This window comes from Diabrotica virgifera, chromosome 3, assembly GCF_917563875.1.
Source record: "Diabrotica virgifera virgifera chromosome 3, PGI_DIABVI_V3a".
NCBI lineage: Eukaryota > Metazoa > Arthropoda > Insecta > Coleoptera > Chrysomelidae > Diabrotica > Diabrotica virgifera.
The window spans coordinates 143,084,459-143,372,816 of NC_065445.1; the positions used below are offsets into that span (position 1 = coordinate 143,084,459).

At 33.5% G+C, this 288,358-nt stretch overlaps 1 protein-coding gene across 5 annotated transcripts; it reads right to left on the reverse strand.

Annotated features, from left to right (window-relative positions):
• Positions 1-24,255: 24,255 nt before the first annotated feature.
• LOC114333433 (band 4.1-like protein 5) lies at positions 24,256-198,395 on the reverse strand. Of its 5 annotated transcripts, none has more exons than XM_050645567.1 (13): positions 198,056-198,395; positions 114,086-114,233; positions 110,182-110,358; positions 101,378-101,586; positions 94,757-94,950; positions 90,800-91,015; positions 89,848-90,005; positions 85,383-85,509; positions 85,122-85,300; positions 77,287-77,403; positions 56,085-56,188; positions 41,925-42,305; positions 24,256-34,384 (listed from the first exon to the last, which is right to left on the reverse strand). In XM_050645567.1, the coding sequence occupies exons 1-13, from the start codon at positions 198,197-198,199 to the stop codon at positions 34,208-34,210; spliced, it is 2,331 nt and encodes a 776-aa protein (XP_050501524.1). In that variant the 5' UTR covers positions 198,200-198,395; the 3' UTR covers positions 24,256-34,207. The 5 variants fall into 5 exon arrangements, with proteins under 5 accessions (XP_050501524.1, XP_050501523.1, XP_050501522.1 ...); XM_050645566.1 differs by having other exon boundaries at positions 77,287-77,400; positions 85,122-85,321; positions 198,056-198,394; XM_050645565.1 differs by having other exon boundaries at positions 85,122-85,321; positions 198,056-198,394.
• Positions 198,396-288,358: the final 89,963 nt, after the last annotated feature.

Here is a 288,358-nt window from a genome sequence, read left to right on the forward strand (position 1 = left end):
CCTACGGCAAAGAAATAACAAACGAAGAAGTAACTATGGCCATTAAGCGGATTAAAGATGGGAAATCACTAGGACCTGATGAGGTGCATGGTGAAATTTTAAAGCTATTAGAGGCACACCAAATTACAGCTCTTACGAAGTTATTCAACAACATATACGAGACTGGTTACTTACCAAAAGACTGGTTACTATCAATATTCATTCCACTTCCCAAAAAAGCCAACGCTAGAAAATGTGAAGAACATAGATTAATTAGTTTGATGAGCCATGTACTTAAAGTACTCCTTACTATCATTCACTCGCGCATATACACCAAATTAGAAGAACAGCTATCATCATGGGCGCGATTTCAACGCCAAAATAGGACAAGGTACAGTCGAGAATGTTGTTGGGTCATATGGTCTTGGCACAAGAAACGAAAGAGGAGAAAGGCTGATACAATTCTGAAGTTCAATTTGGATTCAGAGCAGGACTCGGAACGAGGAAAGCACTTTTCAGCTTGCAAGTTCTAATACAGAGAGCCAGGGATGTCAACTGCGATGTGTATGCATGTTTCATAGATTTCGAGAAGGCATTTGATAAAGTCCCACATGGAAAACTAATCGATATCCTAAAAACATCAGGACTCGATGGTAAGGATATAAGACTCGTTTCAAACTTATATCTCCAACAAAAAGCAACAGTTCGATTCGAAAATGAACTGTCCGAAATCTTCACAGTCGAAAAAGGAGTGAGACAGGGTTGCATACTGTCACCAGCATTATTTAACATATACTCTGAAAACATCTTTAGAGAGGCCTTGGACGAATCAGAAGATAGTATTGCAGTAAATGGACAACTTATAAATAATATTAGATATGCAGATGATACAGTATTGCTGACAGATAGTGCGCAGGGGCTCCAAAGGATCATGGATAATGTTGTAGACGCATGTAACACATACGGCCTAAAACTAAACTGTAAGAAGACAAAAATAATGATCATTAGTAAAAACACCAACATAAACGCCCAAATTACAGTAAACAATACACCCCTAGAGAGAGTACAGAAAATATGCTATCTGGGCTGCAACATTAAGGATACTTGTGATCATAGCTACGAAATAAAAACTAGTATTGAAAAAGCCAGAAGTTCTTTTAACAGTCTTAGGAAAATTCTGTGCAACTTGTCTTTAAGTAATATCCACGAGGAAAATAAACTTCCTGTAGCTGGCTGTATACCATAAATCACAAAAATAGCAGGTTTTTTGTAAACGGTATATTTTAAAATACCCTAAATAAGGGTCACAATACAAAACGTTTTCGGATTAAGAAATCCATCATCAGTGTTTAAAAGCCCTAAAATGACGTATAACCTAATTAATTGAGATAAAAGTTAAAAAACTGACAGGTTTTAAAAAAAACAAGAGGCCATACTTACAAAAATTGCATGCCTGAGCCACCGAAATGTATTGGGTAAAAACCCTTTAAATGTAAACGATTTAGTTGTTTTACATATTTATATAAAATTCATGTGATGTCAAAGATATGCCTGGATGTTACCCAGGGCAACATAGGACTCTTCCCACGTGGTTGGAATTTTTTTGGAGAAAACCTCACATATAGGATTTCAATGGCCAACTGACAACTGAATTCAAGAGCAACCCAAAATGACATTAAGAACTGTCAATGTAACCTAGTTATATCATTACTTCAGCCACAACGTTTAAAGATTATTTTAATATTTAAGATAAAAAACAGTGTCAAATTTATATAATATGTTGGAGTTAAAGTTGTTCGAAAAACGATGAAAAAATTTTTTCCTTGAAATAATCCATTAATTAAGTATTCAAATAGAAAAATAAAAAGTTTACGTTGCCAGAAGTTATGCAGTCAGCAATACCAATAGATGTTGTATTAGTGGTATGAAATTAATACAATTAGACAAATAATGGGAAAGGCCTTATACGTATAGACGTCTGGGAACACAAAATTGTATGTAATGTGTATGGGTCATTCCATTTCAAATCCCTCAATTTTGGAGCAAAACAAATTTTGGACCTCCGATTTGTCTGAAAATTGGTATATAGCTTCTGCGGGAAGTAAAAATAAGATATTTAAGGTCAAAAAATCTTCTTCTTTTTTCTCAAAATGTTATGCGATTTTACAGTGATTTGGTGTTTATTTATACAAATTTGCATGTTCTATCGTAAAGTATCAATAGAAAATATAATATTTTAATAGAAGGGACTCAAAAATGTCATTATATGGCATTATAACAAGTTACTTTGATTCAAAACAAGCTTTGGTTCAAATTTTATAGTGTAGAAAACGTTAAAATACCTTTTTTTACATTTTTTTCCATTCCCAAAATACATCATAATCGATTTGGCTGAAAATTTGCCCACAGATAGACAAAACATAGGACTTTAAGTGGTGAGAAGGATTTGAATTATATTACAATCAAAAAAGTTACATGCAATATTATAGCCAAAAATATAGGCGTCTACTGTAAGTACAATTAGTAAGTAACTCGAAAATATCGACCTCACGACAAAAATTGTTAAAAAGAAATTGTAATAATTGTAAATACGATTTATTTGGAACAATTTCAGTTGCTACCATTTTTGTCGAAAAGTTAAAAATGGCGGAGATATTGAGCAAAACAGGTTCTCCTTTAGAATCAAGATGGCTAATCAAGATACTATTGACTCCCCTAAAGATCAGAAAAATAAAATTTTGGGCAGCTCGGCATTCAAGGTCAAATGCTATCCCGACTGGACTAATATATACTTTTGAGTCTGATATTACTGCATGTAACTTTTTTGGTATTGTAATATAATTCAAATCCTTCTAACCACTTAAAGTCCTATCTTTTGGCTATCTGTGGGCAAATTTTCAGCCAAATCGATAATGATCTATTTTGGGAATGGAGGAAAATGGAAAAAACGGTATTTTAACGTTTTTTACACTATAAAATTTGATCAAAAACTTATTTTGATTCAAAATAACTTGTTATAATGCCATATAATGACATTTTTGAGTCCTTTCTATTAAAATATTATGTTTTTCATTGATACTTTACGACAGAAAATGCAAATTTGTTTAAATAAACACCAAATCACTGTAAAATCGCATAAAATAACATTTTGAGAAAAAAAGAAAAATATTTTTTGACCTTAAATATCTTATTTTTACGTCCCGCAGAAGCTATATACCAATTTTCAGACAAATTGGAGATCCAAAATTTTTTGTCTGAGTGATTTGACATGGAATGTACCGTACATATGTGTACAATTCTAAGAGTATTAATTGAACGATAATTGTTTGATGACTTATAACTTGTTTATAAGTCGACCCAACATAAATTGGATAAAGATGGAAAAAGTAATATGATAATTATAGAAATACTGTTTTTTGTATCTGACTGAAAATAACACTAGAGTACCTTGATGAAACTAAGTCCTCCAGAGACCTGACATAAAATTGGTTGTAAGTGAAGTGATCATAAAATATGAGGGAGTTGAAGGGTATGAAAAGTCTGACAGAGTATATTGTGATATTGGACCATGAAAGATGTGTAGTGTGTTGTTATGATAGGATATGATTAGATAACTCTCCTATCATAACAACACACTACGCATCTTTTATGGTCCAATATCACAACATACTCTGTCAGACTTTTCATACCCTTCAACTCCCCCATATTTTATGATCACTTCATTTACAACCAATTTGATGTCAGGTCTCTGGAGGACTTAGTTTCATCAAGCTACTCTAGTGTCATTTTCAGTCAGATACAAAAAACAGTATTTCTATAATAATTATCATATTACTTTTTCCATCTTTATCCAATTTATGTTGGGTCGACTCATCAACAAGTTATCAGTCATCAAACAATTATCCTTTAATTAATACTCTTAGAATTGTACACATGACATACAATTTTGTGTTCCCAGACGTCTATACGTATAAGGTCTTTCCCATTATTTGTCTAATTGTATTAATTTCATACCATTAATACAACATCTATAGGTATTGTTGACTGCATAACTTCTGGCAACGTAAACTTTTTATTTTCCTATTTGAATACTTAATTAATGGTTTATTTCAAGGAAAAAATTTTTTCATCTTTTTTCGAACAACTTTAACTCCAACATATTATGTAAATTTGATACTGATTTTTATCTTAAATATTAAAATAATCTTTAAACGTTGTGGCTGAAGTAATGATATAACTAGGTTACATTGACAGTTCTTAATGTCATTTTGGGTTGCTCTTGAATTCAGTTGTCAGTTGGCCTGTACTCAATCGGCTATAGTATTCTAATGTCCTACTAAGAAAATAAGGAAAAAGTCATTACCTTATGGCTACGGCTTCCGAAGTCTCAGTAAGTACACGCATCGATTGAAGTCCCCTGCGATGAGGCACCACCTCTAGCATCCGTCACTTATTATTCCAATTCTACACTCTAGATTAGACTATTGGTTTTAAAGTTTTACGCACTACCGACAACTTCGGAAATTGTTAGTTAGTACGGTACTGCGCGACCCCGTATTTTTCTCCCTTTTTCACTATTGAAAAATTTCGCACTTTTCCGCAAAGAATTAACCGGTTTACCCATAACTTAAAAATTGCACCTCGTTCGCTCGTCGATCACACTATCACGCACACGCCAAGAAAAAATTTCAAATCGTCATTCCTCGACGGTAGTACAGCACAGACTCCCCGAAAACCAAAAAACCTTGAAATAAAATCCTCGAATCTGTTTCTATCGTCTATTAAAAGTTTCAACACCCAATAAAAAAGAAGTCATTAATCTTTTTCACTATCCTCCAAAATGTACCGAAGTGGTCCGCCCTTATCGCGCCTCCTAAAAATTTTATTACCAGCCCCAGACGAAAACATATCGGATTACGCGTAAAGAATTTGGGACTCTGACGAATAACATAGTAACTTCGTTGACGGCCATAAAACCATAGACGTTACATCATAAAAAGACACACACATAAAAAGATTGCCCGAGGGTAATCCTTTTCGATCCTCTATACGATATCTAAGGGGTTTTCGCCTCTCTCGCTGAGGCCGGCCCCCTCTTGATAACCCAGGTTCCTCCACCGTTGCCCCGTTAATTATGTCTAGGATTTCCTCGTCACCCGAACTTTCTCCTACTTCTGCCGCTACCATCTGCTCTTCTTCACTGTTGGTGTCCGTCAGCTGCTGTAAGTCCTGCAGTTCTTCACTGAGACCGGAGTCATCTGTCCAGAACTCACTTTCGTTAATTCCATCGAAGGTTGGAGTGTATCGCAGTGGAGGCCTTCTCATCTTCGCGTAAAGTGGTCTACGTACGTCAAGAGATATTTATTACCTCTCCGCGTTTGTGGCAAAGGACCCACTATATCCATTCCTACCATTTTGAGAGGTCTAGACGTATGGTATGGTTCACAAATGGGCACCCTATTTACACTTTTCGTCCGTCCAGTCTCTATAGTCCTCAACATGCTTTCTTACGTCCTTTTGCATGGTTTTCCAATAAAACTGCGACTCCGCCCGCTGAAGTGACCGCTGTACCCCACAATGTTCTGCACTTGGTTCATCATGTGTCCGAATCAACACCCGATTTCTCATTTCCACGGGTACTACGACTCGCCACCTACCGTCCGTCACTTTGTATAGTACGCCGTCCAAATCCTTTCGATATTCCTCGCTCCCACTGTTGACATATCGCTGGCACTCGTTATCAGATTCTTGAGTTCTTTTGATCCACTCGCGATCTATTGAGTAATTCATCGAGCCTAACATTTGCTACGGCTCTACTTAAAGCGTTCGCGTTTACGTGTCTCTTTCCCGGCTTATACACTACCTCATACTCGTACTCGGCCAGTTTCATTTGCCATCTCGCTAGTCTAGACGACGGATCTTTCACCTGCAACGTCCAACGCAACAGCGCATGATCGGTGATTACGCTAAACCTCCGCCCGTATAAGTAGCAACTAAACTGACCGATTCCCCAAACCATCGCTAAAAGTTCCTTCTCCGTTGCCGAGTAGTTTCTTTCCGCCGTGTTGAGTTGCCTTGAAGCGTAGGCTATCGGATGCTCTTCCCCTCCAAGTCGCTGTGACAAAACCGCACCCAAAGCTAGTCCCGACGCATCAGTCGCTAGGATGAATGGCAGTTCAAAATCCGGATAGCGCAATACGGGGTGTTTCGACAAACTCTCTCTTAGTCGGTCGAACGCTTCCACTCTAGTTGGGGTCCACTCAAACGTAGTTTCCACTCTTATTAGTTCCGTTAGCGGCTTAGCTATCTCCGCATACCCTTTTATGAACCGCCGATAATATCCCGTCAACCCCAGAAAGGCGCGTACTTCCCGCACAGTCTTCGGCCGCGGATATGTGCGTATTGCTACAACCTTCTGTGGGTCAGGTTTTACACCTTCGCTGGTGACTAGATGACCCAAATATATTAGTTCATTCCTCATGAACTGACATTTATTAAGGTTTGCTTTAACACCGGCTTCACGTAGTCACTGTAAAACATTACGCAACCGCCTATTGTGTTCCGTCTCATCCGCTGAAAAGATCACTACGTCGTCCAAGTAAACATAGCACTCCGTGCCCTTTATTCCCATTAGTACCGCGTCAATGAATCTCTGGAACGTCGCTGGGGCCCCTTACAATCCAAACGCCATCCGGTTATATTCATAGTGTCCATCAATCGTATTGAATTCAGTCGTCTCTCGGTCTTCTGGTCTGATCTCAATCTGATGGTACCCGCTGGCTAAGTCAATGGTCGTATACCACTTATATTTTCCCAACCGATCCAATGTTTCATTTATGTTGGGAAGGGGATAGGTGTCCGCCCTTGTCACCGCGTTCAATCCACTAAAATCAGTACAAAACCTGTACTTTGCCTCCTCCCCCTCCAGAACCTTTTTCTTTACTAATACCACTGGCGCTGCCCATGGTGAAGTCGAAGGTGTAATTATACCCTTGTTCAGAAGATCCTGTATTTGATTTGCCGTCTCATCTCGTCCTGCAAGCGGAAAGGCACTCTATAAGCCGATTTAGCTATCGGGGCAGCATCCCCGTGATGGTCTTATGTTGCACCTGATTAGTACAGGAGAATTCCCCCTCCGTTTTTGCATCCATCACATCGCGGTATTCAAGCAATATCTACCCTATATTTTTTTCCTGTCCAACTGGCAAATGAGCCAACTTCTCGTGAATTTTCTCTATGAAGTCGGACCCTTGAGATTCAGCTCTCACCTGTCTCACCATCCTGGTATTATCTCGAGCGATTATTGCCGTCTTTTCTACGACTCTTCCCGAACTTAGCTCCACGGGTTCCTGGTTACAATTTATGAACTTCACCCGTACATTATCTCCCATTCGCGTTGCCATCACTCGATTCACTAACACCTGGTGGTAGGTGTCCAAACTGCTCGACAATTATTTCCTCTGGTTGGTTCGATCCTTTAATTTTGGCTTTTAGTATAGTTTCCTTCCAGGCTGGCAGGTGGGCCTACTTTTTAGTATCACTTCAGCTGGCTCCCAATTTTTCTGACAAACTCCGCCTCAAATTGCTCTTATCCGTCGATTCTTTGGTGCCCGCTGAATCTCGCCATCTATTACTTTAAAATACTTTCCATCATCCATATGATCTCCATGAATTTGAGTCCTCTGCAAGCACACAAATTCGTCCCCCTTGTCCCTTTCATTTTCTCTTGTTCCTTTGAAATATTCACGTACAAACGCGACATGTTCCTTTTGGTTCTTTCTATGCTCGTGGTTTTGGTGAAAACTTGTTTTTTGAAATAATCCCGTACAAACTCAACATGTTTCTTTTGGCTCTCTCTATGTTCTTTGCTTTGGTGCGAAATAATGGGGACATTTTCAACCTCTGCCTCCAATAACTTAAAGTGATTCTTCAATTCTATTCCACCACGTATCCCACTTTCATCAGCTGTACGCTTTATCGTCTTCTTTCGTTCCCTATTCGTCTTGCGTTTGCTCGCTTTACGCTGCTGTTCATTTCCTTCCATCACTCCTTTGATTACTTCCCAATATTTATCCCGCATTACATATTCTGTCAACGCTTGCGTCTCACAGCATCTCTTGTCGGGTTGCAAGACCTCTCGAATCCTCTCTGCTAACTTAACATTCCCCTTCAGGTTAAAATGGAATCCCTGTTTGGTATAATCGCTTCTCCTTGTGCCGCTGTATATATCGACCAGATCTACATTCATATGTATCTGCATCACCATTAACAAGTCCAAATTATGTTGACGGATGTCTTCTACAACAGTAGAGCCTGATGCTACGTCGAATCGTTTTGGTAGATTACAGAGAATAATCTTAGGTTTTTCTGTCTTCACAAATAACCTAGCTGGTTATTTGATATTCCGCCGCAACGATATTCCGTCGAATATCGTTGGTGCCCGTTAGCAAAACAAGACAATCATTAGTTCCATGTGTACTCGTCCGTTGCTGTATCCCATTAATAATGTCTACGGTACCATGACCTGGCCACACCATTTCCTCGATTTCCCATTCATCTCCAATCCATCGCTGAAGAAGTGGTTTCAGGAAGCGTCCATGACTATCCGCTGCGATCACTAATGTTCGTCGAGCAGAACCCAGGCAACCAAGTGACGTCATATAACGTTGAGGAAACGTCAGTTTTTGGTTGAATATAATACGTGTTTGAACATTACGTCATATAGACGTCTTTTGTAGGTGATTTTAAATACGTTAGATTAATGACGTTAAAATTACGTTTAAAAAACGTTTTAATTTCAGACAGCCTAAGTCTGACGTCACAAAATTGGGAGGAGCTTGCTTGTTTGTATTGACTCCAAACAATTTTGTTTAGGTATAGATAACGCTAAATGTTCATAAGAAATTTCTCATTTATTGTTTACGTGGTTTGTGCCTTGTGTGATAAAATAAGACTTTTCATTTAGATATTTAGTCGAAGAAACGTGTAAATTAAGCGATTTTTGTGTGTTTTTGCTCAGTGAGTTAGTTTAATGCAGTAATTCTTCTTGACAACTATTTGAGGTTATGTTTATTTGTTTTTAATTAAGCGTTAAATGAAGATATTAAGACAGCGTTAAATTAAGATATTGGTATGCTGGATAACTTGTTAATAAATTATTTATTAGTTTCATATATATGTTGTTTCAGTTTTGACACAGTAAGTAGGTATATATAACTAGTAAAAATTCTAAAATGTGAGGGCTGGTACAATCATGCAGAATCAATGATGCTTCTAGCCTAGCGCACAAGCGATCTTAAACAAGTGATAGTACTTATATCTTCGACACATGGGACGTAGGCCTATAGGTTTCATGTTATGTACCTATTTTTTATACTATTTTGAAACATCTGAAAGAGGTCTCTTTTTGAAAGTATTAAAGACGTGATTGTACCGACGTGAAAAAAACGTAGATACGATTACGTTTTAAAATCGTCAAAATTATGACGTCAAATCGATGAGACAAATACACGTGATTTTCAACGTCAGTACTACGTCATAGAAACACGTCAATTGGTCAGTTTTATGACGTGTTATCTACGTTATAAAAACGTCGTTTGGTTGCCTGGGAAGTTTCCTTACGGTTAACCCCCCTACCGTCATTTCCTAGCTTTTTCATTGTTGTCTCCACATGATACTCCTTGATTTCGTTTCGCTGTAAATCAAATGTTACTTTTCTCCTCTTACCTCCCAGTATCTCGTGAGTGACTTTCCGTATAACAGGAATCATGGCCTCCTTCGTCCGCAATTCATTTCTATTAACGTCGATTACCAGTACAAGTCGTTTCATCAAATCGAGTCCCAATATACCTTCAGCTCCACAGTCCACATCGACTATCCATACCTCATGTATGGCTGCGGTATCACCGATGGTTACGTTTAGCTTCTGCTTACCCTGGATGCGCTGACATACCCCCGTCACCCCCGTAATGGTCTCTCTTCGGCCGGTGATAACTGGTACACCCTCCACAGCTTCTCGTAGTAAGGTTACATAGGCTCCCGTATCCACTAAAACTTTTCTATTAACCCCTTGAAAATCGGCGGTAATTATCAAAGATGTTACCCCCCCCTGCGGTTACGGTCGCTTTCCCAATATATCCCCCTCCAGTTTTCTGGGCCATCTCCAAGCTAGGGGAACCTGGAGGGCCATCTAGTTTGGGGAAACGCTAGGACTTTCTGCCCGTCTTCCGGCTACGCTTGCATATTTCTCTACCTCCCTGTCTGACTTTTCTGATTCCCACCGCCACTGTAGCCGCGAAATTGTACCCCTCCTCGCGGATGTTCCAATATTTTGGCACTGTCTCCAGACGTGACCGCCATATCCACAATTATCGCATATGGTCTGTGGGCATGTGTTTATAAAGTGCCCCCGTCGCCCACATTGAAAACATTCTTCGTTGCTCGGATGTATCGTACACTCACGTGTCCAGTGACCAACCTGTCCACACCTCCTACATGGGGTGTACGGTACCCTGCGCAGTGACCTCTGCCGCTCTCCTATCACTTCTCCAGCCGGACTCACCCTATCATGCCATTTACTCCCGGCCGCTACTATAACCTCTGCACGATCCATCTTTACAAGTCCTTCCTTCTTGTCACCTTCGATCCGCCGAAGTCCTCTTCGCTCGCTACTATTGCTTACTACCGTCGCATAGCTCTTCTCAGAACCGCTGCTGTTTGCTTCTTCCTCTAGTTCCTTCCTAACCTTCCTTACTCTTTTCCGGTCACCTTCCTCCCCTATGTCCTTCAACATATCCAATACCGCCGTCAGGGTATTTACTCCCTTCCTAGCCTTCACTACACGTAGTACCTCGCTAGTTAAACCCTCCATGAATACTCCCAAGATCATCTCCTCTCGAATCTCATTCGCTACTCGCTTTTCCTCTTCTTTCTCATATTCTCATATCAGCGAATCTCCGATAATGTTCCCCCTCCTTCATGTTCCCCCTCGGATGTTCATTAGTTTCGCCATTTCGTCCACTCTGTCTTTCTTCACCCCAAACCGCTGCAATAGCAGCCCTTTTATTTCCTTCCATGTCCATCCCTCTTGCTTCTGACTCGTCTCATTTCGCAAAAATTTTGCTGCCTCGCCAATCATCCTTCGTCTCACCAAATCAGCTGTGTTCTGCTCAGTCCACCCATTAATTTGCCGCAACATCTCTACTCTCTCAACAAACTCCTCTACACTCATCTCTCCTTCGCTACCACACCATTCTTTCACCTCTCTGGCACCTATCATTTCCACCCTCCTACTTCCGGCCATTCTCAGTTCTTCCATCTCCTTCCTCAAATAGTTCAGTTCGTTTTGTGCGACCCTCCCTCTCATCTTGCAACTTGCATACTTCCTCTCTCGCCTTTTCTAACTCTTGTTTCAATCTATCTACCTCGTCACCAACTTCCGCCATGGTTTATTAAGAGGCAAAACAACACCACAATCTTACACTCGTCACACTTATACCCCGAGTAGACAGCCCAATGTCCACGACAACTAATCTATCCCACCGCTGCCACCATTGTACTCAATCGGCTGTAGTGTTCTAATGTCCTACTAAGAAAATAAGAAAAAATTCATTACCTTATGGCTACGGCTTCCGAAGTCTCAGTAAGTACACGCATCGATTGAAGTCCCCTGCGATGAGGCACCACCTCTAGCATCCGTCACTTATTGTTCCAATTCTACACTCTAGATTAGACTATTGGTTTTAAAGTTTTACGCACTACCGACAACTTCGGAAATTGTTAGTTAGTACGGTACTGCGCGACCCCGTATTTTTCTCTCTTTTTCACTTTGAAAAGATTGAAAAATTCGCACTTTTCCGCAAAGAATTAATCAGTTTACCCGTAACTTAAAAATTGCAGCTCGTTCGCTCATCTATCACGCACACGCCAAGAAAAAATTTCAAATCGTCATTCCTCGACGGTAGTACAGCACAGACTCCCCGAAAACCAAAAAACGTTGAAATAAAATCCTCGAATCTGTTTCTATCGTCTATTAAAAGTTTCAACACCCAACAAAAAAGAAGTCATTAATCTTTTTCACTATCCTCCAAAATGTACCGAAGTGGTCCGCCCTTATCGCGCCTCATAAAAATTTTATTACCAGCCCCAGACGAAAACATATCGGATTACGCGTAAAGAATTTGGGTCTCCGACGAATAACATAGTAACTTCGTTGACGGCCATAAAACCATAGACGTTACATGGCCATTGAAATCCAATAGTGAGGTTTTCTCCAAAAAAAATTCCAACCACGTGGGAAGAGTCCTGTGTTGCCCTGGGTAACATCCAGGCATATCTTTGACATCACATGAATTTTATATAAATATGTAAAACAACTAAATCGTTTACATTTAAAGGGTTTTTACCCAATACATTTTGGTGGTTCAGGCATGCAATTTTTGTAAGTATGGCCTCTTGTTTTTTTAAAACCTCTGTCAATTTTTTAACTTTCATCTCAATTAATTAGGTTATACTTCATTTTAGGGTTTTTAAACACTGATGATGGATTTCTTAATCCGAAAACGTTTTGTATTGTGACCCTTATTTAGGGTATTTTAAAATATACCTTTTACAAAAAACCTGGTATTTTTGTCTTTAAGTATCAATATACGCATAAGAATTCTTAGATGTTACGTCTTTAGTGTCCTCCTATACGGAGTTGAAAGCTGGAGAAACGGTTAGAGGCGTTTCAAATGTGGTGCTACCGACATATATGTTGAGGGTCTCATATATACACCACACAACTAATATAACTATTCTCCAGAGGCTAAGAAAAGACGAAGAAATAATTAATAACACCGTAAAGAACAGAAAATTGGCTTACTATTAGGAGAGTTATCTAATCATATCCTATCATAACAACACACTACACATCTTTCATGGTCCAACATCACAACATACTCTGTCAGACTTTTCATACCCTTCAACTCCCCCATATTTTATGATCACTTCACTTACAACCAATTTGATGTCAGGTCTCTGGAGGACTTAGTTTCATCAAGCTACTCTAGTGTTATTTTCAGTCAGATACAAAACACAGTATTGCTATAATTATCATATTACTTTTTCCATCTTTATCCAATTTATGTTGGGTCGACTTATAAACAAGTTATCAGTCACCAAACAATTATCCTTCAATTAATACTCTTAGAATTGTACACATATGTACACATTACATACAATTTTGTGTTCCCAGACGTCTATACGTCAGGGTTGGCATAGAATTTCCCCATCTTATAAAACCCAGTGGGTTTTTTCAATTGATAAAATACCATGAAGTAAGTAGTAGGTGAATACAAAACGAGAGAAACTGAAACTAAACTAATAAAACATTTATTTTAAACATGGTATATAGACAAATAAAAAAATAAACAAGTTTCTTGTTAAACAAAGCATCAGCAAAGCATATTAGTTATCAGGAAAATCAGAATCTGTATTTTTGTCACATTCCCAATTCCCATTCGTTATTCGTTAGACTCGGTCGAGGACGAGGACTCGGTTCTTAAATGATTATATATTTTTACCAAGTTTGCGAAGCTTAGACTATATTAATCCATATGAAGAAAAAATCCGCTCAATAGATGCAGATGAAGCTGGACATGAGAACAAAGATAACATATAAATACAAAATTCATCTGGTATTTTATTTGTTTTTTTATTTTTTATTGATATCAGCTTCCACCATTTCTTTGTTAAGAATTTTTTGACAAGTTCTTCTTTGAAAAGTGTTGCGGGGAACATATCTGTATCCTTAATCTTGAATGATAACATCACTGCCAAAAACTCATCAGAAAGATTCGATGCAACCCATTGTTCGACTGTTTCCTCTTCTTCCCCTGTAAGTCGTCTTCCCATGTATTTGGGATCCATAGTATTTGCAAAAAGGTGAAATGGTTGAATGGCAAAGTCATATCTCTTTTTTATTTCTTGTCTGTATGACTGTAACAAATCATGGTCGAGGGCATCTTTCCATATTTCTACTGCATCAGAAATGTTTACAGAATCGCTTTGGAATCTGTCTAGGGCTGTCACAATAACGGCAAGTTGTTTTTGCAAATACAGAGCCTCTCTATATATGGCGACATTATCTAATATTTTGGAGATATTTTTATCAAATTCTTGCTCCTTCTCTGTCCTAATTTCAACATATATGTGATAGTTGCTTATAAATGTTGCAAGACAGGCTTCATGTGATTTCCAACGGGTTTCATTGGGTAGCTAAGGCATTAGGCCCTTTTTTTCTTTAAGCCACCCATGTGGTAAATGTTTATTTCTAAAATATTTATGGACCTCAATTATGTGCTTGGTAGCTGTTTTGGGTGTAACATATGTTTCTAATAAATTCATTAAATGAGAGGAATGAGAGGAATATGTTAGTAAATTTGGATAAGTTTCCTTCAAAATGTCTTTCATATTGACCATTTTTGCCTCATTATCGGTACATATAGCAAAAACATCTTTATTATAAGTTTCTTTAATATATTCAATATATTTTTTAGCCATTTCAGAACAATATAAAGCAGTTTTTTTTCATCAGAAGGCTCCACTATCCCAAATCAATATACTATGTTCGCCAGTATGAATACTCGTAGCAATTATAGTATACTCTTAATACTGGACCATCCATCCTGCATCATTGTGAAGCTAACGTCTTCAGCACTGAGTTCACTTTTCAGGGTTTCTTCTATTTGCTTATAAACTGTATCTAACAGTTCTCCTGATACTTTCTTGCGGCTAGGTGGATCATATCCAGGTCTCAATGCGCAGATCATGTCTTTGAATAATTTGTTATCAGCAATATTGAATGCTATGTTACAGCCATAAAAAAATTTGGCTATTTTAATATCCAATTTCTGCTTTTCACTTGCGGAAGTCTGCACAACAAAGCTTTCAATACCTAAAACAATTTACATAAAATTAATTGTTTGTTACTTTTCTTGAAAGGGCCTAGCCGGGTAAGATGATGAAAAGTGCCCCCAACTCGATTCGAATTCCATATAGGTTGCCGTTTAGCATATACAGTGAAACTCACTTTCTGAAATTTTTAGCCCCCTAAGTGGTCATGTGACCCACCTAGAGCCTAATTAGGGTTTTTATGTTTTTATTTTTTATCTCAGCCGCATCGAGAACTAGCGAAAAACTTTAAATAAAAAAGTTGTAAGCTTTAAAAAGTTCTGTCCAAAATTTTTTTTTTTTAATTTTTGGCGGGAAATTTAAATTTTAGAACGATTTTAAAATTTTGAATGAGTATAACAAAATAACTAAGACATTCGTTTTCACGAAAAAAATATATAACGTGTATTTTTGCATAATGTTTCACCCTGAATTTTTAAAATTTTTAAAATTGGTGAAACGCACCTTTAAAAATAAAAAACAGCATTTTTTCGGTTTTTTTTTTTTTCGTTTTTTGATAAAATTTTATACATATTTTTCAAAACTTGTAACACCGTCACTAGAATAGGTAAAAAACTGAAAAATAATTGGGGTTTGCTTAATAAAAATTTTTTGTAGTGCAGGGCACAGATACAAGAGCACAAGATACAGGGCGTTGAAGAAAACAAAATTTTACACATTTTTTACGATTTTTCCGAAACTACTGGCAACTTTGTAATAAAATTTGGCGAGTTTTAAGAGATAGTTGTTGTGCATTTTTTGACATACAACTAAGAATTTTATATTTATCATTGGGGCGCATAGGGGTAATAGTCTGAACTTTTTAAAGAAAAAAGATAGTACGCCACTGACATATTTCAAATTAACACTCGTTTTTGAATTTCTCGTTCAATTTGTGACAAAAAATCTATCTTCCTATTTTTTCATACGACGAGCCATTTTTATTCAAAAAATAAAACATCTTACCCTTACAAAGTATTCGAACTTCTAGTAGTTTCTACATCTACATAAACTCGTCGTATTTACATCCATTATAAAAATTAATTCTAATACTTTGGAAGCGTTAAGATATTTTATTTTTTGCAGCAAAACCGCGCGTCGTATGAAAAAATTAGAAAATAGTTTTTTTTATCGCAAATTGAACGGGGAATCCAAAAATGATTGTTAATTTGAAATATGTCAGTGGCGTACTATCTTTTTTTCTTTGAAAAGTTCAGACCATTACCCCTATGCGCGCCAATGATGAATATCAAATCCTTAATTGTATGCCAAAACATGCACAATAACTACCTCTTAAAACCCGCCAAGTTTTATTACAATGTTGCCAGTACTTTCGGCAAAATCGTAAAAAATGTGTAATTTTTTTTTCTTCAACGCCCTGTATCTTGAAAATGGATGGCGTTACAAAAAATTTTTATTAAGCAAACCCCAATTATTTTTCAGTGTTTTACCTATTCTAGTGACGGTGTTACCTTTTTTGAAAAACATGTATAAAATTGTATCAAAAAACGAAAAAAAAACCCCGAAAAAATGCGGTTTTTTATTTTTAAAGGTACGTTTCACCAATTTTAAAAATTTAACTTTATTTTAATATTTATGTTTAATACCTTATGTTTAACACCTTAACTGCCGCATGGATGGACTGTGGATCACCCACGGATAAAGACCACAACACGGTACTTGCACGATTTTTAATTGTTGAACTCTTACGTTTTCTCGCCAGTTAGTAAAATGATTAAAGACTTTTTCCACCTACCTCTACCGAAAGTATACTTTTCCGGACCTGATTGTAGGGAGCAAAGTTGTACTTTTCCTCCCTAGGGAGGAAAAGTAAAAGTGACGTCATGGTTTTTCATTCACGAAATATAACTTATTTTCGCCCTGTACAATATCTATTTTCTATTAGGTAAGTATCTATACATTTTAACGTTTATTTATAAAACACCCTGTATTTTGCAAAATGGTAAAAAACAGTAAATTGTTATTTTTATTTAACAATGTTTACATTAATAATTTGACTTATATTTGACAGTTGACAGTTATATTGTACCTACTTGTTAGTTTTAGTTTTAATAAATTTTGTTGGTTAGTTACATAAATAAATTAAGTAAAAATGAAAAAATGACTTATTATTTGAGGAAGGTGGAAAAACCATATGTATAACATGGGAGTAAAGTGTCTTTTCCTCCCTTGTTATACAAATAGCTATTTTTTAACAACTTTGCTAAATTTTTATTTGTTTCAATAAAGTAAGAATTATGTTTAATTATTAGATTTTCGTTACCAATCTCTATCCTTCTTATAAAGTAATCACGCATGAAATTAGCCTACGGTAAGTACAGATATTTCAAGTAACAGTCAGAACAGGCAGTCTTAACTTGCAGTAAACCGGCAGTTTTATATTTTTTTTATAAGTAAGCATATATTATATTTTCTTTTTTTGGCGCCCCCGAGCATTTGAGTTTCAATTTTATATAACATTTATTAAGAATCCACACCCCTAGGTCTCTGAAGACTTAGAGCTACCGAGGTACATCAAAAAGTTAAGTAGCACCAAGTATATTTTTATATTTTGTTTAATTTGGCATTTAATGGCTTCCCATTGTGGCTTCCATTTATGAGACTGTTATACAAATGGCGCCCATTTGCTAGTGCTACAAAAATAGCGCCTATTCGTGGGACTGCTACAACACTGCTGCTTACCTATAGCGCTTTTCATTCACATGGACGCGTAATTTGTTTGATCACCTGGTAGTTAGAAAATTTCACCAAAAAATCCTGTCTTTTTTAGAATATTTATTTTTAATATTAAAAAATACCCTGTCAAAATAACAATTGCACCCCCCTGTCCGGAAAGAAAGTACATAGCTATGCATGTAGTTGTATATTTTATACTGGTTAATAGACCGGGCAGTATCGTCGCCCCCGCTAGCGAAATTATTCCGATTCGATTTTTTTGCACAAACTTACTCAGAAAGAGGTCCTTATAACATATCCACAGGGTGCCGGCCGGTGCCGTGGTCGAAAAATTGTTTAAACAATTTTTTTTAAACAAATTCACAAAAATAATTTTTTCATTTCGAACAATTTTTTTTTAAATAAATTGGCTTATTCTGAGCAAAAAAGGTCTCTTGTCATTTTTTTCTAAAATTAATTGTTGTCGAGTTATATGCGATTAAAAATTTGAAAAATGCGAAAATGTCCATTTTCAAGGCTTAATAACTCGAGTAAACATTATTATTATGAAATTCAAAAAGTGACCAAATCAAGTTTCAAACTCCTTCTTCAAGGTCCTGAAGAGATCTTTGTGATTATTTTATTACAAAGCTGTTATTTTTAATTATTAACAATTAGCGCTATAGTCCAGGATGTATCCGTCGCCCCCGTTAGTGAAATTATTCCGATTCCATTTTTTTGCAGAAACTTACTCAAAACGAGGTCCTTATAACATATCCACAGGGTGCCGGGCGGTGCCGTGGTCGAAAAATTGTTTAAACAATTTTTTTTTAAACAAATTCACAAAAATATTTTTTTTATTGCAAACGATATTTTTTAGATAATTTGGGTTGTTCTGAGCAAAAAAGGTCTCTTGTGATTTTTCTCTAAAATTGATTGTTGTCGAGTTATATGGCCATTTTCGCATTTTTAAAATTATAAATCGCGTATAATTCGACAACAATCAATTTTAGAAAAAAATCACAAGAGACATTTTTTGCTCAGAATATCCCAAATTATCTAAAAAAAATTTGTTTGAAGTGAAAAAATTATTTTTGTGAATTTGTTTAAAAAAATTGTTTAAACAATTTCTCGACGACGTCACCGCCCGGCACCCTGTGGATATGTTATAAGGACCTCGTTTTGAGTAAGTTTCTGCAAAAATATGGAATCGGAATAATTTCACTAACGGAGGGGGACGATACATCCTGGACTATATATAGCGCTAATTGTTAATAATTAAAAATAACAGCTTTCTAATAAAATAATGACAAAAATCTCTTCAGGAACTTAAAGAAGGGATTTTAACCTTGATTTGGTGACTTTTTGAATTTCATAATAATACTGTTTAATCGAGTTATTAAGCCTTGAAAATGGCCATTTTCGCATTTTTCAAATTTTTAATCGCATATAACTAGACACCAATCAATTTTAGAAAAAAATGACAAGAGACATTTTTTGCTCAGAATAAGCCAATTTATCTAAAAAATTTTTGTTCGAAATGAAAAAATTATTTTTGTGAATTTGTTTAAAAAAAAAATTGTTTAAACAACTTTTCGACCACGGCACCGCCCGGCACCCTGTGGATATGATATAAGGACCTCTTTTTGAGTAGGTTTGTGCAAAAAAATCGAATCGGAATAATTTCGCTAGCGGGGGCGACGATACTGCCCGGTCTATAAAGGTATGTACAGATTCAGATGCATACCCTGAAAATAAACCTGGCGCGCCCATGCAAGCTTGCAGAGTTAAAATCTCTCGCAAATCGCCTGGCCTGTTTATTTCCTTTATATAGGGTGTCCCAAAAGTAGCGGAACGGTCGAATATTTCTCGAAATAAACATGGTATCGAAAAACTGAAAAATACGTGTTCAATAATTTTCGAAAATCTATCGAGTGACAAAAAACACGACCCCCATTCCACCCCCTAGAGGTGGGGCGGGGGGTAACTTTGAAATCTTAAATGGAGACCCCAAGTTTTTATTTCAGATTTTGATTCCTTACGTAAAAGTAAATACCTTTTATTCGAGACATTTTTTTGAACTATGGATAGATGGCGCTACAATCGAAAAAAATCATTTACCCTGATGTCATAGGTAAATAATAGAAACGGTCTATAATCTCGAGAAATACATTTCCAAAGGAAAAACAAAAAAATACGTATTTAATATTTTTCAAAAACCTATCGAATGGCACCAAACACGGCCCCCACTCCTCAACCTGGAGGTGGGGTGGGGGATAACTCTAAAATCTTAAATAGCAATCCCATTTTTTGTTGCAGATTTGGATTCGTCATGAAAAATTAAGCAACATTTGTTCGAAACAATTTTTAGAATTATTAATAGATGGCGCTAATAAATAGTCATTTTCCAATTATAGCGCCATGTATCAACAATTCTAAACAATGTTGCTCAATTTTTCATGATTAATCCAAATCTGCAATAAAAAATATAGGTTGCCATTTAACATTTTAATGTTAACCCCCACCCCACTTATAGGGGGTGGGGTAGAGGCTCATTTTTGGTGTTATTCCATAGGTTTTTGAAAAATATTAAAAACATGTTTTTTGGTTTGTTTATTTGAAAGTGTATTTCTCGAGATATTAGAGCGTTTTATAATTTACCCATGGTATTACAATAAATTGTTTTTTCCTATTACAGCGCCATCTATCCACAATTCTAAAAATGTCTCAAATAAAAGTTGCTTACTTTTACATAAGGAATCAAAATCTGCAATAAAAACTGGCGGTTTCTATTTAACATTTTGAAGTTACCCCCCACTCCACCTCCAGGGGGTGGAGTTGGGGGATTGCGTTGGTGTCATTGGATAGATTTTTAAAATTTATTGAAAACGTGTTTTTCAGTTTTTCGCTCCGATGTTTAGTTCGCGAAATATTCGACCGTTCCGCTACTTTTGGGACCCGCTGTATATGAATATTTAAATTTACTATAAAGTCACATCAATGATATTTTTTGTAATAACAATTTTTACCCTTTTTTAACTTTGGGGGGTATTTTTGGCGAACATTACCGCTACCCTCCAGCCAAACCGGCATTTTTGTATTAGGCTATCATGGAAGAGTCGTCACCTGAAAAATTTTCAGATTGCCTAAAATACCTACTCAAAAATGTCTAACACCTCTCGGACCAATATGTCAGGAAGCGCTCCTAGAGCAAAACATTGGTATGAACATTAACGGAGAGTTAATTACCAATATACGATACGCTGATGACACGCTAATAGTAACAGATATCCTAGAAAATTTACAGTATTTGCTGGAAAACATAAACACTCATACCAACAAGTATGGTCTAAAACTGAACATCAAAAAGACTAAATCTATGATTGTAACAAAGAAGCTATAAACTAATGTGAATTTAACCATAAATAATAAGCAAGTTGAAAGAGTTACGTCCTATAAATATTTAAGGGTTTGGTTCACTAATACTGATGACCAGACAAGAGAAATTAAGAGGCGAATAAAAATAGCGAGACAATAATGTATCAAAATGAAAAAGTTCCTATGCAGCCAGAACATAAATCTAAACTTAAGAACGAGAATGTTAAGATGCTATGTTTTCTCCGTTCTGCTGTACGGCATGGAAGCTTGGACACTGAAAAAGATGAACATCAAAAACATTGAGGCATTCGAGATGTGGTGTTACAGGAGAATGTGGAAAATACCATGGCCAGAGAGAGTAACAAATCAAGATGTTTTGCTGAAGATGGGGAAGGTATGCGAAGTCATAAAAACCATACAAATGAGAAAACTGGAATATCTAGGCCACATAATGAGAGGGGAAAAGTACTTACTGCTAAGACTCATAATCCAAGGAAAAATCTCGGGAAAGAGAAATGTCGGACGTAGGAGGATTTCATGGTGGCGAAATTGAAGGGAGTGGTACGGGTGCAGTTCAATACAATTGTTCAGAGCTGCAGCCAACAAAGTTACAATTGCTGGAATGGTAGCCAACCTCCGATAGGAGACGGTACTGCAAGAAGAAGAACTTACCAGGGAAGGCGAAACAAATATATTTATATAAAATAGCCAAACAGAGAGCAAAGAAAGCAAAAGATTTTTAATCAAATTAGATGTATCCGAAATGAAAATAATAAAATACTAATTCACGAAAGGGATGTCAAAAAGAGATGGAGAAAGTACTTAGAAGTGTTTTAAATGAAGAATTTGACAGAAAACCAGTTGAGTTAACGGAGACAGTAGCTGCAATGGTCACCAAAATGACAAATGAGGAAGTGGTTCAAGTACTTACAAAGAAGGTGATATTCCTGGGGAAGTGTGGAGAGCATTAGGAGACACGGGAGCAAGTTGGCTAACAGGTTTATTCAATAGAATTATAGAAGTTGGACAAATGTCAGACGAGTGGAGAAGCAGTATATTAGTACTTGCTTAGAAATACAAGGGAGACATTACAACAATGCACAAACTACAGGGCCATAAAACTACTTATAGTAGGGGAGCCAAAGCGGGGATTTTTGTAGTTACTCGAGCGCGTCAGAAAATCACATGTAGAGAAACCTTATACACAACAAGGTAAGTTAAGTACATGAAAAACAGTGTATATTTAAAAAATCTGACGATTTGAGCAGAGCGCAAGGAAAGCTTTCACAAAAAAACGAATATTTCGAGAAATGAACATCAGATTGAAAAACTGAAAAATACGTGTTCAACATTTTTCAAACATCTGTCGAATGATACCAAACACGACCCCCCATTATTTCTTCTTCTTTTGGTGCCTATTCGTTTTGAATATTGGCGATCACTCTGGCTATAGTTATTTTATTAACTGATGATTTAAATAGATTTTGTTGTTGTGGGAAACCATTTCAGCAGGTTCTTTAAACATGATATTCTTCTTCTCCCAATTCCTCGCTTTCCGAATACTTTGCATTGAAGGATTATTTTCAATAATCTGTATTTAGTGCCATTTCTTATTATGTGTCCGAGATATTCTAACTTTCTCCTTTTAATCGTATACACCACTTCCCTTTCCTTCCCCATTCTTCGTAGTACAGTCTCGTTGGTTATCTCGTCCGTCCATGATATCCTTAGGATTCGCCTGTATACCACATCTCCCCATTACTATAAAATCTTAAATAAGAGCCCCCATTTTTTATTGCGGATTTGGATTAGGCAAAAATAAGTAACTTTTATTCGAGACATTTTTTCGAATTATGGATAGATGGCGCTATAATTGGAAAAAACGATTTTTGGAAATGGAAAATCCCCACTAAAATGAAAAACTTAACTTTTTTGGTTTTAGGACCTAATCTTCACAACCCAACAGATCGCCATGATACTTGAGTAACTGAAAATTTAGCATCCTTGCCTGCCCTACTATTAGTCACACCATAAAAATATGGGAAAGTGAATTGATAGACGGATATGTGAATAAACCGAAATATCCGATAATCAATTTCGCTTTATGTATGACAGATCAACCACATATGGAATCTTCATTATAAGGCAGTTAACGGAAAATACAGGAATAAAAAAACAAACGCTCATATGATTGATCATATTCATTGATCTTGAGAAAGCATATGATAAGAGTTCCTCGAGAGATTCTGTGGAGGACACTAAGTAAGAAAAGAGTCCCTGGTGAATATATAAAGATTGTGAGAGATATGTATGAGGGAGTAACACTAGTGTTAGGACAGGTGTGGGAGAGATTGATAAATTTCATGTGAAAGTAGGATTGCACCAAGACTTGATGCTTAGTCCTTATTTACTCTCATTATTTTAAATCAGATAACAGCGAAACTACAGGGTAGTATTCCATGGTGCCTAATGTATGCTGATCATGTGTGGGCGGAAAATAAAGAAGGCGACTTAAAACAAAAACTGGAACAGTGGAGAGAAGTTCTTGAGGAAAAAGGTTTAAACTTAGTAGGACAGAGACAGAGTATTTGGAATGTTCGGTATTAGGAATGTGTAAAGATGGTGTTATACAAATAAAATGATATCTGTGGATGGTGAAATGACTGTGATTGTGAAAAGTGAGAGTTTTAAATACCTATTAATTATCGGCATTACAGAGTAATGGGACATATATTGAGATGCTTGCAATAGAATTAGGGTTTAATGGATGAAATGGAAGGAAGCGAGTGGTGTGTTTTGTGAAAGAAAAATTCCAACGAAGCTGAAGGAAAAATTCTATAAAAGAGCCATAAGACCGGCTATGATGTACGAAACTGAACGTTGGACAGTTGAACAGAAAGAAGAACAAAAACTTAGATGGATGAGTGGAGTAACAAAAAAGGATAAATTTAGGAATTAGTATATTAGGGGAAGTCTGAAGGTGGCACCAATTTATGCCAAAATGAGGGAACATAGGTTAAGATGGTTTGGTTAAGATGTTGGTCATGCACAGGTCAAAAAAAGACCTGTAGGGGAACGCTTAGACAGGATATATCGGTAAATGTTGATATGACCTAAGATAGAAACTTATGAAGAAATGCAATTAAGCAGGCCGACCCCGCATAGGGATAATGGGAAAGAGAATGAATTAAAACTTAAAACTATTTTCACGTAAGTGTACCCTATTGTCTCTTTTAAAACATGGATTGGAACCGAATTAAATTATAATTGTTTCATTTAAATAAAAAACAATTTAAAAACATACATAAATACTTTATTAAGAGTATATAAAGGACGGATACAAATAGAATAGAATGTTTCAAAGTCTTATTATTTTGACATGGAAGCATAAATATTAATACATTTTTATGGCTAAAACCTAAAACTACATAACTGCCATATGAACGAGTTAGATAATTCTATAATTTTGCCATACATTGACTTTGTTAATGGAATGGCACTTGTATGCAGATTACCTATAATCAGATCTACAAAATTGTCGTATTTTATACTGTATAACAGATCTAAAACAAATGAGAACGTTTAAACAAAACTCTTAAAACTATACTGAAAGGTAATACATTTTAAAAAATGTCATTGGGAAGATTACAGTAATGTTATAATACTTATTTTGTCAACTTTGTTGTCCTATTTCGAATTGACTAAGAACAGGGAACAGAGAGACAGCTAGCTTAAAAAATCGACAACAGCCATCTAACATTTTTTATTTTTCAATTAAATTCAGCTATTTTTTTTATTCAGTAAAGTCAATAGAAATTAAGGTAATTTGACAAGTATTGATATATACCGAGCGGCCGGACGAAAACGAAATAGAGGCATTAGCAGGAACTGCGACATTAAAAAAAACAGTGGCACATCGATGTTTGATTAAATGGGGACACGTTCCCGCATTTTAGATTATTTTACTTTTGTTTTTTTGTCACACTAAGTAAATGATATATGATAGGATTATATATACATAACGTGAAATTAAATAAAATTAAATAAACGTGAATATCAGTTGTAAGCATTAATTTGTAATCTGAAAATTTAATATACTGAATTCGCACTACCGAGATTCACTTTCGGAATAGGAAACATACAACACAAAAATTCCTACCTCACACTATTAACTAAAATCAACTTAATCTTTCATTAAAAAAAGAAGAATTATTGGAAATAGTGGGAGTGTCTACCAATCTCATAAAATGTTGTGAAGTTTATCTCTACAAAATATTTTTATTTTGTCCAATAAATAATTTTCTCATTTGTTATCAATACATTATAATGGTGTAAATAAATAAATAATTATTGATTGGCGTAAGGTCTATGTTATTTTTATGTCTGTTTACTATTAATAATAATGGCAGGTACGTTGGTTGTGTAGTAATTTCCAGTCACTTCTGACAACTGAACTTCGCAAAAAAGAAATTACTTTGTTAGCAGAAAGTGGAGAAATTTCATTAGATGCAAGAAGAAAAATACTTTGCGCTAACTTCTATCTGAAAATCCTAGCTGATCTGAAAAATCCACTGAACGACATCCTGTCAGAGTTGGGAACCAAATTAAATTATAAAATAGGATTTTGGAAATCACAAGAGCCACCATATGTAATTGAAATCAAAAATAATTTTGACAAATATCTCATTATACATGGGTATTTACAGATGGTTCTTTAGATCCCGGGTCGAGGACAGTAGGTTTTGGGGTACACATACCTTCAATAAATTATAACTATGCATCCAGATTACATGAGCACACTCAAATATGCACTGCAGAAATTATTGCAATTAATAAGGCAGTATATGTTTGTATTGAAAAAAATATTAAAGAAGCAATAATTTTTTCGGATGCTAAAAGTGCTATCCAAAAATTACATAACACCACCTGGGGGACAAACAACCATATTGTAAACCTAACTAAAAGACTCATTATCGAGTAAACGTAAGCAGGAATTAATATAATAGCTTGGATCCCAGGCCATACTGGAGTAAAGGGGAATACAGAGGCTGATAAATTGGCAAATATAGGCAAGACTTTAAATGTTCCTGCAGACATTAAAATAGGTAAATTTGACTTTTGGCCTTTTATTAAACAAAAAATTGTAAATGAGTTTAAAGTTGAATGGACAAAACAGTTTAAAACTAAAGGGAAATGGTATCAACCATGCCAAAGTGATTTTTCTATAAACCCTTGGTTCCACAAATTCACATTTGTGGATCGAAGGCACTTGACATCAATTATTAGAATGCGAACGGGCCATTGTCATACACCAGACCATTTGTTTAAAATCAATTGTAGTGATACTCCTTTTTGTGAATGTGGACAAATTGGAAGTATAACTCATATGTTAATTGAATGCCCAATTAACAAAACAAATCAATTTGACCTGTATCAGGAACTTGTTAATATAGGAAGTCCTACCCCCATTGCAATACAAAATCTCCTACATAATATTAATGACCAAACCTTAAGAAAGATCAATCAATTTTTAACAATATTTCAAATTAAAATATAAAATAGTTTTTTGAAAAGTATATCACAATGAATTTAACGAGGGGAATATGGAAAAATCCAGACCCTTTGAAAAGAGGATTCCCTTCCAATTAAAGTCAAATACGAGGGCTGGTCAAGTACCTAAGAGGTGGAGGCCATGAAACTAAAATAAGAAGAAGAAATTACTAACGTCAGTGTCAAAGTGAATCTCGATAGGGCGAATTCAGTATACCATGAAAATGGTAGATATAATTTCTTTGTATCTTATGAACACTAAGGCCGGGTACTTTATGTCTCCGTTAACAGCCGGTTAGTTAACCGGGGTTTAATCGGGACAGAAATATATGTATAACATAGACATAAACGCAATTATACTTATTATTATATTCATAAATAATTATAATAATAATTATAATTGCTTTTATTACAACGCAAGAGGCCCTATGAGGTACTTTTCTGTCCCGATTAAACCCCGGTTAGCTAACCGAGGTTTAACCGGGACATAAAGTACCGGCCCTAAATGTGACAATATGACAGCTCGGCAATTTAATGAGTGACTTTAAAATAAACATGTCAGTAGGCAGTATGTTCTGGAGCCAGCAAAAAAAAATAGGAAACTGGGAATGTAGGTAACAAAAAATGAGAAACTGAAGAGCTTATAGTTAATCAAGCAGTTAAAGTGTTAGGACATAGGACGAGGCAACTATATAGCAGCTGTATCTGGAATCAACCGAACTAGCGTTTACACCATTTTTAACAACAAATTCCATCCCTATAAAATATACTTAAAGTAGGAAGTGTGAGAATAACAAAATGAAGAAAGGATAGAACATATAATAAATAATCGGAAATGGAATTGGATAGGACACACCTTACGAAAACCAGCAACAAATATTGCTAGACAAGCTCTACATTACAATGCTCAAGGCAAAAGAAGAAAGGGTAGACCATATTATACGTGGAAAAGAACAATAGAGAAAGAACTCAAAAGAAAATAATTTAACATGAAACGATGCAAAAAAGCAAAAAACAGAAGAGAATGGAGAAAACCTCACCATCATACCTCATGCCAGGGCCGGCGATAATGGGCCTGTAAGGGATGCACTGCAGGCGGGCGCCAAAATGAGCTTTGTTTCTGCTGGTGTTATACAAAATACTAAATTAAAAAAACCTAAGGGCGCCTAAACTAGTTTTGCAGGCGGGCGTCTCATACCCTAGCGCCGGGACTGTCTCATGCTACTTGAAACACCGCAAGGTGCTCTTTGCTCCACTTGGATATGTATGATTATGATGAATGTAGGAAGTGTAGTGAAAGAATCTAATGAGGATGATTATGACTGCCGTTTACAGTTTTGGGAAATATTGAGTAAGCAAGCCGATCTACCGTTTCTCTTTAATATCTGTTTCTAAGATGAATGCATTTTTTTCATAAACGGAACTGTAAATCGTCACAATCGTCTTTATTGGTCTAATTCAAATCCCACGATTTTCCAGAGGTGCATAGATAACAATCGCAAAAATAAAATGTATGGGCTATTATTTTCGGTGATCGACTGGTGGGACCATCTTTTTACCTCACAATTTGACTGACAAAATGTATATACAATTACTGAAAGACGTGATAAATGCTGCGTTTACTGAAATTATTGAAAATAATGAAGAATATGATGAAGATAATTTGAAATTTCAACAGGAACGTGCTCTTCCGCATTTTGTTTTACTTGTTCGTCATTATTTAGACCAAAATTTTCCACGTCATTGGATTGGCCTTCTTGTTCACCAGATTTGTCTCCTCTGGATTTCTTTTTGTGGGGACATCTAAAAAGTGAAATCTATAGATCATTCGCATCTTTATAAGATTTACGTCAACGAATGCCGAAGAATCACTCTGCAAATGCTTCGGAATCTGAGAACGTTTTGAACACCGGAGGTCATCAGTTAACAGGTAAAAATGTTAATTTTAAAGTTTATTTTTTTTTAATAAATCAAATAAAGTATTGGACAGAATTTAAAAACTAATGTAATAAGAATTGCAAGAGCGATTTGAAACCCAAGGATGAAAGAGTTTGACCCTGGATTAGGGGTAAAAGTAAAATAATAGAAAATACTGCAAAAATGTGTCCCTCTTTCGTCTCGCTAGGTTTTTCAAACATATTTTCTCAGTTTCTGATAATGCTTCTGTTTCGTTATATCCGGCCACCCTGTATATGGGTTTATTCAAGTTGTATATCTGTCCAATTATGAAAAATATTTTAACAATTTTAGGAAATAGGGAACTTAAATGGATAAATTATTTGAATATTTTATTTCGAGCCGGTTTCAAAAATTAATAAAAGGATAAGCAAACTCTGTTCGCTCAACTCATGACACATTTTGACAGATTCAAAGTAGGAAACATACAACGCAAAAATTCCTACTTCACGCTATTAACAGCTCAAATAAACTTGCCATTGCATAAATTTTTATTGAAAAAAGAAGAATTATTAGAAATAGTGGGAGTGTATACTAAACTCATACAATTTTAGAATAACTGGAAAAATTTTAAAATCGGATTTATTGCAAAACTATAAACTGCTATCTCACAAAGTGTCACGTCTATGGGTCAAGTATTTATCGTTCGTTAGATGACATTAGTGTCATTATACGATTATCCAAAATCAACGACGCATCGAACACAAACAGTGTCACATATCGACTTGTGCAAAGCATTTGTCCATCTAAGATGTGTATAAAGCGTCGTTTGTCGAGTTAAGACAGTATATGTGATATGCATTTTAGAATTAATTCCAAACTTAACATTTGTTAAATTAATTTTATCTTCTCTGCGACAAGCGATTATCCATTGATTCGACAAATTATCTGTCTTTGGAAAGCTGAAGTATTTTATTTTCGTACCTTTTGTACTTTGATTACAGTTTTTGCAATTATATACGGCACAATTCGGCATTGTAAATTTATGCTAGACCCACACGATACCAAAAACAATACAAATAATAAATTAAATATTAATACGTTCAATAATGTCTAATAATTAGAAGTAACAAAATATATCCTCCGCTCCGTAAAACTATCAGGTGTAAAGGATTTCACAAATGCATGTAAAAATGTATCTGCAAGTCAAGTGGCAAGTGTGTGGGTTCCTCGAAGCTGACGTCGTGCGCGAAACGGACAGAATTAGGCGCCAAAATCGGCATACCGTCTGTACGTGTACCGTACTGGAACGTAGCTCCTGAAAATGATATGCATTTACAAATCATGCTCCTCGCGCTTGACGTCACAACAGCGAGAGAGATGCGCCTCTGCATACCGTCTGTACGTGTACCGTGGGACAAACTTTAAACGTCGTTTTCTCGAAACTTTGCCTTTTTGACTTATGCCACTCTTTGAGCGGAGGTGTGATATTATAATAAATAATTGTATTATTCGTGCTGTTTATATAGTAATTTCCAGCTACTTTTAGTCTGTCAAAATGTAACTAATTTCGCAAAAAATAATTGCTAAAATTAATAGAAAGTTGTTTCTCGAGATTAGCGAACCAACTATACAATTTCACGCATAAAAAGTTTGATCAAAAGGTAATGTAGTGCACAAATACTGTATAATGTAATTCTTGTTTTAACTTATTACTACTTATTAAACAAAACTTTTCAATTATTAGGTTGTTCATAACTAGCTGTTAAGCTATTTTATTACATATTAAAAAATATTCACACTACTGTAATCTTTTTTATATTTTGTCAACATTATATTTATTATTTTGCTACATACTGGTTAACAACAAAAATGAATTAGCTTTATTCAGGCCGGTTGAGTGCTGTGTTAACCTATTTAATTTTCAGTCACCGAAATATTTATGTGAAATCAGTTTTTTAGTACAGTAAACTCTCTCTATAACGAACACGGGTATTACGAGGTTTCGCTTATAGCGAGGTACACTAGATGTCCCATGAAATTCCTATTGAACTATAACACCTCTATAACGAGGTATATTTGGTTTTAACGAGGAAAAATGAAAAAATATGTTTCTTTACCTGTTTTTGGTGTGGAGATGGTCATAAATAAATACCATAACTGCCTGTATACAAGAATACCCAACATCTGTGTGCTTATTGAGACCAGTGCTGTAATAAATTCCACCGCCGGTAATAAACTTCATCCTTCTTATTTATCTATCAACCGATATTGAATATTGTTGGAAATTTACAATTTAAGACGGGCAAATTTCATTGTTGAGGTCGACCACCGACACCTAATAAACTACGTAAGATGCATCAAAACATTTTAGTGGTGGTGGTATGCACAATATTATTGTTGTCTGATATAACGAGATCCACTTATAACGAGGGAATTAGTCCGCCATTTCAGTTCTCGTTATAAAGGGAGTCTACTGTACTAGGTTAGTGCTTGACAAAAATTACCGCTTACTTTGGTGATGTCGTGCGTGCTATGTAGAGATGGTCTTAAGTTAACAAAAATGCGACTAAATGACTTAAATGACTATTTATTGAATCTAACGAAAGTATGACACAGATATGCTCTTAAAAATTTTAAGTTATATGCACAATAACTATTGACTAAACTAAATTCGCTTAGCCGAGATTCATTTTGACACATTCAGAGTAGGAAACATACAACACAAAAATTCCTACCTCACACTATTAACTGCTAAAATAAACTTACTCTTTCATTAAAAAAAGAAGAATTATTGGAAATAGTGGGAGTGTACACTAAACTCATACAGTTCTGCGGAATTTATTTCCTTAAAATATTTTTATTTTGTACAATAAATAATTTTCTCATTTATTATAAATACAGTATAAGTATTATGGTGTAAATAAATAATTATTGATTGGCGTAAGATTTATGTCTGTTTACTATTAATAATATTGGCTATGAGCACGTATGTTTGATTATGTAGTAATTTCCAGTCACGTCTAGCAAACTAACTTCCCAAAAAAATTACTAAAATCACTAGACAGTTGTGTCTCAGATTAGCGAATTTAGTATACCAGTTTTTATACCTAAAAAACTGCTTATTTTATTCACTTTCGAGTTCCAGTATGACGTAGCTACATAAAGTAAATATATGTATTATTACGTATATTTCTTTGTATCCGACAATAAAGGTAATAAAATACTTCGCGATATAGATTTAATGGCGGATTTACTAATACTATTGTCGTATAAAGGCACTAATACGAATTAAAAGAAATGAAATGAAAATAGAGTAATTCTCAATAAATAAAAAGGATTTAAAGAATAATAAAATATAAATTTTAATCAAATGACAAAGCGAAACTACAAAACCTAACATATCTCACTGCAATTATCATATTACGTTCCAAGTTATGGCTAGTAATAGACATTTTAAACATAATGATAATAACCTTCAAAAAGCTGGTGAAAATAACATCGAAAGGGAAAATATAGCAATCAGCCGGGGCCTGTTCTAAGGAGATTCGTTGAGTCCACTGTGTTTCTGTCTAGCTATGAACCCACTATCTCAGATATTTAATTAACTCCACTGACTCAGGTTTTAGCATCAAAAATACCACCAATGTGGTGGCGAAGCTTAATCATCTGTTGATGATTGAAATTAATGTTGATGACTTAAAATTAATGGCTTCCACTCGAAACCAACTAGATCGGAGCTAAAAACTGTAGAATGCTGCGTCGCTCACACCTTAACAGTAGAAATTTCTTAAAGGCAATAAACAATTTGGTAATATTAAGTGAACAAAAACGGGTATAGAAAATCTTCAGCGAAAAATAAGAACACATCTCACAAAGGCACAAAAACACCATCCTCGAAGTGCAGTAGAAAGAACGACATTACCGCGAAATTTAGGAGGAAGAGGACTTATGGATATAGGTGAGCAAGTAGATTAATAGATTGCTTATCTAAGAAATTATTTTCAGATTCAAGCTGATACATCTACTCTACATAGCGCTATTTGCGCAGTATATGACACAACGCTGATCAAACTCAGGGAACCAGAAATGCGCAAAAACCAGCTTACAAAGGACGAAAAAAATGCGCACATGGACGGGTTAACATCTGCACGGGCGACATCCCAATGAGGTCAGTCAAGACTATAACGACAATACAGCGTCGAACTATTGGTTAATATCAGGAAAGATGTTCCCCGAAACGGAAGGTTAATTACTCACCATTCAGGATCAGGTTATACCAACCAAAAATTACCTGAAATATATAGTCAAAGTCTCTCATGTCCAAAACGATAAATGCTGATATGGATATGAAGCCCAAGAAACCATTTAACATCTTAATGGGGGCTGCCCAGTCATTTTCTGTTTCTTGAGTAAGGAACGGCATTACTTAGTAGAAAAGATCATTCATCCTGATGTACACAAATGAGGCCTGGTCACTTGAAGTGGGCCTCTGAATCGTGTGAAATCTCTCGAAATATAAAGGCTGTTCAGAATTTCATGGATGCACCATATAACATAAGTGATGGATATTAAAAGGTTTAAAATCTCTGCAGCCAGAACATGAAACATTTTTCAGTTGTGTGTAGTTACTAATATTATAGGAAACAATCTTAAAACCATAAGTACATGGCCGTCTTAAGCAACTTAAGTACTTAATTAGGTAAAACTCATGAACTAAGCATCATAAACTAAATTAGGAGCTACCAATACCAATTGCAATACTTATATGATAGCGTAGTTCAAGAGTTTTAGTTTGAATTGAACTCTAAAGAACCTTGAATGTTTTTCCAACTTTTGTACATCAAAAATATTTAAAAAAGAAGTAAATTCCTTTGTAAAAGGTATATTTCGTAAATCCCTAAAAGGAGTTACATCACACAACAAAACGTTTTCGAAATACTAATTCCATCATCGGTGTTAATTCCAGTAATGTACATGTCTGAGCCGCCAAAATGTTTGGGTAAAAACCCTTTAAATATTGTAAATATTTGATTGAGGTTCTGACCTCTGGATATTGCAACCCATGTGGGAAGAGTCCTGTGTTAAATCCAGGAATATTTTATACATCACATCTTTTAAATAATAATATGCAAATTTTTTTAAATCTTTACATTTGAAGATTTTTTACCCAAACATTTTGGTGTCTCAGATATGTACATTACTGGAATTAACACTGATGATGGAATTAGTAATCCGAAAACGTTCTGTTCCGCGATGCAACCCCTTTTAGGGATTTTTAAATATACCTTTTACAAAGAAATTTATTATTTTTTGTGATTTATGGTATACAACCAGCTGCAGGAATTTATTTTCCTCGTGGATTTAAAAAAAATATTTTTCTTATCAAGAGTGTTTTAATTTATTGTCGCATATCACATAGTGATATACCAAAACTATAGTCTAGCCGCTAAAAAGATGGACTGATCACGTGAACGGCACGCCCTCTTAAACGTTACTCTCCCGATGTCACCACTTTTCCCACATTTACACCGCTCCAGAAAACCAAATTTTAAGCACTGCCTAACGAAATTCACTAGCGGAACATAAATAATGACCGTGTAAATAGTTCTTAGAAGGCCTGGCTTCGAACGACCGGTCGATGCATGCATTAAGTGATCACGCGACCTTGGATTCCATCTTTTAAGCGGCTCAAGTGTATAAATAACTATTTGCTTTAAGAAAATAACTTTAAAAATAGACAAACGCACAAGGCTCTTCTCATTAAAAAAACAACAAAGATAGTGTACTCGTCTTCTCATAGCTGCGTTGTAATCACAGATTTTCGTATTATTGTCGTTTCGGTGGTATCGACTTTCGAGACTGGGGCTGACACCACATCTGATGAGACAAGCCAGGGAGATACCTTGCTCAGTGTGGGGCTTAAAGGGGTGGTGGGCTTCGAATCGGACCCGTCCTCTAGGCTAGTTTTGTTCTGAAACATACATAAATATTAATACATGTATTTGAAAAAATTCAGTAATGGTAGTACATCAATTAAAGCTACTTATAGACAGAATTAGAAGGAAGAGGAGTTACCATTAATCTACTATATATGTATACTAAAAAGTCTATATCGGAATACAAGGAATATGATAAGAACACATAACAACCTATATGGACAGTTCATATCAAAAATGGAGTAGACGGTGACTAATGATGTCTCTTATGTTTCAGCAAACGCTTTCAGCGGATGGGTAGGAATTGTAAATCTGAATGATATATATATTTCGAAATTAACATAAGACGATGATCTAGTACCCTCCAAGAAAACAGAAAAATAAATTTAAACAAAATTCTGCGCCATGCTGCTCTGTTTCTTGTTTGAATTTCCAGTTGGCACATCAATCTTCTGAGCACCCTGCATTACCCAGATCTATCGACCTCCACTTTGGCCTACCTTGTCTTCTCATTCCCACCGGTTGCGCTTTAGCAAACAGGTGGTCTATCAAAGTACTTAGCTAAGCGAGCGGCAGCAACCCCTAAAACGACGTTATACCGACCACGAAAATCAACTTTAACGTGAATGACCAATTTTGGCCATTCTTTATATATTCGAGGTCGATGATTCCAAATATAAAGTTATTTTTATCTAGACTTGGTGGAACATGTTCAAAAATTAAATTCTATGCAAAAATGCGAAAAATTAATTTAGATGATTTTTCAACTATAACTCGCTGTATCTTTGGTCGCTGTAAGTATTTCTTTTTGAAAATTTTGCTGTACCATCTTTGAAGAATTTAGATAATAATGAGATTTGTCCGAGATATTTATACAAATTAAAAGCAGGGTTGTCAATTTTTAAACATTTAGTCGTCAGATTTCGTTAGTCTCGTGTTTACTTAAAAAAGTTGACTGACAAACTTTTTAGTTTATAATTTTAACTAACACATCATTAAAAAATAGGGTCATGAAGAAGTTTTCTAGAAAATTTTAAGTCAATATATACAGCAGGAAAAAAGTTATGCGACTTTATAGACGAGTGGCACTCCAAAAAAAAACGCTTATTTATTTCTTGAGATACTGACCACGCTGTGGTGAATGGCTAATTTTGGTCATACTTTATGTTTTAGATGGTGCTGAAAATGAAAATGAGGTCTATTTTGAATTTTAAGTGGGGACATACTGTCAAAATCGCAATTTTACCCTAAAAATAAAAATAAAATCACGTTTTTCTTAAAATTAAAAGTTGCACCATTTTTTTTCTATAAAACATTTTGTTTTTTGTACCTACTCTATATTTTAACATAAACTGATTAAAAAGCGAAATTTCAAATTTTGTCACTCAACTTTTGCGATTAAATTTTGCAATTCAGGAATATGCACCTTTTCCTTTAAAAAATTCATAACTTTTATTATAATTAGACTGAAAGATTAAAACAGGTTCCATTGTCTTCAGCAATGTGAGAAATATATACTATAAAAATTTCAGAAAAAAATATTAAAATGAAACAGAGTTGTAGCGAGTTAAACGCAAAAAACGTAATTTCATTTTTTTATTTTTAAAGTTAAATTGCGAGCTTGACAATATTCCTCCACATAAAATTCAAAATAAACCTCACTTTCGTTTTCAACACCATCAAAAATTAATTATGACGAAAATTAACCATTCACCACATCGTGGTCAGTATCTCGAGAAATAAGCGTTTTTTGGGGTGTGCCCATCGTCTATAGAGTCTCATAACTTTTTTCCTACTGCTTATTTTGACTTGAAATTTTCCAGAAAACTTCTTCGTGACTTATGTTTTAACGCTGTGTTGGCTAAAATTATAAACTAAAAAGTTTATCACTCAACTTTTTTAAGTAAACTTGAAACTAACGAAATCTGACGACAAAATTTTTATAAGTAACAACTCTTTTAATTTTAATTTTTTTATACATTTCAGACAAATCTCATTGATATCTAAATACTTCAAAGATAATAGAAAAAAGGAAATATTTACAGCGACGCAATAATATCATCAAAATTGATTTTTTGCATTTTTTGCTTAAAATTTGATTTTTGAACATGTTCCACCAATTCCAGATAAAAATAAAATTTTATATTCGGATTCAGCGACCTCTAAAACATAAAGAATGGTCAAAATTTGCCATATCACCTATCAAGGTAGCTTTTTCGATTTCTAAGCCTCAAATTAGGGATGTGACGCTCGTCTTCAAACGTTTGACTCAAAAGCGCAACCGGTGGGAATGAGAATAAGTCTAATTATATCATGCTAACTATTCCGTAGCCAAAAGCCAAAAGAAAAAAGCATGAGAAAGCAGAAATACCATGTTTTCAAAGTGTAAGTACATTACTAATAGAAAAATCACTATTAAGACAGTACTATTAGAAAGGAAATTATCTATTTCTTAAATCATTACTTTTTAAATGTATGAGGTTTGTTTTTGTTATAATTTAAAATATAGTAGGGCAGCCTGGGATGCTAAAGTATAGTTACTAAAATGTCGTGGAGACCTTATTGGGTTGTAAAGATTAGGTCCTAAAATAAAAAAAGTTAAGTTTTCCTTAAAATTGTTTTTTACGATTATAACGTCATCTATCCATAATCCGAAAAAATGTCTCGAAAAGTAGTTACTTATTTTTACGTACGAATCCAAATCGGCAATGAAAAATGGGGGTTCATATTTAAGATTTTAAACTTAACTAGTTTTTATTGGCGTTAAATTTTGACTACCGATTTCAAGGCTTACAATATTACATATGCCCCATTATCAGGGGCCTGATTCTAATTCATTTCGACAGTCGCAAATTCGACACCGCCATGACAGCCGCAGAGTATAGCGATTCTTATTCATTTCGATATTAGTTACAACTGGGGATATTAACCTTATCAAGTTGACACTGCTCAGAATTTGGGTTGGCGCTCCGGTTTATTGGAATTTGTTGATAGTCTGGGAAAATTATCGAAAAAATGCCAATTTTGGGAAAAATTATTTGCCAGCTATTTTATTGCTAAAATCGAATCTTAAGATTGCATATATTAGTAATATGGGGTATGACAAGTCCGCAGAAAGTGTGTTATTTTATTTATAAACAAATTAGCACTCCTAAATCTTCTTTTTTTTTTCAATTAGTGCATGCTCTGTAACTCCTAAGATTTTTCCTTTGAGCCAAAAACACTCATATAAAAATTCACCGTAATTTAGTTCTGCACAAAGTTATTTTTTTTCCGATTTCCTTCAACAAAAATTTTACTCAGAAAATCCGAGGTTTCCCAAAAAATCTGCAATTTTTAATTAAAATTTTAGGGAAGTACCTAATTATTTATCAATAATTAAATAAGTGATGACATGGAAGATTTATTATAGTAGATTATACAGAGGGGCTAAATTATGGAATAGATTCATTTCTTTAAAACGGACGATTTTGGAGCAAAATCCCGATAGAGGTCGATTTTTATTTTTAAATTACAATTTTTTGGCACATACTTCATACTAGTGACGTCATCCATCTGAGCGTGATGACGTAATCGATCATTTTGTTAATGGGAATAGGGGTCGTGAGGTAGGTCATTTGAAAGGGCGTTCAATTCTCTATTCAGTAATATAAACATTAATATCATTAGGTATTTATACAGGGTTGCCAAAAAATAATTTTTAAATTAAATTAATTGGCGCAAAAAGAAGAATGTATGTAATTTATTTAACTCAAAATACATTGTACTACTGTCAGAAAATAGAAAAAAGGGTTTATTTCACAAATAAACATTTTTTTCGCTTAAATTAAATCACAAACAGCCTCCCTCCTACCTATTGGCAGTTTGAACATTTAATTTAAGCTAAAAGCAATGTTTATTTGCAAAATAAAATTTTTTTTCTATTTTCTGACAGCAATAGAATGTATTTTGAGTTAAATAAATTACATGCATTGTTCTTCTTGCGTCAATTAATTTAATTCAAAAATTTTTTTGGCCTCCCTGTATAAATAATGATATTAATGTTTATAATAGGGCTTTTCATCGATTGTCATTTGTTTCGAGCTCCTGTCATATGTTGAATAATCTGTGTATAATATTAATATTTACGGATTATACGAAATATGACAGAAGCTCGAAATAAATGACTGCGAATGAAAAGCCCTATACTGAATAGAGAATTGAACGCCTTTGTAAATGAGCTACAACACGAACCCCTATTCCTATTTAAAAAATAATCGATTACGTCATCACGCTCGGATGGATGACGTCACTAGTTTGAAATATATGCCAAAAAATTTTAATTTAAAAATAAAAATCGACCTGTTTCGGGATTTTTCTCTAAAATCGTCCATTTGAGAGAAAATGAATTTATTCCATAATTTAGCCCTTCTCTGTATATCAGGAGACCGGCGACAATCTAACCAATAGTTTAGCAATAATTAAAATGTTAATTAAAAAATTTCGGTCGAAATAATAACCAGAAAGATTATGATACATCAGAATAACTATTGATTTTCGTATAAAAAAGCACTATACCTATTCAACGTACCTTACAGGATTGAAATTGGACCATTTGAGCGGTCTCAGGAATGTTATAAAGAAACATTTTTTTGGCTTATAAACAAATAGAACCCCTCAGAAAATATTAGATTAAATTAAATAAGTTAACGCTGTTGAAAAGGGCACGGCTTCTGTGCCCTTTTCGAAGAAAAAAAAATTGAATTGCGAGGAGTGATTCCAGGTATAGCCGGTCAAATTTGACCGGCATTTGCGACAGAGTTATAAACAACAGGATTTTAATCTTTGAACCATTAGATATCTTTTAATTCCGGTAATCTTTGTACATACAAATTTTCATACAGTACGTAAATCGTTCTGCTGGACATAGGGAATACACATTGAGATCATTGTGGCAACTCCGCTAACCTGTGTTAGTTGAAACTTCTGTTCGAGTACGAGTTTGTGGTGCAATAGAGCTGTTAGAACGACTAAAATGAGTGATTTTGAATGCAAGGCTGTCCATAAATAAATCAAAAAGAAAGATTATGACTGATGAGTTATTAAAATTTTTAAAATATCTTCTATTTAAAAATTAATTTCCAAATTAAACAGACACAGTTTTCCAATTAGGTCAAAAATAGTTCTACTACAATGTCATGTTTTGACGTTTATTTGTGTCACCCGAAATTAATTGTCTATTTTAAGATTAATGCCCCTTAATGCTAACAACTATATTGTGATTAAGAGAGCGAAGTTGCCACAATTATCTTAATATAATACAATGTATGTATTTATGTATCTAAATATATACAATGTATGTTCCCTATGTCCAGCTGAACGATTTACGCACTGTATCTTCAAGACACTCATAACAAAAAAGATTTATGTCACTGTCACCAAATTATTTAATTATTGATAAATAATTACTTCTCTCAAATTTTAGTTGAAAATTAAAGATTTTGTTTGGAAAACCCGAATTTTCCGAGAAAAATTTCCGTCGAAGGAAATTGGAATAAATTATCAATGTGCAGAATTAAATTAATGTCAATTTTTATGCGAGTGTTTTGGTTTAAAGTTAAAATTTTCGGAGTTACAGAGCAATAATTAAAAAAAAGATTTCGGAGCGCTAATTTGTTTATAAACAAAATAGCACACTTTCTGTGGACTTTGCACAGCTATATTACTAATATAGGAAATCCTAAGATTTGATTTCAGCATGTCCAGCAATAAAATAGCTGGTAATTAATTTTCCTTGTTTTTTACTAATTTTCCCAGATTATTACCTTACATCTTTCATTGAGTTGATGATTCATGTTGTGGACATTCTCAATTATTATATTTCTAATTTAATACTATTCTATCCAATTCCTCAAAACAAGCAAATTTCAATTAAACCCAGCCATATTAATACCTTTTGCTTTAGTTTTCCTTGCAAGAAATAAACAAAACACATCTAAACTAAACCTAACCTCGTTTTTGGCCATTCATTCATCTCCGTGTCAAATAATTTCGACATCGAAATTATAATATCAACCACTTTTTTGGAGTCGCTATTAATTTCGATAGTCGCTATTTCGTGACGTCATTTCGTTAGTTCAACTAAAATCCACAAGGCTCGCACAGTCGCATTTCGACGTCGCCATATTGAAAGTGACTTGTTTAGTGTCGAAATTTGATTTAGAATCAGGGCCCAGGTCCCAGTACACAAGTCTTTGTTTAACAAAACACTTTGTTTTGTTTAGCCATACCATTTTGAGCGTCATACAATTAATTCTCATGCTGACATGTTTTATACAAATTTTAATGGGGATATAATTTTCAGTTATAAGAGTTTTTGATTGTTTTAAAAAATATTTTTTTTGGAGTACATGATAGTTTAAAATAGTATATTGTACAAGTGAGAAAAACGACCTATTTCTCACGAGCGCAGAAGTTTGTTGGCACGAGCCGAGGCACGAGGTGAGGGCCGCAAATCAAGCGAGGGAGAACTATGTCATTTTCTCATGTGTTGTACACTGTACTTTTTCTATGGATGCGGTTTTGTCAAGAGTTCAAACTTCAAAATTAAATAATTTAGGGGCTTTTACGTATATTATATACATACATTGAAATAAAATACATATACATGTAGGTATTTAATATTCTTAAAATTTATATACTTACGTTTATTTAAAATTCTAATTATTCTTTTTCTCATGATCATCTTTCAGTGCGTCACAGTTTTTCGATTTCTCTCTAACGCATTAAATTGTATGTGACAGAAAAAAAGGCACGTCTGGGAATACTTCGGTAATTATTCTAGTTCGGTGATTATTCTAGTTGTCGATAGATGGCGCCATAATCAAAAAAGAATTATTTATTAAATAAAATAATAATATTATCAATATAATCTGTACAATTTATAAGACTATACAAATGAAAGAAAATACCATTTTATAAATGCAATAGACACAATTGATTTGGTTTTATTCCAAATTGAAAATAAAATTTGACAACTGTCAGATTTAACTAAAATGTCACGTTAGAATAAATGTCATAAATGTGTATTATCACGGACTTACCTTTTTTTCTATAATTTGTGACGCACTGAAAAATGTTCATGAAAAGGAGAATAACAGTTATTTTCGAACAGTTTTGAAATATAATTCCTGGTAAGTTTTGCTCCAACAATTGACAACATTAATTGTGTTTGTATTGTGCATGTTACCATAGAAACGGCGATCATATATGGAAAACCGTACGAAAACCCGTGAGAAAAATATTTCCACTACAATGGCCGACTTTTCTCACTGAATGAGAAATTGTTCGTTTTGAATGTATGTAAGTAGTGAGAGAAGTTGTACATTGTATAGCATCCATAGAAAAAAATATTAATTAATATTATATGTATAAAGAAACACACAAAGAAAAATGATTTCCATTGTTGCTTAATCATAAATTACATCATGAATTAGTACCAACAGACTACATTTTAAGTTAGGTTTTAAGACATTGCAGACACCAAATATCGAAAAAAAAAACAGATAGGTAACATAAAAAGCGTGCATGACTTACCTCTTCATCCGAGTCTTTAGAATCACTTTCCGTAATTTCCTCTTTATGATCCATTTCAGAATTGCAAAATGGATTATTAGGGTGGAAAACGCTGATAGAGCTGAAGGGGTTAGCATTATTGTCGTTCAAGTAATCAGCAAACGGATTAAGATTTATTTTTTCGTCCTCGACTTTGCAAATCTCCAACTTTCCGTCGTTCTGCCCGAAGAAAGTTACTGTCACCGGTGTCGGACATCGTTTATGATCTTTATCTTCGTTTTTATTTCTGTTTTCGTCGACTGATTCTTTTTCCAGGATCTTTGTAGGTTTGAGGATCGAATTAGTTATTATTGGTGGTAAGCTCGGTGGACCACTGACGGATAAAGTTAATTTATCTCCGCCCTAGATGTGATGATAGGTGTTAATGAAAAGCAAACACACACAGGGTAACATGTATCAAACAAAAAGCAAAAACAGTAAAATTATTACAAAATATACAGTAAATAAATTAAGTTCGTACAAAATACACAAAAACATTGATTATAAATTATACAAATTACACAAGTTTTTACTCTTTGTAAGTTTTTTTAAACTACAGTGTACAGCCAACCACTGGGAACTTTCCCTGTATAAGTTATTTTCAAATCTAAACTTCTACAAGAACTAATGAATTAGAGGATAAGTCTAGCCAATGAACAACAGGGTTTTCGTACTGGAAAATCGTGAACAGATGCAATATTCGTCATTAAGCAAATTACTGAGAAATCACTAGAATATAATAGACCAGCATGTCCGATTGACTTGAACAAATCATTAGAGTAAGACTCAAAGATGTAATCCATCTTCTGTATAATAAAAGCCCACCTAGATAGCATAAAACTTACTGAAAACATAACTACTAACATTACTACCAAAATAACAACATCGAAAGCAGGATAGACGGACAACTTACAGAACCTATTATAGACATAGTAGTCGGAGAGATAGAAGCAGATTTTGTGCGTGATAAGTAATAAACTATACGGTGATATATTGAATTAATTGTGTACATGACTTTCCTCAACGAGCGGAAACCAGAGTGGGGGACGAGGGTAGTTATAAGGGGTCAACGTCGCGGTTTTTATTATTTTTTTGTGACGCTCATGATCGAGATAGTGCACCAAAATTTAGGATTAAGTAGGTCATGACATAACTAAATAACATCTCCAGGAACAGAACGCAGCGTGACCGACAAAGGGGTGGTGACAGGGTTGAATATAAAAAGTATAAGGGGTTTTTTGTGACGTTCGTGATTGAGAAACTGCACCAAAATTTGAGAATAAGTAGACGATGACATAACTAAGTAAAATCCCCAGAGGCGGAAACCAGAGTGGGGGACCAGGGTAGTTATAAGGAATCAAAGTTGCGGTTTTTATTATTTTTTTGTGACGCTCATGATCGAGATAGTGCACCAAAATTTGGGAATACGTAGGTCATGACGTAACTAAGTAAAATCTCCAGGGGCGGACACTGCGTGGCCGACAAAGGGGTGGACCAGGGGTGAATATAAGGGTTTTTTTTGTGAAGTTCGTGATTGAGATAGTGCACCAAAATTTGGGAATAAGTAGACCATGACATAATTAAGTAAAATCCCCAGAGGCGGAAACGAGAGTGGGTGACGAGGGTATTTATAAAGGGTCAAAGTCGCGGTTTTTATTATTTTTTTGTGACGCTCATGATCGAGATAGTGCACCAAAATTTAGTAATCAGTAGGTCATGACGTACCTAGTCATGACGTACCTAACTAAGTAAAATCTTTAGGGGCGGAACGCAGCGTGACCGACAAAGGGGTGAGAGCAGAGGTGAATATAAAAATTATAAGGGATTTTTTGTAACGTTCGTGATCGAGATAATGAACCAAAATTTGGGAGTAAGTAGATCATCACGTAACTAAGCAAAATCTCCAGAGGCGGAAACCTCATCCCCCCAGAGTTGGGGATGAGTGTAGTTTTAAGGGGTCAAAGTCGCAGTTTGTATTATTTTTTTTGTGGCGCAGCACATTTGTCCCCCACGCAGCGTTCCGCCCAAGGAAATTTTACTTAGTTATGTCATGATCTACTTATTCCCAAATTTTGGTGCACTATCTCGATCACGAACGGGAAAAAAACTCCTTATATTTTTATACTCAAACCTGACTACCACCACTTTGTACCCCAAGCAGCGTTCCTCCCGTGGAGATTTTACTTAGTTACGTCATGACCTACTTATTTCCAAATTTTGGTGCACTATCTCCATCATGAGCGTCACAAAAAAATAATAAAAACCGCGACTTTTACCCCTTATAGCTACCCTCGTCCCCCACTCTGGTTTCCGCCTCTGGGGATTTTACTTAGTTATGTCATGGTCTACTTATTCCCAAATTTTGTTGCACTATCTCTATCAGGAATGGCACCAAAAAATCCTTTTAATTTTTATATTCACCCCTGTCCCCACTCTTTTGGGGCTACTTACATGTCCTACGTTGGAGACTCCATCCTATCCACAAAAGCAATTTTCAACAAGGTGGAAGGAGCAACAAGCGAAGTAGGGCTGAGGATTAATGAAGGGAAGACGAAATATATGTGTATAAATAGAACGACACGAAGAGACAGGATAGGACAAAATGTGACGGTCAACACCTTCAATTTCGAAAGAGTACAACGCTTTAAGTATCTGGGGGCCGTAATCACAGGTGACAACGATGTTACTGAAGAAATAAAAGACAGAATCCAATCAGCAAATCGCTGTCTATTCGCACTGGATAAGCTTATAAAATCAAAAAATCTTACAAGAAGTTCCAAGATCAAAATTTATAAATCCATCGTCAGACCAGTACTAACATATGGATGCGAAACGTGGACCCTGACCAAATCAAACGAAGAAAAGCTAAGACGTTTTGAACGAAAAATACTTAAAAAAATTTTCGGACCTCACCACCACATTAACACAAACCAGTATAGGATCAGAACCAACATCGAATTAAAAGCACTTTACAATGACACCGATATTGTCCAAGAAATTAAATCACAGCGACTAAGATGGGCAGGCCACGAGCACAGACTTCATAATGAAAGACTTGTAAAACTGGTATGGGAGGAGATTCCTACAGGCAAAAGACCACTTGGACGTCCCAGAATGCGATGGAGAGAACATCCAAGCAGATCTCCGGAAAATGAACATTCCATTTGACCCTAGGTTGATGGAAGACCGAAGAAATTGGAAGAAAGTTGTACAGTCGGCCAGGACCCACCCAGGGTTGTAGTGCTATGTGATGATGATGACCTACTTATTCCCAAACTTTGGTGCACTATCTCGATCATGAGCGTCACAAAAAAAAATAATAAAAACCGCGACTTTGCCCTTTATAACTACCCTCGTCCCCCACTCTGGTTTCTGCAGCGGAAATAGGCAGCGGAATAAGACAGGGAGCCTCATTCGTCTTAGGCTCTTTAATTTAATCATGGATGAAAGCATCAAAAGCGTTAACAATAGTCGGAGAGATAGAAGCGGATTTTGTGCGTGATAAGTAATTTGAAGAAACTATACGGGGATATGTTGAATTAGTTGTGTACATGACCTTCCCCAACGGCCGGAAACCAGAGTGGGGGACGATGGTAGTTATAAGGGGTCAAAGTCGCGGTTTTTATTATTTTTTTTGTGACGCTCATGATCGAAATAGTGCACCAAAATTTGGAAATAAGTAGGTCATAACGTAACTAAGTAAAATCTCTAGAGGCAGAACGCTGCGTTGCCGACAAAGGGGTGGGGGCAGGGGTGAATATAAAAATTATAAGGGGTTCTTTGTGACGTTCTTGATAGAGATATTGCACCAAAATTTGGGAATAAGTAGACCATGACATAACTAAGTAAAATCCCCAGAGGCGGAAACCAGAGTGGGGGACGAGGGTAGTTGTAAGGGGTAAAAGTCGTGGTTTTTATTATTTTTTTGTGACGTTCATAATCGAGCAATAAAATTTGGAAATAAATAAGTCATGACGGAACTAAGTAAAATCTCCAGGGGCGGAACGCTGCGTGGCCGACAAAGGGTGGGAGCAGGGGGTGAATATAAAAATTATTAGAGCTTTTTGTGACATTCGCGATCGCGATAGTGAACCAAAATTTTGGAGTAAGCAGATCATGACGTAACCAAGCAAAATCTCCAGGGGCGTAAACCAGAGTGGGGATGATGGTAGTTTTAAGGGGTCAAAGTCGCAGTTTGTATTATTTTTTTTGTGACGCAGCACATCATTTGTCCCTCACGCAGCTTTCCGCCCTTGGAGATTTTACTTAATAATGTCATGATCTACTTATTTCCAAATTTTGGTGCACTACCGCGACCACAAACGGCAAAAAAAACCCTTATATTTTTATACTCACCCCTGCCTACCACCCCTTTGTACCCCAAGCAGCATTCGACCTCTGGAGATTTTACCTACGTTACGTCATGACCTACTTACTACAAAATTTTGGTGCACTATCTCCATCATGAGCGCCACAAAAAAAAATAAAAACCGCGACTTTTACCCCTTATAACTACCCTCGCACCTTACTCTGGTTTCCGCCTCTGGAGGTTTTACTTATTTATGTCCATGGTCTACTTATTCCCAAATTTTTGTGCACTATCTCAATCACCAACGTCGCAAAAAACCCATTTTTTTATATTCACCCCTGTCCCAGCCCTCTGTCGGCCACGCAGCGTTCCACCCCTGGAGATTTTACTTAGTTACGTCATGACTCATGATCTATTATTGCCTAATTTTGGTGCACTATCTCGATCATGAGCATCACAAAAAAAATAATAAAAACCGCGACTTTGACCCCTTATAACTACCCTGGTTTCCCATGTCGCCCACTCTGGTTTCCGCCCGTTGGGGAAAGTCATGTACACAACTAATTCAACATTTCCCCGTATAGTTTTTCCATATTACTTATCACGCACAAAATCCGCTCCCAACTCTTAGACTACAAAGGACGAAGATACAGAATGGGAAACAAAGAAGTAAAAATACTCTGTTACGCAGACGACGCAATATTGATAGCCCAAGATGATGAGAGTCTGCAAAGATTAGTCCACAAATTTAACACAAGAACAAAAGAATTCAGTATCATAATTTCATCTCAGAAAACTAAAACAATAGTAATCAGTAAAGAACCAATCAAAAATGTAAAATAGAAATTGATGGTATCAGTATGAAACAAGTAATGGAAATAAAATACCTTGGAGTTCCATTGTCAAACTACAGAGACCTGGACAAAGAAATGAGTAATCAAGTACAAAAAGCAAATAAACTGGCAGGATGCCTTAATAACACTATATGGCGAAACCGACATATTAACACTGAGATGTAGTCAAGAATTTATAGAGCCAGTGTAAGACCAATAATGACATATGCATAAGAAACATGACCTGATACAGCCATAACACAAAGACTACTGGAAACGGCAGAGATGAGAGTACCGAGAAGAATTACAGGAAATACGTTGAGAGATCGAAAGAGGAGGGAAGACAGAAGACAATGTAACGTACAAAGTATAAACGAATGGACACTAAATAGAAAAAAATAATGAAATAACCACATAAGCAGAATAGGAAAGACACGCGTGATCAAAATAGCAAGAGATAAATCACCAATCGGTAAAAGAAATATTGGCCGACCGCGCAAAAGATGGAGTGACAACCTTCCATAGAGGTGTCAATCCGCCAATTAACAAGCCGAATTGCTTTAATAGTAATTTTGAATTATGAAAAAAAATATAGGGTATTCCATTAAAAAAAAAATAGGAGTGAGTTTGATGCAACCCAGTGTACAAAGTAAAAATAATCAACAACTGAGTCATAAGTCATTAAACTATAATTACGCAAGGTTTTGAATTGACTTCGAAGTTGAAGTAAAAGTATTAGATCAGTCTATCTGTGAAAAACTCATCGATTTAACGTAAAAATCATATAAACCAGGGCATTTAGCACTAGAAACACCGGAATAAAACGATTTTTAAATACAGCATCTAGAGACTTACAAATTTTTGCATTGTGTTCAGGATGATGTCAGGAAAAGGTCTAATGTAGAAAAATGAGTGGAAATGCATGGTTTCATTTTAAAGTGCATAAAATGCAGCCGAAAGTACATAATAAACATGTCAAAATAAGTGCATTAAAGGCCAGATTTTGTTACTCGGGGTTTCTGAGGTCGCTGAACACCACTACGCTATCAGAACCGACCTCTGGAGCACCTGGTGCCCAGGGTCACTGCTAAGGCACATCATCTGGAGGTTCGTGGGTTATCGGCACGAAATTGATACAAATAGATTATTTGGGAAGTTTTTGTAGTCGCTGAACACGAATACGCTATCAAAACCGATCCCAGGAGCATCTGGTGCCCAAAATTATAAGGGGTTTTTTGTGACGTTCGTGATTGAGATACTGCACCAAAATTTGGGAATAAGTAAACCATGACATAATTAAGTAAAATCCCCAGAGGCGGGAACCAGAGTGGGTGACGAGGGTAGTTATAAAGGGTGAAAGTCGCGGTTTCTATTATTTTTTTTGTGGCGCTCTTGATCGAGATAGTGAACCAAAATTTGGGAGTAAGTAGATCATCACGTAACTAAGCAAAATCTCCAGGGGCAGAAACCAGAGTTGGGGATGAGGGTAGTTTTAAGGGGTCAAAGTCGCAGTTTGTATTATTTTTTTGTGGCGCAGCACAACATTTGTCCCACGCGCAGCGTTCCGCCCATGGACATTTTACTTAGTTATGTCATGATCTACATATTCCCAAATTCTGGTGCACTATCTCGATCACGAACGGGAAAAAAACCCCTTATATTTTTATACTCAAACCTGACTACCACCACTTTGTACCCCAAGCAGCGTTCCGCCCTTGGAGATTTTACTTAGTTACGTCATGACCTACTTATTTCCAAATTTTGGTGCACTATCTCCATCATGAGCGTCATAAAAAAATAATAAAAACCGCGACTTTTACCCCTTGTAAGTACCCTCGTCCCCCACTCTCGTTCCCGCCTCTGGGGATTTTACTTAGTTATGTCATGGTCTACTTATTCCCAAATTTTGGTGCACTATCTCTATCAGGAACGTCACAAAAAACCCGTTATAATTTTTATAATAAAAAGGAAAGAGTTCCTCTCATTGGCTGTATACCATAATCAAAAATTGCTAAGGAAGTAAAAATCTTCTCTTGTAGGTAGATAGTTTATTAAAATTTTTCTAAAAAAATTCCAAGTTGGACTTAAAGTGGGTACATCACTAGTACAAAACAGACATTTTCGGACTAATCAGTCCATCATCAGGGTAAAAACCTAAAATAAGTAAACCACTATATAAAAAGGCAAAGTTAAAATTTTGACTGTTAAAAAGTTAGGAAAAATTCAAACATGTGGTTACTTACTTCAGATCCAAATTAGTTGGAACTAGCTACATAGGTAGGTAGAATGACCTTACCAGTATAAAAATTAAGCCATTTGGGCAACATCGATAGCGACAATAAGTCGATGTTATAAGAATACAATGTAATTAGACTATAATGGAGTCTTCATCTTGGCTTCAAACTGACAGACTGAAATTTGACATTGAAAGAATATTGACAAGACCTTCTAGATAGGGAATTTTATGTGTATACAGTTATTTTGTATTGTAAAAGTGCAAAAAATTCTAAATGATTGAATTTAATTGACTATTAAATAAATGAATGAGAATGTAACAGTTTAAATTAATAATAACATATAATTATTTATGATAATTCTATGACTATTAGAAGCGAAAATTTTGCCAACAAGGTGATGACGTCACTTGTTCGAAAAGAAGAAAAGAATAAAGAAGAACTGAATAAAATTAAAAGAAAATTTATTAAATGATGAACATAAGGTAAAAGTATTAATGCTTAAATATGAAGTTTGACTGTTATGATATGCAATTTCAGTTAATTTAAAAAACAGATATAGTAGAATTAAGAGTATAACTGGTTGCCTGAATTTATGTAAATTAAAAGAGAAATGAAAACAAAATTAAGAGTAAGTTAATATGGATGAAGTAAATGAGATTAAAGTAGAAAATGGTTGTATAATTTATATGAAAATAAAATTAAAAAATTAAAGTTAGTTTAAAAATTACAGAAATGAGTATAATAATGATGTATAACTGGTTGACTGAATTTATGTAAATTGAAAGGGAAATAAAAACAACAATAAGAGTAAGTTGATATGGTCTGAAGTAAATAAGAATAAGGTACCAAATGATTGTATGATTTATGATTTTATATAAAAAAAAATTTAAAAAGAGAAGAAATAGAATAAGGTTGAAAAGAAAGGTAGAAATGTTTCATTATAAAATAAAACAAAACATGTCAACCTTGAATTACTGGTTGTCTAAATTGAAGAGAACTTAAAAATAATAAGTAAGAAAAGAAAATAAAGTAAAGTTATAAAAAATAATGAGTACATTATGTGGTCAATAGACCAACCGAGACATATGTACTTAAACTTACCTCCACAAAGGATAGGAGGCACGCAAAAGCACACACATATCCGCCAGCCCAATGATTACAAATAATAATCATGACAAATTGGCATTTTAACGATGGCATTAGCATAAAACGATTTTTAAATACAGCATCTAGAGACTTGCAACTTTTTGTATTGTGTTCAGGATGATGTCAGGAAAAGGTCTAATATACAAAAATGGGTGGAAATGCATGGTTGCATTTTAAAGTGCATAAAATGCATCCGAAAGTACATAATAAACATGTCAAAATAAGTGTATTAAAGGCCAGATTTTGTTACTCCGGGTTTTTGGGGTCGCTGAACACCACTACGCTATCAGAACCGACCTCTGGAGCACCTAGTGCCCAGGGTCACTGCTAAGGCACGTCATCTGGAGGTTCGTGGGTTATCGGCACGAAATTGATACAAATACATTATTTGGGAAGTTTTTGGAGTCGCTGAACACGAATACGCTATCAAAACCGATCCCAGGAGCATCTGGTGCACAGTGTCACTGCGAAGGCTCGACATCTTCTGGAGTTTCAAGTGTTTTCGGCATTAAATTGGTGCAAATAGATTATTCGGGCCGTTTTTGGAGTTGTCGAAAACGAATACGCCATCCGAACCGACACCCGGAACATCTGGTGTCTAGGGTCACGTCATCTTCTGAGTTTCAAGCGATTTCGGCACTAAATTGATGCGAACAGATTACACGGTGGTGTTGTAACGGTCACGTTACGAAATTAGCTCTTTAATTATTATTATAATTATTTTCCCTCGGTCTCCATTTAAATTCTCTAATTTCTCGTATAGGACTACTGGGGTGACGTCATACCTCGGTGATGGAACGTACTCCACCTATCGAGAATGATTTCGTTTTCTGAGAGAATTTGACGTTCACCTTGGCGGAGAAACGTCTCTCGTTCGTCACTTGGTTTGTGGCTGCTAATTAAGTGGGTTGGTTTGGTACTTGGTACTGGTACCATGAAATGGCGAATGAGTTCCATACACCTTATTTTATAACATCAATCCAGTTTTTTTAAGTAAAAAGTTACCAGCAAGGGTTGTCTGGAGTTAGGGAGACATGTGTGTGACAACTCCTGTTGGAGCCTAATAGGAATCATTCGGTGATATTTATTTTTTTTGTAATAATTTTTTAATTAGCCATTGTCATGTGTTTTTTGTTGTGGAATATTTAAAATATTAGTCCCATTGTTAAACTTTCTTAGTCAATCTATTAAGGGAAGGGTGTAGATGATTTCGATCTTTATATTATCTTTATATCGATCTTTATATTAATGGGGTTTTTGGTTTTACATAACCAAACATTTTTGAAGTCCTCAAATTAATATTGGAAATAATTACCATTTCTCTGTAGGTTTTAAATTTATTGAACATCCAATATTTTATAAATTCAATATATTTTTACAGATATTTCCTCAAATAAATCATTTCAGTGTCATTTATTCATGTCTTCACACTTAAAATAGTTCAAGGTTACCTGAGATTGGTTTTTTGTTCCATTTTTAATGGCCGGTTTTTCTATACTATTGCTTCTAAAAAGTATTTCTTCTTCCCTTTACTTTTTGCTCATGTTTAAAATGGGAAATAAAACTGGGAATGTTTTTAGCCATTTGGAAGAAACCCTAACATGAAACCGTAGCCCTTTGACCACCTAGGGAAACCACTGCAGCCACGGCTAAGTCACCATTGGGAGTATGTCTATTTGGGAGCAAGCTATGGGAGCGTTCCAGCTCAATTTTCGTCTTGGCACCTGGGCCTACAGGAGTCATGGGGTCACACCATCCTGGTGCATCATTTTCTAGGATGCAACCGCAACCTCGTTTGGGAACATTTAGTGAGGTGTTTTAGTAACTATTGGTTTTTTTATATTTCAGACTATCTGTTAAATACACTATGTTTTTTTCCAGATTTAGGTTACCTCTGGTTTTTTTTTGACATATTTGTATATCAGATTATTTGGTTCCCAAACTTTGTATCTACGGTAACTTCTTGTGCACAGGAATAAGCCTAGAGAAAATTAGGTTTTTAATACTTTATTATTGCTTTGATATTGGTTTATGTAATTCGGGTAAATTTATTTTTTAATATTACTTCCGAGATTTCGATAACTGTAAAGTATCATAGGACCATATCTCATAGGTCTCAATTATTTTATAACCCTTTGATAAAGCTTTCACTACCTCCTCAATCACCCAAGTACCTGTTAGAGCCCGTTCATCATTCGAATGCTCACACTCTTCTTCCTCAAAGTCCTCTCCACACTTTCGGCATAAAACGAACATACATTTACTGTTCATCTTGGTAGGAAGAACAGGATGATAGAGGTTTGTAGGAGGAAGCACTTTAGCTTGTTTCCCAAATATTTTACTGTTATTCGCTTTATTCCATTTGTTCGGTTAATTTAGGTCATCGTCGGTATTTATCTCAACTTCATTTCTACTTTAGTCAATTGTATATTTAACTTTATTTATTCATTATTGTATTTTCCCTTAGTGAGGCTTGGGCCTATTTATTTGTAGTATTTTCATCTTTGTCAGTTTCCTTTAGTTGTACGTAGCAGGCGTACTATAACCATTTGGTAGAAGACTTATGTAATTTTGTACCCTATATGTTAGTGAGAGGTACTTATACCTGTAATTTTGTAACAGATAACATTATTGTTGTTATCTTAGAGATAACTTTTTGTATAACTTATGTCATTTTAGAGTCACATGATATACGCTTGTCTAACTCAGAGATTGTCCAAGATCTAGTAGTTATTTTTAATAAATATTTACTTATTTTGTATATCAATTATTTTACTACTCCTTTATGTTCATTATTACAGGTTTGATATATTTAATATTTGACAGCAGTATAAGATACCTGGGAGAATGATCGAAGATCATTTTCATGGCGCCCATGATTTGTTAGTTTTATTTATTTTGTTCGTCTTTAGCAATTATCCATCTTCATTCAGTTTCAGTACATTATTCTTATTTTATTATTTCACCTTTTAGTCATCATTACTATCTACATAGAGCTACTGTTCTTCGACAGGCATGCAAACGAGCCGTATCCATCCTTGAGTGTCAAGTGGTTTTCTTGCATCTCTTGCTAGCCAACTCTATTCAGTTTGCCTCTGTCTCTTCCCACTTCTACTTCTATCCCTTCTAATCCCCCTTTCTTCAGTACTACTGCACTAAAGTAGTATTTTTTATTTTTTCCGACTTCGGCTTCACTGCTGAAGCCCCTTCATTTTTATTTTCAATATAGACACAACTATTGAGTGATAGGTAATCATCATTTTTTCATTACTTCTGTTGGAGTATATCACTCCAACAGAAGTTCATTTTTGTTACAGTGTTAGGGGTTACTGAACACGAATACGCCATCAGAACTGGCCCCCGGAGCACCTGGTGACCACGGTCACTGTTAAGGCAGGTTATCTTCAGGAGTTTCGAAGGTTTTCGGCCTTGAATGCACGCAAATAGGTTAATAAGCGGTTTTTGTGGTCGCTGAATACGAATACGCCATCAGAAACGACCCCCGGACCACCTGGTGCTCAAGATCTCTGCTAAGGCATGTTATGGAGTGTGGAGGGTTTTTGGGCACCAGGTGCGAGGTTGGTTCTGATGACGTATTCTTGTTAAGCGATCCCAAAAACCCCCAAGTATGTTTCCCGAAAACACTCAAAACTTCTGATGACATGCCTTAGCAGTGGACCTGGGCACAAGGTGCTCCGGTGGTCAGTTCTGATGGCGTATTCGTCTTCAACGACCCCAAAAACCCCCGAGTAACAAAATCTGGCCGTTAATACACTTATTTTGACATGTTTATTATGTACTTTTGGATGCATTTTATGCCCTTTAAAATGCACCTATGCGTTTCCACCCATTTTTCTATATTGGACTTTTTCCTGACATCATCCTGAACACAATGCAAAAAATTGTAAGTCTCTAGGTGCTCTATTTAAAAATCGATTTTTTTTGTGCTAAATGCCCTGGTCTATTATACAGACATTTGAAGGTTCTAAAAGGTATATGAGGGTAGCTGATGAAAAACCCGTCAATACGTACATTTGATTTTGCTTTGATTTTTTAAACAACCTTAAAAAGTGAAGAAAAAAAATGTTTGGCCTATAAAACGTTTATTATACATTTTAGAGAAAAATAGTTCAAATAAATGTTGTAGATCATAAAAAGTTCTTAAATTTTGAGAATTTCGAAATTACAATACATAAACAATTAACGGAGATAATTGCAAAAAACTATTATTTTTGCAGTAACTTATAAGCGTTCATAGCTTTGTTTTTTGCATAATGACATAACTACCCAAAAACTGTATTTTGTAAATCGCAATCGATTCTTTGGAGCTTCCTTTTTAAGGTGTATAAAAAGAAACTTATTTTATTAAACTTGTTATTAAAAAACAGTTTAAACCGGGCTGATTTTTTAGCTTATAAGCACTTACTATAAGTTTGATATTTTTTATGTCACATGCTTGTAAATAGCTTAATGAAAAGCTGTTCAAAAACACACTTTCCAGAACCAAACAGAATCTTATATGAATAGGAAACAAGATAGAATTTTTTCTTAAAATCATATTTCTATTGTTTATTGCCAGTGATAGCTGAAATGGAACGGATTTTAAAGGAAGATCTAAATTTTATGATAAAACTTATAGACAGAATATACAGTGAAGGAGTATAAAGTTTTAACCCGTTAAAGTGACGGTACTCGTAAAAAACTGCACAGGAAAAGAGGACGGGAGAACTGTCTGCTTCAATATCTTAGCTTGTTTCTTGTTATTGGTCATAGAAGGTTCTTTCATTGATCCTACTTACAAGCGTGTGACATAAAAGATATCGAAGTTATTACAAATGTTTATAAGCTAAAAAGTCAGTCTTTTTTCAAACTGTTTTTTAATAAAATGTTTAAAAACCTCAAAAAATCGATTTCGATTTACATTAAATTTGCTCTACATTGAACAAGTGCAGTTGTATAAACCATCGCTCTCTGGGATAAACAAAACGAATCACTTATAAACTATTTGGTCGATCTGTTAGAAATTTAGCACCCTTTATTTAATACCTGATTAATTGCTACAATTTTGGGTAGTTATGTTACATGTGATTATGCAAAAAAAAAGTTATTAACATTGATAAATTACTGCAAAAATAATCGTTTTCTTCAATTATCTTGGCCAATTCTCCTTTTTATGATCTACAACAACTGTTATTTGAACCATTTTCTATAAAATGTGTAAGAGACCTTTTATATGCAAAAAATATTCAAATTCAAAATAATAAGTTTTAATTAGTTAGCTCTATTGGACACTCTATTTTGAAATAGTTTTAAAATGTGAAAGTATAGCATACTGTATTAATGATTCTTGTTTATCTCTTTTTTTCTCTATTTCTCCTAATAACAGAGATATCGAACGTCGCAGTGTAAATGGATCACACTGTATTTATATTATATACATATTACAACAAAACAAAAAAAACATTCATATTAGCCCACCTGACATTAGTAAAATTAGTTAACAATTGAAATATGACAATTGACAATGTAACAACGTATAACAATTTTACTGTTTTGTGAAGCATTATCACTTATCAAATTATAGCCCACATATTATCATTTTTTTAAACACACTTACCACCGAGATAAATGTTGCAGCGTTTAAAGAAGTTTCTTCTTCTTTTGCTTGAACGAACATCTGATTCGTCAGTTTTTGATGTTGAAGCTCCTCTTCGACTTTAGCTAAAATTTAAAAATGCCAAATATCAAATTTACATTCTACAAGGAAAATATAGTTTAAATAATATTACGTAGTAAAATGTCTACGACATCTGTAAAGTGAGACCTGATAATTTAATCAACAAATAATGTATATCTATCAAACAATCGTTTTGAACTTTACTGTCTTCTCTCTTTCTTTATCCGCGTCATTTGGTGTTAAAATGAAGCCAACACTGACGCCTTGCATGGATATAGTTTAGACTGTGAAACTGCATTTAACACCAAATGACGTGGATATAGAAAGAGAGAAGGGTTTTTTACTAGAACTCAAAAAGGAGAAAATGGCACTTACTCCTTTCAACAATAAACGATTCAAATATTTATTTGCGTGCGCGCTGTTTTAAAATGACATCATAGTCAAAAATATCTCTCCGTCTCTAGTAACCACGATAACCCCTGGTAGGCCAGAAAATGAAGCATTTTGGTTAGTAATCTTTTCGTCCAGCATAGATTTACTTGAAATTTTCACATAAGGTAGGAAATAGCCCAAGGATAATTTTCTGTATCATGCCGCTGTACGCTAAAACCATGAGGGTGGTTGCCACCCCATCTCGGGGTTGGGAATTTTTCGATACATTTTAACCATGGAAATGGATGTAAAAAGTAATTCTAAGAAAAAAATGTTCACGTTTTCTTCTTTTCTTCGTAAAACTAATATTTTTCGAGTTATTCGCGGTTAAAAGTAAAGTTTTTCGACAAAAAATCGACTTTTTTTAGAGGGATTTTTAAGAATAACTCGAAAAATATGCATTTAATAATAAAAAAGTGTAGATATCAGAATTGTACCTTTTAAAAACACAAACAAAATAATTTTTCGTAATTTTTCTACGACCAATATAAACCGAGATACATTATGTTAAAGGGGAGCTTTTTTCGTCAAATGCATAATTTGAAATATTTAAAACCAGATAACGAGAAAACTTTGTATTTTTCGAGAAAACCTACATAGTCTTTTTTCAAGTATAAAATTTAAAAAAAAGGAATAAAAATGGAGCAATTTATGATCAAAATAAGGTTGGTACCTACCTACTTTTTTCTACGAAAAAATGCAGTGAAAAGAACCCCCTAACTAACCTCCTAATTAAAATTGATCTTCACCCTTCTGTAATTCTTTTTATCTATGTATTATCAATATACTCAAGAAATTTGACCTATTCAAAAGGCCTAATTTTAGAAAAATTGGAGTTTAAAGATAAATTGCTTTTTTGCAATTTCGTATTTTTCATTTTCACCCTTTTCTCAAAATATCTCCGAAAATACTGGAGATACAAAAAAAGACCATACTAAATTGTAGCTTTTTTTTAATGCCAAAAATTTACTTATGCATAGATTTTCTTTACATTGAACATTTAGCGAGGTATAGCTGTTTAAAACCTTTACTTACGAGCAAAGACCCCCTTATTCGAGTTCTTTAAACTCACCCCACTTAAAAACTAAGGGATCTTACGTAATTTAATTTACATAGTCTTATAGCTCTTCAAAAAACCCTATAAAATCATTTGTAAAAACACTGTTTATCACCAAAAATGAAGCAGCTAGGTATGTTTAAAAAACGATTTTTTTTTTCGAAAAATTCGAACAGCCCCCTTGGGAGTGTAATAGAGCATTTTCAATGTATATAATATCACAGAACCTGACATCGATCTCGATGAAGATGACTAAAAACTATTTGTATTTGTAAATTAGTATTTTTGTGTAAATAAATGTTTTTGTACGTAATTCTACTTTTTTTTGTATAGATCTATTAAATTACTTATAAAAATTGCAATGCTATTAAGGGTAGTTTTTAAGGTTTTAATATTATGATATTATATCCTAAAGCATAAAAAAATCATTATTTAACCATTAATATATATTAGGAATATATATTAATATATATTATATAGGAAAGTGTTAAAGTGTTTGATTTTTCGCCAACGATAAACCCGAAAATTTCGAGAATTGTTGCGAAAATTAAATGTTAACTGACAGTACCAGGTGATTATAAAGTGAAGAACAATAAAATAAGTGTAAATCCACTGCGAAAAAGTGATATTCGGCGTTAAAAACAATACTGACAATAAAAAAAAAACAAGTAAGGTTATATTGATAAGATAAATAAAACAGCTAGTTCTACAGCTGAAATCCGGTTCGAATATAAAGCGGTGTTGCCAAAGCTCAATTAAAGCGAATAATTATTGGAAAGCTTAACTTAATAAAGTTTAGAGAGAAGCTGATTGCACTGAGAGGGGTGGATATTTTTGAAGGGTTGAACTGGATATCATCCCCTATCGCGGTGCAAAGAATATTCTCGCGAAACTAGGGCAACATCAAGAAAAGTGAAATCTTATAAATATGACAGACTCAGATGATACGTATTCAGAGGGAGGAAAAAGAAAAGCAGGAACTTGGGATGATGTATTCAAAAATTCTAAAAAACCTATAGATCACCAAAAAAACGGGATGATTCAAACACAGAAATGCTAGCCCAAATGATGGATTTGCTAAAAGGACTAGCTGAGGATACAAAGGAAATAAAAAATCAACAGAAAAAGCAGGCGGAAACCATGAATATGCTAACTGAAGAACTAAAAGAGCTCAAAGAAGAACAAAAGGAGTATAGAAGAGAAATAGGAGAACTAAAACTAGCTAATGAAAAAGCGATTAAAGAGATAAATCAGCTGCAAAACCAATTAAGTAATACGAATATAAGATTACAAAAATTAGAAGGAGAAAAACGAAAAAGAAACATTGTGATTCAAGGACTTCCAATTGACACGGACAATCCCAATATTCTAAAGAATAAAGTAGAAAGTTTCATAGACAAAGAAATGGGAGTTAAAGTAAGGGTAAACGATGCAAGAAAGCTGGGAGACACAACGTCTAGTAGAGTTGGATAATAAATACGAAAAGTCAAAAGTAATGCAAAATAAAATGAAGCTTAACCAGGTAAGGGACAAAATATATGTAAATGATGATCTAACAAAAGACGAAAGGGAAATACAAGCCAAAATTAGAATAATGGCTAGAGAGCAGCGAAACAAAGGAAAAATCACAAAAATAGGGTACCAGAGATTAATAGTAAACAATGAACTATGGAAATGGAACAACGAAAGCGGGCAATTGGAAAAAATAAAAGAAGACATCTCAAAAAACTAGAATCAGATGCAGACGAAGATGAATCAACAAAGACGACACCGCAGGGAATACGGACACAAAAAAAGGAAATCAAAAAACAAATTAATAAAATAACAGAAGAAATGGTAAAAGCAGTAACTTGGAATATAAGAGGATCCTATCAGGAAGGAAAGCTGAAGCATTTAATAAACGAAGTTAAGAAATGTAAGTTTGATCTAGTAGCTCTACAAGAGACAAAACAATTGGGGCAGGGTAGCCAGGAAATAGACGACTATATATTTTTCAATAGCGGAGGCACTAACAGACTGCTGGGTACAGGTTTTATAATAAGTAAAAAATTGAAAGAATTTGTTTCAGACTTTAAAGCAATTTCGGACAGGATGTGCACTCTCAGATTAAAAGATAAATACCAAAAAATAACATTTGTTAATATACATGCACCCTCGGAGGAAAAAGGAATGGATCTGAAAGAGCAAATTTATAGCAAATTAGATGAAGTATATGAGGCTATACCCAGGTATGATATGAAGATCATTCTAGAAGACGCTAATGCCAAAATAGGCAGAGAAGAAATATTAATGCCCACTATAGGCAAGCACAGTTTACATCCAGAGACTAACGAAAATGGATATTTCCTGGTAGATTTTGCCAAAGAAAAGGGACATAATAAAAAGTACGTACCACCAACGAAAGGACATTTATAAGGGAACATGGAAATCTCCAGACGGCCGTACAGTCAACCAGATCGACCATGCTTTAATTGAGAAAAACGAAGAACACTGCATAACAAAGGTGAGAACATATAGAGGACCTGATATGGACTCAGACCACTATTTGGTCGGAATATGGATGAAACAATTAGTACTAACTCTTCGAAACAAAAAGAGATTAAAATACGAAAGAAACAAACCAATCAGATTACAGACAGAATGTGAGCAAACGTTGTATGGACAAATTATTAACAACAAATTAGAGAGCATATTGGATGAAAGGAATGTAGAATGCATGTGAGGAACATTAAAAGATGTAATTAAAGAAGCAGCAAATATTTCCAGCACCAATGACAACACAAAGAAAAAACAAAAAGAATGGTTTGATGAAAAATGTGAACAATCATTGGAAGAACGGGCCAAGCTACGATTAAAAATGATAACTCAAGGAACAAGAGAAGCGCAGGAAAATTACACTAAACAAAGAAATAGAACCAAAAAAATACTACGAGAAAAAAAAGGAAACATTATGAAGCTAAACTGAAAAATATAGAGGAAAGCTACAAAAATAATCAATTTAGGAACCTGTACCAAGGGATAAAAAATGAGAAACGAGGGCACCAACCGAAAACTGTACATTATAAAGACAAAAATTGAGAAATGATTATGGGTGAACCAGAGATATTAGAACGCTGGAAGCAGTACTTTGATGAGCTTCTAAATGGACCTGAAAAGACAGACGATAATACGTAAAAACAAAAAGAATGGTTTGATGAAGAATGTGAACAATCAGTGGAAGAACGGGCCAAGCTACGATTAAAAATGATAACTCAAGGAACAAGAGAAGCGCAGGAAAATTACACTAAACAAAGAAATAGAACCAAAAAATACTATGAGAAAAAAAAAAGGAAACATTATGAAGCTAAACTGAAAAATATAGAGGAAAGCTACAAAAATAATCAAATTAGGAACCTGTACCAAGGGATAAAAAATGTGAAACGAGGGCACCAACCGAAAACTGTACATTATAAAGACAAAAATGGAGAAATGATTATGGGTGAATCAGAGATATTAGAACGCTGGAAGCAGTACTTTGATGAGCTTCTAAATGGACCTGAGGAGACAGACGATAATAACGAGGAAACAGAGGATCTAGTAAATGAAATACAAAATCAACAGGGTGAAGAGCAGGCTCCGACTATAAGCGAAATTCAGAATATCATCGATAAATTAAAAATGAACAAAAGCCCAGGAAGCGACGGCATAACGGCTGAAATGATTAAATTTGGAGGAAATCAGTTAGCAGAGAAAATCCATAAACTAATTAATAATATATGGGAACAAGAAATACTACCTGAGGAATGGACAGAAGCAATACTGTGTCCTATTCACAAAAAAGGAAATATGGCTGATTGTCAGAATTATCGAGGCATAGCGCTGCTAAACATAACGTATAAAATATTGGCTATGCATATTAAAAACAGATTAACAACGAAGGTTGATAAAAGCATAGGAGAATATCAAAGTGGGTTCAGAAAAGGCAGAAGTACTGTGGATCAGGTCTTCACACTACGAGAAATACAGGCTGAAAGTTACGAATATAATAAAGACACCATGGTTCTTTTCATTGACTTTAAACAGGCTTTCGATCTAGTGAAAAGAAGCGAGTTATTCACAGCATTGCAAGACATGGACGTTTCTCCAAAGCTTATTTTCTCCAAATCTTGGCTAGGAGCAAAATAGAACTTATAGAAACAGTCATGAAACTCGAGGAGAGGGCAGCAACCAAAGGATTGTATATAAATGAAGCAAAAACAAAGTATATGGAATGGACAAATAAGCAATTCGTTCGGGGGCAATACATAACAATGACAACAGCGAAGGGAACACAGTATAAATTCGAAGAAGTTGAGACATTTGAGTATTTAGGAACTGTCTTCGCAAGAGATCCTAACTGTGAAGAAGAAATACAAAAGAGAATTATGTCGGGCAACCGCGCTATATTTGCTCTTAATGGGTTGTTAAGAAGTAAAAATATATCACGAAGAGCAAAACTAAGAACTTACAAGACCGTAATGAGGCCGATAGTAACGTATGCTTCTGAAACATGGGTCACAACAAAAAAACATCAAGAGTTGTTATTAGTTTGGGAGAGGAAAATACTGCGCAAAATCTTCGGTGGGAAAAACTTAAATGGACAATGGGTAAGAAGAACAAATAAGGAACTAACTGAGCTCTATCAAGATCCTAACATACTAGCAGTAATTAAGGCGCAAAGACTTAGATGGTTGAGCCATGTGTAGAGGATGATTCCATCTAGAATTCCCAGAATGGTACTAGTGCATTGGTATCTAGTGCATTGGCAGGGAAAAGACGAAGAGGAAGACCGAGGTCACGATGGAGTAGTGGAGTTAGAGAAGATATGAGAAGAATTAACGTAAGGAACTGGGAAAGAAAAGCGACTGACAAAAGGGAGTGGAAAAGAATAGTACATCAAGCCATGGGCCTACTAGGGTCGTAGTGCTTACATATTATTATTAATATATATTAATTATATATAATATATATTAATATATTAATTTTATATAATTTCTGACAATGAAGTTAGTTTATACCCCAGAAATAATCAACGCACTTAAGCATGATATAGAATATGAAGTACAGGGTGAGATGATCCTAATCCCAAATTTTTATGCAAATCAATGCAAGCCGACATCATTCTTTTAGGATAAATAAATTTTTTATATATGGCTCCAGCTCCAACATGGATGGTTTTAAGGGTTGAAATATTATATCCTAAAGCATAAAACAATCATTAAAAACCAAATGTTGACCATATTAAAGTTTAAAATATTATTTTATAATTTTTTAAAATTAGGGGTAGTTTTCACCCTTAAAAAACCAAAAGCGTACAACAGCACAATAGAGGGTGAAATAAGCCTAATTCCAAATTTTTGTACAAATCGATACTGGACGAAAAAACTGCGAGGTTTTGCCATTTTCCCGCTTCATTTCCTGACCTATGGGTAGTATTATAGGAGGATCCAAATATATTAATCATCCCAAAAAGCCCAGGATCACTCTTTGGATTCCGGTGACGACTTGAAGTGAATCAAAGACTGTTTGAATTAATATTATAAGTTTACTATATCTTTTAAAACTGTAAATAATAATTTGACAGAAAATTCGTTAATAATACAATATTATTCCTTAATGCAACATATTTTCAATCAGTTGGTTAGTAAGTAGTTAGTTAAGTATATTGAAAAGGTGTGATATCTTATACAGATACAATGTCTGCAAACAATAAGGTCATTTTCTTTACAAACCTGATATACACATAAAAAGTAATATTGGTGCGATAAGTTATTGTGCATGTGATATGGTTAAGGGCATAAAATTTATTATATTATCGATTACTATTTTTAATTGCATGAGCCCATTTACAATGGTTTAAAATTTGAAAATGTGTGTATGATAATGTAATTATTATAAAGTTCACCGGCTGAATCTTTGCAGATGTATGACATTCGCGAATTATATTTTTATATTGTGTATAGAATGAAAACCTGGTAAATCCATTTTTTAAATTTTTCAGGAGACTTAAAAACATTAATCATGTGAATTTCCCAAAAACAGGCATCAATAAATGTCATAAAATGGCACATTAATTTGGTATAGTTATTTTTCTGCATCCCCCTTACATCTTCAGAAATGTGTACTTTTAGTTTGGATTTAGCAGATTTTGATTCTAAGCCCACTTAATATTGCTCATTTCAACTGGTTTTAGGCGCAACCCAAGTAGCACAATAAAAACATTTTAGTTTTATTTAAGGTTTATAAAGGTTTTATTATGGTAAATAAGAAGATAATGGTTTTAAAGTTACCTTGTAGATATACTGCCAGAACTTTAAAACTCTTAAGCATTTGTCACTAGTTTTAAAGTATCTAATAAGAGTATCAAATAAGACTAATTAATCTTAATAGATAATTTGTCTTATTGTAGTTTTAAAATGGTTTATTCTCAGTTCACTTTAAAACTAATCAGTTTTATGAAGGACTTCCGGACTCTTTGGTTTTATTAGATTCTTGTTCGTTACCTTTTAGTTTTATTGCAGTTTTAAAGACTCTCCTAATATGACTAATAAAACCTTGATAAAACTACTTGATCTCAAGACTATTATGTCAGTAAAACATATGCCTTAAAACTAATTTTTTAGTTTTCTTTAAAGTTGCTTTCTTAAAAGCAATTAGTAGGCTATATTAAAACCAAACACTCTTAACTGAATCAATTTGGTTATCGTAAAGACTAAACAATGCTTCTTGTTAGAAACAATAAAACTAAACTCATCCCCTCTTCTTTCATGTCCAAAATCGTCGGCCATTTGTTATAGAGCAAAACAGTGTGTTGTAAAAAGTGGAAGTACAGTTAGTATGGAAGAAATAAGTCGCAAGTACTTAAAATATAAACGAACTGGTCATTTTAAAATAAAAATACAACACACACAGCACTACGACGCCTCGATTTTAGGTTAGATTCACATTAAAACCGAGTGGCATTATTGACAGCAGCATTAAAACTAAACGGTTTTAATTCCAAGGCGACCTTGCTTTTATGTAGGATATATGCTCTTGGAAAGGTATAAAATAAAACCATTTGATCTTAACAATTCTCTGTCGATAGACCAAATAGTTTTATTTGAATTTCGGCCATATTGCTTTCTAGAGATGCTGAAAGCCATGATAGATTACAATATAAGGCTTACATAAAAATTATAAATAAGCGACTTAAATGACATAAATTCGATTTATTTTAACATTAAAACATTAAAATTTTAGATAAAATTATTTTTTTTTCAAATTAATATTTTTCGGATTTAAATTGTTTTATTATTTTAATTTTTTAATTGCCAAAAGTCAGAAATTTTAGGGCGCGTGAGTTATTTAGACCTATTTTTGTTAACATTATCAATAAAGTTGGGTGCGCAAGTGTTTTTCTACCTTGACAGTCCGAAATAACCAAGTAATTTTTATTATTTTATGGTTACAAATATGTATCTACCTATCATAGCACATGTAAAAATTTGTTGGCCTATATGGAGTATATGGGTTTAAAGAATCATTTAATATGGTAAATTGTCTTTAAAAGTCTCCATTTAAGAAACCTTTTTAAGTTTGCTATAGAAGTGTCTGCACTTAAAGTGTCTTTTAACATGGTTTTAAAAGCACCTTCACAGCAGCTTTAAAACCAGTTGCTTAAGAAAACAAAGTTTTAAGGTTTTTATTTTTGGTTTTATTGACCTCTTTCAGAGTGGGCCCTTTTATGCTGAAAGCGGTTTTATTGCAACCTTAAGGTTTACTTAAAAACCAAATGGTTTTAATTTTAGTTTTATTCTACAGTTTTAAAGCATCCTTCAAAGACTTAATAAACCCGTTCGGTGCTACTTGGGAATTAATGCACTGAAACTAGGTATTGGACCATTTTGATAGGAAAACATACAAGAAAAAGAAGTATTTTATTGTTAATAAAACTATGGACATAGCAGGGTTTGATTCTATGTTAACATTTCAGTGGTATTTTGAAGAGGATTTAGAAGGTTTTGAGCCGAAACTTTATGCCTGTAGATTAATAGATACTTGAATTTTGAAACTGCAAAAAAGGAAAAACGAAAAATTTAGGATTTAGCAGATTTTGATTCTGGTGGGCTCATGTGATTTTTAATAATTTTGAAGTGATGTTTTATATACTGGGCTGGGATAAAGTATGGAACCAAGCAAATATATTTGAAACGAAAACAACAATATTTATGAAACTTTGCATGCAAGTACAGTGATATAAAAGGCACCTGATTCCATATTTTTTGTTATTACTCCACTTCCGGTTTCACCGGAAATACCCATAACTTATTTAATTTAAATGGGCACCCTGTATATTTTTGCAGATTTTAAAAGAACTTGTTATTTTTAATTCATACATACCAAATTTGGAAGATAAAATTTGTTAAAAAGTGTCTGTAGATAATTTTTTGTATTAATACAACATAGTAGGAAATAAACGAGTATCATCTATACTGTAGACTAAAATTGTTGTTTACATGCACTGCATAACTTATTTGAATTTAGTATAGTAGGTAAAACCGTTACTCAACTAATTGACAGAAATAAGTTGTATTAAAAATGGTTCATTTAAGTGAAAAAGATCGTATGGAAATATCAATGATAAATCGGTTATGGTGAACTTTCAATTTTTAGAGGTAAATTTTCCAAATTGATCGATTGGACGTAGAGGATTCATAGATTCATAGCTCGTTCACGTAGAGATTCATAGCTCGTTCTCCGGACCTCAATCCGTTAGATTTTTTCTTTGGGGTTATCTAAAATCACGAGTTTACGTTAGGCGACCAACATGCGCGCAGGATTTGAGACAAAGAATAATAATTGATGAATGTGAACTAATACGTGGAGAAATCTTGCAAAGTGTGACTCACGAATTTATTTATAGGCTTGCATGTTTTCATGAGGTGAATGGCAAGCATTTTCAACATTTGAAGTTATTTTTTTTATTTTTAATATCATTGGTCTAACGTAAATAAATTAACCTATTTTTTAACTGTAAAGAGATTTACTTTCTTGTTTTAATAGTCTTTTGTTCCAAACTTGGTATGCATGAATTAAAAATAACAAGGTCTTTTAAAATCTGCAAAAATATACAGGGTGTCCCATTTAAAGTAAATAAGTTGAGGGCATTTCCGGTGAAACCGGAAGTGAAGTAGTAACAAAAAATATGGCATCATATGCCTTTTGCGTCACTGTACTTGCACGCAAAATTTCATAAGTATTGTTCTTTTCGTTTCAAAGATATTTGCTTGGTTCCATACTTTATCCCAACTCTGTACATATATCGATGGCTTAGTGTGAAAACCTCATATCTCATTAAATTACAATTTTACAGGAGAGGCAAAAAACTGATTTTCTGCATAATATAACCTAAAAACAAAAATTACCGTTACATATTTTTAATTCGAGCACATTGAGACAAATATCTGATATTGGCCTAGAGCTAAAAGTGTTAAATGTTGGTATTAAATTGGAAATACAAATATTAACTATGAAAAACACGTAAATATCCTTGCAGTATATAGAACCTTTGCCCAAGTAACTATGATAACCTCGTATATCTTGATATACGTGTTTTTCATCTTAAATGAGGTTGTGTTTATTATTATTTACGAGGTTTTCATTTTTCATAGCTTATTGCACACCTCCAAATACTAGGTTGATACAGTACAAATCTTTTGATTTAAGGTTCATAAAATGTTTCTGTATGCAGGACTACCTTTTACTGTTCACAAAAAACATTTCTCCAAGCCGAATCTCCCAAACAAATACTCCAAATTAAGTACCAAAGTCTTGGTTATAAATATACGTGGTAGTCACACTAAATCAAGAGAGCAATTGATATACGTGGTTTCTTTTTTCGGCTATAGAAAATAGTCTAGTGTATTTGGATTTTTTTCTAACAGTTGTAAATCGTGAGATACAAGGTTTTCAAACTAAAACCACCAAAATGTCATTTTCGAAAAAAAATGAGATACTAGGTTTTCACACTAAGCCATCGATATGTATTTTAAATTGACTTGTCCTATATCATGTAAATGATCTTTCAGGATGAATAAACTACATATCCAGATTTAGCCATACGGCTCACACTCCCTCTAAGGGGAAAATTGACTCATCCCAGATACCTACGGTATCAACAGAATTGAGCTCTGGTGGGACTCTTTCCGTGTTATCGAGCCCTAGGTGACTTGGTATGCAGGTGTATCTCCCAAAAATTTTCGTACGCATCTGGCCGTTGCGAGTAGTACAGCTTTCTACATGGTCTTGTAAAGGTGCTCATTTAGACTCGGCCTTTTTATGCTTTCGAGGAGGTTCCTCGGAATGACTCCAGTAGTAGACATAATAATAGGTATCGTCTGGGTACTTTGCATTCTCCATTGTCTCCGTATTTGAATTTCCAGATCTCTGTACTTGGCGATCTTTTCAGTAAATTTACTACATAGATTATTGTTCTTAGGTATCGCCACATAAATTAGTGTTGTTTGTCTTGTTAATTTATTAACTAGTACGAGATCTGCTCTATTATGTGCCACTGTATGGTCTGTGAGCACAGTGCGGTCCCTGTATAGCTTGCAGTTGTCATCCTCAAGCATACTCTCAAGGACTTATTGATAATATGGGAGATAGTCCGTTTGGAGAAGTCCCAGCTTGATAGCTATATCTTGATGAAGGATTTTTCAGACTGCGTGATGCCGTTCCTTGTATTCAGTTGCAGGAAATGCCTGACAGCCCCCTGTAAGATGTTGGATAGTTTCTTGGGCTTGACATCCATATCGGCATCTGTCGTTTTGAACCTGAGGCTCTTTGACGATATATTTCAGGTAATTTCTGGTTGGATTAACCTTATCCTGAATGGCCAGTAATGAACCCTCCGTTTCATGGAACATCTTTCCTGATGTCAACCAATAGTTCGACGCTGTATTGGCGACATAGTCTTGGCTGACCTAATTGGGATGTCGCCCGTGCAGAGGTTTACCCATCTAGGTGAGTATTTTTTTTTGGTGAGTTTTTGTTCCACGGCAAGTATCCCTGCTACTCTCAGGGAATTGGCGCTACGAATACACAGAAAGCATCCCCCATTCGCAGGGGGCCGTGGCTGATCATCATCATCAACCCGTACGCGTCCACTGCTGGACATAGGTCTCCCTCAGCTCTTTCCATCTTTCTCTGTTTTGTGCGGCTTGCATCCAGTTGCCGACAATACACTTCAGATCGTCAGCCCATCTGGTTGGTGGTCGTCCTCTGCTCCGTAGTGCTTCTTCTCGTGGCCTCCACTCGACAATACGTTTTGTCCATCGGTTGTCTGACAATCTGGCGACGTGTCCTGCCCAATTCCACTTGAGCGACGCGATTCTTTCGACGGCGTCCGCTGTTTTTATTCTACGACGTATTTCTTCGTTTGGGATTCGGTCCCTCAGGGAGACACCCAACATCTGGCGCTCCATAGCCCTCTGAGTTATGCGAATCTTGTTCACTACCTTTTTTGTGAGTGTTAATGTTTGCGCTCCATAAGTGAGTAAAGGCAATACCCACTGGTCAAAGATTTTCCTTTTCAGGCATATGGGTAAGTCCGATTTAAATACATAGCTCACTTTACCAAACGCTGCCCAGGCTAATCCTATGCGACGTGGGAGCTCGCAAGTCTGGTTATCTCTTCCCAACCGAATTTCATGTCCCAAGTACTTATAAGATACAGTCTGCTCAATATCCATTCCATCAACAACAATATTACGATTTAGCACCAGATTAGTCATTATTTGCGTCTTGTTGATGTTAATATTTAGTCCGACCTCTAAGGAAGCGTGATATAACTTGTTCAACATTATTATTGCATCATCCATACGATCAGCTATAAGGACGATGTCATCTGCGAATCTCAAATGACTGAGCTTCTCTCCATTTATGTTGATACCATATTCGTTCAGATCTGCCGTCTTAAAACTGTGTTCTAACAGGGTTGTGAACAGCTTTGGTGAGATGGTGTCTCCTTGCCGTACTCCTCGCTGTATACAGAATTTATTTGTTTGTTGATCAGATAGTCTTACGCTAGCCGTTGCGTTGTGGTAGATATATTTTATCATGTTAGTGTAGCGATGGTCTATTCGGCATTCTGTCAATGCTTTTAACATTTTCTGCTGGTTTATGGTATCGAACGCTTTCTCGTAGTCCACGAATATCAGTGCCAATGGTTTGTTGTATTCCGCAGACTTCTAGATCAAGTTTTTTATTACCAGTAAGTGGTCGTTAGTGCTATATCCGGATCTGAAGCCAGCTTGTTCTCTAGGCTGATAGAAGTCTAACTTAGCCTCCAGTCTTTTTTTGATAATTTTTGTGAAAAGTATATATATGTGTGATAGCAGATTGATAGGACTGTAGTTTTTTAGATCTGTTATGTCACCTTTCTTGTGCAATAAAACAATGACTGCATCGTTCCATTGAGAAGGCGTTTTTCCTTGGTAAATGCATTCGGTGAAAAGTTTGGCCAAAACCTGGATAATTTTATTTCCACCTTGTTTGATTGCCTCAATCACTACTCCGTCATCGCCAGGGGATTTATTATTTTTCATTTCTGAAAGTGTCTTTTTAACTTCGTATGGTGTTACTTCTGGCATTAATTCTGATCCCTGGTTTGTGATTTTGGACAAGAGCTGATCTTGCCTTGCGTTGGTGCTCTCATACATTTCGCGATAAAACGATTCGACAACCTTAAGGATTTCGGTTCTATCCGTAGGAATGCTGTTGTCTTTGTTTCTTATTCTGTACATATTTTTGTTGCCAATGTTATTCGTATTTCGCCGCAAAACTTTTAAACTTTTGTTTTCTAGAGTTATTTCTCTTGTATTGTTTTCTCTTATGTCTTTTCGGATTGACCGGTGAATATCTTTATTTAATTTCTTCAGTGTTGTGTAGTTGGAGTCGTATTTTTCCGTCAGTTGTCTTCTTTAACTTATTAACTCTTTGGTATTTTGGCTTAATTTTTCTTTGTGGGTCACGACCGTCGGGCAGCACTCCCTTTCGGTTTCTTTTAGTGCCTTCGTTATGAGATTATTTGCTAGTTCGATGTCTTCTATTTCGTTTTCTAAGTCTTGTATACGTCTGGTTAGTATATCTTCATAGAGGTCGTTGTTTTCTGGGGGAATCCATTTCTTCTTTCGTGTTTTGAAGATCATCTTTGTTCTTTCCAAGTTAACATTTAATTGTATCCTTGCTTGGATTAATCTGTGGTCGCTTCCTATCGAAAATTTGTTAAGTACTTCAATATCTTTAATTATTTCTTTTCTGTTCGTTATGATAAAATCTATCTCATTTTTGACACTACCATCTGGGCTTATCCATGTCCATTTACGTTGAGGCTTTTTATCGAAAAAAGAGTTCATCACGGATAAATTTTCCTGGTGTAAGAAGTTAAGCAGTCTTTGCCCTCGTTCATTTCTTTCGCCGTACCCATACTTGCCCATTGCTACTTCTGCATCATCTTGTTGAAAGCCCATTTTCGCATTAAAGTCGCCCATAACTATTGTGTAGTATGCTGGTGTAGTATGTAATGCTGTTTGTAGGTCGTCATAAAAATTTTCAGTTTCTTCATCCGAGTGGCTAGTCGTTGGAGCATATGCTCCGTGGCTGATAGAAGAAGAATAAACTAGAATAAACTTCTTCTTCTTCAGGTGCCATCTCCGCTACGGAGGTTGGCAATCATCATAGCTATTTTAATTTTTGAGGCAGTAGCTCTAAATAGTTGTTTTGAGCTGCATCCAAACCACTCTCTCAGGTTCCTCAACTCAACCATGAAATTCGTCTTCTTCCGATGCTTCTTCTGCCATCTATATTTCCCTGCATTATGAGTCGTAGGATGCCATACTTCTCGCCCCGCATCACATGTCCGAGATACTGTCGCTTCTTTTCTTTAACTGTAAGTTCAACTTCTTTTTCTTTACCTATTCTTCTCAGTACTTCATTGTTTGTAACTCTATCTACCCAGGAAACCCTCATAATTTTTCTATAGGTCCACATTTCAAAGGCGTTAAGTCGTCTCATTGTCTCTACATTTAACGTCCATGATTCCACTCCATAGTATAGAACACTGTAGACGTAACATTTTGTTAGGCGTACTTTAAGAGCTAATGTTAAATCTTTGCTACATAGGACCTTTTTCATTTTTATAAAATTGGAATGTGCTTTTTTAGAATAAACTACTATTATATTATTATTATATGTATGACATTCGCGAATTATATTTTTATATTGTGTTCCTTTTTACCTACAAAACTTAAAACCATGAAATTGTGAGCTTGTTCATCAAAATATACATCAAATAAAAAGGGCAATATGAAGAAAGATTGTGACTGATACTGGAAATTTCCAGTTCTAAAGTTAGTGTGACTGTGTTTAGATAACTAATTATGTTAATTATCACTAATTATTATTTAATTTATTTAATAATAATTAGATAAAGATTTATAGTAAGGCCTAGAAAAAGGTAGAAAGAGGACAGACATAGAGGACCTGGACAAAATATAAGAGACACAATGGGAACTAGTGACACTAGTGACAGAACCGACAAGAAGGGAAGGCAATAGTAAACGCAGCAAAGACTTACGAAGGGTTATAATAACGAGGATTAATATTCTAGCCTATAATTTGGCATTACCTAATTATTCGACGACCTACATTTGATTTAAAAATATTTTTATTTAATTTGTGTAAATTGAATAATGATACATGTGCAAAGACTAAATGGACCGACAATCCACAATTTGATGCCCTTATTATAATGTGAAGAAGAACCCCCAGGAAATATTTTTTTACAAAACATCTTGTTTGTTTTATATTAAAATTCAAGTTTGAACTTAAATATTAGACATTTTTCATTTTAATCTTCCCAAAAAAGTATTTATTTTTGACACTGTTATTAATCATGTCTAAACGAAGAAGCTTCTTAACCATCGAGACCTAAATGATAGTAACGAGAAACAGGACAGGAAGTTTGTTACGGAAATTGTCCTTCATTGGCTAGCCAGTGTGTGGTCATAGATGGCAAAATAAAGACAATTTGTAGCTAGAAAAGCAAGTCCTATCTTTGGTATTAAAGGCTGAGTCGCAACATATGTGGCCTCGTTTGAAAGGCTTCAATGTAGGGATTTTCCAACAATGTCTTCATTTGGTCTGGCCATCGTGCGTAATATAGCGGTATCGAAAAAGAAAAGTTAATATCATGCCAAAAAGACATTCGGGAAACCTTCGGTAATACTGATGTTATGTAGGATGGAGCTTTATAAGATAAAGCTCGGAAAGATCCAGAAACGACAAAGAGTTATCGCCCTATATCGCTTCTTGCCATCTACATAAACGGTATGAAGACTTATCCTGCACCACATAGAGAAAACTGTTGATTCAAAAAATCATACCACAGCAAGCTGGTTTCAGACCTAGTTACCACCAATGTTCTAGCTCTAACGGAATATATCGAGAACTATTTGAAGAAAAAAAAAAAAGATAACAGGCCTAGCTCTCGTCGACCTAAGCGCCGTGTACGACACCGTCAACCACAGAAACCTGCTACAGAAAGTCTACGCCATTCTTAAGGACTATCAGCTCGTCAAAAGTAGTGGAATCACTACTGCAAAACAGACGACTCTACGTGAGTCTTTAGGGGAAAAAGTCGCTGGCCAACCCAAACAAATGGCTTAGCTCAGGGTAGCGTACTAGCAGCTATACTTTTAAACCTATACTCCAATGATCAACCAACGCCAACTTTTACTAGAAACTTCTTATACGCAGACTACTTAAGCGTCACAGCCCAAGGATCAAGTTTTGGAGAGGTTGACCAAAAATTGGACGCTGCCCTGAATTGGACGTCTAATTATTATAAACACAACTCGCTGCTCAGACCACATCCAACCAAAACTCAAGTTTGCGCTTTGCACCTTCAGTCCCGATTGGCCAAAAGGAAACTCAACATCACATGGAATAACACCTTGCTAGAGCACACCGAAAAATCAATATACCTCTGAGTCAGACTAAACCGCTCATTAACATCATCATCATCAACAACTATTCCATCCATCGTCAAATCTAAGCTTACTGAGGTGTGTCCATTCATTTCTGTTTGCTGTTTTTTTGCATCTATTCGTTGCCAGCCAATCGCTTGATGTCATCAGTCCATCTTGTTTGAGATCTGTCTCTACTTCTTTTGCTTGCCCTTGGTCGCCATGCCCAGTTCATTAACATACAGGTTAATTAACATATTATTGTCCTTTTCATGATCATTTTTCAGTGCGTAACAAATGATAGGAAAAAGGGTAAGTCCGTGATAATACACATTTATGACATTTATTCTAACATGACATTTTAGTTAAATCTGACAGTTGTCACATTTTATTTTCAATTTGGAATAAAAACAAGTCAAATGTGTTTCTTGCATTTATAAAATGGTATTTTCTTTGATTTGTATAGTCTTATAAATTATACAGATTATGAAAAAAGACTAAGTTTTCACTCTAATGGCATATAAAACAACACAATGCTATTCCACACCCCAACAGAATAAAAACAATGGGAACCTTCTCTGGTTACACCTCCGAGGCTTCTACAATTTGCAAGCCATAAGGATGCTGAGACTAAGGAAGATGAGGGAATTCTACAATTTACATTTCACGTCCCATCTGCTCAGCGCGGTAAAGTTCCAACGAGAATGGTTCCCTTTATACTCCACACAGAGTAAATGTAAATCAAATCTGGTGGGGTGTAGAATAGCAGTGTGTTGTTTTATATGCCATTAGAGTGAAAACTTAGTCTTTTTGCTAGCAGTTGCCGCTAGGGCATCTATGCCATTTCGTTCGCTGCAATCCGGGACTGCACGCTGGGATTTGTTTTGGATGGATCGGGGAGAGCAGCATATGTGCCTCCTGATGAGAGACTAATAAGTTTCGAAACCGGTAGGGGTGCTTGCAGCACTCTCTGATTGGACTAGAATATGGTTCGGCTGTGTTTTCGTTTTGCAACGAAATTGAAAATGGTTATTCATTTTTGATTTACATTTACTCTGTGTGGAGTATGAAGGGAACCATTCTCGTTGGAACTTTACCGCGCTGAGCAGATGGGACGTGAATTGTAAATTGTAGAATTCCCTCATCTTCCTTAGTCTCAGCATCCGTATGGCTTGCAAATTGTAGAAGCCTCGGAGGTGTAACCAGAGAAGGTTCCCATTGTTTTTATTCTGTTGGGGTGTGGAATAGCATTGTGTTGTTTTATATGCTATTAGAGTGAAAACTTAGTCTTTTTGCTAGCAGTTGCCGCTAGGGCATCTATGCCATTTCGTTCGTTGCAATCAGGGACTGCACGCTGGGGTTTGTTTTGGATGGATCGGGGAGAGCAGCATATGTGCCTCCTGATGAGAGACTAATAAGTTTCGAAACCGGTAGGGGTGCTTGCAGCACTCTCTGATTGGACTAGAATATGGTTCGGCTGTGTTTTCGTTTTGCAACGAAATTGAAAATGGTTATTCATTTTTGATATACAGATTATATTTGTAATATTATTATCTAATTAAAAAAAAATATTTTTTTATTATGGCGCCATCTATCGACAACTAGAATAAATGTTATAAAAATGTCCTTTTTTTCTGTCACATACAATTTACGAGATCTGCGCACGATGAGAAAGTAAATGTCAGTCTGAACGAAACTTGTATCAAGCTTCAGGCCTCTCGGATCCTGACTCCCGTAGAACGGTCCACGATTTCACCGAAAGCCTTAAACAAACCTTTTAACCGTCACACCCCCTTTTTAGCCACGAACCGTATCCTGATTGACTGAGATCAAGAAAGCGTTTCCTTAGCGCTCTGCTAGGCAAACCACAATCCTGTTATCCACTAACAGAAACTCCATAAAGCAGGATTTCAAGCGACTGGTCGACATGGCGCGTACTGAACCGTTTAAGAACCGGCGTAGCACCGACCAAGTCGAACCTTATTAAAATGGGGTGGTTGAAAAAGGACGTATAAAATAGCCTAAAGGACCACCAGCCATGGGTTAGAATGAAAAACGGTTTAAACGCAACAAATTTTATTCTAGGACAAATAGTGAATAGGAAAAGGTCGTAATGTCCGGAAGCACTGCTTTTGAAATGTCACTGTACTTCACTGTTATAACTACAGTGGAACTTGGTTATAACGTCATTGAAGGGTCCAGTAAAAAAATGACGCTATATCAGAGTGACGTTATAAAAGAGGTAGAAATAAATGAAATTTTAACCAGGCAAAATTTTATTACAGCATTATTCGCACTATTTTATTACAGCAGAAAATTTGACTCTTTATGATGGCACTGACAAATAATAAGAAATCATAAACTGCCAGGGTCACATAACTGTACACAAAAGGATAATGGGCCTTTTTCTCATTCTTGGAAGGAGCAATGTCGCAAAGCTGGAAACGCATTGCACTTTATTCTTCACAAAATGAAAAAACAACAACCTACTGTAAAATTTCATGACGCTATAGACGAGGGTTACTTTATTTTTACCGCTAAAACCGAGTTTTTAATAATGTTATCGAATACTTTTTGGCCGGACCTATTAAAAATTGACGTTACAACCGAGGTGACGTAACTACCGAGGCCGTAATATCCAAGTTCCACTGTATATAGCTAATTACAACAATAGTAGTTGCTGCTTAGAGGAATGTTTTCTATGTTATGACGAACACAGGCAACGTTGCTTCTGCGGAGTAAAAGGCGCGAACTCAACTGAAGTTATTACACACTAATTACTATTAATTACTGTATTAGATCGATTGATACAATAGTATTCTTCCCAAAATAATACAATGTGAACACCTAAATAGGTATAACACCTTGAACTGATTGTTGAAACTGGAAAACGGGCGGCAAATATCCAATTTTAGCGGCTTCTAGACGGCGGTTAGATCACTTCTAGGATCTAGTATCAGTTTGTTTGTTTAACGAATACTATTTTATACAGGGTGAAACTTAATTTCACCATGGGGTCTGTTGAACGGGAATGGTGATAAGTGTGACTGCGGATATACAACATGGAACATCTACTATCCTGCGTCAACTGCCTGCATAGATACACTCTCGATGACTTATGGACAGGCTCCCAACTTGCATTATACACAGCTCATTACTGGGCTGAGAAACTATAGTTTTCCGGACGCGATAAAGTAAAGTAAATTACGTATAAGATAAATAAGTGTGGAGTGAATAGGTAAAATTAACTCAGTATCTGATTTTCTTAAAATTTAAACCCCGCGCTTTCTGCCATTACTATTTAAAAATTCCTTAAATATGGTTAGTCTAATTCTGTATCTAAGCTTTTTGCGGCCAAACAAGACATGACACCTGAAGTACCTTAAACATCCATTCGGGACTATATCTTCAGACGTTTTTGAGAATGATTGGATGAAAAATGTAAAATCGAACAAATTGTATTATTGTTTTTATATATTACAGAAAAATGTTTAATATCTAATTTATTCAAACTTAGCTGTTATGTTCTGAATTAAAGATTAGAAAAGGAAAAAAAAAAGAAAACAGAAAATTCTCGCCAAACCACCGAAATAGTATTTTAGAATTGAAAATTTGATTTACTAACCCTTCAAGATGTTGCATTTGATTTGTCCTGGAGGTAGAGGTTTTGCGATACCAACAATTTTAGTAATATTGTTGGGAATCTCATTCGGAAGTGATTTTGAAGCACCATCATTTTCTGCTGTAATATAATTATAAATAAAATATGTAATCGATAAAAGTTAATATACGGGGCGACCAACTTTTGTGATCAAGTCGGTTATATCTGATACAAGAGATATCAAAAAAGTTATTTAAAAAATAGGAGGTAGCTGTAAACTTCACATTTTAAAATTAGTTATAAATATACAGGGTCTTTAATAACACTCTATCGTATCAAAAATATTTTGTTAAATTACTCACTCTGTATTTTATTTCAAATTTAAAATATGCGCCACTTCCTCGTTACAAGAATGTAAAGATGTCTTGTACTATTTAACATTAAAATTGAAATTTTCATTGTAATTTCGTTATAATACCAATTTGGTGTCGTTATACAGGGCGTCCCGAAAAGATTGGTCATAAATTATACCACAGATTCTGGGGTCAAAACTAGGTTGATTTAGACTAACTTAACTTATGTAGTACAAATGTGCACATAAAAAAAGTTACAGCCCTTTGAAGTTACAAAATGAAAATCAATTTTTTCCAATATATCGAAAACTATTAGAGCTTTTTTTATTAAAAATGGACATGAGGCATTCTTATGGCAGCAACATCTTAAAAAAATTATAGTGAAATTTGTGTACCCCTTGTTTTGTTCCCTTAACACCCCACCCCCCCCCCCAAACTTTTGTTACGTTAAAATTACTTTATTATTGTGCTACCATTAGTTAGACACAGTGTTTTTAAAACTTTTTTGCTTCTTAGTACTTTCTCGAAAAGCCAGTTTTTATCAAGATATTTTGAATATTTGACAAATCCACCACATATTTGTATATGGTTAAGTACGATTATAGAGACCTGGTAATAATATGAAAATCTATATATATATATATATATATATATATATATATATATATATATATATATATATATATAAAAGAAAGTCGTGGTTATGTTAGTTACACCATTTATAACTCGAGAACGACTGAACAGATTTTTATGAAATTTTACACGTATATTTGAGCGGACTGGGAATAGGATAATATGGAGTTTCATACGCGTACGTCATAAGGGGGGTTACCCCCCCCCCCCTGATATATTTTTTAAATTTTTGGAAAAACCGTTTTTTACTATTTTTATGAGATGTAGAAGCAAAAGATACATATAATCCTAAATTTTCAATTTTCTATCTCGGACCGTTATTTTTTAATAGCCATTTAAATATTTTACATCTGTATATATAAAAGAAAGTCGAGGTTATGTTAGTTACACCATTTATAACTCGAGAACGACTGAACAGATTTTTATGAAATTTTACACGTATATTCGAGCGGACTGGGAATAGGATAATATGGAGTTTCATACGCGTACGTCATAAGGGGGTTGCCCCTGATATATTTTTTTAATTTTTGGAAAAACCGTTTGTTAATATTTTTATAAGATGTAGAAGCAAAAGATACATACAATCCTAAATTTTCAATTTTCTATCTCAGACCGTTATTTTTTAATAGCCATTTAAATATTTTACATCTATATATATATATATATATATATATATATATATATATATATATATATATATATATATATATATATATATATATATATATATATAAAGAAAGTCGTGGTTGTTAGTTACACCATTTATAACTCGAGAACGACTGAACAGATTTTTATGAAATTTTACACGTATATTTGAGCGGACTGGGAATAGGATAATATGGAGTTTCATACGCGTACGTCATAAGGGGGGTTACCCCTGATATATTTTTTTAATTTTTGGAAAAACCGTTTTTTACTATTTTTATGAGATGTAAAAGCAAAAGATACATATAATCCTAAAGTTTCAATTTTCTATCTCGGACCGTTATTTTTTAATAGCCATTTAAATATTTTACATCTACATATATATATAAAAGAAAGTCGAGGTTATGTTAGTTACACCATTTATAACTCGAGAACGACTGAACAGATTTTTATGAAATTTTACATGTATATTCGAGCGGACTGGGAATAGGATAATATGGAGTTTCATACGCGTACGTCATAAGGGGGGTTGCCCCCCTGATATATTTTTTTAATTTTTGGAAAAACCGTTTGTTAATATTTTTATGAGATGTAGAAGCAAAAGATACATACAATCCTAAATTTTCAATTTTCTATCTCAGACCGTTATTTTTTAATAGCCATTTAAATATTTTACATCTATATAAAAGAAAGTCGTGGTTATGTTAGTTACACCATTTATAACTCGAGAACGACTGAACAGATTTTTATGAAATTTTACACGTATATTTGAGCGGACTGGGAATAGGATAATATGGAGTTTCATACGCGTACTAAGGGGGGTTACCCCCTGATATATTTTTTTAATTTTTGGAAAAACCGTTTTTTACTATTTTTATGAGATGTAGAAGCAAAAGATACATATAATCCTAAATTTTCAATTTTCTATCTCGGCCCGTTATTTTTTAATAGCCATTTAAATATTTTACATCTATATACAGGGTGTCCAGAAACTCTACCGACAAACGAAGACAGGAGATTCTTCAGATAATTTTAAGACAATTTAGCTCAATTCGTCTAGTCCGAAAATGCTTCCTAAAGGAGCTAGAGCTCTTTGAAGATGGCTTCTTGTAATTAGTTTTTCTTAAATACCTCCAGAACGCTTCAATTTAGAAAAACGAAAATCGGTACGTATATTTATCTTTCAGAGATAAATTGATTCCATCCATTGCCAATTTCTAGTACCGATCATAGGCGTCCGTTTTGGGTAGGGCAACGGTTATTTTATTACATAACTTTTTTGTCTTTAACTTTTAAGCATTTTTGACACTGGATTATTAAATTGTGAGGTATTCTAGTACTAAAAGGTACTCTTGGTTTAAGTCCGTAGGACACACGGTTTTCTAGAAAAATTGAATTGAAAATTTGAAAATTTTTCGTTTTTTAAATTTAAATAAAAATTTTAAAAAAAATTCAAAAAAACGGTGTATTTTATCAACTTAAAGCAAGAGTAACTTTTAGTATTAGAATACCTCATATCTTAATAATCTAGAGTCAAAAATGCTTAAAAATTAAGGACAAAAATATTATGCGATAAAATAACCGTTGACCTACCCAAAACGGACGCATATGACCCGTACTAGAAATTCGCAGTTAATGAAATCGATTCATCTCTGAAATATAAATAAACGTACCAGTTTTCAGATTTCTAAATAGTTTTTTTTTGAATTTTTTTTTTGGAAATTCAAAAGAAAAATTTTTCAAATCGATTTTTCTAGAAAACGGTGTATCCTATCGACCTAAAACAAGAGCACCTTTTAGTTGTAGAATATCTCACAATTTAATAATCCAGAGTCAAAAATGCTCAAAAGTTAAAGATAAAAAAGTTATGCGATAAAATAATTGTTGCCCTACCCAAAACGGACGCCTATGATCGGTAATAGAAATTCGCAATGCATGGAGTCGATTTATCTCTGGAAGATAAATATGTGTACCAATTTTCGTTTTTCTCAATATAAGCGTTCTGGAGTTATTTAAGAAAAACTACTTACACGACGCCATCTTCAAAGAGCTCTAGCTCCTTTAGGAAGCATTTTCGGACTAGGTGAATTAGGTTAAAATATCTTAAAATTATCTGAATAATCTCCTGTCTTCGTTTGTCGGTAGAGTTTCTGGACACCCTGTATATAAAAGAAAGTCGAGGTTATGTTAGTTACACCATTTATAAATCGAGAACGACTGAACAGATTTTTACGAAATTTTACACGTATATTCGAGCGGACTGGGAATAGGATAATATGGAGTTTCATACGCGTACGTCATAAGGGGGGTTGCCCCTGATATATTTTTTTAATTTTTGGAAAAACCGTTTGTTAATATTTTTATGAGATGTAGAAGCAAAAGATACATACAATCCTAAATTTTCAATTTTCTATCTCAGACCGTTATTTTTTAATAGCCATTTAAATATTTTACATCTATATATATAAAAGAAAGTCGTGGTTATGTTAGTTACACCATTTATAACTCGAGAACGACTAAACAGATTTTTATGAAATTTTACACGTATATTTGAGCGGACTGGGAATAGGAGAATATGGAGTTTCATACGCGTACGTCATAAGGGGGGTTACCCCCCTGATATATTTTTTTAATTTTTGGAAAAACCGTTTTTTACTATTTTTATGAGATGTAGAAGCAAAAGATACATATAATCCTAAATTTTCAATTTTCTATCTCGGACCGTTATTTTTTAATAGCCATTTAAATATTTTACATCTATATAAAAATTCTCCGGTCGCAGTGTTTGTTACCATACTCCTCCGAAACGAAGTTACCGATTTTTATGAAATTTTGCAGGTATATTGGACTGGACTGGGAGTAGGTTGCTGTCTATATTTCATACCCGTACGTCATTAGGGGGTTGCCCATGACGCCGTAACTCTCACAATAATGACGTGAAAAATATGAAATTAAGTAGGTAGACTCCTTGCGGAATTCGGAGCAAAACGGTACTAAAATTGTTTCTCTAGCGCAATCGGTGTCCAAAATACAATATCTCAAGCCGTATCAATATTCTGAGGACAGAAGAAGAACGAGCGACAAATTTCATAGAAGAGAAGTGGAAGAGTTTAACTTTGGGACTCAAATTGGCAAAATATGAATTTTTTAATCTCGCGAAATTTTCAAAAAATATCTTTAAACGGAACCGTAAGCAGGAGAAAAATTCTGAGCACACGAAAAGAACAAGCAGCAAATTATAAAATTTTATTAAATTTTAATTCATTTTGTTTAATTTTATTTAATTTAAGAATTTTATTTATTTTCGTTTATTTTATTTTATTTCATTTTATTAAATTTTATTTATTTTTATTAGACTATATTTTCTTTTATTTAATTTTATTATTATTTTTTAATTTATTTATTATTTTTATTTAATTTTTTTAGCTTTATTTAATTGTATTTAAGTTAATATGATTTTATTTATTTGTATTTAATTTTATTCACTTTTAGTTATTTTTATTTACGTTTATTCAATTTCATTTAATTTTAATTTACTTCATTTACTTTTTTATTTAATTTTAATTGAATTTAATTTTATTTAATCAACACCTATAGACTTGGAATCTCCCCGAACCCAATCATAAATAGAGGGTTGTTTTGAATGTAGATATAATAAAGCTGTTATATTCATTATAAGATAAACAAATTTAAGATTGTAACTGTTGCACTACAAACTTTATTTTGTTACTTCTAACTAAACTTTATTAGTTCATACATCATGTGTAATTAATTAAAAATAATAATAAAACCTCATTCACATCGAGCATTTTTTGTTTATTAATTACGAATTCCTTTTGTTTATTTTAAGTTTATTGTATACAAAAGTTTGTTTTTATCTATTGAGGCAGTACGAAGTCTGCCGGGTCAGCTAGTTTATTTATAATTTACATTGTTAGGTATATTTTGAACCAAATTAAATAAGCAGCCACATCTCGATAAAAGATGCTTTATCGAAAAAATACTAAGAGGCAAGAAAGTTTTAAAAATGCTGTGGTTAACTAATGGTACCGCAATAATAGTGTAATTGGAACGTACACAAGCATTTGGGGGATTTAAAGGAACCAAACCCCCGTAAAATTTGTATGTAAACATATTAAAAAAGAAGCCACATCTCGATAAAAACTGGCTTATCGAAAAAATACTGAGAGGCAAAAAGTTTTAAAAATATTGTGTTTAACTAATGGTAAAACAACAATAATTTAATTGGAACGTACACAAAAGTTTGGGGGGGGGGACCCCATAAAAATTTTATGGGGTGTACAAATTTCACTGTTGTTTTTTTAAGATGTTCCTGCCATAAGAATGCCACATGTCCATTTTCAATAAAAAATCTACGAGTTTTCGATATACGAAAAAAAAAATCGATTTTCATTTTGTAACTTCAAAGTAACTTTTAACTTTTTTTTGTGCACTATTAATTGTATATAGGTAAGTGAGGTTCAATCAACCTATTTTTGACCCCAGAATCTGTGGTATAATTTATGACCAATCTTTTCGGGACACAATGTATAATATGGTTTAATTTTTTAAATCCTATATGACACAAAACAACTTTGTATTGTAAAAAATCAGTGAAACGGATTTTAAATTTAAACTAAAATACAGGACGTTTCATAAAAAAATATATCTTTGATTCGGTATAGTGTTATGAAAGGTGCTGTATATTTGTTAACTAATTTTAAAATGTGAAGCTTACAGCTACCTCCTATTTTTCTAAATATTTTTTTGGCATCTCCTACCTTCTTCTTGTGATGCTATCTCTTTTACTGGAGGTTAGCGACTATATCGGCAAAGCTGTCTCTGTCCAATGTGGCTCTAAACAAGGATGTTAATGAAGGCCCGGTCCAGTCTCTGCTATTTTTAAGCCACGAAATCTGGCGCCTACCGGGACCCCGTTTTCCTTCAATCTTGCCCTGGATGATCAGTTGCGCGAGGCGGTACTTTTTGTTTCTCATTATGTGTTCCAGGTAGCTAACTTTTCTAACTTTGATTATCTTTAGAAGCTCCCTATCTATACCTATTATCCTAAGGACATTTTCGTTGGTGGTGTGGGTTGTGTAAGGTATTTTCAAGATCGTTACATAAAGGCAAAGTTCAAAGGCTTCTAACTTGTTTATCAGCGTTATGTTGAGTGTCCAGGTCTCCGTTCCTTACAATAGTATTGACCATACATAACAATGCAGAAAACGACACCTAAGACTGATATTAATACTACTGTTACAAAATAAGATTTTCATTTTGATGAAGGTTTGTCGAGCTATCTCTATCTCGCTCTTACTTCTTGTTTATAATCAAGTTGATTGTTGAACCAGCAGCCAACATATTTGAATTGGTCTACGTATACAAGGGATACATTTTTGTTCTTTGATGTTTTCATAAAACCTTAAAAGTTGATGGTATAGAGCTAGAAGTGCAGATATACGACGAAGATGCAAGGTGGACAACATTAATAACTGGGTAAAAAACAGAAGAGGAGAATAGAACGACCACATAAGCCGAATGTCGACAAATAGGGTAATAAGGCCGGCGACAGACGGTTCCCCAATAGGAAGACGATTAGTGGGCAGACCACGAAGACGATAGAATTACAACTTACCAGAGGCACATTGAAAAACAGTCATGTCTACACAAAAAGAAGCAGATATTTGCATAACTTTGGTTTTCGTAGTATTGATCTTCATTCCCATTTTTTTACTCTCAATGACCCTATTTAACAGTATGTGGAGACTATAGTCCGAATCAGTTGTTAAGCAGTACCATCTACACTACACAGAGGATGTTATTTACTCTTTGTCCGTTTATCCTGATACCTTGTGAAGAATGCGATAAAGCGTTGGAAACGCGTTTTCAAAATCTATAAAACAGACAAAAACATCGGCTTGTTGAGCTTTGCACCTTTGTGCCAGAGTTTGAAGACAGAATATTGCTTCTCGTGTCTCCATGCCTTTCCTGAAGCCAAATTATTCTTGACCAGTTCACTACTATTCTTCAATATAATATTCTGTTCTGTATGGTATGATCCGCAAGAAAAGCTTCAGATTGGTATTTAGTAGACTTATAACAGATATAACAGACTTTGTCACAAAAGTTGATCGAATGATACATATGAACTATTATTATTAGTATTATTACTAAAGATAAAAAGGAATATTATATTAACAGTAAGTTAAAAGAAAATATCCTCACTTTCAGATTCTGTGTTCTCATTCCTCTTGTCATCTCTGGCGATTCCCGAAAGAGATTCCTTTGCTAAGCTCTTGAATAAGAAATCCAGTTGACTGTCTGTATTAGACGGAGTAGGGCTAATTGGCGGCAGAGGACTTGTTGGAGTAGTAGGTTTATTTCTTGGAAGGGTACCAGTTTTGCTGCTTACGGACAAAACGGGGCTAAATGCAAATGTTTAAATAATGAAATATGTTACAAATAATACATAATGATGTTACATACCTATTTGATGAACCACCTCCAATGGAAGTTTTTCCTACAGAACTTACAGATGCTTTACCGAAACTGTTCTGTCCAGCCGAGGTTCGGCCAAAGCTGCTTTGACTTATGAGACCTATTGAATCGGGCCCTAAAATAGCATAAAATCAATTATAATTCATAATAGAACATTATAATAAACTTTAACAAAATGAAAGCATAATTACAATTACATAATCACATTCTTTAAAAACATTTTAAGATAATGGCAGCTTTTAATTTTCTGTCTTAAAGAAGTGACATTTTAACATGTGCTGTTTTATGAAAAAATATCAAAAGGTAATTAGATGCTAAGAATAAATAACTAAAAATTTTTGATTTCTACACTTAACACACAATAGTTATTTTTTTTGAAAAGTCGAAATAGAATTTAATATCATTAGGTTTTGACTGGCAGAATATTAAAAAAAAATTACTATACTGGGAAAATTCCGAAAAATAGCTAATGGCCAAGTACGTAGATACAATTACTAGGGATGTAAGCTAAATGAATAATGGGACCGCAGCCTTGAAATACTCGTAAAATAAAGGATTGAGATGGACAGGACCCCTTTCAATACAATGAAAGCAGTATTATGTAATGAAAAATTGGAAATAGAAATTAGTACTAGAATATTGAGATGATGCGTATTCTCCGTTCTTTCATATGGAGTTGAAGCCTGCCCAATTACTGACGCAATTGAAAAAAGATTTTCCACCTACCTCTACCGAAAGTATACTTTTCCGGACCTGATTGTAGGGAGCAAAGCTGTACTTTTCCTCCCTAGGGAGGAAAATATTTTTCCTCCCTAGGGAGGAAAAGTAAAACTGACGTCATGGTATTTCATTCATGAAATATAACTTATTGACGCCCTGTACAATATCTATTTTCTATTACGTAAGCATCTATACATTTTAACGTTTATTTATAATACGTATTTCGCAGAATGGTAAAAAACAGAAAATTGTTATTTTGATTTAACAATGTTTACATTAATAATTTGACTTATATTTGACAGTTGACAGTTATATTGTACCTACTTGTTGTTAGTTTTAGTTCTAATAAATTTTGTTGGTTATTTACATAAATAAATTAAGTAAAAATGACAAAATTACTTGTTATTTGAGGAAGGTGGAAAAACCATATGTATAACATGGGAGTAAAGTGCCTTTTCCTCCCTTGAATGATTACTGCCCTCCGCTACGCGTCGGGCAGTAAACTTCATTCTCGGGAGGAAAAGTAGCACTTTCCTCCCTTGTTATACAAATAGTTATTACCAGTCAAACATTAACAAAGACGCAAAAGGAAAATACATACCTAACACTATGAAAGAAAGAAAAATGGGCTACTTTGGTCACATATTCAAAAGATGAAACATATGAGCCGATGTGAATTGGTTATACAAGAGAAAGTGGAAGAAAAAAAGAGGACTGGGGAATCCACGTTCGTCCTGGTTGAAAAGATTAAACCAGTGGAGAGGAAAAACAACAATAGAACTCATCAGAACCGCTGCAGACAGGGTAAAATGCAAGATTCGTGCAAATATGATAAGAATTGTGCATTTAATGATAGAAGCATATAATTTGGATCACGTATACTACACATAAAAAGGTTGAAAATTGGATACGAGGCCATCTCAGATTTTACCTTTTACAAAAATGGCGGGCATTCAAAATGGCGACGATACATATGTGACTAATAGCACGATAACTTTTAAACGAAAAGTCCGACTTCAACCAAATTTGGTATATAGATTCTTTTTTTGATGTATAAGATCGAGCTCCTGAACCGGAAGAATCGGTTTACCAGAAGTTGTGTCTTTCCTGATTTTTTATGTAAAAATATGTTGTTTTTTTCAATTCTTTCACCCTGTATATATTAATTTTTCAAAAAGGTAATATCGACATTGAAAAGAGCGTAAAAATATTTTTTAGGAAATATTTTGAACTTTTTAGATATGTTAATTACCGTGTAATAAATGCATAACTTATCTTCACATGTACCTATGTGCGGCAGATTCTTGCAAATATTATAAGAATTATTGTACATTTAATGGTAGAATCATATAATTTGGACCACATATACTACACATACAGTGGTTCAAATTTAGATATGAGGCCATCTCAGATTTTGCCTTTTACAAAACAGGCGGGCATTCAAAATGGCGACTACACATATGTGACTAACAGCACGATAACTTTTGAACGAAAAGTCCGATTTCAACAAAATTTGGTATATAGGTTCTTTTTTGATGTATAAGATCGAACTCTTGAACCGGAAGAATCGGTTTACCAGAAGTTGTGGTTTTCCTGATTTTTTTTGTAAAAATATGTTGTTTATTTTTTCAATGCTTTCACCTTGTATATATTAATTTTTCAAAAAGGTAATACCAGTGTTGAAAAGAGCGTAAAAATATTTTTTAGAAAATATTTTAAACTTTTTAGTTATATTGATTACCATTTAATAAATGCATAACGTATCTTCACATGTAGGTACCTAAGTGCGGTAGATTCGTGCAAATAATAATATAAGAATTATTGTGCATTTAATGGTAGAAGCATAGAATTTGGACCATACATACTACACATACAAAGATTCAAATTTAGATATGAGGCCATCTCAGATTTTGTCTTTTACAAAAATGGCGGGTATTCAAAATGAATCTGCCGCCCATAGGTACATGTGAACGTACGTTATGCATTTATTAAATGGTAATTAACAGAACTAAAAAGTTCAAAATATCTTCTAAAAAATGTTTTTACTCTGTGTTCGATGGCGGTATTACCTTTTTGAAAAATTTATATATACAGGGTGAAAGAATTGAAAAAGAAACAACATATTTTTACATCAAAAAACAGTAAAAACACAACTTCTGGTACACCGATTCTTCCGGTTCAAGAACTCATCAAAAAAAAAAACCTATGTACCGAATTTGGTTGAAATCTGACGTCTCGTTCAAAAGTTATCGTGCTATTAGTCACATATGTATAGTCGCCATTTTGAACGCCATTTTTTTTGTAAAAGGAACAAAAACTGAGATGGCCTCATATCTAAATTTGAACCTTTATATGTGTAGTATATGTGGTCCAAATTATATGCTTCTACCGTTAATTGCACAATAATTCTTATAAATAATATTTGCACGAATCTGCCGCACATAGGTCCATGTGAAGATACGTTATGCATTTTTAAACTGGTAATTAAGGTAACTAAAACGTTCAAAATTTTTCCTAAAACATATTTTTACGCTCTTTTCAATGACGGTATTAACTTCTTGAAAATACAATACATACACGGTGAAAAAATTGAAAAAACAACATATTTTTACATAAAAACAAGGAAAAATACAACTTCTGGTTAACCGATTCTTCCGGTTCAAGACCTCGATCTTATACATCCAAAATATAACCTATATACCAAATTTGGTTGAAATCTGACTTTTCGTTCAAAAGTTATCGTGCTGTTAGTCACATATGTATAGTCGCCATTTTTAATGTCCGCCATTTTTGTAAAAGCCAAAATCTGAGATGGCCTCATACATATCTAAATTTGAACCTTTATATACCTATGTAGTATACTTGTATCAAATTGTACCAAATTATATACTTGTATCATTAAATGCACAATTGTTTCACATATCGGCTGCACTATAAGGATAGAAGAGAGGTTTGTGAGTTGCAACATAATACAATAATTTATTTGGTGGCCGCTCTGTAATATCTCAAGGGTGAAAATTTTATCTATCGCATAATACAGAAGTAAAAACTTCGTTTGTACAATGGTATAAAAAAAGTTTATTAAAAACCATTAAAAGTCATCCAAAACGATTCGCAAAACATTTTCGATCTAGATCAGATCATCTAGTGCGTTCCGCTTAGTACATGAAACTAGCAACCTTATGAAATTGGTAACATCGAGAAATATGGTTTACATGATAACTATATAATATTTATAGCGACTCCAAGTCGATGTTAAAAGATTAAATGTGTTAGGAGTGCTCAGTGTTAGGATTAAAAACTAGAAGTTTTTTATCGAGCAGGGAACCATGTTGCCCTTTGAGCACTCCTAACAAATTTAATCTTTTAACATCGACTTGGAGTCGCTATAAATATTATATAGTTATCATGTAAACCATATTTCTCGATGTTACCAATTTCATAAGGTTGCTAGTTTCATGTACTAAGCAGAACGCACTGAAGATGATCTGATCTAGATCGAAAACGTTTTGCTAATCCTTTTGGATGACTTTTAATGGTTTTTAATAAACAATTTTTTTATACCATTGTACAAACGAAGTTTTTACTTCTGTATGATTTTTTAATTATGGTATACAGCCAGCTATTTTTTATCTATCGCCTTAATTTGATTACTTTATTACTATATCAAAATACGCAAGTCTTTTTATAGTCAAATATTGGACATAATTTCCCTAATACAGCTAAGGTTTACCTGTTGGAGTTGATGGAGTAGGGGTGAGACTCTTGGTTATATCATCCTTAACAGTACAATAAATAGGCTCGCATGCAGATTTCTCGCTACTATTGGAAGATATGTGTTCCCTTTCCCTCTCCCTTTCTCTTAACACATGACTCTGTCTTCTTCCATACCTAAAAGATATAAATATGTAGTGTAAAAATATATATTTTCCGCAAATCGCCAGGAAATTTTGACATTCCTGTCAAAATTTCTTGAAGAAAAAGTCAGGACTTCCTTACTGTAAGGAAATGTCATTTCCTTACTGTAAGGAAATGATATTTCCGTATAGTTGTTAGTGTTAAATTTATAAGCGTCAAGTTTGACAATTCAACCTCAATACGTTTCCATAGTAACCCAAGTAATTTTATTAGGAATTTCAAAGCACCATTTATTTGGGAATAAAATTATCGCGTTTTTTTTAAATCAATCAATATCTGTCGAATTTTAAACGATTTGCGGAAAAATAGTATGTTTACCTCGTAGGAAAAGCCACTGTGTTCCTGGACTCTGTGTTGCTAAGTCTCGGCTTGCGCCTCGACTTAGCAATCTTCACAGTCGTCCAGGAATGTTAAGCTTTTCCTACCCGGTAAACAATGTACTATTTTTGTCATCTTTTAAGTCTGATAATATGAAGGCTATTTGTCTTGACAACGTCAATAGATGCTCTAGAATATAACTCGATTTAAGAACAATATCGGAATGATTATATTGATCGGATCGATTATATTGATCTTGAGAAAGCATATGACTGAGTGCGCCGAAAGTGTGTATGAAATAATGAAGGTGTTCCCGGTAAGTACGTGAAGATGTGAGAAACATGTATAAGAGAGTAACAACTAATCTTAGGACTGGAGTGGAAGAAACTGATAAATTTCATGTGAAAGTAGGATTTCGTATAAATCGAAAGGAATTTAAAACATCTTACCTCTGGCTAGGCTTTCTTTCTAGTTGAACAGTTCGTCTAGCTTTATTTTGGAAAGTACTTTGATATTCCGTTCGACCCGAGTAGCGGAATCTGGAGCCCATCCTGAAAAAATTCTGTCTTGCAGAAGGTCCTTTTACGGGTGCTCGTAAACGGAAGAAACCGTGATGTTCTACGGCGCATTTCCACAAGTGTTTACAAGCTTTTTCGTTATGTAACCTGAAAGTTAAAAAAAAAATTAAATAGGTTTCAACATATAATATACACAGTAGCAAAAAAGTATGGCAACATAGTAATTTCTCGAAATCCGCTAGAACGATTTTGGTGGGTAAGGGTCTTCGAATGCGGCAGACATTATAGTGGTAATTACATTGTTGTCAGATCTTCTGTTTTTCTGGAAATCTAATGAACTTTCTTATTTTAAATGGAACATCCTGTATATTTTTTGCGTTTTGAAGTCCTTAAGAAATACCATTTTTAAAACGTTTTTATATACTTGGCTTAACCAGTGCCAATAAAACATAAACACACACATATACTTGGCTTGGTCTGTGTCACGGTCTCCGCAAATTTTGTAATCCATTTTAAAAATAGTTCTAGACTACTTAGGTACCTGAAATTTTCAGAATAGCTTAGAACTAGCTAACAATGCAATATTTAACTGCTATTATACAGTGTGGTTGATTAGTGGGGTAAAACTCCGTAGATCCGTTATAGTAATACATAGCGATAAAACTTATAACAAAAATTGTAGCCAACTTTGAACTTCACATTACAAAATTAGTTAGATTGTTCGATAACATAATGGCAGATCAAAGTTATGTTTTTTTAAATGGAACACCCTGTATTTTATTTTATATTCGAAATCTTCTTAACTTCTTCATTACAAAAATATAAAGGTTTGGTATGTTATGCAGGGTATTTACAAAGTTATAACTAATTTTATATGAAAATCGTAAAAAGTTTAACTCTCTGTATAAATAAAAATAAGCACAATTGCAATGGTTTATTCATGCCTAATTTTTTTATTTATTGTCAAAATTTTTATAAATGATCGATATTGCTAATTTTCTTTATATTGAATACAGGGTGAGTCAAAACGCAAGTACATTATTTTCTCAGTAATTTTAAATGAAACACCCTGTATTTTATATCACTATCGAAAAGTACCATTACCGTACTTTAATTTTTATATAACATTCCCTATGTCTAAATTAATTAGTTTTCGAGATATTTTCATTTTTCAGAGCAAATTATTAATTATGGGTTTAAATCTTTCCAAATTTTAGGTAAGCCATGACTGAATTGTCTAAAACTGATAATTTATGATTACTGATTATCAATCTGTAATCAAAGTTGGCTACAATTTTTGTTATTAACTTTTATTGCTATCTATTTTTATAACTGATCTACGGAGCTTCAACCCACTAATCAATCACCCTGTATGAATAAATCGATTTTTTTTATTTCAAACTATTTTAAAAATGATCTACAAATCTACAAATTGATGGTGGGTCAGTGACATTAGACCGCAGATCGAGAGTTCCCTAGTTCGAACGCGGCTGATGCGTATCTTTTTTTAATTTTTTTTAATAAATAATTAAAAGTTGATATATTTAAAATCCATATTTTATAAGTTAATTATTATATGTATATAAATATTATATATACCATTTTAAACAACCGTGGTATTATAAAAAGTACTTTTTTATACTAGTGTAATTTTTGGAATTATAATTTTAACAGTTAATACACCTACTAAAAATTCATATTTTATTCTTTCGAAACATGTTGTGACCTGTATACATAACAAAACCGTGTTATGCCTTAATTTCGGAGTTATTGCTACATTTATTAAAAAAAAATTAAACAAATTATAAAAATTCATTTATTCTGCCCGGGTAGGCACTATTTTAGGTTCTTTAAATCATTGGGAACAAAAAAGGTATTTTGTCATTTTCCTCTAAAGTCAATCGTTTCCGAAAAATGACGATTTTTAAGGTTCAAAAACACAAGCCAAAAAATAATTTTTAAAATTACGAAGTACTTTAATTTAAGATCAAAGCTTCTTCGACCAGTTCCCTATAGGAATTTTTGGCACGTTTTATTCTAAAACATTGTTTTTAATTGTTAATGAACCGCATATGAGAGGACGGGCGATCGGGCTGCATTAACAACCAAAAAACAATGTTTTAAAATGAAATAAGATCAAATCACTTATCGGTAGCTGATACAATGAGGTTTGAACTTGAATTTAGGCACGTCGTAGTTTCAAAAATAATATTTTTTACTTATGTTTTTGAACCTAGAAAATCGTCATTTTTGATTTTTGTCAGTTTTAAACTATTTATAACTTGGAAACGATTAACTTTAGAGGAAAATGACAAAAGACTTTTTTGTTCCCAATGATCCAAATATGCTAAAATAATGTCTACCCGGGCCAAAAAACTGATTTTTATAATTTGTGTAAAATTTGTTTTTAGTAAATTTAGCAATCACTCCGAAATTATGACATTTAGGTATAGGGAATATAACATGAAAAATAATCAGTTTTTCTTAGGGATTTCAAAACGCAAAAAATATACAGTATTCCATTTGAAATAAGAAAGTTAATTAGTTTTCCAGAAAAACGGAAGAGCTGACAACAATGTAAATACACTATAATATCGGCCGCATTAAAAGACCCTTACCCACCAAAATGTATAAAAATCGTTTTAGCGGTTTCCGAGAAATTACCGTGTTGCCAGACTTTTGCGCAACCCTGTATATAGATTCTAAGTATTCATTGTCTAAAACAGTCCCGGCGCTAGAGTATAAGGTGTCCTCCTGCAAAACTAGCATAGGCGTCTTTGGTTTTTTTTATAAAATTAGTATTTTGTATAACACCCGCAGAAAAAAGCTGATTTTGGCGCCCCCAAACACAGGCGCCCGCTTGCAATGTATCCCTCGCAGGCCCCTCTTCGCCGGCCCTGTCTAAAACTATATTAATTATTCGTTCTTGTATTTCCGCAACCTTCGTCAGTAAGAAAACTCCGCCCGTTTCTGCAACGCTTTGATAATGCCTGACATTCGCTCGAAACACACACTAAGAATTTTGAACGTACGATGGTTGAAATCTACATAGTGGCTCGAGCAATTATATGGAATATTTCTCCCTTCGCTGAACGTTTTAAGCGGTGAAGGGAGAAAGATTTCATATGATTGCTCGAGCCACTATGTAGATTTCAACAATTCGCACTGTCAAAATTCTTAGTGTGTGAAACAAGCGATAGCCGCAGGTGAAATATTTGAAAACGTTTCTGAACATAAAGTTACCATACTTAAAGTCGCGGCAGATTATCATGCACGAATAGCTCCCATAAGAACCTCAAAACCTGATACAACACAACATATGTGCAGCTTTTCTGCGCTGCTGCAGATAAGGTAAAGATTGCCATGATGATCGCTAACATTCGTCACGAATAAACACATCAAGAAGAAGTAGTAAATTTAAGACACCATAGTTTTCGCAGAAAAATGGAAGATTGTAGATACAAATTGAATCGTGCATCTACGAATTATTGAGGAATCACTAACTGAATTTCGAAAACTAGAAGGAAACACCGATGATATTGCTGAGAATACAATTCAAAAGGAATCCTACTTCTATAGGGAAAAAAATGAAAACGGCAACATACAGTATCCTAGTGGAATAAAAAAATGTTACGAATCAGTGAAACAAGGCAAACATAATGTAGTGAAAAGATCACATACACCCGACAATTTATTAAGTAAAAAAAAATGTAATAAAATCCTCAGGGTCAAAGATATTCCATATACACTACCTAACCACATAACATCTCGTTAACATAAATGGAAATTTGATTATAGATTAGATACATCGATCATATCTTCAGATCGACTCAGAGAAAAACTCTGGGTTTTTGTATGAATTAAAGATTATATGTATACCTATCTTACCTGAATACAAACGTGTGTTCTTGTTCTCTGCCTTGATCATCGTCTTCCACTACCACCAATGTTAACTTTTTCTTCTTAAAATTTAGTTTTCCAATTTTAGGCCAGAAGAATAGACCTATCTTTTGATTTGGCTCTTCAAATACAAGTATTCCCGTTGGTGTCAATCCTAACCTGTATTCCATACTGTCCTTACCCTAAGAACAAAATCACTATAGGTACATTTCTATACTATTTCGGATTGGTACGATAGCTTTAGACTAGAAACCTCAGAGATATAAAAAACACATTCACCAAATACAATATTTCTTTAAATATAAATTGTGGATTATATTCATGAAACAAATACATACTACATACATGAGAATTTATAACGATAATAGTAAGGAGGGTAAGGTGTAATAGTACCTAATAAAACTTAAATTTGTTTAAACAGAAGCTTCATAAAGTGTTATTGAATTGGGAACGTGCCTTTGACAGCTTACCTCATGATACTATATGGAAAATTTTAGAGCCAAGAAACATCTCGCATAAAATAATTTCCATTATAAACTGAGGCGAAATGCAGCGTGACACAAAATGGGATCAACAGTGACGACTTTGACGAACTTACTGGAGTCAGACAGGGATACGTACTTTTTCCGTTTCTTTTTACCATAGCTATATGTTCTCTTCAAACTAGATGCCGCCACAGGAGGGATACTAGGCGATCTAGAATACGCCGACATTATCTCCGCATTAGGTTTTTTTACAGGGTTGGGTAGTTAACCTTTTGTTATGAGAGCTACAAAGAAAGAAACCGGATGGTTTCTTCTAATCTAGGATGAACTCGCAAACGAAATAAGGATAATGATTTAAAAATTTGCACGTGGAACGTAAGAAGCCTTTATCAGCCTGGAGTCACGGCTCTGCTCATACAAGAAATGAATAAAGCAAAAGCAGATATCATTGCTTTACAGAAAATGAGGTGGACTAGCTCAGGCATCATGGAAAACAATAACTGCAATATTTACTACCGTGGACATCCTACCCGACACGAATTTGGTACCGGATTTATTGTAATGTACAGTAAGGGAAAAAACCCTTATAATATAATATGTATCCAAAAAATGTATATAACTTAGGCATAATTAGGTCGTTACAGAAGGTGTTGTTTTTATAATCACAAACAAAGCGAAGGTTGATTGATAGAGTTTGTTTGGGTAACCTCGCAAGTAAGTAACGATACTTACCTACCGTTTACTTTTAAAGTCCAAAATAAAGAAAGATATAAAAAGCCCGAAGAGGGGGTAAAATAGATTATTAAGATTACTATTATAGTAGCAGTCGTGCGAGATGGGTGTCTGAACGACTACCCCGCGAAACATCTTCTTAACCTTACGTTTATGGATGTTGTAAACTTCAAATTAGAAAACTGAAAGATCCCAATGTTCAACTGAAGGTGAGTGAAAACCTCAATACAAAGATGCTAAAATGCAGAAATGCAGGAACTATAGATGAAAGTCTAACCATCATACAAGAAACAGTGAGAGAAATAAAAGAACAACACCTGAAGAAAGATACAGAGAAACGGAAATTATGGATGACCGATGAAATACTCGAGCTTATGGATCAGAGAAAAAAAGAACAAAGAAAATCTCAAAGAATATAAAAGAATACGTCAGAAGAAAGATAAGAGAAGCAAAAGAGAAACAAAAAACAGAACAATGTCAAGAAATAGAGGAGTATCAGAGTCGATATGACAATTTCAATGTCCATCGAAAGGTGAAGGAAATAGCTGGAAAGTTCCGAAAACACAGCAGCGGAAAAATAACAGATGATGAAGGCAATCTTGCCATAACCAAAGAAGATAAAAAAAAGAAAGTATGGGAAGAATACTTGGGGAAACTTTTCCACGACCTTAGAACAGGAAAAGAACCCACCACTGAAGATAATTCAGGTCCCGAAATCCTACCAGAAGAAGTAACCACAGCCATCAGACAAATGAAGGATGGAAAGGCACCGGGACTTGATGAAATACCTGCAGAACTGCTAAAGCTATTAGATGGAGCACAAATAAAAATAATAGCTGAAATATTTAATAAAATCCAAACAGATATGAATCCGAAAAAGTCCCCAGGGTTCGACTTAATCACTGCAAGAATTTTAAAAGAACTTCCCAAGAAAGGCGTGCAATATTTGACACAGATTTTTAACGCAATCTTAAGAACTGGTTACTATCCCCTTTTGTGGAAAGTGGCACAAATCATCTTAATACCCAAACCAGGCAAGCCTGTAGAAGAAGTTAAGTCCTATAGACCTATCAGTCTACTTTCAGTGATGTCAAAGGTTTTTGAAAAACTCTTACTAGACAGATTACAGCCAATCCTCGTGGAAAAGCAGCTAATACCCAACCACCAGTTTGGATTTAGACAACAACATGCTACCACCGAGCAAATTCATCGAGTCTGCAATTCCATAAACAAAGCCTTAGAAGAGAAGCAATACTGCTCTGCAGCCTTTTTGGATGTCTCGCAGGCTTTTGATAAAGTCTGGCACACTGGCTTGCTATACAAAATAAGAAAAGTCCTTCCTCTCAACTACTTTCTAATCCTCAAGTCCTATCTCTCCGACCGCCATTTCCTTGTAAAAGTTAAAGATCAGTGCACTAACTTATATCCAATCAACGCTGGAGTACCTCAGGGTAGTGTCCTTGGACCAGTTCTCTACCTACTCTACACAGCAGATCTTCCTACAAGCCAAAACATCATCACAGCCACATATGCAGATGACACAGCAATCATTGCAGCTCACTCAAACCCGTACATCGCCTCGCAACTGCTCCAGACAAATCTCGACAGTATAAATATCTGGTTACAAACATGGCGAATTAAAGTAAACGAAAGCAAGTCAGTACATATAACGTTCACTAATCGAAAAGATACGTGCCCAACCGTCTCAATAAATAATCAAGTACTACAACAAAAGGATGACGTAAAATACCTAGGTATGCACTTGGACCGCAGATTAACGTGGAAGAAACACATATTCACGAAAAGAAAACAGTTGGGTCTGAAACTCAATAAAATGTACTGGCTGATAGGAAAAAGGTCACAACTGAGTTTGTACAATAAAATTTTAGTATACAAGGCAGTGATTAAGCCAATATGGAGCTATGGTATCCAACTGTGGGGATCTGCGTCGAGATCCAATATCGACATCCTGGAGAGATTCCAATCGAAAACCTTGCGCATTATCACAAATGCACCGTGGTACATGCCCAATGAACACATCAATCGTGATCTCCAAATGAAGACTGTCAAAGAAGAAATTGCCAGTTACGCCCAAAAATACGACATCCGACTACAAAACCACCCCAACAGGCTAGCGAAGAACCTAATGAGACCCCAGGCAAACAGAAGGCTAAAGCGCCACACTCCAAGCGATCTACGAACAAGATTTTAAATTTTAAATTTTCAAAAATATTTTATTTATTATAGAGTTTTATTTATAGGGTTTTATTTATTAGTCACAAATAATTTTGTTAAGTACTAAAATTATGATTTTATAGGATATTGTCACTGGACAGTCTCCTGCAAGTCTCTTTTAATTGTTAAACAATTTACTTATTGTAATCATTATTACAGATTGTAAATAAATGGGATGTTAAAAAAAAAAAAAAAAAAAAATATTTAATGACATATACAAGGCAGGAAAAATACCAACAGAGTGGCTCAAATCTGAGTTTACACCGTTGCTCAAAAAACCAGGAGCAAAAGTTTGTGAAGACTATAGGACCATAAGCCTAATGAGTAATCTTCTCAAGCTGTTTTTAAAAGTCATCCATAATAGAATTTACCGAACACGCGAAGAACAAATTGCGCCCAATCAGTTTGGATTTGTGAACGCCGTTGGTACGAGGGAGGCTTTATTTAGCGTGCAGGTGTTGTTTCAGAAATGTAGAGATGTCAGCTGTGATGTTTTTGCATGCCTGATTGACTACAAAAAGGCTTTCGATAGAGTCCGACATGAACAAATGATGGAAGTGCTGAAGAGGACAGGGATTGATGGAAGAGACCTGAAAATAATAGCTAACCTGTATTGGAATCAATCAGCAGTGCTCCGAATAGATGGAGAATATACAGATCAGGTCAAAATCTTAAGGGGAGTGAGACAGGGATGCATAATTTCAGCGCTGATATTCAATCTGTACTCAGAGCACATTTTTGAAGAAGCTCTAAAAGATATTGATGAAGGCATCTCAATAAATGGAGTCAAGCTAAGTAACCTGTGGTATGTAGATGATACAATAGTGTTTTTCAATACCATAGAAGGGCTGCAAAACTTAATGAATAAAATAATTGAAACCGGTAGAACATATGGACTAGAGATAAACATCAGCAACACCAAGCTAATGATCATCAGCAAGCAAAACATAACTGGAGTAAATCTGTATGTGAACCAAATGAGAATTGAACGTGTCTCACAATACAACTATTTGGGCACTATAATCAATGAGTCGTGGGACAATACTCAAGAGATTAAATGTCGCATCGGGAAGGCAAAGAGTGCATTCTTGACTATAAGCTCTGTGTTCAAGAGCCATGACATCACTCTAAAAACAAAAATAAGGCTCCTTAAATGTTACGTGTACTCAGTGCTTCTATACGGAGTAGAAACGTGGACCTTGAAAGCGGAAACTCTATCGAAACTTCAAGCTTTTGAGCTATGGTTGTACAGAAGGATCCTGAAGATATCATGGACAGACAAAGTCACCAATGAAGGAGTACTACGGAGGATGAACACAACCGCAGATTTAGTCAACATCGCGAAGGGCCGTAAGCTGCAGTACTTAGGGCATATAATGAGAAATCAAGGCAGATACGAGCTACTCCAGTGCATTTTACAAGGTAAAATTGAAGGAAAAAGGGCCCCAGGACGAAGAAGAATATCCTGGCTTGCTAACCTGAGAGCATGCTATAGAAAGACCTCAACACAACTATTCCGTATAGCAACTAACAAAGTCATCATAGCCAGAATGATCGCCAACGTTCGGAACGGACAATCACCCTAAGAAGAAGAAACTTTAAATAAAAGTATAGTTTAGAGTCAGTGTTTTCCTAAGTTCCGATAGTTGGCTCCCTTCCCGTCCCTTAAGGACCCAACACGACAGTATGCGGCAAGGTCAAACATAGTGTAATTGATTTCAAAGTTATTGATCAGAGAATATGTCGAATATGACTTAAAGGGAAGTTCGCTAATGTTAGGATAATTAGGATCCATGCTCCAACGGAAGAAAAAGAAGATGATGAAAAAGACATGTTCTATGAGGCACTAGACCGGGAGTACGATGAATGCCCAAAAAATGACATCAAAATAATAGTAGGAGACTTTAATGCCAAAGTCGGAAGAGAGAATATATTTTCTCCCACCATCGGAAAAGAGAGCCTACACGTAGACTCTAATGATAATGGTCCCAGAATCATAAATTTTGAGATGTCTAAGAATATGGTAATAGCCGGGACACGATTTCCCCATAAATATATACATAAGAGAACTTGGAAATCTCTTGATAATGAAAAGATTAACCAAATAGATCATATTATAATCATTGATGCAAGACACTGCTTTAACTTATTAGATGTTAGGTCTTTTAGGAGAGCAAACATAGATAGTGATCACTATTTGGTTAAAGCACGATTTAAAGAGAGAATGTCCAATTAAAAAAATCGACATTAATAAACTAAAAGATCCCGACATAGCAAACGTATACAGATAGAAAATGGAAGATGAAGTAAGGACAGAAAACTTAGAAGAAGAAGAAGAAGAAGACATTAACCAACTGTGGACAAATATACGAGTTATTATAAATCGGTTGAAACATTGGGCAACACCAGGCCAGACAAACGAAATTATTGGTTTGATCATGAGTGCGAAATGGCCACCAATAGAAAGAACGCAGCATTTCAAAAAACCATCGACGCAGGTTGTACACGGAGAAAAAAAGAAGAATATAGACATCTTAGAAGAGAGGAAAAACGTATCCATCGACGTAAGAAGAGGGAATACAAAGTTTATTTGATGAAAATGAAACGATAAAATACTACAAATCCTTAAATAATAGCCGTCGAGAATTTAAACAACGATTAAAAATTCGTAGAGACACTAACGGTGAAATTCTACATGACAAAAACTCAGTTCTTCACAGATGGGCACAACATTTCAGCGAACATCTAAATATAAACGATATTGAAGAAGGTTACAACTTAGAAAATCAACAAAATCTGCATCATCAACTACACAGCGAAGACCCAACAAGAGAAGAAGTGTCAAATGCCATCCTAAAACTCAAAGACAATAAAGCCCCAGGAATCGATGAAATCTGTTCGGAAATGTATAAAAAAGGTGGTGGTCAACTATTTGCGGCAATCCATAAATTACTAGTACTTTTATGGCAGAATGAACTGATACCAGAAGATTGGCTAAAGGGAATAATAATATGTCCGTTGCATAAAAACGGTAATCAACTGGATTGTAAGAACTATAGAGGCATTACTTTGCTAGCATCTGGGTATAAAATCTTCGTTAATTTATTGTTTGAAAGACTGAAACTTTTCACAAAATTCAAGCACATTGTTAACTTACCAAAACTGTATGCATATCTACACCATACATTTCTAACCATTTTACTTCGTTTAAATAGCTTTGCTCGGCATTAGCGGGTGTCAGGCCCTTACACTTTTTAAATTCTTCCAGAATTTCTATTTCCATCTCTTCCGTTTGGTTCGGAACAAACCTGAACTCCGAAACAGTTGCAGGTGTATGTTGTGTTTCATCATAATCACCAAGTTCAGCTAAAAATTCAAAATATACAGTTTGCTAAATTCTTGTTTAAACCTGAATCATTATAAAATCACATATTTTTAACGTAGAAGACACAATAAAAATTAATCTTCTTTCAAATTATTTATATGTGTACATTGTTTTTCGTTGCCCACCTTTTATGTATTTAATGTCTTGACGAAAATAATACCTACACAATTTCAATACTTTTTTAAGAAGAGGTTGTTAGGTAGCTTATGAAAACGAAAATATACAGGTATTCTATTAAAAATAAATATTATGGACTTTGCTAGGCTTCCGTGGATCACTCTGTAAATTTAAAATTATGGATAAAAAAGCGTAAATAAAAATCGACGGGTCTCAACATTTTTTATAATTTTTTAAAACGAGGACTTTTTTTTATAAATTTTTAAAATAATTTTATTCCACAAGTGAGTTCTATCCTATAAAATAATATTGAACATGGAATATTTTTGAGTATACAGGGTGTTAGTAAATAAGTATGAAAAATTTTAAGGGCTAATTCTACATGAAAAATTAATGCCGGTTTGCTCTATAAACATATGTCCGCAAATGCTTCGTTTCCGAGATACGGGGTGTTGAAATTTTTATTTCAAACTGAAAATTTATTTATTGCTCTAAGACCAGTTGAGCTATAAAAATGAAATTTGGTGAGTTTTAGAAGGTAGTTATTTCGCATTTTTTGACATACAACTAAGCATTTTGTATTTATCATTGGCGCGCCTACGGGTAACGGTCTGAATTTTTTTAAAGAAAAAAATAGTACGCCACTGAGATATTTCGAACTAAAAATTATTTTTAAATTCCACGTCTAATTTGTGATAAAAAACCTCTCTTGCCTTTTTTTCATTTGGTGCACCGTTTTTATGCAGAAAAATAAAACATCTTGACGCGTATTTTTCATTTTTTAATACATTATCAAGCAATATCCAATATAATAATACTAAACTGGAACAATAACAGAAAATATTACTAATGAGATTTTAACTATGTGCAGAGCTACAACAAATGTTAAAAATGACCTTCTTTAGGGGTTACAAAAGAATTTTATATTTATCATTGGCGTGCGTACGGGTAATGGTCTAAATTTTTTTAAGAAAAAAATAGTACGCCACTGAGATATGTCAAACTAAAACTTATTTTTGAATTCCTCGTTCAATTTACGACCAAAAATCTTTCTTGCCTTTTTTTTCATACAAGGCGCCGTTTTTATACAAAAAAATAAAACATCTTAACGCTTACGAAGTATTTGAGGTAGTTTCCATATGCATAGAAACTTAGTTCAAATACTTTGTAAACGTTAAGATGTTTTATTTTTTTGCAAAAAAACGGCGCTGCATATGAAAAAAAGGCTAGAAAGATTTTTTGTCTTAAATTAAACCAGCAATTCAAAAATGATTTTTAATTTGACATATCTCAGTGGCGTACTATTTTTCTCTTAAAAAAATTCAGACCATTACCCGTACGCGCGCCAATGATGAATATAAAATTCTTCTGTAACCTCTAAAGGAAGTCATTTTTAACAATTGTTGTAGCTCTGCACCTAGTTAAAATCTTATTAGTAATATTTTCTGTTATTATTCCAGTTTAGTATTATTATATTGGATATTTCTTGATAATGTATTAAAAAAATGAAAAATACGCGTCAAGATGTTTTATTTTTCTGCATAAAAATGGTGCACCATATGAAAAAAGGCAAGAAAGGTTTTTTATCACAAATTAGACGTGGAATTCAAAAATAATTTTTAATTCGAAATATCGCAGTGGCGTACGTTATCTCCAGTAGTTTTTCTTTAAAAAAATTCAGACCATTACCCGTAGGCGCGCCAATGATAAATACAAAATGATTAACTGTATGTCAAAAAATGCGAAATAACTACCTTCTGTGACGCTATTTATAACAGTCTGCTCACAGATTGGCCTATCCTGACTGAACAATCTAGTCGTTACTGAAGAACGCGCGAAACAGCTATTCCTTTTCCACGGCGTTCGGGGCGAACGCTGCCGAAGTAAATTAGGAAATAAATAGGACTGAAATTCAAGCACAGGCCAGTCAGTCAACGAACGAGTCGCGACGCGTAATATAATTGTACTCGATTCGGATTTAATGAAATGTATATATTAGTTATCGTTATGTTTAGTTAATTAAATCATAAATTTGAGTTGTAAATAAATTAGATGTGTTAGTTGGTGTTATTTGTAATCATTAAAAATAAATAAGTGATGTAAATAAAATAATATAAGTAAGTCTTCCTTTATTTAAATTAAACTTAGTGACTAAAGATATAAATAAATAAAATAGTAGAGTCAATCGCGTAACAAAATGGTGTCAGAAGTGAGGATACTTGAAATAAATATCAACGTAAATTTTCGGTTTAAATAGAGTGTGGAACCTTTAAAAATAAATAAAATATAAATCGTAATAAATAAAGTGTGTGATCATGTCTACCTTGTGTAAGCTAAAAATTGCAGACCTGAGACTTGAATTGGAAGAAAGGGATCTGAGTGCTACTGGGAAGAAGGCTGATCTGGTCGAACGTCTAAAGAACGCTCTTCAGGAAGAGGGTAAAGATCCAGAAACCTATTTGTTTGAAGACAAGCATGCTGCTGTGATCTCGTCGATTTCGAAGGTTTCGACAGACATTACATTGTTAGAGAACAAAGTTTCTAGTGAAATCTCCCAAGTTTCGACAGACATTACATCGTTAGAGAACAAAGTTTCTAGTGAAATCTCCCAAGTTTCGACAGACATTATATCGTTAGAGAACAAAGTTTCTAGTGAAATTTCGAAAGTTTCGGGTGATATTTCATCCCTTGACAGCAAAATGACTAACGAGATCTCTAAAGTCACTTCGGATTTTGACGACAAGATATCGTCCATAAAATCTACTTTTGAAGAAAAGATCAAGGAATTAGAAAAGAAAATGGAGGAAACGGAAAAAGCAGACAAAGGGATGGAACCCATCTTAACAGACATTAAAGATGATGAAACCAAATACAAATTGGAGCCACGGTCGATAGTTGAAGGGAGTGTAGGTCTTGCTCGTGTTAAGGTGCCAAATTTCGACGGAAAGTCTTCCTGGAACAGTTATGTGAAACAGTTCGAAGCAGGTGCAAGAGCGAACGGATGGTCTGAAAAAGACAAAGCTGTAAACCTGGTTATTGCTCTTCGAGGAGAGGCTTTAGATGTACTTGAGACCATAGCAGTAGAGGAAACTAATGATTATGAACAACTTATGAAGAGACTAAACATGCGCTATGGGCAGGAACATTTGGAGTATGTCCATCAGGCGCGGCTTAAAAATCGACGACAAAAGAAAGATGAAGCTCTTCAAGAATACGAGGTCGATATTGCCAGGTTAGTACGGTATGCATATCCAACAGCTCCCGAAGACATGATGGAAAAGTTGGCTGTTCAAACATTCATTGATGGCCTCCGTGATCATGAAATGCAAAGAACACTGCGGTTAGCTCGTCACAAGACGCTGGTCGATGTCTTGTCTGCCGCCCTCGAATACGAATCAGCTACCCAGGCCTCTGGCGGGTACAGTAAAGTTAGGGCCGTGAAAGAGGAAGAGGATGAAGACAAACTTGACCAGCTGGTAAATATGGTGAAAGGCTTTACATCGAAGAAAACGAAGACCATGAATTGCTGCAATTGTGGTGAAAAGGGGTACGCACGGAGTTTAAGGAAGAACGCAAATCAAGAAACTCACCAGCAGGAAGTAAGAGAACGCACAGACCCTAGGGGGGCAGCCTCGACTCAGAACTCCTCTAAAGACCATCTAATACTAATAGCTTCTTTGAAATGTCGTGAAGATAATGTATATGTAGATGGAGAAATAAATGGTAAAAATTATACATTGTTGGTGGATACCGGAGCGACCAGGACCATTATACGACCGTCAGTTATAAACAGTCGTAAGAAACTCTTACCAACGAGGTTGCGACTGCGGACTGCCACAGGTGAAAATGCCAACATCCACGGAGAAATCCAGATACAATTGGGGATTGGAGCAGAAAAGTTCGTCCATACTGTCATAGTTGCAGACCTGAATGAATTTGCGTGGATTTCAATTGGATTTTAAGAACAGGGTAATCAAAGTTGGCAACGAGGAGGTATTTCTTCATCCACATGATGACAGCACTATGCTAGCAGCTATTAGAGAAGATACAGTTGTGCCTGCGAGGAGTGAAACGATCATCGTAGCGTGGCTACAGGGAATTGTGGAAGAAGGAACACCTGTTATGATGGAGCCATGGAACCACGACGAGGAGGTTGGCCGAGGAATCATAATTGGAAAGGAATTGGTTACTTCTGATAAAGAAATTCCCGTGAGATTGATTAATGTCAATGACTACCCGGTGACCATCAAGAAGGAGACAAAAGTAGGAACTTGTGTACCCGTGACGTCCATAATCCGTCAGACGACAACATCAGATAATTCCAACGACAAGTTCGACCAAATAGTTGCAGTTGAAGGCCAGTCTCTAAACCAAGTAGAAAAAAGGAAATTAAGGGAATTTCTTCGGCAATATCGTGGCATATTCGTACCGAAAGGAGGAAAGACAGGAAGAACGACAGTTGTCAAACATAAAATTGACACTGGTACCGCTAGGCCAATTCGTCAAACAGCTCGACGATTACCACAGGCGAAGAGAGAGGAAGCTGAAAGGATTGTTCAAGAAATGAGGAAAGACGGGGTGATAGAACCTTCTACGAGCCCATGGGTCTCTCCAGTGGTCCTGGTCAAGAAGAAAGATGGAACCACGAGGTTCTGTGTGGACTACCGTTTGTTGAATAATGTTACCAAGAAAGATAGTTATCCTCTGCCTCGGATCGACGACACGTTGGACACATTGGCTGGAAGTAAATTGTTTTCTACGTTGGACTTGAAGTCTGGATATTGGCAGGTAGAAATGGATCCAGTGGACAAGGAGAAGACGGCCTTCACGACAGGATCTGGATTATGGGAATTCAACGTTATGCCGTTTGGACTCTGTAATGCTCCTGCGACATTTGAAAGGCTTATGGAAAATGTGTTGAGAGGGTTATCTTGGAAGACGTGCCTGGTGTATTTAGACGACATAATCGTTTTGGGGGAGACGTTTGAAGACCACCTGAAGAATTTAGAAGACGTTTTTAATCGACTTAAAGCTGCCCAGTTAATGTTAAACCCCAAGAAATGCCAGCTATTTCAAAGTAAAGTCAATTATCTAGGCCATATAGTCAGCAAAGAAGGAGTGGCCGTGGACAAAGGAAAAATCGATTCCATTAAGGAATGGCCGGAACCAACTGATAAACATCAAGTGAGAAGTTTTCTGGGACTATGTACTTACTACCGGAGATTCATTAAGAAGTTTGCAGATATCGCTAAGCCATTAACGCGACTTACAGAGGAAGCAAGGGATTATTGCTGGGATAGAGACTGCCAAACAGCCTTTGAAACTTTGAAGAGGCATTTAATTACAGCGCCAATATTAGGGTATCCACTGCCAGAAGGAGAGTTCATCCTAGATACGAATGCAAGCAATGTGGGAATTGGAGGAGTGCTGTCGCAGATCCAAGGAGGACAGGAACGAGTCCTTGGATATTTTAGTAAAGTGCTTTCAAAACCTGAACGAAATTATTGCGTCACGAGAAGAGAACTTCTAGCAGTAGTGAAATCAGTAGAACACTTCTATGGAAGGAAGTTTCTAATCCGAACCGACCATGCCGCCCTTAAATGGTTAATGCAGTTTAAGAATCCAGAGGGTCAGATAGCCAGATGGATTGAACGACTTCAGGAATACGATTTCAAGATCGAGCATCGGGCCGGAGTTAGCCACAGGAACGCTGATTCTCTATCTAGAAGACCGTGTCCAGCAGAATGTTCCCATTGCAACAAAACAGAGTCAAAGGAAGCAGCAGTACTAAGAACAACAGTGGTCAACGACGAGTGGACGCCTACCAAGATCAAGGAAGAACAAGAAAAAGATCCAGTTTTACAGAAGATTCGAAAGTGGAAAGAAGAAAATCGTCGACCATCTTGGCAAGAAATATCAAGCCTAGGCTCAGTAGTTAAGACGTATTGGGCCCAGTGGGACTCATTTATCTTGGAAGACAGCCTGCTTAAACGAGTAATAGAAAATGATGATGGTTCAGTGAGGAGAACACAGTTGGTGATTCCAAAGAGCAGAGTAGCCGAAGTACTTCGTCAGTTACACGACAGTCCATCAGGAGGGCTTCAGAGAATTCGGGAACGATTTTATTGGATGAATAGCTCCGACGATGTGAAGGACTGGTGTAAGAAATGTACTACCTGTGCTACAAGTAACGGACCCTACCGGAAAAGAAAGGCTCCTATGAGACAGTACAATGTTGGAAGTCCGTTTGAAAGAATAGCTTTGGATATTGCCGGGCCATTTCCAGAAAGTGACAATGGATGCAAATACATGTTGGTGGTAATGGATTACTTCACGAAGTGGGTGGAGATCTACGCAATTCCAGACCAGAAGGCCGCCACTATTGCAGATGTTTTAATCTCAGACTGCATCAGCCGATTTGGAGTACCTCTGGAGATCCATAGTGACCAAGGAAGGAACTTTGAGAGCGATCTATTTCAAGGAATCTGTGATAAACTAGGCATGAAGAAGACAAGAACCACGGCCTATCACCCGCAATCGGATGGAATGGTGGAGCGTATGAATAGGACAGTCGGCAAGTATTTGACAAAGATGGTGTCCAATCATCAACGAGACTGGGACCAGTACCTTCCGTTCTTCGCAATGGCCTATAGATCTGCTGTTAATGAATCAACTGGCCAAACACCAGCAAAAGTCCTATTTGGACGTGAGATGCGTCTACCCTGTGATCTAGAGTTTGGATGTCGACCTGGAGAAGATGTTGCTGGTGAGGATTACGTGAATGAATTACGAAGAAGAATGGACGATATACATGAGTTGGTCCGTTCTAATCTTCAGATCGCTAGCGACCGAATGAAGAAACGATACGATACCCAAGCTGAGAAGGGATGTTTCAAGGAGAACGACAAAGTCTGGCTTTATAATCCAAAGAAGCGAACAGGTTGTTCTCCCAAGTTGCAGCAGTTCTGGGAAGGTCCGTACCTCATTGTCAAGAAAATCAATGACGTTATCTACCGAATAAGCAAGATTCCTAGGGGAAAGCCGATGATAGTCCACCATAACCGGTTGGCGCCGTACGAGGGAGACCACGACGTAGATGAAGAAGTGGAAGTCAACCAAGTTCGAGAAATACCTGACCTTACCTTTGAAGAGTTCATGGGTGCCTACGGAGGTACCGGTAAAGCAAGACATGGTGTTACCACTGAAGAAAAGCGAGATCTTCTCGCACTTCCCGATGACTATTCGCTGGCCCATACTATCCCGGCCAGTATCAAAGACGCACGAGGGTTGGCATCCGCCTTCCGAAGGAAGTTTGGTCGAGTTGCAGAACTTCAATGCCAACTGCCAGCTCCTGGCAAAGCATTGAAACTCCAAGATGCATCACGTTACCTATTCTATCTAGTAACAAAAGACACTGTCCATGACCAACCTACCTACCAAGATGTATGGGATGCATTAATTCAATTGAGAGAGCACGTGTTGGAGTCCGACGTGCAAAAGTTAGCCATGCCAAAGTTAGAATGCTGCCAATTAGACTGGAGAGTTATCCGAAATATGGTAGAAGAAATTTTCCAAGACACCGAGGTCCAGGTGTTAGTCTGTTGCAATCCGCATAGTTACTGGTGCGGAGAGAAGACCGTCCCCTGTCACTTTTATACAACTGGGAGTTGTAAAAGAGGGTCCAGTTGCAGATACCAGCATCCAGTTCCAGTCCCGACAAGGATCCAGGAGGAACCATCTTTTAAGGAGGGGGCAATGTGACGCTATTTATAACAGTCTGCTCACAGATTGGCCTATCCTGACTGAACAATCTAGTCGTTACTGGAGAACGCGCGAAACAGCTATTCCTTTTCCACGGCGTTCGGGGCGAACGCTGCCGAAGTATATATAGGACTGAAATTCAAGCACAGGCCAGTCAGTCAACGAACGAGTCGCGACGCGTAATATAATTGTACTCGATTCGGATTTAATGAAATGTATATATTAGTTATCGTTATGTTTAGTTAATTAAATCATAAATTTGAGTTGTAAATAAATTAGATGTGTTAGTTGGTGTTATTTGTAATCATTAAAAATAAATAAGTGATGTAAATAAAATAATATAAGTAAGTCTTCCTTTATTTAAATTAAACTTAGTGACTAAAGATATAAATAAATAAAATAGTAGAGTCAATCGCGTAACACTTCTAAAACTCACCAAATTTCATTTTCATAGCTCAACTGGTCTTAGAGCAATAAATAAATTGGCAGTTTGAAATAAAAATTTCAACACCCCGTATCTCGGGAACGAAGCATTTGCACACATATGTTTATAGAGCAAACCGGCATTATTTTTTCATGTAGAGTTAGCCCTTAAAATGTTTCATACTTATTTACTAACACCCTGTATAGTGTTATAACCAGAAAATATTCCGGAACCAAAACAACTGACGCTCTTTAAACTTACAAAGAATACTTACACTGTAAAGATAGAGCAGCTAATTTAACAGCAGTCTTATCGGGACATTCCAATTTTCCTTCTAAAAGATCTTGCTTCAGTTGCAGGAAAAACTGGTATCTTGTCAATTCCTCACGGAGATTGTTAGGTTCGGATGAGTAAAATTTAACTTTGAGTCTTAAAGTATATGGGGGACCAACTAAAAATAAGATATGTTTTAGATTATATTTTCAGAATGAAATGAAAAATGAAATCCCAGAAAGAGAAAAGTCCCAGATACAAAATTCACCATTAAAATAGTAAATAATTATTTCAATCTGAAACTTTTCTTATTAGAACTCCTTTCTGGTAACATCCTTAATATCTGACTTACAATTTATAAGACAAGAGACGACGAATAAAGAAAGCGAAAAGACTACAATATGCAGTCACATTCCGCTTTCATTCGTCTAGGAAAAGGTCCGAAAGAAAGTTCCTACTACTCAAAATCTGAGTAAAGATAAAAGTGAAAAGACAGTTTATGTTTCCTTTCGATTCAGAGGCGATACACAATCTCCAGACAGCTGTTTCTGCCTTACGGCGTCCTCAGTAGAGCTGCGTGCACATCTCTGAATCAAAACGAAACCAAACTGTCTATTTAAGTGAAAAAAAATAGTTTAAAATTCACTATTAGGACGCTACAGCGACATCTCTTAAAGAAAACAGAAAAGTCCCAGATACAAAATTCATCATTAAAATAGTAAATAATTATTTAAATCTGAAACTTTTCTTATTGGAACTCCTTTCTGGTAACATCGTTAATCTCTGACTTTTACAATTTATAAGACAAGAGACGACGAATAATATAAAATAATAAATAAAAATTAAACAATTCACCAAAAAGTAAGTACAAAAAGTTAAAATTTAGGCAAATCTTATCTACGTCCAATGCTTGAAGAGTCCCAGTCCTCCAATCGTTTGTGTCATCATCCTGTTATGTTTTGCTACGGGAGATGTTTTCTACATCATCTAGCCATTTCGTTCTTTCTAACATTTTTTTATACAGAGAGAGTCTGTAATTTGGAATAAATTCAATATCTCAAATACTAATCGATTTTTTGAAAAGTGCTCAGACCCGTCGATTAGTATTTCAAATTGTCCTTTTTGACATACAATAATAATGTATACAGGGTGTTCCAATTTAGAGATATGACGTCATCGTTGATTTTCTTAAATGGCAACACTGTCATTTTGATAGCTATTTTGATAGGGTGTGTAAAGTTATACACAACTGCAAAATTTCAAATTTTTATTCCCCACCATTTACAAGATAATAAAAAATAACAAAGTTATGGAAAACAAGTAATCAAATAATAATTGAATTTAGTTATTTCCATTAAGCAAATACTCATAATGTTGCCCTCAATTATTGTCAAATTGTCAATGGGCAACGTTATGAGCATTTGCTTATTTGAAATAATTAAATTCAATTATTATTTGATTACTTGTTTTTCATAACTTTGTTATTTTTTATTATCTTGTAAATGGTAGGGAATAAAAATTTGAAATTTTGCAGTTGTGTATAACTTTACATACCCATCATTTTGTAAATGGTAGAGAATAAAAATTTGATATTTTGTAGTTGTGTATAACTTTACACACCCTATCAAAATAGCTATCAAAATGACAGTGTTGCCATTTAAGATAATCAACGAAGACGTCATATCTCTAAATTGGGACACCGTGTATACATTGTTATTGTATGTCAAAAAGGACAATTTGAAATACTAATCGACGGGTCTGATCATTTTTCAAAAAAACAATTAGTATTTTAAATATTGAATTTATTCCACATTACAGACTCTCTCTGTATACTGTATATATGTACACATCTGTCTACCAGCATGCACTCCGAATGTCCTAGCCAACTCATTCTAGTTCTTTTACCTCTGTCACAAGGCGTCGATTTCTACAGAGATGGAAAACTTCGTCTTTGCTAGTTACCCTCTTCCACCAATTTAGTGATACTTATTTCATTTAGTAAGGATCTATGTTTCACTAGCTTACATAGAAGATCACTGACTATGTTTTATTTTCCAGCCAAGTAAGTTTGAGGTGATCAAATATTAAACGGTATAATACGCTCTGTTACTGGTTTTGATGCTTTCCATTGTCATAAATTGATTGGAATTTAAATCGGTTATTCTTGACCTCAAATATTTAAAATCAACCAACCTTGTTTCAGTTTGCCTAGATTATTTTGCAAATTAGGATCAAATTATCATTTTGATGCTGTTCTCCCTTATTGGGACCGTGCAAGTTCGGAAGAGCGACACCTAGTCGTCATAGCATCAGCAACATTTTTAGTACTTTTAATTATATTGGTCCTGGTTACTGGATGATTGTCAAGGCCATAGCCAAAAAAAAAAAGAATCGGAAGAAAAAGTAAGATTGGGTTATGCTATTAAAAGGTAAAAATTGTTATGTAGTAAATAAAATTAATTATTAAAATGCAGTACTACAAGCAAAATACAATTAATTAAATTCACTTTAATAAGTGCATATCTTATCAATATTGTAAAGCAACATATAACTTTTACAATTTATAATACAGCATTTGCGAAATCCCATGTTCTTCAATGACAGTAGGTATGAAATATACGTCAATTTGACAATTTCAATGCGAAATACCATGTTCTTCAATGACAGTAGGTATGAAATATACGTCAATTTGACAATTTCAATTGACAATATGAATTATTTCAGAAATATGTTAAGAAAGTTGCAAGATTTCTCCGCTACTTGCGCACGATCGTTTCTCGTATCCCCTCCAAGTATTTGCACACAGAACTTTGAAATATAATAAGTATTTGAAATTTTCAACCTTGATTCAGTTTGCTTAGATTCTTTGACCAAATCATGGTCAAATTATAATTCAGATCCTGTTCTCTCCTATTGTCTCTCCTGTTCTATTTCAAATATTAAATATAATTCAGAATAGGGATCTCTTTGCCTGGGACCTCATCTGATTTTAAACTGAAACTGCGTTGGGACAGAAGCAGAAGAGATCCGCGACTTCCTCTCTGATCGTTACCTGTAGTCTGGTTTAGTTGTCTAGAGTCTATTCAAGAGTCACTTATTTCTGAGTTCTCCCTGGGGTATCGCTTAGGCAACATTTGTGGGCAGTATGGTCTCTTAATGGAGTCTATTAAGGACTCCCTTAAGGAGCGTAGTAGACGCAAAACAAATCTTAGTTTGTTCTACGATAACGCTTTCTAAGGTTTTCTCATTAATCCTATGCAAGATTAGTCTCCACAGTAGCTTTTATGTCGCTCTCAAAAGTGTTATGGAGAGGGAACTGGGAATTTGACTCAGGTTTACTAGTTATTAGGACTGTAATTTTTGGTGTAGTTATCAAAACTAAAAAAAGCGCCTGTAATTGCGCCCATTAGGGGGGATTATTCTGGGTCAAGGTCTGCTGCAAAGTCCTCCCAGTTGATTTTGTGGAAATTCCACCTTGGTATTGATAATGATTTTACTAATAAGGGGACCTCAATTCTCATATTGAGAAGGACTGGTCGGTGTTGGCTGTTTGGGAAATCCTCCAGAATGTGTCTTTTGATAGGTCTACGTTAAATTGTGTCATTTGTCCAAACAAAGGTAAAGTCTGGGTTGTATTCCCTGTTCCATATAAGAGTACTAAGTAGCTGTGATACTATTCTTACCCTTATTTTTACATACCAAAGTATTTATCTCTAGAAGTGCTATCTGGAAGATTAAAAAAAGAAAGTAATCTCTTTATGTCATTTCTACAACCTGGAAAAGAATCAAGATTTTTGAATGAGCCATAATTAGGTGTTTGTAGATACAGAAGGGGTTCTCAAGGGCAATATTTTATGGTTCAAATTGACAAGAAAAAGGAAACAGAACGAAACCTAAAAGCTTACTTTTAATTTGTTTTTTAATACTTTTCGTTGGATCCAGCCAATGTTTAACGTGGTTAGCATCCGTAAATTGTAGCCCAAAGTAGTCTTTTTCTATCAGATCCAAGGAATAGAAAACTTGTTCATACAGATCTCTGGCCTTTGCTTTTTTCTGAAAAAGAAAAATCGAATTAGAAAAACAAAATTATACTTGACTGTATTTTTTTCGTTGAAATAATCAGCCCTGTGATGGATGACCGAAGATATCGTAAACGTTTGAGTTAAAGTTAAAATAACTCTCAGGGATAACGATGCCATAACTATTTAAGTAAAATTCGGTGTGATGTATCCTTCACCGTTATGAGATAGTTATTTCTTCAACGTTATATTAGAAATAACATTTGAGGAACAAAGTTTGATTATGTAGAAATAGTACAAGTTGAAGTGAGTGCGAGAGATTGTTCGGAACATGCTACAGGGTGGGTAGATGACCGTAAAAGTAAATATCCGTCGTCGGCCACCGCCGATGACCGAACAGAAAAGAGCTGTTCGGGTTTGGTGGTGTTTCAAACGGTAGATAGAAACAGGGTTGCCATATTGGTGTATTTTCCCACAATTTTGGGGTAATTTGAAAGCGTCTAGGGACATTTTTCTAAGCAGAAATTGTAGTGGGATTTTTTGGGGGCGGAAAATTATGGGGTTTATGGATTTTAAGGGGTTATGATAAATTAAATTTGCGAATGTACATAGAACTGTATATTACACTCCCATATATTCGAAGACGATAGGAGCTATGAATTATTTCTAGAGCCCTCGTTGATAAGTAGTATAATTTTGGTTTACTGTTCTCTTCATTTGACTACTAATTTATTAAAATGCGCCAAAAATTTAAATTCGGGGTATTTGAGCTTCAATTTGAGGGAATTTCAGTTTCTAAGTGGGGGATTTATAAAATATCATCTGGCAACTCTGGATAGAAAGCTCAGTAGGTACTTAAAATAAAATTTCAACTTATATCTCTCGATTTGATTTTTGTATAATTTTTAAAATTGGAGGTATTACCCTTCTATTCTTAATTATTAAATTATTAGCTTATAAATTCACTTGATTTCTGTCTAAAAACAAGTCAAAAGATGAACCTAACTTTACATAACTACAGAGTTATCCCATAACTTAAGGTTTAACGTCGCGTTATAAAGTGACAGTTGATATAGCAGATAACTCAAGAACTGTCAAGAAATAACGTAAGTATTGGATTGCTTATTGTGCTTTTATGGATGGAAGCATATAATTTGGACCACATACTAGACATACAAAGGTTCAAATTTAGATATGAGGCGGGCATTAAAAATGGCGACTATACACATGTGACTAATAGCACGATAACTTTTGAAAGAAAAGTCCGATTTTGAACGAAAAAATGATGGTCGTAGCCCCAGTGCTCCCGTCACCAGTGGATTGGGGCTGGAAGAAAAAGGTTGAAGGTTGATGGGAAACATGTTGGACGACATTACCAGAGGCTTTCCAAGTATGCGGAGAACTGATTTGGTGTGGCTGCAAGAAAGGCTGCACACGACAGTGTAGTTTTAATTTTATCTTTATACATTGTATCTCTCAGTCCACTTTGTTATAATTAAAGAATAATAAATATATGTATGATTAAATTACTTCTTTTCATAACCCTGTCGCAAAAAATGCGCCTTGAAACTCGACACTAAGATATACAACTCCTACTTTGAACATTTAACGTCTGGGTAAGTTGCCCCACCGATCCCTCTCCTAGTAATTATTATGGGCCCTCCCACTGACTCATAATAAATAATAATGTCCAATGCACATTTACCCAACTTAGACTTACTTTAAAATGTGTAAATTTACAGAAAAATATGCTCATAAAAATATATGTAAAGATACGTTATGCATAAACTGATTCTTCCAGTTCACGAAAAAAAAACGACCTATATACCAAATTTGGTTGAAATCTGACGTTTCGTTCAACAGTTATCGTGCTATTAGTCACATATGTATAGTCGCCATTTTGAATGCCCATCTAAAAGGCAAAATCTGAGATGGCCTCATATCTAAATTTGCACCTTTGGGTGTGTAGTATATGTGGTCCAAATTATATGCTTTTACCTTTAAATGCACAATAATTCATATTAGCCCAGTAAATGAACGGGAAATTCGGCGATACCGTGTAATTTTCAGGGGCAACTCCGAATTGCATGAAAATTTGGATTTAGGTTCTACTTACCCTCCACTTCAAAGTTGAAATTGTGCCGTTGGTTGCTTTTACTTGGGGGGTGACAGTCACCCCTTCTCGTGGGTGAAAAAACATACGTTCAAGATAAGACCAGAAATGGATAAATTGACTGATTCTAAGCAACTTTTGTTCTATAGAGTTTTTTAGGTAAGTCAATATTTTTCGAGTTATTTGCGATTGAAAATGTTGATTTTTCGACAAAAAAACTACGTTTTCAGACAGTTTTTCGCAAATAACTCAAAAAGTAAATATTTTATCGAAAAAAATATCCCTAGCAAAAGCGTAGCTTATAAAAAACCCAAAAAAATGGTGTATCAGTAAAGTCTACGAATCAAATAAAAACAAAGTTGTAGTTCATGAAAAATACGTTCTTATTCGTCTAATTCCAAATCGAATATTTTAAGGTGAAATCACCGAAAAATTAAGCACTTTTCGGGAAAAACCCCTTTAAACTTTTTTAAAGTGTTTATAAGAAGCTTTGTTTTAATTGTTAACAAAAGTTTTAGCATTAAAAATAAGCGAGTTACGCTCAAAATAAAGTTGGCCCTCTTTTTTTTTGTAAAAAATCATGAAAATCTCGCCGTGTTTAGCTCCCCAAATGAAATTAATCGCTACCGCTTTACAAACAATTTACTTACCTATCTATTTTTTATATGATCTGTCAGTCTCACCGGTTTAAAGTGTCTATTTTTGAAAGAGTTATAATTGAGAAAGCTTGAATGGGTCACTAATCACGAGGTATGCAAATTTTGAACAGCAATATCTTAACCAATTTTTGTCTTACGGTGAAACAAAATGAAACTAGCTTATTTAAAATAGCAAAACCAACATTTTTTTACTCTTTAAGATTTTTCTGGTCACTAATACTTTTTAAGTTATTTAAAAAAAAATTCAAAAATTTTTAGAATTTTTTTTTTTTTTTAGTATAAAACCAAATGTTTTCAAAAATAAGCACTTCAAACCAATGAAACTTACAGATCATATAAACAATACACATACAGTTAAAATAGATGGTAAAGCCAAACGATTAATTTCATTTAGGGTGCTAAACGGAGGGAGGTTTTCACGGTTTATTTTTACCAAAAAAAGGGGGCAACTTTTTTTTAAGTGTAACTCGTTTAGTTTTGATGCTGTAAGCTTTTGTAAAAAACAAATAATAAGCTTTTTCTTGATACTTTAAAAATGTTAATAAGGTTTTCCCGAAAAACGCTTCTTTCTTCAGTGATTTCGCGTTGAATTATTCGATTTGGAATTAGACGAATAAGAACGTATTTTTCATGAGCTACAACTTTGCTTCTGCTCAATTTGTAGACTTTACTGGTACACCATTTTTTCGTTTTTTTATAGGCTACACTTTTGCCAAAAATATTTTTTTCGATAAAATATTTACTTTTTGAGTTATTTGAGAAAAACGGTCTGAAAACGTAGTTTTTTTGTCGAAAAATCAACATTTTATATCGCGAATAACTCGAAAAGTATTGACTTGCGTAAAAAACTTTATAGAACAAAAGGTGCTTAAAATAAGTCAATTTATCCATTTCCGGCCTTATTTTAAACACGCGTTTTTCACCCCCCTAGAAGGGGTAAATGTCACCCCCCAAGTAAACCAACGGCACAAATTTAACTTTGAAGTGGAGGGTAAGTAGAACCTAAATCCAAATTTTCATGCAATTCGGAGTTGCCGCTGGAAATTACACTCCAAAACGGTCATTTATTGGGCTATATAATATTTGCACGAATCTGTCGCACATAGGTACATGTGAAGATAATATGTTACATGGTAATTAACATAACTAAAAAGTTCAAAATATTTCCTAAAAAATATTTTTACGCTCCATTCAATGCAGGTATTACGTTTTAGAAAAATTAATATATACAGGGTGAAAGAATTAAAAAAAGAACAACATATTTTTACGTAAAAAATCAGGAAAAACACAACTTCTGGTAAACCGATTCTTCCTGTTCAAGAGCTCGATCTTACACATCAGAAAAAGAACCTATATACCAAATTTGGTTGAAATCGGACTTTTCGTTCAAAAGTTATCGTGCTATTAGTCACATATGTATAGTCGCCATTTTGAATGCCCGCCATTTTTGTAAAAGGCAAAATTTGAGATGGCCTCATATCTAAATTTGAACCTTTATATGTGTAGTATATGTGATCCAAATTTTATAATTCTATCATTAAATGCACAATTCTTATAATATTTGCACAAATCTGCCCCACTATGTCGGGATATTTTTACACTCCAAAATCACTATTATTTCCCTCATTCAATTTTGGAAATTTCGCAAAAATGACACGATTATCCTCGTTCCGGGTGGCAGCACTATCTTTTCCTTCAGATTTAAACGGGTGATTCCATTTCAAATCACTCAATTTTGGAGCAAAAAAAATTTTGGATTTCCGATTTGTCTGAAAATTGGTATATAGCTTCTGCGATATGTAAAAATAAGATATTTATGGTCAAGAAATCTTCTTCTTCTTTTTTTCTCAAAATGTTATTTTAGGCGATTTTACAGTGATTTGGTGTTTATTTCAACAAATTTGCATTTTCTATCGTAAAGTATCAACGGAAAACATAATATTTTAATAGAAGGGTCTTAAAAATGTCATTCTATGGCATTATAACAAGTTACTTTGATTCAAAACAAGTTTTTCATCAAATTTTATAGTGTAGAAAACGTTAAAATACCGTTTTTTTTTACATTTTTATCTATTCCCAAAATACATCATAAGCGATTTGGCTGAAACGTTGCCCACAGATAGCCAAAACATAGGACTTTAAGTGTTGAGAAGGATTTGAATTATATTACAATACTAAAAAAGTTACATGCAATATCATCGTCAAGAATATTGGTGTCTACTGTAAGTACAATTAACTCGAAAATATTAACCTCACGACTCACGACAAAAATTGTTAAAAAGAAATTGTAATAACTGCAAATACAATTTATTTGGAACAATTTCAGTTGCTACCATTTTTGTCGAAAAGTTAAAAATGGCGGAGATATTGAGCAAAACAGGTTCTCCTTTAAAATCAAGATGGCGGCTAACGTAACGGAGGAATTCATTCGTGATTTTAAATTTAGGCTACTATTGACTCCCGTAAAGATTATAAAAATAAAATTTTGGGCAGCTCGGCATGCAAGGTCAAATGCTATCCCGACTGGACTAATATACCTACTTTTGAGTCTTATATTACTGCATGTAACTTTTTTGGTATAAAATTTGATCAAAAACTTGTTTTGAATCAAAATAACTTTTTATAATGCCATGTAATGACATTTTTGAGTCCCTTCTATTAAAATATTATGTTTTTCATTGATACTTTACGATAGAAAATGCAAATTTGTTTAAATAAACACCAAATCACTGTAAAATCGCATAAAATAACATTTTGAGAAAAAAAGAAGATTTTTGACCTTAAATATCTTATTTTCACGTCTCGCAGAAGCTATATACCAATTTTCAGACAAATCGGAGATCCAAAATTTTTTCCCTGAGTGATTTGACATGGAATGTGCCAAACACTAAGAACAAAAAAAAATGGCCTAAAGAGTGTGCCATCAAATTAAAACATTTACGTTTTTAGCATAAAAAAGTTGATAATATTTTCTGTGGAATTCGACATACAGAGAGAGTCTGTAAAGTGGAATAAATTCAATATCTCAAATACTAATTGTTTTTTTGGAAAATGCTCAGACTCGTCGATTAGTATTTCAAATTGTCCTTTTTGACATTCAATAAAAATGTATACAGGGTGTCCCAATTTAGAGATATGACGTTATCGTCGATTTTCTTAAATGGCAACACTGTCATTTTGATAGCTAATTTGATAGGGTTTGTAAAGTTATACATAACTGCAAAATATCAAATTTTTATTCTCTACCATTTACAAGATAATAGAAAATAACAAAGTTATATCTGTAATTTGGAATATATTCAATAATTAAAATACTAACTGTTTTTTTGAAAAATGCTCAGACCCGTCGATTAGTATATCAAATTTTCATTTTTGACATATAATAATAATGTATACAGGTTGTCCCAATTTAGAGATATGACGTCATCGTTGATTTTCTTAAATGGCAACACTATCATTTTGATAGCTATTTTGATAGCGTGTGTAAAGTTATACACATCTGAAAAATTTCAAAATTTTATTCCCTACCATTTACAAGATAATAAAAAATAACAAAGTTATGAAGAACAAGAAGTAATTAAATAATAATTGAATTTATTTATTTCAATTAAGCAAATGCTCATAACGTTGCCCATGGACAATTTGACAATAATTGAGGGCAACATTATGAGTTTTTGCTTAATTTAATGAAATAATTAAATTCAATTATTAGTTGATTACTTCTTTTTCATAACTTTGTTATTTTTTATTATCATATAAATGGGAGAGAATACAAATTTGAAATTTTGCAGTTGTGTATAACTTTACACACCCTATCAAAATAGCTATCAAAATGACAGAGTTGCCATTTAAGAAAATCAACGATGACGTCATATCTCTAAATTTGCACACCCTGTATACATTATTATTATATGTCAAAAAGGACAATTTGATATACTAATCGACGGGTCTGAGCATTTTTCAAAAAAACAGTTAGTATTTTAATTATTGAATATATTCCAAATTACAGATATAACTTTGTTATTTTCTATTATCTTGTAAATGGTAGAGAATAAAAATTTGATATTTTGCAGTTATGTATAACTTTACAAACCCTATCAAATTAGCTATCAAAATGACAGTGTTGCCATTTAAGAAAATCGACGATGACGTCATATCTCTAAATTGGGACACCCTGTATACATTATTGTTGAATGTCAAAAAGGACAATTTGAAATACTAATCGACGGGTCTGAGCATTTTCCAAAAAAACAATTAGTATTTGAGATATTGAATTTATTCCACTTTACAGACTCTCTCTGTATACATATGTATATGACTGTTTTACCTGTTTATTTTAAATCTGCCGTATTATAAAACTGGAACCATTCTTGAGAATAATTCTTCCCTTTATAATATTAATATTATTCGTATTACTAATTTGAGTGTTTTTAAAACATCAATTGTAATACGTCTTATTCGAACATCATTAAAATCAAAGCAACGTAATGAGAAACTATGAAGTAATTAAAAGTTAAGTAAGATTTCAGATTCTCCCACACAAACTAGGCAATGTGCTATTTAGTGTGAAAAAGAATGTGGGAACTAGGATACATTCCTATTCAGTTCAGAATATGAAAGCTTAAGATGCCTTCTAAAAATAGTGAGAAATACAGAAATAGTCATAAATTTCTTTTATTACAATCTTCGCTCTGCCAAATTACACGCTTTATTAAATAACTGTTATTATTCTGTAGTTTAAGAGATTGACACAGTTCGTGAACGTTATGGTTTGATGGAGAGCCTGTAATTTTAAAGTAGAAATGCAAAAATTTTGTTCAAATATTTGGTAACCCAGTTTTTATGAATCATCATTGTTTTCAGGTTCAAATAATTACCTACATTTTATTTCTAATTGAACCAGGAAAGTTAGTGTGTTTCTTGTACATTCAGTGGTGGTACTAATAAACAGTAGAACTATACATAAGTAGTTGTTAGTAGATGAATCAGTTTCTTTTGATACCAATGTAATAAAAATTTACTACTTGACTTTGCAGTATAGGGATAGGGAACAGAGGCAAATTATGAGAGTTTTTAGCGCGGTGATGGCGATTTTATCAAAAAGAATTTGTAATCGAACATTAGAGAGGTTAAATTAAAACTGTTTTAGAAAGGCAATCTACAATTTTAGGATTCATATGCGTAATTACTATACGCTATGAGCTCGTAGGTAGAGGGGATAATTAAAAATTCGCGAGCGCCAGTAGTGACAAGTCTGTAAGCTTTTACTGGAAATTTGACATAAATGTCAAAGTAATTAATTTAAAACATTGAAATTAAAACATTAATAGGAAATAATATTAGTTGGTCAAAGCTGTGGTGTATATTTTTACCTTAAATATACTTACGTTTTAAATACTGAATTTAAGTTTTTTTAATATTTCGTAATATATAATTATAAATTAATCTAAGCGCCATCTAAACGATAATTGTGAAAGTATCCGAAGTAAGAAATTAATATTTCATTAATGTAATGTTAAAATGATTAGCAAAATCTTTAAAAATCGATTACAATTTAATTACTATTTTGCGTTGTAAATATTAAGCGATAGCAATTAAATAATAAATTTAAAAATTACCGGTGAAAGTTGCATTAGTAATCCGATAGGAGCGACACCAGCGAAGCTCAGAGCGTATAGTACTATATCAAATAAACTTATTACGCATACGAATCCAAAAATTGTAGTCCAGAGAAATAAGGATTTTCTCAGGACACTCAAAGATCCAGGTAGCTGACTACTTTTTTAGTTATTGTAGACATATAGGAAGAAAACCTACATGTTTCCTGCCTAGAGCTCGCGTCCGTTTTTTAATAATTAACAATTTAGTGAAAAAATCGCGATTTTTTCGATTTTTTGCACCCCATTCAAAAGCTACAGTTGACATAAAACTACAAAATTTAATTTTTTAAAACATTGAAAAACCTTCAAAAGGCCGATTTTTGAAAGTTAAAAGTTAATTTGTTGCTTCGCAAATTGCAAAATAAATGAAAATCGATATTTGTTAATAACTTTTAATAATTTAACTTCAATTATAACTATAACTAATCGAATTTTAGGGTTTCACCCAAAGTTGGGTATTTTGGTACTTAACAAACCCTTAAAATTTGAGACCGATCCATTAATTAGTTTACAAGTTATTCTATTTGTTTATTCCAGAGACCTTTATTTTGCAATAACATAAGACAGAAAATAATGAACATTGAGCAAGTCTGAGTATGTCAAATCAAAGTAGAAGACTGATAGTATCAAAATGTATTAAAAAAAGATAAAAAAATTAATTATTATAATCAAAAATCCTAATGCCAAATTTTTAAAATTTTTTTGTTTATAAACATTTAGAATAACTTTAAAAATATTGTCCGTAGGAACAATCTTTTTATATATTCGAAAAGCTAGTATTTTAACACGAATTTTCAAATAAAAAAATTTAGCCTGGGTTCATTTGGGACAAAAGTTAGCCATGTGTTTTTTTTTAATTCACAGCTAATTTGTTTATAATAATTGGACGGCGTTATGCTCGACCAATTTAACTCGACCAAGCGCCAAAACATAGTTTTGAGATAAATGGCTTCAAAGTTTTTCGTTCCTTAAAAATGCATTTATTAACATATTTGCACAAAATTTTAACAGAAGAATGATCACTGAGAACACTTTTTGGTTGCAAAGTTTCAATATGATCGCACCTACAATATTCTAGAAAAAAAAATAAAATGTCGCTTGGTCTACTTATGCTTTAAATATATTTTAAGAAGTTTAGCGATTATACATTACTAGACCAACTACCATTCTTATGTCATTTGGTCTATAAATGCAAAACAAAATATTGCGATATGCCTCTTGCAATCACTAAATAAATAAACTAGTATTTTTTAAATGTATATATTAAACGTGTATTGCTACAACATAATCAATTCAATTATCATTAAATATATTTTTTGCATTTTATTGATCTAAATTTATTTTACCATTCAATAGCGTTAATTCCAATGCAGTTAAAATGATATCAATAAAAAATTGGAGTATACAGAGTTTTTAAACAGGGGAAAATTAAAAAAAAAACAAGAAGTTGCTATTTGTATAAAAGCGTATAAATATCTAAATACATAGCGGTAGAATTTATTCTACATTTTTTCTTCTTCTAATTTTACATCTATACCTTTTTTTATTGCCAAGACTGTGTTGTAGTTGTAAAATTATATTTATTTATCTATTAACTTGCAGTAGGGACCATTGACAATTCATAAATTGAATTTTGTTGAATTGTTAAAAACTGTTTTTATTCGAAGCGTTAGTGTACTAAATAGCGGTACATATAGATACCTTTTTTTATGGCTCGGCCAATGTTAAGACATTGTAAAATGAGATTTATTTTTTAATAACTTGCAGTCCCAACCATTGACAATCGATATGAATTGAATTTTGTAGAATTTTCAGTATTTTGTTTTTATACAAAGCGTTAGGGTATTTGAAGCAGTCTGAAGTGAATCGTGTTTTTTTTATTCTTAAAACTATTTTATGCCTTAAATATAGAGATTTTATATAGATTATTTGTATTTTTCCATTTAATTATACATAAGCACAACATTTTCACTTTAAAAAAATTCGATCATTTTTTGACCGAAACTTCAAAATTAATGTGTACATTAAGGGGTACAAAAATGTTATTCTGGTCAAACGCTTAGTTTAGCATAACCAGACCAAAGACGCTTAGTCTACTATTGCGAAACTAAGAATGGCCGATATAGTCTTGTTATGCAAAACTAAAAACCCTTAATAGACAGAATGTCGCTTGGTTTAATTTTGTTTTTCTTAGTAACCATTAATGCGACAATAACAGGGATTTTTTCCAAGATAGTTTTAGTTATGTGTCACCAGAATCCGCTGTTATCTCGATTTTAAAGAAATGGCGCTTGGTCGAGTTATGCATAACGCCGTCCAATTAAGGTATTTCATTGATGCCATTTTAAAGACTGAGATTTGTATTTTTTGTTAAAAAATTTACACAAGCATTGTATCTTGATAAAACCCTCTACGATTTTTCAAAAATGTAGTTCAAACGGTTACTAGGGGGAATCTACGAATCCACTGAGTTAAAATACCGAAAAAGCAATTTCAAACTAATACAATTTTTACAATGGATTTTGATCTTTCTTTTTTTATTTGTATGTAATTTCTACGTACATTACAAATATGCAATTTATTTATAAATTTATTAATTAATAATCAGTCTAATTTGTATAAACAATTCTTGAAAAAATATTTTTTTACAAAAATCTATTATTTTAATCATAGTACCATTAATGATAATAGAAAAAGTTAAAGTACACTTTAATAAATAAATTATTTTTATTAGATAATTATTTATTGAAGATAATTTATTTATTAAAGTATACCTTAACTTTTTCTATGATTACAAATAATAGTATGATTAAAAACATGGATTTATGGGAAAAATTATTTAAACAAATTAGACTGTATATTAATTAATAAATGTCAAATTGCAAATAGACAAATTGCATATTTGTAATGTACAGAAAAATTACATAAAAATAAAAAAAAGATCAAAATATATACAGTAGATCCCGAGATATAGAAAATGATAGTATTTTTAAGTTGCCTTTTTTAGTTTTTGAACTCGTGCATTTGTCGGCTCCCAGCTTCCCCTTCACTTACCACGACTAGTCACCAATTGAACTACATTTTTAAAGTGTAAAATACCAGCATTTTGAATATGTAAAATGATATTTTCTACGGACAATATTTTTAAAGTTATTCCAAATGTTTATAAACTACAAAATTTCAAAAATTTGGCATTAGGATTTTTGACTATATTAGAAATTTTTTTTATATCACATCTGTTACTTTTTAGGCTATTGATTATGTACTATAGAAAGGAACTACAACGTTAACGGGGTTTTATTATTTCATATGGTCAATGAATCTCTATATATGAAAAAACCGCGGAGTGCTACCATTTAAAGGGGTGCGTTTTTGAGAAATGGGTGAATTAGTCCCTGGGCACAGGTTACATTAGGGTGTGTTCTATGCACTTTTGGTACAAACACGTCTACATAAAAATTATTCCTGGTTAAATTTCCTATCTAAATATAACTTTTTAAAGTCAAAGATACTTTTTATAAACAAAAATATATTAAAAAGAAAAAGCACAAAGAAACCCAAAAGAAAGAAATTTTGTTTTTTGTCCCATAACTTTTGTCCACGGGGACATAGGTATAGACATTGCTTCACAGAAAAAAAACTAACATATTTTCTCTTTAAAATAATGTTTGGTAGAAGTCATTACGATTTACAGTTTTCGAAATATCATTTTTAAAAGTTTGCCACTCACAGCAATTTTGGGCAATTTTGCCTGTTATTTCGCAAATATTGTTCTGTAACTTTTTTCTACGCAACTTTAGGCATATGCAATGGTACATGTAAGAGGAATAGAAATCAATTACCTTTAAAATGTTCTACTGTATAATGTTGTACGACTTCTTTTAAAGTTGTTATCTTTTTCAAGGTTTTATACTTTTAACGAGTTTTTATATTTTTTACGATTATTTTTTAAATTTCCCATTATAACTTTTTTTTCTACATTTAGGTATACATATATTATATAATAAAAATGAAAGCTTATTCTGTTTACTTTAAAATGGTGTATTATAAAAAATTCTAGGAATATTTTTGAATAAGATTTTTAATGCTTTTTCAAAATGTAACCTTGCAACGATTTTGATTTTAGGATTATTTTTTAAATTTGACATTATAATTTTTTTATGTGATTGTGTGTTATGATTGAATCTTATTTTTTATAGGTAATAGTTTGGATCCACTTGACTCGGCCGGGCAAACTTCAAAATATGGATTAATTCCAATATTTACTGTCAAAGCTCCTGCACCACAAGATTTGCTTGAAAAAATAGCATGTAAATGTACCAAAGGATGTACAAAAAACTGCGGTTGTAGGAAGATAGGAATTAGCTGTTCAATATTCTGCAAAGGATGCATGTTCATGGGTACTAATTGTGGGAACTCTAAGATAACTGAGGTGTCAGAGGAAGATAGTGAAGCTAATGCTAACGAAGAGATGGACTTTGATTTTGAAAATTTTTTAAATGTCAACGTTTAAATAGTTTTATCTAAAGTGATGTTTTCTAAGACTAATGTTTATGTAATTTTTGTAAAAGAAATAATTTTAAATAATACAGGTATGGGCCATTCCACGAACATACGCCTGTTTTGGATTACTTTGACAAGGAATATTTTACTGTGCAACATAAAAAGTACGAAAGTAAATGGCGCTAATAATTATTCTAATAAACAACAATGTAATTTGCAATTTACTTTCGTTCTTCTTATTTTGCACAGTAAAATATTCGTTGTCGAAGTAATCCAAAACAGGCGTATGTTCGTGGAATAAGGTATAAAAAAATATCTAAGAATCACTCGGTTTCCATTATTTAAATACAGATGATACCTACACCATTTTAAAGAACAGAAAGTAAGCCTTCTTTATTGAGCAATATATAGTATATTCATGTACAAGAAAAAAAAGTTATAATGAGGAATTTAAAAAGTAATCCTAAAATCAAAAATCGTTGCAAGTACTTATAGTCTAAGAGCTGGGAGCGGATTTTGTGCGTGATAAGTAATATGGAAAAACTATATGGGGATATGTTGAACTAGTTGTGTACATTACTCTCCCCAACGGCCGGAAACCAGAGTTGGGGCCGAGGGTAGATATAAGGGGTCAAAGTCCCGGTTTTTATTATTTTTTTTGTGACGCTTTTGATAGAGATAGTGCACCAAAATTTGGGAATTAGTAGGTCATGACGTAACTAATTTAAATCTCCAGGGGCGGAACGCTGCGTGGCCGACAAAGGGGTGGGGGAAGGGTTGAATATTAAAATTATAATTGGGTTTTTGTGACGTTCCTGATCGAAATAGTGCACCAAAATTTGGAATTAAGTAGACCATGACATAACTAAGTAAAATCCCCAGAGCCGGAAAACAGATTGGGGGACGAGGGTAGTTATAGGAGGTTAAAGTCGCGGTTTTTATTATTTTTTTTGTTACGCTTATGATCGAGATAGTGCACCAAAATTTGGGAATTAGTAGGTCATGACGTAACTAATTTAAATCTCCAGGGGCGGAACGCTGCGTGGCCGACAATGGGGTGGGGGAGGGGTGAATATAAAAATTATAATTGAGTTTTTTGTGACGTTCCTGATCGAGATAGTGCACCAAAATTTGGGAATAAGTAGACCATGACATAACTAAGTTAAATCCTTAGAGCCGGAAACCAGAGTGGGGGACGAGGGTAGTTATAAGGGGTCAAAGTCGCGGTTTTTTCTATTTTTTTTTTCTGACGCTAATGATCGAGATAGTGCACCAAAATTTGGGGATAACTAGTTCATGACGTAACTAAGTAAAATCTCTATGGGCGAACGCTGCGTGTCCGACAAAGGGGTGGGGCTGCAGGGGTGAATATATAAATTATAAGTGGTTTTTTGTGACATTTGTGATCGAGTTGGTGCCCCAAAATTTGGGAATAATTAGATTATGGCATAACTAACTAAAATCTCCAGGGGCGGAACGCTGCTTGGGTATAAAGGGGTGGTGGGTACGGTTGAATATACAAATATAGGGGTTTTTGTGACCTTCGTTAACGAGATAGTGTACCAAAATTTGGGAATAAGTAGATCATGAAAAAACTAAATAAAATCTCCAGGGGGCGGACAAGGGTGAATACGCAAAATTTTTGGGTGATGCTCGTCAACGAGAATATGTCCGTAACTTGCACAATTCATTTATTGTAGAATCAAAATCCAAAAGAGCGGACAGCTAGGTGGGGTCAGCTAGTTTTGTTAAAAACGGTGTCACAATATTTTCATAAATAAGGTAGAGAAAAACTAAATTTTTTTATATTTTTCAAAATAACATTATAACATTGATTTATGCAAATAATTATAATTATTGTTCTCGAAAATTTATTATTAATTGATAAAAACAATGATGAAATTAGAAAAAATTCATGGTTTTTCATTGGAAAATGTAATTTTATTTACATCTACAAGTACTAAGAGGCTACATCAGTGTGTAATTAATATTAATTCGAGCGAAAGTTTTGCCGCACTGTTTTTCGAAAGTTTTGCGAACCTTTGGCAACAGTGCCTCGGAAGTAGGTGACACTATCAAAGACGAAAGTACAATATTGTAATTAGTCATTGTGATAACGGTGACTATTTCTCTATGTTGCTAAATGTTGTCAGTTAAGTTCAATTTCTTGTTATAGATAAACGATTTTAGTATGTAGTTCCAATGTGACACAAAATCTAGGCATGGAATAAAAAGTTTATTCGAAGATAGTGTAATTTTTTGTTTTTCTTTTATTTAATTATACTTAGAGTAATTTCCACATACTAACATATTTTTCAAATTGTTCTGTGTACCGCTATTCTTTAATATAGTACGTATATGTGTGTCAAATAACCCGACAAAATATTCAAAACAAAAGCTGCAATCTTGGAAGGCGTTTTTCGTCTTGATGACGCGCTGATGTAGCCTTTTAACATATATAAAAATTTACTTAAAGATATACTTTATACAATACATATAAATTACATTAGTCATCATCACCGCTAATATTATTATCATCAGACTCGTTATTATCATCATTTTCATCACTTTCACACTCAAAATCATCCATCTCATTTTCAGACTCATCATCCCCTATAACAATATCTCGAATAGATTCTGGCAACTGTGGGCCTTTAAACCAATTAAATTTATAGGAATTATCATCAGCCAGTTTCCATCCATAATCAGTAGGAATGAGTACTGTTGGAACTGATTTATGAGCATTTAGCCACATATTTGTTATATATTGTGCTCTTAAAAAGTGCTCATATAATTCAACTTTACAAGGTGGGAAACTTGAGGCATCAAAGTTTTTTAGTTTTTTCTTACAAAATGGTTCATCGACATCATTCATCTTATATTGACGGTTAAATAATTTATATCGCATAGAATTCACATCCCGATCAACAATCTTTTTTGTGGGAGCTAAACCATATAGTTGACAAATAAAAGTTTCTATAACTCTAAAAACCTCATCTGGATCTTGATCAATATTTCCAAGGGAATAAAATGCTTTTTGGTATCTTTCTGACTTAACTAATACATTGAATGGCCTTTTTTTCCCTTTTCTATATAAACTAGGGTTATAATCGCAACCTGTTAGGGCGTGAAAACCTGCTAAAGCTTTGCATAATATTTCGCCATACTGTTTATAAATTTGACAAACATCAATGAACTTTTTTTTTCCTGCTACTCCACTTTCAATCCAAATTTTTGAGTTACTTTTTAAATTATGCATATTGCTTAATAAAATTATGAGTATATCAGTATCTGAGCATTTTACTGTAATATTGGAATCTTTTTGAATTTGACAAATGTGAAAAACAATTTTGGTGTCAGCCTCTTCGTGGGCAGGACAGCTGAAATGAGGTACCACAACTTTTTCAACATTCCCAACAGCATTAACTAAAAATGTATGGCATTCGTAGAAATTAACGACAAGTTTTTTTTGTCCAATAAAGGGTGCTACCTCATTTTTTCCCCAAAATGTTAAGAAAAAGTTCACCAATGCTTCTTTGAATTTATTATTACGCAATTCTTTCAAGAAATCTACAGGACGTTTTTGATTTGGACCTGTAATATTGAAACTGCGCTCAGCTTCATTGTTACCCCTTAAATTTCTTTCATAATTTTTGATTGAAGGCTTAAAGTATTGATCAAAGATTAAATGAATTTCTAAAGCAGTAGTATTGGTTATTTTTTTTTTAAATTTTTTGGCTATGTTACCAAATGTTTGGGGTATGTCGACAAGGCAATGAAGAATATAAAAACCGTCGATTACGTCAATCTCAGAACAGGAAGGTATTGTACCATTTGAGATATGTAGACACTCAACTAACAAAGATTTTTTGGTCTTGCAAATTGTTCCATCCATTTGGCACATAGACATTGGAACCGGTGTTATTGGATAGGTCAGAGCTTTTTCTACATCTGTATTATTAGTTAACGATATGCAAAGTAACCGACCAAACAAGTCTCTTTGAAGTCTAACTTCATGCACCTTGTTGTTTACAATAATTTTCTTTTTTTACATGAGCTGATGCAAAATTCAGAATCTTATTTTTTGCAATAGGTTGTTCAAATCGGCTTTCAGATGTTGCACACTCCTTAATAAAAGTTTCTCTCAAATTTTTACCATTTAGTTCGATATTTAAAAGAAAATCTCTTACGTCACATGTTGTTGCTTTTCCGGTTGCTATATTGAATAAACTTTATGGTCTATTTCAGTGTGTTTGAAGGGATTCATGTTTTCGTTAATAGTTCTTATACAAGCTTTAACTTGCTTGTTTGATATAATTATTTTACTTTTTTCCAAATCAGAAGTTACATCTTGACATTTTTTTAAACCTGTAAAATCTAACACGTGAGAAACGATTGTTGTACGAATGCAACTACTTTTAGCCCAACGCTGTCTAGCTGATATAGAATTAGTAAAATGTGTTACTCCAGTTAAACGACGTGCAGCATCAGCATTTACTGTCTGTTCTAACGTTAAGTCAACGGGTATTCTCGAAAAAATATTTTTTGTTCTTTTAATGCCAAACATTCCCTTGTCGAATTCTACAGCAAGTTTTGGATGGGTTTTATCTAAATTTAATAAGTTATCATGATATTTACAAAGCCAGCGGGAATAATTTTGATGATTGAACAGAAAAAAGATGTCATTTAATTTTGGAATTATATATTTATATGTATCAAAATCTCCGGTACGAATACTGCGCGAAAAAATTAAATAATTTTGTATTAAGTTCATTAAAATTATATAAAATTGAGCGGTATAGCCATGGTCACCAGCCACAGTTTTCTCCTTGTACGCTATGTATTTTTTAATAAGTTTGGATAAATCTTCATTCTCAAAAGGAAGGGGAGATACCTTTTCAATAAAAATTGTATCAAGCAACTCACGAATGGAATCATCAATTGTTATTTCATTATCTGTCAGAAACTGATCAAAATGCAACATATGGAACGTAAGATATAGTATAGGGTATAAACGCTTACATCTATTAAAATGTTTTCCAGAGATAAAGCCGTTCACTGAGCCACTAGCTAAAAGTTCTGCTTCAACCATCAAAGTAGTAAGCCCACATTCGTCTATAAATTTTCCTATAGCGTGAAAATATGCCATTATAATGTGAAAATCGCCCAAGCGAATGAAAACGTTGTCAAATAAAGGTTTTTCAATATTTTGTATTTGCAAAGCCATTTTAGCAATAGCTAAATCATAGGAGACTTGCATGTAATTTTGCTTGCACTCTGAAGCTATTTGTTGAGCTTGTCTTAATGTTAAGTATACGACAGATTGATTTGTTGGAGAAAGATTTATGGGTGTTAAATAACTTACTCTTTGCTGGGTACTATCATCACTAATAATTTTGCTATTAAAACCAACCCATAAAGGTGTATTTGGTATTTCAAGAAAATGAGATAATAACCATAAAAAGTCAATTTTTTTCATGTAGTTGGCATTACTAGAAGTAATATTCCGTAATGGACTTTCTAGTGGTAACAAGGTATCTTTGAAAATCAGAGCTTTGTTATAATTTTGAATTTCAGGAGCAATTGCATCAAAAGTTCTTCGCCTCTTACACAAAGGAGATAAATTTCCTTTATTTGCCGCAGAATTCATCTCATGGCCTTCCTCGATATTTTGGTACAAAATTCCAACAGTATCGTGCAATGTATCTTTCCCATTAAGAGTTTCTACATACCTATCATAATTATCAAACGCTATACCCGTGCAATAGTCTGGTAATAAAACTGTATTTAAAGGACATATCACTGACTTATCATTTGCATAAAAAGTAGCTTCCGTTTCTAGTTCTTCAATAGTGTGATAACTACAACAATGACCATATCTATTACATATGTCAACTACTTTACGACTACTAGTTATGCTTTTTAAAGTCATACCTAATGTTATATGTTTAGAAGTTTTAATTTTACCGTCAGAAGCAGCATAGATTATATCGCAGGCTATAGAATAAATTTTTCTCATACAATTTTCGCTTTTAAGCCTTCTTGAATCATTATTAGTTATTATACATCGCAAAAGACTAATCAAATTCTCGGGAATGTCATCTATATCGCACTCACCGGCAATCAGGTGACTTGTCTCTAATTTTCTAGGCAGACGTTTTTTGTTAATAGATAAAATAGATTTTCTAACCCTAGTGCCGACGCGAGTTTGTTCTTCCAAATCGGTAATTTCGCCAAAAGTGCTCTCATTTATGTTACAACTCATTCGAGAAGCTATAAGTTTTTTCTTGAAAATTGTTATAATTTGTATCTTATTACCAAACCGGTTAATAAATTTATCTAACAAATGATGTTGAAAAAAATTACTGTCAAAGTCAACTTGATTTTCTTTTGCAAGATTACTTAATATTGTTAAATACTTATCCGTCAACACTTTCAAAGAATAAGAATTTTTGTTTTCAATTACATTAATTTCAACGTAATCACATATTTTTTCAAATGCTTTTTTGTGCAGATCTCTCACGTCATGCCATACTGTTCGCTCATTAGTAGGTCCATTAAATTGATAAACATACACTTGCTTACATTGAAAATGATAATAATAATACGAGCCTATAGAACTAATTTTGTTAAGCATTAGAGTATCATTTAATCCTTTCGCAACATTAGTAATAGTATTAAGAAGTGACTGGTCTGATGACTTATGTAATGGTACACGATGACATTTTTTACTCCTCTTTCTTCTTTTATCGCAAAACAATCATCCCTCGTCTTCTTCGATATGACTTTCCGTTGCATGTTCGGTTGTTGTAAAGTCGATTGATGAATCTATTAATGAATAAAAAAAAAATAAGTAATAATTGTTACAAATTTACTCAATTTGCACGGAAAAAATGATATACTATACCTACTATGAAACATCCGCCAGGTCAATAGATTTCAAAATAATTGTTTTAAACGAATACTTAAAAAAATTAAATGGTTTGGAATTTTGTTCAAACAATTATTCCGTATGTCTAACAGAAATTATATTTTTTCTAAAAATTATAAATTTATGTACCTACAGCTTCGGTCACTGTTTTATTTACACCTTCATTTTTACATGTATTTTAAATAATTTTTCGAGTTATTTATTTACCTTTTATTAATTTTAATCAACCTATTCTGGGTTTGCTACTGGTACCTAATTAATGTCACTTTGACGTAAAAATCTCGTGTAAACGAGACAAAAATTCAAAAAACCAGCTATTAATCTTATGAAAAAGTGTAAACTCTGCAATGGCAGCAGTTATACAATTCTCAAGACAAGCCTTATTTTTTTAATTAATTTGGATCTCAAATAATCAATCAACTATATTGAAAGTATAATTGATTTCGATACTGTGTATATAGTCCTGTCGCCAGGGGAGGTACAACGGCCTCGTTAATTCAGATGGACTTACTCAAGTTTTTTTTATGTATTTTGACCCGTAGAACACGAATTTTTTGGGTAACAGTTGATCCGGATGTCGATAAGATTGTTATAGACCAAGAACTTGAGGAATCAAATAACAGCGATTTTTGGCAAAACAAAACACTATTTTGTATTTTTTGGGCCATTTTAAGTAAAAAATATTTCTACAAGTTTTTTCGTAGGATGCACAGTTTTCGAGATAAATGCGGTTGAACTTTAAAAAAATCGAAAAATTGCAATTTTTGAACCCGAATAACTTTTGATTAAAAAATAAAATAGCAAGTCTGCTTACCGCATTTAAAAGTTTAAGTCAAATTATATCGGTTTTGATTATTTCCATTGGTAAAAATTTATTTTTTTATTGTTTAACAAAGCTATAAACACGTAGGGTTTCCCGTGCTTTTACATGTGTTTTAACGCATGTAACGTAGAAATAGTCTTGATTGCACTAGTACCTATTCTACCTACTCGTTCGATTTTAAATGAGAAATCATAGAAACATCACTCACGCACTAGTTGTTTGTAGCTTTGTTTAACAATAACACAATAAATTTTTAGCAATGCAAATAATCAAAACCGACATAATTTGACTTGAACTTTCAAAGGCGCTAAGCAGAATTGCTATTTTATTTTTTAATCAAAAGTTATTCGGGTTTAAAAATTGCAGTTTTTCGATTTTTTGAAAGTTCAACCGCGTTTATCTCGAAAACTGTGCATCCTACTAAAAAACTTGTAGAAATATTTTTTGCTTAAAATGACCCAAAAAATACAAAATATTGTTTTGTTTTGCCAAAAATCGCTGTTATTTGATTCCTCAAGTTCTTGGTCTATAACAATCTTATCGACATCCGGATCAACTGTTACCCAAAAAATTCGTGTTCTACGGGTCAAAATACATAAAAAAAACTTGGTTAAGTCCATCTGAATTAACGAGGCCGTTGTACCCCCCCTGGCGACAGGACTAATATTGCAGTAGGTACATATTGCATAAATATTATCCAATAATTACTTACCGGTATTTAAATTTTCCTCTGAAGATCCAGTTTTATTGTTGTAAGCTTCTACAATGGCCTTGTCAATCGATGTAAAAAACTTTTTACAATTACCATGATGACCACTTACATTATTCACCGAATCCGGCAAAATAATTTCTTGATATTTGAGTTTACACGCTTTTCTAATATCCAATATATCTCTGCAATATTTTAAAGAATCTTCATTGAACAAAATAATTCTATCATTTTCGTTACAAGCAATTTTTAGAACACACGAAGCAATAACGTTTTCATCCATTTTTGAATACAACAATACAACCGTTCACTCAAAAATCACAGGCGTTACATAGGCGTTACATGCAAGGATATCAAATATCGTTATTTGGATATCAAATTCAACGCTCCAAGAGATTCGTGTCGGAACTAACCCAAGCGGATGATGACGCAGGAAATTCAAAATTTAATTTCGGTAGGAAATTTTAAATATAGCTTTAACTATTTAAATATAATGTTGTCCAGTTGGAATTTTTTTTAAATTGGTAAATTTTTAGGAAAAATAACCCCCACCTAGCTCTGTGCCCTTCTGGATTTTGATCATAGACATTTAAATTAATCAATTGTGCAAATTGCAGACATATTCTCGAGGACGATCATCACTCAAAAGTTTTGCATATTGACCCCTTTGGTCCCCCATGCAGCATTACGTCTCTAGAGATTTTGCTAAGTTACGTCATGATTTACTTATTCCCAAATTTTGGTGCACTATCCCGATCACGAACGCCACAAAAACCTCTTATAAATTTAATACACACTCCTGCCCTTACCCCTTTGTTCCCCACACAGCGTTCCGCCCGTATATATTTTGTTTAGCTACGTCATGACCTATTTATTCCCAAATGTTGGTGCACTATTTCTATCAAGAACGTCACAAAAAACTCCTTATAATTTATATATTCACCCCTGCCCCTGCCCCTACCCCATTGTCCACAAAAGCAGCATTCTGCACCTGGGTATTTTACTTAGTTACGTCATGAACTAGTTATTCCAAAATTTTGGTACATTATCTCGATTATAAGCGTCAGAAAAAAATAGTAAAAGCCGCGAATTTGATCCTTTATAACTACCCTCGTCCCCCCTCTAGTTTCCGGCTCTGGGGATTTTACTTAGTAATGTGATGGTCTACTTATTCCCAAATTTTAGTGCACTATCTCGATCAGGAACGTCACAAAAAACCCCTTATAATTTTTATATTCACCCCTGTCTCCACCCCTTTGTCGGCCCCGCAGCGTTCCGCCCCTGGAGATTTTAATTAGTTACGTCATGACCTACTTATTCCCTAATTATGGTGCACTACCTCGATCATGAGCGTCACAAAAAACCCCTTATAATTTTTATATTCACCCCTGTCTTCACCCCTTTGTCGGCCACGCCGCGTTCCGCCCCTGGAGATTTTAATTGGTTAGGTCATGACCTACTTATTCCCAAATTTTGGTGCACTATCTCGATCATGAGCGTCAGAAAAAAAATAATAAAAACCGCGACTTTGACCCCTTATAACTACCCTCGTTCCCCACTCTGGTTTTCGGCTTTGGGGATTTTACTTAGTTAGGTCATGGTCTATTTATTCCCAAATTTTGGTGCACTATTTTGATCAGGAACGTCACAAAAAACCCCTTTTAATTTTTATATTCACCCCTGTCCTCACCCCTTTGTCGGCCACGCAGCGTTCCGCCCCTGGAGATTTTCATTCTTTACACCATGGTCTACTTATTCCCAAATTTTGGTGCACTATCTCGATCATGAACGTCACAAAAAAAAATAATAAAAACCGCGACTTTGACCCCTTATAACTACCCTCGTCCCCCACTCTGGTTTCCGGCTCTAAGGATTTAACTTAGTTATGTCATGGTCTACTTATTCCCAAATTTTGGTGCACTATCTCGATCAGGAACGTCACAAAAAACTCAATTATAATTTTTATATTCACCCCTCCCCCACCCCATTGTCGGCCACGCAGCGTTCCGCCCCTGGAGATTTAAATTAGTTACGTCATGACCTACTAATTCCCAAATTTTGGTGCACTATCTCGATCATAAGCGTAACAAAAAAAATAATAAAAACCGCGACTTTAACCTCCTATAACTACCCTCGTCCCCCAATCTGTTTTCCGGCTCTGGGGATTTTACTTAGTTATGTCATGGTCTACTTAATCCCAAATTTTGGTGCACTATTTCGATCAGGAACGTCACAAAAACCCAATTATAATTTTTATATTCAACCCTTCCCCCACCCCTTTGTCGGCCACGCAGCGTTCCGCCCCTGGAGATTTTAATTAGTTACGTCATGACCTACTTATTCCCAAATTTTGGTGCACTATCTCTATCAAGAGCGTCACAAAAAAAATAATAAAAACCGGGACTTTGACCCCTTATATCTACCCTCGGCCCCAACTCTGGTTTCCGGCCGTTGGGGAAAGTAATGTACACAACTAGTTTAACATATCCCCATATAGTTTTTCCATATTACTTATCACGCACAAAATCCGCTTCTATCTCTCCGACTATTATTACATTTTGAAAAATAATATCTTATAATTTGTCAAAATTAATGGTTTACTAAAATTTTATACACCCTATATAATCTCCGTAAAATATTCAAAAATAATCCTAGAATTTTTTGTAATACACTATTTTAAAGTAAACAAAATAAGCTTTTTTTATTATGTAATATAATATATAACTAAATGTAGAAGAAAAAAAGTTATAATAAGAAATTTCAAAAATATTCGTAAAAAATGTAAAAAATAATTTTTTTATATTATATAATATATAATATAATATATTATTATTATTTTATTTTTATATTATATTATAAAAAATCGTTAAAAGTATAAAACCTTGAAAAACCATAATCTCTTTAAAAAAAGTCGCACAACGTTATACAGTAGACCATTTTAAATGTAATTGATTTCTATTTCTATTACCTGTACCATTGCATATACCTAAAGTTACGTAGAAAAAAGTTACAGAACAATATTTGTGAAATAACAAGGAAAATTACCCAAAAATTGCTGTGAGTGGCGAACTTTGAAAAATCATATTTCGTAAATCCTAATTACCTCTACTAAACATTTTAAAGAAGAAATATGTAGGTTTTTTTTTCTGTAAAGCAATGTCTATACTTATATCCTCGTGGACAAAAGTTATGGGACAAAGAACAAAATTTCTTTCTTTTGGGTTTCTTTGTGCTTTTTCTTTTGAATATATTTTTGTAAAAAAAGTACCATTGACTTTAAAAAGTGATATTTAGATAGGAAATTTAACCAGGAACAATTTTTATGTATGTATGTTTGTACCAAAAGTGCATATAACTCACCCTAATGTAACCTGTGCCCAGGGACCAATTCACCCATTTCTCAAAAAGCACCCCTTTAAATGGTAGCACTCCGCGGTTTTTTCATATATAGATGTCCATTGACCATATGAAATAATAAAACCCCGTTAACGTTGTAGTTCCTTTTAGCTATCTTATTTTGAATATAATCAACAGCCTATTTGATCGTCTTCTTATCTCTTCATTGGACTTGCGATCACTGAGCTTAATGTTACTCTCTCTCTTAACAGCTCTCTTGAAGACTCCCGACTCCCTAGAGTCACTTGAAGTTTGTGAACTACACGTTGTTTAAAGCCCAAGTTTCAGTTCCGTATGTCAGGACTGGCAACACGTGTAACGTTACAAACGTCACATCTTTGATATTTTATTTTTAAATAATTATTTTGCTTTATTTTCGTTAATATTTAATTAGTAATTATTTTCTTCTATTCGTTTTAACTTGCTTTTTCGTTAAAAACTTGTTTGGCGCCCTCTTTTATTATCCTCTATTTCCTATCTCTACTTTCATCTAACATCTAAATGATCAACTGAACATACTGAACTTACCCTGTATATCCTTACGCTCTAGATATGTCTTTAAATACGGAACATGCCTGCTACTGCCTACGTCGCACTGTCATGAAAGTGACACTTCATCCCTACCCGCTGACACAAAATGAAAATGGAAGGGAAAAATGAGGAGAAAAGGAGATGAGCCCATAAGGCCCCATCTATTTCGAGACTTAATATTCTCTTGGGGTAAGAATACATACAGTGGAACCCCGATAAGTCGGCCCCCGATAACCCGGAAGTCAGGCTAACCCGGACCGATTTTCATCAGACAAACATTTTAACAAATAAACAATTTAACAATTTTATCAAATAAAAATGTATGTAGGCAAAATAATAGTTGAGAGATAATGTGTATTTGTGTAATTTGAACTATACGATAGTAAAAATGATTCATGACACACGGCGGCAGAGCGACCGTCTCGGCTTATCGGAAAGAACAGGCACCTGTCTGTATTCCTTTTCCTTTATTTTTGTCAAACTGTCTTAGCATTGTTTAAAATAGATTAAAAGACTATTTAAAAAAATCTTTTTTAAAACAATGGTCTTAGTCTGTTCTTAAATAACAACATTGTTCCTTGTGACCATATTGTGTGTAGTATAGTCGTATTGTTCACTTCCGTTCTGTAATCGTGCTTCAGATTGTGTTTGCGTGTTTTTTGTCTACGTAATGGCAACAAAACGTAAAAATGTTGTAGTGACAATAGAAAAGAAACTAGAAGCATTAGGTAGAATTGATAAAGACGAATCTTTAAAATCAATTTACTGCAGCATCATATGGTGTCGGTACATCTACAGTATGACTGAGTTTTTTACCAAGAAATGAACAATACTCCTCTACACTCTATACAACTATACGTAATTTAGATGTGTACTGTGCATAATATGTGTTTCATGTTTTTGTAATTATAATGGAGGTTATCTGTAAGTATACTGTATTTTATTAATTTTTACCATATTCTCCGGCTAACCCGGATTTTCCATAACCCGGATCGGCCGCGGTCCCGATTAATCCGAGTTATCGAGGTTCCACTGTATTATCATATTTTAATTACATTTCTACATCTAGCAGTTTTTCTAATATTTTTTATTTCTAACCTAACCTCCCATCTAATGTTTCTGATATTTTAGTTTTAAATACAGGGTGTTTCATTAATAATTGTCCATATAGTAACTGGAGAAGCCTTAGCACAAAATACGAAGATTTAACCTAAAACACTCAAATAAAATGTGGTTCCTTACTGAGTTACAGGGTGTTTTATCTAAAAATTTAAAAACTATTTTTGCTGAGCATTTTAATACTATTCGACGTATCCTTTTCATACTTGGCAGAAAGTATAGGTACTGTACGAACTACTAAATTATGTTAAACAGACGTTTATGGCTATTACCAGAGGCGTACGACGGGGGAAAGTGAAAGGTTGACCCTTTCCAAATTTTACGCCACTGGCGAAATTGCTATTTTAGTTCAATTTTTGGATTCTCCAATACTTTCTATGAAAATAATATACTCTTCATTCGTAACGATAAAGTCATTAGTTTTCGAGATATTTGAAGTTAAAAATGAAACGACACGGTTATTTTGATCAGTGTATTGTGTCGCTTCATTTTTAATTTCAAATATCTCGAAAACTAATCATTTTATCGTTACCAATGAAGAGTATATAATTTACATGAAAAGTATTACAAAATCAAAAAATTACACTAAAATAGCAATTTTGTCAGTGGCGTAGAATTTGGGAAGGGTCAACCAGCCACTATCCCCTGTCGTACGCCTCTGGTAGTGGCTAGAAATGATTATTTATCTTAATTTAGTAGGGTGTTCAGTACCTCCACTTTATGTTAAGTATGATAAGGATACGCCAAATAGTTTTAAAGTACTGGGTACAAATAATTTTTAAATTTTAATCATATGAATCATAGCATAAATTAATCAAAATAACTGTGCCGTTTCATATGTAACTTCAAATATCTCGAAAACTAATGACTTTATGGTTACCAATGAAGAGTATATTATTTATGTAGAAAGTATTCTAGAATCTAAAATTGGCACTAAAATAGTAATTCCTCCAGTGGCGTAGAATTTGAGAAGGGTCAGCCATTCACCATCCCCTATCGTACGCCTCTGGTAGTAGCTAGAAACGTTTGTTTATCATAATTTAGTAGGGTGTCTAGTAATCGCACTTTCTACCAAGTACGAAAAGGATACGTCGAATAGTTTTAAAATGCCGAGCAAAAATAATTTTTAAATATTTAGATAAAACACCCTGTAACTCAGTAAGGAACCACATTTTATTTAAGTGTTTTAGGTTATCTTCGTATTTTGTGCTAAGGTTTCTCCAGTTACTATATGGACAATTATTAATGAAACACCCTGTATATCTTTTTAATTTACATATACACGTTTAGTAATCAAATTTTAACTAGTAATATTCAATCTTAATTCCATTTAATTTATCCTTTGCCAATTACTACTTTTTACGATTATTTGACAAAGGCTCGTTTTTGGTTTTTCTTCTTGATGATTGATATATGTGTCTTTATCTTATAGTTTTTGGGAATAAAAATCAACTGTCTCCCTTCGGGAGCCACCAGCTTCCATCACCGGTGTGGTGATGCAACTTTAAGGCGAAGAATGAGACCATGACATCCAGACTACAGCACCCAACATATTCAGCTGCAGGGGCCTAGGGCCGAATATCTGCCCAGGTCTACAAGAAGTCTACAGCAGTACCATTCGACATCAAGAAGTTAACATCGAACCAACACCAAAAGCCATAAGTATAATCCAGAAATTGTTAGTTTTTGGCAAGAATTTGAATATATTTGTTAATGCAATCAATAAGTCACATTTTTATTATCTTTTTTGAACAATAAACATGATTGGTTAAAAATACTGTTTTGATTGCTTCCATTCCGAATTTTCATAGTTCATTTCTAAGATTAGGAAAAGACGAACACACACCTTGAGAGACTGAGCTAAGCTAAGGGTGAACGATTGCTATCTTAGTTGATTGGAGTAATATTTTCGAATATTATTTCAATTAGTTGGGGTAGTCCATCGCCTTTTTTTCGTTTCACACGTACTGATCGAACGTTTTTGCCTTTAAAGTGTTTGGCAAGTTTGATTTAAAAGTTGTTGTATTAACAAGCATTACGCTGCGGTAAATTTGAATAATTACTCCTCCTAGTTTTAAATCGGGATAGTCTTTCATACACTTGAGAGCAAAAAAATCGACTCACTCGATGAATTGTAGTATATGCTTAGTAATTTCTTGTTGTGGTCTTTGAATTAAAAGAACTAATGCAAAAAATACTGTCTATTATAGAGCTTTCAAAAATAATTGTTATAGGTATGCAAATTGGCAACGTGTTGTTAAATTTTTCTTCTTCTGTATGGCATAGGAAATGCAGCAAACATTGTAACGGGCACGTTCTACGCAATTCAGACCACTATGAATTTGCTAGTGGTCATCTCAGTTGCTTTTCAAACGTTCACCTGTGTGTTCCTTTCCCTCCAACTTTCTCTTCACATATATCTGACCTGCTCTACAGCTATCTTACAAATTAAGAAGCCCTTCCACCAGTTCCATTACTAACTGCACCCTACTTTTCGATTGCTATCCATCTATAGCATACCAACAGTGTGTGAGATAGTGTCCGATATCCCACAGTACAAGCATGTCTGGTGAGCATCTGCATCAGGAAGTGTAACAAATACCGATACCCGCAGTCTAAAGTTCTCTTGCTATGTCTCCATTTCTTCTTTTGCACACTCTTCCCATTTCCTTTACTAGCACGTGAATCAGAATACACCCGGTAATAACTCCCGGTAGACAACTGTTCTGTGTGCACATGATACCCTCAACAGACTCTTCCTATCGGCTCGGGTGAGCTGCCTTCTGTACGCCTTTGTTAAAACTGTCGTATCCAGATAGGCGCCTCGTAGAGGACGATCGACTGCACAGCAGAATGAAGGCCCCTCCGCTCAGCTTTGGACCCACCGGTGTTGGGCATGAACCCCCAGCGCGGCTGATCAAACTGCAAGTCTTTGAGTCATCGCCTTTACGTGCTTCCCCACCTTTCGTTTTGACTCAGAGTTACACCTAAATATATTACGCATTTCTTTGGAACCACTCTCTCCTGCACATTCGACTGTTATCCCGTTAATTTTCCTTGGTCCCTTGAGAACCATCGCCTGGTCAATTATAAGGCAATTACGTTGTCATATTATTTCCTCCTTATCTGATAAAATAAAATTCCCATATACGATAAAATAAGATCATGTTTTTAATGATTCAAGACACAGTTTAGGAAATGATTTCGCCTATTAGTCCAGAGAAATAAGGTTTTTGTCGGGACCCTTGAGCAGCCAGGTTGCAAATGGGTTTTTGGGTACTATTATACCTAATACATTATAAATACCAAAATGCCTGTCACAGTTTGGACGAGAATTTTAGTTATTAACTTACTTAACTTTTTAGTTAAATCGCTACAGGTAAAAATAGGGTAACTAAATAACTTATTTATAATATTCTTCTTTTAGTAGATGAGCCTAGGTTTAAAATGGCACTTTTTGAATTTTTGTCCGATCATTTGTTGCTTCGGAAATTGCAAAATAAAACTAAAATTTCGAAAATAAAAAATTTACTATAACTTTTGGGAAAATGACCTTAATGCACAAAAAATTTTAAGACGATTTGTCAATTAGTTTAAATGTTATTCAATTTGGTTATCCCAAAGAGCTTTTTTTCGCAATATTATTGTTCAGAAATTAATAATGATATACGCTCTGAGCTTCGCTGGTGTCGCTCCTAGCGGTTACTAATTCAACTTTTACCGGTAATTTTTAAATTTATTATTTAATTGTTATCGCTTAATATTTACAACGCAAAAAAGTAATTAAATTGTAATCGATTTTTTTAAGATTTTTCTAATCATTTTGACGTTCTATTGATAAAATATCAATTTCTTACTTCGGATACTTTGGCAATAATCGTGTAGATGGCGCTAAGATTATAATAGATTATTTATAATTAGATATTACGGAACATTAAAAAAACTTAAATTCAGTATTTAAAACGTAAGTATATTTAAGTTAAAAATATATACCACAGCTTTGACCAACTAATATTGTTTATAATTAATGTTTTTAATTTTAATTTTAAATTAATCACTTTGACATTTATGTCAAATTTCCAGTAAACGTTTACAAACTTGTCACTACTGGCGTTCGCGAATTTGTAAATATCCCCTCTACGTACGAGCTCACAGCGTATACAGTCGGAAAAATGAAAGAATACCCATGAACAATCACATCAATCACTTATTTTGTATTTGCTGTCTTTTCTATAAATAACAAACGTTTGTTATAGAAAAAGGTAGCAAATACAAAATATCTGATTGATGTGATCGTTCATGGGTATACGCTATGAGCTCGTAGGTAGAGGGGATAATTAAAAATTCGCGAGCGCCAGTAGTGACAAGTCTGTAAGGTTTTACTGGAAATTTGACATAAATGTCAAAGTAATTAATTTAAAACATTGAAATTAAAAACATTAATAGGAAATAATATTAGTTGGTCAAAGCTGTGGTGTATATTTTTACCTTAAATATACTTACTTACGTTTTAACGACGTTCTACACCTTCGGCAAAGAATTAAGGATTTGCATGAAATTTTAGTATGTTATAGTTTACTTCAAAAAACTAAGACTTGATTTTTAAAAAATTGTTTTACCGTGCCGTTTAATTACTTAAGGGTCAAAGTTAAGTTTTAACATGGGCTCTTATGGGAATTCTTAAAAAGTTTTTAACTTGTGACCCAAATTTACGATTTTTAATTATTTGTGCTTAAATTAAAGGTTTTATTGTAAGGAATAACATATTAAAAAATCAGGATTGTTTACCGTACCATTTATTTTTAATTTATTTATTATAATTAATTCCTTAATTTATTCCGTAATTTCCGTAGTTTATTATAATTAATTTTTATAAAGTATTCAATATTGAAACATATGATTTGAGTATTCTGCTATAAATTCATTGTTACCAACTTTCGCTTGCATATAAGTTTCCCCCCTTTTCCTCTGAGAGGCATACCCCGCAACGAAGGTGTGGAACGTCGTTAAATACTGAATTTAAGTTTTTTAATATTTCGTAATAGGTAATTATAAATTAATCTAAGCGCCATCTACACGATAATTGTGAAAGTATCCGAAGTAAGAAATTAATACTTCATTAATAGAACGTTAAAATGATTGGCAAAATCTTTAAAAAATCGATTACAATTTAATTACTTTTTTGCGTTGTAAATATTTAGCGATAACAATTAAATATGTAATAAATTTAAAAATTACCGGTGAAAGTTGCATTAGTAATCCGCCAGGAGCGACACCAGCTAAGCTCAGAGCGTATAGGGCTTTTCATCGATTGTCATTTGTTTCGAGCTTCTGTCATATTTTGTATAATCTGTGTATTATTGTGTATTAATATACACGGATTATACGACACATGACAGAAGCTCGAAACAAATGCCTGTGAATGAAAAGCCCTATTCTTTCATTTTCCGACTGTGCAATCTGCAAAAATTCTGAAATTCTAGCAATTCTGTGGAAACCACACGAAAGAAAAATAGTTATATTTTCAAAATATTAAAAAAAAATCATTAAAAAGTCATTTTTAATACTCCGAAACCATTTTACTAAAGTAGAGTCATATTTGGCTCATACACAATTTGAATAGCTTTGTTAATATTGACCGTAGATTAAATCTACTTTGGGATTTCAAAAGCTGGTATTTTTACACGAATTTTCAAAAAAACTTTTCGCCTAGATTAATTGCGGTCAAAGTTAGCCACTATTATTATTTAATTCACAGCTACTTTTATAAACAAAATTCTCCTGTAACAGTGTTAGTTACCATACTACTCTGAAACGGCTTGGCCGATTTTTATGAAATTTTACAAGTATATCCTACAGGACTGAGAATAGGTTTTAATGTATTTTTAATATCCATAAATTATAAGCGGGTTGCCCCCCTGACATTTTTTTTATTTTTTTTTGCACAAAATTGTCTGCCTTAATTTTATATGATGTAGAATTAAAAAATACATACAACCCTTAATTTTCACTCTTCTATCAGCAACCCCTATTTGTTAATGGCAATCAATATATTTACATCTATAAAATTCTCCTGTCAATGTGTTAGTTGCGATACTCCTCTGAGACCGCTTGACAGATTTTTATGAAATTATATATGTATAAAATAAAAACTACTATCGTGGCGCTAGCCACCTACTATCATCACTTCAGTTGCAATGGGTGGGAAAACCTCTCGATACGAATCAGTTAAAATATGGGGAACAGTACCTACGTTCCTTCCGATGAAGGCTCCAATAAGAGCCGAAAATCGGGATTCAAGGGACTGGACTGCACTCCGTATTCTAATTGAAAAGTAAGATTGTTTTGCCTTCGCATTGCAACTGAATAAAAATGGTATACATTTTTATTTTATAGTCGTATTACTCCGTAGAGTAACTAGGTGCATTTTCCGTTGGAACTTTACCAGCTGCAGACGGGGGATGTGAATTGCATAGTGTAGAATTCCTTCCCTCTCGTCTTCACTGCAGCATCCATTTGACTTGCAAATTGTAGAAGTCTTGGAGGTGTCACCAGGAAAGTGTACCAATAAGTTTTCAATTTAAAAATCTTTTAGTAATATTTTTAATATTTTCAATATTAATAATTTACTATTAGGATTGAAAACTACTTCGTCTTTCAATGCCAGATGGCGCTAGCCACCTACTATCATCACTTCAGTTGCAATGGGTGGGAAAACCTCTCGATACGAATCAGTTTAAATATGGAGAACAGTGCCTACGTTCCTTCCGATGAAGGCTCCAATAAGAGCCGAAAATCGCGATTCAAGGCACTGGACTGCACTCCGTATTCTAATTGAAAAGTAAGATTGTTTTGCCTTCGCACTGCAACTGAATAAAAATGGTATACATTTTTATTTTATAGTCGTATTACTCCGTAGAGTAACTAGGTGCATTTTCCGTTGGAACTTTACCAGCTGCAGAGGGGGGATGTGAATTGCATAGTGTAGAATTCCTTCCCTCTCGTCTTCACTGCAGCATCCTTCTTGCAAATTGTAGAAGTCTTGGAGGTGTCACCAGGAAAGTGTACCAATAAGTTTTCAATTTAAAAATCTTTTAGTAATATTTTTAATATTTTCAATATTAATAATTTACTATTAGGATTGAAAACTACTTCGTCTTATATATGTATATTCGGTAGGTCTTAGAATCGGTCGCAATCTATTTTTCATATCCCTGAGTGATAAGGGGGGTTCCCCCTAACAGTTTGTAATGTTAGGTGGGGATGTGTGTACATAACGTACTCTATAACATGTTACGGGTTAAAAGTCGCTAAGCAACTAGAAACTATTTTTATAAATCAGATTGTCATAATTTTTGCTCTTTGTCACAAGTACTGGCCTAAATAATTATAAAAATCAAGCTTCTATATTGTCTTGAATATTAGCTGCTATCAAGCCATTTTTAAGTCCGAAATCATATAGAAAAATCAGGCATGAAGTAGGCTTTAGGTATAAAATTGCTACCTGTCTAGATCTCTTTGTCTTTACCTGTCTAGTTTCATATTTTGTTCACTTTTGATTTACACTTCATGAGGACAAGTGTTGTCCTATGAAACTCCTGGAGGTTGTTTAATCAGAAGTCATCCAGATAACTAATTAAGAAATATTCAATTTTATGAAGTTGAAGATTGTTTTGCTCAGCAAGGAATTAAAATATCTGGATATTTAGGTCCTCCAGACCTTTCTTTTTGGCCACACGCTATCTTTAAGGTAAGCTTTGTTTTTTGTTAACACCTGATTCGTGGTCTAAAGGGAAACCTTTAGTAATTTTAATTTATACCTTCTGCTCTTCTTGCATGCTGATGTATCTATTCATTTCAGGCCAACAATTTTTCTTTCTCTCCAATTCATTTTGATGTGAGTTTTTTTGAAACACCCTTGTCCAGGGTCGATATATACATATATAACCTGTATAACTGTGAAGTATCCGAGTATATAAATGCCGTACGACATCGTCCACGTGTATAACATAAAAAAAAAGACATAAGGTAGGATCAAACCAATTATGTATTTTCTTAAAAGAACGTTGTTTTTGCCTGTCTAAGCCACCACACCATACAGCAGTCTGACAAATATCTTGGTTTTGTTTTTTTTTCTTGTAAATAGTACCTAAATATAATATTACAGAGTTTTAAGAATTTTAATATGGATGTACGCTGAAAAGAATATTATTAGAGGCAAACATAAACTTTATTTAAGCTTTTTACTTCTTTCTTTTGGGTTTTTTTTTATATTTTCAATTGAGATTAATATGAATTTTATAGTTTTGGTTAATAAAAATAAATAGTTTGTGATTCTCCGATTTTTTTGATTTATTATTATTTTTTTCCTTTGTTTGTTAGAAAATAAAAGTAGTTATTTACCTTCGCATACCTTCAATAAAAACTGGTAACATCGGCGAAGAGTAACATTTGGCGCCCAACGTGGTTCCCGAACCTACGGCCCTGAGATTAGACTGCCCCACGTTGGGCCCATCCGAAAAAAAAATGTTACTCTTCGCCGATGTGACCAGTTTTTATTGAAGGTATGCGAAGGTAAATAACTACTTTTATTTTCTAACAAAGGAAAAAATAATAATAAGAAATCAAAAAAATCGGAGAATCACAAACTATTTATTTTTATTAACCAAAACTATAAAATTCATATTAATCTCAATTGAAAATATAAAAAAAACCCAAAAGAAAGAAGTAAAAAGCTTAAATAAAGTTTATGTTTGCCTCTAAGAATATTCTATTCAGCATACTTCTGTAATATTATACTTAGGTACTATTTACAAGAAAAAAAAAAACAAAACCAAGATATTTGTCAGACTGCTGTATGGTGTGATGGCTTAGACAGGCAAAAACAACGTTCTTTTAAGAAAATACATAATTGGTTTGATCCTACCATATGTCTTTTTTTGATGTTATACACGTGGACGATGTCGTACGGCATTTACATACTCGGATACTTCACAGTTATGCAGGTTATATATATGTATATATCGACCCTGGACAAGGGTGTTTCAAAAAAACTCACATCAAAATGAATTGGAGAGAAAGAAAAATTGTTGGCCTGAAATGAATAGATACATCAGCATGCAAGAAGAGCAGAAGGTATAAATTAAAATTACTAAAGGTTTGCCTTTAGACCACGAATCAGGTGTTAAAAAAAAACAAAGCTTACCTTAAAGATAGCGTGTGGCCAAAAAGAAAGGTCTTGAGGACCTAAATATCCAGATATTTTAATTCCTTGCTGAGCAAGACAATATTCAACTTCATAAAATTGAATATTTCTTAATTAGTTATCTGGATGACTTCTGATTAAACATCCTCCAGGAGTTTCATAGGACAACACTTGTCCTCATGAAGTGTAAATCAAAAGTGAACAAAAAATGACACTAGACAGGTAAAGACAAAGAGATGATACTTACTAGACAGGTAGCAATTTTATACCTAAAGCCTACTTCATGCCTGATTTTTCTATATGATTTCGGACTTAAAAATGGCTTGATAGCAGCTAATATTCAAGACAATATAGAAGCTTGATTTTTATAATTATTTAGGCCAGTACTTGTGACAAAGAGCAAAAATTATGACAATCTGATTTATAAAAATAGTTTCTAGTTGCTTAGCGACTTTTAACCCGTAATATGTTATAGAGTACGTTTATGTACACATATCCCCACCTAACATTACAAACTGTTAGGGGGAACCCCCCTTATCACTCAGGGATATGAAAAATAGATTGCGACCGATTCTAAGACCTACCGAATATACATATATAAGACGAAGTAGTTTTCAATCCTAATAGTAAATTATTAATATTGAAAATATTAAAAATATTACTAAAAGATTTTTAAATTGAAAACTTATTGGTACACTTTCCTGGTGACACCTCCAAGACTTCTACAATTTGCAAGTCAAATGGATGCTGCAGTGAAGACGAGAGGGAAGGAATTCTACACTATGCAAAATGCACCTAGTTACTCTACGGAGTAATACGACTATAAAATAAAAATGTATACCATTTTTATTCAGTTGCAATGCGAAGGCAAAACAATCTTACTTTTCAATTAGAATACGGAGTGCAGTCCAGTCCCTTGAATCGCGATTTTCGGCTCTTATTGGAGCCTTCATCGGAAGGAACGTAGGCACTGTTCTCCATATTTTAACTGATTCGTATCGAGAGGTTTTCCCACCCATTGCAACTGAAGTGATGATAGTAGGTGGCTAGCGCCATCTGGCATTGAAAGACGAAGTAGTTTTCAATCCTAATAGTAAATTATTAATATTGAAAATATTAAAAATATTACTAAAAGATTTTTAAATTGAAAACTTATTGGTACACTTTCCTGGTGACACCTCCAAGACTTCTACAATTTGCAAGTCAAATGGATGCTGCAGTGAAGACGAGAGGGAAGGAATTCTACACTATGCAATTCACATTCGGACTTAAAAATGGCTTGATAGCAGCTAATATTCAAGACAATATAGAAGCTTGATTTTTATAATTATTTAGGCCAGTACTTGTGACAAAGAGCAAAAATTATGACAATCAGATTTATAAAAATAGTTTCTAGTTGCTTAGCGACTTTTAACCCGTAACAAACACTACGAGTATATACAAATTAAAAAAAAATAATATGATCAAAATCCATCAACATGCTCCGGAGATATTAATCGCAGCATATGTTTGAAGAATCAGTTTCACTTTTCGAGTGCACGGATTTTAATATTTCCCCTCCACCGACCACGAATCGATTTCGTCATTTTTAAAGCTTTATTAACCACTCTGTTGATGTTCCAAGTTTACTTAAACTGTTACACATAAACTATATACCTTTAACTTCAAAATGGCGCTAGTTAGGTTGTTTAATTGTTATAAACAAAGTAGCCGCCAAGTAAATAAAAAAAGTGGCTAACTTTGACCGTAATTAACATAGGCGAAAAGTTTTTTTTGAAAATTCGTGTAAAAATATCAGCTTTTCAAATACCATTGTAGTTTTAGCCTACAGTCAATACTAACAAAGTTATTCAAATTGTTTATAAGCCAAAAATGACTATACTTTAGTAAAATGTTTTCGGAGTGATAAAAATTACTTTAATGATTTTTTAACATACATACTTTGAAAATATGATCATTCTTCTTTTATGTGGTTTCCACAGAATTGCTATATCATTATTATTTTCTGAACAATAACATTGCGAAAAAAAGGTCTTCGGGATAAACAAATTGAATAAAATTTAAACTAATTAACGAATCGTCTTAAAAATTTTTGTGCAATATACGAACTATTTGACTTACCTTTTCGTGCAATATGAAAGTCTTCAGGTCATTTTCGCAAAAGTTATCGTAAATATTTTATTTTCGAAATTTTGGTCTTATTTTGCAATTTATAAAGCAACAAATGATGGGACCAAAATTCAAAAACTGCCATTTTAATCCTTGGCTCATCTACTAAAAGAAGAATACTATAAATAAGATATTGAATTACCCTATTTTTACCTGTAGCGATTTAAACGAAAAAACTGCTATTTTTGACCCTTATTTGTTAATAACTAAAATTCTCGTCCGAACTGTGACGGGCATTTTTGTATTTATAATGTACTAGGTATACAGTGATGTGCGCGCTAATAACAGGCAAAATAGCGCAAACGATGGAAAACATAATACATCGCGAAACAAAAAGAGACGAAACTAGTGGAGTTGGAAATTATCGTTATAAACGTATACATTAACATTACATAGTTTCCCACCTTTAGACGTCTGTGATAGAAGTATTTTATAACATTCTACTGTCACAGTGACAGTTGTCATCAGAGCCTATTTTACTTCAAATTAGGCCCGAGGCACTACATAATTTTCGGGCCCCTAAATATAATTTAATAATAATATTAATTAAGTTAATTAGTTAATATTGATATCAAATTTTTTAATTGTTCTAAGACCTCCTTCTTCTTCTTAACGTGCCCTATCAAGTCCTCTTGACGTTGGCGATTAACATGGCGAAACTGTCTCTGTCTCGAGCTATTCTAAATAGTTGTTCTGCTTTCTTTATTCCTGTCCACTCCCGGATATTCTTCAACCAAGAGGCCTGCTTTCTACCAATTCCTCTGCGTCCTTCGATATTACCCATCATAATAAGTTGAAGAATATTATACTGGTCTCCCCTTACTACGTGTCCAAAATAGGCCATCTTTATATATTTGATGTTATCAAGCAGCTCGCGGGCAGCATTTGCTCTCTTAAGGACTGCCACACTTGTCAGAGTAGCCGTCCATGGTATTTTCAGTGTACGTCTGTGCAGCCACATTTCAAAGGCCTCCAAAACGATTAATCGTCGATATTTTTAATGTCCATGCTTCGACACCATACAAGAGGACTGATTAAATGTAAGATTTAATCATGCGTTTCGAAGTTTAAGTTGCAAGTTATCATTACAGAAGAATGACCCCTTTTTTTAAAATGTCTTGCGGGCTATCTCGATTCTACATTTTATATCTTTATCTGGACCTAGTTGTTCAGTAATACGGCAACCAAGATATTTAAAACTAGGCACTCTTTGAATTATATGACCATCAACATATAACTGTGAATCTTGATGGGCCAAACGGCTAAATACCATGTATTTTGTTTTTGTACAGTTTATGTTTAGGCCAAACTCTCTTCCCACTGTGTCAATGGCATTTAAAAGGTGTTGTAATCTATTCATATCATCACTTAAAATAACTGTATCATCTGCATATCTGATTGTATTTATCAGAATTTCATTAACTTTCACACCCCATTCCAAAATATGGAGTGCTTCCTTAAATATTCTATTTGAATATAAATTGAATAACAGTGGGGACAGTATACAAACCTGTCTGACACCTCTTTGTATTTTGCATATTTCTGTTGATTTTCTTTTTATGCAAGCTGTCGCTGATTGACGTCAGTATAATTTTATAAAGTTATAATTGTTTTATTGCTATGAAAATGTTTTGATGATCTTTCCGGGCCCCGTTAAAATGCGGGCCCGAGGCAGGTGCCGCACTGGCCTAGTGGTAAAATGGGCCCTGGTTGTCATACTCCCCTGATACGTCTAAAGGTGAGAAACTATGTAATGTAATGTTAATTTATACGTTTATAACGATAATTTCCATCTCCACTAGTTTCATCTCTTTTTGTTTCGCAATGTATTATATTTTCCATCTTTTGCGCTATTTTGCCGGTTATTACGCGCTCATCACTGTATAGTACCCAAAAAATCCATTTTCAACCTGGCTGCTCAAGTGTCCCGAACATGGTATACTTTTGCCTTATTTTCCTGGCGTATATTTTAAGGTATGGTCTAACTACTGCGGATTCCGCAAGCGGAGTACGCGTTGCATCGGGTTTCTACATACGCCTGCAGACTCCGCATATTGTGATAGTACGTGTGTGTTATGGCGAAGGAGAAATATTGTCATGTTTGCTGCAAGAAGAAGAGCGACAATATGATGATTTTGTACTGCTATCAACATTAGATGAGAGAGGTGATGCCAGTAGTCTATTTAAAATGAGAAGAACTCAAGGAACCTTTAAGAAACATTTTCAAAGTTTTAATTGAAAACCATTTAAAGATCCATTTAAATACACAGAAGATTTTAAATTTGTACTTCTAAGTTATTAGGAGTTTTTGAAGCGTGAAATTTTGAAAATCTCATTTTTAAATAAAACTGAACAATATTATGTAATAAAAAAATGTGCAAATTCCCTATTGCGGACACCGCATTGCGTACTCCGCAGTAGATAAACCATACCTTTACAGTTCTGCGGAGGATATACTTTGGGTTTCATCTACCTTAATAGGATTTCGTCCACACTGATTTGGAGGTTTTTAACATTTTGTCCATTTTATTTTATTTAAAATATTATTAAATAACTAATTTGACTCAATAAGTCCTAAGTTTTCACCCAATGTCATCGGACATATAACCGGATGACGATTGTGTCGATTGATATACGATTTCACTAATTTTGAGTCATTTTTGTCATAACGGAGGAGTTGTGTTCACAGGACAAACAGAGGGACGAACAGAAAGCCATGAAACCTGAATCCACCAGGGAAATAAGGCAAAAATATACCATGTTCGGGACACTTGAGCAGCCAGGTTGCAAATGTTTTTTTTTGCGTACTATATACCTAATACATTTTAACACAAAAATGCCCGTTACAGTTCGGACGGGAATTTTAGTTACTAACACAGAAGTGTCAAAAATGGCAGTTTTTTCGTTTAAATTGCCACAGTTAAAAATAGGGTGATATATCTTATTTATAGTATCCTTCTTTTAGTAGATGAGCAAACGTTTAAAATGGCAGTTTTTGAATTTTGGTCCGATCATTTTTTGCTTCGGAAAATTCAAAATAAAACTAAAATTTCGAAAATAAAAAAATTGCTTTAACTTTTGCGAATGTGACATAGACTTTCATATTGCATGAAACGTTGAGTAAAACAGTCCATATAATGCCCAAAAATTTTTAAGGCTATGGGTACATAATTCGTAAATATTTTACGGCTATCCCTACTGTTTCTATCTTTACACGGCAAATTACGTGTATAGTATTTTTACTACAAAAACGTTATTACGTAGGTCAAAATTTTTGACGTAAGAGAACTGTCAAAACATTAGAATGTGACTTTTCATTATTGCCATGTTTATTATAAATAAAATTATTTATTTTATAAATAAAAACAAACAACATTCAGATAGAAATAGGAATACCAGTAAAATACAGTCAAACAATTAATTATAATAGTAATTGAAATTAAGATGACGGACAGCGGCAGCGACACTTATTTATCAGAGGATGGTAAAAGGAAAGGAAATGAATTTGACGGAATCTTTAGTAAGAGCAGAAAAGTATATCGATCTCCCGATACAAAGAATGCTGGAGGTAGAGAGAATGAAATTACGGAACTGATGAAAACGTTAATAACTGATAATAAAAAGAAAGATAAGGAACTAGAGGATATAAAAAACATGGTAGGTGAGTTGGTAGGAGAAATGAAAGAACTCAGAAAAGAGAATAGCGAGTACAAAGAAAAGATTAAACAAATAATTCAAGAAAATGAAATTTTAAAAAAGGAAATGATGAGCATGAAACAAAAAATGGATAAATTAGAGCTAACTTTAGAAATCTGCCAAAAAGAAAGAAAGAAAAATAATTTAATAATGAAGGGTTTGCCAATAAGTACGTCTGATATGGAACAGCTTACGAATGAAATAGGAAATTTTTTAAATAAAGAGCTACGAATAATGGCAGAGTTAAATAAGGTACAAAAGATCAACGACAATATGTGCATTATTGAGTTTAGTAAGTTTGAAGAGAAACTAAGAGTACTAAAAGCAAAAAGTAATCTTAGAAGTTATAGACAACACCGCGTATACATTGAATGCGATTTAACACTTAAAGAGATTGATATGCAGAAAAATCTTAGACATATAGCAGCAAAAGAAAAGGCAAATGGCAAAAGAATAAAAATGGGTTATGGTTTTATCGTTATTGAAGACACCAAATGGAGATGGAACCATAGTACGAATAATATAGAAATAGTCAGAGATAATGTAGCAGCAACTGGTTTAAAAAACTACTAGTTAATGCAAATTCGAGGATGGATGTGGATACGAACATGGCACAGATTATGGACATGAGAGAATATAACAAAATCGATGCGAGTCTTGACAAAAATATGCAAAAACTAAACCGTAAAAATACAGACAATGAAAGAACTATGAATGCAAAAAATGAAAAACAAAATAAGTATTGGAAAATTGGGTTGTGGAATATACAAAGTCTAAATGGTAAAGAACAGGAACTTATTGATGAGTTTGAAAACACAAAAATGGATTTTTTAGCATTAACTGAAACAAAGAGAAAAGGTAGTGGATGTATTAAAATGAGAAATGAGCACTACATGATTTTTGGAGGTGTTAATGAGTCAGAACGTGCGAGGGCAGGAGTTGCCCTAATGGTTCACAGAAATGAGCATAAAAATATCACTAGATGGAAAAATATTTCGGAAAGACTCCTTAGAATAGATATGAGTAAAAACGAGAAGACAACAATTATTGTTGGGTATGGACCATCGGAAAATGAAGCCAAGGAACTCAAAGATAGCTTCTGGGAACAATTGCAGGACGAAATGGACCAAATAAATCATAAGGTCATAATAGTAGGCGATTTTAATGGGCGAGTGGGGTCAAGCAATGAATATGACTACCCTATAGGACCATATGGAGAAATGGTCAGGAATAATAATGGACAAAGAGTCATCGAGTTTTGCATCATGAATGATATGCAAGTTAGTAACACATTTTTTCAACACAAGGAGATTCATAAATACACACGAGTGATGGATTCGCGGAACGAAAAATCCGTTATTGACCTAGTATTAGTACAGAACAGATACAAAAATGAAATAGCGGACGTGCGTGTTAAAAGAGGCTATGAGATCAGCTCGGATCATTTTCTCGTTGAAACTAAAGTAAAGACAAGGAGAGAACAGGCATTTAATATTAAAAATGAAGAAAATCGCTACGAACAACCAAGTATTAAAGTATACAAACTTCAGTCTGAAAATATTAGGAAAGAATACTGTCGTAAATTAAATGAAGAAATACGAAAAACAAATTGGAAAAATGAGGATATAGAAATATTATGGAACATTTTTAAGGAGCTGGTGTACGCAACTGGGAGTAAAGTATGTGGGGTAACGAAAGGAAGATATCTGAAAGGTACAGCTTGGTGGAATAATGACATAAAATTGGAAGTTTCGAAGAAGAAAAAATTGTGGAAAAAGTATATAAGCAATAAAAGTGAAAGTAATTATCAAGAATATAAGGAACAGAGAATACTGGTTAAAAATAAAATTAAAGAAGCTAAGAATCGACAATGGAAAGAATTTGGAAATAAAATGGAAAGTGATAGTAAGGGGAATGCGAAGTTGCTTTATAGGACTTTAAAAAATCTAAGACAAAAGAAATCAAACGGATTAACAGGTTTAGAGGACAAAGATGGTAACATATTATTAAAAAATGAAGAGATTACCGAAAGATGGCGAGAACATTTTATGGAGTTATTAATGGGAGACAACAACGAAATAGAGAATGACAGGGAGGAGTACAATTTAAATGAACAACAAGATGATGATGACATAACATACGAAGAATACAGGGAAGCAATTTTAAAATTAAAAAATGGCAAGGCTGCAGGACACGATAATATTAAGGCTGAGCTAATTAAATATATGGAAGGAGAAGGATTACAATTACTATGGAAGATCATAAGGAGCTGTTGGCGTACCGGATGCATACCTAGAGATTGGACGCTTGCAACTATTCTACCATTACACAAAAAAGGCGATAAACATAAGTGTTCTAACTATAGAGGAATATCATTGTTGGTAGTTGCTAGTAAAATCTACGAAATAATACTAGAGAAAAAGCTGCGAGAAAAGATCGAGGCCACACTGGATGACAGCCAATGCGGCTTTAGGCCAGGGCGAGGTACAACCGATCTCATATTCACGGTGAGACAGTTATCAGAAAAAGCCCTAGAGCATAACAGTAAGTTGTATCTCTGTTTTGTGGACTTGGAAAAAGCATTTGATCGGGCGCCACGTAACAAGATCTGGGAAATATTAAACCGTAGAAATGTGAAACCGAAGTTAATCCAAGCAATAAAGAGTATATATAAATGTACACGTAATAATGTAAGAACGAACAATTGCTCATCTCTTGAATTCTACACAAGGACAGGTGTAAGACAAGGTGGTGTTCTGAGTCCTTTGTTATTTATCACTCTAATGGACGAAATTGCAAAAGAATGCAGGGGTAAGGTAAAAAGAACTAGGGTTGGGGTGTATAAACTTCAACAAGTTTGCGTGTCAGAGTTGATATATGCCGATGACCTGGTTATTGTGGCAAAATCAGAAAAAGACTTGCAAGTAAATGTGAATGTTTGGAATGAAGCCTTTAAGAAATTTGGGATGAGAATAAATATTGAAAAAACAGAAGCTTTAGTAATATCGAAAACACAAGAAAATATAAATGTTAAGTTGAATAATGAGACCATTACACAAGTTGAGGACTTCAAGTATCTAGGATCAACAATGAATGGGCAAGGAAATATAGAACCAGAAATAAACAGCAGGGTAATGAGTGCAACAAAATTATACTATGCACTAAATAAAAGTTTTATTAGGAAGAAAGAAGTAAGCCTTAAAACAAAAATGAAAGTATTTCAAACCGTATACGAGCCGGTGCTACTCTACGGTAGTGAAACGTGGACAGTGAACGACAACATCCGTAGTAAAATCCAAGCATGCGAAATGCGATATTTACGTGCGGTATCCGGGGTGACCAGACGTGATCGTATAAGAAATGAAGACATACGTGAAAGGTGCGGTGTTGGAAGGACCTTAGACAGACTTGAAACGAAACAGTTATCGTGGTTCGGACATATGGCGAGAATGAGTGAAGGTAGAACTGTAAAGAGGGTATGGAAAGCGGCATCTGACAACAAACGAAGAAGAGGCAGGCCAGCAAGAACGTGGAATGCAAATATTGGAAAGGCTTGCGGAAAAAGAAATATTGGGTGGAGAGAAGCAGAAAGACTAGCTACCGACCGAAAGGCATGGAGACGTCTCATTTCTCCACTTACCTCGACACCGTAAGGTACAAGAGGACGGCTTAAGTAAGTAAATATGATCAAAATCCATCAACATGCTCCGGAGATATTAATCGCAGCATATGTTTGAAGAATCAGTTTCACTTTTTGATTGCACGGATTTTAATATTTCCCCTCCACCGACCACGAATCGATTTCGTCATTTTTAAAGCTTTATTAACCACTCTGTTGAAGTTCCACGTTTACTTAAACTGTTACACATAAACTATATACCTTTAACTTCAAAATGGCGCTAGTTAGGTTGTTTAATTGTTATAAACAAAGTAGCCGCCAAGTAAATAAAAAAAGTGGCTAACTTTGACCGTAATTAACATAGGCGAAAAGTTTTTTTTTGAAAATTCGTGTAAAAATATCAGCTTTTCAAATACCATTGTAGTTTTAGCCTAGAGTCAATACTAACAAAGTTATTCAAATTGTTTATAAGCCAAAAATGACTATACTTTAGTAAAATGTTTTCGGAGTGATAAAAATTACTTTAATGATTTTTTAACATACATACTTTGAAAATATGATCATTCTTCTTTTATGTGGTTTCCACAGAATTGCTATATCATTATTATTTTCTGAACAATAACATTGCGAAAAAAAGGTCTTCGGGATAAACAAATTGAATAAAATTTAAACTAATTAACGAATCGTCTTAAAAATTTTTGTGCAATATACGAACTATTTGACTTAACTTTTCGTGCAATATGAAAGTCTTCAGGTCATTTTCGCAAAAGTTATCGTAAATATTTTATTTTCGAAATTTTGGTCTTATTTTGCAATTTATAAAGCAACAAATGATGGGACCAAAATTCAAAAACTGCCATTTTAATCCTTGGCTCATCTACTAAAAGAAGAATACTATAAATAAGATATTGAATTACCCTATTTTTACCTGTAGCGATTTAAACGAAAAAACTGCTATTTTTGACCCTTATTTGTTAATAACTAAAATTCTCGTCCGAACTGTGACGGGCATTTTTGTATTTATAATGTACTAGGTATACAGTGATGTGCGCGCTAATAACAGGCAAAATAGCGCAAACGATGGAAAACATAATACATCGCGAAACAAAAAAAGACGAAACTAGTGGAGTTGGAAATTATCGTTATAAACGTATACATTACCATTACATAGTTTCCCACCTTTAGACGTCTGTGATAGAAGTATTTTATAACATTCTACTGTCACAGTGACAGTTGTCATACTCCCCTGATACGTCTAAAGGTGAGAAACTATGTAATGTAATGTTAATTTATACGTTTATAACGATAATTTCCATCTCCACTAGTTTCATCTCTTTTTGTTTCGCAATGTATTATATTTTCCATCTTTTGCGCTATTTTGCCGGTTATTAGCGCGCTCATCACTGTATAGTACCCAAAAAATCCATTTTCAACCTGGCTGCTCAAGTGTCCCGAACATGGTATACTTTTGCCTTATTTTCCTGGCGTATATTTTAAGGTATGGTCTAACTACTGCGGATTCCGCAAGCGGAGTACGCGTTGCATCGGGTTTCTACATACGCCTGCAGACTCCGCATATTGTGATAGTACGTGTGTGTTATGGCGAAGGAGAAATATTGTCATGTTTGCTGCAAGAAGAAGAGCGACAATATGATGATTTTGTACTGCTATCACCATTAGATGAGAGAGGTGATGCCAGTAGTCTATTTAAAATGAGAAGAACTCAAGGAACCTTTAAGAAACATTTTCAAAGTTTTAATTGAAAACCATTTAAAGATCCATTTAAATACACAGAAGATTTTAAATTTGTACTTCTAAGTTATTAGGAGTTTTTGAAGCGTGAAATTTTGAAAATCTCATTTTTAAATAAAACTGAACAATATTATGTAATAAAAAAATGTGCAAATTCCCTATTGCGGACACCGCATTGCGTACTCCGCAGTAGATAAACCATACCTTTACAGTTCTGCGGAGGATATACTTTGGGTTTCATCTACCTTAATAGGATTTCGTCCACACTGATTTGGAGGTTTTTAACATTTTGTCCATTTTATTTTATTTAAAATATTATTAAATAACTAATTTGACTCAATAAGTCCTAAGTTTTCACCCAATGTCATCGGACATATAACCGGATGACGATTGTGTCGATTGATATACGATTTCACTAATTTTAAGTCATTTTTGTCATAACGGAGGAGTTGTGTTCACAGGACAAACAGAGGGACGAACAGAAAGCCATGAAACCTGAATCCACCAGGGAAATAAGGCAAAAATATACCATGTTCGGGACACTTGAGCAGCCAGGTTGCAAATGTTTTTTTTGCGTACTATATACCTAATACATTATAAATAAACACAAAAATGCCCGTTACAGTTCGGACGGGAATTTTAGTTACTAACAAAGAAGTGTCAAAAATGGCAGTTTTTTCGTTTTATTATAAACATGTCAATAATGAAAACTCACATTCTAATGTTTTGACAGTTCTCTTACGTCAAAAATTTTGACCTACGTAATAACGTTTTTATAACGTTTATTGTAAACATGTCAATAATGAAAACTCACATTCTAATGTTTTGACTGTTCTCTTACGTCAAAAATTTTGACCTACGTAATAACGTTTTTGTAGTAAAAATACTATAGTATAATTCTCACTGGTATGGAAACTGTAGACATAGAAAAAAGTGTTGTGTGATTGGGTAGAATGCGATCTTACCCTTCAAAAAATATGTCACGTATTTCAGCACCTGGTTAATAGGGCTTTTCATCGATTGTCATTTGTTTCGAGCTTCTGTCAAGTGCCACATAATATTAATATATCTACGTCATACGTCTTTGGTTTGTATCATTGGTATATACCAATAACGTATGACGTAGATATAATAATATTATGTGACACGTGACAGAAGCTCGAAACAAATGACTGTGAATGAAAAGCCCTATTAGGGATTCCAATGAACTGTCAGTGGTGGTCGGTGGATGGCTAAACTGACATGCCCATAGACATAGTTAAGGGGGGTGGTCATGACGTATCTAATGTTTACATTGAATATTGACAAATTTGTAAAAAATATCCTGTTTGGTTTTGTTTTTTTGTTAATTGTGTAGCGAAATTGGTGAAATTGTGATAGCAAATTAAATATGAAGTAGTTTAAACATTGGTTACGCCTATGGATGACAGTTTCGCCATCCAGCAGCCATATTATATCACGGGATTTGGAATGCCTAATTGGAAGGATACTACAAATCTGGCCTCCACATAAGTGGTCTGTAGCTTCGACATGATAGGTGTGAAATTTTAAACGTTCTTGTTGTTGATTGGATAGGAAGGGTGCCATAATCTAGCCTCCATGCTAGGTACATAGCCTCCATACGGTACTTCCAATATTAAATATTTTATTCAAGTGGACAATAAAGGTAAAACACAAACAACTTTTGTTTCTTCATTATTTATTTATACAATAATGTGACATTTTACATAGAAATATGAGTATTTAATTTGGATTAAATAAATGTTTACTTGTTGAATTTTTCCACCGTCTGCACACAACAGCTGAACGGAGCCATTAGACCTAACAAAAAAACGCGAAATAAAGTGTGTATTTTAAAACTGTTGGATAAACAGTACCTACAATCAGAAAATCTCTACCTTACAATCAGAAAAACTTACCTTTAAAAAGGTACTCGATTTCAAAATAACAAAAATATCAAAAAACACGACTGAATATCAGCTTTTTATGGTGACACAAACACATCACATAACCGACCATAAAAAATAACTGAACGACAACGAACGACCGAACACGAACACTGAACCACCGACTGAACACAGATTCACAGATAGCGCAGGATTTGTCAAAAGTCATGTTCCACCCATGATACAAAGACGCCAGGTACGATATTGCGCATGCGACTGTCAGCTGATCGCGTTCTGTCGACGTCACAATGAGAGTAGCCGCTGTTGGAATACATACGTTTATATGGGAGTTTTATCGATTTTTTAGCTTTTGGGGAGATTTTTGTAAGATTTAAGTTGATTAGTAGGCTTGTTAGTGTGAAAGAATTATTATTTATTTACCCCTTAATGTATTGTCTCCAAAATTAGTTTATTTAAACAACTGAAGGGTATCTTAAAAAATAAGTTTGTTGTAGTTTAATATTCTGAGATGTTTGATAGTTTAAAATTTATTGTTTATAAAGTATAGCTTTCTTAAAACTTTTGTAAATGGATGCCGTTAATAAATAAATAATGTACAACTTAGTTTTGAAATTTCATTCGGTCGACAAATTATTGAATTTTACAGAAATGATTAAAATTTAAAGGTGGATAACTATATAATTATGTATAACATTGGTGATTTGATGATTTGATATACTATATAAATTGTATCTAATGTTCTTAATTACAATTTACGCTATATAATATGTCGGTATATACCTACTCAATATTGTTCCTATGCTAAATATAAATAGTTCAGATTTCAAAATTGCTATGGTAAGTATTTTATATTGAAGACCAAAATAATAATTATTATTCATCAAATTTTGCCCTATCGCAAAACAAAATTTTGACAATATCAGTTATCAATAGTTCCGACTGGACGTTATTAGATAAAAAATAAATATCATCTTACAGTGACTCAACCCCGGCTCGGCATTGGGCAATAAAAAAAGGTTTAGATACTGCCACATGTATATACTTACTGCCATTTAGGTAAAACTATTTTTTGGAGCTAATTGTTAAAATAAATGTTATCTCCCTTTTGACTAAATTTAATTCAGTTGTTACTTTTAGAAATAATTCAAACCAACAACGCATTAAAAGGTTTATTTGAGGATATAAAATCCTAAGTCGATATAAAATATATTCTTACGTACAATCTAAACCAAGATGTACTTGAGAATTTTTTTGGCAACATGAGGAGGGCTGGTTGGCTTACATGACCATCCCGATGCGGTGGAATTTCGCTACCGCGTAAAAAACTATAGTTTGGGAAGGAATGAAGGTATTTATCCGAAGGAATTTATCCGAAGCTGGTAACACAGAAGCTGATGAGGTCAGGGATGGTTCAATCGATAATTTAGGTGAAGTTTTGTTATGCAAAACATACTTCTCAGATTTATCTGACGATTCAGAAAAAGAAGAATTGGATGCAGACGTTGAAGAATTAAACCAACTACAATATGATGCATTGGAATATGTCAGTGGGTATGTCTGCAAGAAGTTAGATTTGTCTGAAAGTATGGATACTTCCACTTACACGTGAATTGACCAAGTCTCCGAAGGGGGCCTAAAGAAACCTCCAGAAGAATTGGTGGCAAAAATGCATCAACTGGATACTGTATTTAATAATTTCAATGGGTCTGGACTTCGTTTAAAGTCAGGGAAAAATTATTTGCAAAGACTGATTGATTTTTCTGATAAGATTGAATGTGATTATAAAACCAAACACCTTCTTTCGGCCGCGCATGTATTTTAGGATTAAGAAATTAAACTTAACACTTAAAGAAAATATGAGAAATAAGTGAAAATTAAAGAAAATTGTAACTTAAAGTCTTGTGTTTTATTTGTTTTATGATTTTGTTCAGACCATTAATAATCAATTATTTTCATCTGTTTACGTGCAACTAAATGAAGGCTCGATTCATAGGCGCCCATAAATGATAGGATTATTTTTTCACTAATTATGTATTCAGTGGTTACCATTATTTATATACTATACTATACAAATAGTCGAAAAAGAAAAAAGTTGTAAAGTTATTTTAATAATGTCCTGTTACCATGGAAAGCTTAGATAAGGTTTGAACATGTGAAGAACTGCGTTGTATAAATGTAGTATTACTCAATTAATTTATAAAGACTTTATTTATTTCTTTATTTGCGCAAATTAAAATATGGGACGTTGTTACAAGAAATGTGTTATTGAAAAGCGAAGAAATAGACGGTTAGCTCAATTGAAGTAAGTACTTTTTTACATAAATCAAATTAATTACTTTTGTATTTTTCAAATTAATTTTAAATTTATAGTGAAAATATGATCTATAAAATCTATCGGTAAACCAATAATTTTCGCATTAAATTTTATTTTCGTTTAAAGGAAAACTATATTATTTTAGGATTGTTTTTGCCGATTGTAGATATGTTTGTGGTCATATCAATTGATCACATCAAAATGATTTATTACTATTAGGCCATTAAAATGTTACATTTTTTAGGCCATACCGTGCATTTGTTAGAGGAGTCAATTTTATTTCTTTAATGATTAATTATTTATATGGGAAATAAGCCACAATTAAAATGAAAAAAATAATTTTATTAACGTTTCGACGCCCAAATCGGGTGCCGTTGTCAAAATAATTTTTCCTGGTTTTTCCCTTGTGATTTACTATGAAGTCTCTAACGCGAGAATTTTACTGTCGTTGCATTTGGTTGTCTTTTTAAAGACAGATCACATGCTATAATTTTTTATGACGGATATTCTTGAGTTGGGGTTGATTTCATGTAATCGAATGAACTATCTTTCAGTAAGTCGTCCCAGGAACGCAACTCATAAATATTGGCAATATCATTTTAAAGTCTTCTACTTTAAAATGTATAATATATGTCTGAATTGCCAATATAAATGAGTGAGATTAAATAAATTATTAGAAGAATTTTTTTGCTTAACAACAACTCTTTTGTTTATTTTAGTAATATTTTGTATTTTGACAACGGCACCCGATTTGGGCGTCGAAACGTTAATAAAATTATTTTTTTCATTTTAATTGTGGCTTATTTCCCATATAAATAATTAATCATAAAAATGCCACAAGGAAATAGCTTCAGAACAACATTTCTTTAATGTGTAGTTGGTATTAGTAGACGCTTAAGTTTAAGTTTTTGGGGTCGCGACCCTTGTCCCCCGGCCGCCATATTGGAAATGGGGTGCAAAGGGGTTTCGCGCTATATCTCGTAAACTACCAACCCTACGGAAAATCTAATTAAACATAAAATGTAGCAAATTAAATTTTCTACAATTGTGTTTCTATTACTTTTTATCGTCAAGTGACCAACAAAAAAGATATAAACAAAAATTAGTAAAAATTTTTTAACAAGTTTCCTTTTGGAGGTTATAACTTTTTTTCAGTTCATTTTAAAATAAAATAACACTTTATCAGTTTTGTAGAGGGTTTTTCAGCGAACAATTTTCACTATAAAATTATTTCATTCTATTTCTTTATATAGGTTTTACAGCGCTCCAAACTTGACCAGATGCTCGAATGCTCACAGGGATACAATAAAAAAAACGTTAGGCTTACTTTTCTATTTATATATATTTCGTATTCATACAATTTATTATGATTTTAACATTCCTATGCTATTACTAATGTATTTTTGACCTTTCTCCCCACTATAAAACTTATAACCCTAAGCATATATAGAAAAGGCCCAAGAAGTTGTTTGAGGAAAAAATCGCCGGTCCAGAAGAAGAATGACGCAACCGCAAAATGCAAAATTCTTAAGAAGAACAAAAAAACGATTTTTGATATCAAAATCATAAAGTCTGATCAAAATTAGCCATCCACCACACCGTGACCAGGATCTCGAGATATAAGCGTTTTTTGGAGTGTGCCGCTTGTCTATGAAGTAACATAACTTTTTTCCTATTGTATATTTTGACTTAAAATTTTCCAAAAAACTTCTTCATGAATTATATTTTATTGCTGTGTTGGTTAAAATTATAAACTAAAAAGTTTGTGACTCATCTTTTTTAACTAAACATGAAACTAACGAAATATGGTGACAAAATGTTTAAACATTAACAACTCTTTTTATAATGTGTTTAAACATTTTGGACAAATTTCATTGTTATCTACATACCTCAAAAATGACACAGTAAAATTTTCAAAAGGAAATATTTACAACGACCAAAGATACAGCGAGGTAATTTTGAAAAATCACAAAAATTAATTTTTGGCAATTTTGTATAAAATTTGACTTTTGAACATGTTCCACTAACTATAGATAAAAATAAACTTCATATTCGAATTCAGTGACCTCGAAAACATATAAAAATGACCAAAATTCGTCATTCGCCTTAAATTTGATTTTCGTGGTCGGCATAACGTAATTTTAATTAGATTATTGTTTTTATTGTATTCCTATGAGAATTAGAGAATCTGGTCAAGTTTGGAGCGCTATAAAACCTAGATAATAAATAAAATTAAACAACTTTATAGTGAAAATTGTTCATTGAAAAATCCTCTACAAAATAGCTATTATATTATTTTATTGTGAAATGAACGGAAAAAAAGTTATAACCTCCAAAAGGAAACTTCTTACAAAATTTTCTCATATTTTTATTTATAACTTTTTTGGTGGTCACTTGACGATAAAAAGTAATAGAAGTAAAATTGTAGAAAACTTAATTTGCTACATTTTATGTGTAACTAAATTTTCTGTAGGGTTGCTAGTTTAGGAGATACAGCGCGAAAGCCCTTTGCAGCCCTTTTTCCAATATGGCGGCCGGGGGACAAGGGTGGCGACCCCAAAAACTTAAACTTAAGCTTCTACTGAACACCCCTACACATTAAAAAAATAAAATTGACTCCTCTAAAGCGCGTGATACACACGCAATCTTTAAGTACGCGGGTTTAAAGATCGCGGACTTACTCGGCTCGCTGTCAGTGATACACGTCAGACTTAAAGTACGCGGTTTTAAAGATCGCGGTCGCCGTCGGTAGCAAAAAATTATTTAGAAACTGTTCTCGTAGTTAAATTTTTTGTTTTCTGTGTACCTAATTTTGCTGAAATCTTATGTTTTTTAGTAGAGTTTCATTATTTTTTTAATCAGGTTTTGTTAAATAGAAGAATAATTTGATTTTTTATAAGTGTTTTATGACTGTCAAAATCATGATGTGAAGTACGGCACTTGTTTTTGATCTATTTTAATTTAATACAAGGTAGGCATAAACAAACAAAATATCATATATAAGATGGTAATATTTTCATCAGGAGGATAAAACAGCCTATAAATAATTAGGTTTACTCAAAAACAAATAATCAAAATAATTTAGTATAGCTTAAAATAGTGTTTTACGGTTTTCTCAAAACTTATAAAATGTAACTTGTCTCCTTTCAACAATAAACGATTGAATTTTTTCTAGGCAATTTGCTTAATTAGTGAAAATATAAGTGTAACTTTAAACGCAATAACATGATGGCTCGAGGCTCGTGGCAGTGATACACGTACGGGTTACGAGTAAGATTTCAAACTTGTTGGATCGACGGCGTACTTACTCGGCGGACTTAAAGTACGCGTACTTGCTGTGATACACGCGCGAAAAAGGTCGCGAGCCATAAGTTCGCGTACTTACTCGCGTGTGTATCACCCCTTTAAGAAATGCACACTAAATGTAACATTTCAATGGATTATATGATCACTACAATGCGTAGCGCCAGCCGTGTCTGCATTACACCAATCGTGATGGAATTAGTTTTCCATGTGCTTGTGATTTGTGAATTCACATTTTTACGTACCAAATTATTAGAATTGTACATGAGTAAAAATAAGTGAATCAGATCCGAAGCGACAAAAGAGTTACGCGAGGATAAAAATGAACAATTGTTATTTGTTAATCTTCTTCACAATTATTAAATTTTATTTGATAAAACAATGACCCCAAAAATTAAGAATCTTCTTCTTAGTTTGTAAATTTTTCTATGACATACATTCATAAATGCTGCCATATTGTAACAAAAAAATACCTACGCCGAAGACGTCCACCCACCAACTTCACTTAAACTGAAGCAAAATACTACTAAACAAGCACATACTTCAAAAGCGTAGTAAATTCTTCTATGTAGGCTGGTAAATAGTAGCAAATACTACGGAGAAAAGCAAATGCTTTTTAAGTGTAGTGAAATCTTCAAAAATGTAGTACGTACTTGAAGCATTAGCATTTACTACATTTTATGCCACCATGGGCACTTTACTTTATAGCTAAACTCGTACCTATTTACGGTTATCGGAACAAACTCTTATAAAATAATACTTTTATTTGAACTTTAATGACTTGAAATACTTGGATTTTCCATAAATAATATATAAACAATAAATAACTTTTTATTAATTGTACGCCTTAAATCAATTATTATTTTTCAAATACACTATCAATACTATTTAATAAACAACTCTTTGATTGATTTTATTATCATCGTAAAAGCGTTAAAAAGCAGTAGCAGAATGAACTGCCATATTAGTCCAGGGCGCATCTGTTTTGAGATGGACGTTGAGAAGTGACTCAAATTTTTTTGCAGAAATTGCTTGAAAATTGATCATATAATAATATTTAAGTTATCCTCCCTCTCAAAAAGGTCCGGAACATTGTTTAAATAATCAAAATGTCAAGAAATGAAGGAAAAATTCGATTTTTTTCTTCGTTTTTTGATTATAACTTTAAAAGTATTCATTTCCGAGAAAAGTTGTACTAACATAAAAGTTGCGTAATTAAATTTCCTACAACATAGAATTGGTTAAAAATTTAAAAAATAGTCACCCTAGTTGCAAAATAGCATTAATTGCGAAAAAACCATACAAAAAAAAGTATTTGCATTTTACGTTTTTCAACCATTTATGCTACACTTAGGACCTTCATATTTCACCCAGAAAAACTTTATGATACAGTAAAACAATACTGTAAATTTCATTAAGATCGGTGCAATAGATTACGCAAAATAAATTTTGCAATCCAGATTTCGCAAAAAAAATTCATTTTTTTAAAATGTTACAGGACTGAAAATAAAGCAGGTAGCAGGTTGAAATTATTTTTGCTTATAGAAGTGTACTGTACCTTTCATTTGCAATTTGAAAAATTAACATCGATTAATTACCACGGCGTCAGGAAATTTTTTAAATAAACATTAATCTTTGGCGCTACGCGCAGGACAGCGGTGTTCGATTCACACAAGTTGATTTCCACCAAAATTTCTTCCAATATTTATCTAATATATTATTTTCTTACTCTATATTTTGTTGTATTTTAATATTTTAATTCCACAAAAATCAAACTAATTTTATTGTTGTTTGTGAAATATTGTTTAAACAATTGCTTATGTTTAAAAATAATAAACTTTTATTCTCTAAGTTAAAATATATGAACAAAGAAAGTGTTTGCTAATAAAAGTGTTATTTCAAAGGATAGAGTATGTGTTTTTATTTTGCAATTAACAAATTTATTTAGTTATATCGAAATGTAATAAAAATTAAAATGTATTATCAAAGGTCATTGGAATGCCCAATCAGAGCAAACTATCCGCTGTCCTGCGCGTAGCACCAATAATTAATGTTTATTTAAAAAATTCCTGACGCCGTGGTGTTAATCGATTTTAATTTTGCAAAATTGCAAATGAAAGGTACAGTACACTTCTATATGCAAAAAAAATGTCAACTTGCTATCTGCTTTATTTTCAGTCCTGTAACATTTTGAAAAAATGAATTTTTTTTGCGGAAGCTGGTGCAAAATTTATTTTGCAAAATCTATTGAACCGATCTTATTGAAATTATCAGTGTTGTTTTACTGTATCATAAAGTTTTTCTGGGTGAAACATGAAGGTCCTAAGTGTAGCATAAATGGTTGAAAAACGTAAAATGCGAATACTTGTTTTTGTATGTTTTTTTCGCAATTATTGCTATTTTGCAATAAGGGTGACTATTTCTTAAATTTTTAACCAATTCTATATTATAGGAAATTTAATAACGCAACTTTTATGTTAGTACAACTTTTCTCGGAAATAAATACTTTTAAAGTTATAATCAAAAAACCAAGAAAAAAATCGAATTTTTCCTTAATTTTTTGACATTTTGATTATTTAAACAATGTTCCGGACCTTTTTGAGAGGGAGGATAACTCAAATATTATTATTTGATATATTTTCAAGCAATTCCTGCAAAAAAATTTGAGTCACCTCTCAACGTCCAAATGTACTAATATTTTTACAGATGGGCCCTGGTCTATATCAAAATAGCGGGTCGGACACATATCTACTTGTCACTGTCTTGAGTCTTGTCATAACATTATATTCGAATGAGTGCGTTGTATGACAAAGATAGTGAATGTTCGATTTCCACGGATATGGTGTCCATTTTTTTCGAATCCTGAAAAAAACTAATAAATATTTTAAAAAAATTTAAACACAAAATGAAAGACTAAATTATTATCGAGGGCCGAAAGTCCCTTAGAATATATAAGAAGTTTCTTTCGAATGAGATATTTGAAATTAAAAATCACACTACATTTTCTCTTAGTTTTTAACCCCTGTAACTTATTAAAATAAACATTATAGAAGTTCTCAGGGACTTTCGGCCCTCGCTAATAACGTAATCTTTCATTCTGCGTTTAAATTTTTCAAAAATACTTAAGTATTAGTTTTCTCAGGATTCGAAAAAAATGAATCCCCATTTGAATAGCATTGCAGCCGAAAATACGTACCGATCCTCTTAAGACGATTCGTCAATTAGTTTAAATTTTATTCTATTTGTTTATATTATCCCAAAGAGCTTCTTTTTGCAATGTTATTGTTCAGAAAATAATAATGGTATAGCAATTCTGTGGAAACCACATGAAAGAAAAATAGTTATGTTTTCAACGTATTTAAAAAAAATCATTAAAGAGTCATTTTAATCATAATGAAAACATTTTACTAAAGAAGACTCATTTTTGGCTTATAAACAATTTGAATAACTTTGTTAATATTGACTGTAGACTAAAACTACTTTGAGATTTGAAAAGCTGGAATTTCTACACGAATTAAAAAAAAAAACTTTTTGCCTAGGTTAATTTCCGTTAAAGTTATCTACTTTTTATTATTCAATTCACAGCTACTTTGTTTCTAACAATTAAGCAGCCTAACTAGCGCCATTTTGAAGTTAAAGGTATATAGGTAGTTTATTTGTAAAAGTTTGAGTAAACAGAGTAAAAAAATCTTCAACAGAGTGGTTAATAAAGCTTTAAAAATGACATCCTAACGAAATCGATTCGAGGTCGGTGGAGGGGAATTATTAAAATCAGTATACTCAAAAATGAAATTGATTCTTCAAACATATGCTGCGATTAATATTTCCGGAGCTTGTTGATGGATTTTGATCATAATTTTTTTATTTTGTATGTACTCGTAGTCTTGTAGAGTACGTTATGTACACATGTCCCCACCTAACATTACAAAATTTTAGGGGGAACCCCCTTATCACTCAGGGATCTGAAAAATAGATTGCGACTGATTCTAAGACCTACCGAATGTACATATATAATTTCATAAAAATCGGTCAAGCGGTCTCGGAGGAGTATGGCAACTCACACTGTGACAGGAGAATTTTATTGATGTGAATATATAGATGGCTGTTAAAAAATAGGGGGTGGTGATAAAAGAGTAAAAATTAAGGGTTGTATGTATTTTTTAATTGTGCCATGGTGCCTAATGTATGCTTATGATGTAGTGTTAATAGGAAATGGTGAAAGAGACTTAGAACAAAAACTGGAACAGTGGAGACAAGCTCTGGAGGAAAAAGGTTTAAAACTTAGTAGGACAAAAACAGAGTATTTGGAATGTTCATTTAAAGATGGAATTACTACAAATAAAATGGTATCTTTGGATGGTGAAATGATTGTGAAAAGCAATAGTTTTAAGTACCTAGGATCGGTATTACAGAGCAACGGAGAAATAGATGGAGATGGATGCAGTAGAATTAGGGCTGGATGGATGTGGAAAGAAGCGAGTGGTGTGTTGTGTGACAGAAAAATTCCAATGAAGCTAAAGGGAAAATTCTATAAAACAGCCATAAGACCGGCTAGGATGTACGGAACTGAATGTTGGGCAGTGAAAAAGAAAGAGGAACAACGAATGCATGTGGCGGAAATGAGAATGCTTAGATGGATGAGTGGAATTAGAAATGATTATATTAGGGGAAGTCTAGGTGTGGCACCAACTGATGCCAAAATGAGAGAGTATAGGTTAAGATGGTTTGGTCATGTTCAACGTCGAGACGTTAATCACCCAATACGAAGAATAGCTGAATGCAGATTCCATTGAAGGACTAGGAGAGGAAGACCAAACAAAGAAGACCTGGGGGGTAAAGGGGATTAACATTGATATGAACCAAGATAGAATTGTGTGAAGAAATGCAATTAGGGAAGCCGACCCCGCATAGGGATAAAGGCAAAGAGAATGATGATGTATTTTTTAATTCTACACCATAATATAAAATTAAGGTAGACAATTTTGTCCAAAAAAATAAAAAAAAATGTCAGGGGGGCAATCCCCCTTATAATTTATGGGTATGAAAAATAGATTACAACCTATTCTCAGTCCTACAGGATATACATGTAAAATTTCATAAAAATCGGTCAAGCCGTTTCGGAGGAGTATGGTAACTAACACTGTTACAGGAGAATTTTATGTATATATAAAAGTAACTGTGAACTAAATAATAAAAGTGGCTAACTTTGACAGCAACTAACCTAGACGAAAAGTTTTATTGTAAAAATTCGTGTAAAAATACCAGCTTTTGAAATGCCAAAGTAGATTTACTCTACAGTCAATATTAACAAAGCTATTAAAATTGTTTTTAAGCCAAAAATGACTCTACTTTAGTAAAATGTTTTCGGAATGATTAAAATAACTATTGATTTTTTTAAATAATTTGAAAATATAAGTGTTCTTCGTTCATGTGGTTTCCACAGAATTACTGTATCGTTATTATTTTCTGAGCAATAATATTGCAAAAAAAAGCTCTTTGGGATAAACAAATTGAATAAAATTTAAACTAATTGACGAATCGTCTTGAAACTTTTTGGGTACGATATGTACTGGTTTTAACTGTTTAACTGGTTATAACTTTTCATGTAATATCAAAGGCTTAAGTTTCTTTTTCGCAAAAGGTACCTATAGCAATTTTTTTCTTTTTGAAATATTTTGCAATTAGCGAAGCAACAAATGATCGGACCAAAATTCAAGAACTGCCATTTTAAACCTTTGCTCATCTACTAAAAGATGAATACTCTAAATAAGATATTTAATTATATATATAAAAACTACCATTTTTGACCCTTATTTGTTAATAACTAAAATTCTCGTCCGAACTGTGACGGGCATTTTTGTATTTATGATGTATTAGGTATATAGTACCCAAAAATCCATTTGCAACCTGGCTGCTCAAGTGTCCCGACAAAAAACCTTATTTCTCTGGACTAGAAGTACGTATGTATTTGTATTGTATTTGTTTATCATCTTGCTGAGGCTAGTCGAATTAGGCTGAGTCGCTTGTAATTGTATTTGTTTATCATCTTGCTGAGGCTAGTCGAATAGAATATCACATGTACTATTCCGGTGACTTTAAAATAGTACTTACGGTTGCGACTCTGGGACTGGAAGTCCGAGGTCAAATTTCTCATCTTTGGTACTTACTATTTTTGGATTATAAGCTCTCATTCGACACCTTGTCATTCTACCTGTTCTAATAACGAAGGAGTTGCGTTGACGAAAGGACAGACATACACGGACCATTCAAGGTTTTCACATTTTAATGTTGTAAAATTAAAAGTAAAATTTAATAAAACATTTTTGGCTTGTTAAAAGGTATATTAGTTTAAAAAGCCCCTATAGGGCTACAAACATAGAAACAAAACGTTTTCGCTCTGTAACAAGAGCATCATCAGTGTTACAAGAACATGGTGAGCCAACCAAAAAATACAAAGGTCAAAGCCTTTCAAAAACAGACTAAAAGTCTTACATATGTGCCAACATGGCAAAATACAAAGGATGGATAAAATTCCTATAGGTACGGCCCTAGGGCAACATATGACTCCCACATGTGGTAAGGGAGCGTTCAAGTATTAGGTAACGCGATTTTTGACCCCCCTCCCCCCTACGTAACGCACTGTAATGGGCGTTTAACTATTACGTAACGCAATTTTTGAAGATTTTTGACCCCTCCCCCCTAACCTGCGTTACGTAATACTTGAACAGTCCCTAAGTGGGTCAATAGGTAACATTAGGTCATTATGTTAGGCAACTGAGTCGCCTGTCACGTGTTGTAACATAATGACCTAATGTTACCTATTGACCCACTTACCACGTGTGAGAGTCATATGTTGCCCTAGGGCCGTACCCATAGGAATTTTATCCATCCTTTGGATTTTGCCATGTTGGCATCTATATAAGATTTTTCGTCTGTTTTTGAAAGGCTTTGAACTTTGTATTTTTTGGTTGGCTCACCATGTTCTTGTAACACTGATGATGCTCTTGTTACAGAGCGAAAACGTTTTGTTTCTATGTTTGTAGCCCTATAGGGGCTTTTTAAACTAATATACCTTTTACCAAGCTAAAAATTCTTTATTAAATTTTACTTGTAATTAATGGTATACAGCCAGCTACAGGAAATTTTTCCTAGTGAATTGTTGTAAAATTAGTCCATTTACTCACGGTTTTTCCTCCTAATTTTAAAGAACCGTTTGGATTAAGATTAACATAAAATGTGACATACACATAGCTAACATGTCAAAGAAAAAGTGATATTGTGCCGATGTGGTACCACCGCTTCTCGGGGGTGAAAAAACACACGTTCAAAATAAGTCCGGAAGTGGATAACCTGATTAATTCTAAGCAACTTTCATTCTGTAGCGCTTTTCACTAAGTTAATACTTTTCGAGTTATTTGCGAGTGAATATGTTCATTTTTCGACAAAAAAAATCACGTTTTTAGACGGTTTTTCGCAAATAACTCAGTAGATACTTTAGTGAAAAAGACTTTCGTAGCAAAAAGATATCTTATAAAAAAGTGAAAAAAATGATGTATGCATGAGGTCTCTAGACCCAGTAGAATGAGAGTTGTAGCCAATGAAAATAGGTACACATTCCTCAAATTCCAAATTAAATATTTCAACGTGAAATAACCAAAATATAAATAACTTTTTGGGAAAACTCATTACAACTTTTTTAAAGTGTTTAATAAAAATAATAAATAATCATTTCGTTGTGAATCGAAACAAAAGCCGTCTTACTTTAGTTAGTTCAGAGGGCGCCAAAAGTGCTCTAACTAGTTTCGACTCTTGCTAGAGTCTCTTTAGAGAGCACATATTTGATTCTCTCTGAACCACTAAAATTCTGGTCGTCAGCGTCGACCCACAAACGAAAGATTATGATGATATGGATGCCGTGGCGACATCTGGTAAAGACGAACGACAGTTTTACTTTTAATATTAACAATATTAAAAATAAAACTTTATCAGAACTAATCTTTTGGTTACACGATTCGTGGCTTCTAAAATTTGCAAGCCAACGAATCGCCGGAGCAAAGAAGGCCGAGGGAGAACTATCAACTTGCATCTCACTACCCGCCTGTCCAGCACGTTAAAATTCCAACAAAGATTAGTTCCCAATATTCAGAATAGGAGTAGAACTAATAAAAATAATAAATAATCATTTCGTTGTAAATCGAATCAAAAGCCGTCTTACTTTAGTTAGTCAGCCGTCTTACTTTTGGCGCCCTCTGAACTTACCTATGCATTATTATGATGTGTAAGTTTCATCGGTTCAAATTTATTTTTGAAAAAATTTGGTTTTAATAAAAAAATTTTATTTTTTAAAGTTTGAAAAAAAATGCTTTTTTTTCAAAATCACTTAAAAATTATTTGGATTTTTTGTTTTTCTGTAAACTAAAGTTTGTTAAAGATATGGCTGTTCAAAATTTGCATACACTCGTGATAAGTGACTCGGTCAAGCCCTTTCAACTACAGCCCCTTCAAAAATAAGCACTTTGAACCGATGGAACTTACAGATCATATAAATAATACATAAGTAAAGCAACTTGTGAAGCGGTAACGATTAATTTCATTTGAGATGCTAATTAGGAGTTTTTATAAGCTATAATTATTTTTACTTAAGCTAAAATACTTACTTTTTGAGTTATTTACGAAAAACCGTCTGAAAACATGTTTATTTTTGTTGAAAAATTAACATATTTACTCGCACATAACTGGAAAAGTATTAACTTAGTTAAAAAGCGCTATAGAATAAAAGTTGCTTAGAATTAGTCATTTCCGGATTTATGTATTTTGAACCTATATTTTTCCACCTCGAGAAGCGGTGAAACTCACTCCCAGGGCAAAAGCACACATCGGCAGAATATCACTTTTTTCTTTGACATGTTGGCTATGTGTATGCACAATTTCATGTCAATTCAAGTGGTTCTCTAAAATATAAAGGTATTGCAATATTTTACCGGGATTGAATAGACTAAAGAATGAAAACAATATATGAATTAGACTCAGCGAATCATTATCTTAGGCCGTCCGCACATGGGTCGACGCTCGAAGTAGTCGACTCGATTCCAGTCGCGTAGGTCTCTCCCCGCCACTCAAGTCCCTTCGTTGTGGGATTGAGCTCCGTAGACGAGTCAGACGCACGTTTCCAGTCATGGAAATAAATTTATTTTATTTATTTCCTTCGTTTTTTGTTGTTTTTTGCGATAAATTGCGCAAAATATTGAACTTGTGTTCCTAGACGTTTAATATAAAATTCGTTGGGGAAGTAGAAAAATACCCTCAATTGTATAATGCTTATTGTATACAAACTATACTAAAAATGTAACAATACCATATTTTTCACAGATCGAAATAGTTGTTTTGGTTGATATATAAAAAATGCGTTCTTCCTGGTTGGAAGATATAAGCAAACTGAATCGACTAGTGTGCGGAGAGCAATCGCTTGTGCCGTAGGGTTCTTACAAGACGAGCAAGACGTGCGAACTTCGAGACGTGTCTTCGATCGACCCATGTGCGGACGGCCTTATTGTAATAACTAGTGCCTGACTTTTTGTTTAAAGATAGTTAAAGTAATACCCAGAAAGTTGAAATATTGCAGAGAACACTGCCAAGTAAACATTACCAAATAAAAGTTAAGGAACTCCAGTATAAATAATCACTTGCGAATTTTTATTATTAATTTTCAACCTTTCCTTAGACTAATTTCCTCCTCATTGAAAAAAGACAGTTCCAATATTTCACCAATTTCCAAAAGCTCATAAAAACCAGGTTTTGTAAGGTCATTTTGAAAACATTAAACAAAAATAATATACAAATGTACATAGGTATGTATTATACACTGGGGTGCAAAATTAACCGGACACCTTAAAAATGGGTCATTTTTGATGTCTGGAATTTCCTAAACCTGTTGTCCGATTTAAGTGATTTTTTTAATATATTATAGCCTTATTCTTTAATAATATCGCTGTAATAGCATTGTTGCTAAACAGTTCAATTTTCAATGTATACCGGGTGTACCAATCAAACTGTGTTTTTTTCTAAAAGTTCGCATCACCCTGTGGAACATTCTAGCATTTATAAAATACTGAAATTAAATTCCAACTATAGCCTCATGTTTTCTCAACATTTTGTTTATTGATTCATTCGCTTACATTGGACCATAAAAAGTTAGGTACTTTAACAACTAGTCATGTTTTTCATTAATACAGGGTGTTTTAAATAAGTGTGACCAACTTTAAGGGGAAATTCTGCATAAAAAAATAATAAGAGTTTGCTTTATACATGGTATGTCCGAAAATGCTTCGTTTCGGGGATAGGGGGTGTTGAAATTTTTATTACAAAATGACGATTTATTTATTGCTTTAAAACCGGTTGAGATATGCAAATGAAATTTGGTAGGTTTTAAGACGTGGTTATTGCACATTATTTGACATACAATTAAGCATTTCATATTCACCATTGGCGCGCATACGGGTAATATAACCGCTCATATTACCAGTATGCGCGCCAATGGTGAATATTAAATTCTTAATTGTATGTCAAAAAATGTACAATAATTACGTCTTAAAACCCACCAAATTTCATTTTCATATCTCAAGCGGTTTTAAAGCAATAAATCAATCGACAGTTTCTAAGAAAAATTTCAACACCCCCTACCTCAGAAACGACGCATTTGCGGACATAGGTTTATAAAGCAAACTGTCTTTTTTTTTTTCATGTAGAATTACCCCTTGAAGTTTGCCACACTTGTTTAAAAACACCCTGTATTCATGAAAAACATGGGTAATTGTTAAAGTACCTAACTTTTTTATGGTCCAACATAAGCGAATGAATAAAAAAACAGAATGTTGAGAAAACGTGAATCTATAGTTGGGTTTTAATTTCAGTATGTTATAAATGCTAGAATATTCCACAGGGTGATGCGAAATTTGAGAAAAAACAGTGTCATTTTTACACCCGGTATACAATGAAAATTTATCCGTTTAATAACAATATTATTACAGCGATATTGTTAAAGAATAAGGCTATAACATATTAAAAAATCATTTAAATCGGACAACAGGCTTAGGAAAATCGAGACATCAAAAATGACCCATTTTTAAGGTGTCCTGTTAATTTTGCACCCCAGTGTAGTAACATATTTCACAAATATCACAAGTTATTTAATACTATATAAAAAAACTATAATTATAATGCAGTTTTTATTATACATTACTGTTTTCATTGTAAATTCCAAGCGTAAAATACTTCCAACACTGATTCATATTTATGTTTACTTATGATAAAGTTAATTACCTACTACTTTGTAATTACCTTACTGAACAGATATTTATAAATAAGTCAATTACATATAAAGAAAATAGTTATTCAAGGTAGGAATATCAATGACCTCTTAAATTTTAAAAACCAAAATATTATTTATATATCTTTTATATTGCAAATAATAAGAATCCACAACTAATGTTTTGACAAAAATTTTAATAATTAGTAAGTTGGTGAATGGATACAGCTTGCAAAGCCAATACATAATAAAAAAAACATGTAAATACACAATTTATATGAAATCAAGTGTACATTATGATAAACATTAACCTTAATTATTTTATTTATATATTAACAGCTAATCGTTTTTTAATTGGAAATATTAGTCACTGAAGTATAGAGTGTGAAGAGCAGATTTAAAAACCTTCCTATTTTTTAATCATTTTGGATTACCAATTGTCCAGTTTTAACTATGAATCATTATCCTTTTAACTCGCTCAGTGCTCACTACAACAGTGTATCGTCACGATGGTTTCATCTATAGTCACTGGGTGCGTTCGGACGACCATAGCGGCTGGCTGTCAGCAGAAATCGGCTGAGTGGTTGTATCCAGGCGTGATAGGGAAAGCTTAGTAAATCTCTCAGCGGCTGACTTCCAGCGGTGACGTCTGACAGCTACTGCTGGCTCAGCTGTCCAGCCGCTGTGGTCGTCCGAACGCACCCACTGAGTTACTAAATAAACCACCTAAGAATCTAAGTAAATGGTACATACAAGTGGCATTTGATCAAGATGGACACTGAGCATGTGAATAAAAATGATTATTTTTCCACTTACAGAGTATTCAGTTTATCAATTTATTTTGGTTTTGTAGGTATACTATGTTTATAGGGGCATAGGTAAATTGAGTCTCATATACCTGAATTAAGAAGGTCAAAATATTTAGATGGTCGAATTGAGTCCCGGGTATCGTAATCCTTCTAATTACCTTTTAATAGCTTTCTAATTTGTAAGTACTTTCTAATTTGTACTTAAGCATATTTAGAAATATTGTTATTACCTGGAATAACAATAGAGGAATGAAATGATTTTATTGGTTATGCATTTATGGTAATCATATATAAAAAAGCAATATCCTACAAAATATTTAGTATGGTGCGATCTATCTGTATACGATACGGTGTTAAGTTGATTGCCAAAATGAGTTCAGTGAAAATTGTTCTTAGTGAAAAAGGAAAACAATTGATTGTGTTAAATGGCTTCAAATATCGTTTTCACACATCTTTAAAGAATAACGACAAGCGTTGGATGTGTTGTGCGCAGACGAGAGAAAAATGTAAAGCATTTTTAAAAACCCAAGGTGACAACGTAGTGACGGAAATTCGGGATGAACACATCCATAGCGAATTAAACGAAGATGCACTTAACCGTCAAATGTTAAGTAACTCCTTAAAACGAAAGGCCGTAGAAGACATCGGTGAAAGACTTATGAAAATTTTGCAAAAGGAATTACGAAATGGAGATATTAGTACATTGACTACCAAAGACATGGCATTGGTTCGAAAAAATATGTATAACGCCCGACGATCTCTTCTGCCTAAATTACCAAAAAGTATGGAGGAAACTCATGATATATTAAAAACATTTCCAGTGAAAACCAACAAAAACGAGGATTTTCTAATGGTGAACGACATAGAAAACCAAATTATTATGTTTTCCTGTAGCAGCAATTTAGAATTTTTAGCAGATTTGGACACCATTTATACAGAGTGTAACAAAAATACAGGTCATAAATTAAACCACATATTCTGGGACTAAAAATAGTTCGAATGAACCTAACTTACCTTAGTACAAATATGCACACAAAAAAAGTTACAGCCCTTTGAAGTTACAAAATGAAAATCGATTTTTTCGAATATATCGAAAACTATTAGATTTTTTGTTGAAAATGGACATGTGGCATTCTTATGGCAAGAACATCTTAAAGAAAAATTATAGTGAAATTTGTGCACCCCATAAATATTTTATGGGGGTTTTGTTCCCTTAAACCCCCCCAAACTTTTGTGTCCGTTTCAAATAAATTATTATTCTGGTGCCATTAGTTACATTAAATATTTTTAAAACTTTTTTGCCTCTTAGTATTTTTTCGATAAGGCAGTTTTTATCGAGTTGAGGCTTCTTTTTTAATATGTTTACATACAAATTTTATGAGGGTTTTGTTCCTTTAAACCCCCCAAATGTTTGTGTACGTTCCAATTAAACTAGGTATTACTGCGGTACCATTAGTTAAACACAGTGTTTTTAAAACTTTGTTGCCTCTTTGTATTTTTTTGATAAAGCATCTTTTATCGAGATGTGGCTTCTTTTTTAATATGGTTCAAAATATACCTAAAAATGTAAATCATAAATAAAATTTTCATATTATTACCAAGTCTCCATAATCGTACTTTACCATATACAAATATGTGGTGGATTTGACAAATATTCAAATATCTCGATAAAAACTGACTTTTGGAAAAAGTACTGAGACAAAAAAGTTTTTAAAAACTTGTGTTTAACTAATGGCGCTACAATAATAATTAAATTAGTACACAAAAGTTTGGTGGGGGGGGGGGGGGTTTAAAGGAACCAAACCTCCATAAAATTTTTATGGGGTGTCCAAATTTCATTATAATTTTTTCTTAAAATACTACCGCCATAACAATACCACATGTCCATTTTTAATAAAAAATCTCTAATAGTTTTTGATATATTGGAAAAAATCGATTTTCATTTTGTAACTTCAAAGGGCTGTAACTTTTTTTCCGTGCACATTTGTACTAAGGTAAGTTATGTTTAATCGAACTATTTTAGGTCCCAGAATACGCGATTAAATTTATGACCTGTATTTTTGTTACACCCTGTATAGATGGAACTTTTGAATATTGCCCAAAGTTTTTTAAGCAAATGTTCTTCATCCATGGTCTAAAAGAAGATCATTATATACCTTTGGTTTTCTTCTTATTGCCAAATAAACAAAAACATACATATACACTGGCACTTAAATACCTAACAGAACAAGTTGAGAAATGCAATAAAAAACTCGCTTTAAGAACGGTATTTGCAGATTTTGAAGAAGCAATTCAGCAAAGTGTCACTGAAGTTTGGACTAATGTTTCATTGAAGGGCTGCCGATTCCATTTAGGACAATCCTGGTAAGTAGTCATATTTGAATCCTTTTTTGAATGATGATGATGTGTATGTGTGCTTTTTGTTTTTTGGTTTTTTTTTGTACTGATTTCCCATATGCCACGCTGTTGTAATTTTCCTGGTCCTGATAAGTAGTCATATTTGACATATTTGAATCTTTTTTTGATGATGATGATGATGATGTGTATGTAAACTTTTTGGTTTTTGGTGTTTTTTACTGATTTCCCATATGCCACTGTTTAGGCAATACGTAAAGTATCCTTAACAATAGTAACCTATACTTATTGTACGGTTATAGAGTATATTCCCATAGGTAAGCTGGTTAAGAGTAGATAACGATTTTTCATATGTAATTTAAAGTATTATCTGCATAAATGGCACAAAGAATATTTGCTACGAGAGGTATATGGTTCAAAATGCATACAGTATCACGACTAATAAGTTATGTTCACATACATGTAGAGTACTTACAGTTTTATTCCTTGATGACGTGTCACATCAGAGCTCTGATTGAATTCCATAATCCATTTGGTTCATTTGTAAGGCACTCACTAATACGCTAAATAAATCATCGTCGATAATACTGAGCAGATTGAATTATCTGAGCGGTATAAAACGATAGCAAAAAAAGCCGGTAAAATGCGGCCTTTTTACGAATAGCGGGAGCGTCGATAGATTAGAGATGATTCTCGTTAGGAAGCTTTTGACGATCTGCCCCGGCGAGGGGTTCAAATGCGAGTCTCAACAATAACCTGGAGTTTCCAGAAAGGTTACATAAATACTACTTGAATTTTAAGTAATCAGTAGTACAGGGGCGTAACTAATTATTTTAGTGAGCCGTGTATAATATATTTATTGTACATATTGCCGGGGGCGACAGGCGAGAGAGATGGCCTATATCACCTCGAAGAGAGGGGATTGGCAAAGATGTGCACAACGATAAGAAATGTTTGAAGAAATTAGAGTTTATATACACAAGGGGTAACAACGATAAAATGGAGGAAAACGATAAGTTTTCCCCCTAGGGATAGATTTTAATCTTCCAGGGGAATCACAGCGATTTTCGTAATACCACGAAGAAAATCACCGTGAGTAGTGTGAATCTTGACAGTACGAACTAGACCATCCTTACCAGGCAATACATCTATTACCCTGGCAGTTGGCCATAAGAGTGGAGGAGTACCATCCTCCTTCAACAGAACCAAATCCCCGATCTTGACAGGGTCAGTAGGGTCGGTCCATTTATTTCTTTGCTGCAGGAGGCAAAGATAGTCTTTTTTCCACAATTTCCAAAATTGCTGTTGAATTTTACTAATACGCTGAAAAAGATTCAACCTATTTTCAGGTATCTCTGAAACACTTGGTTCAGGGGGCGCGGTTAAACTTCTTTGAACTAAGAAGTGAGCTGGAGATAGGAAAGCGAAGTCATTGGCGTCAGACGACATCCTAGTGATGGGTCTCGAATTTAGAATAGCCTCGATTTGGCATAATACTGTGTTAAACACTTCAAAGGTGAAGTGGGAATTTCCTATAATTCGATAGAGGTGATACTTCACACTCTTTATTCCTACCTCATGGAGGCCGAATTGATGGGGGTTGCGGGGAACACCCATCTTGAAAGTTATGGAGTTTTGAGTACAGAATTCCTTAATCTGTTCCGAATTATTTTGATTTAAGAAAAAATCATAGAATTCGCGCATTTCATTTTTTGCCCCATGGAAATTTGTGGCATTGTCGCTCCAAATAATACTGGGCGTGGATCTTCTGGCAATAAACCTTTTCAGAGTAAGAATATAGGCTTCTGCGCTTAATCCTGTGACGAGTTCGATATGAACACATTTAGTGCTCATGCAAATGAAATAGGCTACGTATGCTTTGTAAAGCGGTGCCTTCCTCAAATGTGAGGACTTAATTAAGAAGAACCCCCCATAGTCCACTGAGACGACTTGGAAGGGTCTAGTGGGGAGTACACGATCGGGATGCATATCTGCCATCTGTTGAACAGAATTGGGTGTCATGAATCGGAAACAGTTTACACACTTACGAATTAAGCGTTTAATCTGTCTTAATCCGTCAATTGGCCAGTACTTCATTTTGACATACGAAAGTACTGTTTGCGCGCCTGAATGTAATAACTTATGATGAGCTTGAGTCAAGATTAGTTCTACAACTCGACATTTAGAAGGAAGTAGAATGGGGTGTTTTTGATTATACGATATGGGGGCGTGTCGGAGACGTCCTCCCACACGAATCAGCCCATCATTATGTTGTAGGAAGGGGTTGAGTTTACGAATGGCTTTATTGGTCACGAGTTTAGCATTTTTCAATTCAAGAATCTCTTTTTTAAAGTAGATACTTTGGATATACCTGATGATCGCGTGATCAGCGATCTCCATTTCGGGTGGCGTCAATATATCCGTATCTCGTGGAGAGTTATTTATTTTCTTTTTAATATTACTGATGAATCTAAAAAGATAAGCGACAATTCTTTGAATTTTACGAAAAGAAGAAGATTTAGCGAATAGATTTTCAAAGGTGTCGTTGAGTTCGTGATTTGTTGCTATGTTTGAGACAACTAACTTCCTTAATTCAGGAAGATCATCCTGAAAATGAGGAATTTGATGAAGAGAAAAATCGATGGGATTGTCTCTAATAAAGCTAGGTCCGCATAACCAGTCTTCGGTGGTCTGGGGATTATCAAAGACATTTATCCCTCTGGAAGCGGGGTCAGCGATGTTTTCGTGACTTCTGACGAAATGGAAATCACAAGGAAAAGTTTCCAACAAGGAATTGACCTTTTGAATTCTGTTTTGTACAAAAATGTTCCAAATGTGTTTTTTAGAAAGTATCCAAGACAAGGCAATTGTAGAGTCAGCAAAGAGATGAGATGAAGATATACTCAAATTTTTCTTGAAGATGTGAAAAAGTCTATGAGCCAGAGTGACTCCCAACACTATTCCACAAAGTTCCAATTTGGGGATGGTGAGTTTATTTTTTAGCGGAGAAATTTTGTTTTTAGAAGCGATAAGCCGCGACGATACAGAAAAGTCTGAGTATGTCGCTTTGAGATACACACAAGTGCTGTATATTTTTTCCGATGCGTCGGTGAAAATAATTAATTGAACATCAACAACTTTCTTTTGTAAAGGTAAGCATCGAGGTACCTTGACCTCTTCTATAGTTTTGAATGTCGATAAGAGGTTTTGCCAATTTTTCATAATGATGGGTGAGTCAATGGGTTGATCCCAGTCCAATTTCTGGGACCATATTTCCTGTATCAAGAGCTTAGCGTTCACAAGGACAGGGGATAACCATCCTAGCGGGTCATACAAAGTAGCAATGTAGGAGAGAATAGTACGTTTAGTAACAACATTAGCCAATTTGAAGATAGGAGTTTTAAACGAAAAGTGGTCGCGTTCTGAATCCCAGAATATGCCTAAGACTTTATCAGATCCCGTGAAGTTAAGACTGACTTCAGAGACGGGATTTAAATTGTGTTGAGACAGAAATTCTGAAGAACTGCAGTTCCACTTGTGGAGGAGGAAACCATGGGTTTCTAGCAAAGAAGTTAATTGTTCGAAAAGACAACTTAATTCATGAAGACTGTCAGCACCGCTGATCAGGTCATCCATATAGATAGATTCTTGCAGAACACTAGTAGCAAGTTCGTGGGTATGTTTGTTGTTGTCAGCGATGTGCTTGATAACTCTTTGAGCGATAAATGGGCTACTTGGGAGCCCGAAGGGTAATCTTTGAAATTGATAGCACCGTAAAGGCTGCTGAATATTGTCCCTAAAGAGAAAATTTAACAGAAATGTTTCAGTGGGACAAATGGCGATTTGTAGGAACATAGCCTTGATGTCGCCTACTAGTGCGAATTTAAACTGACGAAACTTAGCGAGAATGTCAAAAAGTTCATGTTGGACGACATAACCTTTGTCTATGACGTCACTGAGGGAGATTCCCGTAGACGATTTATTGTTTGGATCGAAAACTATACGAGTGGAAGTAGTAGAGTTGGATTTGAAAACGGGAAAGTGAGGGAGAAAGTAATTAGGTTTACCTGAGTCATTTAGCATTTTTAACGGCACTTGAATTATTTGTCCGTTATTGAGATATTCCGATATAATGTCCTGATATTTTTCCAATAAATCAGGGTTGAGTTGAAAACGTTTCTCGAGACTGAGAAAACGTCTTTTTGCCGAGAGAAACGAATTTCCCATGTCTATATCTTCGATAGGGAGTTTGAGATTGAGTGTGGACTCATATCGTCCATTGGGGAGAACATTAACATGTTTTACAAAATTAATTTCAGCGGGGTGATCATTAATGAGATCGGTGTTCTGAGGAGCGGCTTCTTCCAGCTCCCAGAATTTTTGTAAATGATCGGATAGTTCCTCGTTGGACACTACCGGCTCATTTACGGCGGAAGGAGTGTTATGAGAACAACAAGTAACGAGAGAGTTTGAATAAAATTCCAAAGCCTTTTTAGTATTTTTCGACTTAAGAGCAAAGTCTGGAACTGACCCTGATATCGTGTACCCGAGTAGAGTGCGTTGAAGAACGGGAAGACCTTTTCCCAAACGAATTATTTCAGGTTGAATGATATCGTTATACAGGTCTGCACCGAGCAGGATACCAATTGGGGATGTTACATGGAACATCGGATCACCTAATGGTATCTCTGAGGGTATGTTTAGTTTGCTCGCCGAAATAGAAATTTGAGGAAGCGGATTTGTTATCTTTGGGAGTACAGAGCACGAGATGTCAAAAGGAACGTCGTTAGCGACAGCGAAAATTGTTGTATCTACAATAGATTGAGACGAGGATGAGGTGGAGTTAATTCCATTGATCCGTAATTTTCCATCTCTAGTGGTGAGTGACAGTTCCTTTACGAGGTCAGCACTAATAAATGAAACCTGTGAGGCCGAGTCTAAAAGTGCCTTTGCGAAGACCCTCTTGCCGCTAGGAGCGACAAGATAGACCTGGAGTGTGCTTAATAACACCAAATGATTATCAAGCGAGGCTGCAGATAGAGCCATTGAATGTGGAGTCGAATTTTGAAGATTAACTTCCGTTTCAGGAGCTCTAACATGTGAGGGCCCCTGTTGTGAATTACCCTGTGTATGGGAGTTATTTGAGATAGCGGTTTTATTATGATTATTTGAGTTGTGTTGGCCAACAGCCGCGGAAGGGTTACTATGACCCGTTTTGTCGAAATGGAGCAACGTGTGATGACGAGATTTACAAACTATGCAAGAGAATTTGGATTTACACTGATCGAGCATGTGAGACCCAAGACAATTAATACAAAATTTATTTTGTTTGACAAAACTAAAACGTTCTTTAGAATTCAACTGCTTGAACTGAGGACAAGAGTAGATCGAGTGAGAGTCGTTGCAATAGGAACATTTCTTAGGACCTAAGCGAGGCGAAAGGTTACTGGTAGAAGTGTCTGAGGCTAGGTGTAAAGAGTGTCTGGAAGTAGTAGTCGATTTTGGTTTTGATTGAGATTGAATATTCTCAAGATGAACAACGCGTGTCTCGATTTCCCCTAGAAAATGGACAAAATCAGGGGTAGCTTGGCTACCACCGGATTGGAACTCAAGAGCCCTAATGGTAGGTGCGTCGAGTTTCTGAGTAGCGATATGTATGAGAAGTAAATGCAAGAGATCTGAAGGGGGCCTATTCAAGTTCAATAGGGCCTTGAAATTATTTGACATGACCGTATGAAAATTTCTTAATTGTGAGTGATTTGCGTTTCCAGAAATAGGAGGCGCATCAAGAATTTGAGAGATGAGAGTTTTGATAAGCGATTTAGAGTTGGCGTACCTTTGTGTCAGGTTATCCCGGGCTATTTTGTAATTGTCACCTGTGAGTGGGATATGCTCGAGAAGCGTCAAAGGCTCGGAAGTTAGAAAACTTTTGAGGTAAATGAGTTTTTCCAGATCACTTAATGTAGTATCAGATCCTATTATTGTATCAAAGGTCTCAATGAATGAATTGTATTCAGTAACTAAGCCACTAAATGGTTTTAACTGAATACGAGGGAGGTTTACTGTTCGTTGCCTAGCCATAGACTGTGAGGTTAGAGAAGAATTAGGGTCAAATTGGAGGGAGGGGGTAGCAGTCACATTAGAACTTTCAATGACCTCTAACCTTTCTTCCAATAGAGAAATTGTATCCAAATATTTATCAAAAACCACAGAGGAATCAGTAGAGGGGGTAGGTTCCTCGGGGATCGTCTCCAGCACATTTTGAGCATCGCGGAAAAGTCCGTAAGAATGTTTGAGTTGTGAAATTATTTCACGAATTTTATATTTGTTTAGAGAATTAAGAGTTGTGGGAACCGAATCAGCCAACTTGGTTATATCAAGTTTTGCGGTGAGCCTCTGTCGGTTATATTTTGATCGGTCAGCCATGTTGCGAGAATGTGAGATTAGATAGATTATTTGCAAATGTCTAAACCTATAAATCGATGCGAAAATGAGAGAATATGTACAATATATTATATATTACACGTTTAATAGTGTGAGATTGGCTTAATAGTATCACCCTGTATGAGCGCAGATTAGTATATGAAATGCAAAACTATAAAATTTCAAAATATATGCAATTTTCCAAAATGGGTATTTTTCAGCAAGTGTGAGACACCCTTAACAAGTATTTAAATTAATTAAATTGAAGGAAAAAACAATTATTTATTTTCTATAGTTTTCTAGAAGTGTAAAATGAGCTTAAGCGAAGCTAAATGTAGCAAAAACTTACAATTTATGCAAGAAAACAAAATTATTTTTAATAATTTTTGTAACCTGTGAACCAGGCTTAATCGGATTCAAAATTATAAATTTAATTTAAATCAAAAGGTTGAACAAACAATGTTAAAATTATAACACCCGTACTATCAGCCAAGAAATGAGTACACTTTTTGTATACTATAAACAGAAAAATATATTTACGAAAATAAAATAATGTAATATATGCAAATATTTTTTCATACAAACAAAACGACTCCTTTATTTGAACAAAGCAAGTAGTTTCTGAAATTGCACGTGTAGACCGGGCTTAACAACCTACCAGCTATTGTAGAGACGTGCTGGGTTAAATACTGAGAATTTGAGTGCAGAAAGAGAGGAATATTTTATTTTTGTGCCGGGGCGGCGTGGCTTGGAAATTTCCAAATGCAACAGAAAGACACTATAAATGAAAAACCGTTATTCTCAGAATAGAGATTATCAAAATATGCAAATACGAAGGACCTTGAGGATTTAATTAATAAATAATTAATATGATACGGCTCGATGGAACAGAAATGTTTAGGCAATACGTAAAGTATCCTTAACAATAGTAACCTATACTTATTGTACGGTTATAGAGTATATTCCCATAGGTAAGCTGGTTAAGAGTAGATAACGATTTTTCATATGTAATTTAAAGTATTATCTGCATAAATGGCACAAAGAATATTTGCTACGAGAGGTATATGGTTCAAAATGCATACAGTATCACGACTAATAAGTTATGTTCACATACATGTAGAGTACTTACAGTTTTATTCCTTGATGACGTGTCACATCAGAGCTCTGATTGAATTCCATAATCCATTTGGTTCATTTGTAAGGCACTCACTAATACGCTAAATAAATCATCGTCGATAATACTGAGCAGATTGAATTATCTGAGCGGTATAAAACGATAGCAAAAAAAGCCGGTAAAATGCGGCCTTTTTACGAATAGCGGGAGCGTCGATAGATTAGAGATGATTCTCGTTAGGAAGCTTTTGACGATCTGCCCCGGCGAGGGGTTCAAATGCGAGTCTCAACAATAACCTGGAGTTTCCAGAAAGGTTACATAAATACTACTTGAATTTTAAGTAATCAGTAGTACAGGGGCGTAACTAATTATTTTAGTGAGCCGTGTATAATATATTTATTGTACAGCCACGTTGTTGTAATTTTCCTGGTCCTGATAAGTAGTCATATTTAACATACGAGAATTTGAATTGCATTTTTGATGATGATGATGTGTATATATGCTTTTTGTTTTCCGGTGTTTTTTACTTATTTTCCATATGTCATACTGTTGTAATTCTAATGATGTTTTTTTATTTTTTCAGGTGGCGCAAAATTCAGGCACTAGGTTTAACATCCTTATACAAAGACAAAGAGACTGATGTAGGAAAATATTTAACATACTGCTTTGGAATGCCATTTCTCAACCCAGAAGATGTAGGAGATTGTTTTGTTGAAGCTTCATCATCAATACAGCCACAAAATTATAGAATAGTAGAATTTGCGGACTATCTGGTAGATAATTATGTCTCAGAATCGGCTAAGTTTCCGCCAGAAATATGGGCGGAGATGTCAAGCAGTTTACAATGGACGACGAATGCATGTGAGAGTTTTCATTCCAGGTTTAACTCGTCATTTTATTTTGCTCACCCTCATATTTTCCTATTTTTAACAGTTTTAAGAGACTTTCAAAGTGAAACGTATGTTAAAATTAGAAGTGTACAAAAAAAAGTAAAAAAAATTTATTCTGCACAAACCCTTACATCAAAAAAATTTGTAGATGAACAAATTTTAAAATTAAATTAATAGATTAATATCAAAATTTGATTACCTCAAAAGTGTAGGTGAAAAATTTAGAATAGTTAAATAAATGAATTAGCATGTAATCCTAGCTTATATTGCTTTTTGTAAATATTGTAGGTATACATTTTTGTAATAAAATTATATGCTCTAAAATAAATTATTGTTTTCTAATTCCTAGAAATCATTACGTACACTGACTAAGCCCCAGGTAAACACGGGACTCAATTTACCCATCTTCGGGACTCAACTCGGCTATTAGAAATACGGAATATAAATTCTGGGACTCAACTAGGTTACTCCGGTTTATACTAGGCCATAAATACTACACTCCTGGCCAAAAAAACCCGGACACCTTAAAAATGGGTCATTTTTGATGTCTCGAATCTCATAAAGCTGTTGTCCGATTTTAGTGATTTTTTAGTATGTTATAGCCTTATTCATTAAGAATCGGGATGTAGTAATATTGTTGCTGAACAGGTAAATGTCATTGTATACCGGGTGTAACAATAATACTGTGTTTTTCCTTAAATTTCGGAACACCCTATGGAATATTCTAGCATTTAAAAAATATTGAAATTAAAACTGAACTACGGAATTAAAACTAAAGCATTGGGCTTTCTTAACATTCTCTTTTTTGAGTCATTCACTTGTTGGACAATAAAAAAGTTAGATACAACTAGTCATGTTCTTCATTCATCAATAAAGGGTGTTTCTAAATAAGGGTGACAAACCGTAAGGATTAATTCTGCATGAAAAAATAATGACAGTTTGCTTTATAAACATATGTCCGCCAATGCTTCGTTTCCGAGATACGAAATGCTTAATTTTTTCTTACAAACTGACGATTTATTTATTGCTCTAAAACCGGTTGAGATATGCAAATGAAATCTGGTAGGTTTTAAGAGGTAGTTATTTCACATTTTTTAACATACAACTAAAAATTTTATATTCATCATTGGCGTGCATACAGTCATCATTGGCGTGCATACAGGTAATATGACTGGGTAATATGACGGATATGCACGCCAATGGTGAATATAAAATAAATAATTGTGTGTCAAAAAATGCGCAATAACTACCTCTTAAAACCCACCAAATTTCATTTGCATACCGGTTTTAGAGAAATAAATAAATCGTCAGTGTGTGAGAAAAAACTCAACATCATGTATCTCGGCAACGAAGCATTTGCAGACATATGTTTATAAACCAAACGGTCATTATTTTTTCATACAGAATGACCCCTTAAAGTTTGTCGCACTTATTTAGAAACACCCTGTATTGATGAAGAAAATGACTAGTTGTCAAAGTACTTAACTTTTTCATTATCCAACATAAGTGAATAAGTCAAAAAGCAGAATATTAAGAAAGGCTAAGGCTACCATAGAGTTTTAATTTCAATATTTTTTAAATGCTAGAATATTCCACAGGGTGTTATGAACTTTCAGGAAAAAACACAGTATTATTGTTACACCTGGTATACAATGACGTTTATCAGTTCAGCAACACTATTACTACATCGATATTCTTAAAGAATAAGGCTATAACATATTAAAAAAATCACTAAAATCGGACAAGTTTAGGAGATTCGAGACATCAAAAATGACCCATTTTTAAGGTGTCCCGATTTTTTTTGGCCAGGAGTGTAGTAGTCCATTCGCTGACAGTAAAATATTGCAAAACCTATAAATTTTAAAAAACCACTTAGATTGACATGAAATTTAGCATACACATAGGTAACATATAACAGAAGAAAACTGATATTGTGCCGATGTGTGCCTTTGCTCTGGGGGTGAGTTTCACCCCTTACCGGGGGTGAAAAAATATATGTTCAAAATAAGTCTGGAAATGGATAAACTGACTAATTCTAAGCAACTTTTGTTCTATATCATTTTTTCACTAAGTTTATAATTTTTGAGTTATTTGCATAATTTTGCATATTTGCATACATGAATATGTTCCATAAAGGAAACAAAAAATATGGAGCATTACGATCATTAATAAAATCCAAATAGGTCTATTGAACACCAACAGAATCTACAACACAATTGTAAGTCCTACACCTACATATTTATAATATGCTAAATATGGGTGCTTAAAACATCAGAAGGAGGTCTTTTAGAAAGGTAAGAGAGGAAAATATAATATAAGAAGAAATATAGTCCCACAAAACATTTTATACATGAAGATGACATTGAAACGGTTGGAAAGTTTACATACCTGGGAGTAGAAATATATGTTGATGGATCAGAAGATCGAGAAATACGGAAGAGAATAACACAGGCAAACAGAGCTTGCAACAAAACCTGTGAGGGAAAACGGAATCTTCAGAAGTCGATTCAACAACAAACTTATCAACTTTATAAGGAAGCACCCCTGTCAGACTTCATTAGAATACAAAGATTGCAATGGGCCGGACATGTGATAAGAATGGGAGAGGATAGGCTACCAAAAAGAGCACTGAATGCTAGAATGCAGGGAAAGAGACCAGTTGGAAGGCCAAAAAAGCGCTGGGAAGACACAGTAAACAGCTACGCACAAGCCCTTTTAAAAGTCTGTGTATGGAGAAGAGCAGCCACAGACAAGCACGGGTGGAGGCAAAAAATAAAGGAGGCCAAGGCTCAATTTGGGCTGTAGTGCCGTAGAAGAAGAAGAAGAAGAAGAGAGGAAAATACAAAGAGCTAATTGATGGTCAATTAAGAAGAAGAAATAATAAAGAACTTTTGCAACTTGACGAACTTCATAGTGAACCAAAAATAACTTACCTTAGTCAAAGCACAGAGAATTCAGGACACATCGAAAGGATGGGAAAGGAAAGAATGCCAAAAATTGTACTATTCTTTTTCTCATGAACATCTTTCAGTGAGTCATAGTTTTTCCATTTCTTTCTAACGCAATAAATTGTATGTGACAGAAAAAAGGCATGTCAGTGAATAGAGAGAGACATTTTTTATAACATTATTTATTTTAGTTGCCGATAGATGGCGCTATAATCGAAAAAAATTATTTACGAATTATATAACATATCTACGAATATAATCTGTACAATTTATAAGACTATACAAGTCAAAGAAAATACCATTTTATAAATGCAATAAACACAATTGATTTGTTTTTATGCCAAATTGTAAATAAAATGTGACAACTGTCAGAATTAACTAAAATGTCATGTTAGAATAAATGTTATAAATGTGTATTATCATGAACTTACCTTTTTTTCTATCAATTGTGACGCACTGAAAAATGCTCATGAAAAGGACCATATCAAGAAAGCCAATACAAAAATGAAAGAGGGTTGATCAAGAAAGAGATAGGACAGCATATATGAAGATTTAAGTAGGTCTCAAATGACTCATGTACTTGGCGAATACTTATTGCTTGTGTTTGCCATGTCATGAGAGTGGGTTACTAGTAAAATTATTCCTTAATCAGTATTATTATTATGATAAGTACTTGACAATTTTAGTACAATAATTATACCTACTTGTAATCAAGTCACACGATATGGCAACTATACACAAGTACTAACGATTATTCTCCAAGTACAAGAGTTGTTTAAACCCGGCTTTACAAAAAATACTATTAAGAATTTGAAAAAAGCATTGGACAGAAAACAATGGAAGATAGTGGTTAAGAACTGTATTGAAAGCCTACAAGAATAATTCATTGTGTTTTTTATAAATAAATGTAAATAGTACTTCTAAATTAAACTTTTTAGCCTTGTTGACCTTTACAAGAGGATAAATTTACAATAGGTGTGTTTTTGATAGCAAAGATAAAAAATGTTTCTTTAATGATAATAAGCTAATAACAATGAATACTTCTTTGAACATAGTTATTTCCCTTTTTTTGCATTTATGTAGGTTGTTGAATCTTCTTAAAAAAATTAAATACTTGAAAACATTTTAAACATTTAGAAACATTTTAATATATTGGTGTGTTTAATTGAGTATTAATGTTTATCTGTTATTTAGGATACCAGGACGGCCACAAACTAATAAATGATTACTGTTTTGTTTAATATTTACTTTTAGATTTTGTTTACACACAAAATGGACATAAAAATAACTTCTGTATTATATGTTTAAATACAATTTTACCTTGGCTTTAAACCCTACAATGTTATAGGAAATAGTATTAGAATATTAACACGCCTACACAAACAAAAAGAACCAGGTAGTGTGTACAGGGTTATTCACTATATTTAAACCCCCCTGTAAACTGCTTTATTAATATAATTAGAAAAAAATGTAAAATACAAAAGTTACACAATTTTTTATGCTGTTTTCAAAAATGATAGTAGAAAAACAAAGAAGGTGCAAACAAAATGGCTGCAGATGTTAACTTTGTTAATTTAAATGGAACACCCTGTATATGGTTACACATCTGAATAGAACGTTCTATAACGAACATTTCCATATTTAATTTGATGGGCCTATCTGCAAACATAAGCAAGATATGAGAATTTATTTCAGTTTATTTAGATATTTATGATAGATATTTAATCGAGATACTAATAGATATTTATGATATAATTATTCATTTAGATTTATTCAAACTATCTAGTATTTCGCTTATTCTTTACAGAACGTTTTATTTAATACACAGGGTGTTCCATTTAAATTAACAATGTTAACATCTGCAGCCATTTTGTTTGCACCTTCTTTGTTTTTCTACTATCATTTTTCAAATCTGCATAAAAAATCGTGTAACTTTTGTATTTTACATTTTTTTCTAATTCTGTAAATAAAGCAGTTTACAGGGGGGTCAAAATATAGTGAATGACCCTGTACATCAGGATTTAAATATTCGCGAAATAAATAATATAGATGGGGCATAAAGTTTATAAAAAATTACAAGTTCGGTCAGGTGAAACCCATGAGGACCATTAGGATATATTTCAAGATCTGTATATGATGATCCTAAAACGGGGCCCAATCACAAAAAGAAAGAAAAGGAAGACCTAAACAAACATGGGTTAATAGCGTACAGGAAGATCTCAGAAATGAGGAAATTATTGGTTGGAAGAAATAGTAACAAACAGGGACAAATGTAGTAGATCTGGATCCCAAGTATGAAAAAAAAGTTGATTAATCGTAGGCTGAAAATTTGTTAATAGCTTAAGGGTGTCTAGTCGGACAAACTTTGATATATGGAAACACTAGAACAAGGGAAGTTTTAATTGTGGAACAGGTTAAAAATTTGGAACGGTCAGACCACAAAAACGTCACATGTATTTTGTCCGACAGAACTTCCAATTGATTTGTTACCCTTTCACTAAACTCTCATGCAAAACTCAGGCTGCTATTTATCACCAAATGAGCATTGTAATGAATGGAACACGTAGAACATGTCAAATGACAGGAATTATGACAGGCGATAAATAGCAGTCTGATTTTTGCATGAGAGTTTATTGAAAGGGTAACAAATCAATTGGAAGTTCTGTCGGACAAAATACATGTGACGTTTTCGTAATCTGACCGTTCCAAATTTTTAACCTGTTCCACAATTAGAACTTTTTTTTCGTATGCGGGATCCAGACCTATAGGAGAATAGTAAGTCAATTTAGTAGGCAATGTCGTTGATTATAGGAATACTTTTGCTTGGCACGAAGACTAAGCCGGTTCGACTATAATATTACATATTATTGTACAGTTGAACCTGCTTCTTGGAATAGCCTTGGTGTCAAGCAAAAGTATTCCTATAACAGGGAAATTCTGATAACCAATCATTAGTTGCTAGTAAAACAGTTTCGGGACCTCACATTTCTATTCCTTAAACCAGGATATTCCTATGACTGGTATTCTAATAAGCGGGTTAGACTGTATTACTTATATTATTAATTGTATTTTTAGCCCTAGGCCTTCAAGGCCTGTTGAGCTTTTTAAATAAATAAATATTTGAAAGGTGTGTTCTTTATAGCAAGTATAATGTTTCCTAAATGATAAGCTAATACCATAAATACTTCTTGGAACATAGTTATTTACTCATTTTGGATTTATGTACAGTAGGTTGTTGAACCTTCTTAAAAAATACTTAAAACATTTTAAACATTTAGAAACAATTATTTTGGTTTGGCTAAATGAGTATTATTGTTTATGTTATTTAGGATACCAGGACGGCCGCGACCTAATAAACGTTTACTGTTTTGTTTAATATTTACTTTTAGATTCTGTTTACACACAAAACAGACATAAAAATAACTTCTCTATTTATAAGTATAATTTTACCTTGGATAAACTAAGCCCTATAAATGTAATGTTATAGGAAATAGTATCTAGGATGTTAACACGCCTACACAAACAAAAAGAACCAGGTACTTAGTGTGTACACATCTGGATGTAAATGTTCGCGAAATAAAAGATAACTCAAAAAGTACTTACCGTTAATTCGACTGACAAGTCGGTACCATCTAATAAAATAACTTTACATTGCAACAAATTTTTGTTTATCACACTTTTATTCGATTTTGCATTTGTACTATTTGATGCATTTCTAGGTTTTCTTCCACTTAAAAATCTAAACATTTTCAACACTTGTATCTCATTTCACGTTTAGGTTGAGCAAATTGTCTATAGGTTAGATTAATTAAAAGCACACTTTACATTTACATTTCATAATAATTGGTCGATCTTATTAACGTAACTAGCGCTTTCACTTACTATAAGGAAGCCATATTAATTTATGTGTGTAAGAATTCGGCAACCCAACCAGCTCTTGCCGTAAATGCAAACAATCAAACAACAGAGCCACCTGTTGAATTGGTTTTGTTTTTAAACTTGTTTCTTCTTGGGCTAAATTAAAAATTCTGAATGTAGGCAACTTATACTACAACGGTTGGCTAAGAATTTTTACATTTTAGGTTTTAAATTTTAGGGTTAAGTCCAGGGACGCCGCAAGGCGTTGTGCAAATTGTGCATGGCACAAGGCGCATAGTACGAAAGGGGCGTATTTTCAGTTTTTCAGTTCAAAGAATTTCAAATAATACCTTGTATACTAGGAGTAGGGAATCTAGAGGAAGATTATATTGCAGGTAATAAATATTTTACAATACAATACAAAATACAATGCAATATTTCGTCACGGTACACCCTCATAAAACCATCCTCAAGATTCCCTATCATAACTAGTTTATTTCAATATTAAGTAAATCGTGAAGGGATAATCTATATTATGTCTCCACGCGACAAACTGTAAACTGCAATAAAAGTTTCGTAGAATCACCATTATGCAGGCCCAAAGACCTTTTTTGGCCAATTAAGGTCTTGGAATTTGCGGTACCGGGTAATAAATCATAGTCGGAGTCGTTAGGCTTGCAATAACTTTACATTTGCAGGTAATCTTTCCAGTTCAGTTTTGACGTATATATATATAAACATCGTATAATCTAGTGAAATATATATATTTTTTTCAATACATTAGTTAGAAATGGTCCGAAAAGTTAGGTATATAATTACCGAGTTTTCATTACTTAACTACCTCCTGATATTAAGAACAAAAATAATAAATAACAGAAAGTTCAAAAGTAAGTACAAATTATTAACTATAACTATTACTCCGCTTTGGTTAATAAAAATAATGTGTTTCTACTTCTTACAAAATCAAGAAAATATGTATTTTTCAATTCATCACAGTTATGTAATTTAAAATAAAAATGTAAAATAGTATACATATAGTCATATACAGTGCGGTGGAATAAGTGTTGCCCCCCCTGTTAACTTGTTTATTTTAAGAATATAAGCAAAACGCTCGGACAGGTCGATTTTTAAACTAACCATAGTATATTATAGCATCAACGTTTCGAACTTTACGCGATACCTCTTCAGGTGACAGGCATAACTTTGATTTTTTAAATGGTAAAGTACATCATGTGACACCTCATTTAACAACTTTTGAAATACTGATTTCAAAAATGTATAATACTTTAATCCTTTTTGAGATCGTAGGCGCAAAATTTCGGTCGAACTCTTTTTAAACGTATTTATTTTTTTCGAATTCTGAGAAAATTAATAAGTATTTTTGAAAAATTTAAACGCAGAATGAAAGATTAGATTATTACCGAGGGCTGACAGTCCTTTAGAATAACTAAAAGTTTCTTTTAAATGATATATTTGACATTAAAAATAACACTAAATTTTCTCTTTTTTTCACCATTGTGACTTATTAAAATAAACATTATAGGAGTTCTCAGGGACTTTGGACGATCGAGAATACTGTAATATTTCATTCTGCGTTTAACTTTTTTAAAAATATTTATTAGTTTTTTCAGGATTCGAAAAAAATGATTGCATTTAGAAAGAATTCGACCGAAATTTTGCGCCTACGCTCTCAAACAGGATTAAAGTATTATACATTTTTGGAATCAGTATTTTAAGAGCTTTTAAATGAGGTGTCACATGATGTACTTTCCCATTTAAAAAAATCAAAGTTGTGGCTGTCACCTGAAGAGGGATCGCGTAAAGTTCGAAACGTTGATGCTATAATATACTATGGTTAGTTTAAAAATCGACCTGTCCAAGCGTTTTTCTTATATTCTTAAAATAAATAATTTAACTGGCGGGGGGCAACACTTATTCCACCGCACTGTATGTATTTTTTATGTTTCTCAGACAATATAAAAACATATTTTCTATTACAAGTTATCTCTAAAGAATAAAAAAAATCTTTCCTAATTTGTAAGGAAATGGATGTATGTCATTTTTATTAAAGCAAGAAAGTATTAATAAATACACACAGGGTGTCTAAAAGTTTGGTAATTTAGTAATCTATAAACTATTCTATTATTACTTCTTGCAGATGTCTAAAAAACCGTCAGGTGCCCAAAATCGAAAAAGGAAAGCAACACAGGAAGATCTCCAGAGAAAACTATCGGGCTCCCTAAATATGTTTTTGAAACAAAATGAGACCACAGATGTGGAAAAAAGAAAGAAAATGGATCCATCTTCATCAAGTAGACACTTCCCAGAAGACAAACAGTCTACCAGTTTTTCATCTCCATTAACGACAGATATCCAAGATGAAGACAAAGAGGTAAAAGAAAAGACATCTGACCTACCAAAATTAGATGAAAATCCGGTTCCATCACTGAGTGACCCTTTTTCGTCTTTGCAAGAAACGGAGGATCCAGGTATGTGGCCAGTAAATTTATCAATTAAGCAACGGGATTATTTACTCCAGAATCGGGTACCACAGGTAAACAGTTTCAACTTTCCAAAAGACAGCTTTGGTAGAAGTTTTTCTGTAGCTTATTACTACAGAACTCTGACAAATGGAGAAAAAGTTAATTGCTCGTGGTTACTGTATTCAAAATTGCTAGATTCAGTTTATTGTTTTTATTGTAAACTTTTTGGTGATTGAAATAATCAGGTTACAAATGAAAAAGGATGCAGAGACTGGAGACATATGTCACACATTTTAAGTGTTCATGAGAAAAGTGCTGGACATACAAATAACTCTCTAAAATGTAATCAACTTACCAGAGCTTTAGTACAAAAATCTACAATAGACGCTCGGGAACAAAAGTTATACAATTCAGAAAAGAAGTACTGGTATTCTGTTATTGAACGGTTAATTTATGCTATTCAATACTTATCTCAGCAAGGTTTAGCGTTCAGAGGAGCTTCAAAAAAACTGTATGGTCACGATAATGTTAATTTTTTAAAATTAATAGAAACATTTGCTAAGTTCGATGCGGTGATGGCGGAGCATTTGCGGAGGGTGCAGACTGCGACTTCAAATATGCCTCACTATCTGGGAGACCAAATTCAAAACGAAATTATGCATCTTGTCAGAAACAATAAAACAAAATATATTAGGTATGGCAAAAGGAGCTAAATACTTTTCTGTTATATTAGACACTACTCCTGACGTCAGTCACGCTGAACAAATGACCATTATAATTAGATTTGTTCATTACAATCAAAAACTGAACACCACCAAGATTCAGGAACACTTTTTAGGTTTTTGTCCTGTAGTAAATACTACAGGAGAAGGCGTCTTTAATTTTGTTACGGACCTTCATTTATATCTCTTCTGATCTCCTTATTTTCTTCCTTCATTTCTGTTTTCAACTCTTTTATTTCCGTTTTAATCTCCTTATTCATTTCCATTAGCATTATCTTTATTTCTTCCATTTCTTTATTTTTTAAGCTATCCTTTGGAGGCGTTCTTGCCGTAGATCTGCTTCTCTTGAAAACTTCCTCCCCGTCGGATGAGTTATTGTGTTCTGGTTGATTTCTTTTGCTACTCATTCGGTTAACTTACATGGATTGCATTACATTTACTTTTACCTATATTTGACAGTACTTTTCCTCTATGTTACACTGTAAAATACTGTACACAGTGTTTTATATCAGTCTCAGCGTTAAAAGTTTCGCCCAGGTCAACCCTGCGAAGGCTAGCTTTCCTCAGGAGACCTTTCTCTATGTAGTTTGAACGTCTTATTAAATCTTATTATTGATCTTATTATAATATATGTTTTATTAAAAGTTTTTAAATTGACTAATATTTTGGAACGTTAGGTCCCACCTCTATCTTTTTAAAGACCTATTATCAGTTCCAGTTTTTATGATTTTACTCTATAGGTTAAGCATATTATGTTATTGCAAGGATGACTTACAGTATTATTTATCTGCTCCTTAATTTTTGCACTCTCCATGCACTTCGGCCACCTTTTTTCCACTAGACACCACTGTAGTTGAAACTTCGCTGGTGATAGCCCAAAATTGAGTGATATCACGGAGCTATTTCTAAACGCGTTAACCTGTACCACTGATTAATAGAGGAACAGCTTGTTCAAATAACTTTTTCCGATATCTCTAACGCGACCCAAAATAGCAAAGTAAACAAAACAGTGTAGCATGTGTAAAAAATTTATGGGGAGGCTAAGCCTCCCTTGCCTCCTCTGACCAGCCGCCACTGGGACTTGCACCACTTGATGTCTCTAGAATTGCTTTTGATTTAGCTGAAAGCTAAGAAACTGACTTAGGACTTACAACTTGCATCTAGGAAGATTTGTCCACGTCAGCATTGTACCAATCTAAAATAATTCGCTCTCCTAGATCTGCCACCCCAAATCAGCAATTTTCTGCAACTTCAACCAGCAAATCTAATAATTGTTCTCTTCAACGTGGTACCAGTAAGAGTAAGCAGGCTGAAGCAGATATCAATGCCATTCTACATTCACAATCGAGATACAGTAGAAGTAAACAAACCGAGACACTTTAACTGATACAAGGATCACTCCTGAATCATGGTTTACAATTTATAAAATTTGTAAATCATCAAATGTGATTTACAATGTATGTATATACATTTTAAATCATGATTCAGGAATGCTCCTTGTAACAGTTGACGTGTCTCGGTTTGTTTACTTCTACTGCATCTCTATTGTGAATGTAGATTAGTTCTTTTACAGGCATATGTACTTCAACTGCTGTCTCCAGAACTCAGCCAATATAAGAAGAAGCACAAAACCAATACCTGCCAAAAAGGAGATATCGAAAATTTTCACAAGCACCCCAAATAAAGATGATATTGAGAAACCAAAGCAAATTAGAGACAAAATAACAAAACCAAAACCATGCAAAGAATTACAGAACCATGTTCAAATTTTGAAGCTTGTGCCAAAGAAAAAACAGCCAATGAAGGATTGCAGAGACAGTAGTGAAGATTCAGATTAGGACTGTTACCATGTAAATATTTCAATGAAGCTTATAATCAGAACAAGAAGGAAGAGGGCTGGATAAAGTGTCAGCAATGCAATAAATTGGCACGTGATGCATGTGCTGGTGTGGAAGAAGACGATATTCTATGCGAATTTTGCAAATACTAACTGATGGTCCCATTTGCCCCGTATACGGGTATACAGGACCTGATGTCATTTTCACTTAAAAAAAAAGTTGTAGTTTTTTTAAACGTGTTACTTTATTTACATTTTTTGTTAAGAGGAAACAGTAGCGATCAACAGGTAGCGAAAACGCGTTCCAAGATTGCGGCTGTAATTTCGAATATTCTTTCGAGATATTTGGCACACGTATTCGTAATATAATAAAGAATGGCGGTACAGAGCCCAATTTGAAAAATATATTAATATGTGGAAATTACTCTGTAATTAAATACAATATTAAAAAAACGAGCCTGTACCGCCATTAAGAAGAACAAAAAATACACTTTCTTCAAATAAACTTTTTTATCCGATGCCTAGATTTTGTGTCATTTTGGAACTACTAATAAAATAAAAAAATTTAGTAGTTCCAAAATGACACAAAATCTAGGCATCGGATAAAAAAGTTTATTTGAAGAAAGTGTATTTTTTTGTTCTTCTTAATGGCGGTACAGGCTCGTTTTTTTAATATTGTATTTAATTACAGAGTAATTTCCACATATTAATAAATATTAAAAAATATTCAAAATTACAGCCGCAATCTTTGAACGCGTTTTTGCTACCTGTTGATCGCTACTGTATCACCTTAAGCATTATAATAAAGAATGTTATTCAAACCTTTGATTAGGGGGTGTTTTTAGTACTTATTAAGTTTGGCAGATACAAATAAAAAAGTGTTAGGGGGTCCTTTTTGCCCTGGTCTCCCCTTCCCCTGCATTCTTGAATTTTTTTGTTTTGTTTTTATTCGTTTTTGTGTTTGAAGAAATCAATGATGAAAATATTGAATATTTTGGGTACCATGTGCGCATTTTTAAAGCATGAGTATGGGTTGCTTTTAGGACATTGTATCTATTATCTATGTCCATACACCAAGCAGTGAATTTCGAAGTAGTAGATAGATTTTTTGTTTACTTAGCCTCTCTGATAAGCAACAATGACCATAGCTCCCCAGAAATCAAGTGTAGACCAGCAATGGTCCGAACCGCAATAGCTAAAATATGGAAAGACCGAACAATAAAAAGGAACACTAAGCTCAGGTTGGCAATGCCCTTATTTTTACCATTGCTACATAAGTTCGCAATACCGCCCAATACTTCACAAGGAGAGATGGAACTAGAGACAGAGGGAGAGAGAGAGAGAGCTGAAACATGGACTCTCAGAAAAATCGATAGAATAAGTAAAATAGAAATATTCGAGATATGGGTCTACAGAAAAATTTTACGCGTGTCCTGGACAGATGGCAGAACCTATCTGTTAATTCTGGAAGAGTTTTATATAAATGACAGGCATTTCAAAATTAAACAGAGCCCCCCTAAATAACTTCGGTCACAGCCAGAAGAACGGAGACTATGGAACTATTGCTAGTAGAAGGAAAGGTTAGATGACCTAGAAGAAGATCTTCAATACAATGAGCGAGCAGACTCTGGTGGTGAATACTCTGGTGGGAACATGCCTACATGAAGCTGTTCATCTGGCACAGAATCGCAGCCAATGGAGACAGCAAGCTAATAATATTTTAGAGTGTTACCGCAAGTCCGTAAAAGCTATTTTGAATATCGAAAAGATGTTTTACTAAAATTTTATCTTCTTCGCCAAAAACAGGCTTAAAACTGCCCCGGGAAGGTCCCTGAATGGAACCGTTATCAGCCCTTACTAATTTTAAGCCTCGTATTAAGCAAGTTTTTGAAATCTTCCGTTTTTCAGCTGCAGCTCTCAAACTCATGCCATTCCGAACAGCGACGGTAGCCTCGTTTTCTGTAGCTTTACTCCATTTGGGCGAAGCCTTTTTGTTCTTGTAATTCCGCATCTGAAAAGATATCGTACATTAACAAATTTTGTTAAACGTACAGGGGCATATAGGTCCAGCGGTCCTATATGCCCCAGCGTAGGTGGTCTTCATTGCTCCATTTCACACGAAAAACATTATCAAGCATAACCTCAACAAAAGATTAGTTAAATTAACGATTAAAATGCGTGACATAAAGGTGAGATATGTGTACTTGCACATATTTAAAGCAGCGGGCCTTTGCATACTCTATTTTGCAGTAAAATATCATAAAAGTTTAGTAAAAATTAGAAAACTTACCTTAAGTTACCAAATTATCTTATAAAATTGACCCTTTGTATTATTTGCGTCTACTGATTCTATACTGAAGTATGGTTTACAGTTGCCAACCTCCAGTAACAAATTCAGCACGAAATTCAAATTAATCATATCATATATGTCAATGTTCCTATATGCCAAGGTGGTCCTGTATGCCCCGGTCTCCCCAATAGATCTAGTGAACTAATAGACTTCAATTTATTAATAAAACCGTTTTTTTCGTACCTGATCAACTAATTTTTTTGTTACACCTGTCGATATAGGTATGAATTTTAAATTATACATGGTATCATTTAAATATTTTTTATGATTAGATCAAATTATATATGCCACACGGCAGGTAACAAAAACTACTCTGAAGATCGTGATCCCTTCTGTATTTTTTGCATATCTATAAGTATAAAAAACTTTACCTCATTATCATTACCATAATATAAGGGTCCCCATGCAGTTAAACTTTTTTCTTGCTCCACAAAATCGGGTCCAGTAAGTGGCGCCAAAAAGAGCTGTGCGAGTAAACTTGTAAATACAATGTGAATCAGTATTAACTGTTTAGTTAAAAGATGGCGCTCAATTAGTCGATGTGGCAATTTTCAATTTTTTTATAAAAATGGATAAAATCATATAATATTCATAGAATTTAAGAATTTGCTCCCTTTATTAAAATTTGTTTACATTTTAAACATCTTCAATTGCAATTGTTTATTTTGTAAGTATAATTTGTCGATTAGTTCCAACTTCATAAAAGTATGTAGTTTATGTGCTCTAATAATTTAAGTAAATAGTCACAAATAATGAGGTATAATAATATAAGTATGTAATCCATTGTGGCAATTGGCATGATATACCTAAGGCAATTCGTGATTTCTCTTCTCATTTTTATTTTAGGTTTCGGTCCCCGTTTGTTTTAACAGATTTTAAGATCTTACAATCTAGTTAAATGATTATTTCGAACAGGTAGGTTTATACATCCCACTCTATCATATTATGATATGATGAAAATCACCCCCAAGAGGGGGTGAAAACCACCCCCAGGGCAAAAGCACATATCGGCACAATATCACTTTTTTTCTTTGACTTGTTAGTTATGTGTATGCCAAATTGCATGTCAATCCAAGCCGTTCTTTAAAATTTAGAGGTTTTGCAATATTTTACCGTTAAAGAATGGACTAATATCTGAAAGTTATTTATTAAAAAATATTACTAGTAAGTGATAGGAACTCTTAATTTTTGAAACGATCTTTTAAATTTAAATTTAACGTACCTAGGTATGTATTTACAGATTCATGTCAATACCTTTTTCCTTTCAATATTAAGCTCATCCCTGGAACTTGTTTGACTGTCTTCCAGTGTATCCGGTAAGTGGCGCTAAAGAGGAGAAAGTGGCAAAATTTGGAAGTAACTTAAGGGTTGGTAGTAGCTTAGCTACTGTCATGACTTTTTCCGTTACAGGATGGCGCTGGTTTGTGCACCCTTTTCAGCATCCATACTTAGTCCTAATTCCTAATATATGTAACTATCTGGAATTATAACATAACTTCTAGGGTGTAAAAGGAGTAAGTCAAAATTGGTCAAAATATTATTTGTGCCGAAAAAGACTATAAAGGACTATATCTTAATATATTTACATTGGTATCAATAGAACAAAGGAATATGATAATATAAAATAAATAAAATTATTTGGCCTTAGACAGTGGCTAACCCAGAAATTTTTTGGGGGGGGGGGTCATGGATCTTAAGGGTGATTTAATTACTTTTTTTTGTTTGACAGCTCTCGGTCTTTCTTTCTTTTTAGGATTATTGAATTGATATTTATATTAGTTGGGGGGGGGGGGTCATGACCCCGTGACGCCCCTCTGGATCCGCCACTGGCCTTAGATAAAATTGGTATGAGAAATTTTTAGGAGGAATATGGGGTCTGTGGGAAAATTTTTAAAAATTAGGGTTAAAATGAGTTTTAAGACACTTTTCACACACTTTTGAGTACCAAAAAGACATTCAAAACTTATCGTTATTAAAGTAGATATTTTTATTTGTCTAGAAACGAAAAATCAGCAAATTTTAACCTAAAAGTCGGCTTAATGGCAATGTTAATTTTAGTATGCCAAACAGTGACATCATTAACTCTAGAAACTCAGCTGTCCTAAAGAATTAAGCAAAGTTGATGTAAGTGTAGTAGTATTTGGGATCCTTTCATGTAGAGTGATTTCATGAGTGATTTCATGAGAATCAAACTAGTTTGATTTTATTCAACAAACTTGACTTGACTTGAAAATCAAACCTTTTTTAGTAAAAAAGTTTGACTTGACTTGATTTCGATATCTTTAGGTTTGACTTGAAATCAAACTTCTTCAAACAGCTTGAAGTTTGAATATCATATTGCGCAACTTGTTTATTTCCAATTCTAAATTGAGAGTGTACCGACTTTTGTTTTGACTTATTTGGATAGGTCTGAATCTGTATTCTGCTACTCCGCAAATTAGTTTGTAGTTCATATTTAGACGTCCATGTTTGGCTTGTTTATTACGTTCGTTTTGAAGTGTGTGGCTTTGGGAGATAATATCTGAATGTGGATATTTTTCCGATATATTCAGATAAAGTACCAGAACAAATTGAGTCTGATATTGAAGGTATTCCCACTGCAAAAATTAAGAGAAACAATCTGTAGTCGAAGCAGTATTAATTAAGAAAAATAAATATACTGATTTATTTGATGTTGCGGCAGGTAATTTCAAAACAATGAAAATTGCAAAGTGCATACATACTTCTATTATGTAAAAATAAAGAACAGCGTTATAAAATCACAAACAGTGAACTAATTCTAAAGGACAGCGTTATGCATAACTCGACCAAGCGCCATTTCTTTAAAATTGAGATAACAGCGGATTCTGGTGACACATAGCTAAAACTATCTTGGAAAAATCCCTGTTATTGTCACGTTAACGGTTACTAAGAAAAACAAAAATAAACCAAGCGACATTCTGTCTATTAAGGGTTTTTAGTTTTGCATAACAAGACTATATTCATAACTGCCATTCATAACTGCCATATATCCATAACTGCCATTCATAACAGTTTCGCAATTGTAGACTAAGCGCCGACTTTGGACTGTTTATGCTAAACTAAGCGTTTGGCCAGAATAACAGTTTTGTCCCCATTAATGTACACATTAATTTTGAAGTTTCCGTCAAAAAATGATGGAATTTTTTAAAAGTGAAAATGTTGTGTTTATGTATACGTAATTAAATTGAAAAATACAATAATAATCTTTATACAATCTTTTTATTATGTCTAACGTGCTATGTACTAAGAATATAGTATAGTATAAGTCATAAAATGGACCTTTCGGGATTCTTCTATATTTTCAATTTTGAATGTTTATTAATCATTTCTGTACTAAGAGTATAAATCAATAGCCTGTTTTTCATGTATAAATATTGATTTTATTCCAACAGTACAACTTTTAATTTCAAAAGTCTGCTTTGTAAGGTACAGGTCAACTTCTACTGTTAGTACCTTCTGCTTTCACTTACGCAGCTTGACTTATACTTTTAGTACACACCAAATGTTGAGATTTTGTGGCATTTGTATTGAAAAAATGTAGATAATCCAAAATTGACCATAAAATTTCAAGGAATTAACATCCTTAAAAAGGGGTTGGTACGGAAACAGATTTTTGAGGTTCTTTGTTTTCTTCCTTTTTAACTTTCCTGAACCTTTTTTTATGACTTTCGTTCTGTCGTTGAAGATGGTGCCGATGTTTATTGTTCTCGGTTATAAAAACAGAAAATTATAACTGTTCATTTAGTATTTTTTTATTTAATTTTGTTGTGCGTGCTAAAAAATAGTTCACTGTGAAAGTGTCAGTGTTCTATTGTACATGATTTTTAATAATGAGTAGAGGGAAACAAATGCATACTAAAATTATTGGAACTAAAGGATGATTTATATGGCACTCAATGTATTATTAAATTTCTTATCTTAATTGGCAACTGACATGTCTATCTCAATAAAAAAGTAGGTATATAAAAAAATAAAAAAAAATACAGGATCCTTTGTAAAAGGTATATTTAAAAGACCCTAATAATGGTTACATCACAAAACAAAACGTTTTCGGATTAATAAGTAATCCATCATCAGTGTTAAGCCAATAACATGCATGCGTGAGCCACCAAAAAGTTATGGGTAAAAACCCTTTAAAAGATATAGTTAACACTCAATTTTCAATATGTGAGGTTCATCCCTTTCATATCACATCCACTGCACGTGGGTTAGAGTCCTGTGTTGCCCTGGGTAATATCCAGGAATATTTGCAACTTCTAACTATTTTAAACATAATATGTAGTATAATATAAGATCTTATACATTTTAAAGGGTTTTTACCCATAACTTTTTGGTGGCTCACGCATGCATGTTATTGGCTTAACACTGATGATGGATTATTTGTTAATCCGAAAATGTTTTGTTTTGTGATGTAACCCTTATTAGGGTCTTTTAAATATACCTTTTACGAAGGATCCTGTATTTTTGTGATTTATGGTATACAGCCAGCTACAGGAATTTTATTTTCCTCGTGGATTGTTAAAAAAGTATATCTTCGAAATAAATTATTTTTCAAACTCGTTCAAACTAGTTTGAATTTTCAAACCTATACGATTGACCAGTTTGACTTGACTTGAATTATTTGTCAGAAGGATTGACTTGAGTTTGACTTGAAATTAAGTCAAACTCAAGTCAAATTCAAACATTCAAGTCAAACTTGTGCAACTCTACTTTCATGTTGAGATAGATATTAGTGCTTTAATTATAAGTATGTAGAATGCCAGATCTGAACTGCATTACGCTTTTATGACGCTCAACCTATCTTGTTACACATTAACTTGTTACATTTTGTCTGAGTTCAGTTTTAAAACTTCATTTCTCTTGGTTGACATGTTAAAAAATGATATTATTGACTTCATTGTTCTCACTGTGTTTTTGATGGACGATACATTAATAGAAGTTGAAAGGGAGTTTAAAATATGATTTAGGCGGCAACGACATCTAACTGCATCTGTTGCGACCTTTTTTTATTTCTGTTACTGCACCAACTACTTCAGGGCTCATTACGCTACAACTGTCAATGCCGATTCGTACACATTTCTTCTGTGCAGTTCTTTCAACAACTTTAATACTGAGAATGAGAAGTCCCAGATCTAAATAATAAATTTGAAAATTCTCGTGAACCCAGTTTATATGCCGTCACATTCGTCTAGGAAAAATTCCAAGTATAATACCATTTTTTCCAAGGCCTCTGAGGCGTTGTTCTTTCCGTCTCTCTTGATTTTCACTAACTATTTTTATGTTCTAATAAACGTCAATAAACTTGACAAAGTCTTCACAAATGTTTGATATTGTGTATGTATATTAAATTTAAATAAAGCTGTTCCACGTGGGATACGTCGGTCGTTTCGTCAAATATGACAGAGTAATCGTTTGCACTTTGAACCTGATTCATTATTTGACTGGTGCTACTAATGTATGTTGCTAAGGAAGATCGAAGAACTGGAAGAACTTAATCGATAGTAATATCAGCGGAACCGAGACGATGTAAATTGGTCGTAAATAACAAAATAATAGAACAAGTGATGGAAACAGAACACTTGGGAATAAAACTGTCAAGCTACGGAAAAGTGGAAGAAGTAGAAAAACAAGTGAACATGGCGAACAGAGCAGCAGGATGTCTCAACAACACACTCTGGAGAAACAAATACCTCACAATGAAAACGAAAACGAGGATATATAAATCAATAATAAGACCGATAATGTCGTACACACCGGAAACAAGAGCGGATACGGTGAAAACACAAAGACTGCTGGAAACAGCAGAAATGAAAGTCTTACGAAAAATATCAAACCAAACGTTAAGAGACAGCGTAAGAAGTGAGGAAATACGAGAGAGATGTGGTATAGAAGAAATAAACATGTGGACCAAAAGAAGAAAAATAGAATGGAATCAACACATAGAAAGAATGGCAGAAAATATAATAGTACGAATAGAAAGAGACAAATCGCCAAATGGAAGAAGATCATTGGGACGATCGAGGAAAATATGGTCAGACAATGTCAATTGAGGCTAAAAACCGAAGTGAAATAGGTATTGAGCCTACAGTAGAACGTCAATAATCCGGATTAATTGGGACCAGACCTCATCCGGATTATCAAATTATCCGGATTATCGAAATTACCTCAAAAAAAGGCCAGTATACACATTAAAGTTCAACAAACGTTTTACAATTTTACATATGTTTTCTCTTGTACAGTAAAGTGTCTAGAGGTGAAATTAATCAAAACCTTTTTTTTATGTTTAAACACTGTAATTAATTTATAATAGATAGCAGTATGTGTACTGTGTACAGTAAAAACATCAGACACTATTTGGGCTTTTAAAAAAATGTGTAAAATATTTTTGAACTGCGGTAGAGGTTCGTTTTTCGCAGCTAAGTTCTTAATTTATTTTAAAAGAATCAGATATTTTTGCTAGATACAAATCCGGATTATTGACGGTCCGGATTTTTGACGTCCGGATTATCGACGTTCTACTGTATTTATAAAGTAGGAACAAGAAGAAGAAGAAGCTAGGGAATAGGTGTGGATAGGTGTTGTTTGATTCTCATCTCGTGATGTGATTTGAAACTTTAGCAAATCCCTGAAATTCCCCTCATTGCCAAGTCCAGCATTTTCGTCCAGAAGCAGAAGGCCATCATCACGATGGCCTCTCAGAGGAATATTTTGCCGACCTAAGAATACTATAGACTCCACTATTGGTAATAGTCTTTCTAGACTAGTTGTCTAGACCTCTGAGCCTAGACCTCTGAGAGTTAATGACTGACATCTGGTTAATGACTGTGGTAGCACCGCCCCCATTTCTCCCTCTCTGGATCCGCCCTTGATCTATGGTTCTAATAAAGTTATGTGTTTATGATAACAATATTTTTTGAATATTGGTGGATGCTATTAACCTTTTGGTGGATGCGTCATTATTTCTAATAAAAAGAATACTTCTTATATTTTTTATTATGCTCCTTTCGAAGTTACAGTAAACTGATACAAAATATGTAGCTTTTTTCTAACTTCAAGAGTAAGCAGTTCCTTTCAGATAAGCTATCTTACTTTAGTATAAAGTCTTCATTTTGTTCTTCACAAAATAGCTTGAATAGATGATCACGTTTGGCATTACATTTAATAGCATTAACACACTTTATGATGGAATGTAGTACCTCATTTAGAACAGGCGAGAAGTTTTTAGCTACCAAGTTTTTTTTATGAATAACACAATGTACAAGAATCATTTTTGGATTCGCATCTTCCATCAATTTTAAGCAGGCATTTATCTTGCACATCATATTAGGAACACCATCAGTAGCACAAGATGTCTATCTATCTATAAGCGAGTTTGCTACACAGCCTCAGCCGCTTCTCGCATTTCGACCGTCATCATTTTTTGCTTTGATGGCACTATCTCTCACGATGTGCCGTACATTTTCTTCCCAAGCAACTGAAGGCCTTCCCCTTCTTGTTCTTTGTTGTGGTATGTAATTTAAAGCTTTCTTTGGCCAACTATCTTCATTTATTGGCCATCTATCTACACTGGAATATACAGTATTTGTCCTCCTTCTAATATCTTCATTTTTGATGTGATCTTTTTTTAGATAATCCATTTCTACTACTTCTATCCTTTTTCTATCTTTTTTCGTGATCTGCCAAACTTCTGCCCCATAAGTCATAATAGGCTCTACCAAGGTACGATAGATTGTCAATTTCGTTTTTGTCTTATATCTTTAGACCATAGTAGAGAGCTTAGAATATTTACAGCTTTTCTGCCCTGTTGCGTTTTGTTTTCGATGCCTCTTTTGGTAGTGACTTCTTTAGATATTATAGATCCGAGATATTTATATTCTTTACGTGTTTTTTTGGTTCTTTTTTCTAAATCGGGATCTTCTTCATCATCCCCTATTTAAAGATACTCTGTCTTTGACATATTCATATTAAGGCCCCCAGCTCAAGATGTAAGTTATCAATACTGCCTCACTATCTATCAAAGTTGATCCATCCATTTGCGCTGAGAAATTTCTTGTTTTCAGCTTTTCAACAAGTTATTTTTCAATATCTTCACCCATTCCGTCTATTCTTCTGCTAACAATATTGTTACTGAGTGGCATATCTTTTCACTAATAGTGCAGTCACTGATGGTTTTCACCTTCGATTTCGTTGAACCTCCATCGATTTTCAAGAAAATTGGTGAGTAATTAGAGGATACCTCAAGGAACAAAGGTGACATGATGCCAACTTGCGCTTTTACCCTGGGGGTGGATGCCACCCCTTCTCGGGGTGCAAAATGTTTTATTAAAAATAATACCATAAATCGATAGAGGGACAAATTATAAGCAAAATTAATCAAGACTTTTTGAGTTATTAAATACCAAAGATTTTATTTTTTCGTAAAAAAATGCATGTTTTAAATCGCTTTTTCACGTATAAATCAAAAACTATAAGCTTTTACAAAAAAGTTATCATTACTTAAATTGAAGATAATAAAAAATTGAATACATTCCTCACATAAAGAACTAAACTAATGTTAGTTCAAAGTGAGTTATTGGCAATTGAATGTGTATTTTTTTCGATGAGAACTCAAATCTAAGTATTCAAGCTTAAATAACAGGAAAACGATGCAATGTATAAAATATTCCTGCTTAACATTTGACAAAGTACTTCGGAATACCTATCAAACGAGCTTCAGAACAAGGAAATAGCGTCAAAATTAAGCAAGTTATAATGAAAATAAAAGAACCGTTTCGAATTTTTTAGGAAAAAGTGAAAAATAAAACATACGCCATTTCCACAAAAATTTAAATTTATAGTAATCCGTACAAAAACTTCTTTATATTAGAACAAGTAATGTTTTCAATAATTTTGACCGGTTTAAAATGCATATTTTTGAAAAAAAGGTATAATTTAAAAATTATAATTTTCAAAATTATTGTAATTCTCATATTCTTTTGGTAATAACTCCAAAAATGCTCAATATACGTAAAAAAATATATATAACCTAATTTAAGTTTTTTTCTGTGCCAAATATTTTACCTGTTTTACTATTTCAATAGGGTAAAAAATAACACGAGATAGAAACGTTTAAATCTTAAATTTTGCTGTGGGAACCATGCAACCGGGGTCATTTACCTTTTAATTTTAGAAAAGTAAGGGGTTTAAAAGATTAGGTTCAACGTGTTTAAATAGCACTTTGAATTATCTTTCAAACAGTTTTTAGATGAATCTGATATCGTAAACACGAACGGAGTTATTAAAAAAAAAACAATAACATTTTTTGGAAAAATTTTTAAAACATAAATTTTGAAAAAAATTTGGAGCATAAATTTTAACGCTATCAACATATTCAGGGGCTCATTTAATAGATATTTTTAAGTACTTTGACAAATGTTTAATAAGTTTATGTTATAAAATGCATCAATTTCCCGTTATTTCAGCTTGAATACTTAGAGTTTTTTACTCGCCGAAAAAAATATACATTCAATTACCTAGAACTCACTTTTAATTAACACTAAAAAGTTTTTGTAGTAAGGGGTTTATTTTATTTTTTATTAGCTTCAATTTTGATTATAATAACTTTTTTGTAAAAACTTATACTTTTTGAGTTATTGATGAAAAATTGGTTAAAAACATGCATTTTTCTCAAGAAAAATTAAAATCTTTGATGTTTAATAACTCAAAAAGTTTTGGTTTATTTTAATAACTTTATATAACAAATTTTGCTTGAAATTTGTCCCTCTATCGAATTATGGAGTTATTTTTAATAAAATAATTTTCACCCCCGAGAAGGGGTGGCATCCACCCCCAGGGTAAAAGCGCAAGTTGGAACCATGTCACCTTTGTTCCTTGAGATATCCTCTAACCACTCATCAATTTTTATGCAAATCGATGGAGGTTCAACGAAATCGGAGGTAATAGCTCATATCCACCTTCAGTAACTCCACTATAAGGCGTTTTAAGAAATGCTGACATTGAAGGTGTTATTAAATTCTCTCCTATGGTTTAATTTTTTCCGTTTTAGTAATAACTAGCCTTAATAAATTAACAACTATTTAATGTTCTTCACCCGAAATCTAGGAATGCATTTCAATGGCTCGAAGCGAAAGTGTTAAACTCGTCTCGAGTTCACTTTTGAATTGCTCCCCTTAACAATTAAATTGCCCCCTTAACAATTAAATTGCCCCTCTGGGGGGCGTGGGTTCCACGTTGGGAAACACTGCTCTAGAGCAACCGATCCCACACGGTGGTACAGCGACATATAATATGTACTTAAAAGTTCACACTGCAACTTGGTATCTTAAATCAAGATTCATGGTAATTGACAAATTGCGATAGAATTCAAATTCTGTGCATTTGATCCATTTGAAACTTGCACACAGAAGAATTAATCAAATTGCCACCAATAAAGTTTCAAAGTAATAAAAGAACTGAAGAAGTTTGAATCATAAAAAAAGCACAAAGTAGCTTATTTTTGTAGTGTATTCTTGATAGTAAGTTAATCACTTTAATTAGCTAGCTCTGCTGAGCAAGTCTGTAAGACAGAAACAGCTGTCCAGGGATTGTCCATCCCTCTGAATCGAAAGCAAGCATAAATCGTTTTTTTCTTTTCTTCTCCACTATAATTACATTAATTAATTTCTTATAACTGTTAATCAAACGCAATATTCAGTGCAAATATTACATTGTCTCATTCATAAGGTTACAATTAGCAGATAGTGGCAACTTTCTTAAGATCGACAAAAAATGGAAAGCAATATTGATTACCAAATTTTATAAGAAGAAGACATTCTCGATCCGGACGTCGAAGAGTAAGGTCACTGCTTGCACACCCCACTCTTACCGACGAACAGCGAGAAGCTTGAGAGCATCAAGTGCTGAAGTTGCGGCGCACGGCTAGCCCTAAGCGATTAGTTTGGACTCAGTGTGAAAAACCAACGACGCTTGGCCGTGTAAACCAAAAAGGTAGACGGATTGCGGGGTTACAGAGGAATACTCTGGCCCTGGGCTCGAGTGAATACGCTCGCCCCGAACTCTACCTGGTGTTCACATACGGCTCCAAGAACAAGTGCGAGTAAGGGGTACAGACTAATCACGAGAAAGGCTTTCAACGAGGGACCAACCAGCAGCAGGGTAAACTGCACACATCAGGTAATTATAGCCACTGTCTAAACGCCGGAAAAGCACGGAGGGGTGGACAAGCCACCTTTATCCCTGGGGTTTACCCCCCAGAACACCTTGAGGCTGAGGTGCCCTCCGGTCGCCAGACTAGCTTCCTGCCCAAATCGTCATGCCTTCGTCAGTAAGGTCCGTCAGCTCTACCCGGTCGCTTCGTCCTCGGACGACGACCTCGACAAACGTTGCCACCACAATAACCACAACAACAGCTAACCAGTTTGCCTCCTTGCAACAGGAAGGCACTGTACCTCCACCCAGCGGCTACAACCGGCTCCAGGCGGAACTGGATCTCGAGAGCCTAAACGCGGAGATGCAAATCGTCCGCGATAGGTATCGCGAGGTCTATGTCCGCATGGAGCAGGAAGACGCCACTAACCCGTTTCTGCAGCGATATGCACGCGACTTTCCGCCTATGAAACCAGCACAGGCTGGTTCTCAGCGTCAGAGCACTCTGGTTAGGCAGGGTGCTATCCCAAAAATACCCAAAACGTCCACTCAAGCATCTTCTCAACAATCATCTCAACAACAATGCACTCAACAACAACCCACGCAACAACAAGCATCCATCAGCGCAAACAATCCACAAGAACCTAATGACTTCGTCTTCCAAAGAAGACAACAAAAACAAATGTCATATGCCAATGCCGCAGCTAATCCTCGCCCAAAAAATCAAAAAAACCAAAACGTCATCAATGCCATCAATGATCCGACTCTGTCCGAGTACCTTATCAAAGATCTTCCAAAAGATCTATGCAATAAACGCACCTTCTTTCGGCAAATAAATGCCACCACTCTTCTAGCCAATAAGATCCATTCATGTAAAGTTCTTTCTCATGGCATCGCACACCTGCGACTTTTTAATCCAATAAATGCAGAGGAAATAGAAAAAGCAATCCGCAAAGCAACTGGCCAAACAATGGTTACGGTTCACAGCCGTAGCAAAACCCAAACACTTCCTCTAGAGAGCCCACTTACCTCCTCTGCATTACCGGTATCGATGTAGACTACTCTGAGAAGGAAGTCACCGAGTTGCTCACCGAACAGCAGTTCCCAGTTGAAAAACTGTGGAGGGTCAAGTCATACAAACTAGGCAAGGACTCTAAGGTGATCAAGGTGGTGACTAAATCCTTAGAGAAGTTCACATCAGCATTGAGCCGAGGCATAACTCTTGACGGAGAAATTTATAATGCCGAGCTTCCACATGGCTCCGATCCTACTATCCCTACCCCAAAATACTGCAGCAAATGTTGCATTAACGGACACTCTATTGACGAATGCCCTCAAAAAGCATTCGTCTGCCCCCACTGCGGCGGCAATCATAAATCCAGCGCCTGCACAAAACAGCAGGAACCCAAATGCCCGAATTGCAGCGGTGACCACCCTGCATACTCCAATAAGTGTCCACAAAGACACACTATCCCCTCCGCCCAACACGAAATACAGCCACTATCGATCGAAAGATCATTCCTTCCTTTTGAACTCCCAACGGAAACGAAGAACATCCTGTCGATCCAGACTGCTCTGCTGCTGAACCTGTTGCCAGAACTTCGCGAGCATATCGCAGCAATCACGGCTAATCTAATTAGCCAAGTCTACGACCACTCGACAGTGGTCCACGGGTACGGAAGCAATGTCACGGTGACATTCCGCTCCAACCACTAAACACCCTCCCTTATGGATTTCACCCTAGGCACAGTCAACTGTCAGGGTCTCTCCAAAAAGAGACCCCTCATCAAGAATATCCTGTCGAAGCACAACATCCAGATCCTCGCACTCACAGATACTCTGTTGAAAAGCGATCCACACTTCGCAGGATATTCGATCATCCATCGAAACCGCTGTCAGGTTTCACGTGGGAATGGTATTCTCGTGAAACACGGAATACCGCACACCACACACACATTCCCACAAAATTTTCGTCCACCAGACGTGGACTTCCTGGCAATTGACGTGCATATCCCCAATAACGAAACCCTCACGATAGTCTCTTACTACAAACACCCGGGTCAGCCACTCAGCAGGCACTTGCTTGAGTATTTTTCGACGCTTAGCAAGGCCGTGCTGATGGGTGACCTAAATTGTAGACATACACAGTTTGGTGATCACCGTTCAAACCCAGAAGGCATCCGCCTCACGGATTATCTACTAGACCTTCCCATCTCAAGAATCACCAACACTGAATACACGTTTCTGAACGCCGCTGGGGCCTCTATTGTCGACCACATCCTAGTTACTAGTAACATTCTGGATCGGTTCGAGGATAGATGCCACATCGGTGACTCAATAACGTCAGACCACGTACCACTTCTTGTCAACACTGACATACTAACTCCAAAACAACCCAACCCTCCAAGAACTATAAGAGACTATCGTCACGCTAACTGGACTGAATTCCAAAATTTCATCACTCAAAATCTCCCTATGTTAGGCGAACTTGATACTAACGATAGTATCGACACCAGTGCAACCGAAATTGAGAACCTCATCACCGAGGCGATCACGCACGCAATTCCACTCAAACAAATAACCTATGCATCACCGGCACTTCCACAATACATCATTGCCAAAATCCAACAAAAAAGACGTCTTCTACGTCAATACAAGGCCAACAGAAATCCACTAATCAAAACAGAATACAACCGGATCTGCGCCAGGATAAAGAGAGAGATATCTAACCTAACGGCTCGCCGGTGGGAAGAACCTCAAAACTGGACTACAGAGACGGTAGTAAATTCTGGCACAAATTCAAAGTCCTAACAAAACAAAAACTATCTCAACCATCTCATCTCTTGGTCAACAATCACATAGTCAATTCCCCAGAAGGGAAAGTCGAAGCATTCAGAAATTCGCTTCAAAACAACTTTCAAACCCCAGATAACCCGAACTTTGATCGCTTATTCAAACTCCACACAGAATACATAGTAAATGTTACTCTCAACTACCACGTTCCAGTCTATGATCCTATCATGGACCCCCTCACAAACAGGGAAACGGAGAGCTTTTGCCAAATTGGCAAAAACAGCGCTCCCGGACCTGATGGCATCAACCGAAGGTGCCTCAAAAAACTTCCAGAGAGTATCATCCCTCTTCTAACTAAAATATTCAATGCATGTCTCAAAAATAGCCACTTTCCTACTCCTTGGAAAGTGGCCAATACCATCATGCTTTTGAAAAAAGGCAAACCCCCAACCGACGTGGAATCCTACAGACCAATATCTTTAATCAACACTCTGGGTAAAGTTCTTGAGCTAATCCTAAAAGAGAGGCTAAATGACTTTCTCCAAAACCACAACATCATACCAAAATTCCAATACGGATTCCAGTCTGGTAAATCTACTAAACATGCATTAATAGATTTCACAACTAAAGTTACCCAAACCATCAACGATGGTTCATTCGCCATAGCCACATTTCTGGATGTGCAGAAGGCTTTCGATCAGGTCTGGCACGACGGACTTGTTCGGAAACTTCTGGACATCGGGCTACCATTACAATTCACCAAAATTGTACACTCATACCTCCACAACCGAACTGTCAGAGTGAAAATAAGCGATCAAAAGTCCACCCCTTTCACTCCACAAGCTGGAGTTCCCCAGGGTTCAGTCCTAGCACCGCTGTTGTACATCATCTACAACAGCGATATCACCAATCAAAATATCCCAGGCACTCGGCTGTTTCTGTACGCAGACGATACGGCTCTGCTCACAACGACCTCTCGATACAACCCAAGACTCATCCATAGAAGAGCCCAGGCTCTGTTGGAAGGGGTCGGAGAATGGTGTTGTAAGTGGAGAGTCACGCTGAACGCGAACAAAACAACAACAATTGTGTTTCGCGCCCCTTCTGTGTCACATAGAATCATAATCAATGAAGACGACCAATATCCATTGAGACTGTTGGGAGAAAGGCTTGTTGTTAGCCCGACTGCGACCTATTTGGGAGTACTGTTCACCAGGACTCTTAACTGGGACGCAGATCTAAAGGCAACTTTAGATAGGGTAAGGAACAGGGCCAGACTTCTCTACCCTCTCTCTGGACGAATTGGCAAGACACACAAGAAGACTCTCATTCACACTTACAAGACCTTTATTCGACCCGTAATAGAGTACAAGTCATGTCTCTACACTCTTTGCACAAGAGCAAAACAAGAGAGGTTGTTGCGAGCGGAACGTAGAATCTTGCGTGTAGGCAACTACGAGCACTGGAGATATCCCTCAAACGAAATCCATAACATTTCAAACATCCCCAAAATCACCGAGAGAATAAACTCTCTGAACAGGAACTTCACAATCAAAGTAATCAACGATCCCCCCTCCGACACACACGAAACTCTCAAATGTTCCTGTTCATCTTCCGGCCACGTACTCTACCGAAAGCCCAAACACAAAAAGATTCATTTACCGTCCGCTCTAATGCAAACATGCATTGACGAACTCCCGGTAGAGTACGAAAACATCCTCGAGGCTATCCCGTTAGCCTACCGTAACCACCTTTAACATTTCCTCTTCCCTACCCCGAACAGGGAGAAGTTGGTTTTTTGCGGTTTCCCAACTTCATTGCACAATTATACCTGTTCGTCCCAAGAAAATAGCCGCAACTATTTTCTCCACTCGAACGCACACTGTTCACGCCGCGCTCAAAGCCACCTCCTGACCGCCGACGAGGGACGCAGGTTCGCCTGTCGTTGTACAATGGTTTCTAGGGAGACTGGTCGAGAGCAAAGCACGGACAGTACACATAAATGTCTATGGAACCAACAACAATCCATCAAACTTTCTTCTCTGTTGACTTCTTAGCCTTCTGGACACCACCGTCCGGCATAACCCAGGATCCAAAAAACACCAGGATACGACACTTGCCCCAGTGTGTTTTTCGGACTGTTTGCTTTTGCTGCCAACATTTTACATTCACTACAAACCCTGAAGAGGACAAAATCCTAAACGGGGACAATCATTGATCGCATTTCTACATAGCATTATATCTATACACGCAAATCAAACAATGATAGTAGTAAGAAGAAGAAGAAGAGCAAAACATACACGGAAGAAAAACAAGTAATGACATATATTTTGTCAAGTAGTATTCGGTTTGTAACAAGTGCCTTAAATTACTCGATACAGTTCATTTTATATGGTTACATTATTTGAGAAGATAATTGAGAAAGTAATATTTGAAACACCCTTTCATTACATTTATAAGGGCGATTTACAGCACGCTTCGTCGAGCCCATATAAAAAATTCGTCTTGTCGAAAGGCGGCATCCCAGCGAATTAACAGTAACGACTTTAAAAACGTAATTTTAGGATTAATTAACAATTTCCCTCATTTTATAAAAAGAACGCCAAAAGATAATTGGATAATTCCTAGACCGCAAGAAGAAATTATTATTCTTAAGAAATAGCCTTAAGAGTTTGAAAGACGAGACGGAGGAGATGAGCAATTTGCTTTCTACAGGGTTAATTTTTTCTATTTCTGGTCTCTTCTTGGACATGGACAAAATCAAAAATAATTTTAATATGTTAATATTTTAGCATCCTAATATCTGTCTTCAAAAAATGAGACAAATCGGACCCGGAGAATTACAGGGGAATTAACATATTAAACACAACATTAAAGTTAACAACCAAAGCGATAGCAAATAAACTGAATGAAATTATAACATTAGCAGAAGATCAACAAGGTTTTAGGTCTGGAATATCATGCACTGATGCTATATTTATAACGAGGCAACATACCTGCATATTTATGTTTCGTGGCAAGACAGTATTTGATAGGGTCAAATTAAAGGACGTTATCCATTTGTTATAAGTACTCAAGAGCGGTACCTCTAGGAATAACTAAAACGACCGAAAACATCTACCAGAAAAACACAATAAAAGTAAAAGTAGAAGATGAACTAACTGACCCAATTGAAGCTGGAAATGGGATAAGACAGGGGGGGACTCTTTTTGAGGCCTTTATTGTTCAACCTGATCATGAATGAAATAATAAAAAAAGTAAGAACTAAAAAAGGATATCACATGAGAGACAAACAACTTAAAATAATTAGGCTATTGATTATTTATTTTAGAAAGGAACTACAACGTTAACGGGGTTATATTGTTTCATATAGTCAATGGACCTCTAAAGATGAAAAACCCGCTGAGTGCTACTATTTAAAGAGGTGCGTGTTTGAGAAAGGGGTGAATTAATCTCTTGGCACAGGGCGAATTAGGGTGAGTTCTGTGCACTTTTGGTACAAACACTTCTACAGGAAAATTGTTCCAGGTTAAATTTTCTATCTTAACATCACATTTTAAAGTCAAAAATATTTTTTTTACAAAAATATATTCAAAAGAAAAGCAAGAAAAAAACACGAAAGATATAGCAATTTCGTTTTTTCCCCATAACATTTTTCCACGGGTATAAGGATATAGGCATTGCTTCAGAGAAAAAAAACTTTCATCACTTCTCTTTGAAATGGCGTTTGGTGGAAGTCTCTATGATTTACAGTTTCCAAAATATGATTTTTCAAAGTTCGCCACTTACAGCGATTTTGGTCCATTTTTCTTGTTACTTCTCAAACATTGTTCTGTAACTTTTTTCTACGTAGCTTTAGGTATATGCAATTTTGCATTTAATAGGAAGAAATTAATTACCTTTAAAATGGTCTCTTGTAGAAGGCTGGGGAACTATTTTTAAGTAATATATGTTTGTCCAAAATTTTAAACTTCTAATGATTTTTCATATATTTTACGATTATTTTTAAATTTCTCACTATAACTGTTTTTATTGTATAGTTAGGTATATACTTTGTACAATAGAAAAGAAATATTGTTTACTCACAATCGGTTAGTAATTTATGGATTTCTAACCTTTGAAATAATCAGGAAGCGACTTATTACTTACTTTACTTTCCCAGCTAGCCGGGAAAGTACTTTCCCGGCTAGCATCTGTCACTTTTCTACCTGCAAATGTCAATGTCATTTTTTATTAAAAAATGGTTTAGAAAGAATAGAATCCACTCAACATTTATTTAATTAAGAAACAACAACAACAATAACAAAAAGAAAACTATTTGGAATTTTAAATATTAATAGTTACATTGGAATTATGATTACTACTACTTAATTTATGGATTTCTAACCTTTGAAATAATGGCGTCGTGTATCGCCTAAATGGCAGATTCAACAAACTTGTTTTGTTACCTAGCAACGATCTCACAGGTTACTTAAAATAATTCGTCTTATCACATAATGAAAATGGATACAGATATTTGAAACGAAATTGTTATTGGTAGATTGTGAGTATTAGAAATCCATAAACTACTAACCGATTGTGAGTAAAATAGTATACAAACCTCGCGGGAACTCATTCTAGCCTCGCGTCTGTAGTTTACCTCGGTGCTTCGCACCTCGGTAAACTACCTTGCCGCTCGGCTGAAATAGAGTACTTTCCCGCTAGGTATGTAATATACTATTTCTTTGCTTTAAAATGGTATATTGAAAAAAATTTTAGGACTACTTTTAAAAAAGATATGCTTTTTCAAAATGTGACATATACACATATGCAATAGGTCCCACTAAGTTGAAGCCATATGGAAAACTTTTTTATTATTAACTTTATGAAAAAAAATATTCTTTATAAAATGCTCTGCATAGTCTAAAACCTAAAATGCAATCATCAAACATAAAATTGCAATCCATATTGTACGAGGTATGTTAAAAAATATGAATTTCGCTCAAAAGTAAAGTACCTTTATATTTCACAATATCGAAAACTGTTATTAAGAAAAGTTATTTGGAATTACAAAGTATGTTATAATATGCAATTATATTTTTCTAATTGAAAAAAATAAAAATATAAAAATTTTCTCAAATTACGGATACCCTTGGATATCCTACGTATATCTTGTTTAAAAATAGTCCTAGATTTTTTTGCAATACACCATTTTAAAACAAAGAAAATCAGCTTTTTTTATCCCACAATGTATATATTTAAATGTATAAAAAAAGTCATAATGAGAACTTTAAAAAATAATCATTAAAAATATCAAAATTCATTAAAAGTATAAAACTTCATAACTTGCTTAAAAAGAGCCGTATAATCTCATACAATAGACAGTTTTAAAAAAGTTGTTGACTTCTCTTTCTACTAAATGTACCAGTACATATGCCTAGAAATGCGTAGAAAAAAGTTACAGAACAATGTTTGCGAAATATTGGGTAAAATGGCCCAAACATGTTGTGAGCGGCGAACTTTGAAAGACCTTATTTCAGAAACTATAAATTCTAGAGACTTTTACCAAACTTGGGAAGGAATGCCTATACCTACCTATATCCCTGAGGAAAAAAGTTATGGGGCAAAAAACAAAATTGTTTTCTTTCGTGCTTTTTCTTGCTTTTCTTTTGAATATATATTTGTAAAAAAATACTTTTGACTTTAAAATGTGACATTTCGATAGTAAATTTAACCTGAAACAATTTTCCTGTACACATGTTTGTACCAAGTACATAGAACTCACCCTAATTCACCCTGTGCCTAGGGGCTAATTCACCCCTTTCTCAAAAACGCACCCGTTTAAATGGTAGTACTCCGCAATTTTTTAAAATTTATAGGTCCCTTGACCATATTTTAGCTCTCTTATTTTGAACATAATCAATAGCCTAAATCTGCTATGCAGACAATTCAATACTAATTTCTCAGAGTAAACATGATTTACAACATATGCTGCACCAATTTAACATAACCGTCAGGAAATTTAACATGTTAATTTTTCCAAAAAAGACAAAATGCATGGTTATAACAGTAAATCCAATAAGATGTAAATTGGAGCTGGAGGGTCAGATAATAGAACAAGTGATGGAGTTTAAATATCTAGGTATCACACTACCTAGCTACGGAAGGCTCGAAACAGAAGTGGAAGATCAAGTGAATAGAGCAAACAGAGCTGCAGGTTGCCCGAATGACACAATATGGAGAAACAAAAATATCGGAAAAGAAATGAAAGGCAGAATTTACAAAACAGTCATGAGACCAATAATAACATACACGGCAGAAACATGACCCGACACAAATATTGCTTGAAACAGCGAAGAGGAAAACCCTTTAAAAAATCGATGGTAAGACTCTGTGGGACAGAGTTAGAAGTAGGTACACGTATATGACGGAGATGCAAGGTGGACAACATTAATAACTTGGTAAGAAACAGAAGAATAGAATGCAATGACTACATAAGCCGAATAACAACAAATAGAGTAGTAGGGACAGCGACAGACGGATAACCAATAGGAAAACGATCAGTGGGAAGACCACGAAAACGATGGAACATCGGAACATGGACAACGTACGAGAGGCACATTGAAAAAACAGACAGAGTCATGTCTATATAAAAATAAGAAGAAGACAAAATTTTCAAAGTTTTATTTACTTCACCAGTGAAGGAAAACTACATGAATTACATTTTGTAATACATTTTGCATGATTCTTATCAAAATCAACTTTCCATTTACGGAGTGAACACGTTAAAAGCGCCATCTTCTTTGATCGATACAAAATGGAAACTACTGCAACCACTAAAATATTTGAAAACATATTTACACTTCAGAAAAAAAATATTTTTTATTCCTACTATATTGCCAATATTATGTTTTGACCTATATTTGAGTCTCATCAGGTAAGGCTGTATTTTGTCTCCTCTAATCTTCAATCTTTATTCTGAAAGAATATTTATCGAAGCTCTGCACGAAACTGAAAATTCTACTAAACGGGTACTGGCTAAACTACATCAGATATGCAGATGACACCATAGTATTTGAGGACAAACTAGAAGAGCTGCAAATCCTTATGAAGAAAATCACGTATTACATTCAAAAATATGAACTCAATATAAATGTAAAAAAGACAGAAGCAGGATCATTAGCAAGAAAAACGGTAACAGAAGTTCAACTCTATGCCCTATGTAAACCAAACTCCTGTAGAAAGAGTTAAACACTACAACTAATTTGGTAACGTAATAAATGGAGAATGGACCAACAACCAAGAGATTAGAACACGCATCGGAAAAGCTAGAAACACCTTCAACCTGATGGAGGCTCTCTTCAAGAGCCACAACCTTTCTCTTGGTATAAGAGTACGAGTACTTCGATGCTACCTAATCGTTTTAATGATGACTTCCCTGACTTTTTTAATGCTGTTGAATCTTGGACCTAGAACGAAGATGAGTGCAGAAAATTGGAAGCATTTGATATGTGGCTATATACTTCTTCGTGGACTGAGCGAGTCACAAATGAGGAGGTCCTCAGAGGAATGACAAAGAACTGAGAAGTACTGACCACTACCCAATCTCGTAAGTTACAATAATTTGGACACATTATGCAAAATGAATCTAGGTGAATGAATCCGACAAGCCGTCCTGCAAGGAAAAATATTTGGGAAGCGAGGTCCAGGAAGAAGAACATCCTGGTTGAAAAAACTCAGAACACATCCATGTAGCTTTTCCGCGCTGCTGCAGATAAGACAAAGATTGCCATGAAGATCGCCAACACTCGTCACAGATAGGCACATCAAGACGAAGGAGGCAGTGGTAGTTCGGAAATGGACCCGAAGAGGGAAAGACAATGTTATTAACGACATTTATTGAGTGCATTCACTATGTAGCGTCATTAATCTTAGATGACAGAAAATAGTTACCACAGAAAATAAATACCAAAAATAATACACCTTGCAAGCGGCCTGATTATCGTAAAGATTTTTGAGGGGCCTGTTGTCATACGTGTCGAAACCAACTAAGTCTGAACATTCAAATAGTAATATATTATGTGGTACTCTATCAACATACTCTTTGGTTTGGTGGTTACTCTTTAAACATACGTAATAGCTATTTGTATAACAAGGGAGGAAAGTGCTACTTTTCCTCCCGAGAATGAAGTTTACTGCCCGACGCGTAGCGGAGGGCAGTAATCATTCAAGGGAGGAAAAGGCACTTTATTCCCATGTTATATAGTTTTTCCACCTTCCTCAAATAACAAGTCATTTTTTTATTTTTACTTAATTTATTTATGTATCCAACCAACAAAATTTAATAGAAATAAAACTAACAAGTAGGTACAACATAACTGTCAACTGTCAAATATAAGTCAAATTATTAATGTAAACATTGTTAAATCAGAATAACAATTTACTGTTTTTTACCATTCTGCAAAATACAAAGTGTTGTTAAATAAACGTTAAAATGTATAGACACTTACGTAATAGAAAATAGATATTGTACAAGGCGTCAATAAGTTATATTTCATGAATGAAATACCATGACGTCACTTTTACTTTTCCTCGAAAGTGACGTCATGGTATTACATTCATGAAGTATAACTTATTGACGTCCTGTACAATATCTATTTTCTATTACGTAAGTATCTATACATTTTAACGTTTCTTTAAATACACTCTATATTTTGCAAAGTGGTAAAAAACAGTAAATTGTTATTCTGATTTAACAATGTTTACATTAATATTTTGACTTATATTTGACAGTTGACAGTTATATTGTACCTACTTGTTAGTTTTAGTTCTAATAAATTTTGTTGGTTAGTTACATAAATAAATTTAGTAAAAATGAAAAAATTACTTGTTATTTGAGGAAGCTGGAAAAACCATATGTATAACATGGGAGTAAAGTGCCTTTTCCTCCCTTGAATGATTACTGCACTCCGCTACGCGTCGGGCAGTAGACTTCATTCTCGGGAGGAAAAGCACTTCCTCCCTTGTTATACAAATAGTTATTTAGAAGACCAATCCTGTTATGTAAAAGTATTCCTAGGCATAAACGCTTCTTGAGTACCCATACCGCTTTGGAAATTAAACTGGTCACCACCAGCAATCTCCTCATAAAGTTGATATATGCAATATTTTTACAAAATTGAGTGTGTGACCCATTAACTTCACCCATAACAACTCCTCTTTTGGAAATAGTTGCAAATGTTGATTACAATCAGTTATCTGATAATTTGCCGCTGCTGTATATCTTGTTATTTACACAATTTTCTTCATTACACTGATGTCTAAATAACAAACCCATCAAGAAGCAGTTAGAGAAGAACTGAAGAAAATGGGAGCGAGACAATGAAAAATAGTAGCACATGACAGACAAACATGGAAGGCAATAGTAAACGTGGTAAAGACATACGAAGTGTTGGTAACGCCATTGATGATGATAAAACCCATCAGCAGAATTCACAGACTCTGGATTCCAATATAAAAGATGAAATCAGCAACAAGAATATACCAATATTAATGGATTAATAGAACGTCAGAGACACATTATCTATACATAAGTACACACAATTCACAAAAATACACAACACATAAACTCACAAGAAATCAAAATTTGATATCTTCCCTAAGGTAAAACAAATCAAACCACGGCAAGATCGAGGTCGATTATGTAAGTTGCCTGTCAATTTGGTCAACCGCCAACAATACACAACAAACAGGTGTAAAACGTTATTATAATTTTAATTTTTTCAAAATTTGTTGAAAACGATTTCCGAAGTGTAATTTGAAATGCCAAAAAGAAATATAAAATGTAATTTTCATCACTACAAATTGTGACTTCATCACATGTAAACCTAATACTAAGACTTACGACTATGCTGCTTGCTTGGCAATTGCTTAACGATGTATATTTAGGTACTACCTAATTTTTGAAGTCGATTCCGCACTTTATATAAACCATAGAAGATGACAATTGAGCTGAGTGAATATGCTTAAAAATAATTGAGCTATGGGAACCAGAGAGGCAGTTTTTGCGCTAAACATCCTATTAAAAAAATATCGTGACCAAAGAAACGCTGTATTTGCATGCTTCGTAGACTTATAAAAAGGCAGTCTAAGGAGATAACTACTGCGACGTAATCTTCATACAATGAGGAGTCAGATAAGGTTGCATTTTGTCGCCAACATTTTTAAATGTTTACTCTGACCAGTTATTTAAAAAGGCACTTGAGAGACAGGCATATGGAATAAAAATCAACGGGGAACTACTTAATGTAATTAGATATGCAGACGATACAGTAATTCTGTCAGATAATATTGAAGGTCTCCAAAATTCTGATTGATCGTATTCATGAAGCAGGAGAGACAATGGGCAATAAATAAACTCAAACAAAACAAAATTTTTAGTTTTTAGTCGTAACCCACATTCAGATGCCGAGCTTTAATTTAAATAGAGTCCAAGTTGAAAAAGTTCACAAAACGACGTACTTGGGAACTGTCATAACGGACCAACTAGATCCAGACATACTTATAAATAAAACGCAGAATAGCAATGACTAAGCCTACTTTCTCAGTTTAGAACCAATAATCTCAGTTTTGAACTAAGACAAAGAATGATTAAGTGATATGTTTGTTCCGTAATTTTGTGTGGTGCAGAAGCGTGGACACTAAAAGTATCAATCACGAACAGAATTGAAGCATGGGAAATGTAGATTCATAGAAAGATGCTGAAGATATCTTGGACAGCAAGAAAAATTAATATTAATGAGAACGTAGTAAGGAGAGTCAACAAAGATAGAGAACTTCTAAAGACTGTTAAACACCGTAAAATGTCTTATCTGTGATATGTAGTGAGAGGAAATCGATATAAAATATTACAACTGATCTTTAAAGTTAGCATAGAGGACCGTAGAAGTGTAAGAAGAAAACAAGTTTCTTGATTAAAAAACATTCGTGAATGGATTCAGATATCAAATGCAGGAAAATGATTCCAAATATGCAGAAGATCGAGAAGCGTTCGCAATGGTGATTGCTAACGTCGGATAATTTTGATATGGCATGTGAAGAAGAAGAAGAATAGAATATATCTGGCACAAATTTCTTTATTTTTTGTTTGCTGTTTTACAGATCGCAATATGTATCTACAAACATTCATTCAGTCATTCTGTAAATCTGTTATGTTGTCATAAACTGTGTCGCTATTGCATATTATTCAATTTCTCCCCTTGGCTGGATCAAATTAAAGTAGAAGAACCATCTGCCGTGATTATATCCTACTGACCCAAAAATAAAAAAGTAAAACCGTTAACACATTCAATAATGACCATCAGCCTTATGTACAAGCTCAATTAAAGCCCGAAAAACTTTCCCACACTGGTCAGGCCAGTATGCAAATCAAGGGTCAATATTTTTATTTTTAACCCCTTCTTTAGAATTGGTCAAACCGGTTAAGAGTGCGATTTTTATTTTTCGGGGTCATCCTACGTGGAATTTCTATAGAGGGCATCTCGCTTTTTGATCATGGAACGGAGGACAATAGCAGACAGGTAGGAACGATGTGTTTGTTTAGCACCCCGTGCCCGTTGTAGTAGGACGCTACCCTTCGGGAAATTAGATGGGCTTATGATTTCTTTGTAGAAGATCTTGAATGATTATTATTTTTTGATAGCTATTTTGCTGCGAGGTTTAATTTAAATATTAAAATTTAGAGAATACACACTTGGAGAAAACGTGATAAACACTATAAATATAATAAAATATATTCAATATAAATACGTGCAGCGTAATCAGGGGCGTCATTTGAAATTTTTATTGGGGGGGGGCAAGCATTATATATACAATATATTATATATGATGTAATGATGAAAATTGATGTATTTTTTGTAAATTTCAGTCATTTTCAGGGTCAAGGGGGGCAAATGCTCCCCCTATCAAATTACGCCCCTGAGCGTAATACAAAATTACTGTAAATGTTTATCAAAACAAAGCCATTTTTCCTTAAACGTATTTCGATCAGAAAAACTATCAACTATCAATAATCAAAAATTAAGTCAACAAATGAATTTATTAAGTGATAAAAAGGAAGTGATTTATATTTACATGATCTTCAATTTGTTGTTTATTATGTATTTAAGTTATTTATAAATATAATTTCCAAAATAAAAAGAATATAATATAAACATTAAAGTGAGGATGTTTGAGTTGGAATAAATTCATTTTCTCGAGAATGGACGACACTGGAGATAAATCCCAAACAGTTCAATTTTTATCTTTAAATTATAACGTTATCCATCTGGGCGTGATGACGAAATCGATGATTTTTTTAAATGAGAAAAGGGGTCATCATTCGAAAGGTTATTCAATTCAGAAAACAGAAAAAAAATGTTAATTTGAAAAATAAACATTGTTTTCGCTTAAATTAAATATTCAAACTTCTAAGAGGCAGGTGGGTGGCAGCTTTAATATTGAATTTAAGTGGAAAAATTTTCAATGTGTGTTAAATGTATTCATTTTATTCGAATCTTGAGAAAAGTAATAATTATAGAATAGATAAATAGAATAAATAAGAATAAATAAATAAATAAAAAGTTTCTTTTAAATGAAATATTTGCAAGAAGAGGTGGATTCCAAAAGGTCTTAAGTCAAAAAAGTAAACTTTCAGGAACGATTTTTTTCTATTTTTAAGAATAATTAAATGTTACTTTGGAATAGAATCAGTCATGTAATTTGGAGGTTCAAATTCTTGTTTCAAGACAATTTAAAGTAAGATTTGAAAACAAAATCATGGCTTTTAAGAAGGTAAACATTTGTTTTTTTTTTCAAAACGACCTTAAGTCAGTGACTTTATTAAGCACTTTTGGAAAATTCAAACGACCTTAGTCAGTGACTTAGCACTTTTGGAAAATTCATGTGGGAGACAGAACTGCATAGAAAAAGCATGACTAAAGCACTTTTGGAAAACATTAGTGATTTGTAATCTGTATACTATACTTGACTTAAGCTTTTATGACATGAATTGTTTTTCTAATGTTAGAAATGATGCTCTCGAATCAGATCCAACTAAAACCTCAAAATGTGAAAAAAATTACTAAGCCCTTTTGGAATCCACCTCTTCAATTATTAATCACACTAAATTTTTTCTTTTTGGAAAACATTACAAAATGTGTATAGAAATATAAAATTACAAAATATTTTTCCTAAATTTATATGATACTACTTTGACAAATTCTAATCTATTTATTTTACTTTTTTTTTTAATTAAAACAACCCACTAAACACATACCAGCATTAAGAAATCCAGATGGCTCATGGTCGAGAACAGATCAAGAAAAAGCAGAGGCATTTGGAAAATATCTTGAAAAAGTTTTTCAACTTTTACTCTCTGTCAGTGCTGAAGAAGATGAGGCTATCTATGAAAGTCTAGCAACAATCCAACAGCCAAGTGAGCAAACTAAACAAGTAACAAAAACAGATGTAAAAAATACTATTCAATATATATTAAAAACCAAAAAAGCTCCTGGCTATGACCTTATAACAGGAACTATCTTAAAAGAGGTACCAGATAAAGGTGTAGTTACGATAACACAACTATTCAACGCCGCAATAAGGCTCAAAATTGTACCAACGCAATGGAAAATTGCTGATATAATAATGATCCATAAACATGATAAAGCACCTCACGAACATACCTCTTATCGTCCTATTAGTCTCTTACCGGTACTAGCTAAACTATTTGAGAAGCTATTAGCGACCAGGCTAATGAAGCTAATAACTGATAACAATCTTTTTCCGGATCACCAGTTTGTTTTCAGAGAGAAGCATTCAACAATAGAACAAGTTCATAGAGTCGTTGATATAGTAAACAAAACTTTTGCAGAAAAAAAGTACTGTTCTGCACTTTTTCTTGACGTCAGTCAGGCTTTTGATAAAGTCTGACACGAAGAGTTGCTCTTGAAAATAAAAATGAACGTTCCTAATTCAATGTTTACTATACTAAAATCATATTTAGAAGAAAGGTACTACCGTGTCAAGCATGAAGCAGATACATCAAAAATCTACCCTATACGATCTGGAGTCCCTCAAGGTAGTGTTCTGGGTCCTATATTATATCTAATATTTACACACGACATACCAACAAACGAAAATGTAACGACTACAACATTCGCAGACGACACAGCTATGTTAGTCACAGATGAAAACCCCGCAACTGCTACCGAATCTCTTCAAAGGCATATTAGGAACATTGAAAAGTGGACAAAGAAATGGTGAATAAAGATCAAAGAATCAAAATCACAACATATTATATTTACAAAATGTCGTAAAATATCGCCCAATATAGAAATAAATAACAAAGCAATTCCACAAGCCGAAAGCGTTAAATACCTTGGTATGCACCTGGACAAAACTTTGACATGGAGAACACATATATGGAAAAAGCGCCAACAGTTAAATTTAAAATTTCGTAAACATTATTGGATACTGGGCAGAACATCGAAGTTGTCTATACGGAACAAACTGTTGGTACCTCTGGACCTATGGGATCCAGCTATGGGGTACAGCAGCAAAGTCTAACATATCCATATAATTTAAAGATTACAATCCAAAGTGTTACGCTCTATAACAGACGCCCCATGGTTCGTGTCAAACAAAGACATTTATTGTGATCTAGAAGTACCTACGATCAGTGAAGTGATAGTTCAGTGCAGTGTTCGGTACATAAAACGCCTAGAAAGCCATCCAAATGCCCTGGCAATAAACTTGCTTGATAATAGTCAACAAACTCACAGACTAAAACGTAAAAATCCACTGGACCTTATTTTTACCTAAGTTTTATAACTCACCGTAAATGGGTTTATGTTTTAGATATATGTATTGTTTGTAAATGTAAAATATATGTTGGTATGTAGCATATTATCGGAATGTCATATTTGTTCCACACTAGAGGTCCAGTCATTGGACTGACCTCTCTAACGTCAATTTTTTTACCTCAAGCCCCAAAGACGCTTATTGTTAGAATTTTTTATAACTAACAGATTGCTGAATAAACGTTTCAAAAAAAAAAGAAAAATTTATTTACATTCTCTTAATTCTAAAATTTTTTCATTTATAAGAAAATTTATTTTTGCTGTACTTTCCGTAACAATTTTTTTTTGGCGTCGAAACAGACATTTTAATGTAAGTATTTATTTGAAATTCTAAAATTATATCAATAATATTATTAATGTTTGGATGAGGTCAGTAGAAAGAAGAATTATTATAATTGGAATGAAAACTTTCGCATGGGTTTGTGGTTCTTTGTAAGGATGAAGAGTGCTCAGCTCAATGTCGGGTAACAACTTTCTTTTCTAAAAAGAAATATGTCGTACTGTGAAATAATAATGTTAATACATTTTATGTACACTGCATTAAGAATTAGAAAAATCAAAATAGATAGATAATACCTATTTAAATTATGATTTGGCAACATTGTCTCATTATACAGAGATTAAATAGACAAAATATCAGCCTAAATGATTAACTAAACGGAGGCATTTCGATTGTACCTGGGAGGATTTAACGTTATTTTTAATTTTTGGTAGTATTTTTAGTATTAAAACTAGTTAAAAATTTAATAGAAATAAAATTAAACTGATGTTGAAATAATAACAATAGAAGCATAACTTCTTATGTGCGTACAAAGTACACACACTCTGTTTTCATTAGAAGGATGTAATTAAGTAAGTGTTAATGTTTTTTATGATTGGCGATAAAATTTTGTATGCACTACGTCAGTAAAGACTCGAACTCGTCTGTTACTCGCCTCGCTCGCTTCGCTCCCTCTGCTCGTAATATCAGCCTCGTTCGATAAAGAGTCACGTTACTGACTTGGTCATAAATAACTATTTTTCCAGCATTTACGTGCTCACTGTATCTGAAACAGTAATATAAATTAGTCCATGTGGTGAGACCGCTCCCGTCTGAAAAAAATTTCTGATTCGGCTTCTTTGTGGATTCCTATTCAAAAATGTACCCTTTAAACAAATCTGAAGGGTGCCGGGCGGAATTTTTGGGCAGAAATTGTTTAAACAATATTTTTAAACAAATACAAAAGATCATGTTTTTTTATATATTTTTAGATTTTTTTGGTCAATCTAAACAAGAAAGATTTCTTGTAACTTTTCTCAGAAATTGGTAGTTTTGGAGTTATAGGCGATTTAAAATCTGAAAAATTCGAAAATACGCATTTTCGAGTCTTAAAAACTCGTATTTATATTAGTATTTTTGAGGTTGCCAGATACTAAGATTAAAGACTGAACATTTAGCTTCAAGATTCTGAAGAGTGATCGCGTCTAACTTTAATTTACACCGTTGTTTTTTTAATTGTTAAATATGCGTGTTTATCCGACTTTTTTGACGGTGCGACGCGCTCAATTTCAAAAATCTCCTATTTTCTTCCGAAAAATATTTTTTCTAGATTCTTTGTGATATTCTAAATAAAATAAGTTTCTTGTCATTTTTCTCAAAAGTTAAGTTTTTAAGTTATAAGCGATTAAAAATCCGAAAAATGACAAAAAACGCATTTTCGGATATTAAATCGCTTATAACTTTAAAACTATTAACTTTTGAAAAAAATGTTAGGAAACTTATTTTATTTAGAATGTCCCAAAGAATCTAGAAAAAATATTTTTCGGAGCAAAATAGGAGATTTTTGAAACTGAGCGCGCTGCACCGGCAAAAAATCGGATAAACACGCATATTTAACAATTAAAAAACAACGGTATAAATTAAAGTCCACCGAATCAAAGAAACCGAATCAGAAATTTTTCTAGACGGGAGCGGTCTCACCACATGGACTAAATAGTGTTTTTAACTCTCTTGAATATTGCTTAGTTATTTTAAATTTGGATTAAAAGTTTAATTCAAAATATAACGTTAATCCTTCGTAAGGTTTAACTGGGCAGACTTTCAATGAGTCAGATAAATTTAAATTATTAGAAGACTTTTTTTACCAATTAACAAAAAGAAAATTTGTTTAAAAAAAACTGAAATTGAAAATGGTTATTCATTTTTAAAATTTGTTTAATTTATTAATGTTTTGTATTTTGCGAACGATTTACGAAGTGGAAATAGAAACGTCAAAATAAACGTATTTAAAGTAAAATTGTGGCTTACCTATTCCCCAATTAAAATTATATTGTAAATTGCATTAAAAAAGCCAAATCGAGTTTCGTTGTCAAAATACAAAATACTACTAAAATAAACAAAAATGTTGTTGCTAAGTAAAAATTCTTCTAATAATTTATTTAATCTCACTCATTTATATTGGCAATTCAGACGTATATTATACATTTTAAAGTAGAAAACTTTAAAATGATATCGCCAATATTTATGAGTTGCGTTCCTGGGACGACTTTACTAAAAGATAGTTCATTCAATTACATGAAATCAATCCCAACTCAAGAATATCCGTCACAAAAAATCATAGCATGTGATCTGTCTTTAAAAAGACAATCAAATGCAACGATGACAGTAAAATTCTCGCGTTAGAGATTCCATAGTAAACCACGAGGGAAAAACAGATTTAAAACTAAACCTAACAGTGAACAAGAAAGAACAAAAAATTGTATTTATACAATACCTTGTGAATGCGAACATTTCTATTTAGGTGAAACATCAAGACCATTAAACGTTAGAATAAGTGAACATCAGTCTTATATTAAAAATACAGAATTTGATAGATCTCAAATATGTCAACATGCTTGGGATAATGAACATAGAGTTCAGTGGAGAGATCCAAGTATAGTCCTGAAAGAATCAGATAGTAAAAAGAGAAAAATCAAAGAAGCGGCTCTAATTATGCTAAATGAAACCAATTCTGTCGCAAATTCCTCGGTAAAATGCAGTAAGATGTGGTTACCCATACTGAAAGAGGAAGTCAATAGAAAGAAAATACCACGATTAGTAAGTCAATAACATATCGAGTTAATACAAGTTTTATATTTTAGTATTACTCATTGTATATCTATGTATTATTAATATTATTTATAATTTAAACATATTAAAGTCAGAATTTGGGATTAGTTTTTTGAAATAAAATGAAATTAAATTAAATGTAAGACCAAATACTTACGATGTCGGGATAGTATCACGAGGTTTTTTCCTGGTTTTTCCTCGTGATTTACTATGGAATCTCTAACGCGAGAAATTTACTGTCATCGTTGCATTTGGTTGTCTTTTTAAAGACAGATCACATGCTATGATTTTTTTGTGACGGATATTCTTGAGTTGGGATTGATTTCATGTAATCGAATGAACTATCTTTTAGTAAAGTCGTCCCAGGAACGTAACTCATAAATATTGGCGGTATCATTTTAAAGTCTTCTACTTTAAAATGTATAATATACGTCTGAATTCCCAATATAAATGAGTCAGATTAAATAAATTATTAGAAGAATTTTTTTACGTAGCAACAACATTTTTGTTTATTTTAGTAGTATTTTGTATTTTGACAACGAAACCCGATTTGGGCTTCGAAACGTTAATAAAATAATTTTTTTGGTAAAATTGTGGCTTATTTCCCATTAAAAGTAATTAATTATAAAAATGCCACAAGAAAATAGCTTCAGAAAAGCCAATTGCATCAAAAAATCAATCATATAATTTGCTTAATTTTTTTCTAATATTTATTAAGTGAATCAAATTATAATAAATAGTTATAAAAGAGTTGAAAATAGTTGGTCCTAATACAGGAACATGTCTCATCTTCAATACACATTCTCAAAATTCGCCCTTTCGGCTTTCTCCGATTAACATCCCTTCCCCTACTGACCAAACAATCCGTTATAAATCCAACATACATCAATTACATAAAAATCGCGACTCTAAAAAAACCCAAAAGAGCAGATGCACCCTTTCACGATCCCTTCGAGTGACCTTCTCTAGGTAAATTTACATACCGGTTTGACCAGTCTTGGGAGCCAAAGATTTATCCCTATTGTTCTACGGGTTGACCCAGTTCGAACCCCTGGATGACCAGAAAGGGAGAAAATATTTAGCAACTTTTATTTAGATTTGTTCTTCGTTTCCTGTACAGTGATACCAGCAGACGTTAAGTCAGTTTTGTGTTTTGTCGAAAATTTTGTGTTTTGTTGTGGTGAATTTAGTGAAAGAAGAAAAATTTTGTTAATACATGGTTTATTTTTTTCTTATTTCAGTATAAATAGGTTATTTAGTGGAAATGATTTTTAACTTGAAATTTAGTTACATAGAGGGACCATTTTAGTAATAAAGGAGACTTCGTAATAATTTTTACTCTATATTTAGAAATTCTGTAAATCGCTTGCTTTATGTTTTCTGTCGGTGGATGAAATTTGGATTCTCGAGCGAGTCTCATTTTTACCAATTTTGGAATTCACTGCTAATAATATTATTATTTATATAATTATTTCGGTAATTATTATGATTATTTTTGAATAGGTAATTTTAATTTCCAATCGTGTAATACAATTTTTCATCACGTGTTTAATTCTGTCCAATGAGATTATTATTATACCGGGAATAATCTACTTACATTACTATACTGAGAATACATTTAGGGGAGTGCATATAGATTTTCACTTCGGAAAAATCAAACAAAACATTGGTTCGGAAAACATCGGAAAAATCATAACATGGTTTATTTTTTTTTATTATTTCAGTATAAATAGGTTATCTAGTGGAAATGATTTTTAACTTGAAATTTAGTTACATAGAGGGACCATTTTATTAAATGGAGACATCGTAATAATTTTTACTCTATATTTAGAAACTCTGTAAATCGCTTGCTTTATGTTTTCTGTCGGTGGATGAATTTTGGATTCTCGAGCGAGTCTCATTTTTTACCAATTTTGGAATTCACTGCTAATAATGTTATTATTTATATAATTATTTCGGTAATTAGTATGATTATTTTTTAATAGGTAAGTTTAATTTCCAATCGTGTAATACAATTTTTCATCACGTGTTTAATTCTGTCCAATGAGATTATTATTATACCGGGAATAATCTACTTACATTACTATACTGAGAATACATTTAGGGGAGTGCATATAGATTTTCACTTCGGAAAAATCAAACAAAACATTGGTTCGGAAAACATCGGAAAAATCATAACATGGTTTATTTTTTTTTATTATTTCAGTATAAATAGGTTATCTAGTGGAAATGATTTTTAAATTGAAATTTAGTTACATAGAGGGACCATTTTAGTAATAAAGGAAACTTCGTAATAATTTTTACTCTGTATTTAAAAATTCTGTAAATCGCTTGCTTTATGTTTTCTGTCGGTGGATGAAATTTGGATTCTCGAGCGAGTCTCATTTTTACCAATTTTGGAATTCACTGCTAATAATATTATTATTTATATAATTATTTCGGTAATTATTATGATTATTTTTTAATAGGTAATTTTAATTTCCAATCGTGTAACACAATTTTTCATCACGTGTTTAATTCTGTCCAATGAGATTATTATTATACCGGGAATAATCTACTTACATTACTATACTGAGAATACATTTAGGGGAGTGCATATAGATTTTCACTTCGGAAAAATCAAACAAAACATTGGTTCGGAAAACATCGGAAAAATCATAACATGGTTTATTTTTTTTTATTATTTCAGTATAAATAGGTTATCTAGTGGAAATGATTTTTAACTTGAAATTTAGTTACATAGAGGGACCATTTTAGTAATAAAGGAAACTTCGTAATAATTTTTACTCTGTATTTAGAAATTCTGTAAATCGCTTGCTTTATGTTTTCTGTCGGTGGATGAAATTTGGATTCTCGAGCGAGTCTCATTTTTACCAATTTTGGAATTCACTGCTAATAATATTATTATTTATATAATTATTTCGGTAACTATTATGATTATTTTTTAATAGGTAATTTTAATTTCCAATCGTGTAATACAATTTTTCATCACGTGTTTAATTTTGTCCAATGAGATTATTGTTATACCGGGAATAATCTACTTACATTACTACACTGAGAATACATTTAGGGGAGTGCATATAGATTTTCACTTCGGAAAAATCAAACAAAACATTGGTTCGGAAAACATCGGAAAAATCATAACATGGTTTATTTTTTTTTATTATTTCAGTATAAATAGGTTATCTAGTGGAAATGATTTTTAACTTGAAATTTAGTTACATAGAGGGACCATTTTAGTAATAAAGGAAACTTCGTAATAATTTTTACTCTGTATTTAGAAATTCTGTAAATCGCTTGCTTTATGTTTTCTGTCGGTGGATGAAATTTGGATTCTCGAGCGAGTCTCATTTTTACCAATTTTGGAATTCACTGCTAATAATATTATTATTTATATAATTATTTCGGTAATTATTATGATTATTTTTTAATAGGTAATTTTAATTTCCAATCGTGTAATACAATTTTTCATCACGTGTTTAATTCTGTCCAATGAGATTATTATTATACCGGGAATAATCTACTTACATTACTATACTGAGAATACATTTAGGGGAGTGCATATAGATTTTCACTTCGGAAAAATCAAACAAAACATTGGTTCGGAAAACATCGGAAAAATCATAACATGGTTTATTTTTTTTTATTATTTCAGTATAAATAGGTTATCTAGTGGAAATGATTTTTAACTTGAAATTTAGTTACATAGAGGGACCATTTTATTAAATGGAGACATCGTAATAATTTTTACTCTATATTTAGAAATTCTGTAAATCGCTTGCTTTATGTTTTCTGTCGGTGGATGAAATTTGGATTCTCGAGCCAGTCTCATTTTTTACCAATTTTGGAATTCACTGCTAATAATGTTATTATTTATATAATTATTTCGGTAATTAGTATGATTATTTTTTAATAGGTAATTTTAATTTCCAATCGTGTAATACAATTTTTCATCACGTGTTTAATTTTGTCCAATGAGATTATTGTTATACCGGGAATAATCTACTTACATTACTATACTGAGAATACATTTAGGGGAGTGCATATAGATTTTCACTTCGTTAAAATCAAACAAGATAGAACTTTTTGTAATTTCATTAAAAAATTTTTAATAAACAACATATCAAAAAGTTTTACTCGAGAAGTGGGTGCTTCATTTTTTATTAAATAAATAAACTACGAAATTAGATGTTTTTTAAAGAACTCCGAAAATATAAGCTTTAGAAGAAAAACGGATTTAATCATTGAAAAATTCAGAAAATTTCACAAAAAAAACTTATATAAAGAATTTTCTAAAATTTAATCTGTATCTTCTCACAAACATTGGCGCACTGTAAACCAGCGTACTCGAAATGCACGGTTGAGTTATTTTAATGTAATTCTTTAACTAAGGGATCAAATGAAATTTTATACATTGAACATAAAAGACGAATAATTAAGCTATCTTATGGTTCTAATAGAAAGAAATAAAATGTATGGGCATAAGTACGGTGTGGGCGGAAAGTGAGCCTTACATGAATTTTGTTTAAAAATGATTTAAAAATGTGTAACTAATACAATTTTTCTTAAAAAACTCTCAATTTTGCACAACTTACCTTTGAAGCATCTTACTAAATGATATTCCATTCAAAAAAAATCTTAAAAATTTAATTCAAATGATATGACGTCTCAAAAAATGTAATTTTTGAAATTTTCGTAGTTTTACAGAATTACCACCACTTTAAGACGGTATTACTCAAGTTTGAACAGATCTATTACAGTTTTATAAGCGATTTTTTAAAGATTAGGATATAGTCTTTAAAATGCACTAAATTATTTTACTTCAGAAATGAAATAAACTATTTCTTTTTGGGAAAATTAAGAAAGATAACAAAAATGTAATACAAAACCGAAAATTACCAGCTAAAAAAATGTTTATACAAAGTGATCAAAACTTTTTTCTGTAAAACTTACCTAAAATACATTTAATAATAAGCTTCAACAATAATGCATGTTCAACAAAAAAAAAAAAAAAAATAGCTCTTATACAGTATATCTGCGTAACTTGGAACCTATTGATAACTTTTTTATTATCAGTTTAACTAAAAAAAGTTATTCTTTATAAAATACTCTGCATCGTATATAAACTAAGATGCAATCATCAAATATCAAATTTAATTAATTTTATACGAGGTATGTCAAAAAAATATGAATTTCACTCAAGAGTAAAGTACCTTTACATTTCACAATATCGAAAATTGTTATTAAGAAAAGTTGTTTGGAATTAAAAAATTTGTTTTAGTGTTCAATTACATCCTTCTAATTAAAATATTGTGACTAATAAAGGCACTTAACTCTTAACAAAAATTCATATTTTTTACATACCTCGTATAAAATTAAAAAAGTTTGATATCTGATGGTTGTATCTTAGATTTTAGACGAGGAAGAGTATTTTACGAAGAATAACTTTTTTTCGTAAAAGTGATAATAAAATAGTTATCGTAATCGTAAGAAAATGATGATAAGTATCCGTAATTTGACAAAAAATTAAAAATTTTTTTTCGATTAGAATGATGTAATTGTATATTTAAACATAGTTTTTAATTTCAAACAACTTTTCATAATATCATTTTTTGATATTCTGGAATATAAAGGTACTTTACTCTTGAACGAAATTCATATTTTTGACATAACTCATATAAAATTGATAAAATTGATTGATATCTGATGGTTGAGTTTTAGATTTTTGAGTATCCAGAGCATTTTATGAAGAATAACTTTTTTTCGTAAAATTGATAATAAAAAAGTTTTCCGTGTGGTTCCTAGCTACGCAGACATACTGTATAAGAGCTTCTGTATAAGAATTTTCAAATTGCAATGCCATATTCGGATTCAGCATAATCAAAAACAAAATAGAAACATATTTGATCAAAGTAAAATGATGAATTTAACGATATTTTTAAAATTATTTATACAAAACAATTGTTATTGTTTAAACAATGAATAAACAATTAGCAGCGAAATCTGCGAGTAGAACTTTTTACTTCAGCAAGTATATAAACTAACAAAAAAAGTTTTAGAAAAATATAAGCTTGTTTGAATTTTTCCGAAACAATGCATGTTTTCGTTCTAATTGACTCCCCTAATTACAGTATTTTGTTTCTGTTTAATGACAACGAGTTTTCTAGTTTTGCCAACAATGACAACTGTCACAGTATGAATGAATCATAATAAACTTTTAGTTCTGCACTTAAGGTGATACAATAGCGATCAACAGGTAGCCAAAACGCGTTCCAAGATTGCGGCTGTAATTTTAAATATTTTTTCGAGATATTTGGCACACGTATTCGTAATATAATAAAGAATGGCGGTACAGAGCCCAATTTGAAAAATATATTAATATGTGGAAATTACTCTGTAATTAAATACAATATTAAAAAAACGAGACTGTACCGTCATTAAGAAGAACAAAAAAATACACTTTCTTCAAATAAACTTTTTTATCCGATGCCTAGATTTTCTGTCATTTTGGAACTACTAATGAAATAAAAAATTTTAGTAGTTCCAAAATGACACAAAATCTAGGCATCGGATAAAAAAGTTTATTTGAAGAAAGTGTATTTTTTTGTTCTTCTTAATGGCGGTACAGGCTCGTTTTTTTAATATTGTATTTAATTACAGAGTAATTTCCACATATTAATATATTTTTCAAATTGGGCTCTGTACCGCCATTCTTTATTATATTACGAATACGTGTGCCAAATATCTCGAAAAAATATTCAAAATTACAGCCGCAATCTTGGAACGCGTTTTCGCTACCTGTTGATCGCTACTGTTTCCTCTTAATGTCAAAATGGCACGAGGACAATACTAATCGGCAATTTTAAGCGCTCGAGTGTAATTCAGTAAGATTATTTCATGAATAAAATTGTATTTATAAATGATTTTAACTATTTTTTTTATTAATATCTTCGCCTGAATATTTACTAAACAGTGCTGTTCACTTTGACAAGTTGAAAAATATTAATTGTGATAAATGTTACTGAATGTTTATTTACAAAGACTTGAATTTTGTATGTAAGTAATAAAAAATAATCTCTCGAATATAACACGACATCGACAGTAAGAATAATTAAATTCCAATTTGTTTCTCAAACTTGTTTCCATTCGGCAATTCGTCTATTGCCAGGAAACAAGTTTTCAAAAAATGTTCGCATTATTTTCAATTTATTCTTACTCTCTTGTGATATTAATGTTGAAAATTTTATTAAATGAAGGTAATCCCGGAGCTAAGGTATAAGGTGACCGCCTGAAAAACTAAAAGTTTAACACAGGTTCTTTTGCATTTAATTACATTCTATTTATATATTTTATATTTTGGCCATCGTACCAAATTTAGTAAAACGCCATGTAAATAGTTTAAAAAAATTATTCTCCTTGTTCTAATTTTTACAAAATTATCAATAAGCTTGTAACTCTTCGTAAAATCTTCATCTTCATAGATCGTATCTTGCTCTTTTGCTGTTTCGTTAGTACCCATGATTCGCTGCCAAAAGTAAGAACAGGTCTATAAACTGCATTGAAAACTTTCATTTTTGTATTCCGTGATATGTATTTTGTGCTTATAAATTTTTTATTCATTGTGTGATACAGTTGTAGCGTTTTCTCTACTTTGCTATTGATTCCTGCTTCCAGAGATCCTGTTACTTCTATTATTACCCCTAAATATGTAATAGCTTTAACTTGTTATATTTTTGTTCCTTCTATTACTATCTTGTTCTTTTATTGTTTCTATTAACTGCATAACTTTTGTTTTGTTGATATTTATCTTCAATTTGTTTTCGAAGGTATCAGTACACTTTAGAAGACAAAAATAATTATTTTTTTCAAGAATTTTTTTCCTTAGAACCCTTATTAAAAATGAACGTAAAACTCTTTACATATTATTATCTAACTCTTAGAGAGTACAAAAAATATATCTTTTTTCATTTGTGCACGTACACTATATTGTAGAGCGCGCAAAAGTCGAGGCCTCGAGAAATGATGGCGGACAGTAGTTAATCTCAGGATTGGGATATCTGAAACAAAAAAATCGTACTGCATTTGAAAAAGAAAGGTTTTTTACGTGACAATTTACCACAATGTGACCAAAAAATAAAAAAAAAAAATTTAACCATGAAAAACTGAAGAGAAACGGACGATTTTTTCATAAAATTTTTTCAAATTTCCGTAAAATCTTTATTTACATTTTTTTACTAACGGTGGTAAATTGTCACGTAAGAAACATTCCTTTTTCAAATGCCGTACGAGTTTTTTGATTTAGAGATCCCAATTCTGAGATTAACTGTCCGCCATCGGAACTCCTTTTTTTCGATTCCTCGACTTTGGCGCCCTCTACAATATTAATGTACGTGCATAAATGAAAAAAGATATGTTTTTGTATTCTCTAAGAGTTGGATATTAATATGTAAAAAGTTTTATGTTTATTTTTAATAAAGTTTCTGAGAAAAAAATCTTGAAAAAATGCTTATTTTTGGTCTTCTAAAGTGTACTAGTACCTTATACTTCTTTTCATAATTATGTCCAAATTGTCCCTCCGAAGTTCTTTTTCATTTTTGCAATTAGCAGCAGATCGTAATGCCTGATTTCAGATTTCTGTTAGTGGATGATATTCTGGATTCGAGGAATACTTCGTGTTACTTATCGTTTTTTTAACTGTGTTTTTTTTTAAAATCAAATATAATTAATACTACAACAATCTACAGTATACTGACAACTAAATCAATTACACTAATACTTCAGGGAAATAATCCAAAAAGGGTGTTTAGGATACAAGTCAAGCAGCCCAACTACTTGCATGATTGTACATGGTTTGTGGATTGTACTCTCTCCACTATATCTTCATCTAATTAGCTGATCTTAATTAGAATGTTAGCTATATTTTTGGTTTTACTGATGGCTACCCAGTTATGTATTTTATTTGTATTAACTTTCAAATCTATTTGTTTACTACGGTCTCTTAACGCTGATGTTGAAAGAAGTATCTCTACATCATCTGTATTTATTGCTAGCAACATTGTGTCATCATCATATCCTAAGTTGTTGATCATGTTCGCAATTATACCTTCTGTTCTGCCTTCTACAGCTTATTTGAAAATATTTTCTGTATATAAATTAAACAAAATCGGAGAGATCACATATCTCTATCAAAGGCATGTCATAATAGGAACGAACTTCTTTTTACGTCTTGAACTTCTTTAATTCAAATGTCAGCTATCTGATTCCAGTACAAACCATGTATTATCTAAATGTCGTCAAGTCCATCCAGTCCTATGTAGATATGCCATTTAAAGTGGCAATTAACTTATCGCGTTTAACAGTGCCAAATACTTTTTCGTGGTCGACAAAGTAGGTATATAGTCTCTATTGTGCGGTATTTATGATTTTAAGCACTTTTTTTACTTTTTCAACATATACTTCGAAGAGCCTTGTCACAAGAAGAAATACTTTTTTCGAAGAAATTTAAGATTTTTATCTTCAGATTTTTTCAATATTCTTAATTCAGAAACAGAACATTATCTAAACATCATTTTTATTAACCAAGTGCTAAACTGATTTTAAAAATAGCTTACCATACTTACCATAAATTTTTTATAACGTCTGCTACAATTTTCTTGTTTTTATGTCATAATACAATATTTTAAAGTACATACCTTAGAGAAAAAAATTAATTTAAATGTAAAAGTTTGGAAAGTAAAGTTAAAAACTTTTTACGAAACAATGAACAACTACGAGTTTGAAAGTTAGGATCTGGCAGCTTTTCTTATGAATTTTTCACATTTTAATTGATGCTAAAAAGAAATTAAGGTTCTAGAAAGCATTTTCTCGTAGTTTTTTAATCGTGCCGTTTTATGGATCGGAAAAGAAATAAAGCTTCCCTACTTTGAAAACTTTCCAAGAAAAGCATTTGGAAGAAGGAAAAGTTGGCTCGGAAAGTTCTCGGGTGAAACGGTTTTCAAATAAAATAATCTTACGGAAAACACAAAAATTGTAAACAAAGAATTAGGAATTTTAAGCTTTAGTAGACGCTAATATGCCTCTGCTTAACCATGTTAAGCTGTGTGTAATATATTGCTATTTACAAGGTATTAAAACATAAGAAGGAAATACACGTCTTCTTTTATTTCTCCGATGCTCTCCTTGTTTTTCTATATTTTTTACACTTTTAGAACATTTTTGTGCATATCGTTATAAATTTCCATTTGTGGGAATGCAGATTTTATTATTTGTAAGTCAGGCCAAGTAGGTGTAATAACTACTTAGGTAGGTGTACTATTTGACCACCAGTTGACGTGATGCCACACAGAAGGCTACAATGCTCCTTGACAAGTGTAGACGACTGTGTGAAAAGAAATGGTAACTAAGTCCTTTGGTTATCCACAAGAGTTATAATGCAAATGATGACGTACGATTCAGCGATATGGTGGATCACGACGTAACAGTTTGGAGCGATTCGGCATACAAAAGCTTGCTAGCTTGAGTATCACGGGAGCCATGGGAACCGATCCTACAGATGCTTTAGAGGTGTTGCTGAACCTACCACCATTGCACATATTTATACAGAGAGAGACTCGGTCAACAGGAGGCAGACAGTACACATAGTCAAGCTCCTAAAAGCATAACGTAAGGAACAGATCAAACAAGACTATATCAAGAGATAAAGGCGAATTTCCTTTTGGGGATGCCTGTAGAGCGAGTGGTTCAAAGGTAAAACTTTTATATACATTTGGTATTGTAGTACCAAAGAGACAAAACTGGGAAACTGGCTCCATGCATACGGCTCCAATATCTTCACAGCAATCCAGTGGAAACATATGCCACCGTATTTCAGGTAGAAGTTGTCGCTATACAAAGGTGTGCTATGAAACTAATATGTCGATGTCGACCAGTGGAGAATTTTACTGAATCATGCTCTACTCCGATAGTCAAGCAGCTCACTCAGTTATATGTATTGTGCGTCATAATTAGCCCGGAGCCTTTCTGTGGGTTTGCGAACACACACAAAACAGCAGCCATTGATAAATAGGTGCAAGTCTTTGAAATGGTAGAGAAATGTACCAGGATAAAGACTGGCTAAAGTGTAGCTACAGAGCTCTCAGTGCTAAGATCTCAAAGCTCAGATCTCAGAGCTTTAGATACCGCTATAGTGGTATCTAGAGTTCTGAGAGAAAAGCATCAGTCTACATGAAAGGACCTTCTTAAGTCTGTGGAAGCTTGTAAAGATAATAGAGCTGGTTGAGCAGCTTTAAGTGGCAAAGGGAAATACAATAGCTCTGTAAATGTCGCAATGTGTCAGAGCCGTCCTAGTTGTAATGTGAGATTTCTTATCAGTAATGACCTTCGTTTTTGTCGCATGCCCCATTTATAGGCTGACTTAATTTACTCCCGAATTCTAGTTCAAAATTTAGAGCCACTTCTACTTTGGTATGATAATTTATTGCCATAATATGTTTTACCTATAAAACTGCCAATAAGGAAACACAGACTTCTTACTCGTGTTTTCAACCCCTTGTATCTTGCGACGTTCTCATCCAGTTTTAATTTAACCTTATTCAGTACAATGTGGCGTGCAAGATGTAGTAAGATGGGGTAGGCAAAGACGAAGAGAATGGTTCAGTCATGTAAAAAGAATGGAGGAGCACAGATTACCAAGAATTACGCTAGAAGGAAAACCAGCTGGTAAGCGTCCACCGGGGAGACGGGAGACCACCGAAAAGATGGAGAGATAGCTGGCAGTCTACCTAGAGTTGCACAAGTTTGACTTGAATGTTTGAACTTGACTTGAGTTTGACTTAATTTCAAATCAAACTCAAGTCAATCCTTCTGACAAATAATTCAAGTCAAGTCAAACTGGTCAATCGTACAGGTTTGAAAATTCAAACTGTTTGTCAAACTAGTTTGAAAGAGTTTGAAAAATAATGTATTTCGTAGATATACTTTTTTAACAATCCACGAGGAAAATAAAATTCCTGCAGCTGGCTGTATACCATAAATCACAAAAAATACAGGATCCTTCGTAAAAGAAGAATTTAAAAGACCCTAATAAGGGTTGCATCACAAAACAAAACGTTTTCGGATTAACAAGTAATCCATCATCAGTGTTAAGCCAATAACATGCATGCGTGATCCACCAAAAAGTTATGGGTAAAAACCCTTTAAAAGGTATAAGACCTTATATTATACTACATATTATGTTTAAAATAGTTAGATGTTGCAAATATTCCTGGATATTACCCAGGGCAACACAGGATGCCTCTAACCCACGTGGATGTGATATGAAAGGGATGAACCTCACATATTGAAAATTGAGTGTCAACTATATCTTTTAAAGGGTTTTTACCCATAACTTTTTGGTGGCTCACGCATACATGTTATTGGCTTAACACTGATGATGGATTACTTGTTAATCCGAAAACGTTTTGTTTTGTGATGTAACCATTATTAGGGTCTTTTAAATATAACTTTTACAAAGGATCCTGTATTTTATTTTTTTTTTATTTTTTTATATACTTTTTTGTTGAGATAGACATGTCAGTTGCCAATTAAGATAAGAAATTTAATAATAGGTACATTGAGTGCCATATAAATCATCCTTTAGTTCCAATAATTTTAGTATTTGTCTCCTACTCATTTTTAAAAATCATGTACAATAGAACAGTGACACTTTCACATTAAACTATTTTTTAGCACGCACAACAAAATTAAATAAAAAATACTAAATGAACAGTTTTTGGTTTAAATGGGCTCTAGCTATTTTTATAATTTTCTGCTTTTATAACCGATAACAATAAACACCGGCTCCGTCTTTAACCACAGAACGAAAGTCATAAAAAAAGTGAAAGTTAAAAAGGAAGAAAACAAAGAACCTCAAAAATCTGTTTCCGTACCAACCCCTTTTTAAGGATGTTAAGGCCTAGTTCCTTGAAATTTTATGGTCAAATTTGGATTATCTACATTTTTTCAATACGAATGGGCCAGAATCTCACAACACGTGTTGTGTACTAAAAGTACATAAGTAAGTCGAGCTGCGTTTAGCAGAAGGTACTAATAGAACTGTAGAAGTTGACCTGTACCTTACAAAGCAGACTTTTGAAATTAAAAGTTGTACGGTTGGAATAAAATCAATATTTATACATGAAAAACAAGCTATTGATTTATACTCTTAGTACAGAAATGATTAATAAACATTCAAAATTCAAAATATAGAAGAATCCCGAAAGGTTCATTTTATGACTTATACTATATTCTTAGTACATAGCACGTTAGACATAATATAAAGATTTTATATAGATTATTTCAGGCGCGGATCCAAGGGGGGGTCAATGGGGTCAATTGCCCCCTCCTTGAGACTTCGCCTGGTGTCGCCTTTTTTTTTAAGAAAGAGATAATTACGATTGAAAATAAATAGTGGGTTTTTTGTCCTGTTGATAACTGAATAACGGAATGAAACATAAAACAGAATTCCTTCTCCAAAGGTGTTCTCGGTCTTACTGTATGGTGTCGAGTTTTTGACTGTGAATAAAATCGATCTACTTACCTAAATCGCCTTGAGGCTTTCGAAATATAGTTCTATAGAAGAATTTTTTAAAGTATCTTGGGTGAAGAAGATTCGAAACTCCACAATACTAGAACATTATGTAAAGCAAGACTACTGAGATTATAGAAGGCATCAAGAAGAGAAAAGTGGAGTATTTTGGACATGTAATGATAAGTTTCAAATATAGGTTGCTACAAAATATTATGCAAGTGAAAATAGAAGGCAAACGCAGTCCAGGAAGAAAAAGCACTTCGTGGTTGATTTCGGGTGGCAGTGAATAAAATTAAGATAGCTATGATAGTAACCAACGTTCTGAAAGGACATGGTACATGGAGAAAAATAAAGTAACAGCCCATACCGAAAAAGAATCCTGCGTACGCGAGTGACGAGAAAATTTTTATTTCATTGCCCCCTCCTTGCAAGGTTGCTGGATCCGCTGTTGGATTATTTGTATTTTTCAATTTAATAACATATATTATAAACACAACATTTTCACTTTAAAAAAATTCCATCATTTTTTGACGGAAACTTCAAAATTAATGTGTATGTGTAACACAAAACTGTTATTCTGGCCAAACGCTTAGTTTAGCATAAACAGACCAAAGTCGGCGCTTAGTCTACAATTCCGAAACTGTTATGAATGGCAATTATGGATATATGGCAGTTAAGAATGGCAGTTATGAATATAGTCTTGTTATGCAAAACTAAAAACCCTTAATAGACAGAATGTCGCTTGGTTTATTTTTGTTTTTCTTAGTAACCGTTAACGTGACAATAACAGGGATTTTTCCAAGATAGTTTTAGCTATGTGTCACCAGAATCCGCTGTTATCTCGATTTTAAATAAATGGCGCTTGGTCGAGTTATGCATAACGCTGTCCATTTAAAGAATTAGTTCACTGTTTGTGATTTTATAACGCTGTTCTTTATTTTTACATAATAGAAGTATGTATGCACTTTGCAATTTTCATTTTTTTGAAATCACCTGCCGCACCATCAAATAAATCAGTATATTTATTTTTCTTAATTAATACTGCTTCGACTACAGATTGTTTCTGTTAATTTTTGCAGCGAGAATACCTTCAATATCAGACTCAATTTGTTCTGGTACTTATTCTGAACCGAAAAATATCCACATTCAGATATTAGGTTTGTTCTAGCAAACAGTCAAACTAGTCAGAAACCGTCAGCAAACAGTTGGTCAGTGAGAGAACATAATACAGTCACCAGTGATATCCCCTCTACTCGCGCTGGTCCACTATTCGCTGATGGTTTCAAACCGTTTGAAACTGATGCTAGAACAAACCTATTACCTTCCAAAGCCACACACTTCAAAACGAACGTAATAAACAAGCCAAACATGGACGTCTAAATATGAACTACAAACTAATTTGCGGAGTATCAGAATACAGATTCAGACCTATCCAAATAAGTCACAATAAAATACATACGCTCTCAATTAGAATTGGAAATAAACACGTTGCCAATATGACATTCAAACTTCAAACTGTTTGAAGAAGTTTGATTTCAAGTCAAACCTAAAGATATCGAAATCAAGTCAAGTCAAACTTTTTTACAAAAAAAGTTTGATTTTCAAGTCAAGTCAAGTTTGTTGAATAAAATCAAACTAGTTTGACTTGATGCATCTCTAAGTCTACCTCTTAATAAATACTTGAACCTAGGAATTAACAGATCGACAAATGTACAACAAGTATAAGAAGAAGAAGAAGAAATCGTCAGTTCATCGTGAAGGTGGTCGACCGACGCTTCTCTTGTCTTCTCTTGGTCTCCATTCTAATAACCTCTTTGTTCATCGCCCATATGTAGGGTTACCATAATTTATTAAGGCCAAATCCGGACAGGGTAGTCCAAGGGGTTGTAAAAAATGTAAAATGTGAATTTGACTGTGTTGCTACCTCTACATTGTACATATATGCGAAATGCATATGGCACAATTAAAAGTACAACTGTTTCGCTACAATATGCAACTAACATCGAAAATCTCTGCCAGTTTAAAATACATATAGGGTGAGGCAGATAACTGGCCTATTAGAAATATCTCCAGAACTAAAGGCAACAGAATCATGAAAATTGGAATAAAGGGGTTTTGAAGGATGCTCTATTAAATGAAAATATTTTCATCTCTTTGCAACTTCCGGTTATACCGGAAGTTGCTTATAACTTCGTTTTTTTAAATGGAACCCCCTGTATATTTTTACATTTTTGGATTCTCTTCGATGTCTTCTTTCTTAAAATATGAGGTTTTTTAATATTATACAGGTTGCTTTAAAAGATAATTACGTTTTTTTATTAATTTCGTAGCAACATTCACACCCTGTAGGATTGTAGTGGTTTGACGTCTAAAACTCTACTTACGTTCAAATGATTTTTAATATACTCTACTATTGTTAAGAATCATTAGTATAGCTAAATTTTTAATTTTAGTATACAGGGTTGGTCGAAACTCGGAATGAGTATTTTCTGAGTTTGCTTAAATGGAACACCTTGTATTTTTGTATTGTAATGAATTGATATTTTATGGTACTTTTTTATTTCTTAAGCATTCCCTATACCTAACTGCTTTAATTTGCGAGTTATTGGTGATTCAAGCTAAACATTAATTGCAACAAAAAATACGTAAAATTTTATTAGGTTGGCCGTGAAAATACTCAATCCCAAATAATTTTTCAGAAATAAATACATATTAATCCAGACTGGTCCTTAAAATTACCAATAATGGTTTAGCTATCAAAATACCTACGTAGTTAAGATTGTTTTTGCGATTAACAATTAAGCACAAATTAAAGCAGTTAGGTATAGGGAATGCTTAAGAAATAAAAAAGTACCATAAAATATCATTTCATTACAATACTAAAATACAGGGTGTTCCATTTAAGAAAACTCAGAAAATACTCATTCCGAGTTTCGACCAACCCTGTATACTAAAATTAAAAATTTAGCTATACTAATTATTCTTAACAATAGTAGAGTACATTAAAAATCATTTGAACGTAAGTAGAGTTTTAGATGTCAAACTACTACAATTCTACAGGGTGTTAATTTTGCTACGAAATTAATAAAAAAACTGAATTATCTTTTAAAATACCCTGTATAATATTACAAAACCTCATATTTTAAGAAAGAAGACATCGAAGAGAATCAAAAAATGTAAAAATATACAGGGTGTTCCATTTAAAAAAAACGAAGTTATAAGCAACTTCCGGTATAACCGGAAGTTGCAAAGAGATGAAAATATTTTCATTTAATAGATCATCCTTCAAAACCCCTTTGTTCAAATTTTCATGATTCTGTTGTCTTTAGTTCTCGAGATATTTCTAATAGGCCCTTTATTTGCCTCACCTTGTATACATACATACTCAACTAACTGTCAATTATTATTGTCTGCTACCAACTGTCTGCTTGTCAGTGCGACCAACTTAACTAGGTGCTGCGCAGAATGAGATTTCCCACCGTTGGGCAAAGTGTTTTCCATTTTTTTTTATTAAAAAAAAATCCGGACATTTCTCATATCCGGACGCCAATCCGGACATGCCTTTCAAATCCGGACTGTCCGGACGAAATCCGGACGTATGGTAACCCTACCCATATGTGTATCTTCTACCTATGTGTACTAGCTATCTCCATTTTGGTCTGTCTATTCTTTCGATGACGCCAGTGACCTTTCTTCTTCTTAGATCCACATGACCTATTTAAAATTGAATGAAAACAGATGGTATGATACTACCAAGAGGGATCAATTAGTCTCGTCTGAACTAAGAAGAAGAATATATGTTTTACCGCACATTCGATTCCTGAGAAGGCAACGTTCAAACTTTCATAAATGCTTTTTAATTGGCATTTACATTGTAAATACATAGTCAACGTTATCACATATTTTAAAATTAGGATAAATTTATAAAAATTGAATTAGTAAAATCATTACCTGTCTCTATCGATGTTTCTATTGTCATTAATTAAAAAATATAAATTGTCCAAGCCTCTACTGAAAACATTTTTTATATTGGATTCTGTTGGCGTTTAATTTAATAACATTGGTTAAATGTATTTGTTGGGATTCCTCTTTCCTCTTTCCCTTTTTAGAATTTTATACAAAGGAGTATAAAGTGAGTTTTGTTTGAGCCATCATTTTTTTTTCTAATTTTGTCTTCGTTATGCAACTAAAAAGATCTAGAATAATTTTGTTCATAACTTCATAAACAACAACTTATTCATTATGTATTTCTTATTCCTCATTCTTATTTCTAAACAACTTTAAATGCCGTATCTTAAAGGAATAATCTTGTTTATCTTAATTCCACCTTTAAGTTTTTTCTTCTATTCTCGTTTTTAATTTGTGCAGCAAAAGAAACAGTAAATCAACCGCCCTGTCGGTTGTTGGTCTTACTCACAAAGGAAACGTCTCGTCGTCAGTAATTTTAAAATGTAAATAGAAAATAAAACCTTAACATCAAGAGTAGAATGCTTTTTCCAGCTTTCCACTTCTCGTATTTTCCTAATAAAGAATCATTTCAAAGCCGGGCATTTTAAAAGATTTTCTTTGAAGCTGAGATATTTATATTTCTCCCTGTTTCTCAAAACCGTCCGTTTCGTTGAAAAATTCGCTAAAATATGAAATTTCTTAATACCTCTTGTTATGCTAATATAAAAACTCTTTTTTTATTTAAATATAAAAATGCAAATTTGCATACTTGCTACTGAAAATTTTATTATGCTATGTTTTTCTTTTTTATTTTCTCTTACTATGGTCTGTTTTTAAACAAGGAAGGGTAAACAAAAAGACAGATTCACACTCAAAAAATTCACTAGAGTAAAAAAATCACCAAATACATCTTCTTTTTTAATTGATCATATCGGTTTTCGACAGTAAGTAATCCATAAATATTATAGTAACAAGTCGCTAAAGGCTAAAGAGTTCTAAAAATAACTGCTTGTGATATAAATGCAGACTAAAAATCTAAGGATTAAAGGAATAAAGCCGAAAACACAAAAAATCGCTGATATAACTTAATTAACCTATAAAATGCCAATAGTGTCAAAATTTCATTAATGTCATTAGTGTCAAAATTTCATATCAGTGGAGTAAACTTGCCTCCGGTTGGACCAATTACAAACAAGCATTACGGCGCGGTAAATTTGAATTACTCCTCCTGGTTTGATACCGTATGTGGTCTGATTAATAACCTCGCTTGAACTTAAAAGTATGTTTTTGCAGAAAATTCTTTTATTTTATTTAATACAGTTTCCTTTTAGTAAAATATAACAGTTCCACCGATTTTGCAACACCTTTATATCGTCCGAATAATTCGATTCTAGAAGCTCTACAAAATGGGCGTTTGTTTAATCAATTTTATCTCTTAGTTCGAGTTGAATTTTTTTTATTTACAAACCATCTTTCAGATTTGGGAACACATAATAATCAAAGGGGAGCAAATCAGGAGAATAAGCCGGATGAGAAAGCAATTTGAGGCAGAACTCATGAATTTATGCCATAATCTTCGGAGCACTTTTGCCGGCGTCAGTCCTCTCTCATGTTTGTGTTCATTCTACTATTTTCAGGTTATCCACTATTAGTTATATAGATCCAGGGTTCATCAACTGTTACAAATCGATGCCAAAGTCTGATTGATTGCACTTCATTAATGTCCAAACACGGCTGAGATATGGTCACACGATCATGTTTTTGGTCAATGGTCAGCAAATGCGGCACTCATTGGCAGGATAATTTTTTCCTATTTAAAACTTTGTTCAAAACATGACCACTTATGGCAATTAATGCACCTTTATACAGTACGTGGTTCATCTAATGTAGATATATGGCCACCACTACGAAATTTGTCCTGAAGGAGCATTACTCCCATAATATTTGTCTAGCTTTTCTTGTGTTTGCTTTCTCGTTTTATTTCTTAAATAATAGTATTTACTGAGGGATAGAACATTGTTTTTATCTATATATCTACGTTATTTTTCCATATATGTCAAGCTTATGCAGCTGTCAAAAATATGCATCGGGCAAATTTTAATTTGACGTGTATGCCTAAAAAAGTTTAGATTTTCTAAAACTATTGCTATTTTTTGAGATCGCAATTCCCTAATAGGCAAAGGAGGTTAATTATCAGACCACGTGATATTTGTTTATTACAGCAAAATTTTAAAAATCACAATATTATAACAAAAGACGTACCAATAACATAATCATCATTGAGCAAACTGATTTTTATTATATTGGGCTCCATGCCATTTTGGAAATAATTTGGGTGTTACTTTTTGTATCCATTTTAAGGTATCTTTATTCGTTTGTTGTTTTTTTTTTCGCGCTGAGACAGCTTCTACAAAAGGGATGTTAGTATAACAGACCCATACACAATCTCTTCATAGACTTTCAACAGGCATATGATAGTGTAGAAAGAAGCCAAGTATGGAATGCCATGGCGGAGTTCTCAATACCAAAGAAACTCATTCGGATTACTAAAGTCTGTATGAAGGGTGGAATATCAATAGTACGTGTAAATAATAAACTGTCTGACAGCTTTGAAATCAACAGTGGACTCAAATAGAGTGATGCGTTATCTCCACTACTTTTTAACCTTGTATTAGAGAAAGCCATGAGGTTGGCGATCTGGTTGGAGACTTCATCCTATCCACCAAAGGCATTTTCAACAAGGTAGAAGAAGCTACAAGCGAAGTAGGGCTGAGGATTAATGAAGAGAAGAAGAAATATATGTGTATAAATAGAACGACACTAAGACACAGGATAGGACAAAATGCGATGGTCAATACATTCCATTTCGAAAGAGTACAACGTTTTAAGTATCTGGGGGCCGTAATCACAGCTGACAACGATGTTACTGAAGAAATAAAAGACAGAATCCAATCGGCCAATCGCTGTCTATTCGCACTGGATAAGCTTATAAAATCAAAAAATCTTATAAGAAGTTCCAAGATCAAAAGCTATAAATCCATCGTCAGATCTGTACTAACATATGGATGCGAAACGTGGACCATGACCAAATCAAACGAAGAAAGGCTCAGACGTTTTGAACGAAAAATACTTAGAAAAAGTTTCGGACCTCACCATGACATTAACACAAACCAGTATAGGAACAGAATCAACATCTAATTAAAAGCACTCTACAATGACACCGATATTGTCCAAGAAATTAAATCACAGCGACTAAGATGGGCAGGCCACGTCCACAGATTTCATAACGAGAGACTTGTAAGACTTGTATGGGAGGAGATTCCTACAGGCAAAAGACCACTCGGACGTCCCAGAATGCGATGGAGAGATAGAGCAGATCTCATAAACATAATACATAATTTTTGTTGTTGAACATTCTGCAAAAAAGGAAACTACGAAATCTAGTTTTCGAAATACCCGTTTTTAAAGTTTGGTTACAGTTCTGAAGCTATTTCTTTGTGGCACCTTATGTAATTTATTATTTTATTGGAGAATAAAGCCATAATTTAAGTTTGAAATAATTTATTTGACGTTTCTACTTCCACTTTATTCATTATTTCAAACTTAAATTGTGGCTTTATTCCCAAATGAAATAGTTGGTTACAGTTTTTAAAGAATATAGTTCTCCGTTGATTGATAAATATACAGATATATAGATACCTATATTTATCAATCGACGGTTCTACTTTAAGTTAACCGTGATCTAGATGATAGACTAGGACCAAACTTATCTCTTTCTTTCTTTCTCTCTCGTTTTTGTCGTTTTTTCCCTACTGAGGATCGTGATTTCCTCCAATACCCCTAATAAATTTTTTCCAGTGGTCTCTATCTTTAGCTGCTAGAAGGGTTTTGTGGAATGAGTAGTCCGTTAAATTATTCTGAATTTGGACCATCAGGTTGGTGACCTACCTCTTGGTCTTTTCCCTGGAACGTTTGCAGAAACAGTTAATCTCTCTAAATTATCGCTACTACTGCGAACCACGTGACCAAATAACTGTAAAATTCGCTGCAAACATGTTTTGGGCAGCCTTTTTTTATTGTCAAGTTGGTTAAATACGGAAACGTTTGTCCGATGAGCTGTTTAAGGTATGTGCAATAATTTTAAGCAATAATAATATTAAGCAATTTTCCTTAACACTACATCTAAAAGACATCAATTTAAGTGCGTTCTTGTTCGCGAAATGTCCAAGTTTCTCCTCCTTATAGAAATATTGAGAATACAAGTTAATTCACCATGTCGTCTTGATTTTTTGAGAATTTGGCGACTGATCGCCTTTTTTGCCAAACCAATGCGTCTGCGAACTTCTGCTTTGCAGTTGTTATCGTTAGTTATACTACACTAAAGTCACAATAAAGATGCACTAGAAATAAAGAAACCAAGACACGTTTAATGTTATTTTATGTTTATTATTCCCAGGTCATGATTTACAATGTATATAGATTGTAAATCCCAAATCATGACTTACAAAGTTTATACATTATAAATCATGAGTTGGAAATGATCCTCATAACACTCAACGTGTCTTGGTTTGTTTATTTCTAGTGCATCGTTATTGTGATATTAGTATAGATCGGAGGTAGTTGAAATTGTCTACTATACTATCTGATCAACTAATAATTATACATTTAACACCTCTACAAAATATTTTTCCTTTATTGTTCTTAAAAGTTTTAAGTATGCACAAAATATATATAGTTTATACAAAATTCGTAAATAACTTTAAATTTCTAACCAGTCTTGAATCCATAATTTTTTTTCTTCTGAGCTACTATTTGTCAGGGGCGTAACTGAGGCCCCCGCAGCATGAAGCTTGCGGGGGGCCCAATATATCAGGGGCCCCATCTTGTCGTCTAATAAAAATGTGTTATTGATAATTACGCATGCGTACGCAACGTTTTTAAGCAGTGCCTAGAAATCTTCAAAAATTTCCCTCGATTCGATTTAGCAAACAATGCAGAAAAACTTCCAAGCAAAATCGCTTAGGTACTCTAAAAACGCTATCGGTGACTAGGTGGTCATCCAGATTTCAAACTGTGCTTGGTGTAAAGCAGAACTACATGTCAATTTTAAAAACACTGTCTAAAATAATATTAGCTACCACAGATCGTGAGTAGCAGACAACTAATAATTTAAAAAGTAAAATGAAACAGTTTGAATTTGTTTTCCCATCTATTTTACAAAATAACTACAGGGTACTTTTACATAACTGTAAATAATTTTTATCAAATCTATAGGCAAAATTCTAGGTACACCATTTTTATAAGAATCCAAAGATTTTGCTACTAATTGTGACTTTCCCTGTACTTTTAAAATCAAAAGGTTAGGTAGAGTTAAGAAGCATTTTGATGAATTACATGATCATCTCATCTCAAACCCTGAAGAAATATAATATAATATATTATAGAGTAGGCGTGTTTTTTGGAAATCTCGATGTAGTTATTGAATAAATTGAAGCTGGATTTATAAGTATGTACAAAGTGAACAACGAAAGTGAATATCTTTTCAAATCGGATCCAGAAGTTTTTGCAGAAGCCAGTAATGCTGCGTACCCGTCAGTCGTCAGTTTAAGTAATGAGTTTTTGGAGCAACTGCAATTTGTCAGAAAATGATTAAGAACATAGTTGGAATCGGCGAACTTTATTTATGATGCAGCCAAAATTATTCTTATAGATTTTCATTGCACTAGTGCTTGCATACCAGAAGTGTGTCATGCGTACATCTTGTTTTCTACTTTACCTGTGACGATCGCTAGTCCGGAGTCCGGAGAGATCTTTTTCTAAACTTAGATTAATAAAACCATATCTTCGTAGTACAATGTTAGAAGCACGGTTATCTATCTTCTCTAGAGCTTATAAGTACTTGAAATCGAAGTTGCTCATCAGATAGATATTAATAAAATTGTAGATATTAGGCGCGAAATTTCGGACTGATACCTTTTAAATGCATGCATGTCTTTCGAATCCTGAGAAAACTAATAAATATTTTTGAAAATTTTAAGCGCAGAATGAAAGATTACATTATTACCGAAGGCTGAAAGTACCGTAGAATAAACAAAAAGATTCTGTTGAATGAGATATTTGAAAAAAAATCATACTAAATATTCTTTTTTTTTACCCCTGTAACTTTTCAGGGACTTTCGGCCCTCGGTAATAATGTAATCTTACATTCTGCGTTTAAAAAGCATTGGCACGAAATTTTGCGTCTACGCTCTTGATTTTTGTTCTATTTTATTCTATACCAACAAAGATTAAAAATGTAAGTTGCTAGAACCAGTGAATGAATACACTAACACATAATATACGTTTTTGTTATACAAGCCACATTTAGAAATATTTAAAGGGGGCCCCATTTCCAATTCTGAGTGGGGGACGGGGGGCCGACGTAGTTTGTTACGCCACTGCTATTTGTGCGCATCATATCTTTTTGTTTATTTATTCATGGGTAAAAACGAAAGTAATACAAATATATTCAAAATAAGATAGCTAAAAGGAACTAGAACGTTAACGAGGTTTTATTGTTCCATATGGTCAATGGACATCCATATATGAACAAACCGCGGAGTGCTACCATTTAAAGGGGTGCGTTTTTGAGAAATGGGTGAATTAGTCCCTGGGCACAGGTTACATTAGGGTGAGTTCTATGCACTTTTGGTACAAACATATTTACATATAAACTGTTCCTGGTTAAATTTCCTATCTAAATATCACTTTTTAAATTCAATAATACTTTTTTTTACAAAAATATATTCAAAAGAAAAAGCACAAAGAAACCCAAAAGAAAGAAATTTTGTTTTTTATCCCATAACTTTTGTCCCACGAGGATATAGGTATAGACATTGCTTTACAGAAAAAAACCCTACATATTTCTTCTTTAAAATGTTGCTTAGTAGAGGTAATTAGGATTTATAGTTTTCGAAATATGATTTTTCAAAGTTCGCCACTCACAGCAATTTTGGGCAATTTTCCTTGTTATTTCGCAAATATTGTTCTGTAACTTTTTTCTACGTAATTTTAGGTATATGCAATGGTACACGTAGTAGGAATAGAAATCAATTACCTTTAAAATGGTCTACTGTATAACGTTGTACGACTTTTTTAAAAGAGATTATGGTTTTTCAAGGTTCTACACTTTTAACGATTTTTTATAATATAATATAAAAATAAAATAATATTATTATATAATATATTATATCTTATATAACATTATATTATATTATATTATATATTATATAATAGCTAATATAAAAAATATTATTTTTTACATTTTTTACGATTATTTTTGAAATTTCTCATTATAACTTTTTTTCTTGTACATGAATATACTATTAAAGAGGTTTTACTTTCTGTTCTTTAAAATGGTGTATCATCTCTATTTAAATATGTAATGGACACCGAGTGATTTTTTGATATTTTTTACCTGTATTATTTAAAATTATTTCTTTTACAAAAATTACATAAATATTAGTATTAGAAAACATCACTTTCGATAAAATTATTTAAACGTTGACATTTAAAATTTTTTCAAAATCAAAGTCCATCTCTTCGTTAGCATTAGTTTCAATATCTTCCTCTGACACCTCAGTTACCTTAGAGTTCCCACAATTAGTACCCATGCACATGCACCCTTTGCCGAATATTGAACAACTAATTCCTATCTTCCTACAACCGCAGTTTTTTGTACATCCTTTGGTAAATTTACATGCTATTTTTTCAAGCAAAGCTTGTGGTATAGGAGCTTTGACAGTAAATATTGGAATTAATCCATATTTTGAAGTTTGCCCGGCCGAGTCAAGTGGATCCAAAGTATTACCTATAAAAAATAAGATTCAATCATAACACACAATCACATAAAAAAGTTATAATGAGGAATTTAAAAAATAATCCTAAAATCAAAAATCGTTGCAAGTACTTATTACATTTTGAAAAAGCATATCTTATTCAAAAATAATCCTAGAATTTTTTATAATACACCATTTTAAAGTAAACAGAATAAACTTTCTTTTTTATTATATAATATACCTATACCTAAATGTAGAAAAAAAAGTTATATTGGAAAATTTAAAAAATAATCGTAAAAAATATTAAAACTCGTTAAAAGTATAAAGTCTTGAAAAAGATAACCTCTTTAAAAGAAGTCGTACGACATTATACAGTAGAACATTTTAAAGGTAATTGATTTCTATTCCTCTTACATGTACCATTGTCTATGCCTAAAGTTACGTAGAAAAAAGTTACAGAACAATATTTGCGAAATAATAAGGAAAATTGCCCAAAATTGCTGTGAGTGACGAACTTTGAAAAATCATATTTCGAATACTGTAAATCCTAATGACCTCTACCAACATCATTTTAAAGACAAAATATGTAATTTTTTTTTCTGTGAAGCAATGTCTATACCTATATCCCTGTGGACAAAAGTTATGTCACAAAAAACAAAATTTCTTTCTTTTGGGTTTTTTTTGTGCTGTTTCTTTTGAATATATTTTTGTAAAAAAAAGTATCTTTGACTTTAAAAAGGTATATTTAGATAGGAAATTTAACCAGGAACAATTTTTATGTAGACATTTTTGTACAAAAAGTGCACAGAACTCACCCTAATGTAACCTGTGCCCATGGACTAATTCACCCATTTCTCAAAAACGCACCCCTTTAAATGGTAGCACTCCGCGGTTTTTTCATATATAGAGATTCATTGACCGTGTGAAATAATAAAACCCCGTTAACGTTGTAGTTCCTTTCTATAGTACATAATCAATAGCCTAAAATCAACAGTTTAATTTGTTGCTTTTAACTCAAAATATTGACAACTTACTTAGTGTTTTTCGCTTTCAAACAAAAATAATCACCATTAAATTCTCAAATTAGCACTTTTCATGAAAAATTCAGATACAGCCCCTGAAAAAACATAAAAACATAAAAACTTTTTTATCAGGCAATGTTCTATAAAAGCAATGGCCAATAATAAAGAAGTAAGATGGCCGCCTCTCAGGGAAAGCAATCAACTCTTTCCGATGTAAATTCACCCCTTTTTTACTTCAATCCACCCCCAACCACCCCCGTTTATGCCCCTCTTTTATTCTTTCACCCTACTTTTACACTTCTCGAAAGGGTCGACTGTATAATAAGTAGAAAAGAGACGCATAGATCGGCAGATCCGGCGGTGGGAGAGAGAAAGATAGAATTCTTAATGTCCGATTGTACGCTATGACGAGAAATTTTAAGTTTCGTTATTCGTTGTACTCTCTTCACTTTTATCGATTTCTGTCCGAGCGAAATTTTTCAGATACAGCATTGAGGCACGATTTGATACAGACGCCAATTAAAATTTCGTCAAACGAGATGAATTTTTAATGTAGATGAATTACCTCGACTGAAGGGTTGATAAATTAGTTGAGACCTTTGAGATTTCTTTTATCTAAGAGGAATAGATATTTGATTCATTTTTATTTTCTATAGTAGATGTATTACTTATTCTTCTTCTTCATGTGCCTTGCCCGTTGCGGACGTTGGCTATCGTTCTTCTTCTTCTCAGAGCTTTTTTTACTTCAAATCAGGCCCGAAGCACTGCTCAATTTTCGGGCCCCTAAATATAATTAATAATAGGTAATAGTAACTTTTTTAAACGTATTAATTATTTAATAGAAATATAGTGGCACCAGAAATTTAAATTTTTATTAACAATAAATAAAATTTATATTTAAATAATTAAACGTAACGTTTATCTAACAATAAAACACTAAAAACGTTTGTTTTCTATACTTCCACAACATTTATTACAACTATGTGACTACAGCTGTTTCGGCAGAGTGCCTTTCTCAAGTGATTTAGATTACATGCCATGCCACATTGTTTGATTTGCTTGTCTAGATAATGTTTAGAAGAAATGCGTTCAATGTGCTTCCCCGTTTAGGATTTTGTCCTCTTCAGGGTTTGAGGTGAATGTATTGTGTTGGCAGCAAAGCAAACAGTCCGAAAACCACACCGGGGCAAGCGCCGTGTCCTGGTGTTCTTGGATCCTGGGTTATGCCAGACGGTGTTGTCCAGAAGGCCAGAAGTCAACAGAGAAGAAAGTTTGATGGATTGTTGTTGGTTCCATAGACATTTACGTGTACTGTCCGTGCTTTGCTTTCGACCAAGCTCCCTAGAAACCATTGTACAACGACAGGCGAACCTGCGTCCCTCGTCGGCGGTCAGGAGGTGGCTTTGAGCGCAGCGTGGACAGTGAGCGTTCGAGTGGAGAAAATAGTTGCGGCTATTTTCTTGGGACGAACAGGTATAATTGTGCAATGAAGTTGGGAAACCGCAAAAAACCAACTTCTCCCTGTTCGGGTAATTTAGATTACTATGTGTTTATCTTTTTAAAAGTCTTTAACTGAAGAGGTTGAGGAGTGGGGAGCTGTTTGTCTCGAGTTGGTCATTCAGAATTATATCTGTATTTTTCAATTTATTAATTTCCATTGATTCTAAAAGTGATAGCTTAAGAATGTTGTTTTGTTGAACAATGGCCTGTGCGCATTTTAATGATGGTGGTAGCGTGTCTTCTATTTCTATATGGAAAACTTGAATACCAAGGTTTTGTGGGAAAGAAGTCTTGAATTGTTTTGAATTGCGAAGTCTTCTTCTGGACTAAAGTTTTTTGGTACTCTTTTGTAATTTTTATTTACAGTATGTCAGCCTTGGTGTTACCAAATATATTAGAATGTCTGGGTATCCAGGAAGAAGAATTTTGGTGCCATTCTCATTGGCTGAAGATATAAGTTTCTTTGTTTTTAGGGCCCTTATATCTGCTGAAGCTAATGATCATCATTAATTGCTCGTTGCAAAATATACTATTATTATTTTTATTTCAGTTATTTTAATTATTTAATTGCAGTACACTTTGTATCTCCAGTTATTTATATTTAGCTTGGCATACATGAGCATTCAACTTAAAGTTTGGATGAGTTTGCCAATTTACTTGAAAAGTTAAGTGAAATTGAAAATATTCAGATTTAAATCGATACGAATAGCAGAACACAAAAGGGCTTTCAACAATAGAAAAACAGACACTTCTACATACGCACTTCACCTTCTAGATCATAATCATTCTTTTAATGAACAGTTTCAAATTCTGCATATTCAAAATAAAGGCCTTAAGTTATCTTTATTAGAATCTATGGAAAGTAATAAATTGAAAAACACAGATATAATTCTGAATGACCAACTCGAGACAAACAGCTCCCCACTCCTCAACCTCTTCAGTTAAAGACTTTTAAAAAGACAAACCCATAGTAATCTAAATCACTTGAGAAAAGCACTCTGCCAAAACAGCTGTAGTCACATAGTTGTAATAATAGTTGTGGAAGTATAGAAAACAAACGTTTTCAGTGTTTGATTGTTATATAAAATGAACTTCCATCAAGTAACGGTCGAATCCATCAATTATATCATTTATCATTTCCTGTTCGTAAAATGAAAGAATTTTCAAAATTTATTTGGTTACTACAAAAAAATTTTTTTTGGTGATCTTTCCGGGCCCCTTTACAATACGGGCCCGAGGCCGGTGCCTCACGGGCCTAGTGGTCAAATAGGCCCTGCTTCTTCTTACGGTGCCTTACCTATCCTTAAGAACGTTGACCATTACATTTGAACATTTAATCTTATTTGCAGCCGCTCTGGATAGTTCTATGGAGGTCATATTCGTCCATTGTCGTACTTTTTTAAGCCAAGAATTGCGTCTTATTTCTGGTCCCCCTTTGCTATTGATTTTGCCTTCGATTATAAGTTAGAGCAGTTCATACTTTTGATTTCTTATGATGTGACCAAAATATTGTGTTTTCCGTTCTTTTATCAAAAGCATAAGCTCTCTTTCCTTGTTGATCATCTGCAAGACTTCCGCATTTGTCGCATGGCTCATGTAGGATATTCTGATCAGTTTACGGTAGCACCAGAGTTCGAATGCTTGGATTCTTTTTTGTGTTGCTTCTGTCAGTAGAACATCGCACTTAAGTATTCTAGTTCTCAATGAGATATTCAGCTGGCGGCTGCATAGAACTTTTTGCATTTTGTAAAACACTGTACGTGCCTTTTCGAGACGTGTTCTTATCTCTAGTGAGTGGTCCGGTGAAGTTTCATCAAGGCAAGGGCGGATCCAGGACCGATTTTCGGGAGGGGCCATGAACTTTTTTTTGGGGGGAGACCGGGGGTCTGGGGGTAATTTTTAAAAATTTTGTGAGTGCAAAAAAAATTTGCAATGGTGAGTTTTAAGGCACTTTTCACACCATTGAGTGCCATAAAGACATTCAAAACTTATCGTTCTTAAAGTATTATTAAAGTCAATACCGATTCCTACACATTTTTTCCGATCCAAATGCAGTTCTTTAAACAAGATTAATACTACATATTTTTCCCAATATTTTTCCTGTCAGGCCTTCTTGTTCCCATCATTCTTGATTTTCACTAATAATTTTTATCTTTTCATTGAAGACAATTCATTTAATTTTTCATTGAAGACAAAGTCTTCACGAATGTTATTATTGTGTATGTATCTCATATTTAGAAAAAGCTGTTCCTCGTGGGATATGTCGGTCGTTTCGTCAAATATGATAGAGTTAAAATTTGCACTTTGAACCTGATTAATTATTTTTTCAATCATTTGTTCATCACATGTTATCAATTGATTTTGATTGGGGCTGCTAACGTATGTTGCTCGGGAAGATGCTGGGAATAGGTATTGTTTAAGACTCTTATCTCCTGATGTTATTTTAAACCTTAATAATTCCCTCATTTCTAGGTCCAGCATTTTCTTCCAGAAGCAGAAGTCCATCATCACGATGGCCTCTTAGAGGAATAATTTGTCGACCTAAGAACACTATAGCCTCTAATATTGGTCGTAATCTATCTCTATTTTCTTGTATCTGTCTAGACCTCTGAGTGTCTATCTGGTTAATGTCTTACTTTTGCGGATTACGATACCTTTATTGTTTTGTATGGCCCCGTCTTTGCCCATGACTTTGGCGAAATATGTTAAAGGTTTCGTGACAAGGCTTTGGGCTGTCATCCTTTCATTGTAACCACATTTTTTATTAGAAAAATAAAACGCAATACATACTTGCAAAAAATCCCTTTTTTAATGTGCGAAAGTACCAACTCCTTTGTTCTAAGTGGTGGTGACCCAAGTAACGCTTAATTTCTTTTTATTTTTTGTGTGTACAGAATATGGAAATGGATACGATTGGTGGCTGCCAAAGTCTTTCGACAAATGGCACTTTGTAAAACTATCAACATTTTGATTTACAAAACATCCTATATGATTCTTGAAGCTTTCGTTACTGCTTTTGTTCAGTTATAGTTTAGGAGACATAAATATGTATCCGCTGTTTTGTGCATATATAAGTATGTGTTTAAATCTAAAAATATTTGAACTGCAAATATTTAAACTTCCATTTTTTTAAATTCTCGGAGGGGGCCATGGCCCCCATGGCCCCCTCCCTGGATCCGCCCTTGCATCAGGGATACTTTCAAGGTACTTTATTCTTGTTACTCTTTCCAGATCTGTTCCGTCGACATTTACCTTCACTCTTCTGTTTTGGTGATTGCTGATGACCTCGCTATCATTCTAGCAATTTTAGTTCTCTTTGAGGCGTTTCTAAATTACCTGATTGATGTTTAATTCAAAATCATTCGCGTAAGTATTGAACCCAAGAGTGTCTACTTCTTCCGGATCCGCTTTTACTCTCTATTTTACCCTGTATTATCAGTTGCTGTATACGTTATTTATCATGTCTCATAATATGACCGAGGTATTTAAGTTTCCGTTTTTTAATAATTTTGAAAGAGATTTCTGTGTGTTTTCCCATTCGGCGTAATACCTCAACGTCGGTGGTGTTGGTCGTCCAAGATATTTTGAAGACACGTCGGTACACCCACAATTCGAATGCCTCTAGTTATTTCATTAGTGTTTCCGTTATTGTCCAGGCCTCTGCGCCATACAACAAGGCTGGAACTACATAACATTTTAGCAGCCGTATTTTTAGTGGGAGAGATATGTCGCAATGGGTGAATATGTTTCTCATGTTGTTAAATGTTGCTCTGGCCTTTTCAACTCTAGATCGTATTTCGGTTGTTTGATCCCATTTCCAGTTGACGACTATTCCAAGGTATACATATGAGACTATGAGACTACGTATTGAATTAACTGGATTTTTATTTTGAATGGTCTGGCAGGTTTTTGAGATTTGCTCACTAGCATCCATTTTGTTTTATTTATATTGAGATTCTCTTAACTGAGGTACTGAGCCTCGATTTTTGACCCTTCGCTTCGTTATCGAACGTATTCGCTACGTATACTAAACAGAGACGAAGCGAATACGTTCGATAACGAAGAGAAGAGTCAAAAATAGAGGCCCTGGTAATTTATATTGAGATATAAGGCATTATTTGCATTACAGAGATGGCAAATAACGCGTTAATGAACGGCATTGAACTTTACTGTGGCCCCAGCATAAGAAAGATAAAAATTCCGTTGGTGTCAAGTATATCCGTATGTACATAAAGTTAGCGAATCACTTCTCGCAAATATTATGGCAAGCACAATGGGAATTTGCCGCTTTTTTGCCGTTAATTAGTTGTGAAAAAATTAATTTTGCCGCTCCTTTATTTTTCTTAATATTCAATGTTTCGCTAACTTCATATGAAGTTGGCGAATCACAACAGCAAAAAATGTTTCAAATTCAAATCGAGTTGGTGCTGAATTTGCCGCTTTTTTGCCGTTAATTAGTTGTGACAAAATTAATTTTGCCGCTCTTTTATTTTTCTTATGATTTGATGTTTCGCTAACTTCATATGAAGTTAGCGAATCACAACAGCAAAAAATGTTTCAAATTCAAATCGAGTTGTTGCTGAATTTGCCGCTTTTTTGCCGTTAATTAGTTGTGAAAAAATTAATTTTGCCGCTCTTTTATTTTTCTTAATATTCAATGTTTCGCTAACTTCATATGAAGTTAGCGAATCACAACAGCAAAAAATGTTTCAAATTCAAATTGAGCTGGTGCTGAATTTGCCGCTTTTTTGCCGTTAATTAGTTGTAAAAAAATTAATTTTGCCGCTCTTTTATTTTTCTTAATATTCGATGTTTCGTTAATTTCATAAAGGGTGGGGAATTAGTGTGAAGAAGTCCAATTACTCGTTTATCGTAGGAGATACGAAAAAAAGTTATTTAGTTAAAAGTTGTTGCCTAGACAGGACCATAATCTGAAAATATTTTCAAATATACAGGACCATCCATATTGACAGGGTGACACAAAGTTTTGTTTTTTTAAATAGAACACCCTAAATATTTTTACATTTTTGGATTCTCCTGTACGTCTACTTTCCTAAAATATTATTATAATAACTAAAGCTTTTGTAGTAATATACGAAGTAGTTTAAGAGATAATTATGTTTTTTGTTAATTTCGTAGCAATATTCACACCCTGTAGAATTGTAGTAACTTAACATAAAAATTTCTATTTATATTGAAAATATTTTTAATATAGTCTACTATTGTTAAACATTATTAATATAGAGAAACGTTTAGTTTTAGTATACAAGGTTGGTCAAAACTAGGAATGAGTATTTTTTGAGCTTTCTTAAATGGATTTTAGTATAGTATTTTGGTTTGTGAACCAACAAATTTGTGATAATTATAGAGGAATAACACTACTAAGCACAACATATAAAATATTGACTTTAATAATAACAAAAAGAGTGTCAAAGATCACGAAGAAAAGAGTGCAACTTGTGAAGAGAGAAGTAACTTTAGAATAGGTACTACGAAATATAAACAAAGGAAACCTAAGAAGAAGAGGTGGACAAATAATCGCCTACGCAGACGACATTGTTATTATTGCAAAGCATAGAAACATAATGAAAGAAATGCTAAAAGAAATAAAAGAGAAAGGGGAGACAATGGGACTCAGATTAATTGAAGAAAAGACAAAAATATTAAGACTAGGGAAAACAGCAATAAAAGGAAAACCCAAAATAGGAAATACAGAGTTTGAAGATGTAGAACATTTCAAATACCTAGGAGTGACAGTAAGCAAAACGGGTGAAATAATACAGAAATAAAAGGAAAAATATTGGCAGCGAATAAAGCTTATTTTGCAAATAAAACACTACTTAAAAGGAAAATACTGTCTATTAAAACCAAGATAAGAATGTATAACACCATAATTAGACCAATATTATTATACGCAGCGGAAACAATGACGATGACTAAAAAAGATGAAGAAAAGTTAAGAATAGTGGAGAGAAAGATCGTGAGAACCATACTGGGACCAATCAAAACAGCAAAATGAATATAGAAGCCGAACAAATGCAGATATTAAGAAAGTACTAAAAGAAGATATCGTGACCAAAATAAAGCAATGCAGAGTTAGATAGTTAGGTCACATCTGGCGGGCAGGAGATGAAGCAGTGACATATACTATGATAGAATGGAATCCAGTAGGAAGAAAGAAAAGAGGAAGACCAAGATCGAAATGGTTGCAAGAAGTTGAAGAAGACTTTTGCCGCTTTTTTATTTTTTTTTAATATTCGATGTTTCGCTAACTTCATATGAAGTTAGCGAATCACAACAGCAAAAAACGTTTCAAATTCAAATCGAGTTGGTGCTGAATTTGCCTCTTTTTGCCGTTAATTAGTTGTGAAAAAATTAATTTTTCCGCGTTTTTATGTTTTTTTAATATTAGGTGTTTCGCTTATTTCATAAAGGGTGGGGAATTAGTGCGAAGAAGTCCAATTACTCATGTATCGTAAGAGATACGAAAAATGTTATTAGGTAAAAGTTGGTCCCCAGACAGGACCATAATTTAAAAATATTTTGAAATATACAGGGCTATCCATATTGACAGGATTCCACAACCTTATGCTTTTTTAATAGAACAACCTGAATATTTTTACATTTTTGAATTCTCTTTTCCTAATATATAGGCTTTTGTAGTAATATATGAAGTAGTTTAAAAGATAATTAAGTGCGGTTTTTTTAAATTTCGTAGCAATATTCACACCCTGTAGAATTGTAGTAATTTGACATAAAAATATTTATTTATGTTCAAACGATTTTAATATATTCTACTATTGTTAAACATTATTAATAAAGAGAAACGTTTAGTTTTAGTATACAGGGTTGGTCCAAAGTAGGAATAAGTATTTTTTGAGTTTTCTTAAATAATACTTTTTTATTTCTTAAGCATTCCCTATACCCTATAAGACACTACCTAAGTGTAAAATGCGAAAATGTATTGTTTAATTTTTGTGTGTTATCTACTTGTCGATTGATTAGCGAATGGTGTTCAAATTTCTTTATATCAGGTCATCAGGTGTCTTGCAGTGAAATAATATATTTTGAGATAACAACGCGAGATATTCATTATGTGTGGGATTATAAATACCGGCTGAATTGCATTTTCAAATAAAGAACCTTTTTATTCATTGTGTTTCCTACTGTTCTACTGAAACAGTAGAACTATTGTTTGGTAGTTAGTCACAATAATTATATTGTATCTATGTTTTTGTATAATTTAAATATACACGGGAAAATAAAAAAGCACAGATGTTGACATTTTAACGGTTAATGGGAGAGACCGACAATAATTATTGGTGTATGTCGTTTCGATTTACACTCCGGAAATCGTTCTCAAAAAAGATTATTCTACAAATTCTGGAAATATTTTATAACCCTTAAACAAATCAGGTCATAAAAACTTCACAGAACCTATTTTTAGAATAAGGTTTTTTGAGAACAATTTCCGCAATGGAAATCAAAACGTCATCCATTAGTTATTTAAATATCTATTTTTATTACACCAATAATTACGGATCAATCTCATTTAAACATAATATACATAAACGTATTGTGAGAACGTTTGAGTTGGAATAAATTCATTATTTCGAGAATGGGTGAATTTGTAGAGAAATCATGAGACAAGTCGATTTTTATTTTTAAATTATGACTTTTTAGCATATATACTATACTAGTGGCGTCATCCATCTGGGCATGATGACGTAACCGATGATTTTTTAAAATAAGAGTTGGGGTTGTGTGATAGCTCATTTGAAAGGTTATTTAATTCTCTATTCAGTAGTGTGAACATTAAAATAATTATTTATACAGGGTGTACAAATTTTTTTATTATTACAATTATTTACACATCAAGAAGAATGTAAGCAATTTAGTTAATTCAAAATACATTTTACTGCTGTCAGAAAAACAGTTAATAATGTTTATTTCACAAATAAACATTGCCTTTCGCTTAAATTCAATGTTCAAACTGCTAAGAGACAGGTGGGTGTCAGGTTTAACGTTGAATTTAAGCGAAATACAATGCTTATTTGTCAAATAAACATTTCATTCTGTTTTCTGACAGAATTCAAATGTATTTTGAAATAAATGAATTACGTACATTCTCCTTTTTGTCTCAATTAATTTAATTAAAAAAAAATGGACACCCTGTTTAAATAATTATGTTAACGTTTATATTACTGAATAGAGAATTAAATAACCTTTCGAATGAGCTATCACACGACTCCTAGGCTCATTAAAAAAAAATCATCCATTACGTAATCACGCCCAGATGTATGACGTCACTAGTGTGATATATATGCTAAAAAGTCATAATTTCAAAATAAAATACTACCTGTCTCAGGATTTCTCTCCAAATTGGCTCCTTCTCGAGATAATGAATTTATTCCAACTCAAACGTCCTTACTGTATAAAATACTTGAAATAAAATATAAAAGGAGGGGGTAAATATATGAATTTATATTTTATAATAATATTATAAAATATAAATTCATATATTTACCCCCTCCTTTTATATTTTATTTTAAATTTTTTATAATAATATTATAAAATATAAATTCATATATTCACTCCCTCCTTTTATATTTTATTTCAAGTATTTTATACAGTAAGGATGTTTGAGTTGGAATAAATTCATTATAATATTCATAATATTATAAAATATAAATTCATATATTTACCCCCTCCTTTTATATTTTATTTCAAGTATTTTATACAGTGAGGATATTATGTTAGATGAAATTATATTATGTTTTAAGTAGGATATCCATAAATTAATAATAATCTATTCGTACCGCGTACCACTAGAAGCGTCAATCAGGACCCAAAAGAGTTGTGTGGAGATGCAAGTCTACCAGACGCATCCTACGAAATTATCGTGCAGCGTTATCAGAATTATAAAAGAAGAAAAATATGTTACAATATCGTAAAAAATGGTACCTTTCAGCATTCAGCACAAGCTCGATTTCAATTTGAGACCTTATTCGCTGTTGTAATTCACCAAGTTAATATTTATGAAGTTATTGAAACGCCGAATATTAAAAAATTAAAAAAGCGGCAAAATTTATTTTTTTCGCAACTAATGAGCGGCAAAAGCGGCAAATTCAGAATTCAGCACCAACTCGATTGGAATCTGAAACAATATTCGCTGTTGTGATTCGCTAACTTTATATGAAGTTAGCGGAACATCGATTACTAAGAAAAATAAAAAAGCGGCAAAATTTATTTTTCCACAACTAATGAGCGGCAAAAAAGCGGCAAAAAAGCGGCAAATTCAGCACCAACTCAATTTGAATTTGAAACATTTTTTGCTGTTGTGATTCTCTAACTTCATATGAAGTTAGCGAAACATCGAATATTATAAAGAATAAAAGAACGGTAAAATTAATTTTTTCACAAATAATTAACGGCAAAAAAGCGGCAAATTCAGCACCAACTCGATTTGAATTTGAAACATTTTTTGGTGTTGTGATTCGCTAACTTCGTATGAAGTTAGCGAAACATCGAATATTAAAAAAAATAAAATAGCGGCAAAATTAATTTTTCCACAGCTAATGAGCGGCAAAAAACGCGGCAAATTAAGCACCAACTTGATTTTAATTTGAAATGTTTTTTGCTGTTGTGATCCGCTAACTTCATATGAAGTTAGAGAAACATCGAATATTAAGAAAAATAAAAGAGCGGCAAAATTAATGTTTTCAAAACTAATTAATGGCAAAAAAGCGGCCAACTTAGCACCAACTCGATTTGAATTTGAAACGTTTTTTGCTGTTGTGATTCGCTAACTTCATTAACTTCATATGAAGTTAGCGAAACATCGAATATTAAAAAAATAAAAGAGCGGCAAAAGTTTTCTTCAACTTCTTGCAACCATTTTGATCTTGGCCTTCTTTCCTTTCTTCCTACTGGATTCCATTCTATCATAGTATATGTCATTGCTTTATTTCCTGCCCGCCAGATGTGACCTAACTATCTAACTCTGTATTGCTTTATTTTGGTCACGATATCTTCTTTAAGTACTTTCTTAATCTCTGCATTTGTTCGGCTTCTATGTTCATTTTTCTCTGTTCTGATTGGTCCCAGTATGGTTCTGATGATCTTTCTCTCCACTATTCTTAACTTTTCTTCATCTTTTTTAGTCATCGTCATTGTTTCCGTTGCGTATAATAATATTGCTCTAATTATGGTGTTATACATCTTGGTTTTAATAGACAGTATTTTGCTTTTAAGTAGTGTTTTATTTGCAAAATAAGCTTTATTCACTGCCAATATTTTTTCTTTTATTTCTGTATTCTTTCACCCGTTTTCCCTATTGTCATTCCTAGGTATTTGAAATGTTCTACATCTTCAAACTCTGAATTTCCTATTTTGGTTTTTCCTTTTATTGCTGTTTTCCCTAGTCTTAATATTTTTGTCTTTTCTTCATTTAATCTGAGTCCCATTGTCTCCCGTTTCTCTTTTATTTCTTTTAGCATTTCTTTCATTATGTTTCTATTCTTTTCAATAATATCAATGTCGTCTGCGTAGGCGATTATTTGTCCACCTCTTGTTCTTAGGTTTCCTTTGTTTATATTTCGTAGTACATATTCTAAAGTTAGATTAAACAGTGGATAAGGCATCCCTTGTTTCACTCCTTTATTTATAATGAATTCATCTGTCTCGCCTCTTTGCGTTTTTATACTAATTTTGGTAGTTCTCATTGTCATATTTATTAATTTTCTGAGTTAATTGGGATTTTTAATTTTTCCAGGGCAATCGTTAGTTGTTTTCTCTTAATCAAATCAAATGCCTGTTTGAAGTCGATGAATGGCATTTCTAATTCCAGTTTGTATTCATGTGCTTTTTCCATTATTCTTCCTTCCTCCATATATCTTCCTTCTGTGACTCCACATTTGTACTGTCCTACTCTCTTCTTCGTGATCTTTGACAATCTTTTTCTTATTATTGAAGTCAATATTTTATATGTTGTGCTTAGTAATGTTATTCCTCTATAATTATCACAAATTTGTTGGTTCACAATACCAAAATACTATACTAAAATCCATTTAAGAAAGCTCAAAAAATAATCATTCCCTAGTTTTGACCAACCTTGTATACTAAGACTAAACGTTTCTCTATATTAATAATGTTTAACAATAGTAGACTATATTAAAAATATTTTCAATATATGTAAATAGAAATTTTTATGTCAAGTTACTACAATTCTACAGGGTGTGAATATGGCTACGAAATTAAAAAAAACGTAATTATCTTTTAAACTACTTCGTATATTACTACAAAAGCCTATATTTTAGAAAAGTAGACGTACAAAAGAATCCAAAAATGTAAAAATATATAGGGTGTTCTATTTAAAAAAACAAAACTTTGTGTCACCCTGTCAATACGGATGACCCTGTATATTTGAAAATATTTTCAGATTATGGTCCTGTCTAGGTACCAACTTTTAGCTAAATAACTTTTTTTCGTATCTCCTACGATAAAGGAGTAATTGGACTTCTTCACACTAATTCCCCACCCTTTATGAAATTAGCGAAACATCGAATATTAAGAAAAATAAAAGAGCGGCAAAATTAATTTTTTCACAACTAATTAACGGCAAAAAAGCGGCAAATTCAGCACCAACTCGATTTGAATTTGAAACATTTTTTGCTGTTGTGATTCGCTAACTTCATATGAAGTTAGCGAAACATCGAATATTAAGGAAAATAAAAGAGCGGCAAAATTAATTTTTTCACAACTAATTAACGACAAAAAAGCGGCAAATTCAGCACCAACTTGATTTGAATTTGAAACATTTTTTGCTGTTGTGATTCGCTAACTTCATATGAAGTTAGCGAAACATCGAATATTAAGAAAAATAAAAGAGCGGCAAAATTAATTTTTTCACAACTAATTAACGGCAATAAAGCGGCAAATTCCCATTGTGCTTGCCATAATATTTGCGAGAAGTGATTCGCTAACTTTATGTACATTATATCCGTTGTTGAGCTGTTGTATTTTCAACGTTGAATGAAGTAAACACTTCTGTTGTATGTAGGTAGATATACAGTATGTCCCTGTAAGTTGTATCCATATGGAAAACTTTTTTAATATTAATTTTACGAAAAAAAGTTATTCTTCATAAAAAGCTCTGCATGGTCCAAAACCTAAGATTTAACCATCAAATATTAAATTTTATGAATATTATACGAGGTATGTCAAAAAGTTTGAATTTCACTCAAGAGTAAAGTAGCTTTATTTTTCACAATATTGAAAATTGCTCTTATAAAAAGTTGTTTGGAATTAAAAACTATATTCTAATATGCAATTACATCCTTCAAATTGATTTTTTTTAAATTATGTATAACTAACATTATTTTCAGTTATTTCAATTCTGATAACTCTTTTATTACTAATTTTACGATAAAAAGTGATTCTAAATAAAAAGTTCTGCATGGTCTAAAACCTAAAATACAACCATCTTATATCAAATTTTATCAATTTTATACGAGGTATGTCAAAAAATATGAATTTCGCTCAAGAGTAAAATACCTTTTGTTTTCACAATATCGAAAATTGTTATTATGAAAAGTTATTTAGAATTAAAAACTATGTTTTAGTATGTAATTACATTATTCTAATTGAAATATTCTGAACTATAAAAGTACTTTACTTTTGATCTAAATTTATCTTTTTTGACATACCTCGTATAAAATTGATAAAATTTGATATAAGATGGTTATATTTTAGGCTTCAGACCATGCAGAACTTTTTATTAAGAATCACTTTTTTTCGTAAAATTAATAATAAAAGAGTTATCAGAATTGAAATAATAGAAATTAATGTTGTTATCCAAAATTTAAAAAAAAAAAATTTTTTTCAATTACAAGGATGTAATTGCATATTAGAATATACTTTTTAAATCCAAACAACTTTTCATAATAGCAATTTTCAATATTGTGAAAAATAAAGCTACTTTACTCTTCAGTGAAACTCAAACTTTTTGACATATCTCGTATAATATTTATAAAATTTAATATCTGATGATTGAATCTTAGGTTTTGGACCATGCAGAGCTTTTTATGAAGAATAATTTTTTTTCGTAAAATTAATAATAAAAAAGTTTTCCATATGGATACAACTTACAGGGACATACTGTATATGAATTTATTAAAATTTCTTTAAAATGTATCCACAAGGTAGTGGAAAATTACAAAACAAAAAACGTTTTCGGTCTAAACTGACCATCATCAGTGTGAACGTCCGGTGTACAAGTTTTTATAACTAGCCACTTCATTAGGTGTAAAAACCTCTAAATTACATTGTTGGTATAATTAACACTTATAAAGTAATCTACATTACAAAGAATATACTCTCCATACTACTCACGTCTATATTCTTTGATAAAAATATTTAATAGATTTTACCTTAAAAAGTCTGTATTATTCTTTTTTTTTTCAAAAACAAGTCTCAATTCTACTTTATTTTTTTTTCTCTATTTTGAATAAAAATTGGTACCTATGCATATTAAAAGATCTGTTATAATTTTTCTATATTATTGTGTCTTCCATATTTTCGATATTTTTCGATCTATTTTCTTTTCACGTTCAATTACTCATTTCTTTTGTTTCTTAACGTAATTTATGCTGTAACCAAAAAAATATGATTACTTATGTCATAAGAAATATAATTTTTGGAATATTGAAAACAACTTTTTTTTTATTTTATTTTATGACTTATTTTTTTCTTAATGTTGTTCTGAAGCTATTTCCTTGTGGCATTTTTATGATTAATTATTTATATGGGAAATAAGCCACAATTAAAATGAAAAAAATAATTTTATTAACGTTTCGACGCCCAAATCGGGTGCCGTTGTCAAAATACAAAATATTACTAAAATAAACTAAAGTGTTGTTGCTAAGCAAAAAAATTCTTCTAATAATTTATTTAATCTCACTCATTTATATTGGCAATTCAGACATATATTATACATTTTAAAGTAGAAGACTTTAAAATGATATTGCCAATATTTATGAGTTGCGTTCCTGGGACGACTTACTGAAAGATAGTTCATTCGATTACATGAAATTAACCCCAACTCAAGAATATCCGTCATAAAAAATTATAGCATGTGATATGTCTTTAAAAAGACAACCAAATGCAACGACAGTAAAATTCTCGCGTTAGAGACTTCATAGTAAATCACAAGGGAAAACCAGGAAAAACCCTGTGATACTATCCCGACATCGTAAGTATTTGGTCTTACATTATATCAATAATATCGAGCTAGTACATATTTTAGTATTACTTATATATCTAGTATTATTAATAATATTTATAATTTAAACATGTTACAAGTCAGAATTTGGTATTATTTTTTGAGAGTAAATTAATGTAAGACCAAATACTTACGATGTCGGGATAGTATCACAGGGTTTTTCCTGGTTTTCCCTTGTGATTTACTATGAAGTCTCTAACGCGAGAATTTTACTGTCATTGCATTTGGTTGTCTTTTTAAAGACATATCACATGCTATAATTTTTTATGACGGATATTCTTGAGTTGGGGTTAATTTCATGTAATCGAATGAACTATCTTTCAGTAAGTCGTCCCAGGAACGCAACTCATAAATATTGGCAATATCATTTTAAAGTCTTCTACTTTAAAATGTATAATATATGTCTGAATTGCCAATATAAATGAGTGAGATTAAATAAATTATTAGAAGAATTTTTTTGCTTAGCAACAACACTTTAGTTTATTTTAGTAATATTTTGTATTTTGACAACGGCACCCGATTTGGGCGTCGAAACGTTAATAAAATTATTTTTTTCATTTTAATTGTGGCTTATTTCCCATATAAATAATTAATTATTTTTTTCTAACGAATCTTAAAAACTTCTAAGAGGGAAACAGAAAACACAGAGAAATTTTCTAAGAGAGAAACAAAATCTCTTCAATTCGGCAAGATAGAAGATTTCATAGACCGTAGAAGACTGGTCCAGAGTCATATTAAGCGGTAAATCGAAATTTGATGTTTGCGTTTTAGGTTATGTTGTCAACATAACCTCAACAACAACAGTAGGGATCTTGCATAAAATTTTGAATTCGAAAAAAATGTAATAAATCACAATAGAACGTAATTTAAAATATGTGTCAAATATAAAAAGTTGTTTTTGTGTTCCGTTTGGCCCATAAAGACGATTCCAAATTCAAATTATACGTCCAAAACGTATAGCTCAAAACGAGTCGTGACGTCATATGGTTATGTGTTTAGGTACATTCTGCACCAACAAAGTAAACTAAATTGTATATAATTTTAAATTAGACATTATAAACGTCAGTAGTAAATACAGTTATGTGACGTCATAAGTGTTTTTGATCGTTTGAACTATTTTAAATACATAGAAGATTTTAAATTTGTACTTCTAAGTTATCTTTTATTTTTCATAGTAAACCTTTTTTCCTTTCCTTGAAAAACTGTATCAAACTCCAATCTCAACAAATTGGTATATACTATTACAATGACATACGATAAATGTCATTAAATTTAAATATTTTTCCCTTATTCCGCGACGATGAGCTTTCCAAATACCCAAGTAAGTGGAGGCCAATAAACTAAAGAAGAAGAAGAAGAATATAAATATAACCATAAACATAAATGAAGTAATAACAGTAATACTATGTGACGTCACGGGTCGTTTGAACTATTTTAAATACACAGAAGATCTTGAATTTGTACTTTTAAATTATTATGAGTTTTTGAAGCGTGAAATTTTGGAAATCTCATTTTTAAACAAAACTGAACATTATTATGCAATACAGAAAAAATGGGCAAATTCCCTATTGGCGGTTATACACAGCCTTTTTCATGCTTTCTTTTAACAAAAATTCCCTTTAATCTATTTTAAAAACGTTTTGATGAGTGGAAATAAACAAGTCAAGTATTTTTAGGTAATAATGTAATTTTCAGTAGTAATAACCCAAGGACATTGATAATTGTTCGAAAAAATTTTATAACAGATTTCGAAAGCTTGTTGCTTGGAAACAGACCGACGCCGCGCCGTAGGCGGAGGTCTGTTGCCTGTAAGCAACAAGCTTGAGAAAGTTGTTAAAAAATTTTTGAGCATTTATCAATGTTCGAGGGTTATTCGGATAGAAAATTTTTTGCTGGTTATGAAAAAAAAAATACAGAGCAGAAACAATTTATTTAAATGTGCAATTAACAATTCTTCCACCGTCCGATTTCCATCTAATTAATATTTTCTATCATTGCAAAAGTCCATAAACGCTTTCCATACAAATTTTTTACTGTAAACTAATGTAAACAGTATTCTTTGGTATATTTGATTCGATAATTTCATTAATATTCTCATCAGTATTACAACCAAACCGTGACATTTTGAAATATTGAATATTTGAAATGTCAAAATCGAAATGAAACGAAATGTAGGTATCCATAGCTACATGATTGAGTGAAAACAGCCCATGGGATCTGTTTTCAGTATAATGTTGATTTTATTGGTTGTATTCAATCAGATGACCAAAAATTAATTGATTTCATTGGATTTCTAATTGAGCAAAAAATTTTCATTACAATTAAACTGTGGCTAATCCCATATAAAAATTATTTCTACCATTGACTTTTAATGTTTTCTATCCTATTCACCGTAATGTAAAAAATGAATTTTTAAACGTAATATTTAATATAAGAGTGTGTTATAATACAAAGTTTTCAAATTTTCATTCTAAGAAATAGGTTGTTATTGAATTATTGAAAGTACTAGTACACTTTAGAAGCCCAAAAATATTTATTTTTTTCAAGATTTTTTTTCTCGAAACCTTTATTAAAAATGAACATAAAACTTTTTACATATTAATATCTAATTCTTAAAGTTAAGTAGACTGCATTTGAAAAATGAAGGTTTCTTACGTGATAATTTACCACAATTTGACCAAAAAGTAAAAAACTGAAGAAAAACACGAGATTTTTTTACAAAATTTTTTGAAATTTCCTTGAAATCTTTTTTTTGCGGAACGTTTCACTAACGGAGGTAAATTGTCACGTAAGAAACCTTCCTTTTTCAAATGCCGTACGATTTTTTTGTTTCAAGGCTTTGGCCACACGGGCGATTTTTTACGGCGCGATCGTAGTCAAACCAATGGGAGCCGTAAATAATCACGCCGTAAAAAATCGCCCGTGTGGCCAAAGGGTCAGAGGTCCCAGAGATCCTGAGATTAACTGTCCGCCATCGGAACTACTTTTCTCGAGGCCTCGACTTTTGCGCCCTCTACAATATTAGTGTACAGTGTACGTGTATAAATGAAAAAAGATATATTTTTTGTGTTCTCTAAGAGTTAGAAATTAATAGGTCAAAAGTTTTATGTTCATTTTTAATAAAGGTTCTAAGAAAAAAAATCTTGAAAAAATGTTAGTTACTCAAGGCAGAGTGAGCAAAAGATTTAAGCGAATAATTACAACATGATTCCCACAGCCTTAGCTCATTCCCCATATCTTCCACGATTTTCGAAAAAACTCACACTCGTTTGTCATGTAAAATTTGAAGTTTTCGGCATGCAATTGGAATTCGAAATTTGGTAATCGAAATTACAATAATTCATGCTTAATCTTAATTACTAATCATTATTGTCGTGTCGAAAAGCGGTTTCATGGCCATTGCTATAACTCTTATGCACTAAGGCTGAAAAACAAGTGAGTCGATTGCGATCACGGAAAAACTTTTAGAGAACTATTCGGTAGCAAATATTTCATGGGGATTTTTTGTGCAGATATTTTGTCGAAAAAAATTTGTGGGGATTATTTGTCCCGGATTTTTTGTGGGGATTTTTTTCCCGGGGATTATTTGTCCGGGGATTTTTTGTCTGGGAATTTTTTGTCCAGGGATAATTTGTGGGGATTTTTTGTCAGAGATTATTTGTCCGAACCCCGCCCAAGCCAACCCCCCCCTAGAGGAAAATTCTGAGTGCGCCACTGCAATATCTGATTGTTTTTTGGTAACTGTATATGTTACTGTAAGTTTTCCTGGTACAATAAATAAAATATAAATTCATTGTGTATTATTTTGATGTTATTATCAGTATATTTTGAAAACAGCAGTATTGCAAATTGTTACTGAGAATATTTTAAAAATTAGGAATTTATATTTTGAATGCTAATGAAGTTTTTAGACATCTTCAATTTTGTAGAAATGAAACTGAGGAATTTAAAATAAACAATCATAGTACAAAATGCTAATTAACATGTTATCTTTTCTACATTAGTTTCAATGCAATGTGTTTGTTGCAAACTTATTAAATCTGAAAATTATTTTAGTTAAATACACATCTGAAAAGTACTCCTACTTAACATAATAGTAGAGAGGAAATGAATATAAAAAAATGCACATGACAATTTTATATTACAGCTTACTTAATTTAAAAATTAATGAAAAGTAAGTATAACAATAAGGGCGAAAACTCTTTACAAAATTAAATTATCAGAGAGAAAAATGACATTTATTTATGAACAACCTGTCTGAAGTTTGGAGTGAGTTTAGTGCAACTGAATCTCATTACGGAGTTCCGATATTCATCTGTTAAGTGAGATCTCTACCGATTTTTAATAAAGTTCATTCTTGATAAAGCGGCTTCGCCCACATAAGTTGAGCCAAACATAGTACACAATTTCATGGCCAAACATTTTCAAAATTGCCAAACACTAGGTATATTCTGAATTTATTGACGGTCCGCACAAAACTAGCTCACATTCCGGATGCGGTCCGCGGTCCGCTAATTGGTAACCCCTGTTCTAAAGTGTACTATTTTTTTTTCATAGTACCTGAAATAAATATGCTTTATTTTTTTATATACGCTGTGAGCTCGTACGTAGAGGGGATATTTATAAATTCGCGAGCGCCAGTAGTGGCAACTCTGTAAACGTTTACCGGAAATTTGACATAAATGTCAAAGTGATTAATTTAAAATTTAAATTAAAAACATTATTTATAAAAAATATTAGTTGGTCAAAGCTGTGGTATATATTTTTACCTTAAATATACTTACGTTTTAAATACTGAATTTACGTTTTTTTAATGTTCCGTAATATGTAATTATAAATTAATCTATTAGCGCCATCTACACGATAATTGTGAAAGTATCCGAAGTAAGAAATTAATATTTCATCAACAGAACGTCAAAATGATTAGCAAAATCTTAAAAAAATCTATTACAATTTAATTACTTTTTAGCGTTGTAAATATTAAGCGATAACAATTAAATAATAAATTTAAAAATTACCGGTGAAAGTTGAATTAGTAATCCGCCAGGAGCGACACCAGCGAAGCTCAGAGCGTATAAGTAATTCTTGTTAACCAAAATCAGTACAATAACTATTTATCAATAATTAATTAATTGAGATCTGGAAATAATTCACAATCAGACGGATTGTTTCAAAGCAACCTGAAAAAGAAAAACAACGGAGTCAAACTATTCGAAGCTTTTCATTACAAGAGAAAATCCGACAAGGAATTAATTTCGCAAAGAATATTATAAAAGTTTTAAAAGGAGGTGTACAGAGAAATACGGCAAGAATAAGAAACCTTTTTAATATTCTCTCTCGATTTGCAACGAAAAATCAATAAAAACAAGGATCTCATTAATTTTTTGCCCTTCCAGTGATACAGGATTGGATTAGCAAAGAAGATTTAATAAGCATAACAATGTATGATGAGTTATTATCTCACATTGCGTATTTCCTTTCAAATGCTAGAGCTACTATAATGATCGAAACTGTTTTCTTGTGGCATGTCTAGTTTAAGTATTATGTTTATATGGGATTTAGCCATGATTATTGGTGTAATGAGAATTACATTGTTAATTAACTAATATTTTGACGTTTCGATTTCCACTCTAGAAATCGTTCTCATAAAAGAAAAAGAAAATTATTTTGAACAATTTCGAGGAAGATTTTATAACCTGACAATATCTTATAACGACCACTTCCCTAATCAGGACGTTTAAAAAAAAACGCAAAAAGAAAAAGAACTGTTAACCACAATAAAAACAGCCAAAATCGAATACCTCAGTCACATCATGAGAAACAGCGATAGAGGTGGAAGACCAGGAAGGTAAAGGATTTCTGGCTGAAAAGTATACGTACGTGGTTCAACACAACAACCACAAATCTCTTCAGAGCAGCAGTGTGCTTAGTAAAGATTGCCATGAGAGTCGCCAACATCCAAGACGATCTTTAAACCGACTCTCTGTGTTTTTTTGCTGTATTTGTTGTAGCATAAGTTTGATTTCCCCTAAATCATCCGTTAGAGAACAATATCATCGGCATATCGTAGATGATTTGGTTTCTTTCCATCGATGTTAAGGGGAAAGGCGCAAAATGTCCTCTGTCAAAACTTTCAATGTGTTTTAAATATATTCATTTTCTTCGAATCCTGAGAAAACTAATAAATATTTTTGAAACATTTAAACGCAGAATGAAATATTACGTTATTACAAAGGGCCGAAAGTCCCTTAAAATAAATAAAAAGTTTCCATTGAATGAAATATTTGCAATTAAAAATCACACCAAGTTTTCTCTTTTATTTTCACACCCTGTAACTTATTAAAATAACAATAACATAACAGAAGTTTTCAGGAACTTTTTTACCTCAGTAATAATGTAATCTTTCATTCTGCTTATTAGTTTTCTCAGGATTCCAAAAACTGAATACATTTAAAAAACATTGAAAATTTTGACAGGTGACATTTTGTTCCTTTCCCCTTAATAAGGCTCACTCTAATTCTAAATAATATGGGGATTTTATTTGAAAATATTGTGTCATATTAAAATTTGTTCTAACTATAAATTATTGACATAGAAAGTTTAAACCAAACCCTTCTTTCAATGCGTCGTTAATTTCGTGGTCATGTCGCGAATCATTGCATGACATTTTAGTTAAATCTGACAGTTGCCAGAATATTTATATGTATTTATATAAATATACTCAAATATTTAAATAAATATTTGCCAGAATATTATTATTTAAAATATTTGAATGAAAAAGAAATATAATAAAACAAAATTTTTACTATACAATGTCAGAAAATATTAACCTAGAATGACAATTGTCATTTTACCCGTTGACATTGTGAAAGTACTGTCACGATCGAGTACTTTTGCGTCAAATTATCTTTATTCGCATCATTGGTTAGTTATCTATTTATCGTATTCTAAACGTCAACCATGAGTAGAAGTCGCTTTAATATGCAACTACCCGTCAACGAATAAGTACATAATTTTCTAAGTTCTATGTATAATAATCACGGACGTACCTTTGTTTCTGACACTTCCACTTAATTTATGTCCACCTGATTAATTTTATTTGGGAAGCTAATTAGGGGGTTATTTTCGCGATTTTTGTACCAAAAAATAAAAGGGACCAACAATATTTTGAGCGTAACTCACTTATTTTTAATGTTAAAGTTGTAATAAATTTTCCCCGAAAAGTGCTCTGTCTTTTAGTTATTTCACATTAAAATATTCGATTTTGAATTTGACGAAGAAGAACCTACTTTTCATTAGCTACAACTCTGCTTCTACTGGGTCTGCAGACCTCATGCGTAAACCATTTTTTTTTTCAATTTTTTAAAAGCTATATTTTTACTAAAAATATTTTTTTCGCTAGAACACTTACTTTTTGAGTTATTTGCGAAAAACCGTCCAATAGTGAAAAAACTCTATAGAACAAAAGTTGCTTAGAATTAGTCATTTTATCCAATTCCAGGGCTATTTTAAACGTATAGTTTTTCACTCCCGAGAAAATATTTTTCACCCCGTATTTTCCAATTTTTGTAAAATGGAGGGGATGTAGAATTGTAAACTTTTTCTTATATAATAATAGACAATTTCAACTACCTATTTCCAAATTTTCATCCTTCCTTTATTTTTTGGAGGCTTTCGTAAAATTTTGTGTTCCTTGATCGGGCTAATAATACAAAAGACTAGAGTCTAGAAAATTTTAGGTCCATTTAATATTTGGTCTTTTCGACCATTCGAGTGGCTTTTAACTATTGCGTATTTTTTTTCTATTCAGATTGACTCCCAAAAAAATTGTCTAATTCCGGGTCTGATAAATAATTTTTCTTGGAGCTGCTTTTCGATTACCCCGTCATAATTAAGACTCGGTCGCCGGTCTCGATGTTTTTTGATGACTTTTCTCTTCTGCGCTCCCCTTAAGATATATCTTTTCGCCTTTATCAATCACTTCCCAACGCAACGGGGCACCCACCGTCAGGGGGACGGGATTCATCCGCGGCGAAAGAGAGCCCCTTGACTTTTCAGGAATTTCTTACAGAATAAGCATTTTAAATAATAATTTGATGCACTTTGATGCCGACAGAAAGGGACTTTTTGCCTTCGAATTATTATTGCATGAATGATGTTGTTTTGCAAATAAGGCTCGGTGTATCCATTATTCGTTAGGAAATCTAATTGATGCTCATCTTTTTTAGCTTTCCGCCATCCATTGAGAGTGCGTAAGGCTTTGTCGCCTACTGGAGCAGAAGATATAATTAATGATATGATTTAAAGAGAGGAAGAGTTACTTGTATTTTCGTTCAGCAGAAAGATTGTGTTTATTATTCTTAATAAAAACTAAGAGAATATTGTGTTTACTTCATTTTATATTTCAGCTAGACCTACCTACAACTACAAACAAATATATTTGTTAAATGGTTCCAAGCTAAACTCTCTATTAACAATTAAGTATTTTAGGGGAGTCAATAGAGATTTTTACTTCGGAAAAAATAGAAAAAAGACAGAACTTTGTGTAATTTGATTAAGAAATGTTTAATAAACAACATATCAAAAAGTTCTACTCGA

Bases quoted from the DNA above. Each gene is read 5' to 3' on its own strand.
- LOC114333433 (XM_050645565.1), bottom strand. From the start codon at position 198,199: ATGTTTAGATTTTTAAGTGGAAGAAAACCTAGAAATGCATCAAATAGT. The intron at 110,359-114,085 runs GTAAGCTTTTAG...TCTTATTTTTAG, and splicing joins TATTAAAAAACAAATTAAAA to TTGGTCCCCCATATACTTTA. The intron at 101,587-110,181 runs GTAAGTATTCTT...TTGAATTTTTAG, and splicing joins AGCTGCTCTATCTTTACAGT to CTGAACTTGGTGATTATGAT.